General features: G+C 44.3%; 1 protein-coding gene across 1 annotated transcript; it reads right to left on the bottom strand.

Annotated features, from left to right (window-relative positions):
* Window positions 1-74,686: 74,686 nt before the first annotated feature.
* LOC146867924 (protein-arginine deiminase type-3-like) lies at window positions 74,687-196,409 on the bottom strand. Its single transcript, XM_085615136.1, has 16 exons — window positions 196,255-196,409; window positions 151,713-151,893; window positions 132,923-132,995; window positions 126,740-126,801; window positions 124,557-124,674; window positions 122,763-122,888; window positions 119,404-119,567; window positions 117,876-117,979; window positions 117,684-117,795; window positions 99,881-99,988; window positions 98,624-98,778; window positions 95,254-95,398; window positions 91,656-91,749; window positions 78,812-78,888; window positions 78,582-78,710; window positions 74,687-75,434 (listed from the first exon to the last, which is right to left on the bottom strand). Exons 1-16 carry the CDS (start codon window positions 196,344-196,346, stop codon window positions 75,201-75,203), a joined length of 1,974 nt encoding a protein of 657 aa, XP_085471262.1. The 5' UTR covers window positions 196,347-196,409; the 3' UTR covers window positions 74,687-75,200.
* Between the last annotated feature and the right edge of the window lie 91,949 nt (window positions 196,410-288,358).

Genomic DNA, 288,358 nt, shown 5'->3' with positions numbered 1-288,358 from the left:
ACAGTTGGGTTATGTATTCTCCATATATCTGAAATGCCATGGGAAGCACATTGATTGTTCATGTGTTTGTGGGTACAGGGTTGTCTATAGGTACAGGCCGATGGTCAGTCCAGCATAGAGCCCAAGGCTAAATGACAATATCCACCTAGTTTAATACTGGCATAATTGGGAAGCATAGCTAATTCGGACGTTAAGGCTGTCCAGAATTGAGGTGTATAGATTTACAGCATATAACTCTGTAGAACCACATTCAAATCAGGATATGAGCCATCAACCCTCGCCATCATGGTTTGCAGAGATTATGGATAAACTGGAAGAGCAGGAGATCAAGGTAAGATTTCCATTTTCTTTGCAGGGGCTGCAGAACATGTTAGGTCACAAACCTATCCCTGTCTCATGGAGAGAGCATATTTGTAACCTATTTTGGTTTCCTTCAAGAAAACTTAGGGCCGGATTTAGATCTTGGCTGGACTACTATTGTCACTTTATGGCTGAGTTTCCAAGTACTCCGTGAAGCTGATGGAATCCTGCCCACCCTATTTAGATGTATGCAGGCTGAATCTCTGTCCGCGTCGGCCGAGTGTTTCCCATCACATAAACGGATCCCCACTACCAAAGCAGCAGACTTTTCTGTTGGTTAACACTACTCCGTCAATGTCACAGTGGTGGTATTACACAAGCCTATTTAGATTTCACAGTTGTGCTGCGGGTGTTCTAGTGGTGGGTTGCAAACAGAGTGATTCCTTCATCGAATACGGTCAACATTGGACTATTCCTGTGGCTGTAGGATGGATGCTAGCATCACACACCTGATGTGTTTTGCCTAATAGTTTGCACCTGCATACCACAGACCTGGGCGTAGTTTGCGGAATTTTGCTATGCGGAACTCCGTGAAGTATAAAAAAACTCCATGAAGTTCCATGAGTGGTGTAGTGCACTGCGAACAGCAGTGAGTGCTGGTATTCCTGCCACTCGGGTAGAAATTCTACCCGAGCGGCAGCTCGCGCTCGCGTACTTACCGTTCGCAATCGCGAGCGGGGAAAAAACTCAGCTGCACATCGCCAAGTGTAGTTTTCTGTACTCTGCGAGCTCAGCGGAATGCAGAGTACAGAAAACTCCACGAATGGAGCAAAGTTCACTGCCCAGGCCTAATAAAACACACTCCATATCAGACCATGATCCTTTGCCATTCCAGCACAGCACAACATTTTCCAGAAGAAGTTCTGTCCGAGCATTCGCGTGTTTTCTTTTGCTCCCTCTGTATCTTGTGCATTTTATTTTTCTTTTACTTGGTGGTTCACAAATGCACTTAATTTAATAACATTATAATGGCAGGGAGGAGAAATCCCCTTTTTACATGGGGAGAATTGCCATACAAGGTGGATGAAATTATAAGAGTAGAGTCATAATTATTTAGAGCCCAAGTCCAAAATACAACCATATCTCAGAAAAGGCAAATGTGCATCAAAATAGTTGTCAGAGTGAATGCTGTAGCAAACAACCTGCTCACACCTGCACAGAGGGTGGATGAGAGGCAATATGAATTAATAACAGGTAAAGCGATGCAACATATACAAGTTGAAAAACAATCGATATTCGTTGGTTAAAGTCTTTGTGTATCTTTATTTCAAATACGCTTGGTTTGTGTTTTTTGGAAACAGCCAACGCGTTTCGCCCAAACAAGGGTTTCTTCAGGGCAATTAATGATGCTGTATGTGTCTTGCCAGGGTAATGGACATCATAGAGCGTGGTCAGCGTTGTAGGTCCGTTTAGGGACAATGGATTGAAAGTGGAGAGGCTTGTGTTTAGGTCACAGTGTAGCGTGATTAGACCCGTGTCCGTATACTGTCCTATTCTCAGTGGAATGAGAAGCAATCTGCTCACACAGGAGGAAATTAGGAAGAGATGGAACAACCTGAGTGGGAGGTTGTGTTCCCTGGCTTTCAAGCATCACTTGGAGGGCCAGAGGACTGGTGGTGGTTCTCCAGCCCCCCATTACAACCCTTTCCTTGGGAGGAGAAGGTCTTGCAGATCCTACATTCTGATAGCTTGACAGGAATTCCTGGTAGAGTGGAGACTGCTAAGTGACACTTTTCAATGTGTCACTAAATCTAAATATCCTGTTTGCTTTGAGGTTAACTGTTGCTAATGTCCTCTGCACATTATGTTTTGTACATAGAGACCTAAATATATCAGAACCTCTTGTTTGGCTTGTTTGCTTGAATGTATTGTGTTGTATTTAAGATAGCAGGTTTCAATCACCATTACATTTCACATGATGTTATTATGCTTGTAAGTGTTTGTAAACCAAATACCAAATAACATATATGTGTTGAATATAGTAAATATCTGTTCTATTTTAATTGCAGATTTTTACTAGGTATGTTCAAGTTACGGTTTTGCAAGTGTTACAAAGCTTTCATTGAAATTACTACAATTACAATGATGCTTTGTTTCTCTTTTGTGAAAATAATATTGCAATGTAATTTTGCTCATTCACCCTTTTGTATCATATTTTCACATATGGTAATGTGTCATTTATTGACCAATCTCTATTTAATGCTCTCTTTTTAAAATTGTTTGTGTTAAATTTGTATGTTGTCCTTTTCTTGTCATGTAATTGAATTGATGTCATCAGTTTTATAAATCAAAATGTTTTGACCTAAAAATTTTAAGGTATGTAAAGTTGTATGTTGAATAAAGTTTACCTGCACTGTTTATATGATGACTAATGCTAAACATCCTTCTAAATTATGTAAATGTCAGTTTTTTCGCCTGCTAGGCCTTGGAATGGTTACCTTCACGTTTTTCTTCTCTACTGTGTTGTGTTGAATAGTTGGTACATTTCATGTATCATTACTATTTTTATTTTTATTTCAGGACATCTACCTATCTGTTTATTTGAAGTGGTCTTGTCTGAAATTTAAACTGTTTGTGTAATTAATTACAATAATCACGAGGGAACTGCACAGTGTATGGAGAAGGGAACAAGAGGCGTGGGGTCCTTGGAGCTAGCAGCCTCCACTACTAAATGTTTACCACAAAGAGCTGCTCCTAGTATGATGACCCTAATACAGTTACAAAAACATTGTGAGTGAAGGCATCTCACAAAAAGTGACGGACTGGTCTCACACACCACCTGGTGTCATGCTTCATCATCGGCCAGTCCTCGCCCTCTAAAACCTTCGTTTGATAGAGGGCGGGCATACACCTGACGACAGGGATGCACTTCTAAACTATTAAGTGGGGGCCCGTGAAAATGTGCGTGAGGGTAAAAATCATTATAGTTATCAGGAAATCTATTTTAATGCGGCTAATAGCTATATGATACTAAAAACATTGGACGGTGAGTGGGGTGTTTAGTGTCCCCTAACCGTCTCGCGAGTGGTCAACATGTTACTGCCGCGTCGGCCCAGGTGGGTCCAAGGCATTCATCAGGACCTAAGTGTAAACAGAGGGGCTCCGTTCTTACAACTGGTGGCAAGAAGATACCACTGTGCGCATGCATTGGTTCCTGTAAGTGAGTGACTATTCACGTGGCTTGTGACACTCTATGTGTGTACACAGAAGCAGAAAATTGTAAGAGCGAGGTGTCTCTCAATAATCTTACCCTAATTGCAAAAACTACTTTCCCCATGGGGGGAGGGGGAGGGAAAACTCCTGTTGTCCGCTCTGAAAGGGAAAAAAAATGTAAACCACAAACTGCATGAAGGAATGTTTTGGAGGGAAACCTCCAAACATAAATGCAAAACACCCACACTCGCACAAGAATGGATCAACGGATCATGGTGTATCACTCAGCTCAGTCACACTCTTACTGTCTCGGGAAAGTTTCCCTCGTGCGTCCTAGATGGCTGCTCCCAGTCCTCCCGAATGTTGAAGTGAGGGAGTGGTGCTGGCAATTTTATAGTCCAGCCATATGGTTAATTGGTAGTGACGACGTGAAATTAGCCGAGAGAGTGACTCCCGGTGTGAGGCTTCCGGTGTCCTAAGCGGACGTAGGTATCATTAAAGCCATTAAACACAAGGAAATGAAGGACAGAGTGCAAAACCTTTCAGACACTCACCCCCAGTCACAGATCTGGTTTGAATCCATCATCGTTCTTTAGCTCACTTCGCCATCCCAGTTCAGACCCAGCCATATGCAAATCAGTCTTGACCCTGTGCCTCATGGAAACAGACTAGCCCGAACTGCCAAGCTAGATCTTCCCTAGACCGGGAACAAGCGTCCTGGGACCGGTTTCGCAATAACACCCCTCATAAGCCAGGCTAGCTTGAATCCAGTGTCAAAGTGAGCAAGAGTTCCACGTCTGGGTATGCCCTACCAACTTAAGGTGAACAAAGCAAACACAAGGAGATGATGGACAGGGTGCTGAAACTTTTCAGGCACTCACCCCCAGTCACAGATCTGGGTTGAATCCATCATCGTTCTTTAGTTTACTTCACCAGCCCAGTTCAGACCAAGCCATATGCAAATCAGTCTTGACCCTGTGCATCATGGGAACAGTCCAACCCGAACTGCCAAGCTAGGTCTTCCCTGGACCGGAAACAGACATCCTGGGACCGGTTTTGGGGTAACACCCCATATCAACCAGGCTATTTTAATCCAGTGGCATAGTGAGCAAGGGACCCGTGTCTGGACATACCCTGCCAACTTAGGCAAGCAAAGCAAACACAAGGAGATGATGAACGGAGTGCTGAAACTTTTCAGACACTTCCCCCCCAGTCACAGTTCTGGGTTGAATCCATCATTATTATTTAGCTCACTTCACCATCCCAGTTCAGACCCAGCCATATGCAAATCAGTCTTGGCCCTGTGCCTTATGGGAACAATCCAGCCCGAACTGCAAAGTCAGGTCCTCCTTGGACCGGAAACAAGCATCCTGGGACCGGTTTCAGGGCATCACTCCATATCAGCCAGGCAGGCTTGAATCCAGTGGTGCAGTGAGCAAGGAACTCACGTCTGGGCATATCCTGCCCACTTAGGGTGACAAATGCAAAAGAATCAATTGATGGCCGGAATGCTGAACAATGCAAACATTCACCACCAGTCACGAGCATCTGGGTTAATCCATCATTCTTTTGCTCACCACTCCACCCCAGTTTGGACCCGCCATATGCATTTCAGTCTTGAATCTGTTCCTTATGGGAACCCTTCCCACTCATTCTAGCGCATCATCCTCCACCAGATAGACCTTTTGGAGAGCGGTTATAGAACCATTTAGGGAGGATCGATCAGAGTCTGGACCAGCTCTAGACCAGAATTGACAATGCTCTCTTCTAATTCTTTTTTAAAAAGTAATTTTTTCGGTGGGAGGGACTGTTGTTGTGGATGGAGAGGGTGGGAAGGCAGTTTGGACCGGGTGTTTAGGTCTTTTTCTTCTTTGTGCATTAGTTGGGAATGGGTTGATTTGCTTGGGGAGAGGGATGGGCCTGTTGTTGATGGAAAGAGTGTTTTATTTCTTGACTGTTCAAATAAAGGGGAAAAATACTTTTTATATCATACTTAATGTCTGGAATAGTTTTTTTGTGTTTTACTTTTCCTTTGCACTACTGCCTTTTTGCACAGCCTATTTTTTAATGTACTTCTCAAAGTGCATGCAAGTTAGAAGGATATGCTGTTATTACCTATATTGGTTACAGAAATATAGATAAACAATTACTTATTGTGGTTTTATCTGCAGGTAAAAGTTAATTACGTACTAAGTAAAGTGGTTGACGTCACCCCATATTTCTCTTACCTGACTAGATGAAGTGATGGCTGGAGGTTGCTTCCTCTGTCAATCTTCCAACACCTTATTGGAGGGTTTCCCAAGGTCCCTTCTTTATGGTAGTGGTAGTGTGCTAACAGGGGAGGCATCACAGTGAGGTCACTCTCCCACCTAGGTGATCTCCAACTACAGAATTATTCAAAAGAATCACAGGCAATTAAATTGAGAGAAAAACCGAGAGTTAGTAAGTTATACATATACATTTGTATTATAGCTTTAGAAAGACTGAGGACAGAGTACTACCACAGTGACACATCAAAGAATACCACATTTTAAAACAAAAACTAGCAATGTCAAAATATTCTGAGCAATGGTGAGCATGGAATTTGAAAACCAATGTTATGAAGTCCTTAATTCTGGAAATATTTACTCAAAGTCTATACTCTGTAGTCAACAACGTTAAGTGTTTTATTTCTGCATAACGAAGGCCTTACTCTGTGGGCTGTTAATGATTATGTTCAATCAAGTTTACTATTAATTTAACACCCTCCCTCACTGTCTGTCACCACATAAATTATCAATCATCAGTTACAATCACTCACTCATTGTTGCAATAGGTATAGCTATCTCTTCCAATCCAAGCACCGGTAGATTAGGTAGTAGGTACACAATTGTATCTTTGACGCAGGCAACACAATGGAATTTGGTATTTTCACTCTTGTAAATCAATTATCCCTGGGGCAGCCCTGCTAAGTGATGCAAAAAAGGATAGGTATGCGACAGAAGCAGGCATTGTCTCCAATGTCATGAAGGAATTGTGGAGGCTTCTTCACCTCACACTAGTCCAACTACAATCTGGCTACTTATGTTAATTATAAATGGTGCGGAAGCATAAATCTGACAAAAACATAAGGTTCCCCTAGCTATTTGAGGCAAAAGACTGGTTCTTCTCACTGTAACAACTGCACCAGCTGCACTGAACACATGCTCAGCAGACACACTGGCTACAGGACAAGGCACATACTTTATTGCCAGCCTGCTGAGCTCAGGCCATTGGCGGATCTTCTGATACCAATATATCAATAGGTTTTGAGTCACATAGACCTCTTTTGGATGCTCCAGATACTCCTAAAACATCCTCTAAATCGTCATTGGTGCTACCACTTTCTTGACCACTTTTGCCATTGCCTCTGCACTGTACTGAAGCCCTGCCATTTGATACCAAGTCAATGCAGAGGTTGTGGGCGATTCTTGTGTTCCTGCTGTTGTTACCACTGGTGTTCTTGTTGTTGGTGTTGGCTGCTGTGATACAATAGGACTGCCCTATCTGGAAGTTGAAGGTGGCACCCCGGAACTGTGGAGTAGGACTCTACATTCCAGCTATTCTTCTTCCAGATCTCCAGCTTACTTAACAATCTACCTCTTGTATTTTGAAACATCTCCTTCAGAAAAAGGAATGAAAGTGGGCAGGATTTTTTGTACCGTGATAGTAGTGTGGCACAGGTATACTCTTTGGACACGATGATGTCATTTTGTATCTACTTCCAGGGGTGCTGTGCCAGGTTAGGTGATCCAGCACTTTTTGGCTATGGACACCCACGCATATTTAGCGTGCGGTTCGCTTTGACTTGAGGGAGTCAATTCAATTCAATTAAGCTTTATTCGGTGCAAATTAATGACCATAAAAGCACAATACACAGACATGATAAGAAAAAATACCAGGGCAGATTATAGTAGACATGACAATACATTAAAAACAGAATGAATGAATTAATTAATACTAATTAAAAATAGGAGCATTTGCACCCATGGTTAAAAACACATACTTTTCCTGGAATTGATGCATTTGTTTAAAAAGGTTGCAGTATAAAAACAAATATCCGCAGATTGCAAATTAAAAATCAGTTTCATTGCTTGCTCAACTGAACGTGTTCCATATTTAACAAACATTGGTTTGAGAAGGGCAATGCGAAAATTAGAATACAATTTACAAAATAGCATAAAGTGCAATGTGCTTTGCATGGAGATCCCGTGACATCTACAAGGCCCAGATGGATGTTTTTTCATTGTTGGATGGCCCACCAAATGGTGCGCCATTCCAAATCTGAGTCTTGTTAACACAAATTTATGCGGCGGTCTTGTGACCAAGGTTAAGTAGACAGGAAATCCATCCGTATATAAATATCTGTTATAAAACGTGACAGTGGACAGAGTACCAGCGGCAACAGCCCTCTTTCTCTCTACAAAGGCCAGAAAAACCCTTTTTAACTCGACTTTGGGGATCAGTAAAACTGCTTTGGGATCATTTACAATGTTCAGGTTAAAAATATCTGAAAAACACACAATAATGTATTTGATCCAGGGTATTGCTACAAATTTGTCTAGTTGCAAACAGTCCTGGATAATAGATCTAGTAAAAGACTTCTCATCCTTCAGCCAAATAGACCGCCAGGTCATCAAAGGCCTAAAGGATAAAAGGTCAAGTAGGTGGTTAACAGATAATTCCCGGTGACTCAAAGCAATGGAAGCCGATGCGGGCAAGCATAAAAGTTTTTTAAGAAAAAGATTTTCTTCCAGCTGCAGATTGTGGGCGCAACAATAACCCCAAATTCCTGCCCCATGCAATGCAATTGTTACACATCTGGCCTGATAAATTTTAAGCATGTCCCCGGTCCTACGGTCCCCAATTTTAGCGGCAAATCTAAAGATGCCGTGGGCATTTCTAGCCATTTTGTTGCGTATGTTATTGAATTCATAAGTCCACTTCTTCTCACTAGAGAAGGTAATATCTAGATAACAGAATTTATCCACTTGTTGCACCTTTGCATTATCAATAAAAAACCCTTTTATGGTCTGTTTGGGGTTCTTGGGACCACAGGTCATGGTGTACGTTTTCCCTTTGTTAATAACTAATTTCCTATCTTTAATAAAGGATGCAAAGCTATCCATCAACCGCTGCAATCCTACAGGAGTTCTGGATAACAATACAGCGTCATCGGCGTATAATAACACCGGCACTGAGACACCATTGATCCTAGGAGCATCTGCGTTCACTTCCTTTAAAATGGCATCAATTCCATTAATAAATAAAATGAATAAAAGAGGAGCTAAAACACAACCCTGCCTAATACCACGTTTGACACTAAAGTTTGGGGTACATTCTCCCTTCCTGCCAAAACGCACACAGGTTTTTAATTTTTCATACAACCTGGCAAGAAAAAATATTATGCCCTCCGGTGCTCCCATATTCAACAAGGTTGGCCACAAAATTGAGTGGTCGACCATGTCGAAAGCGCTGCTTAAGTCAGCGAAGCATAGGTACATAAGGCCGGGTTTTGCGTCACTGTACTTCCCGATCAACAGTTCTAAATTAACACATTGATCAAGCGTACCCCTGCCTTTCCTAAAACCATACTGGCTGTCTGCCAGAATACCATCCTGTTTCACCCATTCTTCCAGTCTTACAAGCATAATTCTGCTCATAACCTTTATAGAGGAGTCCAATAAGGAGACAGGGCGGTAATTCTTTGCATCAGACCTGCTTCCTTTTTTATAAATTGGGACGATAATAGACTCCCCCCAGGTTGGAGGGGGCTCAATACAGACAGCAGCATTGAAAACAGCGGACAACAGGGGACCCCAGACTTTAGGCGCGGCTTCATAAACGTCAATCGGTTTGAATCCATCATCGTTCTTTAGCTCACTTCGCCATCCCAGTTCAGACCCAGCCATATGCAAATCAGTCTTGACCCTGTGCCTCATGGAAACAGACTAGCCCGAACTGCCAAGCTAGATCTTCCCTAGACCGGGAACAAGCGTCCTGGGACCGGTTTCGCAATAACACCCCTCATAAGCCAGGCTAGCTTGAATCCAGTGTCAAAGTGAGCAAGAGTTCCACGTCTGGGTATGCCCTACCAACTTAAGGTGAACAAAGCAAACACAAGGAGATGATGGACAGGGTGCTGAAACTTTTCAGGCACTCACCCCCAGTCACAGATCTGGGTTGAATCCATCATCGTTCTTTAGTTTACTTCACCAGCCCAGTTCAGACCAAGCCATATGCAAATCAGTCTTGACCCTGTGCATCATGGGAACAGTCCAACCCGAACTGCCAAGCTAGGTCTTCCCTGGACCGGAAACAGACATCCTGGGACCGGTTTCGGGGTAACACCCCATATCAACCAGGCTATTTTAATCCAGTGGCATAGTGAGCAAGGGACCCGTGTCTGGACATACCCTGCCAACTTAGGCAAGCAAAGCAAACACAAGGAGATGATGAACGGAGTGCTGAAACTTTTCAGACACTTCCCCCCCAGTCACAGTTCTGGGTTGAATCCATCATTATTATTTAGCTCACTTCACCATCCCAGTTCAGACCCAGCCATATGCAAATCAGTCTTGGCCCTGTGCCTTATGGGAACAATCCAGCCCGAACTGCAAAGTCAGGTCCTCCTTGGACCGGAAACAAGCATCCTGGGACCGGTTTCAGGGCATCACTCCATATCAGCCAGGCAGGCTTGAATCCAGTGGTGCAGTGAGCAAGGAACTCACGTCTGGGCATATCCTGCCCACTTAGGGTGACAAATGCAAAAGAATCAATTGATGGCCGGAATGCTGAACAATGCAAACATTCACCACCAGTCACGAGCATCTGGGTTAATCCATCATTCTTTTGCTCACCACTCCACCCCAGTTTGGACCCGCCATATGCATTTCAGTCTTGAATCTGTTCCTTATGGGAACCCTTCCCACTCATTCTAGCGCATCATCCTCCACCAGATAGACCTTTTGGAGAGCGGTTATAGAACCATTTAGGGAGGATCGATCAGAGTCTGGACCAGCTCTAGACCAGAATTGACAATGCTCTCTTCTAATTCTTTTTTAAAAAGTAATTTTTTCGGTGGGAGGGACTGTTGTTGTGGATGGAGAGGGTGGGAAGGCAGTTTGGACCGGGTGTTTAGGTCTTTTTCTTCTTTGTGCATTAGTTGGGCATGGGTTGATTTGCTTGGGGAGAGGGATGGGCCTGTTGTTGATGGAAAGAGTGTTTTATTTCTTGACTGTTCAAATAAAGGGGAAAAATACTTTTTATATCATACTTAATGTCTGGAATAGTTTTTTTGTGTTTTACTTTTCCTTTGCACTACTGCCTTTTTGCACAGCCTATTTTTTAATGTACTTCTCAAAGTGCATGCAAGTTAGAAGGATATGCTGTTATTACCTATATTGGTTACAGAAATATAGATAAACAATTACTTATTGTGGTTTTATCTGCAGGTAAAAGTTAATTACGTACTAAGTAAAGTGGTTGACGTCACCCCATATTTCTCTTACCTGACTAGATGAAGTGACGGCTGGAGGTTGCTTCCTCTGTCAATCTTCCAACACCTTATTGGAGGGTTTCCCAAGGTCCCTTCTTTATGGTAGTGGTAGTGTGCTAACAGGGGAGGCATCACAGTGAGGTCACTCTCCCACCTAGGTGATCTCCAACTACAGAATTATTCAAAAGAATCACAGGCAATTAAATTGAGAGAAAAACCGAGAGTTAGTAAGTTATACATATACATTTGTATTATAGCTTTAGAAAGACTGAGGACAGAGTACTACCACAGTGACACATCAAAGAATACCACATTTTAAAACAAAAACTAGCAATGTCAAAATATTCTGAGCAATGGTGAGCATGGAATTTGAAAACCAATGTTATGAAGTCCTTAATTCTGGAAATATTTACTCAAAGTCTATACTCTGTAGTCAACAACGTTAAGTGTTTTATTTCTGCATAACGAAGGCCTTACTCTGTGGGCTATTAATGATTATGTTCAATCAAGTTTACTATTAATTTAACACCCTCGCTCACTGTCTGTCACCACATAAATTATCAATCATCAGTCACAATCACTCACTCATTGTTGCAATAGGTATAGCTATCTCTTCCAATCCAAGCACCGGTAGATTAGGTAGTAGGTACACAATTGTATCTTTGACGCAGGCAACACAATGGAATTTGGTATTTTCACTCTTGTAAATCAATTATCCCTGGGGCAGCCCTGCTAAGTGATGCAAAAAAGGATAGGTATGCGACAGAAGCAGGCATTGTCTCCAATGTCATGAAGGAATTGTGGAGGCTTCTTCACCTCACACTAGTCCAACTACAATCTGGCTACTTATGTTAATTATAAATGGTGCGGAAGCATAAATCTGACAAAAACATAAGGTTCCCCTAGCTATTTGAGGCAAAAGACTGGTTCTTCTCACTGTAACAACTGCACCAGCTGCACTGAACACATGCTCAGCAGACACACTGGCTACATGACAAGGCACATACTTTATTGCCAGCCTGCTGAGCTCAGGCCATTGGCGGATCTTCTGATACCAATATATCAATAGGTTTTGAGTCACATAGACCTCTTTTGGATGCTCCAGATACTCCTAAAACATCCTCTAAATCGTCATTGGTGCTACCACTTTCTTGACCACTTTTGCCATTGCCTCTGCACTGTACTGAAGCCCTGCCATTTGATACCAAGTCAATGCAGAGGTTGTGGGCGATTCTTGTGTTCCTGCTGTTGTTACCACTGGTGTTCTTGTTGTTGGTGTTGGCTGCTGTGATACAATAGGACTGCCCTATCTGGAAGTTGAAGGTGGCACCCCGGAACTGTGGAGTAGGACTCTACATTCCAGCTATTCTTCTTCCAGATCTCCAGCTTACTTAACAATCTACCTCTTGTATTTTGAAACATCTCCTTCAGAAAAAGGAATGAAAGTGGGCAGGATTTTTTGTACCGTGATAGTAGTGTGGCACAGGTATACTCTTTGGACACGATGATGTCATTTTGTATCTACTTCCAGGGGTGCTGTGCCAGGTTAGGTGATCCAGCACTTTTTGGCTATGGACACCCACGCATATTTAGCGTGCGGTTCGCTTTGACTTGAGGGAGTCAATTCAATTCAATTAAGCTTTATTCGGTGCAAATTAATGACCATAAAAGCACAATACACAGACATGATAAGAAAAAATACCAGGGCAGATTATAGTAGACATGACAATACATTAAAAACAGAATGAATGAATTAATTAATACTAATTAAAAATAGGAGCATTTGCACCCATGGTTAAAAACACATACTTTTCCTGGAATTGATGCATTTGTTTAAAAAGGTTGCAGTATAAAAACAAATATCCGCAGATTGCAAATTAAAAATCAGTTTCATTGCTTGCTCAACTGAACGTGTTCCATATTTAACAAACATTGGTTTGAGAAGGGCAATGCGAAAATTAGAATACAATTTACAAAATAGCATAAAGTGCAATGTGCTTTGCATGGAGATCCCGTGACATCTACAAGGCCCAGATGGATGTTTTTTCATTGTTGGATGGCCCACCAAATGGTGCGCCATTCCAAATCTGAGTCTTGTTAACACAAATTTATGCGGCGGTCTTGTGACCAAGGTTAAGTAGACAGGAAATCCATCCGTATATAAATATCTGTTATAAAACGTGACAGTGGACAGAGTACCAGCGGCAACAGCCCTCTTTCTCTCTACAAAGGCCAGAAAAACCCTTTTTAACTCGACTTTGGGGATCAGTAAAACTGCTTTGGGATCATTTACAATGTTCAGGTTAAAAATATCTGAAAAACACACAATAATGTATTTGATCCAGGGTATTGCTACAAATTTGTCTAGTTGCAAACAGTCCTGGATAATAGATCTAGTAAAAGACTTCTCATCCTTCAGCCAAATAGACCGCCAGGTCATCAAAGGCCTAAAGGATAAAAGGTCAAGTAGGTGGTTAACAGATAATTCCCGGTGACTCAAAGCAATGGAAGCCGATGCGGGCAAGCATAAAAGTTTTTTAAGAAAAAGATTTTCTTCCAGCTGCAGATTGTGGGCGCAACAATAACCCCAAATTCCTGCCCCATGCAATGCAATTGTTACACATCTGGCATGATAAATTTTAAGCATGTCCCCGGTCCTACGGTCCCCAATTTTAGCGGCAAATCTAAAGATGCCGTGGGCATTTCTAGCCATTTTGTTGCGTATGTTATTGAATTCATAAGTCCACTTCTTCTCACTAGAGAAGGTAATATCTAGATAACAGAATTTATCCACTTGTTGCACCATTGCATTATCAATAAAAAACCCTTTTATGGTCTGTTTGGGGTTCTTGGGACCACAGGTCATGGTGTACGTTTTCCCTTTGTTAATAACTAATTTCCTATCTTTAATAAAGGATGCAAAGCTATCCATCAACCGCTGCAATCCTACAGGAGTTCTGGATAACAATACAGCGTCATCGGCGTATAATAACACCGGCACTGAGACACCATTGATCCTAGGAGCATCTGCGTTCACTTACTTTAAAATGGCATCAATTCCATTAATAAATAAAATGAATAAAAGAGGAGCTAAAACACAACCCTGCCTAATACCACGTTTGACACTAAAGTTTGGGGTACATTCTCCCTTCCTGCCAAAACGCACACAGGTTTTTAATTTTTCATACAACCTGGCAAGAAAAAATATTATGCCCTCCGGTGCTCCCATATTCAACAAGGTTGGCCACAAAATTGAGTGGTCGACCATGTCGAAAGCGCTGCTTAAGTCAGCGAAGCATAGGTACATAAGGCCGGGTTTTGCGTCACTGTACTTCCCGATCAACAGTTCTAAATTAACACATTGATCAAGCGTACCCCTGCCTTTCCTAAAACCATACTGGCTGTCTGCCAGAATACCATCCTGTTTCACCCATTCTTCCAGTCTTACAAGCATAATTCTGCTCATAACCTTTATAGAGGAGTCCAATAAGGAGACAGGGCGGTAATTCTTTGCATCAGACCTGCTTCCTTTTTTATAAATTGGGACGATAATAGACTCCCCCCAGGTTGGAGGGGGCTCAATACAGACAGCAGCATTGAAAACAGCGGACAACAGGGGACCCCAGACTTTAGGCGCGGCTTCATAAACGTCAATCGGTTTGAATCCATCATCGTTCTTTAGCTCACTTCGCCATCCCAGTTCAGACCCAGCCATATGCAAATCAGTCTTGACCCTGTGCCTCATGGAAACAGACTAGCCCGAACTGCCAAGCTAGATCTTCCCTAGACCGGGAACAAGCGTCCTGGGACCGGTTTCGCAATAACACCCCTCATCAGCCAGGCTAGCTTGAATCCAGTGTCAAAGTGAGCAAGAGTTCCACGTCTGGGTATGCCCTACCAACTTAAGGTGAACAAAGCAAACACAAGGAGATGATGGACAGGGTGCTGAAACTTTTCAGGCACTCACCCCCAGTCACAGATCTGGGTTGAATCCCTCATCGTTCTTTAGTTTACTTCACCAGCCCAGTTCAGACCAAGCCATATGCAAATCAGTCTTGACCCTGTGCATCATGGGAACAGTCCAACCCGAACTGCCAAGCTAGGTCTCCCCTGGACCGGAAACAGACATCCTGGGACCGGTTTCAGGGTAACACCCCATATCAACCAGGCTAGTTTTAATCCAGTGGCATAGTGAGCAAGGGACCCATGTCTGGGCATACCCTGCCAACTTAGGCAAGCAAAGCAAACACAAGGAGATGATGAACGGAGTGCTGAAACTTTTCAGACACTTCCCCCCCAGTCACAGTTCTGGGTTGAATCCATCATCATTATTTAGCTCACTTCACCATCCCAGTTCAGACCCAGCCATATGCAAATCAGTCTTGGCCCTGTGCCTTATGGGAACAATCCAGCCCGAACTGCAAAGTCAGGTCCTCCTTGGACCGGAAACAAGAATCCTGGGACCGGTTTCAGGGCATCACTCCATATCAGCCAGGCAGGCTTGAATCCAGTGGTGCAGTGAGCAAGGAACCCACGTCTGGGCATATCCTGCCCACTTAGGGTGACAAATGCAAAAGAATCAATTGATGGCCGGAATGCTGAACAATGCAAACATTCACCACCAGTCACGAGCATCTGGGTTAATCCATCATTCTTTTGCTCACCACTCCACCCCAGTTTGGACCCGCCATATGCATTTCAGTCTTGACTCTGTTCCTTATGGGAACCCTTCCCACTCATTCTAGCGCATCATCCTCCACCAGATAGACCTTTTGGAGAGCGGTTATAGAACCATTTAGGGAGGATCGATCAGAGTCTGGACCAGCTCTAGACCAGAATTGACAATGCTCTCTTCTAATTCTTTTTTAAAAAGTAATTTTTTCGGTGGGAGGGACTGTTGTTGTGGGTGGAGAGGGTGGGAAGGCAGTTTGGACCGGGTGTTTAGGTCTTTTTCTTCTTTGTGCATTAGTTGGGAATGGGTTGATTTGCTTGGGGAGAGGGATGGGCCTGTTGTTGATGGAAAGAGTGTCTTATTTCTTGACTGTTCAAATAAAGGGGAAACTTACTTTTTATATCATACTTAATGTCTGGAATAGTTTTTTTGTGTTTTACTTTTCCTTTGCACTACTGCCTTTTTGCACAGCCTATTTTTTTAATGTACTTCTCAAAGTGCATGCTAGTTAGAAGGATATGCTGTTATTACCTATATTGGTTACAGAAATATAGATAAACAATTACTTATTGTGGTTTTATCTGCAGGTAAAAGTTAATTACGTACTAAGTAAAGTGGTTGACGTCACCCCAAATTTCTCTTACCTGACTAGATGAAGTGATGGCTGGAGGTTGCTTCCTCTGTCAATCTTCCAACACCTTATTGGAGGGTTTCCCAAGGTCCCTTCTTTATGGTAGTGGTAGTGCGCTAACAGGGAAGGCATCACAGTGAGGTCACTCTCCCACCTAGGTGATCTCCAGCTACAGAATTATTCAAAAGAATCACAGGCAATTAAATTGAGAGAAAAACCGAGAGTTAGTAAGTTATACATATACATTTGTATTATAGCTTTAGAAAGACTGAGGACAGAGTACTACCACAGTGACACATCAAAGAATACCACATTTTAAAACAAAAACTAGCAATGTCAAAATATTCTGAGCAATGGTGAGCATGGAATTTGAAAACCAATGTTATGAAGTCCTTAATTCTGGAAATATTTACTCAAAGTCTATACTCTGTAGTCAACAACGTTAAGTGTTTTATTTCTGCATAAAAAAGGCCTTACTCTGTGGGCTATTAATCATTATGTTCAATCAAGTTTACTATTAATTTAACACCCTCCCTCACTGTCTGTCACCACATAAATTATCAATCATCAGTCACAATCACTCACTCATTGTTGCAATAGGTATAGCTATCTCTTCCAATCCAAGCACCGGTAGATTAGGTAGTAGGTACACAATTGTATCTTTGACGCAGGCAACACAATGGAATTTGGTATTTTCACTCTTGTAAATCAATTATCCCTGGGGCAGCCCTGCTAAGTGATGCAAAAAAGGATAGGTATGCGACAGAAGCAGGCATTGTCTCCAATGTCATGAAGGAATTGTGGAGGCTTCTTCACCTCACACTGGTCCAACTACAATCTGGCCACTTATGTTAATTAACAATGGTGGGGCAGCATAAATCTGACAAAAACATAAGGTTCCCCTAGCTATTTGAGGCAAAGAAATGGTTCTTCTCACTGTAACAACTGCACCAGCTGCACTGAACACATGCTCAGCAGACACACTGGCTACAGGACAAGGCACATACTTTATTGCCAGCCTGCTGAGCTCAGGCCATTGGCGGATCTTCTGATACCAATATATCAATAGGTTTTGAGTCACATAGACCTCTTTTGGATGCTCTAGATACTCCTAAAACATCCTCTAAATCGTCATTGGTGCTACCACTTTCTTGACCACTTTTGCCATTGCCTCTGCACTGTACTGAAGCCCTGCCATTTGATACCAAGTCAATGCAGAGGTTGTGGGCGATTCTTGTGTTCCTGCTGTTGCTACCACTGGTGTTCTTGTTGCTGGTGTTGGCTGCTGTGATACAATAGGACTGCCCTATCTGGAAGTTGAAGGTGGCACCCCGGAACTGTGGAGTAGGACTCTACATTCCAGCTATTCTTCTTCCAGATCTCCAGCTTACTTAACAATCTACCTCTTGTATTTTGAAACATCTCCTTCAGAAAAAGGAATGAAAGTGGGCAGGATTTTTTGTACCGTGATAGTAGTGTGGCACAGGTATACTCTTTGGACACGATGATGTCATTTTGTATCTACTTCCAGGGGTGCTGTGCCAAGTTAGGTGATCCGGCACTTTTTGGCTATGGACACCCACGCATATTTAGCGTGCGGTTCGCTTTGACTTGAGGGAGTCAATTCAATTCAATTAAGCTTTATTCGGTGCAAATTAATGACCATAAAAGCACAATACACAGACATGATAAGAAAAAATACCAGGGCAGATTATAGTAGACATGACAATACATTAAAAACAGAATGAATTAATTAATTAATACTAATTAAAAATAGGAGCATTTGCACCCATGGTTAAAAACACATATTTTCATGGAATTGATGCATTTGTTTAAAAAGGTTGCAGTATAAAAACAAATATCCGCAGATTGCAAATTAAAAATCAGTTTCATTGCTTGCTCAACTGAACGTGTTCCATATTTAACAAACATTGGTTTGAGAAGGGCAATGCGAAAATTAGAATACAATTTACAAAATAGCATAAAGTGCAATGTGCTTTGCATGGAGATCCCGTCACATCTACAAGGCCCAGATGGATGTTTTTTCATTGTTGGATGGCCCACCAAATGGTGCGCCATTCCAAATCTGAGTCTTGTTAACACAAATTTATGCGACGGTCTTGTGACCAAGGTTAAGTAGACAGGAAATCCATCCGTAGATAAATATCTGTTATAAAACGTGACAGTGGACAGAGTACCAGCGGCAACAGCCCTCTTTCTCTCTACAAAGGCCAGAAAAACCCTTTTTAACTCGACTTTGGGGATCAGTAAAACTGCTTTGGGATCATTTACAATGTTCAGGTTAAAAATATCTGAAAAACACACAATAATGTATTTGATCCAGGGTATTGCTACAAATTTGTCTAGTTGCAAACAGTCCTGGATAATAGATCTAGTAAAAGACTTCTCATCCTTCAGCCAAATAGACCGCCAGGTCATCAAAGGCCTAAGGGATAAAAGGTCAAGTAGGTGGTTAACAGATAATTCCCGGTGACTCAAAGCATTGGAAGCCGATGCGGGCAAGCATAAAAGTTTTTTAAGAAAAAGATTTTCTTCCAGCTGCAGATTGTGGGCGCAACAAAAACCCCAAATTCCTGCCCCATACAATGCAATTGTTACACATCTGGCCTGATAAATTTTAAGCATGTCCCCGGTCCTACGGTCCCCAATTTTAGCGGCAAATCTAAAGATGCCGTGGGCATTTCTAGCCATTTTGTTGCGTATGTTATTGAATTCATAAGTCCACTTCTTCTCACTAGAGAAGGTAATACCTAGATAACAGAATTTATCCACTTGTTGCACCTTTGCATTATCAATAAAAAACCCTTTTATGGTCTATTTGGGTTTCTTGGGACCACAGGTCATGGTGTACGTTTTCCCTTTGTTAATAACTAATTTCCTATCTTTAATAAAGGATGCAAAGCTATCCATCAACCGCTGCAATCCTACAGGAGTTCTGGATAACAATACAGCGTCATCGGCGTATAATAACACCGGCACTGAGACACCATTGATCCTAGGAGCATCTGAGTTCACTTCCTTTAAAATGGCATCAATTCCATTAATAAATAAAATGAATAAAAGAGGAGCTAAAACACAACCCTGCCTAATACCACGTTTGACACTAAAGTTTGGGGTACATTCTCCCTTCCTGCCAAAACACACACAGGTTTTTAATTTTTCATACATCCTGGCAAGAAAAAATATTATGCCCTCCGGTGCTCCCATATTCAACAAGGTTGGCCACAAAATTGAGTGGTCGACCATGTTGAAAGCGCTGCTTAAGTCAGCGAAGCATAGGTACATAAGGCCGGGTTTTGCGTCACTGTACTTCCCGATCAACAGTTCTAAATTAACACATTGATCAAGCGTACCCCTGCCTTTCCTAAAACCATACTGGCTGTCTGCCAGAATACCATCCTGTTCCACCCATTCTTCCAGTCTTACAAGCATAATTCTGCTCATAACCTTTATAGCGGAGTCCAATAAGGAGACAGGGCGGTAATTCTTTGCATCAGACCTGCTTCCTTTTTTATAAATTGGGACGATAATAGACTCCCCCCAGGTTGGAGGGAGCTCAATACAGACAGCAGCATTGAAAACAGCGGACAACAGGGGACCCCAGACTTTAGGCGCGGCTTTATAAACGTCAATCGGTTTGAATCCATCATCGTTCTTTAGCTCACTTCGCCATCCCAGTTCAGACCCAGCCATATGCAAATCAGTCTTGACCCTGTGCCTCATGGAAACAGACTAGCCCGAACTGCCAAGCTAGATCTTACCTAGACCGGGAACAAGCGTCCTGGGACCGGTTTCGCAATAACACCCCTCATCAGCCAGGCTAGCTTGAATCCAGTGTCAAAGTGAGCAAGAGTTCCACGTCTGGGTATGCCCTACCAACTTAAGGTGAACAAAGCAAACACAAGGAGATGATGGACAGGGTGCTGAAACTTTTCAGGCACTCACCCCCAGTCACAGATCTGGGTTGAATCCATCATCGTTCTTTAGTTTACTTCACCAGCCCAGTTCTGACCAATCCATATGCAAATCAGTCTTGACCCTGTGCATCATGAGAACAGTCCAACCCGAACTGCCAAGCTAGGTCTTCCCTGGACCGGAAACAGACATCCTGGGACCGGTTTCGGGGTAACACCCCATATCAACCAGGCTAGTTTTAATCCAGTGGCATAGTGAGCAAGGGACCCATGTCTGGGCATACCCTGCCAACTTAGGCAAGCAAAGCAAACACAAGGAGATGATGAACGGAGTGCTGAAACTTTTCAGACACTTCCCCCCCAGTCACAGTTCTGGGTTGAATCCATCATCATTATTTAGCTCACTTCACCATCCCAGTTCAGACCCAGCCATATGCAAATCAGTCTTGGCCCTGTGCCTTATGGGAACAATCCAGCCCGAACTGCAAAGTCAGGTCCTCCTTGGACCGGAAACAAGCATCCTGGGACCGGTTTCAGGGCATCACTCCATATCAGCCAGGCAGGCTTGAATCCAGTGGTGCAGTGAGCAAGGAACCCACGTCTGGGCATATCCTGCCCACTTAGGGTGACAAATGCAAAAGAATCAATTGATGGCCAGAATGCTGAACAATGCAAACATTCACCACCAGTCACGAGCATCTGGGTTAATCCATCACTCTTTTGCTCACCACTCCACCCCAGTTTGGACCCGCCATATGCATTTCAGTCTTGACTCTGTTCCTTATGGGAACCCTTCCCACTCATTCTAGCGCATCATCCTCCACCAGATAGACCTTTTGGAGAGCGGTTATAGAACCATTTAGGGAGGATCGATCAGAGTCTGGACCAGCTCTAGACCAGAATTGACAATGCTCTCTTCTAATTCCTTTTTAAAAAGTAATTTTTTCGGTGGGAGGGACTGTTGTTGTGGGTGGAGAGGGTGGGAAGGCAGTTTGGACCGGGTGTTTAGGTCTTTTTCTTCTTTGTGCATTAGTTGGGAATGGGTTGATTTGCTTGGGGAGAGGGATGGGCCTGTTGTTGATGGAAAGAGTGTCTTATTTCTTGACTGTTCAAATAAAGGGGAAAAATACTTTTTATATCATACTTAATGTCTGGAATAGTTTTTTTGTGTTTTACTTTTCCTTTGCACTACTGCCTTTTTGCACAGCCTATTTTTTTAATGTACTTCTCAAAGTGCATGCTAGTTAGAAGGATATGCTGTTATTACCTATATTGGTTACAGAAATATAGATAAACAATTACTTATTGTGGTTTTATCTGCAGGTAAAAGTTAATTACGTACTAAGTAAAGTGGTTGACGTCACCCCATATTTCTCTTACCTGACTAGATGAAGTGATGGCTGGAGGTTGCTTCCTCTGTCAATCTTCCAACACCTTATTGGAGGGTTTCCCAAGGTCCCTTCTTTATGGTAGTGGTAGTGCGCTAACAGGGGAGGCATCACAGTGAGGTCACTCTCCCACCTAGGTGATCTCCAACTACAGAATTATTCAAAAGAATCACAGGCAATTAAATTGAGAGAAAAACTGAGAGTTAGTAAGTTATACATATACATTTGTATTATAGCTTTAGAAAGACTGAGGACAGAGTACTACCACAGTGACACATCAAAGAATACCACATTTTAAAACAAAAACTAGCAATGTCAAATTATTCTGAGCAATGGTGAGCATGGAATTTGAAAACCAATGTTATGAAGTCCTTAATTCTGGAAATATTTACTCAAAGTCTATACTCTGTGGTCAACAACGTTAAGTGTTTTATTTCTGCATAACGAAGGCCTTACTCTGTGGGCTATTAATCATTATGTTCAATCAAGTTTACTATTATTTTAACACCCTCCCTCACTGTCTGTCACCACATAAATTATCAATCATCAGTCACAATCACTCACTCATTGTTGCAATAGGTATAGCTATCTCTTCCAATCCAAGCACCAGTAGATTAGGTAGTAGGTACACAATTGTATCTTTGACGCAGGCAACACTATGGAATTTGGTATTTTCACTCTTGTAAATCAATTATCCCTGGGGCAGCCCTGCTAAGTGATGCAAAAAAGGATAGGTATGCGACAGAAGCAGGCATTGTCTCCAATGTCATGAAGGAATTGTGGAGGCTTCTTCACCTCACACTGGTCCAACTACAATCTGGCCACTTATGTTAATTATAAATAGTGGGGCAGCATAAATCTGACAAAAACATAAGGTTCCCCTAGCTATTTGAGGCAAAAGACTGGTTCTTCTCACTGTAACAACTGCACCAGCTGCACTGAACACATGCTCAGCAGACACCCTGGCTACAGGACAAGGCACATACTTTATTGCCAGCCTGCTGAGCTCAGGCCATTGGCGGATCTTCTGATACCAATATATCAATAGCTTTTGAGTCACATAGACCTCTTTTGGATGCTCTAGATACTCCTAAAACATCCTCTAAATCGTCATTGGTGCTACCACTTTCTTGACCACTTTTGCCATTGCCTCTGCACTGTACTGAAGCCCTGCCATTTGATACCAAGTCAATGCAGAGGTTGTGGGCGATTCTTGTGTTCCTGCTGTTGTTACCACTGGTGTTCTTGTTGCTGGTGTTGGCTGCTGTGATACAATAGGACTGCCCTATCTGGAAGTTGAAGGTGGCACCCCGGAACTGTGGAGTAGGACTCTACATTCCAGCTATTCTTCTTCCAGATCTCCAGCTTACTTAACAATCTACCTCTTGTATTTTGAAACATCTCCTTCAGAAAAAGGAATGAAAGTGGGCAGGATTTTTTGTACCGTGATAGTAGTATGGCACAGGTATACTCTTTGGACACGATGATGTCATTTTGTATCTACTTCCAGGGGTGCTGTGCCAGGTTAGGTGATCCGGCACTTTTTGGCTATGGACACCCACGCATATTTAGTGTGCGGTTCGCTTTGACTTGAGGGAGTCAATTCAGTTCAATTAAGCTTTATTCGGTGCAAATTAATGACCATAAAAGCACAATACACAGACATGATAAGAAAAAATACCAGGGCAGATTATAGTAGACATGACAATACATTAAAAACAGAATGAATGAATTAATTAATACTAATTAAAAATAGGAGCATTTGCACCCATGGTTAAAAACACATACTTTTCCTGGAATTGATGCATTTGTTTAAAAAGGTTGCAGTACAAAAACAAATATCCGCAGATTGCAAATTAAAAATCAGTTTCATTGCTTGCTCAACTGAACGTGTTCCATATTTAACAAACATTGGTTTGAGAAGGGCAATGCGAAAATTAGAATACAATTTACAAAATAGCATAAAGTGCAATGTGCTTTGCCTGGAGATCCCGTCACATCTACAAGGCCCAGATGGATGTTTTTTCATTGTTGGATGGCCCACCAAATGGTGCGCCATTCCAAATCTGAGTCTTGTTAACACAAATTTATGCGACGGTCTTGTGACCAAGGTTAAGTAGACAGGAAATCCATCCGTAGATAAATATCTGTTATAAAACGTGACAGTGGACAGAGTACTAGCGGCAACAGCCCTCTTTCTCTCTACAAAGGCCAGAAAAACCCTTTTTAACTCGACTTTGGGGATCAGTAAAACTGCTTTGGGATCATTTACAATGTTCAGGTTAAAAATATCTGAAAAACACACAATAATGTATTTGATCCAGGGTATTGCTACAAATTTGTCTAGTTGCAAACAGTCCTGGATAATAGATCTAGTAAAAGACTTCTCATCCTTCAGCCAAATAGACCGCCAGGTCATCAAAGGCCTAAGGGATAAAAGGTCAAGTAGGTGGTTAACAGATAATTCCCGGTGACTCAAAGCATTGGAAGCCGATGCGGGCAAGCATAAAAGTTTTTTAAGAAAAAGATTTTCTTCCAGCTGCAGATTGTGGGCGCAACAATAACCCCAAATTCCTGCCCCATACAATGCAATTGTTACACATCTGGCCTGATAAATTTTAAGCATGTCCCCGGTCCTACGGTCCCCAATTTTAGCGGCAAATCTAAAGATGCCGTGGGCATTTCTAGCCATTTTGTTGCGTATGTTATTGAATTCATAAGTCCACTTCTTCTCACTAGAGAAGGTAATACCTAGATAACAGAATTTATCCACTTGTTGCACCTTTGCATTATCAATAAAAAACCCTTTTATGGTCTGTTTGGGTTTCTTGGGACCACAGGTCATGGTGTACGTTTTCCCTTTGTTAATAACTAATTTCCTATCTTTAATAAAGGATGCAAAGCTATCCATCAACCGCTGCAATCCTACAGGAGTTCTGGATAACAATACAGCGTCATCGGCGTATAATAACACCGGCACTGAGACACCATTGATCCTAGGAGCATCTGCGTTCACTTCCTTTAAAATGGCATCAATTCCATTAATAAATAAAATGAATAAAAGAGGAGCTAAAACACAACCCTGCCTAATACCACGTTTGACACTAAAGTTTGGGGTACATTCTCCCTTCCTGCCAAAACACACACAGGTTTTTAATTTTTCATACATCCTGGCAAGAAAAAATATTATGCCCTCCGGTGCTCCCATATTCAACAAGGTTGGCCACAAAATTGAGTGGTCGACCATGTCGAAAGCGCTGCTTAAGTCAGCGAAGCATAGGTACATAAGGCTGGGTTTTGCGTCACTGTACTTCCCGATCAACAGTTCTAAATTAACACATTGATCAAGCGTACCCCTGCCTTTCCTAAAACCATACTGGCTGTCTGCCAGAATACCATCCTGTTCCACCCATTCTTCCAGTCTTACAAGCATAATTCTGCTCATAACCTTTATAGAGGAGTCCAATAAGGAGACAGGGTGGTAATTCTTTGCATCAGACCTGCTTCCTTTTTTATAAATTGGGACGATAATAGACTCCCCCCAGGTTGGAGGGGGCTCAATACAGACAGCAGCATTGAAAACAGCGGACAACAGGGGACCCCAGACTTTAGGCGTGGCTTTATAAACGTCAATCGGGACCCCGTCCGTGCCTTGAGCCTTCCCGCCCTTACTCGTTCGAATCCCACTAACAACCTCATCCACAGAGATATCAAGTGGCAAAATAGGCCAACTAGATGAACCAGCATAATTGGTTTTGCCAGAGTCAAAAATAGTTGAAAAGTGAGTAATCCAGCCTTCACTGGAAACGTTTGCTGTTAACTCAGGTACCTTGGCCTCATTGAGGAATGGGGAGTTAACCGTTGCCCAAAATAATGTGCAATTAGAAAGTTCTGCAGCTTGGTTAATTGAATCCCAAGCTTGCTGCTGTAGAACCCCCTTCCTAGATTTGATAGCGTTTTTATAATCTAGCCTTAAGTTTATAACTACATTTTTGTCCCTAGGCTTCATTGCTAAAGCCTGCTTGAGGCTAGTCAGAGCTGCCGAACAGGTATGATCAAACCAGCCAGGTTCAGTTCTTAAACAACCCCTGTTACGACCGGTAAACTTAGCATCAATGGCAGTGTTGATCCCTTTAAAACAAGATAAGACCCGCTCATGGTCGAATCTATTTTCTAAAATAAAAACAATGTCTACCAAATTCCCCTTTATTATAGATGTGGTCAATTCTGAAGCTTTCTCCCCCACCCACCTGAGTCTTACCCCATTGGCCCGGTAAGCTTCTATATTATCAATTGTTGTCCCCACCTCTACAACACTCTCCTCCCATAAGGACGTGGCCACAATAATACAATTGTGGTCACTTGCCGCCGATATTTCAATTTCCAGTGGGCCAAAACAGTCGACAATACTAGAAGATACTAACACATGGTCAATCACTGAGTTAGAACGCCAATTTTTAAATGTAGGGATGGGCAAGCCGTTTCCATCCTTACAACAATCCAATATTTCTAGGTCATGACATCCCATTAATTTATTTAAGATTTCCCCCTAAGTATCATGTCCAAAGTGCGGTACCTCCCATCCAGCGTTATTAGAGACCCCACAAGCCTTTAAAGGTAACAATTCACACAACGTAGTATTAAAGTCCCCACACTTGAGGGAGTCAAACTACCACATTAATTGGGTCGGTTTTTAGTCTCACTTTTGAAGGAATGTAGAGTATACAGACAGGTGCTCTCTGGTTGGTCATCTATTATAATTCTCCACACATGATTCCAACCACTGTGTCATGTAGATTAGGTAGATTAGGAGGTATAGGTCCTGATGAATTGCCACCAAATCCTTGTGACTGTCTAGGGCATGAAACATATTGACCCAGCAGCTATCAGAGAAATTATCTCAGATGATAGCAACCATGTTGTAATTTAGGAAAGAGAACTTGATCATTAAAACTCATTTAAAGGACTGCTTTACCTATTTTAAATCTGCACATTTTTTCAATTACACAAATACAAAACTATACCAATCTGCACATCTAGCCCCACACCTAGGCTTCACATACGGCACCGAGAAAAGTTCTCCAGTAAAAAGCCCCCTTGTGGGTGCCCGTTGGCATTGCAGCACCAGTCCAACATGGAATTCGCCCAATGATGAAACATGACACCCATCTGGGTGTGTGAGGGCACTTGCTCCTAAGGAGTCATGTTCCCCACTGACTCCCCCAGGTGGCACAGACCTAGTATCGTGTTTACTCCATCAATCTTCACTAGGAACTGCATACCCTTTTTCTTATATTGATGTCATTTTGTAGCCTTGCATTACAAGCTAAGTGAAAGATTAAGCTCTCAACCAAGGCATGCGCTTTTGTGTTTTCATTCACACCTGCAAGTGCGAACCATTCAGACACCTTCTTTAGCTGGACCATTTGCAGATGCAACAACTGGATAGTGTGGCCTATCATACTGTCCTCCTTGCTAACTTTCCATGCGAAAACCTCAAAATGGAGTAGCATCTGTGTCAGTCATTTGACCAGGTCCCATTTGTCCACATCCATGGTCATAGCTTTTCCAATTGCATCCCTTCCTCTTTGAATGACATAGTCATTGATCTGTTTGTATTGCTCAGGCATTGCAACATTTAAAAGGTCGAGTTCCAATGTGCTAGAATGGCCTTTATCGGAGCTTTAACTGGCACTCTATTAGCATGCTGCATAATCCGCAACTGCTTCTGGGCTTTAAAAGAAGGGCTGAAATGAGTGCAGATACTTCTGCGGGTGGTCAGTATGTTGGTGACTATGTCCTCTTTTTGGAGAAAAACTTGCACAACCAGGTTGATGCAATGAGCCAAACACAGGACCCTGAAATAGCCACTGTCTGCTATGGCCTTAACTATGTTAGTGCCATTGTCCATGGCAACAAATCCAATTCTGAGACATCCTGGTCACAGCCATTCAGACACTTTGCTGTTAAATTCATCCAAGTTGTTTGCAGCTGTTTGTGATATTTCCATGGTGAACATGGCTACTGTTGCATACCGCTGAATGCTCTCAAAACCTTCTTCAGGGCCAAGACTTGTAGCTAGCTTTTGCTTCACCCGCTCAAACAAGATCCAGTGTGCAGTGATGCAAATGTAATCAGTTGCCTGACATATGGTCCTCATGTCTGTTGCCAGTCAAATAGTGTGAACAACACTTTTTCAAAGCTTCTCATACCAATTGCAGCACATTGTGATGCAGCACTGGAACAGCAACTCTGGCAAGATAGGTCTGACTTGGATCCTTCCATTTCGAGCAGATGGCTGCCACCAAAAAAAAAAAGGATAGAGGTCCAGGACTAACAATTTTCCCAGCTTCCCATTGTACAAACGTGCCGTTCAGTAGTTACAGTCGTAGGGCCCGTTCCTGCCTAAACCTGCCTGTAATAGTAGCCTGTATTTTCTCTTTTTCTGGGGCCACTGATGCAAGAGACTTTTGAGAAGTAGGGGGTGGTAGACTCAGTGTTGGTCATGGTGAGAGCAGTCACTGTATGCAGTGGTGTCTCCATCTGACTCTGAGACTTCTTGTGCCATTGTGAAGCCGCTGAGGTGGGTGATTCTGCTGGCACACTGCTGGCGACAGGGCTGCTCTTTTGAGGATATCACCCTCTTCTTCCTTATCATCACCTCCCACCATGATTGGACTTGTTTTTGATGTTCCCCGGCTCTCCTCACCTTCACCACCATGACCATGTTCAGCACTTCTTTTAAGATCCTCCTCCCACCGGATTATGTGATGTTTTTTCATTTGGGTCATTTGGCCTCCAGTACCATAATGTGAACAAGACTCTCTCAACGAACATTTGTGTGGCAAATGGTGCATATTGCAATATGCTCCCTCTGTGTGCTAACCGTAAAAAAGTCCCAAACTGGAGAGAAGTGTTTTTTTACTGAGTAACTACCAATGCCTGAAGAAGAACTGAAGGTAGGTGAGCGTGTCTTCGATTGCCTCTCTGCAGTGCATATTTCTACTGAGGTAGGGTTTGATGCAGGTCTCAGGTGGGGCTTTGCAAATATGCGAGCTGGCGGTCTACCAGTGCCACATCCCTCAGAGCAGATTGAATAGTAATTTCAGACTCCCCTGTGTCACCTTCCACAATGACTAGCTCATCGTCGTCGTCATCCTCCTCATCATCCCATTCCATAATTCTAAGGCTTTCAGGAACTTTTCTTTTCCCTTGCCTCTCCTGGCAGCTCCTGGACTCTGCTGGGGTCCACTCCATCTTTCCCATCACTGTCATCAAAAGACGTGCTTGGAGAAGAGGGTGGAGTAGTACCATTCTTTTCCTTGCAGGAGATCTGGGTGTCAATGATTCTAAAATAGGCGGTTCTTCCTTGACAGGAAGCTCAACCTCCTGTTCTGCTCCAACTTCAGGAAGATATACTGTTGCTAGCTGTGGCTGCTATCCACTTTGCTCTGTTTCATAAAACGATTGTGTACTATTTTACGAAAGGGACAAATCCAATTCAGCTTCACTGACAGACATGTTCTTGGGCTTAAGTTTGGGTGGTGCTGTTGATGAGGGAATGTTGCTCCCTGGTTCCTCCCCGGAGGCCTGTCGGCAGGCACACGTCTCCTGAAAAAGTTTGTGGTTGGTATGCCACTGGTGAAAATCTGCTTCTTCTGACCACTTGCTTAGGAGCAACTTACTTTGAGACCATCTTAAAGCTGTAAGTTAGCAGTGGTACTAAGCTGCACAAGTGGAAGAGATTGGCGGATCTGACGTCACTGTTCAGGCCTTCTGTTTGACAGTACTGCTGGTGATTTCTTTTGTGCACCAAAAGGCAAACATGCAAAATAGCCATTTACTGAAATGCGGCATTGGTGCAATTTGAATTAGTATAGACAAAGGCAATATTAGTGTGGTTGGTTACTTAGGTAATAATAAATTAACCACTTTAAAGTCAAACCACATCACCGTACCATAAAATGTAATTTCCAATCGGGATATCACAACATACATATATAGCTCTTTGCTTTATGTCGATATATTCTAAAGGAAACCCCTGTGGCACTCAAGGAACTGTCTGGGTAAATGGAAAAATAATCTTTAAAAAAACTGAAGATTAGTGTATGCCTATGGCAGGCAATATGGTCCAGTAAGAAATGCAATAACCATTAAAAAACCTGAATGCTGCTGATTTGTCTACAGTGAACTGCATCCATGTTGTTCAGGAGGAAATTGAATTCTACCTAAAAAACAGAATGCTGTTGCATGGCTGTGCACCTATGCTGGTTGGATGGATGACCGAAATCAAAAAAATTAGAATTAAAAAAAACTTTAAAAAGAAAATGTACAAAAAATCAAAAATCTAAATTAAAATAAAAAATAATGTAAAATGTTTTAAATAAATATTAACATAACAAATGAAAATAAAGAAAAAATATCAATATTTGTTGAGAAGAAGCCCGTTATGAGTCAGGGAGGTGCAAAATCAACAAAAACATTGTTCATCAAAATCATACTCTTAACACACATATACTACAATAATCCTCAATCATATTATTAAACTGATATCACATCCATCCCTGCAAGCCTATGGCAAAGGCACACTGGCTGGATGCACAAAATGGCTGCCAGCCACATGGTCAAACAACAACAGTGAGCCAGGAGGCATGGGGAACAAAGAACACATGCAAACCTATGGCAAAGGCACACTGGCTGGATGCACATAGCTGCCAGCCATATGGTCAAACAACAACAGCGAGCGAGGAGGCATGGGGTACTAAGAACATATACAAGCCTATGGCAAAGGCACACTGGCTGGATGCACAAAATGGCTGCCAGCCACAAGGTCAAACAACATTAGCATGCAAGGTGGCATGGGGAACAAAGAACACATACAAGCCTATGGCCTAAAACACACTGGCTGGATGCACAAAATGGCTGCCAGCCACATGGCCAAACAACAACAGCAAGAAAGGAGGCATGGGGAACAAAGACAACACATTCAGGCCTATGGACACAGACTCCACAAAATGGCCCCTTGCCACATGTCATGTAGAAGAAACACAAATGGGGGCATATGGCAAGCACACTCACTGGTCTGACAAAGGAGGCATAGTAACACTGAAGAAAACACTACCATTAATTCCGCAATACCAAAAATGAAAATTAACTGAGATATAAAAAATTTACAGTAACACACTCCTCCAAGGCATCAAATATTACCTAACATGTACACTTGTTCTACACAAAAAAACATGAAATACAAAAAAAAACATTTTTAATTTACCTCAATGCCATCCCAGCCCTAAATGATGCTTTAAAGCAACATATACCACATAAACAGTTGTTTCATGCATGCATGACTAGTACTGGGCCTACTGACTGGATGACCCGTTGGCAGTTTAGGTCACATAATAAAGTAAATAAATATTGCAAATTTAACAAATTCGGAGAAAATGTACTGATCTCTGCAAAATTGTTCCTTTAGAAAAATAAGAAAGATGCAAAAATATAACTAGGCCCCTACTGAACATGCAGGCCACCCACCACAATAAATCAGAATATTCAAATAAAAGTACAAATAAATATATTTGCATGCCCTCTATCAAACAAACAACACCCTTATACAAGAGTTTTTGAACTTGCTTGTGAAATCTCAAATATAAAATCCTTAAATCCAGTGGTATATATGCAGCAGACTAAGAGGGTGATCCTTTCAGCTCCAAATCCAAATGAAAAGTGACCAGGAGATGGTTAAAGCACTAGGAGGAGTCTGCTAGACAGGAACCGGAAGTTGGAGTCTCTGGGGCACTTCCTTCCTGTTGAAAAAAAACAGTTGAAAGAAAGGCTTCTTGCACTAAAAAACAATTCGAACAGTCTGTTCGAGAAGAAAATCCATCCACTTGAAAACCTCTTTTTGTTGATTTAGCTGCTTCTCAAGCACATACGCTACTTGCGTGGTGCGTTCGCAAACACTACATTGACTCCGTTCTGGCCAGTAACGGTGCGAGTGGGCACGAAGTTTTGTGTTCTAACGGCCTGAGAATTTCATGGTGCGAGCGTCAAAACAATTCTCGAGCGCATGAATGAAAACAAAAACTCAGCTTAGTGCCAGAAGTCAGAATCCAGGAACTCCATACTCAGCCGCTGAGTGCCCGAATTGTGAAAACTCCATGACCAACGTAATTTTCCCGCCAGGCCTACTTATCATACAGTGGATGTTTCAACTGTCACATTGGTAAGTTGGTTTTATACACAAACAAGAGTGAGCCAAAATGTCTAGTAACATCAGATTAAATGGCTACATTTTAAATTAGAAACATATCCCAATTGTGTTTTGATTACAAAATACTATTTAATTCATGGTAAAAGTGACAGATTTGCATAATGTCTTAGTCCTTCACACATGTCATGTAAGCCAGTCTTTTTTTTGAAAAATGTTTGTGAGAGGCATATCATTTTTGAAACAACACAGAGAGGAATGTGTACACATTGGTGACAGAGCAACACATTTGCGATGCGGAGAGCTCAAGGTAAGTGTTTTTTATTTTTTTTTATTTTACTTTTCCTATCCTGTCTGTCAACTCACCCCCGCCCTGTGCCGGTGTCGTCTGCTCTATATGCCAGACTGCTGATGCCATTATTGGCCATAGTTGCCACATGCAACACATTGTAGCATACCTGGAAGGCATTCATAGAGCTATGCATGGCCTGCAGAGAGCATTTACAGGACTAGTCTCCTCTCTGACTGCAGACTCCAGACTAACCCAAACTTGTGCCCAACGCAGGTCCCTTACCCATCCCAATTTCCAATTCCCAGCCCTGTCCCAAGCACACTCACTCCTTTGCATGAACCCACTACAACAGACACAAGCAGCACACATAAACACAAACACACCAAGAAACACAAGCACACACCCAAACAACATACAGATACCACAACCACTACCACCACTACACCCACCACCACACCCACAATCACCAACACACACATCAACACACCCACAATCACCAACACACCCACATTTCCTCCCACCCATTGTTCCCCCTGGTATCCCAATAAAAATGGTACCTCACTTGCGTGGGTGGGTCAAGGACCCGCGACAGGCAAGGGCCTAAAACCTATTGAGGCGACATCAAAATTACCTATCACAAACCAACCTCGTTTTGCATGAGGGTCACCTGGGTTTTTGACCACCTTTTCCACATATTTTTGTGTGGAATCACCATGCTGGCACAAATGTCCAACCCCACAGGGTTCCCCTTAGTGTCTCGAGTAAAATGATACCTCACTTGTGTGGGTGTCCAAAGCAGAATTGGCTAAAAACGTATTTTTTTTAAAAATGTAGCGCTTAGAATTTTTCGGTGCTATACCCTAAAACCCTATGTTTTGGTCTCTTCCTAGCCACAGGCCTTTGGCCCAACCACACAAGGGAGGTAATATTTTACTCGGGAGAACAAGGGGAACGCTGGATGCTAGGACATTTGTGCCGGCATGGTGATTCCACACAAAAATATGTGGAAAATGTGTTTTTTTCAGCTAAATTTGAGGTTTGCATGGCATTCTGGGTAGGAAAACGTTGGGGGATCCATGCAAACCATACCTCATTGGACCTACCTATCATTTTTATCGGGAGACCTGGGGAAATGCTGGGTGTGAGGAAATTTGTTGATCCACGTAGATTCCTGAACTTTCCCACACAGAACATTCAGAAAAAAAGTGAATTTTTCAGCTAAATTTGAGGTTTGCAGGGGATTGTGGGTAGGAAAACGTTAGGGGACCCATGCAAGCCATACCTCGCTGGACTCCCCCGGATGTCTAGTTTTCAGAAATGTATGGGTTTGGTAGATTTCCCTCGATGGCCGCCGATCACAGGGCCAAAAAGACATGGGACCCCCCTTGTAAAACCAGGTTGTTTTGTGATAGGAAATTTTGATGTTGCCTCAATAGGTTTTGGGCCCATGCCTGTCGCGGGTACTTGACCCACCCATGTGAGTAAGATATCATTTTTATTGGGAGACTTGGGGGAACGCTGGGTGGGAGGAAATTTGTGGATCCACGTAGATCCCAGAACTTTCCCACACACAAATTTGAGAAGAAAGTGATTTTTTCAGCTAAATTTGAGGTTTGCAGGGGATTCTGGGTAGGAAAACGTTGGGGTACCCATGCAAGCCATACCTCGCTGGACTCCCCCGGGTGTCTAGTTTTCAGAAATGTGTGGGTTTGGTAAGTTTCCCTAGATGTCCTCCAAGCCCGGGGCCAAAAACTCATGGGACCGCTCTTGCAAAACCAGGTTGTTTTGTGATAGGTAATTTTGAATGTGCCTCAATAAGTTTTGGGCCCTTGCCTGTCGTGGGCACTAGGCCTACCCACGCAAGTGAGGTACCATTTTTCTCGAAAGATTTTGGGGAACGTGGCGTGAGTGCAAATTAGTGGATCCATGCAGATTCCAGAACTTTCCACCACAGAAATGTGAGGAAAATGTGTTTTTTTAAACAAATGTTTAGGTTTACAAGGGATTCTGGGTAACAGAACCTTGTGGGAGCCCCGGGGGGGGGGGGGGGGTTGGGGGGGTTGGGGGAAGAAGGTCCAATAGACGCCAAGGAGTTTTTGGGTAAATTTTAATTAGGGTGAGGGCTGCCCAAACCGGGCATGCCTATGCCCCGCCCTGATAAAAATTTGCCCAAAAAATCCCTGCCGTCTAGTGGGCTTTTGCCCCCCCCCCCGGGGGGGCAGATTGGGGGCTACTGCCCCATCTGCCTTCCAGGGGGCAGGAAGGCTGTTATTTTTGCGGAGGAGGGGGTGGGGGCATGGGCATGCCCGTTTTGGGAGCCCCACCCTAATTCAAATTTGCCCCCCCAAAAAACCCTGGCGCCTAGTGGGCTTTCTGCCCCCCCCCCGGTGGGGCAGATTGGCGGCTAATGCCCCCATCTGCCCACCAGGGGGGCAGAAAATCCACTAGACGCCAAGGAGTTTTTGGGCAAATTTTAATTAGGGTGGGGGCTGCCCAAAATGGGCATGCCAATGCCCCCACCCTAATTAAAATTTGCCTAAAAAATCCCTGGTGTCTACTGGGCTTTTTGCCCCCCGGGGGGCAGATTTGGGGCTAATGCCCCCATCTGCCCCCCAGGGGGGGAAGAAAGGCTGTCATTTTTGTGGGGGATGGGTGTGGGCAAGGGCATGCCCATATTGGGCAGCCCCCACCACAAATTATAATTTAAGAAAAAATCCCTGGTATATAGTGGGCTTTCTGTCCCCCGGGGGGGGCAGAAAGGCTGTAAATTTTGTGGGGTGGGGCATGGACATGCCCTTTATGGGCAGCCCCCACCCTAATAAATGATGCGGCCAAAAATAAATATCCCTGGCATCTAGTGGGATTTTTGCCCTCCGGGGGGGGCAGATTGGGGGCTACTGCTCCCATCTGCCCCCCAGGGAGGGAAAAAAAGACTAAATCACACCCAAAAAATGTTGGGGGAGCAAAAGTCCTTGCCCAAGGGGCCCTCCCCCTCCCTGGTGTCTAGTGGGTGGATCCCTGCTTGGAGATCGCCCTCCTGGGGCAATCCCCAAGTAGGGAGCCACTGGGGAGAATCTCCCCTTTCCAATGATACCTCTGCTGTCTTTCTACATGCCCGAGGGGCTGAGATAGCCCCCTGAGCACATAGAAAGTGAAACTGAAATGAGCCTAAAGGCTCATTCCATTTTCGGTATCTGTGCAATGACGACAGTGCGATGTGCGTGTTGATCGTCATGGCACAGAAACCAGGGAGGGGGCCTTGGCAGCTGGGGAAGCTCTTCCCCAGCTCCCAAGGTCGCAGGGGAATAATAGAAATCCCTCTGCTGTCTGCAGCAGAGGGATTTCGTGCCCCAGGCCTCATGACGGAATGGTTCCGTCATGAACACAGGGGTGCCGACGCTCATGACGGAACCATTCTGTCATGAGCATCGAAGGGGTTAATGTCTACTTTGTTAAGTGCATACTCAGGTTAAAATTGTATGTGATGGTCAGTTGAATTTAGGTGCATGATAAGGTACACTTGCACCAACAAATAGATGTTTTAATAATTTTTTTAAGTGTCAATACGGTATGTTTTTTTCAACTTGATTAGTGATAAGAATAATCACATATGCAGTACATCTTAAAAAATAATGTGACAATTTAAATTGGGTAACATACAGGAATTGCACTAGGCAAGGGGAAATGTTACAGTGAGTAATATGCTAACTTATTTCAGTTTGTGACTGACTGACATATTACAATATTACACCTTGTCTAGTGCAATATCTTCATTATATTACATTATGCTTATCCCAATGATGTTTAATGTATAGTCACTTTTAGATCATTGGATAGATGTCCTTTTTTTGTAACTATCCAATTTTTTTAAGGCAGCTTGCACCGAATAAAAAAATACAATGTAATGATGCAGATGTATTGTATTGTAAATTGTATTGTAATTGAATTTTTTTTATTTATTAGGGTTTTGCATGCATTTTACCACATTGAACTTACACAGGTATAAAAGTTAATCATTTTAGCACATCATCATGAACCTTTGCTCAGCCTGTAGTGGGCGGGTACCATAGTCCATTAGCCACTAAATCCTCCTGTTATGACCCGAAAAACATGTCTCCCACAGGTGTGTTCTGACAGACCCATATGCATATCATCGCAGTAGTGCCTATGTTTCCCATCTCGTTCAGGGTCAACTCTGTCTCCCCAATTTTGTCTATGCATCGTTCCCTTCTCTCCCAATATAACCGTCAGGTCATGCAACTAGGACAACGGCGTGTGAACTGCTGACGGGAGCAACTGCCACCTTCGGGGTGGCTTGGGAAGGGTCCTAGGGAGGGGCGGAGCCTGAAACTGGAAAGAAGGGGAAGCAGGGAGCGAATCATGAAGGGGGGGAAGGGTGCGGGGCTGACGAACAGGAAGTTCCCGTGGTGGATTGTGCATGGACTGTTGGTAAGCGCGTATGACGTGCTCTGGGGCGAACTAGGGGGAGGGGGGCGGGTCTACCGTTAGACGCGCTGCAGGAGACGGGGTCCGCACTCGCCTTTCGCTTCTAGGTGTGCTACCTGCCTATTGAGCTGTCCGCGCCCTCTATTGGTCCGGAGGGATCGGGGGGGCAGGAGAAGTGTGGGGGGTGGGTTGTGTCGTGTCCTGAATGTCTCCCGCTGCGTACTTCTGCTTAAAAAGAATGAGGAGTTGTGCCCATTCCATAGATATCGGATGTTTGCGGGCACCCTTCGCCTCCTCCTCCCTCAGCAGCTCTTCCTCTGCCGCTCCCCATTTGAGCAATGCACCCGCCCAAGCCGGACCCGACGGCCCCGCTGGAGCCCTCCAATGCATCGCAATGTTCCTCTTCGCGAGGAGAATGGCCAACGACATGAACTTCCATTGCACCTTCGCGGTTTTCTTCCTCGGGGATATCCCCAGCGCACATTCCTCCCAGGTGGAGGCAGTCGGGAGTTCGTTGTAGATCGAACGACCTGGTGCACCCCAACCCAGAAACGTTGTATGGATGGGCAAGCCCAAAACATATGTTTGAAGTCGGCGTCTACCAGTTGACAGCGGGGGCATTTGAACCGCGTATCGGGGTAAAACCGGTGGAGCTTGTCCGGAGTGAGATACGCCCGGTGTAAGATATTGAATTGAATATTTTTAAATCGCGCATTCCTGGACACCTTTTTTGGGAATTCCAGAGCTTTGCGCCACTCTACGTCATTGAATACTCGGCCTGCATCGTCTTCCCACGTTTCCCGGAGTTTGTCCAGGGAGACGTCCGTCAGCTCCCGGATTGCTTTATAATGCCAGGTGATTAGGTGGCGGCCTGCTCCCATTCGCAGCACCGTGTGCAACACCGGATGCGTCGGGGGTTCCCCATCACGTAGTTTCCAGAAGTGGCTACTACTTTCCAGTATTTGCCTGTGTCGCAGGAACTGTCCCTGGGGGAGGTCATACCACTCCACCAGCTGTGCGTACGTCCTCAATTGCCCCTCCTGGAACAACGCCTCCACCTCTGTGATGTTATGGTCCGTCCATATTTGGAGGGCCCTCGCAGTGTAGTACCCGCTCCGCTGGGGGAAACCCACCAGGGGGAGTAGTGGGGAATATAATGGCTGGCCCCTGGACAGACGGTGTATCCGCATCATGCATCTGCGGGCTATGACGACCTGCAGCGGGTGCGTGCGCGCCGGTTTAGTACCCGGCAAGAGCATTCGTCGGATCATAGGAAGAGGCAGCCTGCCTCTCTCGGTGATCGTCTCCTCCACATGCCGTTCCGCCGTCCAATGGGACAGCCACTGGAGCTGTGCCGCGAGGAAGTATGATTCGAAGGACGGTGCTCCCAGGCCTCCGTCTGTTGTGGGTAGGTACAATGTGCGCAACGCCACTCGATGCCGGCCGCCTCCCCATATCAGGGTTGCTAACAGCGTGTCTAGTTCCCGAGAGAAGGAACACGGCGGAATTATAGGAAGGTTTGCAAAGTAATAGAGCATTCTCGGCACCATAATCATCTTTGCAATGGTGACACGTCCTATGGGTGCTAACGGCAGCGTCTTCCAGAATCCCACCGCCGAGCACAGGCTAGTCAGCGCCCTTCGGTGATTTCCCTCGAAGAGGTCTCTGGGAGAGTGGTATAGGCGCACCCCCAAATACCTGGGGGCCGCCTCATCCCACATCAATGTCTGAGCGCCCAGTGTTATCACTAGGGGCCCTGTGTGGGCACCCAAAGGAAAAATGGACCATTTCTCCCAATTGACCTTAAGTCCCGAGGCCTCTCCGAACTCCTGCAGTGTCGTCGAGATTGACGTGAGGTCGGCCGATATGTCACGGACATATATCAGGAGATCGTCCGCATACAATGACACACAATGGATGACGTCCGCAATGGGAATCCCCCACGCCTCCCCCTCCCGACGCAACAGTATGGCCAGGGGCTCCATCGCCAGGGCGAAAAGGAGAGGAGAGAGGGGACATCCCTGCCTGGTCCCGCGGGTCACCGAAAATGGAGCCGATATGAGTTTGCCGAGTCACATCCTGGAGGTGAGGCCCCCGTACAGAAGCTGGGTGTAGGCCAGCAGCACGGGTCCGATACCCACGCACCGCAAGACCTCGAACAGGTAAGGCCATAGCAGGGTATCGAACGCCTTCTCCAGGTCCAGAACCAGACACGCCGCCCGAGGATATCGTTCTTTCGTCTGATCCTGGACATGAAAAAGCGACGCAAATTATGTGAGGTGTTATGCTGGGGAATGAACCCACACTGGTCCGGGTGTACCAATGTTGGGAGGATTTGACTGTATCGCTCCGCTAAGATTTTTCCTAGGATCTTGCAGTCGGTGTTCAGGAGCGTTATCGGCTGGTAGGAAGCCGGGAGCGCGGGGTCTCTGTGTGGCTTCAAGAAGGTCACCAAGATCGATGTCCGCATTGAGTCTGGGAGCATTTTGCGGGCGAACGCCTCCTCGTATATGGAGGCCAGACGCGGCGCTAACTGTGTCGCGAACGTGTGGTAATACTCGAGCGGGAATCCGTCTGTACCCGGTGCCTTCCCGCGCGCTAGGGCCTTAATCGCCTGCTTCACGTCAGCTGGTTTGATCTTTTTGTCTAGTTCCTTCCCGACTGCGGGGTGGATCTTGGACATGGACGACCGGCCTAGGAAATCAACGAGGTCCCCCGATGGTCCGACCCGCGGGTACCGGTATAAGACCGCGTAATATCCGTGGAAGATGTGCAGGATATCAGCCTGAGAGTGTTTGAGCTGCCCGTCTGAGGCCATGAGTTCTGTTAAAGGGTGTGGTGTTGTGTCTTGTTTAGCTAGACAAGCTAGGAGGGATCCCGCTCTATTCCCCTCTCGGTGCGTCCTCGCCGCGTATGCCCGAAAATTGTATTTGCGCAGGTCTCACAGCGTTTCTGCGTGAGAGGATTTGGCTTCTGACAATTGCGCTGATGTGGCGTCCCCCTGATCTACCCTCTTCGATATTTCCGCAAGCTGGGTCTCCGCCCTCTGCAAGGCCCTGTCCAGCACTCTCCTGACCCCCACCACTTGCTGGATGCAGTGCCCTCTGGCGCTCACCTTAAATGCGTCCCACTCTAACGATCTCGTGGTGGCCGTGTTGTCAATTTGCCGAAAGTGGCCCTGCATATATTCCTCAAGGGTTTGGCGGAATACCGGGTCTGTGAGGCACTCCCGGGGCATCCTCCACGTTGGGATCGGGGCTGAGGTGGTTTCCATCTGAGGACCGCAGTGTGCGCGTCGTGATCCGACACTATTCTGCCTAGGTAGTCTGAGTCTTGCACTTTGGGTAAGAGCGACGTTGAGCATAGGAACCTGTCTAAATGGACCCGCAGATCGTGTGGGATCGAATGAAAGGAGTAGAGCTTTGTGATGGGGTGGCGAGTCCTCCAGATGTCTGCCAACCCCCATCTGTCTGCCCAGCTGCGGAGGCCTGCGGCTTGCTTGTACGATGATGAGTGGGCCTGCGGGGGACGTGATCTGTCTAGGTGTGGGTCAAGGGTGCAATTGTAATCCCCTCCCAATAGCCATGGGGCCGACGTGTGGTGTGCCAGTGTGTTTGTGAGTCTGCCCCAGTATCCCCCCTGTTCTGTGTTGGGGGCGTATATGCTTCCTATCAGTAGTTGCTGGCCCTCCAGTAGCCCCGTTAGTATCGCGTACCGGCCTTCTCTGTCGATGTGTCTGCTTTGCTCTCTAAATGGCACCCCCGGTCTGATCCATACTAGCGCTCCCCTAGCGAATGCGGAGTAGGTCGTGGCACACACTATGCCTCGCCACTTTCTCTGTAGCCGGTCCACCTCCCCTGCTGTCAGATGCGTCTCTTGTAAGAGTGCTACTTGGGCCTTCTGTCTCTTGATGTAGGCATAAATAGAGTACTGCTTGCGGGCGGTATGCATTCCCCGGACATTCAGTGTCAGGAATTTTATGTCTGTGTTAGGATAGTCGTGAGACATGTTGTGAGAAGTCAGGTGTATGCGTCCCTGTTGTATTGTGGACCCCACAGCCGCCGTGCCCATCCCCTCGCCCGCCACCTACCGTCCATCTGTGCACTGTACCGTCCATGAAGGTCGCATTGCCCGCTCTGGGAATTTTGGGGAGGGAATACGTAGGGTATGGGGGTAAACTGCAACAACAGTGGGCAACAGTCCCAATACTGGGGGCGCATTGTGCGAGGCGATGTGCCCAAACTGGATTTCATGTTGAAACTTTAGTTCGTAACTGTGGGGGTGGTGGCTCTGGTATCTGCCGACTCTCGCTCTGGCGGCTGCCCGTATATTGTTGATGTCTATGAGAGTCCTGCCCGGTGTCGGGCTCATTGGCTATTCTGCTCAGTCTGGTCCGTAGGGCCGTGGGTGTCCGTTCCCCCGCTGATCCGATCCGTGGAAGACTTGTCATATGAGTGTGTCGGCGGTCTGGGGGGTCACCACGGGGGGCGTCATTGAGCCCTCCCGAGACCTAGGTGTGGCGCTCCTCTCGTCATCCGAGCTGAAGATGTGAGGACCACGTTCCGTGTCCGATCCTCTGTCTTGGGGACTCATAGTGGCCACCGCCTGGAGAGATTTCCGACGTTCCGCGATGATCTGTGCGAGGTCCGGGGAGCTGGTAGTGGTAGTGCCGGTCCGCACACTGATTTGCATGGAGGAGGCCCTCCGGGGCCGGCGGCCCGGGCGCCCAGGTGTCTTCTTCGGGCGTGGGCTGGGGCTGTCTCTGGGGTGCCTTGCATGCTGTTCCACCCAGGTTTCCGCTTCCCTCGGGTCCTTAAAGAAGTGCGTCTTGCCGTCATAGATGATCTTGAGGCGGGCCGGAAAGAGGAGCGCATATTGTATGTTCTTCATGCGCATGGCGCGCTTCACTGCCAGGAAGGTGGCCCGTTGCTGTTGGACCGCACAGGAGTAGTCCGGGAACAGCATGACATGCTTGTCCTCTATCTGCAGCCGCCCTTGCTGCCTGGCTGCTCGTAGGATAGTGTCTCGGTCCTGATAATGGAGGAGCTTGAGCAAGAAAGGGCGAGGAGGTATGCCAGGCTGTGGTCTGCGAGCTGGTACCCTGTGGGCCCTCTCCACTGAGAAGAACGCGGTGAGAGCTTCTGCTGGCGTGAATGTTGCTATCCAGTCGGTGATGTATTTGATCGGGTTAGACCCTTCTATTCCTTCCGGCAAATTCATGATGCGGATGTTGCTCCGCCTGGAGCGTCTTTCTAAGTCGTCCGTCTTGTTTTCCAGCGCCTTTATCCGTGCTTGAAGGTCCTGAAGTGTGTTGCGATGCTGTTGCACCTGCGGTTCCAGTGTCTGGATAGTTTGTGTGCTTTGCGCGACTTTGTCCGCCAATTTTCTGTGGTCGTCACGAAGGAGACCCAGGTCGGACGCCAGCTCGCCGAACTTCCCTTCCAGCGCCACTCTAGATTGTTCGATGGCCGCCAGGACCTGGTCTAGTTTCCTAGATGTGGGGTCATCCTTGATAGGCTCGGTTCGGGGGGGGGGGTCCCTCCAATGTCGATGAGTTCATTCTGGGCTGGTGCGAGGCCGGCGGTGCCCCCGCCGCTTTTTGGCGACCCATGGTGGGGGGGGGACCCTCCCCACGTCGATAGTTGTGTCTGCTTACTGGTTCCCGCCTTCGGGTTGGCCCGGTGTTTCCGTACTCTCGTCAAGCGGGTCTCTCTGTAAGGCGGCCTCCCTCCAGCTGGATCCTGTTGCCCTGTGGGTGAGCGCACCACCTGCGCCCCCCCAGATCACCGGCTCATCAGCGCTCCAGACTCGAGGGGCGATCCCCGGCACCCGCTGGAGCGTTCGTGGTAGGCTGCGCCTGTCGCCTCCAAGTGTCCCCAGGACCGACCTGCCCTCCGTGTGTAGGTGAGTTCTCCGCTATCGCTGGTCCCAGGGAGGCGGGGTCAATCCCGTTCCGTGGAGCGCGGGGCTCTCCCGTGGAGTCTCTCGCGCCGGGTGAGTCCCCTGCGGTCCATCTGTTATCGCGGAGGCAGCGCTGTAGGCCCCACACTCCCTTCGTGCTCCTCAACCTGACTGTCCCCCAAGCACGGTTGGGTGCGTGTGGCCGGGCTCTCTCTGCTGTATGCTCCACGCCTCCCCGCCGTTCCTGCCGCCGATCGAGTCAAGCGGTTGTGTGTGGTGTGGGGCTCACCTCTTTCCTCCGCTGGTGACCCGGTTCAGAGCTCCGCACGCTCTTTGCTGGGTGTCCGCGGGCGCCCGCTTGGATCGTCGCCGGGGTCCCTCGACCCGGTCCATCTCCGAGGGTAGTGGGCTGCTCTTCCAGCCACCATCAGGTGATCAGCCACCTATCACCTCCCAGACTGTATGCGAGGCAGGGGTCCCCCGTTGTCTCCACGCATCGATCGCCCAGGTCGGGGCTCACCTGCTGTGTAGGTTGCGCTGCCTGACTGCTTGCGCCCCCGCATGGGTCTGGCCTGGCATCCTCGGGCCACCGCTCCACCGTGGGAGGGGGAGGGGGTCAGCGATCTCCCGCCTCTCTGCTCACTTCAGCCTTCGGACCGTCCAGGTCGCCTCCTCGGTTCCAACCCTGGCCCCACAGTCACGAGACTCTGGTGCGGGTGGCCGCGAATGCCGGCGGGGTCGATTGTCTCTCAGAGCCTCCGTAGTCCCCCTGCCTCACTGCTGCTCCTCCAGAGCCGATCACCCGTCCGCCATCTTGTCTGCTGCCGGCGGGTACCCGTGCGGAGCCTCCGGCACCTCCGTAGCCGCAATCTCGGGAACTCAAAGCCTACCGGAGGTGTCGCCTCCGTTTCTGGGCGCAGTCCGACTATTTCCAGGGTCGGTGGGAACCCGGGGCAGGTAGCACTGTCTCTTGCACGGGCTGCCGAGCGGGAGCCTCAGAGAGAGAAGTCCGCCATCTTGGCTGGCTCGGCCACGCCCCCTTGTAAATTGTATTGTAAATACATTTATATACCGCTTACTATCCCTGACCAGGCGTCAAAGTGCTTTTTTGGTGAGTAGCACGCTACTCCAGAACTCATAAAGGATTAGTGGTGAATTAGTACAGTGAAATATGAAAGTAATTTGAGTGGTGGATATGTTAGTCAGCTTTTTAGTTCAAGAAGGATAGTGGAGGGATAAGAGTGAAAAAGGTTTCCATTTTTATAGCTCTTGCTACCCCTGCGCTTTTTGCGGCAAGTAGCATGCTACTCTGGAACCCATAAAGGTCTAGTGGTGAATTAGTATAGTGCAATATGAAAGTAATTTGAGTGGTGGATATGTTAGTCAGCTTTTTGGGTTGAGAAGGATAGCGGAGGGATAGAAGAGGGAAACATTTTTGCATTTATATAGCACGTGCTAGCCCTGATGGGGCGTTGAAGCGCTTTTTCGGCAAGTAGCGCGCTACTCCGAAACCCATAAAGTATTAGTGTGCTTCTTTAAATTATTTAAACATCAACATTACACGTATTGCACAATAGCATGCCATTGCTTGTAAAAGAGATTTAAAAATGCAGGAGTCCAGTGCAAATGTTAACAGACAGGTCAAAAGGTAACAGGTAAAAGAGGAACTTACCTTTGATTTTGGCAACAATGGGGTTGATTTGATTTGTGGTCAAGCAGCATTAGCAGTGGCATAACTTGGATGCTTGACTCTGAGAAAAAGTGTGTTTCTGCCTTATATCCCTCCCAAACCGCCAACTCCATTGTGGAAGTGTTGCCTCCACGGTTACGTCGTCTGGCCTAAGTCACCCTCCCATTGATTTGCACTAGTCAAGAATTTTTTCCTGGGTAATTTAGCCCTTTGGTGTTTAGGGAAATGACTTACAATGCAGAAATTTTGAATGAAAGGATGTCCGATCCCTGTAGAATGTAATATATGTAACTGAGTATGATCGTACAGAATGTAGAGTCCAAACACTGCATGAAACTAAATACTTGGGGAAGAAAAGAAGCTTGCAATAGAAAGGATGGTTAGGAGATATTAACAAGAAGATAGAAATAAGACCATCATAGCACCTTACCAGAGAAGACAAAAGAAAAAAAATAGGGAATAAGAATGCAAAACCCACTCCATAACTTAAAGCGGGAGGTCCCTAAGAGATGAGTTATACTGTGGGACATTGGGGGAACGATGCTCCAAAAGGAGAGTGAGAGGTAAGTCAGGAAAGCCCCCACATCATGGAAACATCAAGCCAATTCGCGTGTTCACAATCTTGAGGAAAAACAATTAACACACTCACAGGATGAGAGGAGACACAGACAACAAACAGATGATGTACATTACATTATGTTTAAGCTTTGCAACCATAATAAGATACATCTACTTCACTGATATTGAAGGGGACTGAACTTCATAAATGAGTATGGCCAGAATGTGTGAGCACATCAGTGCAGTTGATCCCATAAACAGGCGAAATAGAGATAGATCTTCTATGATAAAATAATGCAAAATATTTGTGAAGAATTGACAACTAACCCACATAACTGACTCAACTGCAAGATCAGCAGAGAAGATCGATAACAATGACAAAATCAATATAGAATACAAGGCAATATATGGCGCAAGAGAAATTTAGATCTGTTGAAGTATGTGATCGCATGCATAAGCAACCCGACAAATTAAAAAGCAAAAGCATGGCCATGTCAATGAAATGTAAATGAGAGGAGAAAAATAAGTTTTCTCAGAGTGTCGTTGGTTACAGAAAAAGCAATAAGCCTGAAAAAAGCAATAGTTTCAGGTGACGCTTGTCCCCTCATCCATTTGTGTCTTTGATTTGTTTTCCAAATTAGTTTCAAGGTTGGCAGGCTCCATAAAACAGATAGATGTGCCTTGGAAGACAATTTTAAACATTTATGGACCCACAAAAGCTGAATGGATGGACTTATCCTTGAGAGTCTTACTGGGACCAAAGATGCTTTATTGCGGAGAACTGTATCTCTGGCATAGTCTTGAGAAATAAAGATCCTAGATCCATGCCATGTAAATGATTAAATCCTCCTTATGTGAGATCAAATGAGTTCTGAGTGTTAATGGCGCAAGGGTTTGTAGATTAGAGGTCTTGGAGAAGTTGAGTTTTAGGTTGGGCGCGTTCAAGTTTAAAGTCCTTGTGGAACAAAGCTTCCTCCACCACTGCCTCTGGAGGACCAATAATTGGTAGATTGCTTCTTCTGGTGCAGTCTTCTAAGTCAGAAATCTCCCTCGTCAGCAACGCTAATACCACTTTAGATTTACAGATCTGTTTGGCTTTGACGTTATTAGGACTTCCACAGCACTGATTCTTCCATCACAGTTTGTGAGTCTAATATTCAGGACTTTAAGGTATATACGGATACCAGCTTCTTCCACTTGCAGCAGATCCATGTTTGTTTTTGTGCTTTGAGCAATGTAATGAATAGAATTCAGTTTTTTCAAGATTGCTTCCAGTGTAAACATAACAAGTATTTGTAAAGCACACGTTCTCCCAGAGGTCTCTTGGAGCTGTATAACAGATGTTCATTGTTACCCAAGGGTATCGACCATAGATGGATGAAAGGCTGAGTCGACCCACCGGGATTTGAACCTGTGACCATGAGGTAGAACACAGGCCCCTGCAATGGACGCATTAGTCCATTGAGCCACCAGACCCGGCAGTGTGGACACTTCATCTGATTTATCTTTCACTGGTGAGTCCGGAACCAGACTTTCTTGATTCGTTCTTTTTAAGAGTAATTTTTGGTCCCTTTTCTTTAACAGGCTTAGGCTCTGACATTGTTCTTGTATTAGGGCACACGTTGGATGGTGGACCCAGTTAGACACCAAAAAGGCATGGATAAATGAGAATGAAAACACGTCGAGAGTATATTAGGTTAACCAAGATGGGAATGATAGATTCAGAATTAGGGTATACTAAGCTGCCCCTGCCTGTCTTGATTGCCAGAGTATGGAGCAGAGTAGTGTCAGTGGTAGATGCAGCCAGGGGGAACCATGGTGCAAAAAGCTTTAAAGTATATCTTGCCTGCCGTTAATACATTACCCAAAACAAGGAGAAATCAGCCACTTAATCAAATATCAGCATCAGGACATGCAAAGAACAAAAGAGGGAGCTTGATATTGTTCAATCTTGCCAGTGAGAGAGGGCACATGGGCAGAGACACATGAAAGCAAACAGTCTGATTAATCTATGAACCATCTGGTATAGAGGACCGATGATTGTAAATGCCACTAAACTGTGCACCATGGATTGGAGGTAGAATGAATGTGCCAGATACAGCATTTCACATCCAGCAGTGAGAACCAAGTAAAAGCACTCCTGCATCAGAATTAGCATCAGGGGCCACACAGTCAGGCTGGCAGGCATGCATCAATGGCAATACAGGAGCTCTGTTCCTACGTATGCAACTGTAGCGAGACTGATGGGTGGCAAGTTCCAAACCTGAGAATAAGAGAGGCACCAAAAGGAGAGACACTGCAATACTACTGTTCGTCAGAGACCAGATGAAACAGTAAGAATACCCACTGTTGCCGAGTCGGGCATTGGTAGAGGGCTGCCATCTTGTAAAGGGCTCACAGGGAAGGGGTGTTCAAGTTGTGTGGATCCAAGGTTATTACAGACTTGTGTGGCCAAGTCTGGCCTGTGGAGGGTTAGCGACTCGCATATCTCCGATGGAGAGGGTGCTCTTCACTGAACATGCTACGATGTTCCAAAGGACGCAGAGACGATCCTGGAGCTTAGAACAAAGCCACCGTGCCTTAGAATGGATTAAAGGTATTTAAATATAACTATGCATTGTTCCTGAAAGGGCCGCGTGCATAAGCTCTGGTTCTGTTCTAGAGTCACAATCTGATGGTTCTTTTTCGAAGAATGCAAGTGCAGAGGAGAGAAAATTGTTAATAACGCCAATCATTTCAACTGGAATTTCTCTGGACACATAGTAACCACAGACAACTACGTAATTTTAGTTAGTTTATTACAAAGCCAAAAATAACTGGACGTAGAGACACCTCAAAATGAGAGTGTCAGAATACATTGGAATCAGCTTTAAGCCAATTCTATGAATAAAGTTGAGTCGATGTAACATGCAAAAAATAATTAACTCAAGAAATAGGATGCAGAGGATCAGAATGCATGAGTCCCAATTTCCCTGCATCAAGGGTCGATGAATATACAGCATCAATCTATGCTTACACTAGCGCTACAATGACATCCCTACTTAAGGATCCTCAGAGAAAGAAATAAAAGGTGTCAGCATGTGGAGTCTTCCTAAGAAGTCTCTCCACCATCAAAGGGTCAAATAGCCTAAAGTTATCGCTACAAAGCTTATTCTGAGATGCTCTTTCTCTAAAGGCAGAGAAGAAGTGAGCTCCTTTCCCTACTTACAACGTTCAATATTACAGGTATCTTCTCAGGAGTCCTTGAAGGTCTCGCCATCCGCTCTGACCACGATCTAATAGGACCAAGGGACAGTGATGTTCCTAAACTGTAGCATGTTGACCTTGATTCTCAGGCCTTCTCCAGTGTGAAAATACAACAATTACCACTTATTGACTTTAGCTCGAGATGTATCCCCTTCTCTCCTTGCCTGACTGATAAAACAAAGACATTATTCTAGCTAACAAGGGCGCATCTTCCACCTGCAATACAAACATAAGCAAAAACGAAATCCACAGCACACATGAAATTCAAACTGTTAATTCTAAAGCGAGAGCTTCCAGGGAAATTGCATTTCAGACATACAAGATACAGCTAACATAAGATAAATAGCGTATGAGCTTCACAAAATAGCAAAGGAAATTAAGTCACATTCAGTTAATGTTCCTATGTGTTAATAACACATTTAATAATGAATGATTGTCAATTGCACAACACGAGTTCTTCATGTTAGTGTTTTCTGCTAGCTACATTTACTTTCGACATCAACTCTTCACATTTACTATTCAATGACCTGAATACATCACGTTTTGCGTTATTACATTTCAAGATCCTAACACTTTTTAACACGACAAAGGATTAATTACGGGGGCGCTCTACATCTGTGATTATAATACACCCGTACAAATAAAATGAAATTTCCACTACATCAGTCCCATCACATACAGTGGCATTCTGCAGGCAGTGTCACAACTCAATATTTTCTGAACATTTAGACTGTAGTAAGAATTATGAGATCTCCAGAAACCATTCATATTTGCCACAGTAAAGGTAGGATGTTGAATGTACTGCTGAAGTAGCTTGAACAAATAGCTGAACAATTTCATCCCTGTTCTCCCATAATAGAACCTCTTCACAAAAGTGAGGAATGGTTCTGCCTGAATCGCAGATTTACTTTTATGTCCTGAAAGCATGATTGTGAACAATCAAGGTACATTGGCAAATATTTGTTTATTTACTAACCTGATTGAATGCCATGTAGGTCCGGATTTTAAAACTGAAACAATGGCTGCTTTGTTGATCTCTCTCTTGGATGTAGAGATGAGAGAGACTGAATGCCAGTGCCAAAGCTTGTTTACTGTTTTTAGCTTCTGCTTCTTCCTTCGTGCAAACAAGATGTAGTTTAGAAAAATAACACTGTGTTCCAAAATTTAGTAGTCATGCTTCTGAAGTTAGCCCCCTGTAGGATCCGTTGCCTTTCCTCGTCACTTCCAGGTTGCACATGAACAGTTCCTTTGCTCATTGGCCACCTCTCTTACTTCTTATAGGTAGGCCCTATGTCATCTTTTCCTGGACACAAGGCAATTAATAATATATAAAAAAGTGATAGCTGGAATGCTTGAATTAATCTCGGCCCCCTTAGGTCCGAATCCCATCATGACACCATATGCAGATCAGTCTTTTTTTCCAAACAATTTGAAGTGGGTGTTTATGGTTTACATACCTTGCGGGCACAAAGGTGAGCAAATAAAACAGAGAAGGAAACAATCATTGGCAGTATCTTTGTAATCGCAGGTCTCATGTTTGTCAACAAAGTGATTTGTTCACAAAGGCTGGTGGAATTGAGACTGAGTAGAAAAAGGGGAGAAAAACCAGGATACAAGTTCAACATACACACATACATCATTCAGGGTAACCCTGGCTCGGTTGAAGTTACATCTAGATGATCATGACAACATATGCTGTAAACTGATAGCCCAGTGAAATAATGGGTAGTGCATGGTAAAGGATCTTCAAATGATCAGGATACGCGCAGTAATTTCACGTTGGAGGTTTATTAACAACACCTCATCCATAAGCAGCCGATAAGCAACTGCCAGGTAAGAGATAGAACAAAATACATTCCAAGTTCTATGATCTATAGAACTTAAATAACAGAGATGTCATATAGGAAGACACCACACATCTCCCTTCCTATAATGAAGTGTACAGAAAATACAGGGTTACAATTCGCAAAGAAAAGATAAACATTAGGGGCCCGATTCACAGAACTAACTTAAGACAAAATCCTAAACTTACTACCATTTTGGTATTCACAGAAGGCACTTACTCATTTTGGTATTCACAGAAAGCACTTACTCATTTCGGTATTCACAGAAGTTAGGAGTCCCAACTTTAGGACTCCTAAATGCCTTCTGTGAATACCGAAAGTCTTAAAATTAGGATTTTTCTCAGTTTAGTAGTAGTATAGTTAGGACTCCTAACTTTAGGACTCCTAAATGCCTTCTGTGAATACCGAAAGTCTTAAAATTAGGATTTTTCTCAATTTAGTAGTCCTAAGTTTAGGACTCCTAACTTTAGGACTCCTAAATGCCTTCTGTGAATACCGAAAGCCTTAAAATTAGGATTTTTCTCAGTTTAGTAGTAGTATAGTTAGGACTCCTAACTTTAGGACTCCTAAATGCCTTCTGTGAATACCGAAAGTCTTAAAATTAGGATTTTTCTCAATTTAGTAGTCCTAAGTTTAGGACTCCTAACTTTAGGACTCCTAAATGCTTTCTGTGAATACCGAAAGCCTTAAAATTAGGATTTTACTCAATTTAGTAGTCCTAAGTCTAAATTTAGACTTAGGACTACTAAATTGAGTAAAATACTAATTTTAAGACTTTCGGTATTCACAGAAGGCATTTAGGAGTCCTAAAGTTAGGAGTCCTAACTATACTACTACTAAACTGAGAAAAATCCTAATTTTAAGACTTTCGGTATTCACAGAAGGCATTTAGGAGTCCTAAAGTTAGGACTCCTAACTTCTGTGAATACCGAAATGAGTAAGTGCCTTCTGTGAATACCAAAATGAGTAAGTGCCTTCTGTGAATACCAAAATGGTAGTAAGTTTAGGATTTTGTCTTAAGTTAGTTCTGTGAATCGGGCCCTAGAACATCATGAAACCAGGAAGGGTACTAATTAACATAATCCTTGAGATAGGATGGCATGGTTGTCTTTCATCCACTTTGTCGCATATCCGGACAAGACAACTTAACAGAGTCATCAAGTCTACCCTTACCATTCTTTTCCATTACAGGATTGGATTTGAGAATGATCACACGATTCAGATTCCAAATTCTTCCAACTTAATGGCATTTTTAAAGCATTTTGTTACACGAAGGGGTCTTGTGTATTTGGACCAGGACAATGCACCTACAGGTGCCTTCACTTGCACCAAATCACCTACCCGTACAGCAATTTGCTAAACCCTTTTTCTTTCATCAAAATGTATTTTTAAACTGTAACCTTCCTTCTCTTTGCCTCCATGCACCAACACTGTTATATTTTACATCTTTACTACAAGTCATCCAACATGGGCACAATCTAGCGTTGGAAGCTCTCCCTTTGAATAATTCAAAAGGAGACTTGCGAGTGGAGGTGTGAGGCGTAAAGCGATGAGCCAAGATACATTTTTGTAACTCCACTTTCCAATTTAAGGAATTCACTTTGGACAGTTAAATGTTCTCTTTTATCACTCTATTAAATCTTTCAACTTTCCCATTGTCCTCGGGATGATACATTTCACACCTTTTGTAAGGAATGCCACACGTCAGCAAGAAATCATTCATTCGTTTTTAACAGAATTGGGGACCATTATCAGATAAGAGTGTTCTAGGAAAACCTTCCCTTTTGAACACGTCCTGCAAAAAGGAGATCACACATGCAGAAGTCACATCGACACAGACAAAACATCCACCCATCTAGAGTACAGATCAATTAAGACTATCAAATAAGGAGTCACATGTTCACCAGTAAGTGGCCCAACAATATCTATTGCGATATCCTCCCAGGGACTACTTAGCAATTTTAGACAAACCATGGGCATGGTACGAGTGGTAAGAATTTTATCACTAATCTTACATTGCATGCACTCCCTAACCTCTCGCTTTATCTCCAAATCCATACCAGGCCACCCGAAACTAGCTAGCTCTCAACCTCTCCTTTGTCTTCACTATGCCTAAGTGTCCTTGATGTGCCTCTTCCATAAGTTTCTACCTTAACGACAATGGAGGAACTAACTTAGTGCCTCTTAACAGGATTCCTCTCTCAACAGCCAATTCATCAGCAATCATTTGCCAAGTTTTGACAAGGATTTATCAAACACATCTTTCAATTGTAACATGCTTATGACTTTCACCAACTCACAATATTTTTGTACTTCTTTCCACTCATCCCCATTATTAATACCTGAAGTTATGTAGAAAACTCTGACTTCATCCTCCAGAACATCTTCCACTAGTAGTTCATCTTCCACATCACATACCAAGCGGGACAGGCAATCCGCTGTTACATTGTCAACACCTGGTAGGTGTTCAACCTCAAATTTAAAATCTTGTAGACCAATCACCCAACGCCTTATCCTTGAGGAAATGAAACCTAGACCCTTCTTTGAAAAGATCTCTCTCAGCAGTTTGTGATCCGAGCATACCTTAAAATATGTCCCCCAAATAAAGTTGCGAAACTTATTTAGCACCCACTAAATGACCAATGCCTCTTTTTCAAATACGGAGTAGTTTAACTATGATCCACGTAGACTTCTTGATGCACACGCAATGAAATGTTCCTTTCCGTCCCTAGTTTGTTTTCAAATTGCTCCTAAACCCTTCGAGCTACCATCTGTCACCACTGTAGTGTCCATACCTGGGATAAAATCCTGCAATTTGGGGGCATCTTTCAAGTGCTATTTCAATTCTGAGAATTCACGTTGACATTCTAGTGACCATATAAATTCTTTGTTCTTACCTAGTAATTGCCTCATATTATTGGATTTGCTTGCCAAATTAATTATGAACTTGCCATAATATTCAACCATTCCCAAGAATGATACAACTTTCTCTTTCGTTTTCGGTGAAGCTAATTTGAGAATAGTATCTACCAATTCCCTTTTTGGAACAGTTCCTGTGGTCGTGATACGATGTCCCAAATAATTTACCTCTTGCACCGAAAACGTACATTTCTCAAACTTCAATGTGAGGCCATCCTTCTCAAGTTTCTCTAGAACTACTCTCACTCTGGAATCATGCTCTTGCTGAGTTGAACCAAATATTAATAAGTCATCCTGGTAACATTTGACCCCTTTCACTCCATTTAATATGGAAGACATCAACCTCTGAAAGACTGAGGCGGCAGACACTAGACCAAATGGCATTCTCTTATATTTGAATGCACTCATGGGAGTGATGAATGCCGTCAGGTCTTGTGAATTCTGAGTTAACTCTATCTGGTGATAAGCCTGTGTGAGGTCTAGAGTTGTGAAGAACCTTGCACCATTTAGAGTTAACATAATCTTGTGTATGTTAGGAAGGGGATATTTATCTACTACTACCGCCTTGTTAAGTGACCTGAGGTCCACACATAGTCTTATGTAATCATTGGGCTTGTTAGCAACAACAAATGGTGCCAACCATTCAGATGCTTCTACAGGAGTAATGATTTCTTGTTTGAGAAGTTTTTCTAATTCTTGTTCAACCTTTTGCTGTAAAGCAATAGGAATTCTCCTTACTTTGGCCACTGAGGACACAGCCCCACCTTTGAGTTTGATACAGTGTTTATACCCCTTTATGCACCCTAGGTCTTCTTTAAATAAAAGAGGAAATTCTACCACAAAATCATTCAATTTACTTTCAACTCTCTGTATTTGTACCTGCGGTTCAGCATTTGGCTTTAGTGTACCCCCCAATAAACATTGGTGTGGCCAGCTTAGTAAACTATCACCTTGTTTGGGCACATAAGTTTTTCCCACAATCAACTTCTTTTCCATCTCAATGCAGGCCTTAAAATACCCCAACATACTAATGGGTTGTCCACCATATCCTCCTGGGATTACATCCATTTTATGTAAGCTGGTTTTTATCCTGAAGCCACCTGCAGTAGGTTTCCTTTGGAATAATGGTGAGGTGGGAGCATAAATCAAATTTCATCTCCAATTCAACCCCATCAATTTTCATACTACCAATGGGATGAATGGTTTGTTTGGTTTCAGAGACTTGACAAATGACCTCTTTTCTTTCCTTGTTTTTAAATCTTTTCTGTTTTGAACTACAAAAACTTACAAAATGACCCTTTTTTTCCACAACCATGACAGCCAACATCCAAAGCAGGACAGGCTTTAGAGTTCGCATTGTGACCAGGTCTCCCACATCGAAAACATTCAAATGAATTCTTAGAAACATCCTCCTGTATCACCTCTTTTGAGGATAATTTTTCTTTTTTTACAATACATATATTTTCTTGTACATCTTCTACAATAGGATGTGTTTTATTTTTTTCACTTTTAATTCAGTAACACATTTTAACCTCTGATCCACCCTTTTTGTTATGGAAATTACCTCTTCTAATGGAGGCTCATCTTTAAGCCACAATTCTTCTCCTATTTTATCTTCTCTACACTTTAGAACAAATTGATCACAGATTCGTTCTTCTTTAGCTGTCCTGAACTTACAACTAGATGCCAGCTTTCTCAAACTAGTTAGATAATCTTCAACTGATTCCTCCTTCCCCTGTTCCCTTAACCCACAATGGTATCTTTCCATTTTTGTGCTCACTCTGGGCAAATAATGCTTATCTAATTGCAAAATGCATATCTCACATTCGTTTAACCCTCTCTGTTCTTCTGCAGGTAGATCAGGTAAGGTTTCTAACATTTCCTGACCCTCACCGCCAAGACAGTGTAAAAGTAACAAATACTTCCTTTCCGCACTTAAGTTTGTTCCACAGACTCTTGCGTAATGCGCAAACATCTTTCCCCACTTACTCCATCTAACAACTGGTTCTCCAGGGCTGCTTAAACAAAATGGCGGCGCTGGTACATTTTGCATGACACACTTGCTACTTTCCGACAGATGTAGGAGAGGTACACAATATTAAAAGCTGAACCCCAGTGAAAAGAAGAATTAAAAACAAAAGATTTTTTTTTTAAACCATACATGTGCTAAGTGATTCACCAGCATCCAACCTATTTTCTAAGAACTATTTTCTTTTTTTTTTTATATGGTGTGTCCATCACCGAAGAAGACACAGGTGTGCCTATCACTGTAGGCAAATGATTCTTATTATAGATTTTTTTAAAGTTAATTACTAGTAGATTGTGTATCTAACAATCAAGGAATGTTTTGTGTGCGCCTCACCGAGACAGCACTATTTTGTTTTTGAACATCTTCTTGCGCACATTACATATGCTTCTTCTCTTGTTATGATCACAATATGTTTAATTAAGTTTCAATGATGTGCGTGTCACTGTCGCCTCTTTTCCTGGATATTCATGTGACACACAGGAGACAGGTTTTCAATTGGTTTCCCTTGACTCAAACTTCCCCACTTGTTGTGTTCAGGCTTTATGTTTGATAAAGTGTTAATTGTAAGAATACTTCCTGGTGTGCGTGTCACCGTTGTCTCTCCTCCAAAGCAATCACGTGACACACCCTCATTCCTGATTGGCTTTCATGCTATGTTCGAGTCCAATAAATTGTTTCCTGTTGGCTCGAGCTGATTTGCCAGAGTACATGAAGCCTCGAATGGTTCTTGTTCTCTTCCCAGAAAATATGGTAAACTTTCCTTCTTTTTATTGACAGTTTTAAGCTGCTGAGTTTAGTGGTACGCTTTTGAGATTAAGAGTCTCTCACAATACTGCACAGGTGCCCCCCGCGCCTAGGGGAGGGGCGCCCTTAGTAGCGCCACGGGACTGAGCTCCCAAGGTGGGCTTAGTGATGAGGGGGGCTGACCAGTGACGTAGGGTTGGGATGGTCTCTAACAGAATCGAAAGTGAATCCCAAGCCCGGGGGTATTTGAGGAGGTGTCTGAGGTGGCCCGTCCTCTTTGTCTCCCTGGACACCTGAAGCCGCAGGAGCGTCGGCAAGGAAGCGCAGCTGGCCGACGCGGGAAGAGTGTAGCGAGGTGGGTTCAGGGGGGCCTGGCGTAGAAGGAATATATCGGGTCTCACTACGATAGTAGTTAGGTCCTGCAGTGGTGGTAGGGAGGAGTACACTGCATTATCGTCCTCCGCTATTGGAAAGCATAATGGTGGTGGCGGCGCAATTAATGCCCACATAGGGGGATGGGGGCCTGGGTCTGTGGGGTAGCTCGCACTTACCAGGTTTCTTTGCTGTCCGCACCACGCAAATTCCGGCAGGGAGTCCGTCTTCTGCCCATGGGGAAGGGGCTATGACGGGTCACGCGTGCTGGGTGGGCGGGCCGCCGATCTCACTTTCACGGGCGGCGCAGGGAACCGGGGAATACATGGCCCCGCGAACACACAGAATCTTCATGCTGGGGTTTCTCGTCGGCTGCGCGGGGCACAGTTGAAGCCGCTAGCACCGCCCACGCTCCGACATCCGGCGCCGGAAGAACGTCAGGGGAGCCACGGGCTCCGCCCACTTCCTGGCATCCGGTGAAGGAACGACGTCAGTGAAGCCACGGGAGCACGCCCACATCCTGGCATCGGCCATCACAAAAATCGGCATTATTATTTGCTGCAGCCGTGTGTTACGAGTTCGCCTAATGGTTTTCTTTGCGCTATGGGAGCCTTGGGCCCCTTTAAAAATTCTGGAGGGGGTCCGACCATTTTTGCATTGCGCTGCTGGAGCGGGCATCACACTGGGTTGGAGTAATAGATTCCAGACGAGTTACCTGTGTCGCAAACCATTGCTCTTGTCTGCTGTCAGCATTTTTGTTACAATGCTTGCGCGAGGCTGCGCGGCTCATAAGGCAGACAGTCTCCGTCGCAAACAGCGGAGGGGGCACGTCTATCAGTGTTGAGGCGTGCAAGAAAAGTTAATGGCAGTGCAATGACCAGTAGCGAGCGTAATTGTTCTGGTAGCCTATGTAGGCACAGAGGCAGGTATGGATAGGTTTACTACTCATGGTTTTGATTTTCTTGGTAACTAGGCCTGCTAGGGGATGGCTACTTTGCCTGCCATTTTAGATTCATAACACATGGGGCATTATTGACCCTTCCCCCCCCCCCAAAAAAAATATTTAAAAAAAAAAAAAACGGGGTACATATATATGGGTGTGTGTTTATACATATATGTATGTCAATAATAATACTGATTATGGCATATTGAACAATGATCCGGGAGCGGTGTTATTATGACCTATGCGGACTCGGTAGCCCTGGAGTACCGGCGTTGTACTGCAAGGTTGACACAAAGTCTTGGGAGCGCAAGCTTATCACATAGCAGCCTACGTGCCGGTATTAGTACATGGGCGTATCGCTGCCTCAGGTGGGTCCATGGCACGTGGGTAAAGGGGGGGCACTGAGGATGATATCCACCTAGTGGGTGGTGGGGGTGGGGGCAGTCATTGTTTGGGGAGGCTGGTGTTTAACTTGTTTGCTTTTGTTTTCTGGTAGCAGGTGGAGCATGGCGCCTAAGCGCGCACGCCCAAATTCCGGGAAGTCCGCGACCCCGGAGGATTTCCATGCCCTCAATGAGCTTTGGAAGGCGGCAAGCCGGCATGGCCTGGAGGCAGCGTTGCAGAAGCTGGCTGGTGAGCCAGAACGACAGCCAGACGGCAGGACACCAAAACGGCAGAGGAAAGTCCCAGTCCGATTTAGGGAGGGGCAAAGTGACAAGCAGAGTACTCAGCCTGGACCAGCGGCCACTGTGGGGGGTGAGTCAATGGATCAGGGCAAGGCCGCTCACAGCACGGACCAGTCGGTGCAGGGGCCGGTGCTTAATGTAACGGTGGGTGCGGTGGGGCAGAGCGTAATGACGATCGCCACAACTACTGCATCTGTTGGGGTACCACAGGTGGGGGGAGCGCCAGTGATGACGCAGGCGGCAGGTGGTGCCGCTGTGCTGCAGCCCCCAGGGAGCATGACAGGGGGGATACTTCAGCCGACACAGGGAATGGGAGCCCCGGCAGGAACCCTAGGGGGATTGCCAACGACTGGGACTTCGGTGGGATTACAGGCTCCGGTAGTTTTTGGGGCGGTTCCGGTTCCATCACCACCTGTGTCAGTGGCAGGCGTGCAAGGGGGGGGTCGCAGCTCAGGTGTGGGCGCAGTCTAGCGGGTCACAGGAGACGGTGGGGTTGGGAGGAGTACAGCCTCCTACGGCACTGGCTACGGGGGGTGCGAAGGTGGTCCAGTCGCCTCTAGTGGTGACCCCATTGATCTTTGGGTCTACATCCCTGGTACTAGCTCCCTCTTCCGCTATTTCATGGCACGTTCCATTAGAGACTAGAGAAAAAATTCACAGGGGGGAATTTGTTAATGTTTTTGATTTGATAAATGCTGGGGTGGTCCCAAGTAGGCCTAGAACAGCTAAGGAGGGGGAGGCCAAACCCAAAACAGTGTGGGTGGAATGGTCATTGAAGAACTGGGTAACAGGGTTTGCAATTTATGCGGCTATTCTCACGGAGAAGACACCATCGTTGGCACCACAGTTGTTTGGGTACATGTCTCTTATTCACGGAGCGGCATCCGAGTTTCAAGGGTCGGCATGGATGCAGTACGACACCAAATTTAGGCAAATGAAAGCAGTCAGACCAGAGATAGCATGGGACCAGAGGGAGATCAATATTTGGCATGCAGAGTTTAACATGTCCTCTGCACCGGGGAGGGCGGTTCAGTCCTTTTGAGGCAGAAAACTGGCCTGCTGGCAGTACAACAAGAAGGAGTGTATCAAGGGAACAGCCTGTAGGTTTAAACACAATTACGCATTCTGCGGAGTTCAGGGACACCCTGAGTTCAAGTGTTTCAAAAAACAAGGCAAGCAGCGGGAGCATGCACCCGTTAAGAGCGTATAGCCCAAGCAATAATGGCAAGTGCCCGTCCCCAATTCGCTTGCATTTCCTCACGCACCTGCTCAGTAAATACAATAATGTCAAAGACGCTTACATGCTGTATCACGGTTTCAAGGAGGGGTTCCGCATTCCTTCTCACGCAACACCTTCAGCGGTACCACCAAAGAATCAACAGTCAGTTTTGCAACAACGGGAGCTGGTCAGGGAAAAAATCTTGCGGGAAGTGCACGCGGGGAGGGTAGCAGGTCCTTTTAGTTTTCCACCATGCGAGTCCTTGGTGTGTTCACCATTGGGGTTGGTACCAAAGAAAGAACCTGGTAAATTTCGTTTAATTCACAACCTATCTTACCCCGCTGGGTCTTCAGTAAATGAAGGGTTGGACCAAGCTTTGTGCACAGTGCGGTACACCACCTTTGACGAAGCGGTTAAAAAATTGCAAAGTTTGGGCAGGGGGGCCCTAATGGCCAAGTCAGACATAGAGTCCGCTTCCCGCCTTCTTCCCGTTCACCCGGAGGATACGCGCTTGTTGGGTTTCACGTTTGAGGGTCAATATTTCCTTGACTTGTGTATGCCCATGGGATGTTCCATCGCCTGCTCAGTTTTTGAGACATTCAGCAGATTCCTGGAATGGGCAGTAAAGGATTTAGTGTCATCAGATGATGTGGTGCATTACCTTGATGACTTTCTGTTCATGGGTCCCCCAGGCGACCAGGCGTGCGGCCGAGCACTGCAAGGGTTCCGACAGCTTGCTCAGGTTTTGGGTGTCCCTTTAGCAGAGGAGAAAACGGAAGGACCTACGACCTGTTTGTGTTTCTTGGGGATTGAGATTGATTCAGTGGCTGGAGAGTGTAGGCTGCCACAGGAGAAGGTGAGGGCATTTAGGGGGGCGGTTAACGCCTGCTTAGCGGCCAAGAAGGTTACTCTCCATCAATTGCAGGTCTTGGTGGGCCAGTTGAACTTCGCATTGAGAGTAATTCCCATGGGAAGAGTTTTTTCACGAAACATAGCGAGAGCAATGTCCGGCCTCCGGGCTAAACACCACCACACAAGGTTGTCAGCAGAGGTCAGAGAGGACTTGGAGACATGGAGGCAGTTCTTGAACAATTTCAATGGGACTCTTTTATGGCAGCAACCAGCACGTAGCAACAGGGAGCTAGCCCTTTATACTGACGCAGCAGGCAGTATTGGTTTTGGAGCGGTGTTGGATTCTAGGTGGTGCATGAAGTGTTGGCCTGGGGAGTGGGTGGCATCTGGGCTAACACGCAATGTTACATTTCTGGAATTGTTTCCCATCATAGTCGCCCTGCACATTTGGGGGGCGGCACTTGAAAATTCCAGAGTGATATTTTGGTCAGACAGTATGTCTGCAGTTATGGCCATCAATAATCAAAGGGCAAAATGTGGTATGGTGCTAAGATTACTCAAGACCCTTGTCCGTTTGTGTATCTTGCATAACGTGCATTTTTCTGCCAAGCATGTACCCGGTGTGGATAATGCAGTGGCTGACGCTTTGTCTCGATCTAAGTTGACAGAGTTCAGGGTGCGGTGGCCGCAAGCAGACGAAATGATGGCGGAATTCCCAGAGGAGCTGTGGACGCTTGGTGCCCCATTGCCGCAGACCTAATTGCAGCAGCGCTGTCACCACACACCAAACGTATGTACGAGAGGGCTTGGGAGGTGTACAGCGCAACGTTCAGCTCTGGCACGGAACAACACAGATTCACACCGGAGGGTGTATTGGGTTTCGTGGTGGGACAGAGGGCCCAGGGAAAGTCGCTGTCGTTGGTGCGCAGGCAATTGTTGGCCATTGCCTTCTTCGCTGGGCTACTCGGAGTCAGTGACCCCACTAAAGACTTTAGGGTGCGTAAGGCCATCAGAGGTTGGGAGCGCTTGGTACCGGGGGTGCAAGACTCTAGGCGACCCATTAATGTGCAGAGGTTGCATTGTCTTCTGGGGGCCCTACATCAGGTGTGCAGGTCTCATTATGAGGTAACGCTATTTAGCTTGGCATACGTGCTTGCTTTCTTTGGGGCTTTGCATATTTCCGAGCTGGTGGCCTCATCTAAAAAAGGTGAAGGGGGGTTGGGCATGGCGGATGTCCTATTGGAAGGGAGGTCAATTCATCTTAAAATCCGGCGGTCAAAAACTGATCCGCTAGGGAAGGGCACATGGGTGAAATTGCATGCGGCGCAAGATGCCGCATGTTGTCCGGTAGAACTAGCAAGAGTGTTCCTTTCTGGACGCCCTAGGGTGGCCTCATCTAGGCTTCTAGTACATGAGGATGGGATACCAATGACAAGATATCAGTTCACGCAGGTGTGTAGGAGGGCGCTGGCCTACCTGGGAGAGGATTCTATGCAGTTTAGCTCCCATTCTTTTCGCATAGGGGCAGCCACCACAGCATCGGCAATGGGGCTGCCAGCAGAAGCAATAAAACGGGTGGGTTGTTGGCGGTCGGCATGTTTTGAGCGGTATGTACGGCCAAACCTCGTTTAGGAGGCAGCTTTTTAGCCGGAGGGTGAGGGGTTCAACCCTGGTGTTAATACCATTCTTTCTCTGTTTCAGTGATCTCCGGCAAACCTGTGCATGTATGTTGGTGTGGGCATTCCTTGATTTGCGCCGTGGAGCAGCAATTCCGTGGGTCAAGTTTGGAGGCAGCGCAAGGGGCAGCTGGTTTTGTGCACCATTGGATTGGAGTGCAAAATTTCGGAAATACCTACCGTCCACATCTATTTTATGGTCCGAGTTGTTACCACGGTCGGTATGGGTGGGAGGGGCTTCGGTGATGGGCATGAATGAATCTGTACGGAAGCTGAATGGGTCAATTCATAGGATATTGCGGGACTCCACAATGGTTACAATTCGGCACAGGTTGCTGCATTTAGGGAGGCCAGAATTGTTCCATCATAATGGGGTACAGCTGTCGGCAGAAGGGATAGAGATTTTTATGCACACTATACTAGGGGCCATTCAAGATCTCAGTCAGCGTCGGGGGGAGGGCGAGTGCGCCGGTGAGCTTCTCACCCTGTGGCGGAGCACTGACAGTTAACAGCAAAGGAGATGGCACAGCAATAGAGCTTCAGTGACTAGAGGGACCCCTGGAGGGGGTAGGATTGCGGTGCAATAGATTTGGCGGGGTGGACGGACTGGCCCGCCGGTGGCCCTCGGCTCCACTGCCATAACCTGCCACCTATGGACTGAGGTGATTCTTGGGGAGGTTGCCTCTGTGCAGGTACCCCGGAGGGCTGGCGCTTTGCGGTGCTCTGGATTTCAAGTTGATTTTCAAGTTATGTATCTGTTTGCTGGTGCACGTTGGGGCCTGCCGGCGCAATGTGACGACCAGCTGGACGTTTATCTGTTGCTGTAGTGCGTTGGGGCCTGCCGGCGCAATGAGCACAGCTGGGCGTTCAAGTGTATGGTCTACTTGACGCAATGCTGAATGGTAATGCCAATGTTAATTTCTTACTGCCCAACATGTGAGTGCTGATAAGACGATGTGATGTCATGTATAATCGGATGTGTGTATATATATATTTCCAAGTAGGATATCTATACTCTTCTAGTGTATTATGGTGAAATTACCTGATTTGGAGTGAATAAATTCTACGCCTTGGACAATTTATCCTGACCATGTGAATTTTTGAACATATCTGGGCATGGCAGGGGTTGGGAGGGGTTCGATGTTTGGAGGGGGTGGAGAGAGAATGTCACGTTGTGCGCGCACTATGGGTACGCGCACACAGCGCTTTAGTAGATAATGATCCTCGTGCCGACTGCGCGACGAACTCTCCTCGCGCTGATGACGCGCGCCTAGCGGGCAATGCTTTGAGCCACACTGCCCCTCACATGGCGAACACTCACACACCGTTTGCACGCTGACTCCTCACGCTGCATTAGCATATGAAGTGTGCTCATGGCGTTCACGCGCTGTTCTGCCGGACTGCCATGTCTCTCATAAATGCCACACAACCATTTAAAAATTTAGTTTCACACTACCTTGCAGGTCCGATTCACCTGCATTCCTTGCACAGGAACTCCCAAACCTTGGATCACTTCTTAAATGTAAGTCATTTGCCAAAGTCACTATTTAACAAAAGCGACTGTACCCTTTCACGTATTTGTGGCCTGGCGTTGAGGTGTTCATTCATTTTTCCCGTCCCTCGCTCGTCGCCCGTAAAGGATCTTCAAATAATCAGGAAACACGCAGTAATTTCACGTCGGAGGTTTATTAACAACACCTCATCTATCAGCAGCTGATCAGCAACTGCCAGATGAGAGGCAGAAGCAAATACATTCCAAGTTCTTTGTTCTATAGAACTTACATAACACAGATGTCATGAAGGAAGACACCACACATGGGGCCCATCAGGGCAGGATGAAGCAATAATGAGGGGATAGAGGGAACCTCTTGTAGTATGTTAGAGAGAACGTAGAACAGGGAATAGGCTCGGGGAAAGAGAGATAACAGGGAGAAGTTAAGTAACATGGGCAGTAACGTTGGACAGATGCTCAGACATTGAAGCTGCAGCAATGGGAGGAGTGCGCAGTGAGGACAGAGGTGATCACCTTCGCCATCGCCAACGGAGGAGTAGTTTGGAATCTACTGGTGTTTAGAAGTAGATGGGGTGGTTGACGGTGAGGTTCCTAAATTGTGTAAGCATGGTGTCCCAGGCTTCTGCAGTGGGGTACTTGTGGAGATGCCGGGCTTCTTCCCAGTGCAGTGTCAAACTTTCCACCTCATCCCAAAGCAACAGAGCTCTGTCGCTTTGGGGTAGAGACGGAGAATGTTGAGCTCTCCAGTGTGAGGTCATCAGGCGTTTAGCTAGTAAAAGACCAAGATTGGCAAAGCGGGCCCGAGACATTTGTTGTTTTTTCCTGTGGAAAAGACATAGGGTTGTTGCCTCCCATGTTGCTCATTCCATGACTGTGGCGAGGGTGTATAGCTTGCCAGTAACTGGCTATAGCAGGACATGACCAGGGCATATGCTGTAGGTCAGCTGTCGGGGTCTGCCACCTAGGGCACACGAAGTTAGCCATTGAGATTATTCGGTTCAGATGGGAAGGTGTGAGGTATGCTCTATGCAGAGTCATGAATTGCATGTTTTTAAAATGCACATTTCTATAAATGTCTTCAGGGGACTCTATTGCTGCAGTCCATTCTTTGTCATGCAAGGGTCTGCAGGAATCCTCCTTCCAAAGTTTTCGATGGCACGTTAATACAGGCCCAGTGTGCTCTCCCATGGCTTTATAGTGCCATGTTATTAAGTGACGTTCGTCTCCCATGGTGTGTAAAGTGTGAATTACCACATCTGTGCATGGTTCGTCATCTATGGAGCCCCATAGTGATTGGAATGTTGCCAGTTGTTACCCATGGATGAGGAATTGCCCTGGGAGAATATTGTATTCATCATATTCCTTTATTTTGGCTCATATAAGGTGATAAAAGGCATCAAGCATACGTTCATATAAATACAACATATACATTCAAATTACAAAGATGATATTAAAAGAAGGTTTTCACAATTCAAAAGTTAAAAAGCGAGATTCAAATTCTGAACAGCCTTATAATAAAATCTGTGAGCCCGTCACAATGCAACAATTATCAACTCTGAGCTTTTTACCTGAAAAACCATATGGGCGATACAAATTTGACAATAGAGAACACAACCGGGCCACTAGTATTAGTTTTACATACCCTCAAGGCTAAATGGCGATCCCTAAAGCCATGAGTTTACAGAGGGGTTTAATCCAGTGGGATCGTTGTCTTTTATAGGTCATACAGAAAAATAAAACATGCTCATTGGTCTCCACTGACTCGAATCCCATCGGCAGGTGTTAGACTTATCATTTTTATTGTTTCATGAGCAAGAAAAAGCTGCTAATGGTAAGATCCCAAATCTAAACTCGACATAAAGTGCACGTGCCAAAGGTTTGGACATCCTATCTAGATAAAAATCAAAATTAAATGAACATTTAAGTAATAGGAAAGAATGAGTCAAGCTGCCAGAGACAACCCATGAAATCTTCCCATCCAAAATAACATTCCATAAGATGATTTTAACGATTCTTGTGCGTCACCTGGGAGCTCTAATGGTGTGTAGCCAGAGGTCCCCCATTGAATAGCCAGCTTTTTATGTGGATACACGAAGGAATCCTGTCAGCATGGGCACCATCCAGCAGAGCTCATATCCATTACCTGTAGGCAACTAGATCCTCAGTCGACCACAATCTTATCCAATATTGGATAGGCCTCAACGCCACTATGTCAGAGATGGATCTGAGGTTTAAGTACATGCGGATAAGAAGAGTTGGGTCTCTTAGGGAACTTTTTAATAAGGACTTTAAGAATGTATTCCCTGCTTTCTCTAGAGTGTCCAAATTGCAGTGTCCCCAGATATCTGCTCCATAAAGGCAGCCCCACAAGCTTGGGTCTTATAAATTTTCACAGGGGAAGAAATAGAGAAAGAGGATGTCCTATTAGCAAGTCTTATGATATACCCAGCTCTTTGCTTTAGGATCATAGTGCTCTTCTGCAACTGGGCTGTTCATCTATGAGACTCTTTTAATCTGACTCCCAGCTAATCAAACTCAAGGACCCTCTCTAGCACGTCACCTACTAGAGATATAGTTCTTCCTATTTTCTTCTTGCGTTCTCCAAACACCAAGGGGGATATTCACAAGAACGTGTGATAACTACCGCAAAATTAACTTAACGCAACTCTTCACATCGCAGTCTATTGTAGGAAAATAACACTGTGTTAACGTTGGATTCTCAACCCGGCGGTACCATGCGATAGGCTCGCGATAGGCTCACGATAACGCGTCAAATGTCCGCGCTAAAATCAACGCGACTCCGCAAAAATGCGAAACACGAATGCCCAAAAAGTTGCGATGAGGCCAATCGCGATACAAAAATCAGCGATAACCAGCGATAGGCCTGCAATTCCCATGCATCATGCGGGGAAATTCAACTCTATGCCACTGTACTCTATCGCACTCCACTCTACGGCACTCTAGGCCACTCCAATCTACGCCACTCTATGCATCTGCTCTAAGCCACTCGATTCTACACCGCTTTACTCTATACCACTCTATACCACTCTATTTTATGCACACTATGTAATTTCACTTGACTCCATGCCACTCCACTATACACCACTCCTCACCACTCTATGCTACTTCAATCCACTTTACTCCATGCCACTCTACTCCCCTACACTCTACTTTACCCCATTCTATGCCACTCTAATCTACACCATTCTACAACACTCCACTCTATGCCCCTCCATTATATACCATGCTACTCTACTCCACTCAACTCCACTCCACCTAACTCTATGCCACTCTTCTATACTCCACTCTGTGCTACTCCACTCCACACAATGCCACACCACAGCACTCCATGTCACTCTACTCCACTCTTTTCCACTCTATATCACTCTATGCCACGCTACTCTATGCCACTCCACTCTGCACCACTAAACTCTATGCAACTGCACTCTACGCCATTCCACTTTATGCCATTCTATTCCATGCCATTCTACTCCTTGCCACTCTACTCCACAACACTCTAGTCCACTTAATGCCACTCTATGGCACTCCACATCACACTACACCACTCCATTCCACACAATTCCACTCTACACCACTCTACTTCAGTCTATGCCACTCCACTCTATGCCACTCCACTCTATGCCACTTCACTCTATGCCACTTCACGATACGCCCCTCCACTCTATTATGCCACTCCACTCCACTCTATTCCATTATATTTCATGCCACTCCATTCCACTCTTTGCAACTCTACTGTATGTCACTCTACCACACTCTACTTTATACAACTGTACTATATACCACTACAGGCTATGCCATTCTACACCACTTCAATCTACTCTTAGCTACTCCACTCTATCCTATGCAATCTACCCTATGCCACTCTACCCTACATCACTCCACTCTGTGCCACTCTAAACAGTGAGTGGTCAGCCTCGTCCTACTCTCCAGTATTGCGGTGAGACTCCCAGTATTATTTTGTTCTTCATCCATCTCTTGCTTCAGATTGTGGCCAATCTTTATTCACCCTGCACTGTCAGACTCCAAAGCTATCTTCTCCGGGAAGAGATCAGCCCCCTCCACCCTCAGCTTTTGGTCAGCTGAGGTACCTCAGCCACTGGGGCACTTAGAGCAAAGCCCCTCGCCCTTATCCTATCTGCATACACACCACCTCGCTCTCTTTGTTCTGCTTGGCAATTCCTTCTCTCCATTCCTCAACTTTCCTGTGGCTCTTCATGCCATTGTTCGCTCACTTTCCTTGCATCTTACCTCTGGAATGACCTCCTTATCTCCATATGCTCTGCTCCTGCATGATTTATTAGAAACTCTTAAACAAATGCCTGCTAGTTTCAGCACAATCGGGTTTAAGATAGCAACTTTTGTGACTTTCATCATTGCTGTATTTTATCAATATTTTTATCCATGTGTGAAGGGCCTTGGGCAAAGTCACTGAAATAAACCAATTAATTGATACAAATTAAGTAAAAACGGTGGTCCTTTGGCGCAAAAAGTGGAATATATACCTATATTGTTGCATTAGTAGCAATATTTTGGCGTGTCTTGTCATAATAATGGCCAGTACTTGACCCATTGTGGGTACTGTTGACAAAAAACTGTCAGTCCTTGGCATAATAGTCAACCATTCTTGAAATCCTGGGGTAAGCCTGACAATAGTCTGTCTATACTGGGTATAATAGTGGATTATACCTAGCATACTGTTGACATACTTGCCCGTATTTTGTGTATTCCTATGGTAATAGTGGCACATCCTTGACCGAATGTGGGCATTATAGTTATAGCATTGAGTATCCCTGGCATAATAGTGATGGAACTCCCTGCAAGATGGTGGTCAACCAAGAACCCGATGATGAAAAATGGGGGGAACAACCTTTACAACGCAACTTTTATAACGCACTACCATTACAACGCATTTTTTACAACGCATAATCCATTACAACGCATGACATTACAACGCATGACACTACAACGCATTTTTAAAAACTACCTTTACAACGCATTCCATTACAACGCATACTACCATTACAACGCATACCATTACAACGCATAATATTACACTATACTATCCAACACTTACCCTACTGATGCACCCCCTGGAGTTAGAATAGTAATTTTTACCCCTATACTATCCAACACTTACCCTACTGATGCACCCCCTGGAGTTAGAATAGTAATTTTTACCCCTATACTATCCAACACTTACCCTACTGATGCACCCCCTGGAGTTAGAATAGTAATTTTTACCCCTATACTATCCAACACTTACCCTACTGATGCACCCCCTGGAGTTAGAATAGTAATTTTTACCCCTACACTATCCAACACTTACCCTACAGATGCACCCCCTGGAGTTAGAATAGTAATTTTTACCCCTATACTATCCAACACTTACCCTACTGATGCACCCCCTGGAGTTAGAATAGTAATTTTTACCCCTATACTATCCAACACTTACCCTACTGATGCACCCCCTGGAGTTAGAATAGTAATTTTTACCCCTACACTATCCAACACTTACCCTACAGATGCACCCCCTGGAGTTAGAATAGTAATTTTTACCCCTATACTATCCAACACTTACCCTACTGATGCACCCCCTGGAGTTAGAATAGTAATTTTTACCCCTATACTATCCAACACTTACCCTACTGATGCACCCCCTGGAGTTAGAATAGTAATTTTTACCCCTATACTATCCAACACTTACCCTACTGATGCACCCCCTGGAGTTAGAATAGTAATTTTTACCCCTATACTATCCAACACTTACCCTACTGTTGCACCCCCTGGAGTTAGATTAGTAATTTTTACCCCTATACTATCCAACACTTACCCTACTGTTGCACCCCCTGGAGTTAGAATAGTAATTTTTACCCCTATACTATCCAACACTTACCCTACTGTTGCACCCCCTGGAGTTAGATTAGTAATTTTTACCCCTACACTATCCAACACTTACCCTACTGTTGCACCCCCTGGAGTTAGAATAGTAATTTTTACCCCTATACTATCTAATACTTACCTTAAATGTAATTTAATATTATGCGTTGTAATGGTATGCGTTGTAAAGGTAGTATGCGTTGTAATGGTAATGCGTTGTAAAGGTATTTTTTAAAAATGCGTTGTAGTGTCATGCGTTGTAATGTCATGCGTTGTAATGGATTATGCGTTGTAAAAAATGCGTTGTAAGTGCATGCGTTGTAAAAGTGTGCGTTGTAACGTCATACATCCGAAAAATGGTCATTAAAGCTGAATCCGTCCATGATTGGAAGTAGTACATAAGAGCACTTGATAACAATGACAAGCAGATGTTTGGTGACCCTCTATGTATTTACTAAAAAGTAAAAAATTGCATTTTGAGAAAACAACCGAGTTTTGCTCATGAAAATTAAAGCCTTTTTGGAGTGGAGGGGTGGTTGAGTGTATTAGTCCAAAACGAAAACGAAAAGTTTGTACTTGATACCAAAATGTGAGCATTTCTGAGAAACTGCTAATATGTAAAACTTACATTTGAGTGATAATTAATTCTGTGTTCTTAAAGCTTGCTACTGTTCTTGGATCTTTGGCATCGGAGAGCACTTTCTGCTGCAGGTGTTATTTTCTGGCTCGAGTATAGGCATTTCATCATCTATATTGACGGTGTTTTTGATCTTATAATTATTGCTGTACTACTACTGTACCTGAGACCATGTTTTCATGCGGCCCCTTAGACTGGCTTTGCGTTCCAAGCTCTCTTTCTCTGCAAATATGGAATGCTGTGCTCTCCAGTCCACCCTCCTGTGAGACGCCATATTTGTAGTCGGCGTGCTCGCGCTTGCTAGCATGCCATATTGACAGTGACAGCCGGAGAGACTCTCTTTTATTCTCTCCCTTTCCCAACCTCCTCTCTCCTATACTCTGTCTCTATTCCTCTACCATATTCCTCTCGCTCATATTCTTTCTTTCTGTTTTTCATCATCTCCCACTTTATCATTTTTTTCGGCCGTTCCATTTCTCTTCTCTTTTCACCTTTCCCTGTTATGTACTTAGTAATTCAGCTAATCAAAAAGACAAATGCAGACCCTGAGTGCAGTAAGATTTGATAAAAACTTAACATATCTGTTTCTATGCCTTGTTGGCAACTTAGGGCCCGATCTAACAGTTGGGAGACGGAGTATTCTCCGTTGGCCTTATTGAGGGCTGAACTTGCGCCTGGCCGAGACTACTCCACCTGCCAAATTTAGAAATGACCACCAAGCCTACAGGCTTTTCTAAAGCATTGGCAGGATCCGCCGTTATTTTCAAAACCGAAATCTCAAATCAGTTTTTTATTTTTGAAAATAAAAAAAGAAAGAAAATGCTCCTGTCGCCATGCGAGCCCTCTCCCATTGCGAGGGGAACTTTAGCAGTTTTCACTGCCCCATACCACCAGGGTTTTCATAGTAGTGACGGGCAGTGAAAACTGACCTTTAATTCCACCCATTTAAATTAGGTGTGCCGAATTAAAGGTCAACCTCCGACGGTCTTTACTTCGTTGACCCGTTGCAGGGTTTAATCATGCCGGAGCTGGAGTAGTTTCTATCATGATTAAACCTAAGGTCTACTCGCATCTGAATTTGGTGTGTGAACCATTATCTTGGTGGCATAGATACTCCGTAGTAACGGCGAAGGAGTATCTATACCAACAAGATATATCATCAGGCCCTTAGTTCCACTCTGCAGAGATTACTTGAAGTTCCTCATGTTCATTTCTGGTCATGGGCAAAGTTCAGACCCTCGCGTTCAGTTCTATTATTAATTCCTCAATATGGAGCATACTGCATAATTTCTTAGTGGGGCATTTGTTACCCATGTAGATGGACTGGCAGAGGTTATAAGCTCAATTTTAGGAATTAAAAATAATTCAATCGATGTAAGTAAAAAAAATTCACCACAGGGAAAATATGCTGTCCCATAGAGAAATTGGATTTTTTCATGAAGAAACAACTTCCCGTGTATCCCCTCCAACTGTATTTGTGTTTCATTCATACTTCCATCAGATAAAAAGCTGGCCAGCAGTAAATCTGTGACTGTTTTCAAGGTGGGAATGCAAAATCCTGTGAGTATCTGCAATTATATAAATTTGGGGGTTTTCACCAATTGTCTATTTAATTGTGATATTACATCAAGCAATCTATCCATCACCTTTTTGCTTTCCTCAGTGCAACACCATAAGTTCCCAATTTCTACTCTGGCGGTACTCGTGGTGGAGCGGCAGTGGCGGATTCAGCCACCACCACACCGGCAGCCCGACCAATCCATTACGAATTGGTCAGTCAGAACACCGGTTCTGCCAGGAAGCAGCTGTTCCCTGGCATTGGAGTGGTGTTCAGAGTCCGCAATATGCTTGGTGTGACCGCCACAATCTCACCAAGTATATTACGAGTTTCCTCTCCTCCAGGGTATACATGTAGGTCCTTCCTCCATGTAACCCGTGGAGGAGAGGAAAGCCTCAACCATATGTAAAAGCAGGCTGGAGGGCATAACATGTGCCCCTCTGTGTGCATGCACATAGGTTCCTGCATGGCATGGACTTTCGAGTCCATGCAGTGCAGGAATCTTGTAGTGTGGTCCCATTGCGGTGCCTTTTTCAAGGGCATCGAAGCCTTTAAAAGAGGCACCACCATTGGACCGCCACGCCGCCCGCCCGCCTGCCAGACTACTGAAATGTCATAATCTGGCGGAGTGGTGGCAGCGACCTTCGGTGGAGTGGTGGGACTGGGGTTTTGCACCACTGCTCCGTCAAAAAGTTGTAATCGGGGCCTAAGCATGATGACTATGAGGAGTCTTTGGTCTCATGCTAACTATGCCATAGCACTCAAGCTGCATTCTACTGAAGTCATGTGTGAGAAAAATGATTGTGAGTTTTAATTCACCTTTCTGAACACCAAACAAAAATATACACTTGTAACACAACTCACTTGCCTAAACATAAATTGTAATTAAACGTGAATTTGTGATGAGTGTCCATGTATCAATTTATTTTGTTAGTTTGTTTGGTATTTATGTGAGGAACGATATCATTCCAAGAATATAAGAACGACAAATGTAACAACAATCGCGTGCTTGAGGTGAGGTATAGGTGGAGAGGGGGGGTCTACTGACTGGTAAGATGACAGGGATTCTCTTACTCAATTCAGTAGTGAGGAATGTGGACTTGTTGGAAGTTGGGATAGTTGCAGTTTGCTTAACTTCCTTAGGTAAAGTTTTCTAGAGTTTGGAAGCAAAACAAGAAAACGGTTGGATCATAATTTTTGCTTTCAAAGATATGGTTGCTTCTAGTGAATTTTCAATGAAAATAAATGTGCCCTTCAAATTGTCAAAGGAATTCATTATTCTTACAATTAAATTTACATGACTTAAACATAATTTCGACATGGCATTAATAGGTCTGGACAAGAGACCTTTTCTGCGTTGTTTCTCAAAATTTTCATTGACTTAACCGTTTCGTTTTTTGAACCGAGTTCACAGGTGATCCTCCATTTTTAAAGTTACTAAGTTGTCCATGACTTACAAAACATACACTCGTACCCATGTATATAATAATCTAACCTGATTGCATTCATGAATGTTGAAGAGTTATCATTCATGAGTTCTACTGATCTGACAAGGTTCCACAAAACCTTTCTAACAGAAAGAGTAAATAAGCATTGACAAAGCCAATAGGTCTCGCCTAACCTTTATCAATGCTTTTACCCATTTGCAGCAGTGCAGCTGCTGTGCAGGATGCCTGAAAATAAAAAATAAAAAAGCACTATGGTGCAACCACTATGATTGACGGCAGGCGAGTGAGCTGCAGGAATCTCATATGGAGGGCGTGCATCACAGAGGGTGTAGTCAGAGGGAGGGAGTGCAACACAGAGGATGTAGGTTTGTTCCTCTAGCCCTCCTGCCAGCAATGAAAAAAAACGACAATGATGCATCCAGTCCTGGCCGCATCATAGCATTTTTTCTTTAACTTTCAGTCATGCTGTGCAACATGGTTAACAAGATTGACAAAGACTATATGTCACATATGCAAGACCTCCTGGCTTTGCCAGTGCTTGCTTATTGTGTAACTGATAGTTTTAGGGTGGGTTATTGTGATGTGCATACAGAGGCACTGACTCTTTGATGGGTGGCTATCTCTCATTGGCAGGCTCCAGTTGCGTGAGCACAAAAATGCTGACTCTTTGCTGACTGACTCCTCCCTCTCCCTATCTTTTTGATAGAGGGGGGTGCCAAGCGAGAGGCGTCTGGATCCCAGGTTCCTCAAATAAGTTAGTTAATTCCAAAGGTGGGCTAAGTTAGAATAGACTCCTCCCATCAACAGGTTCTGTAGTGGGATCCAGTGCCAAGAGTCACCTCATTTGTATCTACATTACCAGCATATAACATCTTGCGGACCTTTCTTTCCCTCCATCCTGCCACATCTGAGTTCTGTACTTCCACTCCTGTCCCTCTCAAGTTGCAATAACCCTCCACCTCATTTCACATCCATCTGCAATATGGGACTGCCACGTCAACTGAGTGCAATATATGACTTACCTGCCAAAAAGGTACTCACAACGGTCCTTCCATTAACAATTCTGTGTGTGGAAGGAAAACTGGAACTGCTTATTCACTTGATGTACATGTTCTGTGTGATAGACGGTTGCACTACAGATACCTATTGTGTGTACACATGCTCATTTTGTATCTACTCCATGTATGGAAAAGTAGCTTGAATTGCTGATTCTCACTGCGTACCATTGCTATTTCTGTGGTAAGAGCTTGCAGAGCTCCTGCCTATGCAGCAGCTACTCTGTGTGTGCATGGGTGGACCCCTCTCGCAGAACACCCTTGATGTAGGGATTCCAGCACTTCTAGTAGTCAGCCTTGGTACTAGGCCTCCTCAGCTAGGCCTTACCCACTCACAGCCTCTTTTGGCATCAGTACAGGGTTGTCACTCATGCCAGCAACCCCAGCCAGACAGCTTCGCACCTTCAACGCATCCTTTGCCAGAAACAGCAGGTCTTCCCCTCAGCTCAAGCTCTGCGTGTACCACGCAAAGTGGGCTTAAGTCAGAGGCGGAGTCTATGGGATACGTGTTACTTGTCCCCACCCAGCAGGAGGTTACTTCCAGATATAAAACACCTGGGCCTCCCTTCTCAAAAGCTATTGGCTCAGGCCTCCCTTCCCTGACACTCTGCACCTGACATTTCATGAAAACTGTCATCATCTGGGTTTGCTCCTAAGCTGTTAGCACCAGGACCTCCAAATGCTGAGGACTATCCTTCCCACAATCTCCCTATAGGGGCCTCCCTTCCCAGACTGTTTAGATCTGGACCTTCTCTCCCAGAATGCCAGCACTGGGGCCTAACAGGGTTATGCCCTGCACACTGTCAACCCAGGCATCTTTTGGGTAGTAGTACAAGATAAATAAATGACCCCAGCCCTTGCCCTCCCTCAAACCACACAAAACTTTGGAAATATTTCTTGAGGGTCCTTTTAGTGTGCCCTTTCACATTCTAAGGTTTTTAAATATATTTCAGAAAACAATGTGCTGTAAAATACAAGGTTTGACTGCTTTTGTCAAAATGCTTATCAAATATGAAAGGGGTTACTAGCAGCAAAAAGTTCAATATTCTTAATCTAAAAATTAAAAATACCCTTCATTACACACCCTGGTTGCCCCACCCCAACCAAACACGTGTCAGAGTTGTAATAAGAACATGGAAGCCTTTGGGCAGTGTCTACGGGGTACGGTGGCAGCATCAGAAGTTGTAAAGTGAGGTTCCACTTCGTGACGTGGGTGGCGCCACTCGCGGAAGTGAGTGGCGCCCTCCTGGGTCCTTGCACGATTTATTTATTTAGTTTATAAATTAAGAAAAGCAGGAGACCTTTATATACTTTATGAAATATATTCTGAACATATATCAATCATTCATTTATTAGAAAAAATGGATTCCAAATAAATATTGTAAGCATGCTTAAAAGAGTGCTGCATAACCTCCCTCTCTGTAACTATATTCTTAACTTTAGAGTTTAAATATCAATGTTCGAAAACAACGTAAAATTTAAGAAATATTTCAAACAAAAAGAAACTGTGATAGCCACTTCTATCAGGCCACTAACTTCCGCTAGAGAAAGCTTCAGGTGAGGGAACTCGCCCATCATTCCCTCCTTTATTGCTTTACAATAGATTAAATAGATACTTCTATGCCGGGTTGGCAATCAGAATTTAGGAATCGAAAGTTTTTTTTTCTTTTACCGCCTAGAAAATAGTATACAATATTTTAAGTTGGTTTCAAATGTTCACTTATCACTTGACGATTCTTAGATGAGCTGTTCGGAGCTGGTGCCAACGCAATTTGTAAGCTGTTTCCTGATAGGTCCATCAGTGTCATCGATTCACATGGTCATGTTCCACCACTTGAAGTTGAAGGGTTTTCGCCGGACGTTGGTTCCACAATGCACCTCTCCCATCAACTGGTGATAGGAGTGGAAGTCATTGATGAAGCTGCATTTTAACCCCAGAGGCTCCAGAAGTGAGAGTACCTCCTCTTCCAGGCAGCATTTTCCTCTGATGATCGGGCCAAAGGGCTTTGGTATGCCAAGATGTTTCCCCAGTACAAGCATGTTTACCTGGGTAAAAAATGGGCAGGAGGAAAGAAGAGATGTCACTGCTTTCAAATTCTTCACGGTAGACAGAGTGACAGTGGAGGGATATCAAGCGGTGAACAATTTGTCATACCTTTAGCAAAAGAGAAAGAGCCTTTTTCATAGCCGAATGTTATTTTCCCTATTTTACCTCCAGTGCTTAATTTGTAAAAAAAAAAAAAAAGAGTAGAGGCCAGGACCCTTAGGCAACTAATAACCATCCCACTCCTACAAGTGTGACAATTCAGACTATTGCAGGACACCCAAAGCTATACAAATGGCTTGAGCGGAAGGAATTGGTCAATTGTAATGTATACTGAGGGCCAGATTTATATTTTGGCGCGGAGGCAACGCCATCCCAACCGCAATGGAGTTCCCTCCATGCCAAGATCATGGTCCACCCGCCAGATTTAAATGTGTGCTGACCATAGTTTGCCAGTGGTAGAGACTACTCCATCTCTGTTGTGGGCCTGACGAAGTAAGGGCTGTGAGAGGTTCGGCTATATGTACCGCCCACCTAATTTAGATGAGCGGGCATATAGCCATTTTTTGATGCCTGCTACCCACAGGAAAATCTTGGCATTAAGGGGCATTGAAAAGCGTTCAATGTCATCCTTGCTATGGGAGGAAACTCCTCAGGCAAAGGGGGCATTGTTTTTTTTTTATCTTCTAAAAGAAAATCCTGATTGGGGATGCTCTTATTGAAGATAAAACATCTTGGTAAGTTTTTTGTATCCCTCCTATATGTTGCTGGAGCCAATATGACAAACTTACAATGCATTGGCAGGAACTGCTGTGACAGTAGTTCATGCAAATGCTAGAAATGTCCCCTGGGACAGAGAAAATGTCTAAATGTGGCTGTCAGCATCTCCGTCAGGTCGATGGAGTAATTTACTCCGTCGCCGTGGAGGAGAACTGGCCGACCATCAGGAAATAAAGGAATCCCTGATTTATTGCAACTTTTGCTGTGCTCATTTTAAAATTAGACAAACAATGCCTCCTGTTTACGAAGGTCATGCATCTGGTTGAAAAACATTTTAGAAACCATTTTTCCTATAATAGAGCGGGGGACTAGACGGAAGGCTGAGGGTGGAGTGCTCATTTATATCTGGCACTAATTGTATTTACAAATCAACCACAGTCTACTGCTCCAGCAGTAGCACAAAATACTTTTATTCAGACACTGGTGTTAGGCGGTATATAATATTTGAATTCCTCCTATTTACTACTCCAATTAAAAGCAGTAAACAACATGCATTAAGTGCAAAATAAAGTAATTTGGCTAACATTTAGATAAAAAAATTGAACAGGCACCCACAGCGATACTCAGTGCAACGACTCACCAATCTAAAGAGTTTGATTCACTCATGTTAATACACACATATGCAGAATGGCTTGAGTTTATCCACATGTTGCCTGAAGGAAGGCAATGCAAACCTCTGGCACCTGCTCGGTTCACAAACAACTAGTGCAAATACAATGTGTAGATCTAAGCCTGCTTTTGTGTTGTTTGCCTTGGCCACATTTTGTCACTCCTCTGGAATTCCCAATTTTCATGACTGCAGTCTCTCAACTGTCCCAACAGAAGTATCGAACCACAATAGCACAGTTGAAATACAGACATACGAATATCTCATGACAATATCGACCCCAAAATATTGTCATGACAGAGCTAATAATAGTAAATCTACACTTACAATGAAGATATTTCCACAATTGATATCTTTGTCAAGATGTAACCACAAGCCGATATTTCAACACCGATATTGTGAACTACAACCACCGGCAGATTGCCTGCATTCTATAATCTGATCTTTAAGCTAACTATCCACTAACCTTAGTAACTCCAACACACATATCTGTTTTTTTCAATCATAGATGACATTTCCATGCACAAAATGTTTGTGGATTGGGCCCTTTGATATTTGAAATACTCAAAATCAGAGTGCCGGATTTAGAAGGAAGCTCTTAAAATATGATGTGATGACAGAAGACGTTTTGCCAGAGGTGTCCAATTATACAATAAACAAAGATCTATTTCTAAGTTCATCAATACTAAACAATATTTGGTCATCATGCAAAACATGCAAGGGCATCACTGATTCTCAAGGCAAAACACTTACTCTTGCTAAAACGGATTCACAAACTTATTTGAGCCATACTTTTGGGAAAACTGTGGCAGTCATGTTCAAGATTATTTTCCATGAGTGTACATTTCAAGGTTTTTCTGTCTGGGACCATCATTGCTTCAGTGGCAGTTCCAAAAATAAAGGGACACTGATGGAACTGGAGCCAAATTCCCTCCCTTAAATGAGGACTATCTGATTTCTGAGTATAGTATTTAAGGCTGAGATAGCTGACATCCACTCCTCAATCGGACAGGATTCATTGTGGAAGATGACCATTCTTGTGTTCCAGTCTCACGTCAACATGGAAGTAAGAATTTACAAACTACTTTTGGTCTCAAGTCCTCTTGTCCAATTTAGATCCAGATTGCCCACTTACCAGGAGCCCCCTTAAGGTGTGCCTGTGCAGCCTTGAGATAGGATCCCACAGTTCTGCCTGTGTCCTATTAGTAAGGTATGATCAGAGATATAGTCTACGCCGCCCTGTTTACCCACTAGACTAATTTCACTTCTCATTCCTTTAATAGGCTTATAGGTATAGAAACTAGTGTTGTGTGAATTTTGATTAGTTTTATCATTATTATTTCTCTGCAAACTGATTTCTTCAGACGTGGTAGTTGGCAGTAAAAAAGGATGGACCCTTTACTACGAGTTAACTTTAAACCCGTTTTCCTTGCAACTTTAAAACTTCATGGATGGCAGAGAGGTTTTTTTCTTGAAACAACTTAAAAGGAAACCTTAAGGCATGATTTTAACATGGAGAGCAAAACGCAGGCGACTTGGAGAATTACAAAAAGTAATCATAGCATTAACAAGAATTAAAATGAGGAAAACGTTGTACACCCCTCCTCTCCATATCATGCCTCTGGCCTGACTCCTTTTCTCTCTCGTGTTCTCTCGCTTTGTCAAGGGCTACAGGTGTATGTTTTGCTATTGATATAGGGGGGGGGGGGGGGGGTTGGGGCCACTATATTCCACATTGCTCTAGTCCTAGACTCTTCCTTACCATGCCTGGGAAGAAGGCATCAGCTAAGCCACTGCTATCTAGCTTGAACAGGGCAGGGATGTCGATGATGTCCTCCTCTGTCACCCCAAGCTCTTCCTTCAGGAGATCTCTGTTCCAGTCAATGCAGCTCTGACAGGGAGACAAAGGGGAGAGGGTCAGCGGGATCCATTGCTTCACCAGAGGGACGCTGGCACAGAGGAAAGAGAGTACCACCAATTTGAAGAAGTTACCTGCACATGTTTACTTTCCTTTTCCAGGTTTTTGTTGGACAAGATTTGGTTGATAGTAAATGTCTTCGATTTAATCCCTGTTGTAGAAAATACAAAGACAAGACATTGCTTTGACTATGAAGTGTGTGTAATTAAAAGCCACATTCTGCATAATATTTCGTAGGTAAAACAGCATTTGACTGATGACTCTGTGATGTGGGGAATATATTCAAGTGAAGTCACAAGGTCAAGGGACGTTTATCGACAACAATTTTTTCCAGTTTAACGTTCAAGCAGACAGTGACAGTTTCTAATGATGTATAAGGGTACAGTGACGTTGACGATTTGCGTGAGATGTATAAGGTCTTTGGACCCTTTCATGCTGTTTCATGAAGCGTTAGAGCTGTCTCAGATTGTGTAATAATGTTGTATGAATGGCTAGTAACCAGGTAACCTCAGACTTTCTGATGTTCAGCAAGTCGACTTGCAAAGGGATTGAGTGTAAATGCAACTTCAACAGTGTTAACCAGGCAAGTTAAACAAGCAGCCCTCGCCCCTCAACAAGGGTTTACAAGAGGCTCTTCCCCAAGAAAGCTTTGCAAAACTGGGACCAAATATTACATTATGCAGTATAATTTCTAAAGAAACCTGCTAAAGAGCAACTTCTTTATTCAGGCAGTTCTGAAGGGCACTCGTGAAATATCACACGATTTCTGGACCTACCATGCACACTTGATCTTCCTTCAAAAAGCTATGAGCAATGGCCCAGATATTTCACCACTTTGCTCTGGTACAGCGTCACCAAATGTGATTGGTGTTGGTTTGAGATTAACGTTCCTTTGCAAAACTTGTAGCTCTAAAGAAAAACAAAGCCGAGCTATGTGCTGCTTTGCATTACCAATGGGTGGTGCATGGGTGTTCCCATGCAACCACCCTTGGATTGTGATGCAAAGTCCAATCTACTAACATTTGTAAACATCGATTTACACCAAACATGTGTGCCCCTAGGAGGTGGGCATAAAGTTGGAGAAAAGATTTTTTCTCCAAACGTTTTTAAACTTTACATGTCTGCTGACCGTACTGCACATATACAATGTTTGAAAAGTTTAAAACTATGTCTAAGTATCTCTTTTGTACTGAAAGGTTATCTTTCCAGTGCAACACCTATGTTAGACACCGCACAGACGCCCTTGCATTATGGTGCTAGGGAGTGTACATGGATCAAGACAGCCTGAAGTGCTACAGACTGTGGAAGAGCAACAGCACCATATCTTAGTTGATAGTGGTCATGCTCTCTCCTTTTCATGCAATGTACCAACTTTGATTGTTGTGCAGCATTGGTGGCTTCTAAGTAAATTTGCCCCATTGTTATGATAAATGTGAGATACACTGCTTATTTTACCGCAGTAACCAAACGTAGCTGGCAAAAACAGGCAGTTTAACAAATTGAGTATGAAAGCTGACCGTTTATCAAAATGTACAAAGCACCTCTCGTTTATACGCATTGTCCCCAGTTTTAATCATTGTTAGCGTGTGACAACAGAATGCTTTTCGGCACATTTTTCTGGACTGATTGCAAAATAGAGAGTAGTGACGAGCCAATAGTAAAGTATGTGATCACGACTGAGGGGTGTTGGTGGCAGTGGTGGGATGGGAGAGATCAGAGATAAAAGGCTGATAAGGCCCAGCCAAGATTCGTATCAAAAAGCAATCTGTATAGGAGAAGAAAATGTGTCCTCTGCTGCTTTTAAGCGGGTACCAGTTATATACGTTGGGCTCTTCTTTGGGCAAACGTTCCCTACCCTGAAAAAGTGTGCAGTTTATTCCCTTTTTTCACAGTGACCAGTGCAACTTTTTGCATATATGCTGAAATTATATATGTGTCTGTGTGTGTATGTATATATATATTCACTGAAAAAACCATAGGTTTCAGGGGTGTTATAGTTAGCTGGACTTTTTACTTGTACAAAACCATTGAAATTCCCCCGTTATAGTTAGTTCAGCTAACTATAACTCGCGCGCCCGCAATGCACTGCTGATGACGTCACATATTACATCACTCATGACATGGTCAGTGACATCACTCATGACATCACTGATGACATCTCAAATGACATCACTGATGACATCACTGATGACATCATCCAGTGAATGTGTGTTTTTCTGAAAATTAAATATGTTTTATATATGTATATCTCAAGGTCGATGGAAGAATAAATGGGTATATAAGTGTCTAAATGGATGATTTGTTTTTGAAAAATTGATTGTGTAACTGACTGATTAAGTGTATCATAGTGAATACATGGCTTAGTGAGTAATGTTTAAATATGTAAATATCTGTATCAGTCTCTCACTTTGTGTATAAGTGGCTGCATGGGTTGGTGAGTAGCTACATGGGTGTCTATATAGGTTATTAGTTGTTTTTTTGAGTATCAGTCTGAGTGTCTGCATGGTTCGGTGGGGGGTATTACGTAGTGCATAGGTGCATGAATGAGTGGCTCACTGTTTGTATGGGTTGAACACAGCATGTGTGCAGGACTGTATGGGTGGATGAGTGTGTGTATGGGTGTGTTAGTGAGTGAATGACTGTCTCAATAGTGTCTTTATGAGTAACTACATATGTTTTAAACTAGTATATGTGACTATTGGTGTATATATGTGAGTATATGTGAGAGTGAGAGATTGAAAGAGTTCCTGTATGAATAAGTATGTATTTCTATAAGTGATTGTTTAAAAGACTAAGTATGTGTAAGTTTCCGTAGAAGTAAGTATGGTGGTGTGTGTATAACTGTATATGCAAGTAAATGTATGTTTGATTCTTTATTAGCATGAGTGACTATGTGTGTGAGTAACTCTATGGATGAATGGCATTGTGTAACAGGATGTATAGGTGTATGAGTACATATGATGAGTGAGTACATGTATGAGTGACTGTATAGGACTGTTGGTGAATGAGTGGATGTGTATGTGGATCTTAGAATTACTGAAGAGGTTGTTGTAACTGGTATTGGTATGTCCATTGTTTTGAAAATTGTAGTCTCTATTTTTGAATGTGTGTATCAAAGGTTATATTAGGGTGAGAGGAGGTCTGCCACTCTATCACAAGGATGATGTCATCAGTGATGTCATCAGTGATGTCATTTGAGATGTCATCAGTGATGTCATGAGTGATGTCACTGACCATGTCATGAGTGATGTAATATGTGACGTCATCAGCAGTGCATTGCGGGCGCGCGAGTTATAGTTAGCTGAACTAACTATAACGGGGGAATTTCAATGGTTTTGTACAAGTAAAAAGTCCAGCTAACTATAACACCCCTGAAACCTATGGTTTTTTCAGTGAATTTCTGAGGTTTTTTAAATGCTAATTCCTAACTATAACGTGCCTGAAACCTATGGTTTTTTCTGTGAATTTCAAAGGTTTTTTAAATGCTAATTTCTAACTATGCCTACAGAGATAGGACATGTGAAGAAAGAAGAAAAAATGCACAGAAAGAAACAAAAGAAGTGAAGAAAGAAGCAACAGAAGTCCTCAAATACGAAGATAAGTGCAGGAAGAAGGATAACGTGCAGAAAGAACAAAAAGAAGAGCAGAAAGAAGCCTTGTTGCAAAATCATCATGTACCCTCAACTTTTTCAGACGGATACTGGTGGTAACTGAGTCTGACTAACCAGTCCTAGAGCCAGTGCTATGTTAAAAGACACTTAGAATACAGTGAAAACACCTACATACACTAGGGAACATTATGCGTTGGGGTCCCCCTGTGATTAGCATGACCTCCTCTGTAAGCCCCTAGTATATAATAGGGCATGGGGATTAAAACTACCTCTTAAAACAGGCCACAGGGCGTTTTTGCACACGTTAACTCAGGCCCCGTCCCCTCCATTCACCACTGTGTAAACACGCCCTGTGTCCATTTTTAGTTGGGAGATTAAGTTCATTTGAATCCTGAGGGTCCCTAGGGTCCAACTAGCCCACTAGGTACCTCCAGTAAGTGCCACAGAGCTGCGTTGCAGAGAGGTGTAAAAAGTGGCACGGCCTAGACCACCTCTCTGCAATGCAGCTCAGTGGCGCTTACTGGAAGCACTTGGTGGGCTAGTTAGCCCCCAGGGGCCCTCAGTATTGAAGGGAAATTATATCCCCAATTTAAAACGTGCCATAGTGCGTGTTTGCACACGTCACCTCAGGCCCCGTCCCCTCCCTTCACCACTGTGTAAACGCGCCCTGTGGCTGTTCTAAGTTGAGAGATTAAGTCCCCTTGAATCCTAAGGGTCCCTAGGGTCAAACTAGACCACTAGGTACCTCCAGTAAGCGCCACAGAGCTGCGTTGCAGAGAGGTGTAAAAAGGGGCTTGGCCTCAGAACACCCGGCTGCAGCGCAGCTCCCTGGCGCATACTGGAGATGCCTGTTGGGGGCGAGTTTGCAGAGTGCTGCACGGAGGGGGCATGGCCTCCGGCACGATGCCAGTCTTTTATTTATTTTAGTTTTTTAAGAAGGGGGGCTGTTTGGTTCCCCTTCTTATTCTAATTTATTGGCCCTGATGACCCCATCCCCCAGGGCCAGTCTCCTAATTATATTTTTTTGACCCCAATCCCCAGGGCCGGCCACTGTTTTTTATTATTTTTAAAAAATATATATTCATAGACACACCTAGGACATGCTGGACAAACCGTACGTACCTATCACCATGACGATTTGCGTGATATTCATTAAAAGGCGACTATGCATGCAATGAATCCACGTGGAATGTATTTACACCACTAGTGAAGCTCTGACATGTCTGATGCCCTACCGTGCCTAATCCTGGTAGACACCCTTGTCGTTTATTTATACAAACATGGGTAGCTATTGACGGGCACATTTAATACACATGCACACCAAGCCATTCAAAGGGGATTCGACAAAAATTCGACCAAAACTATGCAAGAAACCCCCCTCACGGTTAATAAAACACACATCCACTGCCGGATGTGTAATACTTTTTATTTTACTCTCTGGAAAGGGGACGAACATCACTTGAGAGTCACAGCGTGCTCCTGACAGAGCCCAATGCTGTGTTACACCCACCATTGCCTGCCGAGTGCCACACACCTCTGTGTTGTATTCCACTAGCTAGTGCATATGCTATGACACTCTCTAGCCCATGTGCACTGTAACACCACCCCGTGAATATGTCATGCCACACTTGTCTTCGCACGGGTTATATTGCCCCATCTAACGTGCCTTTCTCGATGCTTATGTTATAACGCACAGTGCTATGCCATACATATTACAATCTGGGATCCATATCTTTGTCACAGTGCATATGCAACGTTACACTCCCCAGCACATATTTTATATTACAACTTTAGAGACTAGTTAGGTTACACAACACTGCCCTGTGCATATTACACTCCAAGGCGCATATCGCATAGCATGCGCTAGTGCCTGTGCTATCTCGCGCTCTCCAATGAATCTGTCATTGCGCACAATGTATTGCATATTATATTTCACGCCCGGTTCATCTTATATCACACTTTTTGGTGCATAGTTTATACCATACACTATATCTAGTTTTCATTTTCAATCGTGCTCTCAGGACTATGTTCTATATAACACTGTGTTCACCTACCCTTTTCACGGGCATTACATTTTGCGATAGGGGGTGGAGGGTCAGGGGGTGTTTCTGCCAAGTGAGCCCGGAGTCACAGTCACAAACGTCCTCTTCTTCCTGAATAAAAGTGAGATTATGCTGCATACTTGTTCATATTTTAAGTAGTTCGCACAGACACAATGTTTTAAAAACAATAAAGTTCCTAATACCCGCCTTCTCTGAACAGTTAGCTTGCTGCCCCATCCCCTTCCTCCCTATCCTCTGTTGTGTGAATCCATGGACTAGCCTCCTCCCTCCTGCCATGCATGGTCTGATGTGCTGCCACTGCCCTCAATTTAGTATGATGTACCAGTCCACTCCTCCTGCCCTCCATTGCCCAATTCTATGCCCCATCATTGACCTCCTGCTTAAACTCTGTGCTTAGCTTGCTGCCCCTATTCTCCTTCCCCCTGCCCTCCGATGTCTTTGTGCATGCCCCTGCTCCACCCTTTTTGCCCACCATGTCCCATGGACCTGCCACTCCTATCTACTCTGAGTGTTCTGTTGAGCTGCCACTCCCCTCCCTCCTGCCTAGCATTGTCAGATGACTGTAACCTGTCCCTGCCACCTCCACCCTGCCTGTCCACATGCCATGCCCCTATCCTCTTCCTCCTGTCCTACATGGTCCATTGTACTGCCACACCCTTCTGCCCTCCCTGGTCTGTTGTGCTGCAACTGCTCCTCCTGCCTGCCCCGTGTGGTCTGTTGTGAGGTCCCTTCCCCTGAACTTTCTTGTCTGTGCACAGGTCCTGACCCTCCCTTCTATCCTCCATCGTCCTTTGTGCATGCCCCTCCACCCTCCTTCTTGCCCATCATAGCCATTGTGCTGCCACTAACCCTCCCACTTGCCATGCATGGTCTTCTGTGCTGCCATGGCCCCTCCCACCTTCCCTGTGTGGTCAGTTAGCTGCCCCTGACCCCCTCCCACCTTCCCTCCATGGTCTGTGTGTATGCCATCACAGTCTCACTGTTGCTCTTCATGGTGTGTCTTGCTTCTAGTGCCCATCCTGCCTGACCTCCATGGCTATCTTGCTGCTCCTGCCCTGCCCCCTTGCCCCCAGCCCTACTCCCTCCCTCCTGGCTTGTCTGTTCCATTGTAATGCCCCTGATCCGTCCCTCCTGCCCTTTATGGTCTGTTATGCTGCAGCTTTCTCTCCTGTCTGTCCATTATGGTCAGCTAGCTACCAATGCCTCTTGCCCCTCTGTTCTCTGTTGTCCATGTGCATGGTCCTGTCCCCTCCCTCTTGCTTTCTATGGATTGTTGTGCTGCACTCCTGTCCTGCATGCCCTGTGTGGCGTATTGTGCTGCTGCAAACCCTGATGCCTGCCCTGCAGGGTCAGTTTGGTGCACCTCTCCATGTCCCTCCTGTCCTCTGTTATCCAAGTCCATGTCCCTATCCCATTTCCTTCCATGATCCAATGTACCATACTTGCGAACATTTTGAACTTGGTAAGAGGGAGATTTTGAAAAAAAACTGGGGTATTGATTTTCCCCTTTGAGTTACATTGAAAAAGAGGATATTGTAGACAGGAGACAGATCAAATAAAGCCCATTTGAGCTTAAAAACATTGGACGTTTCCTGGCTGAATCGGGTCTGTTGGCATGTATGGTTGTACTACCATTGCCTCTTCCTTCTGCCCACAATGGTCTATTACATTGCCACAGCCTTGAAGGAGGGTAGATTTTGTATCACAGGGGGCCCCTGGCCCGTTCTGTCCACACCTGAAGTATGAGACCCTTGTCCTTGCCCTGCCAGCTGCATTTGTAGGCCGTATTAAATTGACCAGCGGGTCCTGTGTTGCTATATAATTATCCTGAGACATCCTTACCACTCAGCCAGCATAAAACCCCTGTGTAGGCCCTTCTGTTCAATATGTAGGCCTCTTTGTTAAATTGACCATAGCTCTGCAATTTTAGTGTATTGCAGTCTGAAGGCAGGTCTGCGAGGCCTTCTGATCCAAACTAGTAGCCCCCACCCTACCCGAGTGCTCCGTGCTCGGTATCAAAGTTCAACATCCCCCTGAAGCTGTCGACATACAGTAGGCTGCATCCTGGACTGGTACTTGCTTCCTGGGCAGGTTTCCCGCTTTTAAGGAAGTGGCAACCGCAGAGCGTCAAGTTAGGAGAACTGAGGAGATTTTATACATGAATATATTGAATTCCCGTACAATACCCATTATTTTCTGCTTGCTCTATGGAACTTACGATAAGCGATTGGCCTGAGAGACTGACCTTTTCACCCAGTCCATTGTCAGCATTAAGTGGGTAAATGACGAAATGTCTGGTAAAATCTGCAGACGAAGCTTTTGGGTAGCATACGTAGGTAGATGTAGCGTGCAAAGGAGCCCACAAAATGATATAAAAAGGGAGCACCCACAGATATCGACGGACTACCTCGCCGTCTGTATGTAGGTTAACAGGCTGTGCAGGTTTTCCCCAAGAGCTGGGAGCTCTTGTCTTCCTTTGCTTAAAATGTCTTGCTCTGCTTTGCTTGAAGTATCTTATTTTATTTTACCTATGTGAAATGTCATGTTATGTTTAACCATTGTTCTCTTTACTTTTGCATTTAAAAGATTTTGTATTGTAATTGCAGGAATGCTTGCTCTAAGAGTAAACGTGAGTGTTCCTAGGTAACATTTTCCTTGGTGTAACTTGTTTCTCATGATGCATTTATAGATGTGTTTTCTCTCTCTCTCTGTCAGTACATTAATTGAGATACAGAGAATATTATGACAGCTGTATAATTATCTGGATTCTGTATTTTGTACTTTATGTCTCTATTCTGCGGTTTCTTTGAAGTTGCATCTTCTCATTAAACTGCCATTGTATTCTGCCTCCAATTCCATGTCTCATATGTCTGTTTTCTTCATTTTTGGAGCAAGCGTTCCTAGGCACCCCGGCTCAAATTAAGGTGCCCCTTTTGTCCCTGACTCACTCTCCTGCTCAGTTCTGTGGTGGCTCCCGGGGATCTGGGGACCGCCCCTAGCTTCCTTGACCCGTAATAGATCTTCCCTCCAACAGCCTCTCTTGCAAGTCCTGTATTGTTGGTTTGTTGCCCCTGCCCCCCTTTCCACTGCCCTCCATAGTCTGTTGTGCTTCCACGGCCCTTCCTGCCTGCTCAGTGTGGTTAAATTGTTGCCTTTGCACCCTCCTACCTGCCTTCAATTTTCAGAGTCCGTGCCCCTGGCCTCTGCCTCTCAACAGTATCCTAATGAACAACTAGATTGCTAACATTCTATATTTATTACAAAAGTGTGGAACGCCTGACATCATCTTGATGTAATCAAAACTGTAATACCTAGAGCATTTCCTTTAGAAATTACATATATGAGAGGGTCTTATTGGCATCAAAATTATGGTTAGTGCTCTAAAAGACTAAAATAAGGACATATTTTCTGAGTTTTCAAATAGCGACAAAGCACTTTTAAATGATTTGTTATCTTTATGTTTTTTTATCCAGTTGACCACTTGATTAAATGTTGCACTTAGGGGAGAGGATGTGGTGTTACTTCCAGAACTGCAGACTTTGCAACTGGGGAACCAGGTTGCAGTTTCTGCTTCAGCTCGACATTCTGTGATTCTGGTCAAATCACTTAGTCTCCCCATGTCTACAACCAAAATGAATTTGTTCTTGTGTGATGTAACCAATGCTCATGTAAAGCACTCCAATACCTGACAAGTCTGCACTATATAACACTGCAAAAACACAAAATAATAAGTGTTTTGCACACTTCTGTCATTGGGCTATATTTGGGCTACATCTGGGTGATTTTGGGCTACATTTGGGCTCTTTTGTCTCCGGTGGCCATCTTGGGAGATTTATTTGTTATGAAGTTTCCTAATTTCCTCATGTACTGCAGTCTCCTCAGTAGGAAATGCTTTCAGTTTTTTACTTTGATTCCATCATGAAGGTATTCAGATATGTCACACATTTGCCATAAATTCTGAATGTTAGCACTCAAGTTGCTCATTAGATCACTGTAGTAAAACTACTGCACCATGGAAGTCTGCTCCTGGTATTAAAAGTGCATGTTTCAGTCTGCATGTCAGAATTTTTTAATGAAATAGAAGAGGATTTGAGAAGTCACTCAAAATGTGCCCTCATTTTCTTTCTTCAGCATTAATCATAATTTCTATGGCAAAATGAACCTCCTCATTGTGTTCCTTTTTAAATTAAATGTTTTAAGTGTTACCAGTTTATTCCAATCAAGATGGCTTCAGGTGTGCCATACTTTTGTCATAATGAAGACAGTAAGCGCTCTAGTTGTTTTTAAGAACATTCTGGGACATTCTGTCATTGGGCTATACTTGGGCTACATCTGGGTGATATTTGGGCTACATTTGGGCTCTTTTGTCTCTGGTGGCCATCTTGGGAGACTTATTTGTTATGAAGTTTCCTAATTTCCTCATTTACTGCAGTCTCCTCAGTAGGAAATACTTTCAGTTTTTTACTTTGATTCCATCAAGAAGGCATTCAGATGTGTCACACATTTGCCATAAATTCAGAATGTTAGCACTCTTTTTGCTCATTAGATCACTGTAGTAAAGCTACTGCTCACCAGGGAAAACTGCTGCTGGTATTGAAAGTGCATGTTTCAGTCTGCATGTCAGAATTTTTTAATGAAATAGAAGAGGATTTGAGAAGTCACTCAAAATGTGCCCTAATTTTTCTTTCTGCAGCACTAATCATACTTTTTATGGAAAAATGAACCCCCTCATTTTGTTCCTTTTTAAATTAAATGTTTTAAGAGTTACCACTTTAATCCAAGCAAGATGGCTTCAGGTGTGCCATACGTTTATCATAAGTAGGACTGTTAGCGCTCTAGTAGTTCTTTGGAACACTCTGGGAAGCTGCAGTAGAACACAAAGGAATCAACTGACAGTCTCTGCCCTTGTTGGATGTACATGTTTTACTGAGAATGTCAGACTTCATTCTCACATGACTGAGAAAGATAATGTGAATTTACAGAAAATAAGCTCTCAGTTTAGCCTATAGATCACCTTCCAAACCTCTGTGGTAAAAGCATGAGAAAATATTTTTCTCTCAATCATGATATCCCAGCAGAATGCTTTTTCACATGGTGAAATCACCTTAGAACATACCACAATTCCTAAAATGAGTATGGTACCATCAAAAAATGATTTATAATGTAACTAAAGTCTTAAAACCTTCTATTAACTGCAATGCTTTTTAATGAGGTGCTATCATGTATATTGGTCCCAAGATGGCTGCCAACACTTCTTGGATGAAGTGCTGACAGCCAATCAGATCTCAGGATGAGATGTGTGGTTAGGCTCCGCCCACATATATATATGCTTTTAAATGCTATTTTCTCAGGAAATACTGAACAGATTTACACCAGACCTGCAAAAGGCACTTCCTTGACCTTATGGCTACCTCTCTGCCAAATTTCAAGTAATTCTGTTCAGCCGTTCGGGCTGTAGCTCGTTCTAAAGGTCCTATGGAAAAATGCATGGGAAAAACGCGTTTTGGGACCCCCCTTTTATCTCAGCCCCCGCTTGACGTATCCCCCCGAGATTTTCAGGGTAGGAGCGGAGCGTAGCGCCCCACCTATTATGAGAAATTCGCGAGGATTCATTGACCGGCGCCAAAGTTATTCAAAATAGAATGTTGCGGATTTCCTATGGAAAAGGGGTCCTAACTATAACTACCTACTGGCGACCGCCAGTAGGTAATATATATTACTTGTTGGCGGTCACCAGCAGGTAGTTATAGTTTGACTTGCCTATATCTTTAGTGCAGTGTGATAATTCTTCATGCAATTTTATAAAAAGAGTGTACCAGTGATTCTTGTTGTGCATGGAAAGTTTCGGGGTGATCAGTCAAGCGGGGGTTGAGAAAAAGGGGGGGATCAAAAAATGTGTGTTTCCCATGTTAATTTCCAGAGGAATTTTAGACACGACTACATCCCGAACCGCTGAACGGAACACCAAATTTGGCAGAAAGCTAGCTGTTGGTCCAGAAGAAATCGGTGTAAATCCATTAAGTAGTTTGGGAGATAGTAAAGAAAAAACTAATTTGTATATCTAGGGGCGCGAAGGCTCCGCAAACCCTCCTCATCCCATGCTGAGATTTAATTGTCTGCCAACACTTTAACCAGGAAGTGTTGGCAGCCATCTTGGGACTGAAAAAAGGTCAAAAAGAACGAAAAGGGGGCAGGGTAGGAACATCTTGACCTCTTAGTTCTGGTGCTAGGGTCCCAGAGGGACCCCACCTGGGCAAAAAAACTTTTTTTTTAAATTTCACCAAAAAAGCATGGCGGATCCGTGAATCTGGTGAATTTTGTTTTAAAAACAAGCACAAGCTCCTATGCTTGTTTTGGGAAAAGCCCCTGGGTGGACCAGGTCCCAGGGGCATTGTTTAAAAAAGGAAGCGGGCCCACAGAGAACCCTCATGAGACTTTCAGAGCTCAGAGGACCACCACCTCCCGGGGCTTTATTGATTAAAAAGGAGGCGGGTGCACAAGCCTCAGGGACCACCACACCCAGGGGTTAAATAACCAGAATAAGGGGCTGTGCAGACCCTGAGCCCTTGGGACCAACACCTCCTTGGGGCAAAATAAAATCTAATAGGGGGCCCGATGACCACCCGTGCCCCGGTGTCCACCACCTCACCGGGGCCAAATACTTCTAAAACAATTGGAGAGGGGCTGCGGGCCACCCCCTCACAGGCCTTATACAGGCCCGGGTACCACCACCTCCCCGGTACCAGCCCTGAAAAATGTCATTTGAGATGTCATCAGTGATATCACTGACAATGTCAAGAGTGATGTAATATGTGAGGTCATAAGCAGTGCATTGCAGGGGCATACGTTATAATGAGCTCAGGTAACTATAACTGCTGAACTTCCATGGTTTTGTATGAGTGAAATCTGAGCCTAACTCAGCCACAATTAAGGATTAACTAAGTATATTTAACACATAATAGGCACAGTTAGTAAAAGTAATAAATATAATAACTTGATAATAAACTTCTTGAGTCTGCCCTTCCTTAATTAAGTTCCCCAGATTAGCAGAAAGGCAAAACAGGGGAAAGCTGCTTTCCTCCCAATTGCAAACTGTATAAAACATGGTGCACATCTTTTTCAGGGTGCAATGTCTTGAATCTTAGTGTTCCTCCATAGATATGCATAAAAATATGAACTATACTATATCGTTCTTCGGATATTTTTCTCTCACTTTGCAGACATTACATCCAGTATCGCCTTACCCTGAAACATTAGAGCATCCCCACATCCTTCCTTTTTCTTCTGCTGAAAGAGCTGGTAGCAGGCAGTCGTACTAGCCAGGAGCAGCCGGAAACCCTTGGCAAAGAGAGAAGACCAGAGTTTAGAGCAAGGGAGTAAAGAACTGTGTCTTCAGATCGGAAGATATCAGCATCCGGTACATTGGTTTGGAAATGGAGCACTAGCTATCAAATTTCTAGTAGAATGGGGTATGTTGATGGAAGCAGACCCACACCACAAAACCACTTCAGTGCTGGGTTTGAAGTTACTTCCCAACAGTGGGCGAGCAGAGTTTGCATCTGGGTGGGAGCATTCTCCACAGAGTAACAAAATAAATTGATGTTGCATCTGGGAAGGAGCATTCTCCACAGAGAAACAAAATACAGTGATGTTGCACGTGGGTGGGACCATTCTCCACAGAGAAACAAAATACAGTGATGTTACATCTGGGTGGGAGCATTCTCCACAGAGTAGCAAAATACAGTGATGTTGCATCTGGGTGGGAGCCGTCTCCACAGAGTAACAAAATACATTGATGTTGCATGTGGGTGGGAGCAATCTCCACAGAGAAACAAAATACAGTGATGTTGCATCTGGGTGGGAGCATTCTCCACAGAGTAACAAAATACAGCGATGTTACATCTGGGTGGGAGCATTCTCCACAGAGTAATAAAATACAGTGATGTTGCACATGGGTAAGAACATTCTCCACAGAGAAACAAAATACAGCGATGTTGCATCCGGGTGGCAGCATTCTCCACAGAGGAATATGCCTCTTTTTCTGCAGCCCGTTACCCCGCATGTTGTTACGACGCGGTCATTACGACGACTGCGTTGTAACAATGCATACCATTACCCCGCAAGTCGTAACAACGATTTGCGGAGGGGGGCGCTGGATGTTGGAATAGTATAATTTACGATTCCTACTCCAGACTGTGAGGACAGTAGGGAAGGTGTTGGATTTTAAATCCAACACCTTCTCCTCCATCTGCAAGTCGACTTGCGGGGTAATGGTATGCGTTGTTACAACACGTCCGTTGTAACAACCGCGTTGTAACAACATGCGGGGTAACGGTTTCGTGGTCAGGGTTGTTTACCTCCACAGAGTAACAAATACAGTGATGTTGCATCTGGGTGGGAGCCTTCTCCACAGAGTAACAAAAAACAGTGATGTTGCATGTGGGTAGGAGCATTCTCAGCAGAATATCAAAATACAGCCATGTGGCAAGTTTGTTTAAACCTTTCCCTAGATATGGTACAAAGAAGGACTGAAAGCTCTGTTGTGTTGTGTTTGTTGAGGGAAGTGAAGCAGAAGGGCAAATGATTGTGAGTGTTTCTCTTAAATGGGTCGGTTGAACCAGGTAGTAATCAGTAAGACGAACAGAATAAGCCTAAATGGTTTACAGACTCCTATGGAGAGTCAAAAAGAAAGTCTAATATTTGCATGTGCTTTGGAAAAAAGTGCCATGCAAGTCTAATTAACACTTGAAATAAATATATTAATAAGAGATTTTATAGCTGTATTAAAAACAATGATCACAACACACAAAGCATTTAAAGCTAAAAACAATGGATGATAAGCGCTGTCTGAAAGCCCCCGTATTTGCATATTTGATACTGTTCTAGTAAAATCAAGAGACTTTAACTAGAGCCAGACCTTGCAAAATATTTCACAAGTAAGTGTCCCTATAGACTAACGGTTTCCTTTCCGGAAAAAAACGAAATGTGAGCCTAATTGCTCCCTCTCTGCATTGCATAAGAAGTCCTATGCTTTGTAAGCTTTACTCTTCTGAAGTACAGGGGGACATAGCTTCAGCTTTCCGACCTTTTCTCCCTGTGACTCTTCACTTGCATGGAAGACATATTAAAAGTACTTTAAAGCCTCCCAGTTTAGGAGATGTGCTTTGGACTAGTTGTTCTATTTTTGCCACAGGTCCTTTCACTCTCTCACCATTTTATAAACTTCAGATTTTCTCACCTTTACTTCTAATATCATTACTTTGAGAGCTGACCATCACCAGACTCATTATTACTCCAAACTCCCTCAATTACAAATCGCAATTCAGTTATAATCAGTTGGTTGAAGTAATGGTAGGGTACACATGTGGGTGCGGCCTGATCTAATTTATTCTTCAGTCGAACAACTTCTAAGCAATATTTTTCTCAAAGTGTATTTCGTTATTTGTTTTCTCTAAGTGTAATTTCTAACAAACAAAGGGGGATATTTACAATAAAATGTCAGAGCGCGGAGCTATTCCAAAATTGGTAATGTTGCACTCTGACATTTTTTAAACGAAGGGATGCACCATATATACAAAAATATGGTACACCTCAGTATTTCCCCAAGCCCTGGCACTAAAAAAAGCTGCCTCGCGCCAGCGCAGGCTCCCTTGTGCCATGTTGGAAGGGTGCTTGCACTGCAGGGGCATTTGTTTATGTGGAGGAAGAGACACCTTCCTTCACATAAATAATCTTGAAAGATGATTTGCTGTTTCTTTGTGTACTACAGAATGCAGCGCACATAAAAAGAGCAAAATATGAGGAGAAATTTCTCCTCATATCGCCATCTTCAGACCAGGTTTTACCAACTGTTAGTTTTTGGCGCTGCCCTATCCTTGTAAATATGGGGCATTGTTAAAAAGCAATGGGTGTTGTGGTGGAACGCCCACTGCAACAGCCATTGTACGCCCCTTTCACGCTAAGTGAAGCATACAAAGGGGCCTTATTTACAAGGCGGCATTAAGCCACGTTTTTCAAGACAGCGAACGAAATGGGCTGACCCCAGAGATTGAACATTTGTAGGTTCCTCAGACATTTTAGTATGTGATCTCTCTATGTTGAGTTTCATGTAGGGATCTATAGTTCTGACCAGAGCAGAAGGACGAGCCAACCTTCCATTGCAGATTTTAACTTAAGACAAACTTTTGAATAGACACCATGTCTCGTGAAGCGGTTCACATCTGTATTCTGTAAGAAATGGTGGGAAGTAGCTTAGCGCTGATAACCTTCAGAAAACGCAGCAGGGTTTGACACCATAAAACCTTTTGGAGTGGAAGAAAGGCTAAAGTGAGTGCCACCCCTATTGATTTCTTTTGGGCTTTGTGATTTGTAGTTATTTATGTATGAAGGGTTCGATTTCTTAGGACTTTTGCTGAATGCAACACTTTCATTTTCTGAAGGTTGATTTTAATCTTATTTGATGTACTTAGTTTGTATGGGAGTTTTTGCAGTCCAACGTAGTTAGTGCTAAGCAGTTCCCCAAAACACGTCGTACGTAATTAGCCTCTGATGATCCTATTGGCATCTTTGAATAAATAAATAAACCCAGCTCTGCACTTCTGATTCCTAGGTGCCTGGGGGATTACCACCCACTGACCCCTGGTAAAGGCAGGCAATAGCCATCATTGTGTCAGTTCTTATGGACACATACAAAACAAAGACAATTCCCAACCAACTACATACATGCCCTACACAGTGAAGCTTACTATCTGTGCTGGTAAGCACTTCAACACCCCACATACGACTAGCAAGCACTATACAAATGCCATAATACAAGCCAATCTCTTGTGCAGTTTGAGTCACCTTCCGGTCAGGGGCTGGCACAAAGGTTAGGAACTCGTCCACATGACCCACATGCAGCCAGTCCGACCAGAGTTCCAGGGGTTTCTGCACCTGTTGAGCATGAAGGAAGTCCCGCACGACCTCTGTCATCTGCATGCCACCAGATCTGGTAGGAGCAGACAGAAAATAATGAGACAAAGATCAGAAACAGGTGATAAACAAAGATCTGGCAAAGAGATGAAGTATGTATCAGGCATAGGGAAAGAGAATGATATGAAAGTCAGATTCAGGTATAGTGAAACAATTAGGGCTAGACACGCTTTTCACCAAAACATCCCTACATTTGGATGAACATAGTGATGCCATGTGTGAATGAGGGGCTCCTTTCCCTCAAGTATAACTCATCTAGAAAACCTGAATTCGTTGGATAGAACAATGCACCAAATTCTGAAGCCCTTTTGGGAATTCCTATGAGATCTCCTGATACCAGCAACTTCACTACTCAGAGTAAACATTTAGTTTATAAATTCTTTTAGTACTTCCATCTGATCTGCGTAAATATGGATCAGGAAATTTTGTAAGCAAACATATATAAGAAAATGCATAGTATGGGCTGTTATACAAATATTTACAAAAGGATGGTTATCTGCTTTCATATGGATAAAGTACCCCGTGCACATAGAAGTTCAGTGGCCACATAGAGGAACGAGATTGAAGAATGAGTTCTTTTATAAGGTCTTGAAACTCCAAGAAGACTTGCAATATCCTTAAAATGTACAGCAAAGGGTATTTTATACCTTATAATACATGGGCACACCATCACCCTTACAATAAGCCGCTTACATCTTTTGTGTCTTTCTAAATGGGATACATTACAGATTACAAAAATACAAGCAGAATATGTACTGCACAATTAAACACACGAAAACTCCATCAGTACTTCTGACAAACTGATATTAAAGTTAGTTTATTATAAGTCAGGTTAAAAGAACACTGTGGCTCAGATTGTGTGGAAAGATGCAGAGATTCTATCTTTCCTATAATGACCTTTAGCGTGGAAAAAGTTTTGCCATAAATATCTTTCTAACAGAAGGAGGATGGGAGCACATTTCCTCACATACCAGCACTCAATTTGGCCCAATGCATCATGGTAAATGCAATGCATAATAACACTTGTTTCAGTAGTAGTCTTTTCATTTTCACCCTTGTTGGTGCAGGTTGTGTTGTGTAACTCTACACATGTTTCTGGATTCTTTTTTCATCAGTAGAAAGAAACAAATAATTTTGGGGGTGCTGGAAATGCTGCCCAAAGTCTTCTCGGGTCTCTGTACTACTCACCGGGTGCGGGTGCATCAACACAAGCTTATCAGATCAGTGGCTAAAGGGAGCCTTTTGAAACAGAAGGACGGTGGGAGCGCACTGCAACACATCCCAGCACTCAATTTACCCCAGTGCATCATGGTAAATGCAGTGCATAGAAACACACAAATGGAAAAGAGGAGGAAGAGAAAGAAGGAAAACCCGTCATAAAGGGAGAAAGAAGGGAACTAGCAAGCATGCGGTAAAGGGAGTGGCTGGTGGTGGATTAAAGAGGCATGAGGTTGATTTAGGACTCTGCAGCTTTGGTATTGGGCGCGCTGACATTTAACACCTCAGGCTTCTAAGTAGAAAATTGGCCAATCACACTCATTCATTTTCAAATCAGGCACTGAGTACCACCACACTCAACCTCCATCTACGCTATGTGTAAAATAGTTACTTTATATATTTTTACGTTCCTAAATTGCATCTTTCTCCTCATTGTTATTTTATGATGATTGTCACTCATCTTATTTAAAAGGGATTCTTTGTATATCTGTCTTTATCATTATAAAACACTCCGTTGTCGACATCTATATGTTCTACACTATACATAATTCCAAAATAATTAAAATAAATATGAGTGACACTCATGCAGAGCACACGCAGATCTACAGCTGACATGAGTAGAAATGAATATAGAAAGATGCAAGAAAATGCTACAAATGGATATTCCCTTTAACCACACCAGTGTGACAGAGACAAAGACCTACACTCCACCCATTTTGTATGGGAGTGGGGCTGTAGTGAGTCCCAGGGGGCAATTATTATGCATTAGTGTTGCACACTCATGCCTCTTGATTGTGGGTGGAGAAGCATATGCACAGTTGTATGTTGCCTACTAAACATTGTAACATTGTTCACTTAACTATTGTATAGCCTTCCTATTATTGACTTTAATGTTGTTTTTATGAGATGATACCTAGACCACAATATTCTAGTACTGTGGTGCGTGTGCAACAACAATGGCATGTTGCACACCAGAGCCAACCTCTGTGAAATGCACAAGCTCCCCTCAGTGAATGAAGGGACATGCATTTTCAACATTTGTGTGGTGTAAATGCTCATCATTGCACACACAAAGGCCATGATTTACATTCACTAAAGTTCTATGCCGGCGCTTGTGCAATGCTCTGCAAAAGATAGCATCAATGTATTTACCACTTTAAAGCCCACCTGCACAGCACTGAATTGCAAAGCAATCCATGAGCATCTGTGCAAACTCTAGTAAATTAGGGCCGTAATTCTTCTAAATTCTTCTAAATATATATGTTGGGCTGAATGCAAGCAGTTGGTAGCATGTGCAGGGCAAGCTGCACAATTAAAAGCCCTCAAGGAAGTCTAACATTGTACTTTCATCAGGAAGGAAGGACAAGGTCTGTGGTTGAGCTTGATGATGATTGATGGGGACTGCTGTGCCCTGATTGATGAGCCTTCCCTCATTCTCCTTGGTTTGCGGTGACATGCTTTACCACGAATGCGTTACAACACATGCCCATACCCCGCATTGTTTACTCTGCATAATCTTTTATAACGCAGGGCTTTACACTGCAATCATTACAACGCATTCTCCAAAGCAACGCCCAGGTGGAGTTAGAATAGTAAATTGTGTTGTAATGGGGAATGCATTGTAAGGGATTGCGTTGTAAAGCCCTGCGTTGTAAAACATTTTGCTGAGTAAAAAATAAGAGGAATGGCACGCGTTGTAAACGCCTGCGGAGTAAAATGTCCTATTCCTGGTTTGCATGTTTGTCTTTTTTTCTCTTACATCTACTTTTCTATCTCCTGCACCTCTCTTTCTTGACCAACTCTCCTCCTCGCGCTTCACCTCTCATCATTCTCACATCTTTCTTATAAACTCATGCGTCTGTTTCCAAACACCACCATTGTCTATCTGCCCCTGTATACGACCTGTTGTTCCTTGCCAATCTTATACAACCCTTCTCTTTCATCAGGGGCCCTTCACATTCAACTTGCACCTTCACAACAACTAGAAATCACTTCTTCCCTTTTCGACCGTGCCCACACTTACCTGGGACAGTGACCACCAATCAGGATCCTTCCCAGGGGGTATTCCTTCCCACTCACTGTCACTGGAGGAGACACCTCCAGATTCCCAAAGGAGTCCAAGGTGCTCACATCGCAGGGGTCTTCGGGTTCTCGTGTGACATAGCCAAAATCAGGACCCTTTTAGATTGGTAGTGATTAGACATATTAGTAGAGAAACAGAAATATCCAGCAAAATACTCTAAAAAAGAATGCTTACACACACAAGGACAAATTGGAGCTATATCGATATGTATCCCATGAACCCCAAGATAGTGACAACTTGACTGCATATCATTCCACAAACTTGAGAACACATCAGAGAGTGAGTGAGAGATTGTCTGTGAGACTCATTTTATGAACTAATTTATACTGTGATGGTGAAACAGCTGTCTCAGAAGGAAGAGGGTCACAAGGTCTCCCATAAAGGAAATTATATCCACCGTGTAGATGAAGTATATTTTGGGAAGGTGAAAAAGGTTACTTGTGAGTGTGACAGTTTTTATTAGGGTAGCAATCTATAATGGAAAAGTGTTAAGGTCTCTGGTGAATACATGTTTTCATTTTGAAGATAACATACTTTGGGGAGAAGGTGCTTCTACTCAGTGTACAGAGGTCTCTGGTGAATACATGTTTTCATTTTGAAGATAACATACTTTGGGGAGAAGGTGCTTCTACTCAGCGTACAGAGGTCGCCTGTGAAAGCAACAAGGCATTCTGCTGTAATTGTGGCGGTGAAGAGACTTCTTGTGGGCATCAAGCATTCTCCTGCAAGGGTGCGGGATCTAGTTGGAAAGAGGACCATGTCTTTTAGGAAGGGCACTGAGTCTCTTGTGAGGAAGAGTTTATCTTAGATTGAGGCAGAGACCCCACATGATTTACATTGCTTTTCTGAAACTCTGGGGGCTTTTTGCGTAGAGTGATAGAATTGCTTATGAAAGCGGTGAGACTATCGTGAGGCTTAGTGTATTTTGTGAGCATGACAAGGTTTCTTATGAGGCTGAGGAGCGCTCAGACAAAAGTGAAGAATTTGTTTGTGAAGCCGATGGCTCTTTTGATACTAAAGTGGTTTTGTGCTGAGGTGACATCACTAGCGATGGAGAAGAGCCTGAAGTTAGGATTATGAAATCTCCTGCACAGGTGAGAAATAAGTAATTAAGAGAAGAAGATGTGTTGTGATTGTTATGTGGTTGTGTGAAATCACATTTACATAATTATATACTTAAGAAGGGACTCATCATACCAGGATCTTCTTGAAAGGGTAATCCTCCAATGGTCCGTTTCTAGGTGAGTCAAAGACCACCGGAAAGGACTTCTGAGGTGCCTCTATGTAGCCAAACTCCATTTCATCCTATTGAGGTGAATAGAAAAAGAGAAGATGTTCTGAGTTAGTCCAAAAGTCTTAGGACAAAGGGTGAAAACAGACAGCCCTACTAATGACTTCAAAGGACTGCTAACTTATGTTATCTCCTGGAGGTGGGGGATTATAACACCCTTATCAGAATCATGATATAGATTATCATCTAATATTATGAATACAGGGTAACATCATTCCCTGTCAGAAGAAAGAGTTACAACATCCCTAATGTAATGATTGATTAAATGTCTTTAATATAATGTGAGAAAGTGCCATCTTTCTTGCATGGTATGCCCCCACGTTTTGCTGAATTGCTGAATGTGCACTGACTGAGTGTGCCCTGGACTCCTGCCAATCAGGTGCCCAGGGCATGTGTTCCTTTCCTAAAACACAAAACACAAATTGGCAAACCCTGGCCACATGTCAGCCCCTGGTAAATGGTACCCTAGGTACCCAGGGCCTTGTGACCAGGGAAGTCCTCTAAGGGCTGCAGCACTCATTGTGCCACCCTTAGAGGCCCTGTACCCTTACACAAACACACTGCCCTTGCAAGCTGAGTGTCTGGGTACAAGACAAAACAAAGAGTCGACATGGCACACATCCCTGTGTGCCATGCCCACCACCTACACTGCCATGGCATACATCAGCCACCCCTCTAGCAGGAGTCCTGTGCCCCTACAGTACCCAGGTCCATTCCTGGGTACTGTAAGTGCAGTGCTGCCATTTAAGAGTATATGGTGCTGGGAGCTTGTCAAACACGAACTCCACAGCACCATAATGGCAACACTGAAGACTGAGAAGTTTGGTATCAAACTTCTCAGCACATTAAACCCACACTGATGCCAGTGTGGGATTTAATGTACCAAGCACCCCGGAGGGCATCTTAGAGATGCCCCCTAAAACCTAACCTACAATCCACGTCTGTGCTGAGGCTGCCTAGGCTGCCACACAGCAGACATGTTGCTGCACCCCTGGGTAGGAGAGCCCCTGCTCTCCTGGGTCTGCAACAATGCACATCCTGGGTGAGGTGCTAAATCTCCTCCCCCAGGATTCCGCAGGGGGAGGCTTCAAAGGCATGCCACCTCTGTTAGCTTCCCCAGGCCACTGCAACCCCCCACTCTGGCGGGAAGCTTGGCCGGAAACCCCAAATAAGGACAGGGGATGTGCCAGCCTTCCAACCCCACCCCTCAGGTGGGGGAGGCGATGTGAAGCACATCTCCGGGCTCTCGCCATCTTGAAGATGGGAAGCCCTGCCCAATCAGGAATAGGCTACTGCCCCCCTCCCACAGGAGAGAGGCAGGATAGGGGGTGTACCCACCCCAGGACAGGGACCCATTGGTCCCTGCCCATCACCTACCTGTAACGCCCCTAAATCTAGTATTTAGGGGCACCCTGAACCATCCTTCCCCAGATTCCAGATTCCAAAATCCGAAGAAAAGCTAGAAGAAAGAAGACCTGCTCTACAGCTGCTAAGAAGAGGAAGACACCAACTGCTTTGGCCCCAGGCCTACCGGCCTGTCGACCCTCGAACCTGCTCCTGCTCCAACCCGGCATCTCTTGTGGCCAGCAACCTCACAAACCCCGGAGGACCTGGCTACCTTTTGACTCTAAACCCCTGGGACTCCCATGAGTAGAGGCTCAACTCAAAACCTACTTCTAATCCCTGGCAGCAGCTCGGAACTGCGAACCCAGCACACTCTGCACCAGCCAAGCCTGGCCTGTGCCGGAGTGAACAAAGACCACGAGGACGACCCCACAGCGACTGTGACCCCGAGTCCGGCACCCAAGAACCTCCCTCGACACTCCTGAAGAAGCCTGCAGCCTCAGAACCAGGTGCCCCCCAACCGCGATCAACAGAGGGTAAGATTTCCCGACACCAAAAGGCACCCCTGCACCCGGCGCCCCGCGGCCCCCTGTGCCCAATCCCGGTGTACCTACCTATCCTCCAACTACCCAACTTACCTCTCGAAGTGGTGGTGTCACCTGGAGAATCTTCGTCCCCGATCTTGCAGTCTTTTTCTAAACCGGAGATTTCCAATTGAAATCAATTGAGCGCCCGAAGCCTCAAAAGCACCCTGCAACCAGCCGCCCGAGTGGCCCTGGCAGTGCAACCTCTACACCTATCTACTTCTCCACTTGCCCTGATTATGTGACCAGGAGCCCAGCTCCCACAGCCGCATGGCCTGCTAGTCAGCAGCCACCAACCAAGGCACCCCTACCTCTCATAGGATAACATTGGGCCTAACTCTCTTTGCACCCGGCCGCCCTTGTGCCGCTGAGGTTGAACCAACTGTACCTACCTGACCCTGGGAGACCCCTGAGTCTATGCCCAGAACCTTAACTCTGCCAGTTGAGTACTTACCTTTAAACCGATAACTCAATTTTCTCCATAGGGTAACATTGACTGGCTTTTCCTGAAATTTCTTCTGTGTGGACTTTTCAAAACTTAAAATATTCACCAAATATCAGCCGAGTAACGAAAACGAAAATACTCACTTGCTCTTAGGTGAGCTCCCAGTGCTGGATCTTGGTGCCCAGCACTGACTCTACTTACAACTGTCCCTTACCAGTAACCCAATGTTCTCCCATAGGAAATCATTGACTGTTTTTCTGTGAAATTTCCTCTGTCAATTTCTGCAAACTTTAAATATTCTTTAAAAATCATATAATGTCTGAAAACGTAATTATTTACCTGTTTTGGATGAAGGTCCCAGTACTGAGTCCAGGCACCCAGTACTGGATTACAAAAGTAACGAGAACATACTATACCAACAACTTGAATTTTCTGACATAGGGAATCATTGACTGTTTTCTATGAAATATTTTGTGTTAACTTTTAAAATAGCAAAATATTGTCTAAAAATCATCAGAGTAATTAAGTCAGCTTTTATCACTTTATTCCAAGTACTGACCCAGGACTGAATCTAGGATCCAGTCCTGGAATTCCAAAAGTAATCCTAAAAGGAATTTGTGGCAAATAACTTGAAACTTCCATTGAACTCAATGCATTATTGTGTTTAAAATGGTGTTGCCTATTGCAACCACTTGTAACTTTCTACAAAAGTCAATTGCATATTGCAAAAGTATTTATATAAAGCATCTCATTCTGAGAAAGTATATTTAAATACCTATTGTTGGTTCTAAAATAAAACAAGCTTATATTTTTTATAAATAAACCGTTGGCCTAGAGTTCAGTTATTGAGTGTGTGAGACCATTTGCTGGCTGAGTGTGTGCAACAAATGCTTTACACTGTCCTCTGATACTGCCTTACTGCCCGACCAAGCTACCACTTTAGAGAGTAAGGTTATATCTAACTTTAGCCTCTGCCAAACCTCTGGGGACTGTGGACTCTGTACACCTTGTACCTATTTGGGAACAGTATATACAGAGCCACTTTCTCACATATAATGCAAGATCATTACACACATAATGGAATATATGGTTGTTCTATTCCTGTATAATTAAATCAATAATTGACAGAAAGCAGTAGGCAAAATTCAGGGTTTGTGTTTGATAACATTATATTTAATGGTCTTGAGCAGCCATAAAGACAGTGATCAAAGCCTATGTCTCATGTAGGGTCAACGTTTTTTCAGCTTTGCACTTATCTCAGATATTTGCCAGCCATTTTGCTGAATGTTCAGATTCTCAAAAGTGTCATGAAGCAACATGAGTTGGGCTATCATGTTTTAAAATGTATAGTTACAGTATGCTGCAAGCAATACAATGAAGTCTTTGAATATCCCCAGGGAGAAACGAAGGTTAAATCACTCGGATGGAATGGCAGGTTAGAGTATCCCTTTGTAGAACATAGATGTAAACAGTTTTATTTAAATGGATTATTAAATAGTAACGTTTCCAAATAATGCTGCGCACATTTTGATGGAGTGATGTGTTTTACTATCTACTGGCAGAGCCAAAGGTTAGCCGGCAGTTTATGGAATGAGGTAACAGGCTGTCCTCCAGTAAAACAAAGGTATCAGGCAGAACTTTTGGACTACTTCATGTTACATGGCTCATCCGTCAGGGCAGGCAGGACATGCCAAAGAATTTGACTAACCAATATGGTTTCTATTCCCTTATCAAGCATATTGTAAGATGGTACACTAATGAGATGATTAGACAGGCCATTTCCTGCTGGAAGTGTTGAAGCCACTCGAGATGGAATAATGGGTCAGATTAACTTCAGTACAGCTGACTTTTACCACACAAGATGAGTTGGTGGATAGATTATCCTTGGTGTCAGCAAAGATTAACACCCACCAGGTGCCATATTAGGATAGACTATGCAAAGTACAATTGATGTTTAGTCTTTCCCCCAAGGCCTAACATATGATAGGATACATAGTTAAATCATGTCCATTGGAGTAGAGAAATATACTATGCATATGTAAAACGATGATGTGTTACACTATACAAAATGAAATTATGATTTAAGAACAGTGAGTTATTGTGAAAAATTGCATCTTCGGTTGAGTGGGGTGTTAACCCTGCTCAAGCAACAGTCACAGTCCCTGTGAGGGTGAAACACAAAGTCATTAATATTAACCTGTGCTTAACCCTCTAGAAGATTGACACAAAAGGAGTCACTGAGTACAGCATTAACGTAGCACACAAACAATGAAATGGAAGCACAGCACAAGAAAATTCCACACCAATTTAGACAAATAGAACATCTTTTAATAAATTATTTGACACCAAAACAACAAAAGTCCAATTGGTAGATGTTGCATATAAATGTAAAAGATAATTGATTTAGTGTGTAACAGGTAGCTAGGCAACCCTGAGGGGTTGTGACATGGTAGGTACAATGTAGAATGTCAGGGTTGGAAGAGTGTACTGGCAGTTGCTGTCAAGATCTTGACAGGGTTGGTCATACCTGTTATCTGCTACTTCATTAAAGCTTTACTGAAAAATTAAGTCCTGACTGATCTTTCAAATGGCGGTGAGGATGGGAGTACCACTCCAGGACGAATCCTAACTGATGCTTAAAGGCTTTCAGCTATTTTGTGAAGCTGCTAGGCCAGAGTTCTAGGGGCCGACTTTGTTGTGTCCATGGACGAAAATGGTACCTGGTGAGCAAGTATAACAGCTAATGCAGTGGTTTATGTCAAGGAAGGAGAGCCGTGTTGTGAGGAACAAATGGTGCTGTATCTTGATTCTTAACAGCATGTGGAAGACGTGAGCACTGAGGGGCTTATTTACAAGACCCATGTGCCACTTTTGCGTTATTTTTAATATGGGAAAAGTGACACAAAAGTGGCGCAAGGGGCTTGTAAATAAGCCCCTGAGTACGTAGTGTACCTTGTGAAGGTGCGTGCATTTAACGATACGGTGAGGCAGCGCACATTAACGCAAACTACAGCAGGATGTTTGAAGGTGGCCCAAGGAGTCAGGTGAGGCATCAAAACGCATGAGATGGCACGTGGTATGCCAAGTGCAGCAGCGCTTGTGGAGGAGGCGTGCAAAGTCAGGCAAGGCATCAAGACGCTTGAGGCAGTCCAAGTTGAACTGTGTGTGTCGTGTCTCAGCGTGAAGTTACGGTGGCGTGCACAAGTGTCCAGAGGCACTTTAATCAGCAGCATGGTGACACGCACACCATAAGAAGCAGTAAACAGCTGTTTTTAAGGAAGCAATCAAAATAAAAGAAATTATAGAACAAGGGATAAATCACTGTGCAGCACCATGTAGTGAACCATGCTGTCTGGATGGTAAATTGAAAGGGGCAGAGTCATATTCTGGAGGATTTGGTCCCAAGTGACATGTGAGTCTTTTGACCAATCAAAAAGGGGCCTAGTAGAGTGGGAACTGTACCAGTGAAAACTAGACGGATAACCTGGAGGTGAGGGAAATGAATTTGGCATCCATGTTTGACTGACAACAGTGGCTACATTTGTTGTTTTAATTCATTGTGTTCCCTGTGACTAGGGTGACTACATTTGTTATTTTGGGTTGTTGTACTGGCTGTGTTAGTGTTGAAGTATAAAGTGATACCATGCAGTCTATTGCATCTCTGCCTGTTTTCCTAACTGCCCCAGGTGATCTAATGTTGTAGTGGGAGGATTGGCGGGAAACATTTGCAACAGATTTAGGGGCTTTAGGAGGTGCTATTTTTGTTCCAAAGAGAAAAGTGGCACTGTTAAAGCACAGTTTGGGAGTAGAAGGAAGGAAAGTGTTAAAAATGCTGCAATGTGTTAACAACAATGTAGAAGGTGTCGAAAGTGAATCTGATGAGGAAGGAGAAGAAAATGAATGTGATGTATATACTATGGCAATGGATGCGCTAGAAATGCATTATGGAAAGAAAGTCAGGGTGGTCATAGAGCGCCACATTTTTTTCATGGGTGCAAGCAGCTAATGAATCTGTTGACCAGTATGTGAATGCATTACAGACATTAGCTGTCACTTGTAATTTCAAAGATTTGCATGAAGAGATAATAATAGATCAGTTAATTATTCAGACTAGGAATCTGAAAATACAAGATAAATTATTATGTTTGAATGATCCTTCATTAGGAAAAGCCATTGTAGTATCAAAACGCATAGAAGATACATCTTGTTATGTTAAGGAGCAAGAATAAAGAGAGCAGATGAAGCTACTGTGCTAAATGCATTTGATAGGTTTAAAAAGAAGAAAGTAAATATTGCAAGGTCACTGAGGTCAAAAGAGCATGTTATAAATGTGGATGTGTAAAACGTATTACCTCATCTGGTAATTGTCCACCTTTAAAGGCTAAGTGTTTCAGATGTAATCGTATTGGGCATTTTTCTAGGGTGTGTAACCAGCAGAGAATTGAGTATAGGAAAAGTGTGAATTTTGTACAACATGAAAAGAATACAGGTGAGGATGGAGTAAGTATATCAGATGAGGATATTGAAGTACTGATGTTATGTGATATATTGAAAGAATCATAGAATGGAAAAATACAAATCGAAGAGACATGTGACAGTAGAGTGAATATGTTAGAGCATGAAAAATACTGTCCTCTGAAATGTATGGTATAGGTGAATGGTATCATGATGCAAATATGGAAGGATTCATGTTCATCATATACATTAATGGATCAACAAATGTGGTGGAAAGCGGGTGGAAAGGAATTGTTGTAGTTTAATGTGGAAGTGTATGGTGATGGGGGAAGCACGTTACCTGAAATGGGATGTTTCCAAAAGACGTGTTTCAAACAAAGACAAATTTGATATTGGATATATGTGGGAGAAAAGGGGCGATGTTTACTTGGTTGGAGGGAACAAAGAGCGTTGAATACAGTGTTGAATCCAAATGCTGTGGAACAAGTGTTATCAGTAAAACATGCAGATGCAGAGGTATGGAAGGAGGAATTTCCAAAGTTGTTTGGAGATAAACTAGGATGCTTAAAGAAGTTTATGCACAAAATAGTGTTAGAGGAGGGAGCAGTAGCAAAATCAAACTCGGTGAGAATTGTACCTGTGGTATTGAACGATGCGTTGAAGGCTCAATTGACAAGGGTATTGGAGATGGGGTGATAGAATACATTGAGACATCTGAATGGTTAAATCCAGTTGTTCTTGCTCGCAAACCTAATGGTAATATTAAGATGTGTGAGGATTTAAGAGATTGAAATGACTGCATATGAGTGGACCATCATCCCATTCCAAATATAAATGAGTTGTTGACTGGTGTTAAAGGGGGGAGACTATATTTAATGCTTGATTTATCATGTGCCTATCATCAAGTGTTATGTCACCCAGATTTGAGGTATTTATCTTCACTTATAGCACCTGAAGGAGCATTCTGGGTTGCTTGCATGCCTTTTGCAATGACATCCGCTTCGGTAGTATTTCAGAGAGTGATGCAAAGTTTACTATGTGAAGTGGAGAATATAAGATTTTTCCAAGATGACAACTTATTGTGGGCTGAGAATCAAATGACGCATGATAAGTTACTAAGAAGGGTGTCTGGTATATTGGAATAAGCTGGGCTCACCGTTGAAATAAATAAATGTAAATGCATTTGCATACAAAAGTGTAGAGTATTTAGGACATTCTATTTCTCATGAAGGAATAAAGCCTAAGTGCAAACTGATGGAAGCAATAGAAAAGGCTACATGTCCAATAGATAAAGATCAATAGAGGTCTTTCTTAGGTTTAGCAGGAAATTATGCTACATTTTTCAAAGGTTTTGCAGATTTGGTGCAACCATTCCGACTATTATTGAAGAAAGGTCAGAAATACGTGTGATCAAGTGAATGTCAGCTAGCATTTGATGAGATAAAAAAAAGTATTGTAAATGTAGTAGAGGTGAAACCGTTCAGTTTACTAGATCACACCATAGTCTCCACAGAAGCTAGCATGCATGGATTTGGAGCGGTGTTAATGTAGGTAAGTAATGGTAAGGAGAGAGTTGCAGTGCTTGTCTCTAGGACATTAAAAGGGGCAAAAGTGAGTTATTCTACAATCTAAAAAGAAGCTCTTTCTTGCTGGTGGGGTTTTCAGTGTGTTAGACCTGTCAGCCCTTTGGGTGGTCCCTCCTCATCATTATTTATTTTGTCCCACTTTTGCCTCAAACCCTGTTAGTATTTTTCCTTTTTGGGAACCACCAGACTTTTTAGTATTGATGCAGATTCAGGGAGCCATTTTATCTACCCCTGGAACTTCTGTCTGAGGGCCTGGAGCACAAAATGGTGGCCACCTGTGACATCATCAGCACCCACTGGAACCTACTAGAACCTTCTGCAACATTCTGGAACCCTGTGACAGTTGGAGGCGGTTTGGAATGTTGGGAAGCTAAGCCAGAGTTGACAGTTGGAGCTGGCAGTTGGCACCTGACTGGTGAAGGGAGAGCAGCAGAAACCTGAAGGAGGAAGGAGTGAGGCAGCAGGGGTGGAAACTTGTGCCTGGAGTGGGGTCCATAAACCCACCCTTGATACTAGTCCCTACTGACTGAGCCCAGCCTGGAGCCCTGTGTGGGAAAAAGCAAGAAAAACCATCTTAAGGACCTGGACAGCAGGAACAGGCCTTAGAAGTAAAGAAAAGCAAGAATCTGACCTGTTTATTGGTTTCCCTGGAGTCCGACGTCGAGAAGCCTGAGACCTGGAGCCCGAGGTGGAGAAGCGGCGCTGACTGGAAAGCAGACGTCGTACCCGGAGCCGCCAGAGGTCGAGAGAGGGCGCCGACGGAGGTCGTGGAGAGTACCAGAGGTCGAGGAGGAAGACACATGAGGTCAAGTGATCGGCGTCGACGGGGGAGTGAAGTCCGCCCTCCGGAGTCGCCGGAGACCGAGGTGAAGTGTGCCGGAGGTCGGGAGGGGAGATCGCACTCCGGAGTCGCCGGAACCTGAAGAGAATCGTACCGGAGGTCGGGAGTGGAGGTCGCACTCCGGAGTCGCCGGAACCCGAGGAGAGGAGCACCGGAGGTCGGGAGTGGAGATCGCACTCCGGAGCCGACGGAAGTCGACATCGAGCCAAGGCCAGCCGACGTCATCGAACCGGAGCCGCTCGAAGTCGTCATCGAGCCAAGACTGCCCGACGTCATCGAATCGGAGATCGACATCGAGCCGAGGCCGCCGACATCGAACCGGAGCCGCCTATCGATGTCGTCAAGAACTGACATTGCGCCGAGGCCGCCGACATCGAACCGGAGCCGCCTCACGGCGTCGACACGACTCCAGCGGCGTCGGAGCTTCATAAAAAGGGCAGTAAGTGGAATAGAGGGCGCCTAAGGCCCTGTGGAGCCCTGAGAGACTAACCTAGGGTGCTGGAACCAGCTTGATTGTGCCAGGGGTGAGCTGAGACTAATACAGAGGGGTTGTGTAGTGTGGGAGAGCCAGATCTCTAGATTCCCCCTTTATCTACCTCAGTTTAGGCCTCAGCCTTGTCCAAGCCAGGGAGTATACCCCTCAGGCCATCCAAATCTTTACAAGCTGGGATTGGGTCAAATCATCCCATAGTACCTCAGGAATGTGAACTGATTTACAAGTGTCACTATTGGCTTTTGTTATTTATTGAGAGCACTGTATTTATTGTATTTATCCTATTTATTGCCTCACAGTATTTATTGTTTCACAATATTTATTGTCGTACAGTATTTATTGCCTCCTAATATTTAATTGTCTGTAATGTAATGCACTTATATTTATGCCTTGATTATTTATGATCTACCTTATTTATTGAATCGTTAAGACAGTATTTATTTGACGTACCCTTCCACAGAAAAAGCCTTGTGTACTGTGATTGTCTTATTATTTATTTAATCAGCAACTAAGAGAAAAGAAGATAAAGAGATATATTTTCAGTATAATTTTTAAGGTGTAGTGTCGTTTTTGGAACGGATGCACGCATGGTTATTGTGTGGGTATAACGTATGCTTAACACGGTGCCTGACCCCTGACCACTCGAGCCAAGCTACCACTGTGTATGTCTGGAAAGACCCCGTTACCACCACCCTTTCCGGTGTGGGAGTGGGGTTTTTCTAACACAGTGTTTTTGAAATCTTGTGTGGGGAAGAGAGCTTGAGTTATGAATTGATCACAAGCCATTGGTTGATGTGTGTACCGCAAAAGGTGCGGGACAAGCTTCTCCTAGGATTACAAAGTTGATTTATCGATTACAAGAGTGTATGTATATGTTCCAGTGTTGTTTAATGTGAATGCTAATTGTTTGTCAAGATTGCCTAAACAAGAATGGGATGAAGAGGAAGAATGGATGTTTGCAGATGTAATAGACATTAAATTCAAAGCTATTTTGGAAACATAATGGAAGGATTGGATCGCTAAAGATGTGGAAATGCAAATGATCAAAGGAGTGGTTGAGATTAGGAAATAGTGGGAGTGGTTTGACAAAGAATAAAAATGTTTGATCTGAGTTATCATGCCAGGATGGAATTGTAAGAAGAGCAAACTAGTTAATTGTACCAATTGAGTTAAGAGGAAGATTGTTGGACATTTTGCATGAGGGCCATGGAGGAATGTCAGTAATCAAGAGAAAAGTGAGAGCTGATTTTTGGTCACCCAGGGTGTATCAGGAGATGGAAGGTGTTGTGAGTAATTGTGTAAGTTGTGCATGTAGTAATAAGATGCATGTGGTAAAAGAAACACTAGTGGTACCAGTGTCTTTTCCGGGCAAACCATGACAAAAAGTTGCAATGTTTATTTGTGGTCTGTTTGTGTTTGATGGTTGTGGGAAGAAATTTGCCATGGGGATGGCAGATTATTACTCTAAATGGCCCGAGGTGAGTGTAATGAATGAGGTAAAATCCTGCACTGTCATGGAATTTTGTGAAGAAGTGTGGAGAAGAGAAGGGTATCCTGAGGAAGTGTTAATGGATAATGGTTCCCAGTTTATATCAGATGAATTTGAAGAGTATTTGGCGGATTGTGGGTTAAGGCATGTGAGGACGGCAGTTGCACATCCACGTGAGAATGGCCTAGTAGTAAGTTTCAATAGGGTTCTGAGTGAAAATATACAGTTATCTTTGCACAATGGGTTGGCTTGAAAAGAAGAAATAAAGTAATTGTTGTCTAGTTATCAGACTACTCCACATTCTACAACTATGGAAGTTCCTTTTGTGTTGTTGAAAGAAACAAAACTATGTACCAAAGCTGTACCGGTGTGTATGGGAAAGACAAAAAAGAAGGCAATGAATGGGAAAGATTTTTGAAGTAGAGTAAACAGTAATCAGTCTGAGTATGCTCATGATGTAATAGGAGAATGGAAGTACAAGAGTGGTGATTTAGTGCATACCAAGTTGTTGGATAATACTAGGAAAGGTGCATCTAAGGGTTCTTTGCCAAAACAGGTGGTGAGTGTGTAGAGGTTCAGCGTAGAATTGAATGATGGGAAGAGATGGAATTTGAGTAGAGTAGTCAAATGGAAGTGAGAAAATGGATTGGAAATGGAGGCAAGGATGAGAAGAGAGAGAGAGAGTGAGGAGGGTAAGAAGATGATGAAGAATAAGGATGGATACAGGCAGGTGGATGAGAAGAATGAGAAGATGATGAAGGGAAGGGATGCAACTGATATGAAGAGGAGTGGAAGGAAAATAGAAATTTAGGGATTTTTGAATGAATACTCAAATAAAAAATATATATATTTGATGTCTGTGAAAATTCTAGAGTAATATAATATATATTTATATAAATATATTTATATATATATATACATATATATGTATATATATATATATATAATATATACATATATAGATATTACCTACTGGCGGTCGCCAGTAGGTAGTTATAGTTAGGACCACGTTTCCATAGGAAAACCTCAACATTCTATTTTGAATAACTTTGGCGCCGGTCGACGAATCCTCGCGAATTTCTCAAAATAGGTGGGGCGCTACGCTCCGCTCCTACCCTGAAAGTCTCGGGGGGATTCGTCAAGCGGGGGCTGAGATAAAAGGGGGGTCCCAAAACGCGTTTTTCCCATGCATTTTTCCATAGGACCTTTAGAACGAGCTACAGCCCGAACGGCTGAACAGAATTACTAGAAATTTGGCAGAGAGGTAGTCCCTAGGTCAAGGAAGTGCCTTTTGTAGGTTTGGTGTAAATCTGTTCAGTAGATTCTGAGAAAATAGCCTTTAAATCAATATATATATCTGAGCCAGCTTACGGTACGCTTACCGTACGCTTACGGTAAGCGTACGGTGGCGTGCGCGAGCGCGATTCTGATTGGCTCTTAGATCTTAGTAAACATTCGAATCGGCAGAAACCAGGAAGCGGCGTCCGCCATTTTGTCTACCGCACTGAGTGTTATGTATCAAACATGATGGCCAAAAACATGTTATGGGGATGTTTTGACAACTCCCTCTCACATAGTCATGTTGAGGGAGTCCCCAAACATCCCCCAAGAGCAAAAACGGCATTATTTTTTTTTCGGCAATTTCGCGGGGTACGCTTACCGTACGCTTACCGTAAGCGTACGGTAAAAAAATAAAAATAAAAAAAACACTATCCACACTTTCTCCACCCCTTGTGCAAATGGTGGCCGAAGACCACCATTTGTGCATGGCTTATCAGAGCACAGAAATTTCCCAAAAAATTTCAACAGATTACCTATCACAAGGAAGCGCATAATATGTCCTCCATGTGCGCACGGTGCGCGAAGCGCATCGTGCGTACATGGCCCATCTAGCGTAACGTGGGCACGGCACTAACTGCGTAAAGTGGGTGCGCGGTGCGCGAAGCGCACCGCGTGCTCACTGTGCGCGCACGGTGCGCGAAGCGCACCGTGCGCGCACGGAACGAACTGCGTTAAGTGGGCGCGCACGCCACGAATGGCGTAAAGTCACTTAGCATTTAAAAAACCGTACAAATTCACTGAAAAAACCATAGGTTTCACACACGTTATAGTTAGGAATTAGCATTTAAAAAACCTTGCAAATTCACTGAAAAAACCATAGGTTTCACACATGTTATAGTTAGCGGAAATTTTACTGATAAAAAACCAATGAAATTGCCCCGTTATAGTTAGTGCTGGCAACTATAACTCACGCGACCGCAATCTTCTGCTGATGACATATGTGTCTTTAAATATTTGTAATATATGTATAGCTAAAAATGTATGGAAGAAGACATGGGCAAATAAGTGTCTAAATACAGTATTAGCATCAGCAGAGGATTGCGGTCGCGTGAGTTATAGTTGCCAGCACTAACTATAACGGGGCAATTTCATTGGTTTTTTATCAGTAAAATTTCCGCTAACTATAACATGTGTGAAACCTATGGTTTTTTCAGTGAATATAGATATACATATATCTTGTATATATAGTATAGGACCATGTGTCAAGTAATAGTGTAGAGACATGTTGTAGGAGCATGTGTATGTTATATTTGCAAATGTGGGAAGGGAGATATGTTTCATATAAATGTCTTAGATAATTGATTTAGTGTGTAACGTAGCTTAGCAACCCTGAGATGGTGTGAAATTTCAAATAGAGTGCAGAATGTTAGGAATCGATGAGTGTACTCGTAGTCCTGTCAGGATCTTGCCATGGTTGGTCATACATGCTATCTGCTTACTTAAAGCTTTATTGAAGATTTAAGTGCAGAGTGATCTTTCAGTAGAACTAGAGTTATGATTTTTTAAAGTTTAAGGTAAAAGCATCTAAAGGATCCAAGCACCAACCGTGGACATCTAGTCACATGAGGATGGGTCAAAGTTGAAAAATATGCCAACCGCAATGGAACGCGTGTCGAATACAAAAAGTGATTTGGGCCCAGTCGGCGCTTACCTTCAGATTAAAAATAAATGTTGCCAAAATTGTACTGAGAAGGTAAAGTTCAGCAGGGCAAGGGTGCAGGCGGTGTCCGAGGAGGAGGCGCCATCGTCGGGGAGCAGCTGAAGAAAGTTGTTGTGAAGATTTCTACATTCTGACTAAGTCTCTTTTCTGGAAGTTGAAAATCTTCAGTGGGACGAGGCTGGAGGCTGTACCTAACTAGAGTTCCATGAAGCCCGATACCCCTTTGGTGAAGGACCACTGAACAGGCTTTGCTGCTGCAGAGAAGAACGTAGTGGGAGCTGCTGTTAAGTGAAGCCGACCTGCAATGCACCTTGGATGGCTAGATGAGCAGGTTGATTTAGCTACAACATTTCCAACTTCCAACTTGTGAATTTTGGCTATCTGGGTACCTTCAACACTGTCACCAAGGGTCCAGGACTGGAGGGGCACCACTTGGGGAGGGTTAGGACTCACTCAGGCTAGGTCCACATGTGGGTTCAAGATAGTTGGAGTCTTTTCTGTCCCTGAGAATCTGATCAGGAGGCCAGCCATCCAGCCCTTGCAGTCACTCTGGTAGTCCTGGGTTCAAGCAATGGAACAGGGCTCAAGCAGCAGGACAGGCCTCTGAGGGTTCAAGGTAGGCTCCAGGCAGAAGAGCAGTCCTTCCAAATACAGAATGCAGTCTTGTGGAGCAACAGGCAGTCCTCTGAGAATCCCTCCAGAGGTGAAGAAAGTGAACTGAACAGTGGATCTGAGGGTTCCTTTTTTCTACTCGGTACCTTATTTGAAGTAAGAGAAGTTACTAGAGAATTCCCCTTTTAAGTGGTTGAAGTTTCATGCTTCCCCTGACCTCGCTCCAAGCTGACTGCATGCACAATGCAGTGGTGACAAGTCCTTTGTGTGAAGAAAAGAGCAAAACCTATTCAGTGAAAGTAGGGCTGTACCCAGCTCCACCGCCCCTATCCTGCCAGTGATGGCCCATGCAGGCACACCTAATCCCTCTAGTGTGTGACTGTACACGAGGAATAAACAAAGTACAACTGCCAACTACACCCAGTCAAGCGATCAAGGAACAGACCACAAGCACCAAATAGCAAAGGCAGCAAAATCGGAACTTTGTAAAAGTGGCTTTTTCAAAATTGTAACTTAAAACCTGACTTTATCATTAAAGAGGGATTTTTAATTTTTCAGACACCAAACATGAAATGTTCACCTGTTCCCAATTAAGAGTTAGCACTTATTAAATGTAATAAGGCAACCCAATGTTATCATATGGGAGTGGTAGTCCTCACTGCAGGAAAAAAATTATTTAGGAGTTTTTCACTACCAGGACATGTAAAACTTTACTGTACATGACCAGCCTTTTATTTACAATGCACTCTGCCCTATGAGCTACCTAGGGCATACTATAGGGGTGACCTATAGGTAATAAAAGACAGGTTTAAGGCTAGGCAAGGAGGTTATATTGCCAAGTCGAACTGGCAGTTTATTACTGCAGTCAGGCTGCAAAGGCAGACCTGGGACATGTTTTAAGGGGCTATTTAAGTGGGTGGCACAGTAAGTGCTGCAGGCCCTGGATATATGGCATATACCTTAACTAGGGACTTATAAGTAAATTAAATCTACCAATCAGAAGTAAGACAATTTTACCATGTTTTAGGGCATGAGCTCAAGCACTTCAGCTCTGGTTAGTAGGGGTAAAGTGCACAGAGCCCTAAAGCCAAACAAATGAATTCAGGAAGGAAAATAGGAGGGTGAAGGCAAAATGTTTGGGGGAAAATCAGCCTAAGGCCGACAGGTCTAAATGTTATAAAATATACATAATACAGTGATGGGCTACAGCCTCACAGATTGAAAAATCAAACAATTCACCTACACAGAAAGGTTTGCATCTAACCACAATGAGCACTGCGAGTGAAACATCCTTTAATTAAAACTAGGGGTCTTAATGCTCCCATTTAAAATCTTGGTTAACCCATTACCCTTGTGAAACAATAGGTTGGATCATTATTTAAGCTTACACAGAATTGATGAAGGTTTATACCATGCACTATGTGCAATAGCTCGCCTCGGAAACAAGATAGGTTTTATAATTGTCTGCCTACACCATGCCCCAACAGAACAGTAGGCAAGATGATTTATTGAGGGTGATTTTTTTCAACAAATCATAGCATATACTTTAGTTGAGATTACCATCAGTCTAGACTGAAAATATGGTTCTTCAGAAAATCGTTATTTTATTTATTGATTTGTTCACCTATGTATACCAAAATGTCATAAGACTTTTTTTTAGAATTTATAATTGCATTTATATAGCAGTTCATACCTATAATGAGGTCCCGAAGGTAGCACACAACTAATTACATTTCAGAATGGACTTTGATTCTACCACATTCAGATAAAAAATGCCAGTGCAAGCACATCACTACCCGGTGATGTATTATAAGAATCATGAGGGTGACCTCATAGAAAGTGGGTAGATCTGCCATAACCAAGCACTGCTGTTAGACAGGGGTTTTCCCTACCTGAAAGATTGGAGAGCACAATATTTTGGTTATCATGACATAACTCCAATGTGGCATTGCCAGATGAGTAATAAATTGATTCTCTCTAAGTCTCCCATGAATCTTTTGAATTTCATTTTTGGTCCCTTCTTACTAATGTGCTTCTGCTCACCAAAGTATTTGTCCTAGATCCGACGCTAGCATGAACAATCTAATCGCATCAATTTTCCTCTTCACCTTTAATTGAGGAATAAAAGGACAACTGGTGCTAATATACAGTCATGCATTCTCATATTTATCTGCTGCCTAGGCGATTGGTTGAGTGATTGGTTCATTCATTAATTCAGGAGAGGTGTTAGTTGCTATGATCATGAAAGCTTCCTACTCGCTTGCAGGTATGCTACCAGAATATTGTGACCTAAATATCGTCTGACAAAAAAAATTGTGTGTCCTAAATAGAAGTTACAAAACTATTACCACATTTGAATTAATAATACAAAATCTACCTCTATAGGGGCAATATTTGCATGAACAATGTTTAGGACACAATATTTATGGCAGAGGATATTTCTGCATATGATATTCTACCATACAGAGTACCCTCTTAGGAAAAATACTTTTGGCCAACAACCTTTTCTTAGATGGCAAGGTATTATCTCCATGGAGTAGACCCACATTCTCCAGTATAAAAGTTTATAACCAAAAGTGTTACTTTCTGGAAAAGAGTTTTCCCATTAACGGATGTGCCTTCCGCAGAGGTTTTTAAAGGAACAGGAGTATATCTAAGGCAGAACAATTTAATATTCAGAGAAAGGGCATTACCTTGTAGGACTACCATTATATCCCTGATAATAGGGTCTATTTTTTCAGAACAAATGGTTCCTTCAAGTTAGAGAGTAATTCTTTATTCAGTGGAGAGCACTGTACTGACCGAATCATGTTTATTTTTATCGATATATCTATAAGGTGTACTGTATTTTGACATTACCTGTATCCAGCGGTCCCCTCGTGAATCCTTCAGAGAGCAGGTGGTCAGCTTGCACTTAGATTTTTCAACCAAAATGGTCACTTCCTCAAAAAAGAGGGCATTGTCAGGCAAACTACAAACAAAAAAGAAAGTGTTAGAGGAAATGGTTTAGGTACAGAGTCCTAGGTGTTCATCCCTCGCTGCCCTTTTTACCTGCAGACAAAGACATCTAGGGGCTCCAGAGTATTTGGGGTCATGATCCATGGAGCAATTCGGAAGACCACCTCATCTGTGAATATTGGGTCCTTTGATAAAACCTATAGAGTTAATAAACATAGGTAAATCATCCTGCATAATAAACACATGTGTGAGAACCACAGAGAGAAAGCCTGTTATATGGGAGCCCAGAGAAAAAGGGAACAGTATCCTGGGCAATGAGGTGATGGGAACAGGGCTGGGATCACAAAGCCCATATTTATTTAGTTATTGAACCTGCAAAGTGTGTGATTACCAAAATGGCATCTTGGTGTTGAACAACCTGTAGCAGAACCTGCGTCTTATACCAAATAGGGACTAGAGCTAAAAAAAAGCCATGTTTCTAGGCTGTCCTGAAGAGCAGGTAGTTGATCCAAATGGCAAAGACCACCGAGGGATAGCCACCTGTAAGGAGATGGCATGACCACCTTGGAATACTTCCTGACCCTGGGTACCACTAAAAGACAATCGAAGGCTGCTCGCTTTGGTTCCTGTGACATTCCAGTTAAAAAGTTACTTAATAAAGGAGGGGCCTTTATTATGGATGCCTTAAAGCAAATGCAAAGGCTTTTGAACCAGGGTCGTTTGTGAATTTGCAGCCAGTGAACTCTTCGAAGATGTCCCAGAACAGAAGACTTACATGGGCTTCCCAGCAGAATTCAAGCAGTGGCATTTTGAGCCATCTGAAGAGGTAGAACTGTGGGAGCAGGAACTCCATACATAGGGGACTGGCACAGTCCTGGCACGAGCCACCAATAGCCGCTAAATGATCGTGGTTCGAATCTTGGCTGCTTTTCTTGTACAATGCTCTGTTCTGCTGGCTTGGTTCATGCTATATATATACCACACACACACACATACACATCTAATACACACACTGATAAAAATAGCAAATATGAGTGTTTTATACAATGAAGTAAACATCAGGGAAACTTAAAGGAGAAATGTAAAGCACACAGAAATGTACCAACAGCTCTTTCGTCAGGAATCGATCTTACACGAATGCCAGGGCATCCCTCCTTCAAAATTGTATTTCCTTCCCATGCACATATAATGCATGCAATAAACATACGTTAAATATTTTGGAGTGCACTGTCAGTGCCATATTTTACAATTGACCTGCAGACAGTAATCATGCCTTACCAGCAGCACATGTTCAGTCACACTGATAAACCAGAAAAGTTATCTGATTCATTTTTTGGGAACTGATCAAAGTGAAATCATAATCTTTCTGCTAATCAAGGAGTCACTGTGATTATGGTTTGCATTAATCTTTGGTTCCCTGTAATCACATTTTAAATGGCTTTTTTGCAAAGCAATAATGTATAGCTAAGGGTTGTTGCACACTGTCATTTTGTATTTCATACTCAAGCATTAAACAGGCAGGCCATACGTTATCGTCACGTGATACATGAGCGTGGGTTTCATTTGTGCCACAGCTGTTTCATGCAGATATTTCAATTGTGAAGCATGACTTTTAACAAACCTCTTCATCCTTGTTCTGCAGAGTAAGATGAATGGAGACCAGTCCTGAGAAATGCACATCTGGGAAAGCGAGCCCCTCCACGTAGAATGTTTTCTCTTTCTCTCCAATGCACTGAACTTCATGACACTCTGTGTCTCCTCCTAGAACATGCTGGTACCCGGAAGCTACATCATCCACCAGAGAAGGAAACATTACTAGTAACATATACAAACCACCGCTCCAAGCACAGACACGCTAAGACGCCAGGATATCCGAAAGAAATATAGGATGGACTAAGGCAAGGTGATAAAGCCGACCAAAGCTGATCCGCGTGGTAAAGTAATCCTAAAACACTCATTCTGATTGGACTAGTAATCTCAATTTGGGCACAAAAGGCATTTTGCCCCCATTGTCATCATTGCCGGTGCTAATATCTATTTGTGCGCAAATTGGATTTACGAGTTATGAGTAACCTAAGCGTAGATGGGGCACTGATCCCCGCCCCCCCCCCCAACAACTCCCCACCCCAAAAAAAACGCCTGTAAGTATAAGCACGGCAACATTTTTGAGTAAACAACGGAAACTTTATCCGCATTATTTACCATTGTGGCTGTAGGATTCGTACTGTTGCTGGAATGCTGCAGCATTAAAAAACACACGAACGCTGCGTTATCTGTGGTTCCCCTTCTAGTCTTACCACATCTTTTCACAGAGGGCCTCGGAATGGCCCTGGAAAATGCGATTACAATTTGTATGAAATTACTGTGTAGACTCGACGTTGTTCCACCCAGACCAGGTGGTATTCCGAGTTTTGCAGCCTGGGGTGTGAAACACATGACTTATTGCATAATTATTCCCCCTTTCTCATGGGTGGAGTGGCCATTTACTCCGTCAGACATTTACCCGGAGACTGGAGCCATTGAAAACGTGTTTTAGAAGGTGCATGTCTGCTGCCGGTGCCTCTGTAACTGCTTCCAGCTCTTGGGGACCGATTCCAGGAGGCACGGCGGGGACAAAAGCAGAGAAAGATAGACACGCATAGGGGGAGAGTGAAGAAAGGACAGGAAGAAAGAGAGCGAGAGAAAATAAAAGAGGGAAAGAATGGAAACAGAGAGAGATGAGAGGTGTAGGGAAGGGGAGAGGGAAGATAGATGGAAGAAAAGAGAGAGAATGAAGGGGATGGAGCATGGAAAGAGGGAGAACTTAAGACAGAGGAGGGAGAACTAGAAAGAGAGATGATGGAAAGACGGGGAGCAATAAAGAGGATGTAGAGATAGAAAGAGACTGTTTTGTGGGAGCCTTGATTGGCTGCTGACTAGGCATGTCTCCCTATTGTATTGCATTTTATTTGCATTCATATAGCGCTTACTACCCCTGACGAGGCGTCGAAGCACTTTTTCGTAGAGTAGCATGCTATTCCGAAACCCATAAATGATTAGTGGTGAATTAGTATAGTGAATGTATTGTATTGTATTTGCATATATATAGCGCTTACTATCCCTGATGAGGTGTCAAAGTGCTTTTTCATCGAGTAGCACGCTACTCCAGAACCCATAAATGATTAGTTGTGAATTAGTATAGTGAAGTATGAGAGTAATTTGAGTGGTGAATATTTTAGTCAGTTAGTTGGATTCAGAAGGATAGTGGAGGGATAGAAGAGGGAAAAGGTTTGCATTTATATTATGCTTGCTACCCCTGATGGGGTGTTGGCACGCTTTTTCGGCAAGTAGCACGCTACTCTGGAACCCATAAAGGATTAGTGGTAAGTTAGTATAGTGAAATATGAAAATAATTTGAATAGTGGATATGTTAGTCAGATATTTGGATTGGGAAGGATAGCGCAGGGATTGAAGAGGGAAAAAGGGTTTTATTTCTATAGCGCTATGCGGACACGAAAATTACCCAATGTGCAATATTTCATGCACAACTTCCGCTCAGATGCAAACTCCACTTACCAGGAATCCTTTTGAGAATTCTTGCCAAGGATATTTAGGGCATCTTTCAGCCATAAACGTATATTCACAGACAAAAAGACCGTTATGAATCCGACCCAGTGTGGCAAAGGGTTAGGATACTGTTGCTTTTAGTACCCTTATTTGTTTACTAATACACAGAAGGTGTCTTGTGAAATGTAACTTCAGAAATATATTTTTTAACATTGGGGATGCCAAGTAGGGTGAAAGCCTATGCGCAATCTTACAGTGCGTGGTGCACCTGCTCTGAACGTATTCCACAGCTTTTGGTTCCCAGTCCAGCCCTTTCTAACCTGCAGACGTGAGAAAGAGGGCCTCAGAGTTGCTAGTTGCTTTGTGCACTCTAGAAGGGTGCAGGGTGGCTCCAAATAGATCTCAGAAGAGGTTGACTGGCTATATCAGGCTTCTCCAATGAGTAGCTCGTAAGCTGCTGGTAGCTCTCCAGCTTCTGTGTGCAGCCCAGCCAACGACCTTAGCAGCTTTAGTCAGGCTAAATTAATATATTTATACCAAAATTGAAAAGGGTGATTTCAAGAAGAAAATGTGACTATTTTCCGGTCTGATGAGCTTATGTTTAATGAACAATTTCTAAAATATATTTAAAGCTGCTATTTCAGTCTTTAATCAGGCAGTGTTGGGGAGAATTATTATGAATATTATTATCTTGGTGCCACGGGCGTTGCAGCTATGGCTGTTAGAATTACCCATGTAGAGGCATTCCACATTGACAAAACGTTTTTTTACATTACTTCTAGCGGTCTTGCCTGATAAACTGCTGGTAATCTTGCATATGGTAACCTATATTGTAAGCTGTGGTCATTATTCCAACTCTACTAATATTAGTAGCTCTGGATGATTTTCATTAGACATAAGTAGTTCTTATTACAAAAAAGTTTGGAGACCCCTGGAGTAAATATATCTCCGCTTGGGACAAATCAAAAAAGGGTTCTCTGAGCCTACAGGAAGCAAAACACCCAATCATAGGCAGACCTCTAGTTTACTTCACAAAGAAACAACAGCGAGCACCCCAAATTGGCAAATGTACCGCACAACAGGAGAAATGCTTTTTTATTGTCCACAGGCAGCGGTACAAGCAAGACTAAGTTGTCTATCTCAGTCTGTAGATATGAATATGGAATATAAAAAGAGGTGCAATCTGTATTGCATACAAGAAATATTACTAAGTGGAAAAAGTGCCTCTAAATTTGGAGATAAAATAACTCAAGGCCACACAACATCAAAAGAAGATCTGAGAGTGGCAGCTCCAGGGGGAAACCCAGACAGGTGAGTATCGAAACAGTGGTAGCACACATCAGAAATACCACCCATTTGTTAATTTTCCATCCTCTCACTTGGTCCTCCTGACACTCTAATATACAATGATGGAGCTGGGCTCTCCCTACTCACCATGTTTCTGGAACACGGTCACTTTATCCACATCTTCTTGTGAAATGTGGAGGACCAGACTGTACTTCTCAAAGAAGGCATCAGGGGCACGGCTTCTCAGGATCATGGGAGACATGTCCTTTATATCTAAGAGAGAGGAGACAACCAAAAGGGAGAGAAATAGCTTAGGGTCTATGTTGCTTTGGTCCCAAGCAAGACTTGTAAGGTGGGAGGAATCACTGTATAGTGGTCTGTTTGTTTATTGAGGGATATTTATACAGCAGTAACCTAGTCAAGAGTAACAGTGAAGTACTTTAAAGGGGGCAAACAATATATGTGCAAGTTACAAGAGCAACAGGAAGTGTTTACAAACGTTCATTGGAGAAACGCAACATTTTATAAAAGAGTGCACGGTCGAACAGAGCGTAGACTAGAGAGACAGATGTTGGGGCTGTTAAGAGAAAAGGTGGTCTTTATGTTCTTTCATGAAGGTCAATAGGGAGGTAGGTTTAGAGGTTAGGGGCATAGTTTGACCAAAGGGACAGTTTTGCGGTTGATATTATTGTAGATAGCTTTGTAAATGAAGTACAATGAAATTATCTTTATGCAAGCTGGTAGGGTTAGCCAGCTGGACACTGTGGGTGTATTTGCATTGACCAGACATCAGGTCAACAGCAACCTGCTATTCATCTTTCAGTGACAATTAGGGCAGACTCTGGGAGGCCAATCGACTGGACATTAATTTATGTGTGGCAGAACACGTTTGTACTGTGGATCAGGCAGCAGGTGTAGATGTGCAGTAGTTCTCTTATTTCATATTAAGCTGCCTACAATTTCTTATGAATGCGCTCTTTGAAAGAAAGGCAGCATTTAAAGCATCCCCAGAGACTTGGAATTAGTGGAGAGGGTAGTGAACAACCATTGCACATGCATGTTGTTGAGACCGTCTTTGATCTGCAGCTGGAGCTTGCCATCATCAGCTAAAATGCCACTGACCGGTGATACTGGGAGCTGTAACTGCATGTTATCAGTGTATTGGTGAAAACTGATGTATTTTGGATTCGTAGGACACAGAAAGGCTCCATGTAGAGTTTGCAAATCATTGTTCAAAGCTAAGATCATTTTGGACGACATCTATCAGGCAAAGGGTGTGATGTGGAGGAGTCCATCTGGATACACTGTAGTCAATTGAGGTGACAGATCATCGGAGTGATCCTACTTGGATGGGGAGGGTACTTAGAAGGACTTGGTGGTCAAGGGTACAATGGACCTCTAAAAGATCAAGACCTCTAAAGATGCCCCTGGATCACCAATAAGGGAGCACCTTACCAGTGATCCTCATGGCAGGTTCTGCGCCACAAGAGCAGCTCCACATCTAAAGGTGGAGGGTCAGCGCACTAGAGTTACTGTCTGCAGAGGAATGCCCCAGGTCTAAAAAATGGAGGATGAAGATCCTTTATGTAGAGGATTAATTTTTTAGAACTAATACTTGGAGTATGGATGGTCTTGAATTCAGTTTGAGGGTAAATCCTACTCTGTCATTATTTGGACTGTTAGTGCCTCTGAAACATAATTGAGATGATTGATGTTCCATAGCCACCAATCAGACCTGGATGCCTCATGTTACGATTGCCATCCCAGAGCCATCAGTCGGTGTAGCATATTGCCTTTAGCATTGCCTTTCTGTTATGTGGAGTCCAGTTAAAATACTAAAGCCGTGTTGCAGTATCTATCAGAGAACTATCTGGAAATTGCTCTACCACATTTAATACAATGGGGAATTTATGGAGCACTAAGTCCATGATTGTGGTCTACCTTCAGGATTAGGGGCACTCTCGTCCATGCTGTACATGTCCTTGGAGTTTTTCTTATCCCTATCACAGTTCACCAGCAGTACTGCGCCATGACCATCTGGACCCCATGTCCAGGATTTCTAGAGGCATGGAGAGAAAGGAAATACAACCAATATCATCGTAATTATTTCAGGGGTGAACATGTTTAATGGAGAACAAGGCAAACATATAATGTGAAAGCACATAGACTATGGAGATGCTGATCTATTGCCATACACAGGGTTTTGAGATGATGGTTGATGGAAGAGCAAGGTTGTCAAATGTGGAAATTCACTGGGAGGCATGCACGAAGAGATGCAGAATACACTGTTGCAGGGTGGAAAGAGAAGGGTTGCAGAACCATGCATGAAGAAGACCTGCAGGTGAGAAATATACAGAGTGTTGAAACATGCTCACAGGAGACACCAAAAGTAGAAGCTTTAAGGTGGAGGCCCAAAGAGGAAGATGGAGTGTATGTAATTATGAAAGGTGGGAAGAGAAAGGTTAGTGAAACAGGGGATATGGAATTACCTGGGATGGAGATGCTCAAACACTTGGAAAATGTGTGGGTAGGTAGGTATGAATGATGTGGACGAAGGTAGGTCAGGAACACCCAGCTTGCACAAGATACAGTGGCATGGTGCCTGAAGTACCCTACTTGTAGAGATGGTGTGTTGGTACACATCATTTGATATGAAGAATAGAGTTTCTGAGATAGTGGTCTGGTAAGATCCAGAGCTGAAAGATTGATATTAAGAACACAAGGTGTTTGAGGACGTGAAAGTTGCTGGTTGAAGAATAATTGACATATCCAAGCAGATAGGGCTTTCAAAGTTGTAAGATGTTGGAGGCACAGAATCAAGAGAAACAAAGACTGGATTCAAGTTTGGTGGAGAGATACAGGTGCGGAAAAACACATGATGGGAATGAAATAAAAAAAGAAATGCACACTTTTAAGCAAAAATCGGCAATATTAAAACAAATCATATGCAAATTGTTCTTGACTCTGCTCCAATAGGAACAGTCCGCCCAAATTGCCAAGTCAGGTCCCCCGTGAAGCAGAACACAAGCAACCCATGATTGGTTTTGACTGATTGGGGCTCGAGATACGGGTGTAATTTGGTTCTAGTGGCACAGTGTGCACAGGACCCTTGTCTGGGCATACCCTTGCCATATGGGGTGGTACATCAAAGACATAAAGGATGATGGGAGGAATGCTTGCAATAAGTCTGACCAGTGGCAATCGCTCCGGGTAGCATTCTAACCCATTGTTCTTTTGCTCACCATGCAACCTCAGTTTGGATCCAGCCATATGCAAATCAGTGTTGACCCTGTTCCAATAGGAACAGTTCAGCCCGAACTACCAGGCCAGATCCTCCCTAAGCTGGAACACAAGTGCAACCAAAGACTGGTTTTGCCCTGAAAGGTGCTCATCAGTCAGGTGAAGCTTGGTTTCAATGGCACATTGAGCACAGGACCCAATGCCTGGACAGACCCGTGCCGAAAAACAATGGACTAGAAAGCAGCCTGAGCTATAGCCAGTGGGTGAGATTAATTCTAGCATGCTATCCATCACATTGTTGTTGTTTCAATTCATGTCCTAAGTGATATGGGTAGGCCCAGACGTAGGTCACATCCTCACTGTGCCCTAGGAATTAAGCTATACCTTACTGAGGGGACCTCAGTAGATCAAAACTATTCTGGGGTTGTTTGCGGTTCCTCCTGGAGGGGGCCTTGCCTGGCAGTCCAGGATAGACTGTTCCCAAGAGGAGCAAGGTCTGCACTAATCCGATAAGGTTGTTCTTTGTGCAGAGAGACATGGTGGCGGAAAACAATGCACTGGAATGTAGCCCTAGCTATTGCCAGTGGCTAAGATTAATTCAAGCATTTCATCCATCACCTTGTTGTTGCTGTAGCAGTTTCTGTTGGTTGCAGTTCTTAGAAACAGAAGTGCTGTTGAAGGCTCTTTATTATTATCATCATTTTTAGAGCCCTACTCCTTAGTGAATCTTAGTAGGTTGGGACATCTCAAATACATTCATTTTATTGTACAAGTTCCATCAATAAACATATCCTAATTCGTTACTCTCCTTTTGACTTTCTCCATTGCTTAAGTGCTACTCCCCGCAACCCGCTCCACCACTTTCTAAGTCAAAGCTTCTTTACCTTCTCTGCCCTAGAACCACTGAAGGTCCCATTGCGATGTGCATCAACATCAAGGGAAATATCTGAAATAAAATGAAATATCTGTTAGAGGCCCATTGCACCTAGAGAGCTAATAGTAAGTTGTTACTTTGATATCCCGTGCAGTTTGAAAAGCAAACATTTGACAACCATATGCATTCTGGTGTATGAATATTTGTATGTATGATAGTATGTTCATAAGTGCTTAGCGGTGTTTGTGGCATGCAGGCTGCTGAACACTTTACATCAAGAAGGGTAAGGAGAAAAAAAATGTGAACAATAGACAGATGTGTGGAATGGATCTCATCTGAGTGGAGCCCACGTGGGCAGAGGGAACCAGGAACACTCTGTTAGTGATAGATTAGATTTTCTTTTGAAAGATGTGTTAAACGCTTTTTTCAGAATTGTAGAAGTGCTGGTGCCCGCCTGATGCGCAAGTCGATTTTATTCTAGATTCTTAACATATAGCTGGAGAAGACAACTACAATTTGTTTGCATGTTCTACTCTGATATATCCTGGCAGGCTTCTTCTGTTGCATCGGTCCCCAGATATGGTATATTTTGTTACCAAGTAGAAAGGTGTGCTATTTGACATTCCCCTGCACATCACACAGCTGGTTTTGAAGATCTCGAGAGCCTGTGGTGGAAGCCTTTGGAGGTTTGTCAAGGTGGGAGATTTCTGGTTGGCTTCTTCAGCAATGTTTACCATTATAAAGGTCACTCTTGATTGGAGTCAGGATGAAATCAGGGATGTAGGAGGGAATGGCATTACCACGAGTCAGGTGGAAGAGAACCAGGGCTTGAATAGAGCCATGCCTGTTAAGAGGGTCTTGAAGTGGGTTTCATGTTCAGCTTTGTTAAAGGCTGCTGACAAGATAATTAGGACAAGGTCACGGGGTTCATCAATGTAAGCAATGAATAGTGCAACAGCAGCAACTTGCATGGCAAGTCTTGTTGTTGGGAATATCTGAAAGTCATGTAAGGAATGTTTGAATTAGTTTCAGATGCAGGTTCATTTTCCAGTCTATTGTGTGTTTTTCTCATTATGTAGCTACAGACAGCGATCAAAAAATATAACTCAGTCTTGTCAAAAGGGACAGTCCAACCCAAACAGCTAGGCTAATGTATGGGAACACAAGTAACCTCAGACATATCTCAGCCTTGTTTGTGAGGTGCACCTTCAATTCTAAGGCATAGCAAGGGTGTGAGGGCCCATCTGTGCATCATACGCATCCTACATAGAGGTGGGCCCATAACAAGGCATTGGATGCACATATTCTTCTTCTCCTATAATCTGGGCTAATTATTCCTCCTGGCAAACTATGCATTGGACATTAATTATTATTTTATTGCTAATTACTTGTAATTATATTTATAAGAGAATATGAATTTTCTGCTTTGGTAGTATGCTTAGAGAATTCTTTTTTAAATTTTATTTATTGACCTGTTGCTTTTATAGAACAGAAGGGTGGGAAGTGTTTTTAATATATATTGTACACTTTTTTGTGAACTGGTTATGCATATTGAATATTAAATCTATTAATCATGTATACATTTTAATGTATTAAATATTGAATTGAATTTGTAAAACTAAGTGATTGTGCTTTAATTCCTTTAATAACTTAATAATGTATTATTTATGCATGCCTATTGTTTGGAATAATTGATTGAATCCTTTTTCATGTTTTAGTTGTTTAAATATTTAGTATATTTCTATTACCTTTCTCATTTATTGTGATTTGCTTATTTTTTAAAGTATTGTTTTAATTTTTTTTGCAGAGTGTTCACTTTGTAGGACAAGAGTGTGGAAAGTGTTTTACAAATACATATATTATCTATCTATCTATCTATCTATCTATCTATCTATCTATCTATCTATCTATCTATCTATCTATCTATCTATCTATCTATCTATCTATCTATCTATATATATATATATATATATATATATATATTTATAATATTTTTATTGGCAAACTATTTGGAATTCGTTATTTTGTTTTTCTAGAGATTACAAGTATATTATATTTAAATAATTTAAGAACATTTTAGCACTCTTTAGAATTGTTTTAAATATTATGTTTAATATTTTGTTACTTAACATTTTTTATTAGCTGGTATTTGTGTTTGTTGTGTTTGTTACATTTTATTAGTTATTTGAAGCTTGATTTTGTTGGGTTTGTCGTTTGTAGTAAAGTATGCAGGTACATTTATTAAATATAGTTGTATTGAGTTTTAAACTTTTAATTGCATATTTGTTAACTGTTTAAAGAGCTTAGAAATGTTGTATGTGTGTAATTTGAGATATTTGGTTTATATTTTTGGCTCATATGATTATGATTTCTAATATATATATATTTATGTTTTTTTAAATAACTATTATTTTAAAATCTCATATTTGTTTTATGTATTGTATTGTTATTTATAGTTTACTATTTTCTAATTATTTTAAATTGATATTTTTATATTTTCTATGTTGTCACTTTCCTTTTTATTTTCCAGTCACTTGTAAATCATTTTTACATTATTTTTTAAATATATTAGTTGAAACAATTTTATGTTCTTTCTTTTTATATATATTTAGGTAGTTTAATTTGTTTTTCTTTTCTACTGCCTAGGTTGGAGAAGGAAAAGTAAATCCAATCCCTCCATAGTCCGATACCTACTCTTCTGTTGCTTAGGTCGGAGTGGAACTAGCAAATCTGACTCTTCCAAAGCCAAATACTTTCTCTACTTTTGCTTAGTTTAGAGTGGGTATAGCAAATCCAAGCCCTCCAAATTGGAACACTTTCCCTACTGATACTTCAATTAGAGTAGGAATAGTGAATATGGTCCCTTCAAAGTCCACAACTTTCTCTACTAATGCTTAGGTTGGAATAGGAACAATGAATTTTATATTTCCAAAGTCTACCACTTTTTATAAACTTTTATACTGAAGTTTGAGTATTAATTCATTTTTCTTCATGTGTTTGTTTTTCAATTTTTGTTAGTTTGAAAGTAGAATTGTAAACATATTGATTAATCTTCACTACAAGTGTAAACAAAGATTTGACTTCTAGTCTGTTGTTTTGATTGGCAAATGTATAACATTGAAACATTTGTTATATTTTTGTATGATCAAAGATAAAAAAAGTCAGATGAAACTAAGAAGGGCATGATATCGAATTGATTGGTGATAGGAAATCCACGTATTCAATCAATACTGGTCTGTGTGCCAGCTTTTCTATCCTTAGCTACAGGAGAACTCTTTCTGGGGATTGTGCGCTCTGTTAGACCCCACATAACATAAATATGTAAGAAAAAGAAAGGATGTTAAAAACAGAAACGTTAATTATGCAACCACACAAAAAATACATACAGATTAAATATCGAGGGTCGAGCCACAAAGGTGTTTTCGGATGTGAAAGTGCTGTTGGAATCGATAATGACTCGATTTGAGTCTGTTAAGCAGTCAGAGAAGGTGACCTCACAGGCCAAGACTAATTTACTTGTAATTTCGCCTCACAGTTGCATAATATTGAATTCGAGTGAATCCCATACAGGGAGTGGGAAGTGGGTGGATCAAGGTGTGCCCTCCTCCTGTTTCAGAGGTAACATCTTGAGTTTATGTCCGCATATGTCTAGGGGCTGCATAGATGGGCCTGTATTACACAGTGGATACAAAGGAGCTGATTACGATGGCGGGCAGATCGCCACCGCTGGCCCGGCGGTGGCGATCCTCCCGCCATCATACTGTAAATTACCCACCGCCATATTAAGATGGTGGTGGGTATCGTGGTGGATGCTTTTCCGCCAGTCGGCAATCGTTACGATTGCCAGCTGGGACACAAATATGGTGGCGGTGCCTAGCAGGCACCGCCATCCATATTAGGGTTCAGGGCATTTGCAGGCCTTTCCATGACAGCGATGCTGCCATGGAAGGGCTGGCGGGGATTTGCTTGAGGGGCCCGTTGCGGGCCCCCCAGGGCAGCGGAAGGGCTGCACTTGGGGGGTACCTTTGGTACCCCCCTACATTGCCATGCAAAATGTAGCGGGCACCGCGCGGTGCCTGAAACTTTGTGCATGGCAATGCACAACATGGCACTTAACATCGCGGCGGGTGCTGCAGCCAGCAGCAACCGACGCAATGTTAAAATGCCAGATGCGACTGCCGCAGTGGCGGTTGCATCATAATTAGGGTGGTGAGACTGCCGCTTGGCAGGCGAGCGGTCCTGTTACCGCTAGGGTGGCAGGCGGACTAAAGTCCGCCCGCCATCCTAATGACCCCCAGAGTCTTGGTCTGTGATGCAGCACAACTTTGAGTGGGTTCAAAATGCACATACTGAGACAGTGGGCCCGGATACAGTAAATGTGCTGTTCCCAGTGCAGGCCCAAACCCACGCCTGCTCCAAGAACAGTGCATTACTGAAAAGCATGCCTGGCCTGCATTTGAAAGGGGGCAGATATCCCCCTTGCAGGCAGGCGCAGTCAGTGACTACTCTCTCCTGCCGTGGAGTGCCTGAGGGTCTGCGGGATTCCCGCATCCCCTTTATAAGCGGTGCCTTAAGGGCGAGTGGGTGCACTGACTGTGCACCACCTTGTTTTTTGTGGAGTGAGTTCACCTCCTAGGGCCCTATTATGTAAAATGTACACTTTCTCATTTGCGCCCAGTGCACCTTAAAACAGGTGCGCCAGGTGCAAACAAGGAAAGTGCGCCCTATTACATGAAATGTGCTGCCCTCAGAGGAGCCGCGGCCTCGCGCTGCCTTGGGGGCAGCGGATTCATGTGAAAAATGGGGCAGCTGCTTTGAAGCCGCTCCATGTTTTTCCAGTGCAGATGGCAACCGCCTGCACTTTTAAAGGGGATTAGAGATCTCCTTGCAGGCGGGTGCAGTGAGTGACTGTGCCCACCCATTTCCCCCTCCAGAGGGCTGCTATCAGGGTGCGAACTGCCAGTGCACCACTAAGGTTGCAAACTGCCAGTAGCTCCCTGTCATCTTCTTTACCTTTGCCCCAGTTTCTGTAATACAGCGCAGGTGCAGATGCAAAGGGATTACCTCATGCCCCCATGCAAATGAGGGACCGCCCTCTTAAGGAAGCGCTGGTGCTGTATGCACACCACCGCTTTCAGTATTATAGAAGGGGACACACAAACGTCTGCGGTACCTTCTGTAATATCAAAGTGCCTCGGGGGCACGCAAAGTGGGCGCAGTGTTAGCGACAGTTAACGCTGCCTTGAGAATAGGGCGCTGGCCCTATTGCCACGGGAACAACAAAAAAGTGACTTTCCCGTGGCGATAGGGGCTTGAGAATATGCTCCTAAATGTCATAGCTTCACAATAGTACACAACTGTGAATGCATAAAAGGTATTAATTTACTCTATACTGAAGCGTTAACCTACTGGAATAAATGTGTGCCTTATATTTGACAATCAGGCCTATTGTGTCTATTGTCTATCAGTCTCAGGCAGGATTTGTGTCTGGTGTCAGTTCCAAAGACAGTGGAAACTAGAGCACCATCCTTAAATCAACCACATTTCGGTGCATTTGATCCATAAGAGTGCACAAAGCAGAACAGTACATATAATTAAAAAATATTATAAAAATCATCCAATTCATAGCAATAAATGTAATGTTCATACAAAATCAAACCAGAAAGTAGAGTAAATTCTGTGCCTCAGCTAAAGAAAGATGTAGGCTTACTTGTGCAAGTTGTTTTTATATTTGAAAGAGAGGATCACTAGCCCTGTCTGGTACATGTACTAGTCTGCTCGTGTTTTTCTAGAAGGGAATCCCTTGTTACTATTTTCAAGTGGTTTCTACTAGATGTAGTTTTTATTGTATTTTTTCCATACCCGATACACCGCCAGGAAGAAGCTCCCATTGGAGGGCATCCGATTCCTGGAACTGGTTCATCCTGTCTAACCAGGTCTTAGTTACAGTGGGTATTACTTTTCATCCAGCACTCCCATTGTGTGGTTTCTGCTGGACACATTCACACCAAAGTCCGAAAACCCATTGGTGACAACTGAATGCAGTCCAAAACACTTTTAACGCATCCATTTTATTTTCAACCAGGGAGTTGTATGAACTGACGACAAAGGGTCGGTGTGTGCGTTTAAGCCTGCACGAGTGGCAGAAGGTGCTCTGCTTGTGTATGCTCGCGCTAGAATTGCTTTCACTTACCAACACCAGTGAGGTAGAGCATGGCACTGCCCAGCGCACTCTTCCCATATCGTCCGTAATATGTGAACTTCACCTGTGGAAACAGACAAGATTATCACGTACTCTGCAAAGAATATAGCATTATAGCCCACTGACGAGGGCTATATGGGAAAAGGCATTAACCACGTGGGCTAAGCCATGTGTGTCGTTACCATGCAAGCGGAACACCTTTTCCATCAACAACGCATATGCCTTAACCATGCATATGCCTGAACCATTCACATGCGTGGCTAAAGCAGTCAGCGGTCTAGTTCCAGAGACCGCTTGGGCGGGTAGAAGACCAGGAAGGATCGGGAGAGGAAAGACCGGGACGGTGTCAGTAGGGCTTGGATGAGGGGGAGGAGTATTTAGGGGGGGAGGGGATAGGTTTCAGGGGAGTAGTTTTCACAGGGATTAGTTTTAGGGCTCAGGGCAGCGGAGACGAGTCAGTTTTCAGGGCTGGGGGTCGTTTTAGGACTCAGGGTGGGGAGCCGGGGCCAGGGTATATTTTATTTTGCCTGGGGGCCATTTTAGGGCTCTGGGCGGGGGCCTAGGGTCGGTGTAATTTTTAGGGCTGGGGGTCACGTTGGGACTCACCGGGTTGGGGTAGTTTTTTGGCCTGGGGCCATTTTAGGGCGCAGGGCTGGGGAGGCAGGGGTCAGGGTGGTTTTTGGGCTGGTGCGGGGTGCATTTCAGAGGTAGAGACCGGTTTTTAGGGTTCAGGGCGGGGGTCAGGTTCTGGGTAGTGTTTAGGGCTTGGGCAGCAGGGGAAATTGCACTGCTAGGGGACGGTTTTTAGGGCTCAGGGCACGGGGGCTAGGTGTTATCTTTACCACGCATGCCTTTGCCAGTCATGACTTTACAACAACATTTGTTGTAAAGGCATGCGTGGTAAAGACACGGTCGTGGCTGAGACCGCGTGAGGCATGCATTGTTGAGGCATGGGTTGTTCTTCTATCATACAACCAGGCCTGGTTCTCCACCCTGAACCACTCAAAGGCAATCTTGGCTACAAATGAACTCTCCCTGCAACAGTGACAGGTCCTACATGTTCGCAAAAGGTCAATTAAATGTAAAAGATTTTGCAGTAATCTTAAAATGGGTTCCATATTGATTTCACATTTTTATTATCTTTGTGATTTTCTGCGTCACTTTTGTTTTTGTGCTTTCTAGTCACAAAATGGCTTGTAAGCTCCCACTCTCACCAAACAAATCCCACTATCTTCTACGGTGTTATTGCGTGTTTCCCAAATGACAGTGTTTCAGTGTTGCCTTGTTCGGCGACAGTACTAAGATGTGACACATTTTTATGACATTCTACCACATGGTGGAGTTATCTATCAAATTTTAAACAGACAGATTAAGCCGCGCAAACAATTCCATACACACTTGAAAATTGATTAATACCGGTGCACCAGGCCATTCTTACAGCGTTGAAAAACCTGGAACACAACAAATAAATTGGGACACTTGTAGGAGTGCTATGGTTTGCAGGTTGTGACGATACTAGCAATTTCGCAGCGCTGTCAGGGAAGCAGGGTACGCAGTTCAAGCTGTAGTGGCCTTCAGAGAATATCTCGAGTCTTGGCACTTAAATACATAAATACGTAAATAAATAAATAAGCAAGGTCATTATGGTCATTCTTGGACAGGAATTTCCCCAACCGCTATACGGTGGGGACAGGCGGGCAACTAGAGCCAAATTTCGGGGGTGGGGGGGGGCTGAAAAAGATTTTGGGGGGGGGCTAAGTCTTCCAGCCATAGGCAGAGTGGCTGTAAGAAGGGGTGAAAACACAACAAAAGCCTCATTAACGAGTAAATGGTCTTTTAAAGACCTGTGAAATACTCGGGTCCGGCTGCAATTAGACGGACGCCAGCCCGCGAGGCTGTCTCAGCCGGGCTGACACACATGACGGGGGGGGGGCTGAAGCCCGGTGAGCCCAATGGGTGTTGCGCGCCTGGGAAAGGAAGGATCTGTGTACCCTGTCGATCACAACGTTAACATCACCAGAAATTTTACCAGCTCTTTTTAGGTCTCGCCTGAGCCAGCGCTTTAGCGCTGCTCTCGCGAGAGCTTTTGGAAACAGGGGGATTTGGAAATGCAAACTAGTGCTTGCAGGCCTCCAAATACAGTGCATGTGCGCCAGGCGCGCCCACCATTTGGCAGCCTGTGTGATCATTTCGCGGCCGCTTTGATGTTCTCAGTGAGCCGTGCGGCCACTGAGAACATCAAAGCGGCCGCGAAAGTGCTCACCATTTGCCAGCCTGAATGTCTCTTCAGGAGCTGGAAAGGTCGGGCTTAAAGACTGCCTTTTTTAAAGCACCGTTCCTGAATGGAGGTACATAATATATTCTGCATATTATAGCGCTGCATAGTACAGCACAGAATAGCACCTCAGCACTATATTATTTTCTTTGGTACGGCGTAAGAATTACTCAGATGTGGAGCTGCAAATGGATTGCCCCTTCAAAAACATCAGCGAGAAGTGTAGCCCTTAAACCATTCTGCGCAAAGTCTGAAAACAAATCAGGAACTTCCACTTATTTTTTCCATGCTTCTCTCCCTATAGTTGCTGCTGCCACTAGTTGGACCTGCCTTTGAGCCCTCATTAATCCCTCCACTTTACTGTTGTTGACCTTCGCTGCTCACTGCTGCATCTAGGCACTTTCTTTAAGCCTCTCTCCAACTCCACTGTTGCCCCCCCACTCTACTGTTGCCCCCATGTCCTTTTTGGTGGGTCTGTTAGCTGCAGTTTCCTGCAAGCCCCTCATTTACCAAAAAGACAAATGCTGTGGAGCACTTTAAATATTTTTTTTATGTACTGCTCCAAGATGATCATCCTCCGTCTTGATAATGTAAATTAAAACAAACAACTGTTGCCTCCTTGACATATGCATGTGCGGTGCCTCTCGGCTGTTGTTGCTTCTTGATGCAGAAGTTGCTCATGCTTAATGGCGTCTGCGTGTCTTTGCAGCATTGCTTGGTTTGCTTTTTTGGATGAGCCATACGGCATTCTCAGAAATCAATTTTTTTATTTTTTTTAAACTTTTTTTGCCGAAGCTAAACAGCAATAGCGGCAATATGTCTGCATTGACAGACAGAATGTGCCAGTACATTTTTTTCGTGGGGGGAGGGGGGGTGGCAGGATTATTTTTTTACGACGCGTGCTTACCTCGAGAGGGTGAAAAAGGGACTGGAATTAGTAACAAGCATTTGCAATGCATTAGGTCTCACATTTACGCGAGTTTGAGCTATTGACATTGCAAATAACAATGCCTATTGGCATTGTCATTTACAATGCCAATAGCTTTAACTCGTGTAACTGTGAGACCTATTGCATTGCAAATGCTTGTTATTCTTCTTCCCTTTTCTTTCTTCCTCTTTCGTGCTAGACGAAAACCTTCCACCTAGTGGTGTTGTATCAAATTAAAAAAAATTAAACCTTACAATGGGCCTCAACTCTTTGACATGGACCTGGCACATTTATAATGGAGATTTTTTACTCCTTACATACACTGAACATACAATGCTACTTCAAATAATGCGGGGGAATTCCTCAATCACATTTTTAATTCATTTTTTTCATATACTTTTCATGGGTGTTTGTACCATACAGGGTTACAGATACTTGGCGTGATTTAATTAAGAAAAATCAACTTCCTCACCAATTTACGGTTAAAAAAGATTAAGAATTATGACTTGTGATCAGGGCTTTAAGTGGGATGAAAAAACTGGGGGGGGTCTCTCAAAGGGGCGTGGTCAATGTAATTAAGGGCGTGGCTTAAAAACACGTGTGCGGCCCGACTTGTATTTTGCTGTTGCTGTTATTGCGTCCAGATATATGATACAACAAGTCACATCATACCTACAAGTCAGGACTATTGGCTTTGTCAATGGTTGGTAGTTGCATAAGATAAATAAGCAGCAACTATGGCTTGCATATAATATTGAAAAAACTTCCACTTAAAGCCCTGGTGACACCACTAAAATGCTGCTGCTCCTGGGATTCAAAAAGAGGAGGGAAATCCAGAGAGAAAATTACTCTCTTTAAAGGATTTCCCTTCCTCTACAGCGCTCACCACACGCACATCGATGTGCCTGCTGTCACTGCAGTCCGGAATAAAAAAAAACGGACCGCCTGTGCCAGGGCACAAAACAGAGCACGATAGGGACCCGTTTCGAGACCCCCTTAAAAAAAACTGCTGGTGCCCTGCTTGTGATTCAACATTTGTGGCATATAGTATCAAATGCCCTTGCAGACTGTATTATTGGACCGATGGGGAGACCCGTTGAGCTGATATGAGACAAACATAAAAGTCACATAAGATCAAATGCTTAGAAATCTCTGTTAACAAGACACCTCAAGAAATAAGACAACAGCGAAAATAAAATGCAGCTATTACTGATAATGGGTAGAGCGAAGAATGATGGAAAAAAGACTTGAACTGTATAGAACGTGGAAGTAATTCCAATAGAAAAAGAAACAGGACTACAGGAACACGGAGGGCAGTTAATAAACTAATTAGAAGGACCCAAGGACCATAGAATTTGTTAGCATTCTTTCAGTTTATTCTGGAAGGTAGTATGAAAGAATAAATGTAACTAAAAATGGTAGGGAGGCACTCAGTCAGAAACTTGGATCGAACACCACACCAGGTCACCACTACCATATGGAGGAACCACACACTAATTAAGATAGAAACAGAAGGAACTGAATAAGATGCTAGTGATCCCGTTTGTCTTATTTCGGTTTGTGTTTTTTTTTCTTTTTAAGATAGATATGCTTCATTTAGAAACTTCTCATTGTTTAGGATGAGAAGGTTGTCAGAAAAATGTTTACTAATAACCCATTCATAGAATAAGTTAGAGAAGTAGATGGAATTGGAAATCTCTGAAATGTATTGAGCTTTCTATTCAAGCATCAGTGCACAAACTTTGGGGTATATTCACAAGAACGTGTGATAACTACCGCAAGAGCAGCCTAATGCAACTTCCAACATCGCAGCCCAACACGGGAAAATTACGCCGTGCCAACCAAGTATTCACAATGCAGCGGTAGCATGCGATAGTCACCAGATAACGTGCCAAATGGTCGTGCAAAATCCAACGCCGCCGCAAAAATGCGAAACGCGAACGCAAAAAAAATGTGACAAGGCTAATCGCAGTACAAAAAGTCGCGAAAGCCAGCCACAGGCCTGCAAATACCACGCGTCTGGCTGGCAAATGCACCACCAAAAACACAGAAACAACACACCAGAAACAAGCCAAAGCACGTAGCAACATGGATGCAAACTGACCCAGCGCAGAGGCCAACATGAACCCCACAACCCCCACAGACCACCAGCAAGGAACAACGGGGTCGGGGAAGGCCAAGGAGAAGAGGGATTGGAAGACGGGGTGCAGACCACAGGAAAACATGACCAGCGTCACGGAGGTGACAGAACACTACCAGGAACTGACCCACAAGCAGACCACCTGGAATGCAGTCGGAGTGCAGAGGAGGCCAATCGAGGAGGCCAAGAGGCGCCGGCATGACGTGACAACCGAAACCAGGCACAAACCCACTGCCAACAGGAAGGCAGCAACGGCGACAGGAGGTGGCAGTCCATCAACACAGGAGGAGCTGGAGGAAACCGAGGCCACAGTCATCAGTGTGGAGACGGTGCAAAAAGTAGGGAGTATGGACACAGCTCGAGAGGACCTGACACCATCAACAGGCGAGTAACGAACAGGGACTGGGGGGACGGGGGGAGATGGGCACAATGGCACACAGGTACAACGAGGTGTAGCATACTGTACACCCACAATTACCCAGGATCATGTCCGTCATCCCCTTGGCACACTGCAGCACACACACATAGCCAGAACAGCACACCCACATTGATGACAACGTGGTACAATGCGCATAGCCGACACTGCAGAACAGAGGACACAACTGGCTCCGCACATGTACAGAAACATGCCTACTACATATGACAGAGCTGGAAACTGTGGTATGGAAATGTACTCATACGACCTCACATCCATCATGTAGTCCAAATGTACACTGTCCTGCAGAAGAATCCAGCACCTCACAAACAGTCACAATGTACATTGCCATACAGTCTGCATGTAAACCAGAACAATGCGCCAACATACATGTCAACACAATGTCTACATGCATCTCCCCTTCACATTGCAGAGGGGCACACAACACCTCCAGCAGAGCACAGAAGACAACACATCTGTGATGCCGGAGAGGACCACCACACCGTCGACACCGATGCCCTACAACAGCCCATGGATATCCCCCGCAACCCACCGCCAGGACCAGGGCAGACAAGCTACTCAGAAGAGAACACGGAGCCTGCAACAGACCACACAGCAGGAAGCACCTGCAAACACAGCTGGCTCACGACACTTCACCCACCCACACATGGCACCCCAATGCCTAGTGTCAGTACGCCAAAAGGAGGTGGCCCAACAGGTGTGGGTGGGTGCTGAACCCATGGAAGACCAACTAGAACACATACGTTGGTGTCTATCACCCTCAGGGACCACCCACACCTCACAAAGTAGACCCACACTGCCATAGAGACACATGCAGATGCACATTCACAGTACAGAACCATGCCCAGGGGCGCACAAATAGCAGTCACACACACACGTTGGCCCTGTGTATGACACCCCCGGCTACTCCCCTTACATATTGAGTGGGTGACGACAAAGCTACATATCCAAGCTCCAACCCGCTGCCTGCGGTGACATGTCTGCATCCGATGTACACAGCACAATGTAATGTTGTAGGGCCCAGGGCCCTCATGCATACAACAAGACCACAGGGACACACGTAGACATTATATTGTACTGGCTACTGGCATGTGCACCCGGGCCCCTTTATTTGCAGGGCCACATGTACAGTGACGCCTGTGCTGGATGTGTGTGGGGTGAGTGCAAGCCAGCCCACATGGAGTGCTTGGTGCTGGCAACCACTTGAACATTGGACAACCGTGCAACGGAAACTGAAAACACCTGCATGACAGAGTCAACTGCTGAGCAACATAGAGGGAGCCGGAGAAAGGCCAGAGGCAACACAACATGCAAACAGAAGTGTCCATGAGTTGCAGTGCACTGAGGTAGGGGCACCACAGCTGAGCGCGCCCATGTGAACAAAAAGTCTCGGATTGTGTCCCTTTGAGACATTCCTGATGCAGATGCAGTGGGGTGTGTTAGACCTGCATCATCTTCCTCATCAACGTCCCAGGTCTCCCACACTGCTTGAGGTGACAATGCTGCGCAACCTCACAACAACACAAAACTCAATCAGTAACGGACGATGGCTTGCGGTGCACTGAGTCAGTGCCACCTGGAGTGCTGAGCAGGGTATCCGACTGATGATGGCATGCACGACAGGTGTGAGCAACTTCGTAAGTCCATCACGACTACCGTTTCGACTCTAGCAGATGGCGGTTGGAGGTGGTCCAGACGGTGATGGCGTGTGCCTCCTGCGGTGATGCGAAGTCCGGGTCGGTCAGGCCTCGATTTGATGTGTGAGCCCTGGTGGCCCACAGTTGAGGCCGGAGGCAGCGGACAGAGCAGGGCCACAGACACATGGCGTAGATGACCCTAGGGCCATCGCCTCAGAGGCCACCAATATCTCAGAAGAAGGGGTCCCAGACTTGACCAGCACAGAGTTTGTGGCCCTGTATGCACAGCGGCCGGCACAGGCACCCTGCCACGGGATGGTGACTTGTGGTGCACTGAGGTAGGTCCACGCGCAGTGAGCGGGTACTCATCGATGTCCAACGTGAATGTGGCGTAGGCTTGCGGAGGACAGAGGAGGGTGTCCTCCAGGCCATGATGCGGAAGGTCTGATGTTATCAGGCAGCAGCAAATGGAGGAGTGAAAAGCGCCAGCCTCGTTTTCACCACCAATTTGGTATCAGCCACATGAGGATGAACACTAGCCCCTAGTCCATAGACTCAGACGCCACCAATGTACGACCAGACAGTGTCCATGAATGTCGGGTAGCAGACTTAGTGGCACCGTGCTGAGAGGGGATGTAGTCTGCGATGATGCCGGTACACTGATATGAACTCTGCCATTGCTAAATCAAGACTCTGTGACCTACTGTACCGCAGTGTACGCCGGAGGCAGCGGTCAGCAGTGGCCCACACCCACCTGTTGTTGGCTTTCCACAGAGTTAGTGACACCAGGGCAGTTGTCGGTATAGTTTGATCACCTCTGTAACGATGATCCTGTTCCCTCCGGACTGTAATGCGTCAATCTCATACACCTCTCCTTGCGTGCAAGGAGATGTATTCTGCCTTTTAATTATCGATGTTCAGTTTCAATTCTGTGACCTACTCGTGCGCAGCGTAGGCCGAGGGCGGTAATCCGCGTAGGCCCACAGACACGTGTGGTTTTAATGCTATGCACAGACTTGGTGGCACCACATCGAAGGGAGTATAGTGACATGAACTCTGCCTTAAATAATGTTCACTGCCATGGTGTAATCAAGACTCAGTTCCAAATGTGTGACCTACTTGACCATGGTGTAGGCCGGAGGCGGCAGTAGAGTACGTCAATGAGAAGGGACTAAATCGGGCCTCTGTCGTGGAGCCTGTGATGGTCTGAGGAGGCTGCCAAGGTCATGGGCCTCGGATTTGGAGCTTGCACCTGCACATGGTGGGCCCTCCGTGACACACGCTGGGGTTGGCAGGTGATCAGCGTGGCCTGGCTGCGCAGGGACAGGCCTGACGGGTTCAGGGTCGAGCGGGCCGGGGTACCGTATGCACACAGGATCGCAGGCAACTCCGATCAGGAGGACGGCGTCGGCCTCGTGGCACGGTGAGCCGCGCCACCCTGGCAGAGACGTTGGGCTTTCTGGAAGAAAACCACGCCCAGGCCTACGTGCTTTTTATTCACACCCATACGCTGGCCTGGTGTATGCCGGGCCATCCCACTCCGCTCACGCTTACGGGGGGACGTAACAGGCAACATTTCCACAAAATCCTCCAGTGGCCAGGGTGACATGGTTGCGTCCATTGCCCACTACACTCCATACACCAGAGGTGTATGTCCCCACGGATATGGGTGTGTTCTGCATACTGCGGTCTGTCCAGCACATCTCCGCCACTCTTGGCATTGTGTAGTTTCCCAATCATGGTTCTCCTGCATCCTTGACACATGCCTGGTTGCCAATTCTTCCCACAATCGGCTATTGTGTGGCTGAGGTGCCATGCCGTTGATGGCTCATGTTCACGGCTTGCCCAGGTTTCCATTGTGAGTTGTCCTGTCATGTCTGGTGGGTGGGCATGTTGTTTTGCATGTTGGTTTTGTTTTTGTGACGTGTGCATTGCCAGAGTTGTGAGTTGCATGGTTGTGAAGTTGAGGTGAGTGGGGTGTTCATTTGGAACATGCCAAGGGGCTGTGCAATTCCCTTGGTGCCATCCTGGGGACGCTGGTTGTTGATGGACTGTTGGAGGATGGAGGAATCGTGCACAGTGGCTGGGTATTTGGAGGCGAGATTGGTGGAGGTTCCATGGTGTTCGGTTGTTGCCTGCACATTGATGTGAGACCTGTGCTTTCTGTTGCGGTGAGTGTGTGCTGTGTCGACAGGGGATGCAGGTATGACGTGTGCTGTGGATTGCCCCCAACACGTGCGTGCATCCAGCTATGGCATATGGTCCTTGCTTGGTCTCCACCGGATCCTGCGCGTTATGTTTGACGTATGGGGACTGGGGTACCAGGCTGTGGTGATGTCCAGGACAGGTGTGAGGGGCTTGTATGTGGCTGGCTGTGTGACTCCTCTGACTGTGGCGGGTGTTGGTTGGGGGTACCAGGGGCCAACAGGTGCAGCACAGCCAGCAGCTTTGTGTGGGGTGGGATGTTGGTTGTCTGCTGTGTTGGTGCCATTGGCCTGTTGGGCGTTGTTGGGCATGATGTGTGCGATGGTTGTCCTTTTGAGCCTGAATTGGGCAATGACATTGTCAGGTGTTGGGTCTATGAGGCTGGTGCGTTTCCTGGGGGTCCGCTGTCTTTGTGAGCGCTGCCAAGGTGGTGGTCCTGGGGGGTTGGGGGGGGTTCCGGGTGCTGTATGGGGTCCTGAGGTGGGTGTCATGTCTGGGCCACATGACCAGTGGCTCCATGGCATCTGCTGCCCTGCCGATGTGGCTGTGGGCTGTGCTCCCTTTTGTGGTACAGGCTGGGGTCCGACTTCGCACCAAGTCAGAGCAGGTGTTATTTTCCTGCTGCTAACGCGCCTTATCGCCTGTTTTGTGTTGTTATCGCAGTTCTGGCTGGTCGTTGTGAATGTTGTGGAGTGGTGTTGTTGCGGCTTTTGGCATGGGAACGCCTACTCTGCATCTCATTAGCGATAGTTGCGGGGGTCATCCGTGGCGATGTTTTTTGCGGCTGCTATCGCGGGTAAACTGGTGCTGTGGGCTGTTAACACCAGCTTGTGATTGGGGCAATACGTTTATCGCAACTTTGGCTATGATAAAGTGCCGTTATGTCGGCGATAGTTCCTTGTATTCAATATATATGCCCCTATGAATTTTGATGAAATAAAGCAAAAAATAATGAGCGAAAATAAGGTTGTTAATTACTACAACTAAAGTTGTAGAAATGTTGAAAGTTTATGACACAAACAAATATATATTTATCATAAAACATGAAATAATTAGAAATAATGATAAGGAACTTATCGACACAGAATTTGGGCGCAGCCTACGTTGAAGAGCAGGAGCATATTGTAATGTTTAAATTAGATGGGTAAGTATACCATTGCCTGGACTAAAGAAAGTTTATCCAGTTATGGGATAGCACTTGTCAGAGCTCATTCTTAATTCAAGGGTTTCCATTCTACGATCAACTTCGAAAACAGAGATGGCTATGTACCATGAGGCATATTTATTGTACTTTCATGCAGCGCATCGAAGCAAGCCACCTTACTGCACTGCGTGAAAGGGCAGGAATGTGCCATATTTAATATCATTCAGTGCATTCCTGTCCTCTTCTTGTGCTGGTGCACTTTTGGCTGCCTAGGTCCAATGCAAGCCCCCTTGCCCTGTGGTGCAAGGGTGACTGCATTGCAAGCAGGATTGTTTTTGTACAGGAACGGATACCTTCCTGCCCAAAAACAATCCTGAGAGGCATTTTCCTCTTTCTATGTTCACAGCAGAATGCAGCACGGTAATTTACCACAACACCCTGTCGGCATCCCTGTCATTTGGCGCGATCCGGGCGCGGATGAGAGCAGACGGGCTTGCCTCTGTTGCGTCTGTGGCACGCCCGCTGCGCGGACGCACTGAGTTGAGCATGATATAGGCGTCCCTTAAAGGAGGCAGTTACCAAGAAGGCAAGAAAATAGGTGGGCAAATGAATGCAAGCTTGGAACCGGGGTCCAGCAACCCCCACAGCTGAATGCAGACTCCTCTGCAGGAGCTGAGTAATGGTAAATAAAAAACAAAAGAGAGGAGTTTGCCTAACGGCTAGGGCGGTCGTCGTTGAATCTGGGGAACTGGGTTCGAGTCTCGGCAACGACGCTGAACATCCTGTGATTCTGGGCAAATCACTTAATCTCCTCGTGCCTAACAAAAAATGAATGTCTCCTCATGTTACACAACTGGTGCTATGTAATGTGCTCTGATACCCGATTCGGGTCAAGTTCGCGCTGAATAAAACTCCCTTTCAATATGGCGCCCAAATGCTTAGGGATCCAGGCACATCCTACAAGGAAATAAAAGTATAGGCGAGGTCCTGCTCAGGAGGAGCTGCACTCCAAAGCTACATCTGCTGTTCTGACCACTACACCATCAGTGTGGCTCAGTACCTACAGACACAGATGCGGAGCCTACTGGTGAACCTGCTCCGTCCAGGGCTGGACTGGCCGTAGCGGGCACCGGGTGCTTCCCCGGTAGGCCGCCAGGGTGGGGGCAGGTTTTGGGCCCCTGGGGGCCGTTTTTGTTACCAGGGGCCTGCAATATCGCCCCCGTAACAAAATCGGCAGAAACCGGCCCTTGCAAACAGTTCGGCTGCACCCTCTTAGCTCACCTAGGGGGGCCGGCTGAGCAGTTCCCAGGGCTGGTTTCGGTTCCCAGTCCAGCCCTGGCTCTGTCACAATTACGTAGAGAGTATGGTTTGGCATGCACTGACCCTCCAGAGTCACACGGGACCTGGAGGACATGGAGTACAGTTCACTGCCTCTGCCTTCTATGTCTGTCTCCTAAATGTACCCTAGACTCCAGGTCAGGTGAGCAGGGGCGTCCCCTCTGCTATGGCGGAGGAGCGTCGCCCCACTGCTTTTAAGCAGTGTGACTAAGAGAAGCATAAAATGATAATAACTTTCAGTGATTATCATTTTATGTTTGTGCTGCTTTGCGGGTGCGCGGGGCTGCTCTGCTCACGAATCAGGGCAGGGGAGGAGTGGTTTGCCTCCTAAGTACGCAATTCTTTATCCACACTGATCCACTTGTCGTCTCACCATGTGACTCCTGAAGGGGCTTTCATGAGCCAAGTCATTTACTCGAAGTCAGTGCTTAATTTGTAAAATAATGAGTGCTGGTGCCTAAAGAGCTGCTCAGAAGCCCATGGTTAGAGCTATTAAATTCAACATGCCAAATACCAAGGCAGAGTAGTATCCACCTCACTCATGCCCCTCAAATGCACTCTTGCAGGCTCCCGCTTTCTCCCTAGAGTTGGTGGCGTCCAGTGCCACAATCTTTGTTGGCGCCCCTCTTCACACAACTTTTCTTTTTTTGTACCTTAAACTCATGCAGTAAAACAGTGCTGGCTTTATGCTTGTTTGTGGACTCAAATGCATGCTATTCTAGGCACACAACGTTTAAATGCAGTATTTGGTGTATTTTTTAAGATAAAGCCATTTCGTCTTGTAGCACACAATACAGGTAACAGGAGGGAAAGATGTGCACACAGAGTAGCAGAGTCAATAAGCGCACTCTGCTGCCAGGCATTGTGTGGCACTCACAGTGACAGTTGCAAGGCTGTGTGAGGTACAGCCAAGTGCGCGCTGTAACATTGAGACTTTGATAAGGAAATGCAAAAAATTGACAAGTGCCGCATAGTAAACTGAAAGAGAAAGTGTTAAAAACCTAGGTACTTGTGCATCAGAACTTTACAAAGAAAAATAGCACAGATACCAAAAGGAACATAAAGAGACGTGAGTTCAGAAGAGAACTAGAATGAGCTAGAGACTCGAACTTCGTTCCCCAGTTCCTAAGTTGGCAGCTCTGGCTGTTAGGCCACATCCCTATACTGGCCTCCCAGATTGGTCAGATGGCAAGACTGTATACGTATCGACAGCTGTACCAAAAATGCCAGAACAGACTTTACACACCAGGGCAGCAGCATAAAGCTAGTAAGGATCAGACTGTGCACACAAGCCATCTAAAGAGAGACAAGCTGACTGTACACAACAGAACAGCAGTGTAAAAAGGGGCAAAAAGCAGACTGCATATATCGGGATAGCAGTGTAAAGACACACATGCAGTCTGTACACCAGTAGAGGAATAGAAAGAGAGACAAGATCATTCTGAACAGATCAGGTCAACAGTTTACAAACAGGGGCAGACTGAACACAGCAGGAAGGGGCATAACTTCCATTGGTGCAGCAGAAGGGTGAGTCAAGTGCAGGAGTGGAAGTGTTCAGGATGAGCAAAGTCCTGAGTTGTCATTTGAGCCCACCGGTATGGATCATTCTTGTGAGTTTGAGTTTGTGGCATACAGAGTAAAAGAGAGTCGCAAGACCAGGCGTCTGCAAGCAAAGTATAATGATTACAATTTTTCCTTTACTGTTATCTCTGTTGTTAAGGGGGAAAATGTGTTACATGTGCATTACGTGTGCTACATGGTGTTTACTTTTAAGATTGTATTGGTCTATTGTCCCCAGAGTGATGCTATAGAATCTTCTCTGTGTCCAGCATTATTTCCAAGGGACTTGCTTAGTTCAGGTCCTCTGTAGTGTGCTGCTGCCAATACATTTACTTTTATTATTGTCTTGTTTGCAGATTTTAACACATATCTTATTAAATATCGTGCCTTTCGCACAACGCAGGGCAGCAAGTTTCCTTGCTGTGTTGTTTTGCATGAAGGGTTAGTAAATTTGGCTCAGGTGCCCTGCCACCTACCCAACTACATCATCTTTGCTTCAATCTGCCCAAATATATAAAAAGGGATACCTTGGGCTGTAGTGCATACAGCGCCCCGAGGGTGCATTGGGTTTGCACGTCCATATTCTCCACCACTGGAGCACTGTGCAGTTTCTTGTGCCGATACAAACAGAGCGATGACGTTGTCCCATGCAAAGGAGGTGAACACATTGGCTCTCAACCATCCCAGTATTATGGGCACATAAGCAATGCGGATGTCAGAGAAAGCACATTCAGTAGGCCCCAATGGTGCCCTCTAAAAGGGGAGAAACGGGATACAATGGATCCCTAGACACCCCTCTACAGGCAGGTGCACTCACTGCTCCTGCCTGCAATGGAATATAACACCACCACCCCTCCCCCCCCCCCCATGTACTGAAGGCCTGTTGTCGACTGCACAGTGGAAGACAGAGAGGCTGCTTCAAATAACTGCACTGCCTTTCACTAATGTGCTATCTCAGTTGCTCAGAGGACAGCGCATAATATGGAATAAGGCATATGGTCCCAGTTTGTGCCTAGAAGACCTCATAGAAGGTGCACCATGGTGCAAACAGGGACAGCGCATCCTAAGTATCACATGGCTCCTCGTCTGTTGCCGTCTGCCCCTTCCCTCCCCCTCCCAGCCAGATGCTGTGCTCTGTGCCCTTCATCAAAATAAAGAGCTCTTTAATAGCTGAGTCAGTGTGGTCTCAAATGCCCTGTGAAGTCACAACAGTGGAACACAACTACAACTGTTTATTCCCAGTGCTGAGATGATGTAACAGTGAATGACAGATTTGGAACCCAGCATTCACTTTACTGGCCTCTAATGGATCCCAGAGAAAACAAACAACACACATTCCATCATAGCTACAAAATTTCCCAGGTCCATATGTGATGTTCTGCTCGTGTCCAATTTTTTCGTTGAATTCTGGGACTTACAGTTCTGTTTATAATGGAATGAACATGTCTACAAGTCCCAGAATTCAAAGAAACAAAATAGACTGGAAGAGCACATCATGATGGGGCTCGGCAGGGCTGTTCCATACTGTGCTCAGTTCTCAACTGATACCTAGACACAATCTAAGGCTAGTTAGCCTTCTTAGCTATATAACTATACTTAAACACATAAGAGATCACAAGAAGCTTCTCTCACTAGTAAAGTACATATTGGATAACATGTTCTCAGTAGTGGCCGGCATGACTTGCGGGTGGAGGGAGCGGGGGCGGGGGGAGAGTGTGCCACAGGCACAAACTTACCTTACTGCTGTTCCCGCCACCACGTCTCTGCTCCTTGCGCCTTCTCTCTCCTCGTGGTGTGGGTCAGAAAGCCAGGAACAGCAGCATGGCTCCCCTGACCAATCACAACGCTGTAATGCAGCCTTGTGATTGGTTTTGAGCGTCCTGGTGGGGCGCTTCACCAGGAAATGGGAGCCTCGGCTGGTTCTGTATACAGGCTGTAATGCAGCCTGCATGGAGAAGGGGTAAAGTGCGCATGACTGGTTTTGGGCGGCGACTAAACAGTCACTGCGCACTTTTAGGAGTGGGCAAACCACTCCTCTCCTGCCCTGCTCCGCATGAACAGAGCAGCCCCGCCTACCGCCCGCAAAGGAAGAAACCGAAGGAAACATAAAATGATAATAACAAAAAGTTATTATCATTTTGTGTTTCCTTTCCTCACACTGCTCAAAGCAGTGGGGCGATGTTCCTCTGCCATAGCGGAGGAGCCGCCCCAGTGTAAACATCATTCCCTGTCCCAGTTCTTACGAAAATGAATAACAGAGGCCCGTCCTCTCAGTATGGCAAGCCTCTGCTCAAGCTTTTTTCTTTTTTCATAAATCCTTTTTAATCCACCTCCTTTCAACCATTGGTTCGACACAGTTCAATGAATGCTCTAATATTACACATTTTTTTCCTCACCAAGCTATGTGTTCACACATCCACAATACAAATAATGTCACATAGTTATGTTTCATTGAGGGAAACTTTATATTTCTTCACTCCTTGGAATCAAGCCTCAGCGTTGATGAGAGGTGGTATGTTATATTCCCTGCATATATACTCAGGCCCTCATTATGTGTTGGCTGGAATGTGGTATAGGGACAGTAGGGGGCCGTAATCTGTCTTACTGTCTGGCATCTCCACACCCTAGTACCGTCAGGTACACCGAAATGGGGGACATCTGTTTGGACCCAGAGTTAATGGATGCTTTAACAGACAGTTTTCCTGTGATTTGGTAGAAAAAAAGTCAGGCTGCTGTCCCCTGCCCCTGCACCTAAAGTAGCAGGCTCTGTGTCTTAGGGCTTGAAACTATCGAGTCAACTGAATATTCGGACTCAATTGTTCCGGCCCAATAGAGTCATAGTTGTGGCTTGGTGGTATTTCACCGGATGAAATAACCCCAGATTTACAAGAAACTGACACATCTATAGAGATGCATCAGTTTCCCTGCGCCAGCCTGGGAAACCCTTGCACCACCAAGGATGCGCCGTATTTACAATACGGTGCACCATGGCGCAAGGATTGACAGATGCGTCAGAAATTCTGACACATCTGTTGGCGCAAAAGTCACGCATTGTTGGAGTTGTGTTGTAAGCACGACGCAACTCCAGCAATGCATGTTGAGGCCTATTCTCACTACACTGTGTCATTCCTCACACCTGCTTCAAGCAGGCGTTAGGTTTTGAAGCAGTGGCGTCCTAGACATGGCTCAGTGGAATCTTGTAGATTTCACTGCGTCACTTTTACGAGGCTTTCCTGCGTGGGAACGCCCACCCTGCATACATTATACCTGACGCAGGTATAATGTGATGCAGGATTTTATAACGTGATGCATCTCCCTAGATGCGTCACGTTGTAAATTGGCTGCATTTTATACGCCGCCGCCGCGTCACCACTTGATTTCAGACGTTCTTAATGTTCAAATTCTCCTCCTTACGAAGGTTTAGATGCACTCAAAATGAAGGGAGACGATGTTTAAGTGAAATGTCTGATTTGTTGGAACTTTTTTTGTTTAAGGTTTTATATTTTAATTCTGAACTGAAGATCTTGGGAAAATGTTGACTATGCATCATATGAGTTTTGCGATCAAATTAGACACAACCACATTCAAAAGAAGAGTTGTTAACAGCAGTCAAAATTATTAGGTACTAAAATGTCCTGGGGTGATAAAGCAAGTGGACCACTTTGTATTATGATTCACAGCTCCCTCATACTGGCCAACATTTATGATCTTCAAAGCAGAAAAAAAGGATATGAAAAGTGTGGTAAATTTTCCCTCTCTCTTTGTGGGTAAATGTAGATGAATTTTCAACAGTTTTTTGTAGAACAAATCACCAGGATTGGCAGTCATTTTGTCTCAGTGAAGATATAAATGACTGTATTAACATGGAGTATGAACACCACCCTCATCCAGCTACGCTGGAATGAGGTGATGGCAACCAGTGTGAAATGTTAGAAAGCTGTTGATGACGTCAAGCCTCAGTGCTGGCATTTTGGCATTATTAGCAGTCAACACACACCTGCACACCTTGAATTTGCCAAAGTTCACTCAATGAAGTGAACCAGTTCATAATTTGGGCTCATTCTTTCACTCTACCATTGAGATTCTTTCCTTCAATTGTTCAGTCAGGTGCTGCATCCTTGACTCAAACACTCACTCATTTACATGGCACTCCCATGGAGGCATATTATCAAGGAAACGCGCTAAATATCGCATTACCCGCTTAGCGCGATTCTGTTTAACGCCGGGTATCGCCGGATTTAATCGCCGAGATATCGCATTATTATCAAGGCATATCTCTACAGCGATTAAATCCTGCGATAGCGGCTTGAAACAGAATCGCGCTAAGCGGGAAATGCGATATTTAGCGCGTTTCCTTGATGATATGCCCCATTGCCTCAGCCGTACAATCCACCTGCCATTAAAAGTATGGCTAAAAGTCAGTTTCTGACCAGGCATTACAAACCCGCGATAACCGCGGTTAGCGCGGTTTATTTTATCGCATCACGGGTGTGCTTGAGGCTTGATAATATTGCGCTGCCATGTCAGTGCAGATTTCAAGGGAGAAATGTAAGGGAACGCCTATTTTGCATGTCATTAGCGATATTCATCGCTGACATGCATAGTGGAGTTTAAAGGGCTTCTCACTCAAGGAAACACGCGTTAGCGTGCCCTTGTTGATACTGCGATCAAATTATCGCCGCTTTTCGGCTGAAAACGGCCGCTAAAGCGGCGATAATTCTCTTGATAATATGCCCCATGGTTCCTTAGCTTGCTCAATTATTCACTCTTGCCAGATTCACAAAGAGCCTCACATTCATGGCAGAGGCTCCTCAATCGTGGCGGGAGTCCACACTCATGGGGGGATCTCTGCAATGCAGTTTCATATTGTGGAGATCCCACAACAAGTGCGGAGATCCCGCCATGACTGAGTGGCCGCCGCCTCGTGTACGGAGGCTCTTTGTGAATCAGGGCCTCACTCTATCACTCACACTCACTCATTAGCTTACTTGGCATTTCTCTCCATCACTCACTTGTTTGATTGCTTACTTGCTAATTCAGTGGCTTATTCACTTAGTTCATCGTTTGCTTGATCAGTCATTCACTTGCAACCTCATTCACACCAATCAATCCACTTACTTGGATGTCATTGATCTCTGAGCTGGGATGGATGGTGGTTACTGATACTAGAGTCTTTCTGTTCAGAGGCCACTTCTTGGCACCTTTTGGGGTTTTCCGATTCTTAGGTTGATTGGCAACTTTGATTTTCGCTCCAGTGCATCCGTGAATGCGATACTTCGTCGCTCCTGGTGGTGCTGATCTAGAACATAAACCTGTGTTAATCAAATAGTTCTTCAAGGACAACCAGACTCTAAAGTCTTCAATTGTAGAATACATTTTAGGTGGTGCCACTGATACCACTGATACCACTGAGAGCTACACACTGCTTTGTATGCACCACTAACGCCACAAAGGCTCATCAAGGGGCTCATACAACTCCCTTAAGTGTCATTTGGGGATTCAGGATGAACCAACACAATGGAATAATGTTTCTCCGAAGGTTTCTCTCACTCTACATTGTAGTAGATGTCTTTAAAAGAATAGAACTAACATTAAACAGGGGTAAAATACCTTTCAAAGTGACAGTCACACCACACATGACTAGAGATTACTCCACAAAGAACTAAGGGAATATTTAGGGAGTTTATTTAACACCAATATATCATGCATTTTTGTTGGGTCTGATTCTATTTTGTAGGGATAATTTCTATGTGGACATTGACCAGCAGTGTAACATGAGTATAAATACAATATGCAGGCCATAAAAATTATAACTGCGTTTCGTCAGACTTACAGTAACAAGCACTAAGGGACTGATTTAAATCTTGGCGGACAGGTTACTCCATAACAACAGTGACGGATATTCCGTTTGCCGAAATATAAATCCCATAAGATATACTTGGATTTATATTATGGTGGACAGGATGTCTTTCACCATTGTGATGGAGTAACCCGCCTCCCAAGATCTAAATCAGGCCCTTAGTACAGTGAACATAATATTGTATTGTAATGTAGTTACTTTATGTAGTGCTTCTTACCCCTAATGAAGTGCCAAGACACGATTACGGATGGCTAGCATACTACTCTGTGAGAGTGCTTGGGTGGATAAAAGGATGCGTTTGACATGTAACCTGTCCCTAGTGTTTTCCTATCATGTGTGCGAACCAGAGTAGTGCTGTTCATGTTATTTTGCCGCCACATATTGACTGGTAATAATGCTTAAGACATTGAGATAAAGTGCACTTAGGATTATGCAATGCTAGCATTTGGATGGAGAAATGCAGGGGTGGCTCCTTTTCAGGGGCTCCCGGGTGTAGCCCTGCCACCTGTGAGCCCAAGGTGCCACTGCTAAACTACATTATTACACTTGAACTTATTTAATTTAATAGTGTTCATGCAAGCACACCTTTGTGTTTACATGAATGCTGCAGTATGCAGGTCAGCCCTCTTGCCACCCCACCAGGCTTCTGATGACAGGAGGAGGGGGCTGAGCGATGATTCAGCTAAAGAATGTAGTTTAAAAACTCAGCACTTTGTAGATGGATGTCTGGGTTGTGCATGTGAGGGGCATAGTTCAACTGCGATACCCTAACAACATTACAAAGACAATCCATTAAATTTTGCAGAAATACTGCGCATGTCTCGGTCAGTACAGTATACCTGCTAAAATGGGTCTCTCAGGGCACACATCATTTCATCCCTGAGGCCCATGAAGAGCTACATAGAGAAGCTGGGGCAGGATCCACAGCACTGTCCCAGCTTGTGATAAGACAGTGCTTCCAGTCCAATCAAGAAGCTGTGAGAGGGAATGAGGAGGGCCTTCCTCTTAAGCCTGGCCCTGTTGCTCTGTCTGGCTTCTAGCTAGGAAGCATAGCTTTCTGGTTCCTATCCAGCACCGGATTCCTGCTATGCTGATGACATGGAACCTCTGAGCTGCCGGCAAAAAAAAAAGGTAAGTACAAATAAATAATCAATGTTGTTTCCCTGTGTATGTGTGATGGAAAGTGTGTTCGTGAGTGATTGAGAGAGAATTAGATTGAGTGAGAATGTGTGTTATTCATATGTGTTGATAGTGTCAAAGAGAATGAAAGAGTGAGAATCAGTGAGTGAGCGAGAGTGAGAGTGAATAAGGGCAAGCGAGAGAGTGAGGAAAGGGGTGTGAGTAAGTTAGAATGAGTGAGTGAGGGGAAGATTGTGAGAGGGAGTGGGGGTGAGTCAGGGGTGTCTCTATTTCTGGTGCAATTGCAACAGGCACAGAAGCACTATTAAAGCTGAACACCTTTACCCCAGGAGTTCAAATCAGTGCCCCTGGATGCTAGTAGTTGTGAGTGAGGGTCAGTAATTTCAAAAATGTGAGTGTGTGCAAGAGCATTCATGAGTGAGAAACAGTGAGTGTGAGTGTATTGGTACATAAGTGTGTGAGGGCACCTAAGGCAAATTTTGAAAATAATGAGGTGAATCCGTGGGAAGTATTACGCCTCACCACTTTCAAGGAATACCAGCCACCTCTGGAGAAATGTGCATGCACAAGAGAAGTATTTTGCGTGTAGGGAAAGTTGCTCAGATTATTTCTCTGTGAGCATATAGCTACACTTGCGCATGCAGTAGGAAAACTAGGGATTTTATTCACATCAATGGGGAATGGCTGATGGGTTACCATGCCCTAAATCCTTTCAGGAAGCCAATTTAACACTAAAATGGCACCACTTAATGAAATTCACTTTGTTCACCGTTTACCCACAAATGTTTGAATAAAGTGTCAAAGGAACATATTTACTGAATTAACTGCATTGCTGCCCTGAGGAAGAGACTATACTGTGTCAAAACGTTTGCCTCCTCTGAGGCCAGGCATCACAAAGGAAGTGCTAGGAGTAGCAGAGAGAAAGCTAAAGGTCACAGCTGTGAACTCTTACTAGCCCCAAAAGATGTCCATGGTTACGCCTCCCCTGGGAATGTATAGCATTTTGACGCATTCCCAGATCTACCACTCATGGTAAATCTGGGAATGCACCAAATTCAATTGGAGGATGAGTGAGAACACCCACGCTTCACCCACGTAAGGCCTTCCCCGCACAGAAGAACGCAAAGCAGTGACTTGCCCAGAACAAATACATCAGGTCTTCTTCCAAAGCAGAACATCTCAGGCAAGTTCCTGATACATAATATATATTTTAAATAGCCTGTGTGATGTTAAGTAAGATCTGTGCTGTATATTAAATTGGAACAAAAATAAACCTTGAATTGCTAGACATTTCGTAGGGGTGCTAATTAATAAAGCCTCATCCTTTGCCATTAAATGTTATATTCTTGTCTGTTTCCCAAATCTCTCTCAGACCCAATAGGTTCATTTTAGTGATGGTGTTTTTAGCAAAACGCAAAATAATATGGTAAAGACATTTCTGCAATATTAACATGCAGATTTAAACAAAAACAAACAATGTGCTTAAAAATGTGCATAAACATAGTAGATAGACACACTTACACGTACTAGGCCTCAAAATTGTTAAATCAGCATTGTTTAATGAGTAGCTTGACTAAAACGTGCTGATGCATGCAACAAATATTACAATTCTTGACCTTTACATAATTATGTTTTATTAAATAAATGTTTCATAAATCTGCAAAATGTTTCAACTTATACAATGAGAGTTTGAATTTTTGTTTATAATTTAGCATTTAAGTAGAATGTAGAGTAAGTGCTACACAAAACTCCTCTTTTAACATACTTATTTTATTCCCAAGAAATGAAGACATGGAAAATATTGTTCTTTTGTTACTGCAGCTGTTGCGTTTTTACATATTCCATTCTTTTGCTTCATTAGAAAGTTAGAAATGGAGTCCCATTCATGGGATAGGATGTTTAGAATGAAAAGCTTCATATGTAATCAGACTTAAAAATAATAAAGTTGCACACTTGAAGATTACTGTCTATACACTATTGTGCCCTCGTGATAAGGAAAGGAGCAAACCAGTTCCCAAGAAGAACCCTGAAAGATAATTGGACAAGAGGAGGAGAAGATGCAACATTAACTGCAACATTAATTTTGACTGTTTATAATAGTTTGAGTTCCTACAGTAGACACACTTTCTTTTTCCAGTGGTTGCAGCAGTGGTTGCTACTGCTACTGCTGCTTCACAATTTCCCTTGCTTATTCCTTATTACTTTTGAGACTCTACAGAGTTTCGTGAAGGTCTCTTTATGGGAAGTTCTGATTTGATCGAATGATGATCTTTGGATACTTGAACTTTATGCTTTATCTCACTTTCTTTTGAACTTGTACTCTTTATGGATTCCTATAGACACCTTTCTTCTTAGAATAGGGATTTTCTTCCTTTATGGAAAACCCTTCATTCATTGTATTTTGACTGAATTCACCATTATTATTCTTTATCAAATCTGTAACACATTGATTATTTTGGGACATTTATGAATAAAACTTATGATTTTAAATAAAGACTATCTACTAAACTTTGAAATAATAAAACCCTTACAATCTTTAAAATTTCTCATTATTGATTGAACTTAGATAAAGATTGTGATTAATATTTATGTAATAATTTGCTCCTGATCTTCTAAAAAAATAATAGGCAAAGTTCGTCAAACTGGTGGTTCACAACACCGGAAGGGGGATCAGTCCTGTGTGTTTATGATTATGAAGTGGAATTGTATTTAAACTGATTCCCATTACAGCATTAGTATACTCAATGATGTTACGATAAAGCATGGCAGTGGATTTCCCGCTCTCAGCATGTATCAACACTAACTGTATGGATATGCATGTTGTTTTGCGTAGTGGCATTTCCATTTTTAGGTCTCGCCTAGGCAGCGCGCATGCGTTGCTCTTGGAGATGACCTTTAGAAATTCGTCCGCTCTTTTCAAGCACGAGTGCTTGTGCTGGCATCCACCTTGCGGGAGCGAGCAGTGGCACGCCCGCTAATTGAAAACAAATGGCTCTCGCGCCGCTGCTCGCTCCCGCAAGGTGGATAACAGCACAAGCACGAGTGCTTGAAAAGAGCTGATGTCACATCCAATGGAGTGCTTGAAAAGAGCTGAAGTCACATCCATTGGGGCTGCCGCCGCCGTATCCTCAGAGCAGGATGCGCTTGTTTTGATTGGTGCTCACACCCCCTCTACTTGTAGTGAATGCAGGGTATTACATAGTGCCAGCCTCCCCCGTCAGTGCCTGTGAGTTCTGTGCGCTCGCAGCCCTTTAAACTGGTGGCTGAGGTCTAAACGCTGGAATCTAATTTGTCATCAGCCCTCACCTCCTGTGTCCTTTACCGTTCACTCCCAATGAATCCATCTCCTGCACAGCCAGATCCGACATCTCCTTCACACATCCCCCCACAAGTCACTGTGGTTTGCCACCATTGCACTGCATGCACGTCCAACGTCCCTCCATTGTGTCACCCACAATGGATTCAGGACAACTCCATCAATGGAATTTTTTCCTGAATAGTCACGGCAGTGCACAGTCCACACTCTCCTACAGCCCTACATGCTTAGCCCTCCCACACACACTACACGACCCCACGACATTCCATAATGGCTTGATAATTAATGTGCCGCCACTTCCCCTATATTTGCTGCATTCTTGTCACGTTTCGTTTTCTGCATTTGTTGGTTTAAAACAAATGCAGCCAGTCATCTACAAGGAAGTCCATACATACTGCGTAGGCAGCACTTGGTGCTAGCCTCAACTCTCTACCCTGCCAGTTCCTTTCATAGCCCCTGCATGGGAAGAGACACGCCCTCATGCACGTAACCCGTCATTGCACTAACAGTACGATCCTCCCGGCAACTCCATGCGAGTTAAGACCTCTCCCTCCCCGCAGAGCCCCACAACATCCCACGCAAGCACAGGGCGAAAGTCCCTGCATAGCCAGTTCACTCGCTGTACGTTTCCTGCCTGCGTGGCTCCACCCCCTGCACAGGCAGACCCGCCCAAAACTTCTTTCAGGCAGCCCAGTGTTCCAGTACTTGACCTGCCAAGACAGCCTTCGGCACACCTTGCACAGCGTTCTCCAATGTTATGGCACTCCAAGAACGTCCCACCAACACAGTTCGTCATTACCTCATCCAAACACTTCACAGCCACCGTCACGCTGAAGTGACCTCCGAGCACCCCCCAACCCTCTGCCCCAGCAGCACAGCCCTGTGAGAAGCTGTCTGCTCTCAATCGAGCCCATTTTTTCCGTGCAGTAGCTTCTTTGCCTCATGCAAATAATTTACCAGCCTATTCCATATTCCTGAGCTTTGCTTTACTCATCAATCAGTCCTTTATTCTACTCTACACACAGTTCTATCAATCCATGTCCTTAGAAACTCGTGTCAAGAGCCTCTCAGCTCCTCCACACAAAACTAGTCTACTCGTTGTTACAGCTGATTGTCTGCTGAACACTTTACTCTCACGCTCCTACTGTAAGTCTCGAACATTAAAGAGGCAGTGGTGCAAAGTTCATTATTCCAAAAAATGTATCTTAAAATACCAGCACTGGCAAACGGAACTTTCAATCTTGTGAACAGCACAAAACAATATTTTTTGCATGTTTAAATATCTCCCAGAGGTCTTCATCAAGGGGCGAGGGTTCTTACTTTAAGGCTTGCTCGTATGACCAAATAAAGTTACGCGCATTCCATATTTATTCTGCTTCAAAATGCCTTGGGGAATTAATGCCTTTGCTTTTGAATATCAAGTTGGTGGAAGGCATTTGCACATCTGTGTAACAGTTTTCTATATCATGACTAAAATATTTCACTATTTGTGTACATATTACTTTTAGGTAGGCTCTGAATTGCCTTGATTGTCTCCTGGGGCTAAGTTGCCCTGTGCTCTTTTACTGAACTTACTTGACGGGAGTTGAAACCACTTGATCATCAACACTGATCAATTAAAAAAAAAGATATATATATATTCATTAGACCTCAAAAATCGATCCTGTTCTTCTGAAAGCAAGTGCCCCCGTTCCATCCAGTTACTAAGCATTTTGTCATATAAGAAACACTGTCCACTCCATTTGTCTACGGCGTGGAGCATTCGGTCTGTTGTAAACTGAATTAAGTACAGTATAGAAATTTTCTAAACAGAAATTCTTTCCTCTCTCAAAAGGTATATCTTACCCTTGATGAAGTGACTGTCTGTAGATAAATTGGTCACTTACTCCTACTTGACTGTTATTTAGGTTGAGCATTCGAGACACTTATCATCTTTGCATCTCATCAGTCCCACCTGACACTTTCCTTCACCCACAAACTCTCTTTCTCTTCATTTCTGTTTTCCTTTCCCTTTCTCTTTTCTTCCGTCTTCCCCTCCCCATTAATTGACTCTTTCTCGCTCACTGGATTTTCTCCTATAGCTCTTCAATCTCTTGTGGTACAGCACCCAGGATAATATGCTGCATAGCTAAACACTTATAAGGTCCCAAAGGCGAGACCTACTGGCTATGCCAATGCTTGTTGTTTTTCTTTCCAGGTAATAACATTCTAGATCAAAAATGGACCCACCTGTAGATTACTACTATGTCGTAGGTCAACAAATGTTTTGAGTTTGTGCTCTGCATATAAGTCTCTGATATCAATTCTAGCATCTTGACACATCACAATTCTACTGAGGTATAAACCACAGGTTTTATGTTTGAGTCAAATATTTTTCCAGCAGTGTTTGTCCACCGTTAAATGTTTTAATTGAGTCGATATAATCGTGCTGCTCTACAACACTGCTGTCACAAGATGTCTGCATATGGCTGGGTTCAAACTGCAATGGCATGGTGAGCAAAAAAACGATGGATTTAGGCCCAGATCTCTGTACTGGGGTGAATGTATGACATTGTTCTGCATTCTGTCCATCAATTGTTGTTTTTGCATTTGTAACCCCGAGTGGGACGGGTGTGCTCAGACGTGAGCCCCGTGATCTCCATGCCACTGGAATCAAGCTATCCTGGCTGAAGAGGGGTGAAACCCTGAAACCGGCCCTAGGATGCTTGGTTCCAGTCCAGGGAGGACCTGGCTTGGCAGTTCGGGCTGGACTGTTCCCATGAGGCACAGGGTCAAGACTGATTTGCATATGGCTGGGTTCAAACTGGAATGGCATGGTGAGCAAAAAAACAATGGATTTAGGGCCCGATCTCTGTACTGGGGTGAATGTATGACATTGTTCTGCATTCTGTCCATCAACTGTTGTTTTTGCTTTGAGCAGAGCCACCCATTAACACAAGCTCTTCCTCTTGGGGGGTCATGGCACGAACAGGCTACCTAGTTCAGCTGTGACAAAATGTATTCATTCTCAAATATGGGGCATTAAATTTACATCTCCGCACAGGTAGTTGCAATTCCCGAGAAACTATTTTGTTTCTACATCCTCCATCTACACACTAAAACCAGTAATAGTGTGTTTTACGTTTCAAATTTAGGCCTAGTTATTATTATTGGCACATTTTCAAAAACGTATAAATTCAGAGGGAGATTTATCATTTTAGAAAGTGTAGTTTTGACAGTTGTAGGTAGAGGTCGTTTATTCCAAAATTGTATAAATGTAAATTCTTTCCTCGTGGGTCCCTAAATTGCCTTATGACATATCTGCATTCTTATGGAATTCCAATGTTCCAAAATATTTAAAGGCTCTATCAGTCCACTGTAAGGGTACAAGTAACAGATCAAAGGGTGCTCCTTTCTGAAATGGAGATAAGCAGGAATGAGATCTGCTCTCACCAATCCAGCTCCTCAAACAGGGGATGCAGATCCTAGGTGAGGTTGTTAAGGAAAAGAAGGACATTGTAGTCATATAATAAAATGATGTGTCTGTGTCCGAAAAATGAGACACCTCTGGTCATCTCCTCTCTTCTGATTGTGCCTGCCAAGGGCTCCATCACCAGTGTAAACAGCAGAGTCGAGAGTGGGTATCTTTGTCTGATACCCCTTTTCACCTCCTATGCTTCAGATTTCTCATTGCTGTTTCAACACAGGCAGAAAGTGTTGCATTAAGCAGCTTTATCCATTAGATAATTTCAGCTCCGAATCCCTTGCCCTCTACTACCAGAAATTGAAAACTCCATCCAAGTGTATAAAAAGCTTTCTCTATATCTGTGGAGGTCCCCTCAGAAATGCATTGTTTAATACAGGGCTCTCCAACAGGTAGCTTGGAGGCTGCCAGTAGCTCTCCAGCTGCCAGGCAGTAGATTTTGACATGGACTCTAGCATAGTACAAGAATCAAAGGATCTAGACCTCAACAGTGCTTAACATGCTACTTGTGTATATCACAGGAAGGAACACTGCTGAGTTGCAGACCCTTGATGTAGAAACCAGCCTAATCAATGGCAAGTTCCTTACTCTAACACACACTCAATGAGACTGACAGTATGAAGCATGCACATAAAAAATCACCACGCAGCAAAGCCACCTGGAGCTGTGGGGCCTGGCACTGTTACCCATAGTTTGTGTGCAACTCTGGGCTGGGAGAAAAAAGCAGAGTGGCTCAAGTGTGGAATTACACCAGTTGGGGTCAACGAACGCAAACTTAATAAAAATAATCTGATGATCTTGTGTAACGTTGTACCTACTGTAACAGTTGTTATGTTTGTTATCAGCTCTGGATGACTTTCATTAATCATAAGTAGCTCATGTTATAGAAAAGGTCGGAAACCTCTGGTTTCATATATGATATAAACATGGGGCCACATTCACAAGCCCATTGCGCCGCAGGTGCATAACTTTTTTTGATGCACTAGTAGCGCAATGGGCTTGCCCATATTTACAAGGCCACGTCATTACCCTGCATGATTATTCGTGGCCTTGTAAATATGGGCCCCTTTCACATATTACTCTGCGTGAAAGGGGCGTTCCATGGTTGGCGCTGTGAATGTTCTCATTCAACATCAATGGAACCTGGCACATTTCCAAATTTACAACGTTTTTTCAAGTTGGAAATGCGTCAGAATCCTACGCCTCCCCAGAAGAGGTGTAGGAGTGGCGCAATGAGGAGAAACACTTATCTTTCTCCTCGTTTTTTTCTCTTTCTATGCTTGCTGCCAGAGAATGAGGAAAATGCCATCAATTACTGTTTTTGTGCAGGGAGGTATCCCTTCCTGCACAAACACAATCATCCATGCAATGCAGGCTCCCTTGCAACATGACGCAAGGGTGTATGAGTTGGCGCACGGCTGCTGTTTGTGTGCCGATGCAGGGGAGAAAGACAGGGATGTGCCGTATCTAGTAGATACGGCGCATCCCTGCCCTTTTATTTTGACGCACGGAAGCTCAGCAGGAAGGCTTGCTGCGCTGCCGTGTGTCAAAATATAGTAAATGTAGCCCCAGGGGTTTATATCCATTCAATATTTAACAAAGTGTTTCTACCAGGCATAATACAGAATTGGTTGAGGTGGACCAAGTGCTATAGGGCTTTGAAAATCCTCATTGCTAATAGTTTTGCCAGAAGCGGTGGAAAAAAACTGTGCATCCATCTTCACATCCACCATACAGTTGAAATCAACATCCCAGGCAGTAGGTACCACTTGATTGTGAACCAGCTGTTCTGCCACTTTACCCAAAAATAAAAACTTGAGAAGTGTTTGGAGCAAATATGTTTGCCAATCTAAGTTTGTTCTGTCTAATCTACCTTCAATTATCATACAGCTACCTTAGTGATTATTTATACTCTTTCTTGTTTTAAAGGCAGTCCCTGGAATTATGCACAGAAGAGTCCACCTAGCAAATGCAGAGTGGGATGCATGATAAAGCTGACCGCACCATCCTTTAATACATTTTTTCCCCTCTTCCTTAACTAAGTGTGTTGCTTGTAAAAGTTCGATATCTATAACTGCCCTCTTAATAGATGCATGGATTTGTGCCTCTTGAATGGATTACGCAACCCTCTAACATTCCATGTTAATATGTTACATTTAGGATTACCAATACTACAGAGTGAATGATATGGCTGCCCACTAAAGGCAGACCCTCATTGACAAGGGTTTCCCAATCAAAGCCTACTTCTCCTTGTCACTTATTCTTCTCCACTATTCCCAACAGTCAGCCTTTGTCCTTGATATTCCCAGCACTAATACTACTGTGGCCTAGTGCCCAAACCTGTATACTCATGTCCTACAACTTTAGCTTGAAGGAAGACTGGATATTTCCACAAGTGTGGTGTGCTTCCAAATGGTACTGCCTGTGCAGCTAGGTATGCCTGTTTACAACCCAAATGACTATTACTGAGTCTATTATTGCCCCCCCCCCCATCCTGGGAGTGCCCCTTTCAAAGACAATTGTGGATCTCTGACAGATAAATTGAACATTACATTGTTTGTTGCAAATACATTTCTGGGTGTTTAAACATGACCTACAACAAATTGTTAAAGCAGAGGTATCATACTGAGTCATTGGTGTTACTGCTGGTGGGACTGTCGCTATAAGCTACATATCCATATTCCGTACTTTAACCTCCTGATCATGGTCAGAGTTAGATGCATGAATTGGGTTGCTTCTAGCTTCTTTCAGCTTTCTTCTTCTGATCCACTCTTAGTAAGTTAAGCTTCAGGGATACAACATCAATCATCTGCTCCAGAGATTCCCTGGATTCTCTTATGACTAACAGGACACCATTAAGCTTTTCAGCCTGTACTGTTCCTCTCTCCTCTCTCTATGTTGTGAATCACCCATGTCACTGTCATTAGGAAATTTGTTTCCTGCCTTCACATACTGGTATGTAATGGATCATACCAGGAGCCTACGCTTTGATGTTCTCCACAGGCATACAGCCTTATAACATTTCTGCCATTTGGTGTGCACAATATTACTGGAATCCAGATGCTTCAGATGCTGCTCTGCGTTTGTGCACTACTTTCTGCCATCACAAGCAGGTCTCACGGTGTTGCTTGGCAGAAAGAAGGAAACCCAAGTATCAGCCCCTCACAGGGTAGACACTGACACACCTTTACATGCATGTAAACTTCACGGATATCAGTGCTAAATGCAAACTCAAAAAGTACTGAAGGAAGGTAGAATCCTTGTGCATGGTTACCCCCAATTTTTGCCTGGTGCTGAGCTGTATTTTGAGTAGCCTGACAGGGATCCTGCTAATCAGGATCCCAGTTTATCTGCTTTCTCCCTAAATTGTTGTGTTCAGTACTTAGGTACATCCAGATTGGATACTGTGGTACCTTTCTCAGTCCCTAGTATATGGTACCCATGTACCCAGGGCATGGGTACCCCAGAGGTCTCCCATGGGCTGCAGCATGTATTATGCCACCCATGAGAGACCATTCAAAATGGAACTACAGGCCTGCCATTGCAGTCTGTGTAGGATGGCACATGCACCACTTACTAAAGATATAGATTTACTATATCTAAGGGTCACTGCACTTAAAACGTATGTCACCCCTGTAGCAGGCCTTTACAATCCTGAAGGCAGGGTGCTTGGTTCTAAGTGAGAGGGTGCCCCTGCATGAGCAGGACACCCCTGCAGCCTACGGAGTCCATTCTCCCAGGTTGTCAGTGAAGCAGCCATATACTATATAGAGGGGCACTGCGTAATCGTGCGATGACAATCTCGAAAATGGCTGCAACAAATCCTGTCATGTTTGGTATCAAACATATTGGAATCATACCTCCCACACCATAAAAGGTGTAGGAGGTATGATTCTAAGCACTGGAAGACCCTTCCGTTAGGCTCTCAGTCTTCCCGGTACCAGCCTTCTAGTCCCAGACATCACAAAATGGTTGCTACCGACCAGAGACACATTTCTGCCCTCCTGCTTCTGAGCCAAGCTCAAGCAGGGGAAGGTAGAACAATGAGTATCCTGTCACAGGGAGGTGTGACCATTTCCCAGACGTAGTGTATTAGGGCTGGGTGGGTGGGCTTGCCAGTGCCTTAAAGTCTGCATGAGGGGCACATTTGGTGTCCTTGTGCATCGCCCAGTTCAAACCAGTCCGGGGAGCCATTGGCTCCCACTCTGGCAAGAAACTGGACAAAGGACATGGGAGTAATCTGCCCCTCCCCAGATCCTCCCCTGGGATGGTCCCCTGAAAATTCCCAACCCTCTCCTTAGGGTACTTATGGACTTACCTGGGTGTAGGTCCCTAGATTTGTCATGGGATAAGATTCAGAACTGAAACCACTGCACGTATATCGTCTGGGCACTCTGGACACTCTTGACTTTGTTTGGGCCTGACTTTGTCTAGGTGTGTGCGTCATACAGGAACCTTCCAAGGCCTGAGAAGCATCAAGGACTACCGAAGTAATCTCCCTTGGTCGACTGGTCTGTAGATCCTGAGCTCCTCAGGACACAGGTGGAGGTTTTCCTCAGCTCCCGAGGCCTGCTCTACCCTCTCGCCAAGTTTGAGGCCAGTAGTCCTCGTGGGGTTTGCAATAACTGAACCCCTGAGTACAGCGTTCCCTTTGTTGTTGCAAAGGCATGTTGACATCTTTGCAAGAAGATCTTCAGGATCCAAGTAGCCCCAACCTCGAGCACCTCCAGTGACCAGAATTTTCAGCCACACAGCATCGTGTGCATCGTGGCCAGCATTTTTTGGTGAGCTGCTCAAGGTCCTCGCACGACTCCTTTGCCTCCGGCCTGAGAGTCCATTTGAGGGTCACCTTTGTTTTCCTTGGGCTCCCCTGATTTCTTGGGACCTGCCCTGACTCCCCTGCTTGTGGTGAGTCTCCTGGACCTTGCTGGTCCCAACCGTGCACCTTCTTTACTTCCTGCATGGGTTGCATTTGCCAAGACTTATTGGTGCTCCCGCCGGACACTGACCCCTCAGCACTGGAAATCCTTTGTGGGACAGCTTGTCTCTGGATCCTGGTCATCCTCAGCATCGCCTGGTCCTTGCAACTGCAGAGTCAAGGTCACCGTCATCTTTCCTGAAGCACCCGACATAGGAGGGCATCCTTCTTTCAAGTCTCCTGGTCACTGCAGAGTGACATAGACTCTGTCCCCTCTGCTTTCAGGTACTCTTCTACAAGAATCCATGTTTGGATTCTGCTGGACACTTTCTCCTCTTCCAGCAGCGGCACTTTCCTGCAGTCCTCCATTGGGTTTGACTACTGTTTCAGACACCAAATCACACCTATGCACCCGGCTTCCCTGGGATAGGTAACTTGGGTACCACGGTATTCATGAGTGGGGTGGCTTTCCAACCTTCTGTCTTCCACTGGGTTTCTTCAGGGTCCACTGGGAAGGGTCCCAAATCTTTTAAAATTTCAACTGTGACTTGCACATAGACTTGTACGGAGCAGGCGGCTGTGTTCTCAGTCTGCACACTCTCTGTGTCAATGTCAATGTCAATGTCAAATATTCTTATAAAGCGCACAAATCACCGAAAAGTCTCAAGGCGCTAGTAGCAAAAAGACAGAGAAACAGACAGTAACCTGGATACCCAATGCAAAAACTTATTGCGAAAAGAGCCAGGTTTTCAGCCTTTTACAGAAACATGAATGGTCTGCTATGGATAAAAGTTCTGATGGCAATGTGTTCCAAAGCATGGGGGCAAGGTAAGAAAATGAACAGCCACCATTACGAAAAGTTTGAATACGCGACTGAGCAAGGTAAGATTTAGCGCCAGATCTTAAGGAACGCCCAGGTACATACCATTGCAATTTTATTGCTAGATAACGAGGACCGATACCATACATTATCTTGTGTGTGAGACTTAAGATTTTATAGTGTCCTCTTTGGCAAACCGGAAGCCAATGCAGGGTTTTAAGAGTCGGAACCGAAGAAGATCTAGGGGGGAGATTAAGAATGAGTCTGGCGGCAGTATTTTGAAGGATTTGAAGTTTAGAAAGCAAATCTTGATTAAGTGCCGTAAACAGATTACGTGTGTGTGAGGTCCCTATCTACTTACCTTGAGGATGGAATAGAAGCAGACCTGAAGACTCTGTGATGTGGGCCTTTAGAGAAAGGTAGGTCATGCTCAAGAACAATGCTGGACCTGAATAAAGAACAGGTAGGCCTGTGCATACCTTTTGAATTTCATGTAACTAACAGGTGTGCAAGTATTCATTAGGATCAAGATCCACTCTGCTAGTGCAAAAGAAACAAATACATTATAAAACCATTGATGGCTGAGTGTATGGCTGGATGCTTCCCAGAGAGTACTATAGACAGACTGCGTCAATAGCGCAAAGTGTGCTCATACTATGTCCACTAAGCAGAGTGAGGAGCGATTCCATTTGAATGTGGGTTCCAATATGTCAGAATACCAGCATATACTAAGCCATCACTGGTTTTATAATTTACTTGTTTGCTTTGATTTCTTGAACTTGTGGGGTGGATATTGGTCCTGGTGAATGCTTCCACACCTCTCATTTGAAGATACAATTCAGACAGAAACATGACGAACCTCATAGACTAGGTTGGCTTACAATATTTTTGTTTTCTACCCACTGGGGACAGTAATAAAACATTTATATGTTTACCAAAAGGTAGTTTTCAACAGATTTTTCCCTCTGCATGTATGTTCTTTTCCCCCACACAACCCGACCTACCCCACTGGGAGGAACCCTGCCCATTTTTATTAACACCTTAAGAGCTCCCCTTTTTGTTTACTGTTATAGCCCACCCCATTTGGGCAGTTGATTTGAGGAGGGGCCCGAAGATAAAGTATGCCATCCTAAGGTGGCTACTGTCTAATAAATCAATGGGGCTGACACCAGTGCTTAATTTAAGCTGGTGGTTTCCAGTGCTGGGCACCTCCACTTAATTCCCAACGCCAACACAGATGACAGTGAGCCACATTCTGGTTATGGGCTAATTTTGAGATGAGCACAACAACAGTGTTTAATAATTCAGTATACACTAACAATAAATAATACCTCCTGCCTACTATTCTTTTAGCTTTGAGTGGCTTGGAGTAGTCTGACTTTTCAAACTTATAAGAGTGTGAAGGTTAGTAGTTGTGTTAGTACTGTCATTGGCTGCGCTGGCAGGAGCAATGGGTGGTGTAGGCTGCAGTGGCTTCCTGAGCAGGTCCCTGGTACTTGCCTTTTTACAAATTAAGCACTGGCTGATACATTGCCGACTCTTCTCTCACTGATCATAAGCACCGTTTTTTCTTACATAGATACATTTAGGAGGCTGTGCTTGTTTTTTTTGCATCCTTTGTGTTTGTATACTTGATCAAGGACAAACATCCTGGTAGAAAGATCCGATTTCTGTTTGTGTTGGTGTCTTGGTGTGACACTAGAGTATAAGGCACACTGATAACCATGAGTAGAGGAGTGGAGGAAGTTATGCTCAATGTTTCACACTTTGAGAGGATCTGGGGTTCCCTGCAGGGAAGATTAGTCAGTCAAAGAGAAGCATATTGTGGATGGGCCTTCAGGAAATGCATTGACTACTCAGTCTCAGGACCCCCCTGCAGGATGGGAACTCAAATATTGGCAGAGGTTCAAGAACAAGGGGCCAATGTACAAAAATCTAGAATTGCGATTTTCTAATTGCGATTTTTACCGAACTGCAATTAGGAAATCACAGATCCTGGAGTAGGAAAACTTGCAACTTGTACATAGCGATTCCCAGTGGCTAGCGAATTGGCCTATCTCATGAATATTAATGAGGTAGGTCACAGTTTGCAACCCATTAGGAATGATAGCCATCATAGGGATAGTGGCCTGCAGACCACCAAGCCTGTGACTGCTTTTAGTTAAAGCAATCTTATTTTTTTTAAATGCAGCCTCTTTTCCTTAAAGAAAATGGTATGTGCATAAAAAAAAAATGAAAATGTAACTTTTCAGTTTTGTAATTTTGGAACCACTGCCTGCTCTTAAAAAAATATTAGTTTTCCCTTTGGGTCCCCTCCTTATTTGCGAATTGTTGCCACCTCCTTTGAGTTGAGGTGTTGGTAACAAATTACTGTTTTGTGACTGTAAATCAGTCGCGAAACACTCATACATACTACTGCAATTCTGTATTTGGAAGGGGCCCCTTATCATGCCCCTTCCAAATACCAAATTGCAAACACAAATTGTGATTGGTAACATGTTACTGAATCCCAATTTGTGGTTTTTATATATGAAAAAGCATTTGCAAAGTCACAAAATGGCCCAATTCTGCAAATTGATCCATTTTCTGAGAGCAAGAATGATTTGTACATATGGCCCAAGGTGAGGTGTCTCCAGTTTCTTTGCACTTAATAAAACAAGCATTTGCAAAGCAATAGGTCTCGCATTTACAAAACTCTCGTAAATGTGAGACCTATTGCATTGCAAATGCTTGTTTGTCAAAGAGCCCATGCAGTGTTTCACTTTAATGTCAGCCGCACCCCTTTCCTTAGATGAGCCACATCTAAAGAAATTGGCGTGGCCGACATTAAAGTGAAAGTATGGCATGGGGCGCTTTTACAAAAAAAAAACATTTGTTTGTCAAGTTGACAATACAAATATATTTTTTTGTCAAGTTGACGAACACATTATTTTTTGTAAAAGCGCCTCATGCCACACTTTCACTTTAATGTCAGTGACCTGTGGAAATGTGGATTTTCCTGATCAGTTATGTCCCCTATCTTGGACCCCAACGGTTCTATATGCATGTTACAAGTACATGTATGTTCCCTCCAGTTCCAGTTTCTAAGACGCAAACATATGTGTGTCTATCGTCGACATGTTCTCTGTCAGATCCGCCATCAATGGGCTGGATATTCGATTCCTAAGTATGAAAGGCCACCGACTTTATATGGCTAAGTTACTACATTTTTACAGTTCAGGCAAGTAGGCCCGATTCTGTCCTCGAAGCCTTTCCCTGCTCTCTGTCTCTGACAGCTTCAGCTTGAGCTCGCATCTGTATCCATGAACTTTGTCCTACTCCCTGTGCAGCTAACGGTGCCTGCCTCGGCCAGTTTTCGCCTGCCTGCCAAGAAGCTGTATTTCACCTTCGAATTATCTATTTTGCTCTTCAGCCGATGCATTCCTGTCTAGTGATTTAGGTAAACATTTCCTTTAGCTCACAAGCAAAGGACTCAGCCTTTCCGTCCTCCTGCAAGTGATTCATAGCCCTGTTGCCATGGAAAGTTTTCTGCCCCTCGCATCTCATATAGACACTTAGACGTTTGTGCACGCACACAGTCAGTATAGACTAGATTCTGTCCGAGAGTCCTTCCTTGTGGATAACATAGTTCTCTAAACATAGGATGTTAGATATGATTTGGGATTAGGTTGACTTGACCCCCCAGACTTCTCGTCTCCACATATAGAGCTAAATGTCAAGTCCCCTTCACCCCCTAGTTGCACGTCACTCACACGTCATGCTGCTGCGCGCGCATCTATGCCAAGTATTATCTTATAGATCCACCTATGTCTGATAATCCTAACCAATCATGTTTCTTTTATTCCTTATTACGCCTAGTTTCGATTACATACCTGTTATGTCACTTTTCTTATCAAATGTTACGCCTTCTACATTCGTTTCATTGTAATGTACTTATTATAAAAATGCATGTCTGTCAATAAAGTATTGTACTTCACTTCCTGAACCCTCGTGGTGACGGAACCTGAAGGCCATTTTGAATGGAATAAAGCCCATTTAGAAAACCTCTTATACCACGGATTCTGCCTCTTGTTATTTTGAGCTATTTTACTTTATTTTAAGATTCCGTATGAAATTCAGTCCGGTAAAGAAGATTTTATTTACCACATAATGGCGCCCGAACAGGGACACTTTCTCATCTCACGCGCCGGCGGTGCGTTGCAGGCCCGGTCTCCTGCCACAGCTGGACGGACCATAAACGCGTACCAGCAGGATTTCCTGTAAGCTCCCTCCGGTCAAGCGGGGGCGACTGAGGCTGCGATCAACCCAGACGAGGCGGTGAGAAGTGCGAAGTATCCCGACCAGAGCCTAGCTGAGAGAGCAAGATCCGAGGTATACAGAGGCCCACCAGGTTTCTCGTAATCCCGATGTCCAGAGGGTCCGCTGTCCGCAGTCATCGAGTCCTGTCCATTCTCTGAGGCCTTCCGTTTCAAGGAGCTACTCGGTGAGTACCATCGCCGGGGAGGCGTGTTGACGCGCACATAGGTTGTGCCGGTCAAGACGGATTTGGGTACACAAATCCGGTCTGCACTGTTTAGCAGTGTATATGTACTGTTTAGCAGTATATCAAGTATTCCGAAGTATGCAGTTATTGTCAAGAATTCAGCGTGGTGATTAGTTAGGCAGACTGTCATCATTGTCGGTCATTGTTAAATGTTTAATGTTTAATGTTTTCAGAAATGTCTTGCATATTGTGGTATGAATGATTGTTCATTGTTCACTGTTCATTATTGTGTTTTTCGTATTAAGTGAATTCAAGAGTAAGTATCAGATCAGTTGTTAATATGCCGCTTTTCTCGAAGTTAAGACAGATTACTACCAGAAAAGGGGTGCTTGAAGAAGCAGTTCCTATTCCTCCTAGGGACACTCCAGGGCATTTTATGTACCATAAGCATGGCTTAGATGCCATATTGTTTCTTGATCTATGGGTAGATTATACTAAGGGATTACCGGAAAGTCAAAGGTGGCCCGCAGCGGGAACCTGGGATGCAGAGTGCATCATGAAAGTCGAGGAAGAGTTATGGAAAAGAAAGGTCAGACAGTCACAGAAAGACGCTGTTGAGTTATGGCGTAAAGAATCTCATAGACGAACAGAAAAAGCACGTAGACAAGAAGAGAGGAGTAAAGAAAGTTCAAATAAAGTTCAAGAAAATCTATTAATTGAGGAAGGTATCCGAGTGAAATCAGAACAAGTAAATAGACAAAGAAATGCTCTTATGAATGGTATGTATCCCCTTCTAGCCGAAGGACTACCTAAGGCTGCTCCAGAGATGCCAAAAGACTTGCCACCCCCATTATTTCCAATTAAGGTACATCCAAAAGGGCATCCCAGAACCGCAGAAGATGTTTTTCTTTCCTCATATCTAGACGACGCAGCTCCCGAGTATGCTAACGCCGCACCACATAGACCGTCTGGCGGAGGGGTTCAACGTCAGGATCAGGTATCTGTACCCGTGCAACAGCAAGTCCCGACGCAAGCGTCGGCAAGCACATCTGTTTCCGCATCTGTCTCCGCAGTCGATTCTACAGGGGTGTCGACGCCCATAGTTGCTGTGTCACGTTCAACGAACCCATTCACCCCCGACGCCCCAGATGGGGCCACGGGAGGTGCTAGCAGTACCTTTACACCACCTAGAATAAATAAACTTGTCTTTCAAGAGTCAGCACATTCACGTACACCTAAATTCGTAAGTGAACGTACGCTTAAAGAACTCCTTGTAAATTGTAGATATGACCCGGTGGTTGGTAAAGAGGACGAAATGGTCCTGGCATCATTACGTATCAGGCGAGCCGCAGAGTATTTAGCGAGGTTACCAGGGATGATTACGCATCTAGATAACATATATCATTTTGTTCAAACAGGACGAGATCCAGGATGTATTAACAGAGCTATGGAATTCCAGAAAGTAGAGATACAGGGGGAACTGTTACGTTTCCTCATAAACTGTGTGATCAGAAATCAAGACCGTCCGGGGGTAGACCCGAATGCAATGCTTATTCTTACAAAATGGAGTCAGAATATATCAGAAGGGAGACACGATAAGCAAAATTGTATAATAGCCATGTGCCGAAAAATCCGTAAAGAAATAGAGCGTATTCATGAAGAGAGATTGGGAACAGACGAGTTTGAGCAAGATGAAGTGTCCGAATCAGGGAATTCCGCAAGACAGTCAGAGACCATAGCCTATGTAGGCAGAGGAAGATCCTGTGAAAATACTAGATGTTTTTCTGATCCCATACACTCAGTATGCCCAAATAATAGCAGAACTTATCCGACGCCTATAATAAATCTGAAGTCTCCTGAACATTCGTTTCAAGCCGCAGATAAAATACTACGAGAACGAAGGGGTTACCACCTCCTCGATTCCATGGATGAGCAAGAATTAGCCAGATCAGCTGTTCACTGGATTGACAGTCCTGAAAAATACGGTGATGAGACCGTAGCACACACGTTTTTTAATCTCAGTACAGATGAACAACGTTTAGCTGGAATCTATATGATTCAGCAACTCCTCATATTATATAAGAGCCAACATGCTGACCCTGGTCCTTTACCTGATATATTAACGGAACTACTCACAAACAGATAGAGAGGTTCTAGTAACAAGCTAATTAAAGAGATATTAGTGTCACGTAAACAGTATGTCCTTTTTGTAAGTCCGGATTCTCTCTCGCTGCCCCGCAGGGAAAGAGCGCCGTACTATATGGATAGACAAAATCCCTTACGAGAAGTGCACCCAATAAAAGGCGAAGACAATGAGTTTCACCGTGTATTTGTTTACACACCCATATCAAAAATGGAATTATTAGAAATGAAAAAAGTAGTACCTAGTCATGACAAAGACCCAGCGGGTTTCCACCGAGAAATTAAAGACATGTTACTGATGGGAGAGTACACCTTTCCTGATATTATGACGATATTAAAGGTGCTTTTGCCTGCTGGCATTTATGAAAAACTGAAAGAAAAAGAGTGGGAAGTGGGAGACCAAAAGATAGACTGGACAGCATTAGCAGAGGAAGAAAGGAGCCGAACTGCAGGTTCAGGGCTCGGGGATAAAGTTAAACTGTTACCAGGTTTACTAGTACAGGTACTGCCACGTTTATTAACTACAAAAAAGGAGGATTGGGGTGCAATCACAGCCTGCAAACAAAAGCAAGATGAAGACACAAGCGATTATTATGCTCGATTTGAAAAATGTTTTGGTATAAATAGTGGTATAAAAGCAAGTAGTGACTCATATCCACATTTATTTGTGACAAAATTAGTGGAAAATGCATTGCCTCCAGTGAAGAATAGAATATTGAAATTCGAGAGTACCTGGCAAAGTAACACTCCGTCGCAAATGCTACAAATGTTACAGTATCATCACAATAGAATTAGGGATGAACAAGAACACGAGCATAGACGCATGAAGGATACAAAAATGAAAATGCTAGTTTCTCAGACAGTACCAGCAGATGGTCACAAAAAGGGTGTGACACATTCTGGTGATTCTGCAGTTCCTGTAAAGGGAACCTGCAATTACTGTAAACAACTGGGCCATTATGTACACGATTGTCCAGTTCTGAAACGTAATATAGCTACAGGTATTGCAAAAGAGAGACCACGATTAGTTAGACACGATCAGAATGAACAAGGAACTATGCAGCATGGACAGTCCATGCCAGTTCAGCAACAGTCCATGCCAGCCTCACAGCAACCCATACAGTTTGTGCCAGCTGCACCACCGTTGCCTGCTACTGCCACACAAACCACAACACGACAAATGTATCAGACTGCACAGTATGAATACCCTGAGTATCAGCGTTACGCATGAACCAGCCTAGAGAGGGAAGTTGACTTACCGCTTATCGAGATTCCTGTAGATCAAGAAGGACCTTATGTACATAGTGAATTATTAGGTCAAGATAGAAAATTCTTACTCGATACAGGGGCAAGTCGAACAACTATAAAACGTAGTGAAGTTCCAGGGGCACCCCTCTCAGGCTCTCAAAATGTTTCCCTTGGTTTTTCAGGAAAACCTATTGTTAATGAAGTATCACAGCCTCTACCACTTACGATAGGACCTTTGACACGAACTACAGATTTATTGCTTACTAAATCATGCCCAGAAAATCTGTTAGGAATTAAAACTCTGAAAGCACTAGGAGCCATAATATGTTGTTCTCCGGAAGGAGTAAGGTTGTTTTTACGTGATTTTAAAGGTCACTATGTGTCTAGAGACATGGATCCCCGACTACAGACTTTACCAGTACATCTATGGGCACAAGGCCCTACGGATGTTGGCTGCATGAACATTACACCCTATCGAGTCACACTGAAAGCAGGAGTGGTACTACCACGAATGCGACAATACAAGTTACCGCATGATGCTGTAGTGGCTTTGCTGAAAATCATTGATGAGCTGATTGCCCAGGGAGTAGTTGTAGAAACAGACTCCAATGTATGTAATTCACCGATAATTCCGATTCTTAAACGAACTGATCCTACTGCCCCACCAGTGTACCGATTGGTTATTGATTTGCGTGAACTAAACAAGTGTATTGTACCACAATTCCCTGTGGTCCCTGATATATCATCATTGTTGACAGCAATTGATTCCGAAGCAACATTCTTTACTGTAATCGATCTCAAGAATGCCTTTTTCAGCGTCCCAATAGATCCGGAAAGCCAATACTTGTTCGGATTCAGTTTAAATGGGCGCAGTTTTAAATTCTCACGCGCTCCCCAAGGATTCACAGAAAGCCCCAGCATTTACAGCCAAGCACTGAAACGAGAACTTGACAGTATCCACATGCCAGTCAATACTGCACTGCTTCAATATGTCGATGATCTGCTGATCACAGCGAGAAGCGAGCCAGAATGTGAAAAAGCTTCTCTGACAGTTTTACATTTTCTAGCCGACAAGGGGCACAAGGTGTCTCCTTCTAAGCTGCAATTCTGTGTCCAGCGAGTTATTTATCTTGGTCACTCGCTGTCCAAGGAGGGAAGGCAGCTTACACCAGATCGCATCCAGTTAATTGCTAACATGTCAATACCCCAGACACAAAAGGAGGTGCGGGCTTTCATAGGCCTCACTTCATATTGTAGGCAGTGGATCCCTCAGTACGCATTTCTAGCAAAACCACTCATTCAGTTAACCACACAGGAGGCAGCCACATCGACTGTTCTCCCTTGGACTCAGGAACATACACAAGCTTTTGAAAGCCTAAAGGAAGCTTTATGTCAAGCACCTGTTTTAGCAACACCATGTTATAGCAAACATTTTACACTCTTTGTTACAGAACGCGAAGGTACTGCCTTGTCAGTACTCACTCAGGATCAAGCAGGATCACGCAAGCCATGTGCTTATTTTTCCAGTACATTAGATCCCGTAGCTCAGGCTTTGCCTGCATGCCTGAAATCAGTGGCAGCGACAGCTTTAGCAATCAGACAAAGCGATGCCATAGTGTTAGGACATCCATTGACAGTACAAGTACCACATGCAGTAGAGGTTCTTGTGAACCGAACACAAACACAACACTTGACCATAGCAAGACTTACCGGTTATGAACTGACATTGTTTCAACCACACATAGAGATCCGACGGTGTAATACATTGAATCCTGCTACACTATTACCTGTAATTGGAACAGACCCACTAGCTCATGATTGTGTTGAAATCATTGAAATAAAGACGAAACCTAGACAAGACTTGACAGACGTTCCATTGTTAGATCCAGACCTGACGTTGTATGTAGACGGATCGTGCATGAGAACAAGTACAGGAGATTTAGTGGCCGCGTATGCAGTCACAACAGACACTAAAGTTATTGAGACAAATTGTATAGATACTTTGTCAGCCCAAGCAGCAGAACTTATTGCTCTAACACAAGCCTGTATTCAAGCCACAAATAAGAAAGTTAATGTATACACTGACTCACGTTATGCATTCGGAGTTGTACACGACTTCGGCGTGCTGTGGCGAGAGAGAGGTTATTTAACTTCCCATGGTGCCCACATTCAGCACGGACCCCTCATTCATGCTTTGTTAGACGCAATACATCTACCCACTGCTATATCGATTATGAAATGTAAAGCACACACGAAGGTTACTGATACCATTTCTCAAGGCAATGATTTAGCTGACAGAACAGCTAAACAGACTGCTCAGAATCGCACATTAGACATGACAAAGCCAATAGTTCAGACACCAACACAGTGTATGACAATTAAGGATCCCGCACTTGACGTAATTGACATACAGACACATGCCACAGCAGAAGAAATAAAGAAGTGGACTGAACTAGGAGGGATCCAGACAGATCAAGGATGGATGACGAAGGAGAAATCTGTATGGTTTCTCCCTGATTCCATGGTTCAAGCCATTATAGCTACAGTTCACAGTCCAGCACATTTAGGAGAGAAGGCTATGCTAGACAGCATTCAGCACATTTGGTTCAACAAACATTTACGAGCAGCAGCTAAACAAAAAGTTCGTACCTGTATGATATGTTGTCAGTTTAATCCAGGAAAGGGTGTTCCCGTAGAGCAGGGTGGATTTCAGCCTCCTGACCATCCTTTTGAAGTCCTCCAGATGGATTATATTCAGATGGAACGTTGTCGAGGATTCAAATATGTTCTCGTAGTTGTCTGCGCTCTCTCCCGTTGGACAGAGGCGTATCCCGTATCAGATTACACTGCCCCGACTACTGCCAAGCAGCTAGTTCGAGAATTCTTCCCACGGTACGGTTTACCACGTGTTGTATATTCAGATAACGGCCAGCCTTTCTCATCCGAATTAATGAAACATGTCTCACTTTTGTTGGGATATCAGTGGAAATTCCACTGTGTCCGACACCCCGAGGCAGCAGGTCTCGTGGAACGACATAATCAACTTTTAAAAATCAGACTGTCTAAAATATGTCAGGAAAAAGGTGTGGACTGGATAGTAGCTTTGCCAGTTGCGCTATTTTACATGAGAATGGTAGCACACTCTCGAACAGGGCTATCCCCTTATGAGGTGATCTTTGGTAGACCACCGAATATGTGGGGGACGCCTATACCGCGTAAAATAACTGATGTTGACTGTAATATGCTGACAGATTACCTGGCTTCCTTGATGTCTGCACTACAATCTTGTCGTTCACAGGTAGTCGCAGCTTTTCCCGACAACACCGAGGTGAAACCTCATGATGTAATTCCCGGCGATTATGTTCTCGTCAGGAATTTTGATCGGAAAACCCAACTGGAGCCAAGGTGGAGGCTTCCTAAGTTGGTCCTGCTGACGACCAGAACAGCTGTGAAGATCGAAGGGAGAAAAGGCTGGGTGCATTCCAGCCATATAAAGAAATTTCATGGACTTCCTCCTGACACAAACAGTACTCCCCGTGTGTCTTCCCCCATTGACTCAAAGCTACCCTTGGCTGAGGCCAGTAGCACCGAACTCTATAAACAGAAACTCAGGTCCAGATCCAAACTGTCGGACGATTTGATTGTTTAAGTCCTCTCCAAGGTGAAGCGGTTGAATCTGTCCCGACATGTATCCCTTAGGTCTGAATGATGTAGAGTCCAGAATCATAATGAAACGACATGCTTATTGTAAATTACTGCGTAGCCACTGTATTGTGACTTTATTAATTTTGTTTTCCTTGAGTTTTTTAATAGTTACTGCAAGTATATGGTTGCATATGTATTATCCTGTTTCTAAACGTGCTTTCAATATAACTAATGAACATTCTTTTAGTGAATTACCCCCACATGAGTTGTCCTATAGACTTGCGCTGCGCAATAACACATTCATTAGTATGTTACATCATTCCCATCAGACTAGTAATGCCACCTATTGTTGGGTGTGCGGCCGACTCCCTCCCTATCAGAATAACAAAGGAGTTCTGCCTTTCTTTCCACATCCGTTCACACACAATGGCTCCTGTGGAGCATGGTTTAGTTTATTAAATTCCATAGACCCAGACACAGCAGTTTATCAACAACATTGGATATGGGGAAATCTGAATCTAGTTTTATTCAAAGTCTGTCACCCTAATAAGGAGGGTCACCCCAGTAGAACAGGAACTGATTTAGAAAATGAAGTGTATAAATTAGGTAATTTTACGCCTAATCTTATGATTTTGAATGTCAAATCCGAAGTTGAACTAATTCTGCCCACTATGTCAGTATTTCCAGTTAAGGGTGAATTATGTGTAAGAAAAGTTGGTTCCATACACATGGGCCATAGCCAATGCGTTACTACAGTAGAATATAGTGATCAAGGTAAATCTTCATTTAGAGCTTCTCGCCATTCTTACTTTATATGTGGTCAGACGGCATATATGCGTCTGCCTCTAGATTGGGATGGTACCTGTTACATAGCATTCCTTCTGCCACCTGTTTTCCTAGCTCCCCCTGATTATTATCGAAATGTTCATTTAGTACACAATAGAGAGCGAAGAGATCTCCCAGTTGTCGATTATACTGAGACGGCATGGGACAAGTATGTAGATTTCAATAAAGGTATCTTTCCCTATATAGGTACCATATCAAATAGTAAGCTGATACGCAGACTCACCAAGACTCTTGAAGCTGTAGTAAACGAGACTATAGCCGCCCTAGGCAATCTGACAGAGGAACAATCAGTGATGAGAATTGTTGTTCTCCAGAATCGTCTTGTCCTTGACGTCATCCTGGCCGATAGGGGCGGAGCTTGCAGGGTCATCGGATCCAGCTGCTGCATATTTATACCAGAAAATTCGCCATCTGTATATAAAGCTATAACACGCCTTCATAAGATTGTGAGCCAGATACACGAAAATCCAGGCACTTGGACGTGGTCCGGGTGGTTTTGGAGTGTGATATCAGCCTGGGGATGGAGAGTTCTATCCTTCCTAGGTATTGGCCTTCTTATGCTCTTCAGTTGTTGTTTATGCCTGCAATGTGGACCAGCGATTTGTGGTCTGTGTGCCACATCATGCATTCCATATCACAGTTCTCGTTCAAAACACCGGAAGAAGAAGGAAGAAGAAATGATGCTCCATGAGCAAATCGATGGAATGATGAAGATTGATATCTCTTGAAGGGCAAGTAGGGGACAAGGAGGGAATGTGGAAATGTGGATTTTCCTGATCAGTTATGTCCCCTATCTTGGACCCCAACGGTTCTATATGCATGTTACAAGTACATGTATGTTCCCTCCAGTTCCAGTTTCTAAGACGCAAACATATGTGTGTCTATCGTCGACATGTTCTCTGTCAGATCCGCCATCAATGGGCTGGATATTCGATTCCTAAGTATGAAAGGCCACCGACTTTATATGGCTAAGTTACTACATTTTTACAGTTCAGGCAAGTAGGCCCGATTCTGTCCTCGAAGCCTTTCCCTGCTCTCTGTCTCTGACAGCTTCAGCTTGAGCTCGCATCTGTATCCATGAACTTTGTCCTACTCCCTGTGCAGCTAACGGTGCCTGCCTCGGCCAGTTTTCGCCTGCCTGCCAAGAAGCTGTATTTCACCTTCGAATTATCTATTTTGCTCTTCAGCCGATGCATTCCTGTCTAGTGATTTAGGTAAACATTTCCTTTAGCTCACAAGCAAAGGACTCAGCCTTTCCGTCCTCCTGCAAGTGATTCATAGCCCTGTTGCCATGGAAAGTTTTCTGCCCCTCGCATCTCATATAGACACTTAGACGTTTGTGCACGCACACAGTCAGTATAGACTAGATTCTGTCCGAGAGTCCTTCCTTGTGGATAACATAGTTCTCTAAACATAGGATGTTAGATATGATTTGGGATTAGGTTGACTTGACCCCCCAGACTTCTCGTCTCCACATATAGAGCTAAATGTCAAGTCCCCTTCACCCCCTAGTTGCACGTCACTCACACGTCATGCTGCTGCGCGCGCATCTATGCCAAGTATTATCTTATAGATCCACCTATGTCTGATAATCCTAACCAATCATGTTTCTTTTATTCCTTATTACGCCTAGTTTCGATTACATACCTGTTATGTCACTTTTCTTATCAAATGTTACGCCTTCTACATTCGTTTCATTGTAATGTACTTATTATAAAAATGCATGTCTGTCAATAAAGTATTGTACTTCACTTCCTGAACCCTCGTGGTGACGGAACCTGAAGGCCGCGACTCGAGTCGGCCATTTTGAATGGAATAAAGCCCATTTAGAAAACCTCTTATACCACGGATTCTGCCTCTTGTTATTTTGAGCTATTTTACTTTATTTTAAGATTCCGTATGAAATTCAGTCCGGTAAAGAAGATTTTATTTACCACAGACCCTGGCTGATATTAAAGTGAAAGCGCCGCATAGGGCGCTTTAAAAACAACAAAAAATAAAGCATTTAATAAATAAAGATAGGAGCACAACCGCTCTATTGAAAGCAGACCACGCTGGAAAGATAAAGAAAGAAAGACGCAAGCCGTTGCAGGAAAACATGTCGTGTCTGGAGTAGGACAAAAGGCCTAGTCCTTATGGGAGGTTACAAATGCAGACAATGTGTTACTAATTACTATTAATGAATCAGAAGCAACCATTTAGGAAGGACAGAAACAGGAGCCAATTGAAAAGATGGACAGAGACTGGGCGGAGCTCCAAGTCAATACCTGAGTACAGCATGCCTCGCAGAGCATGTGCTGCCCAGGCTCGACCTAAATATGAGAGGTGAAACACCAGTTGTTCCATGCATTTGAATACATTTTAAATGAGTGTTATCACAAATCGTATGCCCTTGGAACAAAGCTTCAGGGAGGGAGGCTTTAAATCAATCTATCTATCTATCTAAAGAGACATATAGGAATGCATATACAGGACTAAAATGTTGGTACTGGTCACAACAGTGCCAACATTTAGTCATCATCATCATCATAGAAACTGTATTCGATCTTTCTTGGTTCAGATCATAAAAGTACATAAGAAGCACATTTAGTCCTATTTCTATGTCAATGGCCATCCAGGTTTTTTCTACTGAAAACCTGATCTCCCTAGCCTGGCAGTATGCGCACTAAACTCAGTGTCTAAGGAGCTGGTCTTTGAGGAATGGGCCTTCATTGCACAAAGACCTGAATACACCAAATGCGACCAGTTACAGTGAACACTGTGCAATAAGTGCTAGAAGTTAACCCTTCCACTGCCTGCGATGTGCACAAACGGAAGGTGATGGGGATATAGGCGGTGTAGCATGATCTGGGTTATGTGAAAGTCTAGGCAGGGGTAGTTAACAAGTTTTCCTGTTTCCTGCTGTTTCTGGTGTTTTTGACTGAACTCCTGTGAGGCTGCTCGCTAGTCAGACACTGCTCCTCATTCCTTCCACGCTGCTCCCCCTGCTGGAAAAAATAGCACAGCGCACCTTGATTTTCTTCAAAGCTCATCCTGCCTGCTGTGAAATTTCGCTGACAGGCTCAGCTCACGCATTTCAGTGTTTATTCTGTACTTTGCCCCTCAGTCTATCCATTTCGTAAGGGGTGGACTGTGGTTGTTCTTATTATCAAAATCTCTCCTGGGTTTTCAGTGTTAGTTTTTTTTTTCCACTCGCTCTTTTGTATTCCTCATTTCTTCGACCTTTTCTCCTCTTTCTGTCATCCTCCTCCCTCGATCTGCGTTTTTCTTCCTATCTTCGCCATGTCTGCCTTTTCAATGTCTCAACCCCCTCCGTTTCTGGATGAGAGTGGGGATCCTGTGATCCCATGGAAGAAATGGGTAAATCTGTTTGAATCATACCTAATAGCAATTGGGGGTGACAGATTTTCTGCGGTGCGGAAACAACATGTTCTACTGCATAACCTGGGGAAGCAAGGAAGAGATATTTTTGATGACCTGCCGGATTCAATGGTTGAAGATGCACATGAGGGTGATGGGGGCGAAGGGGAGGCCCAACGGGATGTGTATCTGCTAACACTGTTGAAACTAGAAGCTCAATTTGGTGACAAAATTAATATTGTATTAGAACGCCACAAATTTTTTATGCGCATTCAAGGGAAAAATGAGAAAGTTACAAATTATATTGCTGTTCTGAGAGGTTTAGCCTCAACGTGTGAATTTGGGGTGTTAACTGAGTCACTAATTAGAGATCAGCTAGTAAGGTGTACCTGTAACAAGAAGATCCAAGAAAGACTTCTCGCAGAAGCCCCTGATCTAAAACGTGCCATTGACATCGCTAAGAGCATGGAACATACAGCTTACTGTATGAATGAGATGAAAGAGGCTGTGGAGGTAAAACAAGTAGCGGAAAACAACGTACACAAGATCTCCAATAGAGACCACAAACACAAACCTTCACCGTCCAACCCTGAAGTACACACTGCATCAGGAAATAAGCTAAAATGCTACAGGTGTGGTAATCCCAATCATCTGGCCAACAGCGTAAGCTGCCCTGCAAAGGGAGTCGTGTGCAGCAAATGCAAGAAAAGAGGACATTTCTCAAAATTATGCCACAGTACAAAAAACACTGTCACCCACATGATAAGCAGCGAGCTGGACCAACAACAACCAAGTGAGGATATAGTTTTCCAGGTGTCCAGTTTTTCAGAAGGTAACAGCACTTCCTACCCCAAGTGCGAGATATTTCTGGACAACGTGATGTATGAGGTTTACGCAGACTCTTGTTCTCCATATACCCTCGTTAATGAAGCCACATTCCTGGCCAATTCGGGAACAAATGTGTCTAGCCTTTTACCTCCAGACATTAAACCAGGGGGTTATAATCAAGATCCCATACCACTGGTTGGAATGAGACTCATGAACATTAACTTCAAAGATAGATCAACCGTGGGGAAGGTCTACATCACGAGGAATGGTTCCAACCTGTTGGGGTGGAAGCACCAAAAGGATTTAGGAATCAAACTAGACCCCAATGCACCGGAACCTGTGTACCTGATCGACAGGGTCAACGTGGGAATGGAAATATGCAATCGATTCCCGGAGGTGTTTACTGATAAACTCGGACTCCTAAAAGGCTTTCTCCACAAAATCAAACTTAAAGCCAATGTCAAACCCATCATCCACAAACCTAGGTCTATCCCACTGCTGACGAGGGAACCGCTTAAGAAGGAGCTGGACAGATTGGAAGAATGCAAGATTATTGAGAGGATCGAGAGTTCTGAATGGTTGGCGCCCATCGTGGTAGCAGCCAAAGGGAATAACAAAGGGATCCGTCTGTGTGTCGACCTCAGGGACTTGAACTCTAACATTTGGGTCGACCGACATCCCCTCCCCAACATCAATGAAATGCTGTCAGCCATCCACGGGGCCAAAGTCTTCACAGTGCTAGACCTATCCTCGGCGTACCACCAGGTCGCTCTTCACCCAGACTCTAAGCCTCTCACTTCCTTCATAACCCCACTTGGTGCTTACCAGTTTTCCAGATTACCCTTTGGCCTGGCGTCGGCGGCTGCCGTATTTCAACGCGTCATGCAACACATTCTGCAAGGTTTGGAAAACGTTCTATGTTTCCAGGACGACATCCTGATTCACAGCTCGTCAGCTGAGGAACACAATAGAACGCTAGAAGCAGTGCTGACCAGACTGAGTAAGGCAGGTTTCACCACTCAAAAGGACAAATGTAAAATCGGGGTAGAATCAGTAGTCTATCTTGGCCACACCATCTCGAGCGAGGGAATCAAACCTAAATCCAGTCTGGTGGACTCCATCAAACTAGCTCCAGCACCCACAAACAATGAAGAACTCAAATCATTCCTGGGGTTGGCGGAATACATGTCAAAGTTCATCAAGAACTTTGCGGATCAGGTGCATCCCCTCAGAGAGCTGTTGAAGAAAGGGACCGAATTTATTTGGACTCAAGATCACCAATCAGCTTTCCAACTCATTAAGGAAGCCATCGTTGATGCACCGATTCTGAGTGCTTTCAATCCCAATGCCAGAACTACTCTCACCACAGACGCCAGCGCGAAGGGTTTGGGAGCTTCCCTGACACAGAGGACTAACGGCCAGGAAACCGTGATCGCGTTTGCCTCTAGAACTCTGAGAGATGCCGAGCTGAACTACTCGACGATAGAAAAAGAAGCATTGGCATGCTACTGGGCCATAAACCATTTCAAGTATTTCCTATGGGGCATCCCGTTCGTATTGAGGACGGACCATAAACCCTTGATTCCATTATTCTCCACTAAACGGTTGGAAATTGCCACTCCTCGTATATCCAAATGGGTGTTGAGTCTACAAGGGTTCAACTACACCATGGTATACGTTCCAGGAAGTGAGAATAGGGTAGCGGACTGTCTCTCCAGACTACCAGCGACCAATGGGAACCTGATGGATAACCCACCAGACGAGACCATCCTTTTGGTTGAAATTCCAGCCATCAATCCTGAGGAGTGGGAGAAATCCGTGAGTGAGGACAGTGATTTTGCTACACTGAGGAGTTTGATAAGCAAGGGGTGGCCTGCTAACAAGCATGAGGTGCCAGAGTCCATGCGCCATTTTTGGCCGGTGCAAGACGAACTGTCCCTGGTTAAAAATCAAATATGCAGAGGAAGTAAGATCATTCCTCCAAAAAAAATGTATGAAAGGTTAATACAGATTGCCCATGAAGGACACCCAGGGAGGAGCATGACGAAAAGCAAAATCAGGCAGCACTACTGGTTCCCTGGGATGGATTCGCTAGTGGAGGACCAAGTGAAGAATTGTACAGCCTGTAGTTGTTGTGACAAAACCAAGATTGTCCGCAAAGCACCGTTGATCCCCGTGGAGGTCCCTACCGTGCCATGGGAAAAGGTGGGTTTGGACATAATTGGGCCTCTAAATCTACTTAACCAATCCCATAGATTCATGTTTGTTCTTATAGATTACCACTCTCATTGGATTGTAACGAGAATGGTATCTTCTATCACCACGGCTTCGTTGTTAAACTTCTTAAAAGACGCCTTTTCAAAGGAGGGCATACCAGGTGTCATAATAACGGACAACGGAGTTCAATTCACTTCAGAGGAGATGAAACAGTTTTTATCCACTTTGGCCATTTCACACATCAAGGCCCCGCTCTACTGTCCCAAAGCCAATGGATTGCTAATCCATTGTGCTTGCACGCGTGGGTTCGGATCCCATCCTCGTCGCCAAAATGGATGTTGTAAAGAATACTCCCAGAACCGAAGTAGGCAGGAGAAGTAGTTTATTTGTCCGGGTCCTTCAGCCTCTCCTAGTCAAAATGACATATCACAACGTTCTAAGAGGAGCGTCCGCTCCAACATTCTACAGGGTAAAACCAACTGGCGAGGGAAGGGGGGGGGGAGAGGGGAAAGGGAGATAAGTCAGATTACAACAGCAGGACTCTAAGATACATACAAAAAACACACCATCAGATGGCTTAGCAGAGAATAAGCAGGAATTCACGAGTTAGGGAGTCCAACGCCAGAGTGGTAGCACATTGCACATGGAGGATGATTTAAATTTGTGTTTGCGAAGTGGTTGAAACTATAGGTATAGCCACAGGTCACTAAAACACGAACAACTTCTTCCACTTCACCAGGTAGCACTTGTTTTTCTCTTCCCCTCCCCTTTGAACTTGCTGTCTTGCTTGGCTTTCCAGTTCCTATTCTGGGTGCAGGTGGAGACAATGAAGGGTGAGGATGAACTGTTCATTGGTTTTGGGAAGACTGGGGTGGAGGGCCAGATCCTTCTTGATAAACTGGGAGGATGCACATTGTCATTCTCTTCAATTGTTGATCGTTCCCAGGAGTTACTTTTTACCAGCCCACGCCTTCTTTTGTGGTATCATAAATTCTGATGTTTCTCAGTCATACTTACATTCAAGATCCATTTATGCGACACATTCACCTCTGCTTCAGCCTTCAGTCAGTAGATAGATCACTATTATGTCATGAGATCTGGTGACCTTCAAGCCACTGTTTTGTTGTTACATTTATCCATATGACCTTCAAGTTGTGTGATAGGTTCTGGTGGGACCCAGCCTATGTTTTGTGGGTTTATTCTTCTGCGGAACGTTTTCTATATGTAATGAGTTTTGGTGTGACACAGCCTGTGATTCGTGGTTACATACATCCAAACCACCTTCCATCTATGTAATGTGTTCTGGTGAGCCACAGCCTGTGATTCGTAGTTATATTCATTCATGGCACCTTCCATCTATGGAATGAGTTCTGGTGAGTCACAGCCTGTAATTCGTGGTTACATTCATCTGTAGCATCTTCTGTGTTTTATTTATTGCATTGAGACCCTCACGGGTGAGTAGCCGTGCTATACAAAATCCCGATTGATTGATTGAATGAGTTCTGGTGAGACACAGCCTGTGTTTCATGTGTACATAATAAGTAGCACCTTCTATATGAATTGTGAGTTCTGGTGAGTTTCAGCCTGTGATTCGCAGTTACATTCATCCATAGCACCTTCTGTATATGTGATGTGTTCTGGTGAGTCACAGCCTGTATTTTGTCGTTGCATTCATCCTTAGGACCCTCAGTATAGGTTGAGATCTGCTGGCTCTAGTCTGTGTTTTTTGATCTATTAATCCACAATCCCCTTGATGGGATGAGTTCCAGTTGGCCACAGCCTACGCATTGCGGATATTTTCCTTCATGGAACCCTCTCTCTGTAGGTGAGGAGTTAAGGGTGGCCCCCACTGTCTTCTTTGTGAAGACGAGTAGAGGAAGATAGGTCTCAGCCCGCCAACCACCGACACTTACATACATGTTGTAAGTTCTGGCCAGCCTCAGTCTGAATTATCAGGAAACATCCCTTCCTTAATTCCTTTCGCCCAGACCATCTACAATTGATGATTTCCTACATGGGATGATTTCATGTGGTAACTTCTGCCCGGCCTCAGCCCGCATTTACGGAAAAATATACTTATACGTTAAGTTCATCCATGACTCAGTTCCCCTAGTACCTTTTTGTTTACGGATGAGTTACTTTAGATACCCTTCTTGCATGTACTGCTGACTTCTTCTCAGCGGCCCTAGTAGTTTATTATTCATGAAAATATTTGTTGACGCGTAACACTATCATCAAATGCATGCATTATAATGCAAGGCCCTTGAATTAAACATAAATAAGAATTCTCTAAATATGACTCACCTTCTGCATCCAGTGATTTCATTTAGCATACATTAACACATAAAAGGTGTAATTAAATGGCATTTTCCATATTTAGAGATGACTCACAAACGTGATTATAACCCTTTAAGCAGTCAGGTTCTTCCAGAAGCCCTTCCTGTGAAAGACTGAACCTAGAAGACTTTTTTCTTATAATATACCTGTGGAAGACATCTTTGTCGGGAAAAAAACTGAGGCATACAACAGCTGCCACCTTTGGACAAGATGTCATGCTGTAACTTTCCAAGAGGTCCGCAGTAAAATTTTATGGCATTCCAGAGCCTAAAATCTCCAATTTTCTCCAAATACTATAAGAAAAGGCACAAACTACTATCATTTACTCTCCAGTATGCATGGCTGATTAGCCTGTAAGTTTAGAACACGATCTGACACTTTCCACAACCACCAAACTGACAATCTGGATTCACCAAGAGCAGATCCCCTTCTTTCACAATGTGAAATAACAAGGAAACTCACTCATTGGCTTACTCACTCACCGACTGTAAGTATACGTTAAAGCTGCCAGCGTGTGAATGTAAATGAGGGTGAGCCAGGAGTAGCAGATGCCACCCCTGTCTTTCTCTTTGCTAACCTTGGCATTGCCCTTGCTACAGCTGGTCCAACTGGTCAAGAAGGCAGCTGCAGTGCGGAATGTAAACAGAGGCCTTAATGGCTGTGGCTACCACACCGTGGCCTTTCTCAAACCCATCATTAGCAAATACAAAATTGCTAAGGGACAAAGGGTCAACCTGCTGATGTCATCTGGGGTCAGAGGGTGTGTAATATCACTTCCACTGTCACCGGCATTAGGGTGTATTGATGTTAATGAAAGGGCGATCACTTCCTTCCTCCCTGTTGCAGCTCCTGGAAGTTTGGGGCTCAGTAGTAGCAATGGTAAAGAATGCAAGCCTGTGGTTTAATTGTTGCAAATCCCCTGTTGATCCTGATTAACTGTTTTGCTCTCACTGGCAGAAGGGTGCAACTACTTCAGCCCAGTCAGTGAGTGTAGACTGGGCAGTGGGCCGTGATATGACACACAGCACCGACAGAGGCCCCTCACCTGGTTTATAATCGATCATTTTAAATCTGTACTGACTTTTATCTTCAGAACTGGCACCGACAAGTGCCAATACTATGATAAGCCCAAGCAAATTTCTTGTTATGCATTTTTCAAACAAAGTAGAAGGGATGAATTTAAGATTGTTTTTTAGCAGAATAGTTACTTTAATATTTTAATTGGTTTCTTTAATTATTAAACGTAAATAATATTTATTATTATGGAAATGATTCCTAGAGGAAAGGTCTGGGAGAGACCCGCTGTTCACAACTCCGCTGCCCTATACTATTCCATGAGTCCCCCAGCAGGAATTAGAAGCTGCTCGATGGCCAGGTTCAGGATATTGCACTCGGAGGACCCAAAAGAGAGGAGTTCCTATTGCGACACCGTGATAACTTTCCTTTAGAAGCAGAAGCTTTAGTTGACTGCAGGTGCCATAGCAGAGAGCACGAGGGCTTCTGCTGTTATCTTCATTCACCCCTCAGAGCAGATGTAGCTGTCATGGAGCAGCGGAATGCCACACATTTTCTTGACCTGATATAGACGGCATTGACTTCCTTTAATAGGCACCAAACCAGGCTTGCATTTGTACCCTTTGAAGTTTCACAACGCGTTAATATAAAAAATACAAATAAATGCTGATAGGTACTTTTCCTGCACCCACTCGACCATGCCTGATTGCCTACCAGTTACCTCCTTCTCCATTGTCTATGATCCCTCTCATGTTCTAAAGCACTCATGCCCATCTATAGAAAATTCGCCATAAGAAAACCCTTCTTAAAAATGTCTCATTTTAATACCATCCTGTATAAATTGACCACCACTGCATCAAAGCGGCTTTGATGAGTCCTCAGCACTATCCCAAATACCTAAAATGTAGTAATATAAGAGCATTCCCCTCAACCCCTGTATGGCCTTTTCTATGCGATAATTCTGGATATTAGGAGAATGTTGTCCTGACACAAATATCTCTCCAGAGTCCCCAGCTGGGGAATTTATGTATTTATTCGTAGCCTACACTCAACAGATATTTTTGCACTACCTTGAGACCAATAATGAATCACAAAGGATAGAGCTATAACTATTGATCTGTTATCGAGGTCCTCAAATGGGCATTAATGCATGCCCAAAAGGACAGCCACCAGGCCGCTTCCAGTTTGTAGCAGCTGGCTGTCAGCATTAGGTTGAGAAAGAAGCATTTCATGGGAACCGCTCCCTTCTTCCCTAGTGTTATTCCGTAAATATAGCATACTTATATCTTGAACTCTTTTTTAGGTCTAGGTCCAGCTGTTGGTTTTCAGATGTACGTTTTAGTATATTGTACCATGAACTGCAGGAGTCTTTCAATTCAACAAATGCACTTGACTAGTCCCTTGACTAATAATATTAAACAAATTTGTTTGTACCAGTAGGACTTTGACACATATAAAAATGTTCCAGAATTTTGATCAGACACATTTTTTTCTAGTGATTGTTGCAGGCTTTGTGATTATAAGAGAGAGGACATTGCACTAATCTGGGACGGTCCTGCACTTTATTTGAAACTAAAAAACTTATGCTACCAGTTTTTAGGTCTCGCCAAGTGCAGCGCGGATGCGCTACACTAGGAGAGGGCCTCTTGTAATCACTCCAGACATTCAGAAAGCTTGTGCGTCTGGTTGTAAAATCCTATTGGCCTTTGCATGTGGCTTTCAAAAAATAAAAGCACGCATTTGGCCAAAGGCGGGTGCATGTCCCACCTTTTCTGTAGATGTTCACTCCCACTGCCTCCAGCTGTCGGGAGCGAGCAGCGTTGCGCAGGGTGCCAGCTGCATTCCTTTGCGGTTCATTAAACACAGCGCGGTCACTCGCAGCTAGAACCGGACAACTTGTCTGTTAATGTTTTTTAATTTCTTTCTTCGCATACATTCTCCCCGCCAAACCATTCGCCTTAATTATCATTGCATCGTGCTCCTTCGAACGCAGCTAATCTTTTGAGGTCACCCGCGTGCTCTGAGTGCGCATGAGCCCCGCTTGGGATTTCAAGCCCTCCCAAATGAAGCTCAAACCTTAGCACTGATTCGGAGACCTGTTGTAATCTGTGAGCATGGAAACAAAGGGCCTCATTAATGCAGCGACTCTGGGAGCCTTTGATGTTCGTGGGGTCAGCCTTCACTCTTGGTGCCATTTGCGTCATTCTGAACATTCATAAAAACATCATGTCTGCTTCCTCTGCCCCGGGCAATTTAGGAGCGAAATATAGCTTCTATTTAAAGAAACCCATGGAGGTGAGGCTCGGAATACAAATGTCACACAAATATCTAGACAGAAAAATACAGCTGAATTTAATATTATACACAAGCTCAAAGCATCTGAGCATGTATCCGATTTCCATCGGATTTAACCGGCTTTACGCACAAGAGCGAAAAGTGAACCATTGGCAACCCACACTTTAAATGCTGCAACCTTCTAAGGGAGACAGATACCTACAATTCATTCTTTGATTTTTACAACAATCTTCACAAACCGAGTTCTATTTCTAATGTTCCCATTCATTAGTGCATTAACCAATTTCATATTTTTAAAATCTAAATCTATTTGCAATTTTTATAAAGAAAAAGTAAACGCTTTTAATTTTTGACCACTTCTGTTTTTCCTGAAAATAAGTCATGACCCGAAAGAGAGAGGCGAAAGTAGGCAGGGAGTGGGAACTCCTCAACATGTACACTGCTCTTAGCTCCCTCAAACGTGTGCTACGTGCTTAACAGTTAAAATAATAGGTGCCGGGCCTAAACTTTTGCTCAGAATCTGCTGCGCTGAAGAAGGTCGTGGTGTCGAATACCAAAACTGGGTAGTTTCGATTCCCCCGGCATCCTCAACACATCACCTGACACTCCCTGCCCCTAAAACACGTGCCTGCACGTTCGTTTTACCCCCTTCTTTCTTCCTTTGTCACGCTCTTTCTGTCTTTCTCTTCGTCCTTCGTTCCCCCGTATGTGTTTTTCTCTCTATTGTTCTGGGCCAAATTCTGATGAGGAAAACTAAGTGATGGTGTCCAAAAATAAGTGCAAGTAGGAAACCACCAACTAAAATTAAGCACTGCATGTGCCCTCAGTTTTCAGGCCCACCTTATAGGTTATTTAGGAGATGTCCCAACCCCGCGGGCTACAAGGGGTCCTCGTAAGTGTACATTTTATATGTAAAAGTAGGCCTGTGAGCAATTGCATCAGCCAGAGAGCCCCTTTGTGGTATAAAGGTACAACAGAGGCTGCAAACAGCGAGAAATATCTGAGCCGAAATTACACTCATTAATCCACTGAATAACCTCATGCGAGGAGCTGCCACTTACCAGGTGCGACATTCTAGTGCCTTACAAAGGCCTAAAGCCAGCGCAAGGGTGCTATCTGGGCCATCCAAAGAGGGCACTGCTTCTTAGTGCGGCCGGCAAACATAAACCGTGTTTACTAAGATCACATAGATCATGGCCACCTGCCTGCACCTCTCCCCTCCCCCCCCCCCATCTCTCAGTGCATTTACTGGAAGGTGAAAGACACAGATGGGAGGAGGGAAGTTAGGCTGTTTGTATTGCTGTATTATAGTCTAAATGCTTATAAGGTCCCAAAGGTGAGGCCTATTGGCTATGCGAATGCTTGTTATAACTCTGCTAACTCAGGTGTTTTTGTTGAATGTATGACGTTACAACGCATACATTTACAATGCATGCCTTTACAACGCAGTTTTTACATCGCAACATCCTTTACAACGCATAGATTTACATCGCATGCCACTACAACACATTTTTTTAACTACATTTACCACGCATTCCATTACATCGCATTATACATTTACAATGCATACCATAACAATGCATACCATTACATTGCATTTAAGGTAAGTGTTGGATAGCGTAGGGGTAAAAATTACTATTCTAACTCCAGGGGGTGCAACAGTAGGGTAAGTGTTGGATTGTGTAGGGGTAAAAATTACTATTCTAACTCCAGCGGGTGCAACAGTAGGGTAAGTGTTGGATAATGTTGGGGGAAAAATTACTATTTTAACTCCAGGGGGTGCAACAGTAGGGTAAGTGTTGGATGAGCGTAGGGGTACTATGCGTTGTAATGGTATGCGTTGTAATGACATGCGATGTAATGCCTGCGTTGTAGTGACATGCGTTGTAAAGGATGTTGCGATGTAATGACTGTGTTGTAAATGTAGTGCGATGTAATGACTGCTTTGTAAAGGTTGTTTCCCATTTTTGTGTGGGTATGATGGCTAGCCGCACGAAGAGTACAGTAAAAAGAAAGTGTATAGACTGTACACTACTGCTAGCCAGGGAAGGCTGGTGATACAAAGGCTCAATATGGGTGTTATAAGATATGACTGATGGTTATGAGATAAGGCTGACTGGTGCACGGCAGAGGGTGCCTGCAGTGGCATAACAAAACGTGAGTGGGCCCCCCTGCAAAGTACATGGAGGCCCCCCCTCGGGACTCACTCAGGAGCTGTCAGGCCAGGGTAGTGTGCTGAGGGGCCTCGTGGACTCGGGGCACCCCCGTACTGCGGGGGCTACGGGTGCCTTTGTTATGCCATTGTGCCAGAATGAAGCTACTGACACTGACCCTAGGCCCCTGGAAGATCTGGACTTCTGGCATGCATTAACCACGATATTGCTATTTCCCACAGACAAGTGTGTGCCATGAACAGCTACCTAAATGTGCTAGATAATTGTTCCGACAATCACTGTTGTCTTATGTGGAAGACATTATGTATGCACTGACTGAATGGGGCGAGGAAGGGAACGCCCCAGTTTGCCTGGTACCCACTGACCGCCTCGGGATGTAATGTGAAAATTGTAATATATGCGGTCTGACCCTCACCTAATTCTCTGGCATGAGTTTATTGTTAAAGATGTAAAACAAATGCACATATATATATATATATATCACAAGACTGCATAAAAAAGTATGCATATGTACAAAGTAAAATTGAAATAAAAACATCGTTTAAAAATTACTTAAACTAGAGAAAAAACTTCACTAAAATAGTCTGATGGATTCCAAAGTAGTTGAGCAGCTCTGTGAGGCATCCAGAGTAAAATCGCCTGCTTACATTAACTGCTTACATTACCTGTTTACATTACCTGCTTACATTAACTGCTTATGTTAACTGGCAGCATCTGAAAGAATGCTTCCTCATTGATGTCGAATTGCCTCCTGAAGTCATTACAGCTCCCAGGATCTCTTTTGCAGGCAGCAAAGCAGTGACAAAAGTTGCATTTCTCAATGCCCCATATCCCGTTGTTGGGTGTGAGGGTTACTTGGGAGCTGGAGGGCGACTTGGGAGCTGGACTTGGGTGAAATAGAAATTACCAATGGCAGGAGGCTAAGATGGCAGCCTGACTGCTGCTTGCTGTCCCTTCCAATCTTAGAAAAATCCATTATCACTACGTCCACAGGATTTATTATAGCTGAGACAGACTCAGGATGATGGGTATGACCAAAATCTTTGCATGCAAACGATGTGGGGACCCTAGGGGAACGTTTTACCATATTATTTGGAATTGCTCCACCATACAATTTTACTGGCAAAGGCTACACAACTCCTTAGTCACTGTCCTGCATACACCCTCTGCTCTGGACTCAAAAGTTGATTTGACGGGAATAATGGAGGGGTGAGGAGCTCTAGGAGACAGAGATCCCTGGTGGGCATTGGATTCCTCATCGCCAAAAGAGAAGTCGCATGGTTTTAGAGATGTGTGGAGTCCCCCACTGAGGGTTTGGCGCAGAGACATGGTGCCATATTATCAAGAACGGAGCAAACATTATCGCCGCATTAGCGGCAGGAAACTGCCGCTAAAGCGGCGATAAGGGGCTTGATAATATGCCCTAGAGAATTCCAAAAGAAGTCTAGGGTTGATGTCCTTGGCACCAGAACCTGGGCTTCTATTGGAATTCTCAAGGGCATATTATCAAGCCCCTTATCGGCGCTTTAGCGGCAGTTTCCTGCCGCTAAAGCGGCGATAATGTTTTGGCTGTTCTTGATAATATGGCCCATGGACTACTGCACAGGAGCAGAGAAGGCAATCTATAAATGGACGCGGTGCTCAGACGAATATCGAATAATCAGGGGACCGTGGCTATCCAGGTGTATAGATTGCGAAATTGCTGAGTGGTAAAACCGCTCTAAAAGAATGATTCGCTTGCTGCAAATTAAGGTGTCTACACAGTGATGGCTCACAATTTCTTGTGCCACTTTGCACTGTTGTGTACCATTGCACTATGTTATGTATAAAACCAACAAAACAGATATATAACAAAAATGAAGGAAAAAAAGTTGCATTTAGGGTTCAAGTTCCAGATCTTCAGCCTGGTATGACATTTTGCCTATTGTGAATTACAACTCAACCTGACCTCAAAATGTGCAATTCTCACTTGCAGTGAGTGAAACTTGAGGTTTTAGATGATGACATATTTTCAAAGTCCCCGGGTATCTTTTCCATGGAAATCTGAACAATTATCCTCATGTTTCAGAGATAAATAGTCTCTTCACGCAGTCAGTGGGCATCTCTAGTGGTATAAGTTAAAAATTACATGGAGCTGAAAGATAGCTAGAATAATATTCTTATTACATAGTGCTTCATACCACATTTCTGCCATGTCTACGCGCTTTAGATTACATGTGTTCTGTTATCCAAGTTAACAGTCCCTCAATTTTTTCCTTTGTCAGAATTCTAGACCTTCAAATAACTGTAAATATCAGTGTGAGGGGTAACTTTATAAGGCCCACCATAAGATTGGCAACTTAATTCTGATTTGGTTGTAAAGAGGAGTTTCCAGGGACATCAGAATTTTGAGTTCTGACATCCGACCTTACTTAAAATTTATTGAGAGACGACTTTTCCAGAGATAAATGACTGGTCGCAATGCCTTTGTAAGTCCCCTGGTGACAAAAAGTCACAGCAGACAACAATACATACTGTATTATATTGAAAATTTTACGATGAACTGAGAAAGACCTGGGTTCTACCGATATTAAAGCCGCATGGGTTCAGGCAATGTCGTCCAGCATACTTATTCCTTCAGTCTTTACCTAATGAGCATATCATTTTGTCTATGTAAGGTTTTTAAAGAATGTAATCAGCTGCAGAAAGACTATAATAACAGGATTTTTATGGTGATGTATAGATGTTTGCATTCATGGTAAGGTATTTAAAGAATGTGACTGATGCAGAAAGTACTTTTTAGGAGTGTCTTTCATGGCCACAATATTGCTTGTATTTTTGTATAGAATATATATTGGGTGTGAATGAATGATGAATAAATTGTTATTAGTTAATAAAAACCGTCACAATACAAAGATGTGCATATGAAAGAAATCATTTTTTTTGTATAGACTATATATTGTTTTTAACTATTGGTAATATTGTGTTATATGTAGGTTGTTTTTTGGGTTCCTATGAAGAAATCGAATAAAGCCTATTTTCAATTGGATTGAGTCACGCAGTACTATATCTCCCTGCAATACAGCTTGTGAAATCCTGAAGACAAGTACGTCATATTTGTAGGAGCATGGCGCCGAAAAAAAGGTGGGAATCCCTGAATTTTATGGTGGAAATTGGTTTCCACGAATTATTCCCCATTCTAGAAGTTTAATTATTTGCAATGGCGTTTAAAATATGCCGCACTCCAGCCCAGTGTCGGTATTGCCCCATCTTTTTGCTTGGTCGCAGGTACTGAGGCCCTGAGCATCGCTGGAGAGTCAAATTAAAACAGTGCAGTTTTGACCAACTTTCTAAAGACCAGGCGGTGTTTAACACTGCAGGTCCCCCCTTTGGTTTCAAGTGCCCCCTAAGGCCCGCCTCTGGCCCTGCTAAAGGCATTTCAGTAAAATGCTAACCTTGACGAATTTTCCCCTTAAATAGGACCATCTAGAGATGGGAGAGACCACGGATGAAGGGGAGCGGGGGAGGGCCGTCTCTGACTGCCCCCTACTTTTCGAAGATAAAAATGTCCTTACCCAAAGACATCCACAGCGACAGGCTCGCCCGCCACGCACACCGAGCTCGTGGGCCTCTTGCAGCAAACCGAAAGGGCTCTTGACGGATGCATGGCTCTTCCACTGACCCACAGTCACTTCTTGGCCGAAGATGTCGAAGGGAGTTTGATCCTCAGATCTCCTGCGTACTCTGAGCAGGTATTCCAGCACAGCACGGGCCAAAAGCCACTCGTTAATATTCACTCCCGACTCCTGACTAATCAATCACTCACCTCATGTCACCGTCGAACATCGAGGTATTCAGCTGCAGGCACAGGAAATGGAGCTGAGGTATGCATGACACCACCTGCGGCTGTTTGAGCAAGGAACGCCTCTTGGGTGACTTCAGGGCACAATAACTTGCCCTGGGAAGGTCCTTGGAATGTACTTCACAAAGGTACACATGTCCTATTGTGGAAGAACCAACCGAGCATCTCAATGATAGGGTCTCTAAGATTACTGCATACAAAAAAAGATACCCCTTAATGCTTTAAAAATATCTCCTTCATTTCAGCTACAATGTATTAAAAGCTCAAATATTCTGTATCAGCCCAAATAAATGATGTAAGGGCTAATCTTTATGCAAATCTTCCGATAAATCAAAGTCTGCCAGGGGAATGTACTCCAGTCACCTCCCAAGCTCTATTTATTAATTTATACGAGTTGTAAAACACCACCCCAAATGTAATTACTAAGCACCACACACATCATTTTAATTGCGTCTAAGCGCAAATCCTCTTAGAAATGTCGCCAACTAAGAAAGACAGCAGAAAACCTTAAAATTAATGGAATGGAATGCTTTTCATGGCTAGTCCAAAAGAGAGCTGAAAGTGGGATTGGGAAGGTTTGCTAGAACAGGAAGGTGCTACCATCCATAGGACTCCCTTCTTAATAACAGCATCTCATGCTAACCACAGAGAGGGTGGATGGAAGGCAGGTGACTCTGGTATTCATGTTCCTCAATATTTGATGGTTGAAAAACTAGGATGCCTCTGCTGGGAGTCAGACGTGAGTTGTTTGTAATTCATAGTCATTTACACAAGGCACAATACAGGAAATTGGTGGAGTGATCATTGCCATCTCACTCATAGGGAGGCCTACTGATTCTGACCGTCATTGTGAGAGGTGGTATCCCACCCAAAGCGTTAACTCTGGGGGTGATACCTCCCCAGGTTATTACAAGTACTCTGGTGTCTTGGGACATGATATTTCCAGGCCTGTCTATAGGGGGCTCCCCTTTCACTGAGTGTGGATGACGACCAGGTTAAATCACTTGCAGAGACAGGGGCTATAGAGAAGAACGCAACCCACCCGCAACCTTGAAGCAACACAGGGAGCCGAAGCCTAACGTGACTCCCTGATCGTTTCCTCTTTACCCAAACTCCCACTATCCTTCCTGCGGACGTTTATCACCTGCTGTGAGTGCACTGGAAAATGTCAGCGCATTTGTCCCTGGAATTTGGGAAAACGCTAAATGCAGAAGACCACAAATAGCGAGTGGCCACTCAGGCTCACTAAATGTGCTCTTGCTGTAGGATATTCCCCCTAAGTGACTCCTAATTACACAACCTGGAGTAATCATGTAATTATTGGTAATTCCACGTCAAAGAGTAATGGGGAATTACTGAAATTACTCTGTACTCTGGCATTATCGAAATTCTGCCCAGGCCTAGTAAGGGTGATTTGATGGTTATAGAGGGGGTAGAGGTAAAGGGAAGTGAGAAGGACTTGAGAGTTCAGGGATGGGTAAAGGTAAAGGGAGGTGAGGCTAACTTGGTGGTTCATGGGTGGGTAGAAGTAAAGGGACGTGGGGTGAATTGTTGAGGGTTCAAGTGTGGGTAGAGGTAAGGGAAGGTGAGGTGAGGTGAGGTTATAAGAGGTAAGGAAAGGTGAGGGTGACTTTAGAGCTCAGTGATGGGTTGAGGTAAAGGGAGGTAGGGGAAAATTTAGGGCTCAAAGTGGCAAGATGTAAAGGGAGGCATGAGTGATATTAGGGTTCAGGGGTGGGAAGAGAAAAATAGAGTTAAGTTTGATTTGAACGTTTAGGGGTGGGAATGTTTGATGGTAAATAAAACAACCTCTAAATTATTAGAGGCAACCAAATGGGTCACTGCGGCAAACGTTAATTCAGAAAAACACAAACTGTTTGGCAGCAGTCTAAACAAAGGAATAATGTTTACCGCTTAACCATCAATGAAAGTGATAGAGCCGGGTACCTTGTGTCTCAATCTCTTTGTTAAGTCAACAAACTAAATCTCTCAATGGTCACTTGAAGTGTAAGAAAGGAGCTAATATCAGAAATACATTGTAAACACAGTGAAACCAGTGTGGCTCCACAAAAACGAAAGACAGGATTCAGTAAAAACCTAAATGTTTTATTAACAAATTCAGTTCAGGTTGCAGGTTAAATCAATCTGCAAAATTGCTAGAAAAATGTTGTGAGGACATATATATTTAAATATTCATGCAGACTTCATTTATATATAATCAAAAACAATATGTGGAGGAAAGCGGAGTATTATGCGGGGCAGCTACTTAGGCTTCACAATACAATACTCTCCCGATACCCAAATAGGTCCTATGAATTCACACTAATAATTCCAAGCTTGGCCCTGGTAGTGTGGCATCAAGCAGTCAGGCTTTACTAGAGGAACATGTGTTAAGCATTTCAGAGTACCAACATGGACGTTAAGTATTTGAGACGATTAGACAGAAATCCAACACCAATTTATAAAAATAAAGCAGATTTTTATATAAATTTAGATACCTAAATGAAGACAATCAGATGAATTTAATCGGATTATGGATTTTATAAGAAAAAATGAATCAGTGCATTTCACTATTGCAAAACTGTAATGTTGCGGTCAATGGAAAAAATCACTTGTGACAATCTGTCATTTGCAGGTCGAGTCCACTGAAACCCATTGCCTGTAGAAATGAGGTAGGTCCCCAGGATCAGGCTCTGACACTTGGCTAAATTTTACCTTGCTCGTAGGGCCCGGGTGCAGAGTTTTCCTGGCTGTCCCTGGTGCTGAAGGGGGAGCCTGGTGCTGAAGTGGGTTTACTGGCTTTACTGCTAAGACGGTGCTGGTGAGGAAACAGGTGCAAATCTCTACAATGTGGTCACTGAGGCATTGGGTTAAAGATGCCGTGGTGTTCCCTCGAGGCAGAGCTCCTAACAAAGGAAGTGGTAGCTGGACTGGCCACCAACAAACCTTGTCAGCAGCAAGCTCAGCCTTGGGTTTCTTCGATGTCCAGAGGAGAACGGTAGCCACCTGAAACTTGCTGGAGGTCAGGACTTCATTTCCCACAGTGAAGTAGACCATTTACTTTTAGGCAATTCCTCGGGGGACCAGATGGCCAGTGATTCTTTGGTTCCAGGAGCGTGCTTTACCTGTGGGATGCAGGGCATTAGTACCTCTAGTCCAACGGAGTACTGTAGTTGCCTGTGACTTGGAACCAGTCTCTGGTCTGGTACAAGATGCAGTCATGCAGTTACAGGGTGGTTGCCACAGGTACAGGTTATCGCAATGTTGAATTGTGCAGGTCCTGAAGTCACAGACTCTGGTGTCTTCTTTGTCTTTGGTAGCTAAGGTGGATGAGGTCTGAGGTTCTGGTGCCAGGAGAGCCGCTTCAATCCTAGATTTAGGAGTGTTAGGGGTGTGGCTGCTGGCTGTACAGACCAGGTAGTCCATCCTAGGGGTGCGGCTAGCCTTCTGGGGGTCCACACCTCCTAACTATCCAATTTTCCCACTGATCACTTATGGAAGGGGGCTACTTTAGAGACATATAAGCTAGCACTTATATGCCAACACCTTTAATATAATGCATCCTACCACGTGGGTCAGGAGGCCTACCTTAGGGGTGACTGACATATATTAAAAATAGTGGTGTGACCTTGTCACTCATGGTGAGGGCAAAGTCAGGTTTGTGCAGTTTGCGCTGCTCATGCAGTCAGCAATGGCGGGCCGGCTGCCATCTGTTTACTTGGGTCACTCAGGGTGGCACAATCAGTGCTTCAGGCCCTGGTGACGCCTTCAATCCCAGTGCCTTGGGTACCACTGGTACCACTTACCAGGGGCTTATAAGAGGGGGGAGTAACGTTATTGCCAGTTAGGGTTGCAAATTTTTATGCATCATATTTAGGGAAAGAGCACTAGGGTCTGGTTAGCAGGCTCCAGTGCACTTCCAGGGTCATAACCCTCAGCACTGGAGAAATAAATGTGGGAATGACCATACATAATAAAGAGCACTTCCCACCTGACCCCCTCTCCCAGAATAAAGGTGACGAGCAACTAACCTACACCCTGGTAGTTATCATCTAATTGGAAAAACCTGGGAAGGCCATCTGCATTGGCATGGCCACTCCCGGGTCTGTGTTCCACTGTAAATTCCATACCCTGTAAGGAAATGGACCACCTCAACAACTTGGGGTTTTCTCTTCTCATCTGCATCAGCCACCTGAGAGGCGTGTGGTCAGTTTGAACCTAGAAGTGAGTCCCAAATAAGTATGGTCTCAGCTTCTTCAAGGAACAAACCACAACAAAGCCTTCCCTCTCATTGGCACTCCAGCACTGTCCTCTAGGGAGGAGTCACCTGCTAAAAAGGCAACTGATAGAACCTTGCCCTCATCATTTGTTTGTGACAACACTGCCCCAATCCCATGTTCAGAATCATCTGTTTGGACAGTGAACTTCTTTCCATATTCTGGTACTTTCAGGACATGTGCTGAGCAAATACCCTCTTTCAGGGTGTCAAAGGCCTTTTGGCATCCTGTGGTCCCGATGATCTTCTTAGGCTGCTTTTTAGAGGTGAGCTCAGTGAGAGGGGGCACAATGGTACCATGCCCCTCCAAAAACCTCCTACAGTAAGCAATCAGGCCAAGGAAAACCCTGACTTGAGTCTGGGGAGCCTCCAAATCCAGAATGGTCTGGATTTTGGGTTGAAGAGTTTGCACTTGGCCCCCACCCACAGGGTGGGCCAAGCAGACATCTGAACTCTGCCCAATCTGGAACCTACTTGCTTAATAGTTAGACCTGCCTGCTGCAGGGCCTGTATTATGTCCCTTAGGTGATCCAGGTTGAAGTAAATACAGCAATATCATCCAGATATGCTGCACGAAAGTTGTCCAGACCTGAGAGAACTTGATTCACTAATTTTGGAAAGTTGAAGGGGCATTTTCAATCCAAAAGGCATCAGTTTTCTCTTAAAGTGGCCTTCAGGAGTAGAAAAAGCTGACCTCCTTTTTTCCCTAGGTGAGCCCAATATCCCATTACCCTGATGTGAAGTCGAAGGTACTCAAGAAATTGGCTACACCCATGGCTATGAGCTCATTTGTCCTTGGAATGGGGTGTGCATCAGTTTTAGCGACTGCATTAAGACCCCGGTAATCCACCCCAAACCTCATCTCTGGGTTGGTATCCTTTCAGTAAGGTTTGGGAACCAATATCACCTGGCTGGCCCAGAGACTGTCAGAAGGTTCTATCACTCCTAACTGTAGCATCTTCCTGGCCTCAGCTTTAATGCAGGTCTTAACTTGATCAGACAGGCTGTTAATTTTGTTTTTCTCAGGCTAGCTGTCACCTGTATCCACATCATGATTACACTAGGGGGCATATTATCAAGAACGTGTAATAATCATCGCAAAAGTAACTTAACGCAACCTACAACATCGCAGTCGATCTCAGGAAATTTACGCTGTGTGAACCAAGTATTCACAACACGGCGGTACCATGCGATAGTCATCAATTAACGCGTCAAATGGCCGCGTTAAAAACAATGCCACGCCACAAAAATGCATAACATGAACGGAAAAAGCTGCGATGAGACCAAGCGCGATACAAAAAGCTGCAAAAACCAGCCACAGGCCTGCAAATCCCACGCGTCTGGCGGGAAAATGCACTATGAAAGAAAGAAAAAAAACACCAAAACCAATTCAAACTGCGTAGCACCATGGATGCACCCGGACCGAGTGCAGAGGACAAGCCGAACTTCACAAGCCCCACGGAGGACCACATGGAACCCAGTGTTCGGGGAAGGGCAAGGAGAAGAGGAAGAGGAAGACGAGTTTCAGTCCGCAGGAAGACCGGATCATCGTCACGGAGGTGATAGAACACCATCAATAACTGTTCAGCACCTCCACTTTGGCACTGGCAACCCAAACGGAGATATGGCAGTCCATTGTCACCAAAGTCAATGCAGTCGGAGTGGCGAGGAGGTCAATGGAGGAGGTCAAGAGGCGCTGGCATGATGTGTAAAAGCAGACCAAACAGAAACTCGCCACCAACAGGAAGGCAGCAACGGCGACAGGAGGTGGGAGTCCAGCGACACAGGAGGAGCCGGTTGAGCCGGAGGAAATGGTGGCCACAGTCAGCAGTGTGGAGACGGTGGCAGGATTTGGGGGCCTGGACACAGCTCAATACGACCTGACCCAACAGCAACAGGGTAAGTAACGACCAGGGACTGGGAGGACGAGGGGAGATGGGCACAATGGCACACATGCACAAGTATGTGTAGCACACTGCACACCCACAATGATTGTGGAACATGTCCCTGATAGCCTTGCCACACTGCAGCACACATAGAAACACCATGTAGGCCCCCGTCCACAATGTACACAAAAGGACCCCCCTCCCTATCACCAATATCACAACCTACCCATGCACATGTGCTGAATCCAGCAAAGCAGCGGCTTTGTGAGCCACACTGACCATGCAAGTGACACTGCATGCCCGATAGCATGGCAGCAGCCAAAAAACATGACATGGTTCACAAATCGACATGGGAGTGGCCCAGTGCGGATCACATCTGTAAAGGAGCAGGTCACACTCTGACATACCCATGTGCACCCACAACCCATGCCGTACAATACACGCAGCAGATGAACAAGGCACCAGGCCACAAAATCTGTCCACGAGCACATATGACCCAAGTCAATAACAATTCAGCCCCTGAAAAGTACACAATTCAAAAGCAACCCGCCTCAAAGGGAGAAGGGTACACGAAATCAGAGCTGCAGGGGAAACTCCCCCACAATGCAGTACACACACATAGCAATCACAGAACATCAGCAATGATGGCAATGTGGTACAAAGTGCAACACCAGCACCACTGGACAGAGCTCACAACAGGTTCCGCTTGTGCATAGTATCTGTCCACTCACATCTGGCAGTGCCTGACACTGTGTGATGATAATGTACGGGTACTACCACACATCCGTCATGTAGTCGAAAAACACACTGACTACCATCAAATAGCCAGCTCTACCAAAACAGCCACAATGTACATTGGCATGCAGTCTGAATGTAAACATCTGCAAATCTTCAACATACATGTCAAACTCTGTTAACCTGCATCTCCCCCGTTTACATTGCAGAGGGACAAATAACACCTCCTGCAGAGTACACCACACTTCTCATCATTGATGATGAAGAGGACAACCTGCACATATGTCAAGACACCCTTCAACGGATAATGGACAGCCTCCGCACCCCATCCCCAGGAGCTGGGCAGGTCAGCTGCCTCGAGGTGACCCAACCACCTGCACAGACCACACAGCAGGAAACACACACCACCACAGCTGTCTCCCAGTAACCCCACGACCAATACATGGAATTCCAACGGCGTGTGTTGGGTTGCCAGGTGGAGTTGGCTGATCAGCTGCGGGTGGGTTTCAAGCTCGTGGCAGCCAAACCCAATGCCATACGTGGGTGTCTGAGTCCCATCAGGGACCACGTACAGTCCCTATCGGACACCCATTGTCCGTACCATGATCCACCACAGACCTTGGCTGACCTCGCTGGGGCCATAAATCGGATACAAGAACTGTCTGGTCAGACAGGCACCAGCGATGACAGCACAGAGTTGGCACAGATGTGGAGGTCAATGGAGACCATGGAGCAGATGCAGGCTGGAAGTATGGCTGCTACGGCTGGAAACCAGCGAGTAGTAGCTGGGAACTTCAATGCCCTGCAGTTCATCATCTTGCCATTGCTGCCACTGCGCCTGTCCCAGATGACTGCAACGGGAACATCGACACACGCAGCGCCGACCCCTGATGTGTCAGTGGCACACAGTGATGCAGCCATTACCCCGCCACACACACCGGACACACCGGACACAGAACCCGTATAAGGGGAGTAAGATGGGGATGGAAATTACTGTGTGAGGAAGGAGGCAGTAGCATCCATCACTGCCATATGGCCTGTCCCTGCCTGGTTCTGACCCATGCATCATGCGCTGGGACAATACCTTCCACTGACCCCCGGAACACTCTGCGACATTCACCCAGACCCCGATACGGACTGCCATATCGTGTGGCTCACAAAGCAGCTGCTTTGCTGGATTCAGCACATGTGCATGGGTAGGTTGTGATATTGGTGATAGGGAGGGGGGCCCTTTTGTGCACATTGTGGACGGGGGCCTACTTGGTGTTTCAATGTGTGCTGCAGTGTGGTATGGCTATCAGGGACAGGGTGTTCCAGCTGCGTTCAGGACCAAGGTCAGAGGTGCAGGTGTCCTCCCACCTTCTGCATTGGAACAAAGGAGCTTACATCCCTAACGTTTGTCTGACTACTACTTGCGTTTTCGGAATGTGATGTGGCTTTGGCGCTGAGATTAAGACAAGGCCTTGGGCTCATGGTGTACAGATGGTGATACACACACATAAGTTGGCATGTGGAGTCAGGTGCCCGAGAGGCCTTGCGCTGCTTGTGCAATCTCACTCCATCTCTCTTCCTCCCTCTCTCCCTCTCTTTCCTTTGTTGGGTGCATGGCACACTTTCTTCTCTTGGATTTTGTCTTCTAGGCTGTGTCCTACAGATTGTCCAGTGATGATCCGCTATGACTCATCCGAATGGTTGTTTTGGCTTTTGTTTGAATGGTGTTTTGTGTTGGTGATTGCATTGCTGTATGACTGAATCTCCATTTTCTGGCCACGCATGTTTGTTGATTTTTCTGCTTGTGCGACATCAGACAAATTATTTTGTTTTGGGATTCATAGCGTTGGTGTGCAGATTTTTTGTCTGGGGTTGGGGGGGCCCGGGGTGGGGGCCGGGGAGGGGGGTTGCGGGCCTCGGTGAGATGTCGGTGGGTGTTTTGGCCCTCTTGGGTGTCCGTGTTGCATGAGCAGTTGCTCGGGGGCATCTGTTCTTCATGTGTGGCTATGGGCTGTGCTCCCTTGCCTGTTGCCGGTCGTGGTCCGACTTTGCACCAGGTCAGAGCAGGTGTTAATTTCCTGGTGCTAATACGCCTTATCGCATGTTTTGTGTTCTTATCGCAGATCTGTCGGTCGTTGAGAATGTTGCGGAGTGATGTTGTCGCTGCTTTTTGCTCGGGAACACCTACTCTACATCTCATTAGCGATAGTTGCCGGGGTCATCCTTGGCGATGTTTGTAGCGGATGCTAATGCCGGAAAAGTGGTGCTGTCGGCTGTTTGCACCGGCTTGTGAATGGGGCGGTAGATTTATCACGACTTTGGCTGCGCTAAAGTGCAGTTAACTCTAAGATAGTTCCTTGAGAATATGGCCCTATGTTGTCTAACCAGGGATCAAAGAGAAGAGCTCAGCAAACTGGTTTAGGACTTGCCTGCAATCAGTTTGCTGTTGTGCAGTAAGGGAGTCTGATAACACAACACCCTCTACAGAACCATCTTTTGAGTTGTTTGACAGTAGGACAGGGAGGGGTTCACTTTCCCCCTCTTGGTCTCAATCAGTGATCATGAGCATGGTCATATCAGCTCAGTCTTGGTGTCGCTTTAGGCTATTTATATGAAGTACTACATGCAGACTCCTAGGGGTGCCTAAGTCCACCAAATAGGTGACTTCCCCTTTCTTTTCCAATATGGGATAGGGCCCCGTCCACTTGGCATGGAGGGCCCTGGGATCCACAGGATCCAACACCCACACCACTTGCCCAGGTTGGTACACAACCAGTGCGATCTTTTGGTCAAACCAGAGCTTGATAGGCTCTTGGCTGGCCTCCACCTCCCTTGCTTGCCCTATTCATGTGCTCAGCCATGAAGAACATAGCCTCCGTGCATAGCCACTATGTCTAGTTCGGGTTCTTTGAGAGGTTTCTCCCAGTCTTCTCTCACAAGACGTAAGGGACCTTTTACAAACAGAAGTTAAAGGGGGCTAAAGCCAACCCCCTACCGAGGCACCTCTCTGTATGCAAACAAGAGGCAAGGTAACAGGACATGCCATCTCCTTCTGAGTTTTTCAGGTAAGCCCATTATCATGCTTTTTAAGGTTTTGTAGACCATTTATCTGGAGGTAATAGTGGCTAGTGAACGTATAGCTCACACCACATTCATCTCATATAGCTTTTAGGTATGCAGACATAAAGTTGGCCCTCTAGCAGATACCACCTTCTGAGTAAGCTCCACGCTGATAAATACCAAGAAGGGCCTTTGTAACTGCAGGGGCAGTGACAGTCCTGAGGGGAATTGTCTCTGGATACCTAGTAGCATGGTCCACTGCTATTAGAATGAATCTGTTCCCCAATGCAGTTTGAGGGCCAAGGGGACCAACAATGTCAATCCCTACCCTCTCATAGGAAGTGGAATTAAAGGAGACTTTGATTGTCCACCTCCCATGCCACTGGCCTGACAGGTGACACAGGAGCAACAGAACTCCTTCAGACAGCTGGTGGGCAACTAACATGTCTCAAATTTTGGTTAGTTCCAGATGTCTAGCTAGTAAGATGTCATAGGCTAAAGTTAGTAGGAACTCTCTGTACACTTGGGGGACCTCCGCTCTCCTGGCTGCCTCTGGTTTGGGTTCCCTGGACTCAGTGTACAGGAGCCCATCTTCCCAATAGACCCTGTGGGAGACACTGACATCTCCCTGTTCTCACTTTTCAGGATGCTGCCTAAGGCCTTCAAGAGTAGGGCAAGTCCTTTGCCCTTGGCATAAATCCTCTCTGGAGGGCCCCCCTGACCACAGGAGCTCTGCCAGACCAGGCCAGGCTCCCTCATATGCTGTTCCCTCCTCAGGTACCAGGGCATCTCTCTCAGGAGAACTCTCCCCATTGATTTGTGACCTCTTAAAAGCTGACTGGCCAGACATTTTGCTCTTTCTCTTGGTTTAGGAAGTTTGGATCATTATTACAGGCTCCAAACTCCCATGACTTTCCCGTCATGATGTCTGGGCTCTTGTTGCCATGCACACAGCAACTCGGAGAGACCCAGCATTTCTGCATGAGCCTTCCTTGCAACCTATTCCCAAGCAGACGTTTCCAGATCATTTACAAACAGACACTCCACTGCGATGGCAGGGGACACAACCACCTTTAAAAAAAAAACTTTATTGAGATTTTGCAGTGCACATAAACAGTGCAACAGATATTAATAAACACAGTTACAAAACTCTCAAATGAGCATCAAGAAAAAAAAGGAAATGAAGGAACCAAAAACATGATACAGAGTTCTTCCATAAATATCAATGATATTTGTCTCCACAAAAGTTCCTCGTCTAAAAGATTTGAAGTGCATCCTCCTCATGTTGATATATCTCACATGCATAGTTCTATTTAGCAATTAACATATCTTATATTATACAAGGTGTATCCGGGCATTTAACCATCTTTTCCGTGAAATACGCCTCAGATATTGACAGCAGCCCTGGTACAGGCATGCATGCCCCTCCCTCTTTATCATCAGTTAACACCAACACCAGCAAAGGGCAAATAATAAAGGGCACTGCAACTTCTCCTACTCCAGTGCATGTATGCCCGTACTGCAACCCCTGTACAACTTTCAGTCGGTCTCTAGAGGGTGTACCTGCAAATAAAACTTCAACGGTTTCCAAATGTGCTTTGTGCGTGGCGCCGCTGAGTGTAGTGTGGCATATATTTCACTTGTGGTGTCACAATACATCAAATCTCGGAGCCAGGCCTTGACAGTAGGGGTTTGTGCACTACCCCAATGTAGGGAGACCTGCCGTTTTGCAATAAGGAGGGTCATTGCAGTAAACCGCCACACTCCCTTCTGCACAGGTTGTACATAACCCAACAACGCCATTAGTGGCGCGGGAAACAATGTGGGTTCAATCATCAGGGACAGGTGTTGAAAAATCTCTTCCCAATATGCCAATATGGGCCCGTAATTCCAAACTAGGTGTGTAAAACCAGCTCGATCCGCAGCACATCTGGCGCATGTATGTAGCACACTGGCCTCCAGTCTAGCTAACAGGTAAGGTGTGGCGTATGGCCGGTGTAAATATTTAAAATGTAGCAATTTATGACGGTGGTTGTTTGATACAAAGCGTGTTTGCTCACAACAGTAAGACCACACTTTGTCTGTCAATGGGAGGCCAAGGTCTTGTTCCCAGGACAGGTGCGCTTTCGCACAGACTGCTGGGCGAAGAGCCAGGGAGGAATGATATAGTGATGATACAAAGTGCGCCCCGTCAGAGGAGGGGATAATCAGTGTAAGTGGGGGAAGTTGGGCAGTTCGGTTGTAGCGGTCGGTAGCGCCTGCTTCAGAGAGCTGCGAACCCTATGCAAAAGGAATCTATCCATATACGGCGCATGTCTATGTGAGGTAAGCTCCTCTATGGTGCGTAATTGCGAATCTTTAAAAAAATCACCTATAGTGCGCAATCCATATCTGGTTAGGGTGTGCTTAGTAAGATTTTCTGTTGTGGGAAGTATCCAAGTATTATCAACAAGCGGCATGTGCGTAGAGTACAAAAAATCCACCTGACGGTATCGTCCTAACTTAGACCATGCTCAACAGGCAGTAGATATTGTCTGAATTTTCAAGGAATTACGTGGATGGTCTTGTGGTAATATGACCGACAATGAACTGAGATGTATCTGAGAGCATTGTGGCTTTAGATAATGGAGATCGGTGTCCATATAGTACCAATAATATGTCAAATGAATTTGGGCAATCAAATAGTACAAGTTAAAATCAGGGACCCCAAACCCTCCCCGGCTGTATGGCATTATTAGAGTGTTCCACCCTATGCGCGGCTGTTTACCTGCCAATATAAGTCATGTAAGCAAGGTACGAAGCGTATCAAAAAAATATGCGGTAGGTGCAATGGGTATATTTAAAAAGAGATATAAAAACATGGAAGTACCGCAATTTTTATGATGGCAATCCTACCAGCTATGGAGAGAGGGAGCTTGATCCATCGTTCAACCTGTGTTGTAAGTTTGTCTATTGCGGGCCCATAATTCAAACAAATCACCTCAGGTGCACTACAATGCAGAAAGATGCCCAAATGTTTCGGGGGATCAGTACACCACTGCAATGGGAATTCAATATTGACCTGGTTAGTGGCCGGGGTCAACGGGAAGACCTCAGATTTGGCCCAGTGATAGTTTGCCCCGAATATACTCCAAATCGCACCACATACGGGGACACAGCCACCTTCATTGGGCCTGCAACCCCTCCCCATTCTAAGCTGACCAAGGCATTGGATGCACCTTAGTTTTATTGTCAGCATTAGCTATCTGGTGACTAATACCAGGTATATTTTGGCTTGGGGAAATCAGTCTAGCTGCCACCATAGTGACACTGGCACCTGTATCCCTCAGAGCTTCTACTTCGGTCCCATTGATGTTTGGCCTTTGTCTGTACTTCTCTATGCTTATAGGTAAAACTGTGAGGGCTTCAATATTCACCCCACCTAGGGAAACTAAAGTAGCCTCTGTGTAACCTCTGGCCTCTCCAGAGTACACTTCAATCCCCACTCCAATGCTAGCCAATCCCTTGGACTGTCCACCATTGGGGGGGATTTTAGAAGAATGCTGAATCTCCTCTTTGATGATGACAGGCATGACACATCCCAGAAGCCTTTGTGGGGTTCTAGTTCTTACCCTGATAACCCCTACCTTTGGTCTGGGAAGAGTCTCGGGCCGACCCTCCTGAGTAGAATTTTGGGGGCCTTTAGAAAATTCTTATATTTTATCTTTGTTGTTGCTCACATCTTTTCCCTGCTGGGAAGTCTGAGTACCCCTTTTCCAAACCCTTCTATTAAAGGTTCCTTTATGCTTGTAGGACTTAGCCACATCCTCATGAAGGGTCAGCCTATCTCTGCCCTTGACTGAGAACAACTCCCACAATAGGGAGCCCCAATGCTGGTAACCTATCCATGTCATTTTTCAAGCCCTCTCAAAGGCTGCGACCCATTTGTAGATGTAATCATCATCACTAAACTTGGGGACAATCCATTTAGTTATTTTAGGGTCAAAAGTTTTCTCCTGTTCCCTATGTCTTATTCTTCAGGTTTTATTAGACTTGATTTAGACCTCTTCTGAGGTCAACAAGTACATAGTTAAAAGTGGTAAAACAATTATGATATTTCAGCATTAAAACAATTTAAAAAAACTTTCAAAGAATTTATACAGATTATAGCAAACAAATTTATCAGATGGCGATTTACACAACTCAATTAAACTTTGTGGAGCAGATATTATATCTAAAACAAATGGGCTTTCTATTCCAGCGCCGCGCCACTACCAAAATCAAATATGGACAAACCAGCATCACATGTAATAAGTCTTACACTCCTCCATTACATAATTCACAAATTCCTGTGGTACTTTCCGAATTCTCCCATTTAAAAGTGTAGGTCTTTAGTGGAAGAATCCCCAACCTCAATAAAATTATTTTGCGCCGGACCCTATGTTCAGAAAACCGTATTCATCATTGGACAATTTTGTATTCTAAACTATCTATGAGGTGTGCCAAATATTTCAGCTGAGAACAATGTTCTACATACACATCATAACTTATTCTTGGGGTCAGGCTTTTTAGGAAAGCTTCAAATGTGCTGGAGTCCAAGATTTCAAAAGTGCTGTCGTGCAACAGGACTGAGCTAATGCAATACTATGATTCTTATTAAAAGTTTGATGAGAAGACTCATTTCTAAAAGTCTCCAATTTTAAACTATACCTTAAGGACCCTAGGTCTGCATGTAAAAGATTATAGGCCCAGCAAAGTATATTAGTGATGGCTGTTGCATAGGCACTAACTAAAGATAACTCCAAGCGAATTGCTTGGAGAGGGACAGCCTGGTTAACTCGTAACAGTTTACGTAATAAGATCCCTCCTCAATCATTTAATGGATGCCAAGTCTTAATTGAGATATATTCTAGGACATATGTTAAGATAGGTGGTATTTTTTAATGAAAAACCTCAAGCAAGGAAGAAAAATGTCTGTTACCATGGGAAGAGTAAAATCCATGAAGTGCACCTGCGTAAGCGTCAGCCTTGAGACCAATGTACTGGAAATGGGAGAAATTTTGTAACGTCTGAGTGAAAATTCACTCCAAGTAGGTGTATTCTTTAAGGGTTTGCAGTCTAATGTCCAATTAAAGTGAAAAAATCGCTTTCTCCCTCTAAAGGGAACGACTTTTGTTTTAGAAATATTTGGAAGAAGGACATTTTCTTTAGCATAACGATTTAATGCGTTTAAGTTTCTTTGTAGGCCTATAGGAGTAAGATTTAAGATTGCTACATCATCAGCGTACATTAAAATATGTATGTTACTAGATGCTATTTTAGGTGGGAAATTATTGATTATTAGAAAATATTGTAGGAGATCACTTATATAAAGGGAAAATAAAATGGGGGCTAAAAGACAGCCTTGTGTTAATTCACTCCTCATAGGGATTAATCCAGTTAATCCCTTTTCTCCCCCCATTTAGACTCTACACCATGTTGTAGAGTGCAATGATTTACTCATTGTGAGTAGATTGTTGGGAGTTCCTAACTTCACTAACTTCATCCTGAGTGTTGGCCTATCGACGCAATCAGGCAGCAGTGAAATCAACAAAGACACAATATACAACCTGCTGCTTTGAAACTACATATTTATCTGTCACTATTTGTAGAGCTGCGATATTGTCTGTGACAGAATGTTTTGGACGAAAACCATTCTGCGTCGAAGGTATCACTCCTATGGAAAATGCCCAGTCTTTCTGATGATCCAGAACACATGCTGCAAAGATCTTCCCGGTAGCGTCCAGAGAAGCTACCTGTCGATAATTATTAGGTATCAACCGTGAGAATTTTTTTAAGATAGGGACCACAATACTCCCCAGCCATGATTTTGGAATTCTCCTAATGGAGAAACAGTGGTAGAATAGGGTGGCCAAAAATGTGCCCCATTCTTTGGGATTACTTTGAAGGACTTTAATCGGGATTTGATCTGGTCCAATTGCTGCAGATGTTCTTACGGCCTTTATATAATGGGCTATTTGTTTTGGAGTTGGAGCTAAAGCAGCTGGACTGGGATTAATCCGTTTGGGGACTTTAGGATCAAAATCTTTCTCCTGTTCCCTATGTATTTTATTGCCACCATTTTCTGTGAGCTTTAAGCCCATTTTAACCCTTCTCTCTTCTAGGGCTGACCTCCTTTCCCCGAGTTCAATCTTTTTCCTCTCAGGTGAGAGCAGGTCAAGCTCTACCCAAAGGTTAACTACCACCTTACCTGTAGGGGGGTTGCTAGAGTGATTTCAGCCACATCCTGCTAGTGACTGAGATCCACAGAAGGGTAAACAGTTTTGGTCTTCACCTTCTTCCCCATCATCTTCTACTTGGGGTAAGGCATCACCCTCACTCCTTCTGAGGAATGGCCTTCACTCTCTAGCTGTTCTTTCTCATAGGAGCTGAGGGATTTCTCAAGGTCCTCCTTTTTGGCTCTAGTTCTAAAGCCAATCCCTCTAATTTTGCATAAGGCTCTTAAAACAATGATCTTCAGAGTTGGGAGGATGGACAGGTAAAGTTTCCTGTCAGTCTCCATTGTGCACTAACCTTTGAAAGACGGGACCTTTTAAAAACTTACAAACGTTTTATAGCTTTTCCTAACTTTCCAACTTTCTAATGACTTTGGAATGGGGTCTACACAGAGCCCTACCATATCCAATAAAACTTTTTTTTTAGAAAACTCCAAAAAATTGATTTGAGTTTAATGTCAACAGTGAATTTCTCATGCACAGTCACTTATGACCAAATGACTGCGAAACACTAGTTCTGGAGCCCATCGCAGTAATACCAATGTAGGAAAGTGGAGAATTATTCAGTGAGGCTAGTTAGGCTTCACTATGCAATACTCTCGCAATACCCTAAATAGGTCCTTTGATTCACACTAATAAATCCCAAGCTCAGTCCTGGTAATGTGGCATAGAGCAGTCAGGCTTTACAAGAGGAACATGTGTTAAGCATTTAAAAACATGGATGATAAGTAATTGATACGACTCGAAAGAAATCTGACAACAATGTATAAAAACAAAGCAGATCTTAAAATAAATTTAGACACCAAACTCAAGAACATTTTCATGAATATAACAGGAGGTATGGATTCTAAAGGCAAAAATAAATCAGAACATTTTGCTGATGCAAAACCTTAAGGTTGCAATCAATGGGGAAAAACACTTGTGACAATCGGTCATTTGCAGGTCAAGTCCAGTGGAACCCACTGGTTGTAGAGGTGAAGGACCAGGCTCCAACAGTCAGTTGTATTTTGCCTGGCTCATAGGGCCCAGTGCAGAGTTGTGGTGGTTGTACCTGGTGCTGAAGCTGGAGCTGCAGGTTTAATGGTTTTAATGCGTAGACTGTGCTGGTGAGGAAATGGGTGCAAAATCTAGACAACGAGGCCAATGAGGCATTGGGTTGAATATGCTGCGGGGTTCCCTTGAGGTAAAGCGTTGAACAAAGGTAGTGGTAGCCAGACTGGCCACCAACAAGCCTTGGCAATGGCAGGCTCAGCCTTGGGTTACTTTGACGCACTGTAGTCCAAGGGGAATGGTAGCCGTCTGAATAATACTGGAGGTCAGGACTACATTTCCCCACAATATACTAGAGCATTTACTTTTGGGTGAGCCCTCGGTGGGCCCAATGGCCAGTGACCAGTGATTCTTTGGTTCCGGGAGCCTGCTTTACCTATAGTCAGCAGTGGACAAGTACCTATAATCCAAGAGAGTTCTATAGTTGCACTTGGCTTGCATAGGGGTTCCTCTTTTTTTCGGAACTGGTTTCTGGTCCAGAACGAGTCACAGTTGTGCAGTTGTAGGCCGGTTGCCACAGGTGCAGGTTATTAGAGTTACAGAGTCGGATCTCTTCTATGTCCTTGGCTTCAAATCAATCAGATCTGAGGCTGAGATGCAAGGGGTAGCCTCCTAAATCCTAGATTTAGGGGCATTATTGGTGTGGGGGCTGGTAACCAATGGGCTACCATCCCCAGGGGATAATCCCCCCTTGAAGTGACCACTTCCTGTGGAGTGTGGCACCTTTTCTACCCAGAAGCCTCTATTCTGCAACTTTTTAACATGGCACAAACCTTCCTTGGCTGTACAGACCAGGTAGCCCACCTAAGGGTGTAGCTAGCCTTCTGAGGTTGTACAACTCCTGACTATCTAATTTTCCCACCTGCCTGAGTTGAAAATGTGCCTTCGGAAGGGGGTTTGCTTTTCCTCCTCTGGAAGGGAGCATGCTTGCATATCAGACGGAGGGAAAGGCTTTGAAGCTCACTTCCTAAATGTGCCACTTCACTAGCTATCCCGACGGGCGGAAGTAACACCTTCCTTCAAGGCAGGACTTTGTATCTGACTCCTGTGACTGTTCACACCTCCTGGCAGGGGGTAAGATTCCTGTTTTGGTAACAGCAGCTGCAGGCTGCCAGGCAGGGCACAGGAAAGGCTGGGGCAATCAGGTAGGCAATCTCTTAGGCTGCCACCTGGGTGCATACCACATACAATCTGACTTTGGAACAAGATTGGGTTTGATGAAACAAGCCATTTGATACATAACAAACATGACACTTTTCAGTGAGTCCATAATAGATCTTGCAACTGTGGTGTGACCAAGTGCCAGCTCCTGATATCCTATGGTCCCATGATCACATATGGAAGGGGGCTACTATAGGGACATATACATTTGTATATGTCTACACCTTTAATATGATGCACCCTGCCTCGTGGGCTCAGGAGGCCTATCTTAGGGGTGACTGACACATATATAAAAAGATTTGCTGTGAACTTGCCACTCATGGAGAGTGTAAAGTCGAGTTTGCACTGCTCATACTGTCTGCAATGGCAGGCCTGCTGTCATCTGTTTTCCTGGGTCAGTCAGGGTGGCACAATCAGTGCTTCAGGCCCTGGTTACCCCTTCAACTCCCATGTCCTGGGTATCACTGGTACCACTACCAGGGACTTATAAGGGGATTACTTTTCTTGCCAAAGGGGGGGTACCAATTCACATGCATCATATTTAGGGAGAGAACACTAGCACTGGATCCTGGTTAGCAGGCTTCAGTGCACTTTCAGAGTGATAGCCATCAGCATTGGAGAAAAAAGGTGGGGAGGACCATACAAAAATGGTGCATTTCCTAAAATATAAAGAACAGAAGCAAAATGTGACCCAAGCAAATTCCCCAAAGGAACTTCCCTATTCTGAATAAAGAATCAAAAGTAGCAAGGGCAAAGTCTATGATAAAGGTGTCAGCATCAGCTGAACCAGATTTAAGGTTCAATGGAAATAATCTGAATATTCAAGCATGAACCTTAGTTCTCCGGGCAGGGAAAATCAGCAGAGTCAAGAAGAGGTCTTCTCTCAGAAAAGTTAGGATAGGGTCTGAACTGCCATACTAAGAGCACACAATTAAAGCATGAAAGAAGTTTACAGAAAGCTTCTCTTTATCATCTTCCACTGAAGAATCCAATCAAAAGACAGTGTTCTTGGAGAGCAGGTAGACCCTCTAGTTTCCCAGTTCCATCAAAGAAGCAAGAATATGTACGACCTTGGATCAGTCTTATCTGTCTGGTACAGGATAGTGTCTCCCACTGTCTCATTCTTCATATCCGAGGCCAAACGTTAATTAAAACACAATGGTCTATTACTCTAATACAATGAACAATGGAACTATTCTAAGCTAACGAAGACATAGATAAGACACCTGCAAAGAAAGGGAAAAACAGGAGACTGGCAAAACATTTTATAAAACATAAGGGGCCTCATGTAGGTAGCCAAATACCGGTCGGTAACGGCCGATTTTCGGTAAATATGCCGTTACCGACCGGTATTCAGACAAGTGAGATGTAGGAGTCCAAAAACCACTTTTCGGTAAATATGAGGCGGTAAATACCGATTCATATTTACCGAATTCTAAAATACCGATTCATATTTACCGAATACATTATTAACGAATCGGTAAATATGAAGTGGTAAATATGAAGTGGTAAAACTTTAAAATGACATGTAGGAGCAGTCGGTAATTAAGAAATCCAGGAAAATCGGTAAATAAGAGTCGGTAATTAACACGGATGGAAAGCAGGTGGTAACCATCAACAATGCACATAAGCAATCCCAAAATGCAACAGCGTGGACAACATGGCCGCCATGTACGTCATTGCAAGGCGCCTACGTCTACAGGCAGCAGGACTGAGGGTGTGGCGACGGGAGGAACAAATCTACAGACAGCGCATCACACTATTACAGCTGACTGATGCAGAGATACATGAGAGGTACAGGCTACACCCCGAAACCATCATGGACTTAATCAGGGACCTTCACCCACTCCTGGACCAGCCAATAAGAAGGGCGCACGCCATACCCCCACATGTGCAGGTGCTCTGCAGCCTACATCTGTTGGCATCCGGCAGTTATCAGGTGGTGATAGCTGCGGTGGGTGGGGTATCCCAGAGTTGCCTGTCACGTTTCTTCAGGAAGTTCCTGGATGCCATGATGCAGAGAATGCACCACTACATCAGCTTCCCAAACACACAGGCTGCACTGCAGAAAACAAAAACAGACTTTTATCACATGGCACAGTTCCCCCATGTCATCGGCTGTATTGATGGCACACACATCCCAATCTGTCCACCAGCTGACACAGAGCACATCTACAGGAACAGGAAGTCCACCCACTCCATCAATGTGCAGGTGATCTGTGATGCAGGGAACATCATCACAGATATTGTTGCAAAGTTTCCTGGGAGCACCCACGACTCTTACATCTTCCAGAATAGTGGGATCTACACACGACTGAGAGCCGGAGAATTCGGAGAGGGATACCTGCTGGGTAAGTAACAGTGACGCCCCTTGAAACCTGCAAATCAGAGTGTATAGAGGCATGTAACTGATGGTTCCCTTTTACTCATCCAGGCGACAGTGCATATGCATGCCGTTCATTCATCCTCACTCCCTACCTACACCCAGCAACCCAGAGTGAGAGACGATACAACGTGGCCCACAAATCTACACGCAATGTGGTGGAGCGCACGTTTGGACTGCTGAAGAGCAGGTTCCGCTGCCTCCACAAGAGCGGAGGCGCACGCCAGTACAAACCCATCACCTGCTGCAAGATAATTGCCACTTGTGCAATGCTGCACAACCTTGCCACGAAAAAAGGTACAGATGTGGAACTAACATATTTTGAGGACAACGAGGATGAGTCAGGCCAGCCAGAGGGCAGCGCAGCTAGAGTGCCAACTGCAATCGATGGGAGAGAGAGACGGGCAGAGATCACATGCAACTATTTCTGAGTAAGTGAGGGGACACAGCGAGTTGTGAGAAGTCATGACGTAGTTTAATGTGGCACCACGCCATGAACACATGAACAGGCCAATCTGGCAATATGCCATCTATACAATGAGTATGTCCAGGGTTACGTCACCCAATGGCAAGTGGATAAGCAGGGCCACATCAATGTTTGCGCATACGCGCTGCAGTGGTGGATTGCACGGCCTGTGCATCCTCACTAGAGCCAACCCCAAGCCGCCTGCTGCTCCTGCGTGCTTCGGGGACGGGGGGTGTGATGCTGCTGCTGGTGTCGATGCTCTCCGCAGCATCCCCTGCAGCAGTTGTCGACGCCTGACTAGTCAATAGCACCCCTAGTGCACTTGTCACCTGCACCATCCCCCGAGACAGGTCGCTGCAGCACTGTGTTAGGCCCTCCTGCATCGTCACAGAGCGCCGGCAAAGTAGGGAAGTCGCAGTTGCCAGACGGTTGAGTGCCCTGCTGGTAGTGTCCCTTCTCTGGCGTTCCCGGCGCCGTGCTTCGATGTCAGCATCTAATTTGCTGCACAACTGCTGGATTGACTGGGACATGTCCCGAATGCCCGCAGCCATGCCGCGAATGTTTGTGTCCATGTTGACTAAGCTTGTCCTCATCACCCGCATGTGCCTCTGGACTGACATTACTGCCTTTGATTGCAGGCGCTGTTGCTTCAACATTTGGCCCTCGAGCCCCAAGAAGACACCATGGCCGTCAGTGGGTGCTGGTGGACTCTGGACACGCGACCTGCGGCGCCCTCTTGCTCCCGTCTGTGCTGCCTGTGAGGTGTGGGGCACAGTGGGATGGCTCCCTTCCTGGGGCCCGGTGCGGTCTTCTGGGCCCATGCTGTCGTCTGACGAGGTGTCTAAGGCTCGTAGCCTGGCTGCTGGACGCCGCCTCATTCTCACACCTGCAAGCGGAGATGTGGCCGGTGAATCGAACAAGAGTGGCGATGCTGGCTCTGGTGGTGGTGATGCTGGCTCTCGGTGAGGTGATGCTGGCTCTGTGTGCGGCGAGGCTGGCTGCGTAGGTGGTGCGGCTGCAAGTGGGCCTGCTCCCTGGTCTGAGCTCGTGCTGGCTAGAGGTGATTTTTGTGGCCGGTGTGCCGTCTCCCCTGCAGCATGCCCTGTACTGCATGATGTCACATCTGTGGACAGAAAAACAACATTGGCTCAGTGTCCCCGAAGGGCTGCATTGCAAGCGTCACAATAAATCATTTCACATTCCAATCTGTCCTCTGTCTCCTTGTGCCTCGAGTGCGTGACATGCCTTGTTGCCCTGTGACATTTACGTCATGGTTAGTGTTGCCCTGACTACATCTCCCGGAATGCATTGCCTGTCTGCACTGACACGTGTGGACTGCAGTGTGATTCTCGTTTCACAATGGGGGATGTGGGATAGGGGTAGGGGCGGCTACATTGCTGTGCTTTCGTCTTACCTTGCTGTGTTGCGGCTCTGGCAGAGCTGTCGGCGTCCCCAAGACCCACGACGCTCTCTTGCTCGAGTGTGGCCGCCACCAGCTCCTCCAGTTCGGTGAGGGCAGGTGCCCTGTTGGTTCCACCTCCGGTCTGGCTGGCCTCCTTCTGGATGTCGCCCATCTTCCTCTTGGTCACAATCCTCAGGTCATACCAGCGCTTTTTGAGGACCTCAATGTCCCTGTGGGTCACTCCCACAGCATTGACCTGCGCCTGGATGGCCAGCCATATGTTGCGCTTTTCGGCCTCAGGCACTTGCAGGGATTGCCTCCCAAACAGCTTCTGGTGCTGCTTCACCACCTCCTCCACCAGCACCTGGAGTTCCTTGGGGCTGAATTTGAGCTTCCTCCTCCTTTCCCCTCCGTCTTTCTGTGTTCTCTGGCTGGACATGCTGTTCGTTTCCCGCTCGCACATGCAACTGCTTCCTGCCTCTCCTCTGCACTCCGAGCCTCTCCAGGGTCGGCTAATTATGTACACCTGCCTGGGTGTGGCCACTTCGGCTAATTGTGTACACCTGCCTGGGTGTGGGCAGTTCCTGGTTGGGTGGGCTGTCGTTGCACAAGATTAGCTGTTTCGTCAAGTCATGTGATGTTATTTACCGAATCCGTACGTACCGATTCGGTATTTTCCGATTCGGTAGATACCACCTCGGTATTTTCCGATTCGGTAGATTCCACCTCGGTATTTTCCGAATCGGTAATTATCACCTCGGTATTTACCGAATCAGTGAATTCCGATTCGTATTTACCGAATGTTACCGAATCGGTAACTGTTACCGAATTTTTACCTACATATAACTTACCGATTCTAATTTACCGATTCGGTACGGCTCGGTATTTAAGAACCGGTAAAAATTTTTTACCTACATGAGGCCCTTAGTCTTATTTTAATTCCATTAAGCAACTCCTTTGGTAGCAAAGATTTGTAAATTGAAAATTCTGGACTACATATGCAGGGCCTAAATCACAAAGCTATTTCTATGTGTAGGTTTGGCTTACACACATTAATAGATTTCTCTTACAATTGCAAACCGGTTTTTCCATTTCATAAATATTACTTTTGAACTCTTGAAATGATTAATTTACAAAAAGCATTTCTCATGAGTTAGTCTACAGCTCTGGTTAGGGCATTCCATGTCGGGAATCCCTTCCCCCACAAAAATAAGTAAGAGATTAACTCCTATCAGTGGAATTAGAAATTGCTTTTCCATGGTGTTAAGGGCAAAGAGAACGTTCCCTAAATTGTTAGAAAGGTAGGACAAGGGTATTTTCCATGGAGAACTTTTTTTATCACTGGTAAAAATGAAACCGCTAGCCATTACATTTGCATTAGTGCTGCACATTTTCTCATGAGAAAATATACACTTGTACATTTTCGAATGAGAAAATGGACTTCACTGATGATTTCTTGGTGACACTAGGAAACCTGCGACTGCTTCAGATTTCCTCGCAGAATCCCCAAAAGTTCGAACTCTGCCCCCATGCGAGGGGGTAACCTTCACTTGGAGGTTTTCCTCCTACCTTGAGAACCTGTCTGACAGTGTTTAATGGAGCAAGCATGTAAAGATGCATCTGTCATTTGTTAGCAAGAAAGAGATGAAGGCACTGAATAGCGGTGCACCCCACTTATCATTATAGCAAAGAGGCAAGGGTGAGCATTCAATGTAACTAACACCTTGTCATTCCAAAGAGGAACGTCAGTGAATAGACTTGGAAACTACAGTACCCATCAGTCACTATAACGGATTGCCATAAGCATGGGCCAATGATCGATTAACCATTGACACCATCCTTTCCGCTATATGATTTAGTCATCAAAGAGTATACTTATTAAGTGCATATATAGCCTGCAGTATGCATCTATCCTCCCTTCATGCTGTCCAGCTGCCCCATGTTACTCTTCTGTGTCTGCTTGTGTGCAGTCTGACCTTACCTGTGTTGTTAGTCTGAGCATGCTTGTTGTCTCTGTTTATTTCAGTGACTGTTTGCCGGCTTGTAGACATGGGTACCTGGCTCCTGCTGGCAGTCACTGCCATCTCTCTGACAGACTACCATTTCTCATTCTAGTTAGACCCCAATTCCTCACACTGTCCCCCTATCTAATTTATACCTCATACAGTCTCCCATACACTCTCCTGTTCCTTCCATATTGCATTTGCAGTTAATATGTCCTCCCTGCTTTCTCCGACTTGGATGCCTACGGTTGGTTGCCAACTAACACTTTTTTTGTGAAAGATCATTCTCCTGTTACGTAAAGCACTTTGAGATAACCTTGTAGTAGCATAGATACGATACGTCTGAACTCCTCCTAAATCGACTTTAGCAGGCCACTGGTCCATAACATAACATAACATGTATTTGTAAAGCGCACGTTCGCAGCTTGGCGCTGAATAACAGAGGTTTAGTGTTACCCAACTCAATGGTACTCATTTTATCAACCTCAGACAGATGAAGGGCTGAATGTACATGCCTGGATTTGAACCTGTGACCATGAGGTTGAACACGGGCCCCTGTAGTGGATGCATTAGTCCACCGAGCCACCAGACCCGGCTAACATGAGTTATTCCTCTCAGACACATTTTTCGGGTGGTTGGAGATGGATTTGCAGCACCAGTGGCTTCATCTTGTTGTTGAGTACCATAAGGCTCTTCCCCACCCGTATGTTCTTCAATCTGTATATCAAACCTCCATGATGTTTTGCTGATACACATTAAGGGGCAGATTTACAAGCCCCTTGCGCCACTTTTGTGTCATTTTTAACATGGGAAAAGTGACGCAAAAGTGGCGCAAAGCGCTTGTAAATCTGCCCCTAAATGTTCATCTCTAGGCCTGATGGCATCTAGATGGTGCTACCGTTAGAGGTGATTTCAGATGTGACTCGTCTGCACTGTTAAGCCCAGTGGTGAGACCCACAGACATGTGAGAGCTGGCTCTGACTTAATGCTTCTAAGAAGCACCTTCTGCTCTTAAGCATGAGAGCTGCTGTTGAGGAATTAAGGGAGTGATTTACAAACGTTTTTCTTTGGTGCTCGTATGGCGCAAAGCAATGCAAAGCATTATACTGATTTACTTACATTTATAAAAACCCGCGGATGCCGTATACAACTGCAGTGCCAGGCACGCGCCTGCTAAACCTTGGGAATTCAAGGTCTAAGTCGATCGCATGAGGCATGAAAGCTTGTGGATGCCACAGTGCATCTTTCACATCAAGATTTTCGGCGTTGTGTTCGATAGCATCCCCTGTATCAACGGGCGATTTAACAATCACATGATGGCATGCAGATTATATAGTCACCTGCTTGCTACGAGCAAACGTTTCTATGGGAAGAAGGGAGGGTCGCTGTAGTACGAACAATAGTGGGATGTAGCTGTGTGTATTGTGGTTTGTTACTTGTGGGAGCCTCGAAAAAGACACCCTGATGGGTACAGAACATCTATAATTATTTAACCCCGTGGTAGCCGGACTAAATTAAGGGAAACATAATAGCCCTGCACTGCAGAGACTCAATTGTGGGCAATGTTCCAGGTTTTAGGGACTCATTTGTGGATAAAGTTTCTGAGGAGATAACTAGTCTGAAAGTGTTTAGAGGCAAGGTAAAAATGACTGTTGGAGCACACCAAGGAGCCAGTTGGTGTCAATGGATCTTGTTTGATGCTGAAGCAGCGCCTGGAAACCTTTGGGTTTGTGATTGTGTGGCAATTGTATGTTTTATTTGTGTGTGGTAATAACTCTTGATGGGTGTATTCAAGAAGGGAAAGATGAGGAGAGATACAGGAAGAGGAGTGTTATTATCTTGACATGCGTTAGGACACATGTAGTAGAGCTGCAAGAGGGACTTGTCAGTCAGGGTGACGGACACGTGTTGTCTTCTACTGAGATAAGTTGAAACCAGGACATACAGGGGAAGAAGTTACTTGTTACACCAGGACAAGAGGCAGGGCAATACAGCGGTAGAAGTCCATACTGCTAATCATGTGAAGAAAACATTGTGTCAAATACCAAGTAGTGACTCAGTTTCCAACCAATACCTTTTTGAATTGACATCAATACTGTAGGAGGGCTTTGCGAAGGAACACGTCTCATTATCCAGTTGTACAGTATTTAGTACCCTCTCGATAACCAGCACCATGGCATGGTGGTGTTCTGTCCTGTTCCCACCAACTAATGAACACTTGTCTTATACCAAGATCCATCTTCAGGACCACAGTTGGATGGTATATCATGCCTTGCTTTTTTACAACTGGGTTCCCATCATGGTGAACAAAGAATTAACAAGCTGCTCTGCATTTCCATATTTCTAGCATCAATGCAGTGCTGGGCGTACTGACATTTCTCCCTGCCATTTCCATCCAAGTGGTAACTTGGAACCTTCCCATCAGCTCTGATGTTTTGCCCATCCTGACCCCTACAGCTCCCTTTTAAGTCTGTCTCCTTGAGGAATGGCGCTTCCATTCTGTTGTCTGTCTGACACAGGTGTGCACAGGCTGAAGTTGATCCTGCCCTCCAAACTAGCTCTCCAACCTCATTAAATACATCTGTGCCGGAGTGGAACAAGTGACAAAGGGATGAGGAAGGACACTGTGTCACTGGCTCCTTATAACTCCATCTGGCTTGACTAATTCGGCCTGTGTTACATGGATGACTGTATGCCAAGTGGTCTTTGCAAATGGGTGCCTTTAGGTCTGGATGCATGTTTTTTTTTCTTCACATACGATAGGTAAGGGCTAGGAGGAAAAAGCCCCACACCGACCTCCTAGTAAATAGCTTTACACACACTCGGGTATAGGGCCGAACAATCATCACTATTGTTTAGAGGTAGATAGACAAGACACACATGTTGTTAAAACTGCCCTCACCCACAGAAATCCGTGGCACGCTTCTTCATAGGGCTTCTAACACACCTCAGTGCAAGCCAACAACAGAAGTGGAGCAATAGGGAGGGGGTGACAAAACAAACATAAAGAACAACAATGTGGGATCAAGAAAAGGAAAGTGCTGATAATAATGTTAAAACTAACACAGGGGTCTCCAAACTACCCTTTATTAGTGGATCCCCTTGTCAGGTTTAAAAAGGTTTTAGAAAACCCAATGGATGGAGGCATACCGGGCTATGATGAACCCTCTACCCCTCCAGTCTGCAAAATGCCGACATGTTTCAGCCGGCTAATGCATTCTCCCGGCTTTCATCAGGACTATGAAAATAGATCCCTTGAACCCTCTCCCTACCTCCTTCCTTGTGGAGTAGAGCGGAGCCTCAGTTTGAGAAAATGCTCAGGCCAAATGTGTAGCGTAACTCAGTCCCAGAACAATACTGAGTTTCATTAATCGTTACGCTTGAACTGGCGGGGGAGCGAGAACAGCTCCCTGTAGTCAAACTTTCGTCAAGGTGAGCGCGTCTCAGACAATTCGTCCCTTCCCCGGCGCCGCTTAGGTATCCATGCTTGCCTGTTTGCTGGTCTATGTGGTTGAGTGTCTATGTCTATGTGGTTGAGTGTCTATGTCTATGTATGTGTTGATCCGTGTGTACTTGAACGGTCAATTCTTTTCACAGCAATCAAAAGAGAAATGCTGGTCTACACCAAGTTATAGTGTAGGCATTTTAGAGGGCATCACTACCAAGGAGTCAACAGTGGGTGCCAATAGGTGGTGAGCCAAAATCATCAGGAGATAAAATGAGGGCAAACAGGCCCACACAAAATAATCAAGAAAAATAGAAATAGTCAAATGAACTAAGGTGTCTGAAGGGTATATGGAAGGATCAAGTGTTTATAACACAGATAATCTAAGCAACAAGAGCAAACCCAAATGTCCATGTGAACATGGGTATCAAGTGTGGAACGTGTGACAAGTGTTCACATGGAACTCATTTTTAGAAACTCAATGTGATATTGCTGGAAATCCTGTATAGACTTGATCTAAGAAATAACAGTTACATTTAGAACAAACAAAGTTCTGTCTGGAATTAATCTAGAGGAAATTCAGAAAAAACAACCAGTATTTATAATTATGTTCGATTCAGCCAAATCGAGATTTATTTCTTTAGAAAAAACAAAGTCATGATTCGGGAATCACACGATCAGGTGAGTGGTGATGAAATGCTTTGCAAGAACTCCAAGTGAAAAGAAAAACCAAAACCGTAAAGAAACGAGAAGCAACAATATAAGTGAGCATAAATGCTATATTGGCTATTGTTTTATAAAACAGCCTATTAGATTACATGTATTTAAACACAAAGGGTAGGGTCCCAGTGTATAATTTATACACAAAAAGGGTCTGTCTTTTGTTGTGTTGACAGCATTTTGACCCTTTACCAGATACTAGGGTCTTATCAGGACTGAAATGAACCTGAAGAACTGATAAGATATGCACAATTAATGATTAGGGTACATGGTGCTGGAAGTATTTAAATTAAGATATGAGGGTACATACTGGTTGCGTAGCTGAAGACGATCTGGTTACATAGTTGAAAGACCACTGGGGTCGTCCACACGTGGGGGGTCTGGAGAAACACCAAGGAGAAGTCAGTGGTATGAATATACTAGGTGTAGGAGGCAGGATAAGGCAAAGGCAGAATGCAATGGCAATGAGGTGCAGGGCTGCTTACAATGGATTTTCAGACTGGTGTGTGCTTAATAGTATAGGATGGGGCAGCAGTGCTGTCACTTGTTCCTGCCCAGCTGGAAAGTATAAGAGAACACCTAGAGGTATTCTGTGGAAGTGAAACATGAGAAAAATGTGTAAGGCATATTGAACCAATTAAGGAGTTGGGGCATTGAAGAGATTTACAATAAATACTTACCAATATATGGGAGATAATGGTAGCCAGATCCTTCTGAAAAGGGCGGGGGGGAGGAGTTTCAAACTATCTGTGATGTTCCCTGCTAAATAAGAGGAAGGTTTTTCACCCGTATTTGGAAGGTTACCAGGTACGCCCGTAGGCAGCGCTCTGTAGCGTCCTCGAGGTAAGGCATGCCGGTGGGCGTGTTGATGGGCATGGCAGCACCATGTAAATGGTAAGTCACCCGTTTTGTTCACATACCGTGGATCGGCAGAAACAGGCCACCAATTGGCCAACTAATTGGTGTATGGATTGCCAGTGATAAAGCAGAAAACTGCTGATTCCCTTAGTTAAGACATAAAACCGATTTTAACACCTTCTGGGAGAAATATGACAAACGTACACAGTTTGTGTTTGCTATACTTTGGAGAATCCTGAGAGATAGATCATAAAAAGATTTAGGGCCTTATTATAAGTTTTGGCGGTCCTGGAGAGGGCGGATGCCACCGTTCCTCTCCAAGTCCACGGAAATTCACCTCTGCCCACCCACCAGATTACAAGTAATCTTGTGGTCTGGCGGGCAGGCGGCATGACGATACCACAGCAGTGCTGTTTAAAGGCTCATTGTGAGCCTTAAACAGCACTGCTGCTGGGGCACCAGTGCATGTTTCTGCACGGGAAGGAAGGCAACATGTTGTGCATTCCTTACTGTGCAGGAACTGGGGGTGCATAACTACATGGGGCACAACATGTTCCCCCGTGCATGCACCCCCATGCACTGAGGCACCAGGAGGACCTGTAGGTCCCCCTTTGTTGCCTCACCACCACCCTTTACATGGTGATGTGACCGCCATGAAAAGGGTGGCAGTACTTTGGACACACTTACAGCTCAGGTTCATACTGCCAGAATCATCCCCACTGGAAGATAAAGTGATGGATGGTCATCTCCCTGACAGCACCATTTCCCTGATATAAAAAACTGGTGAACAACATCTCGGATCCTCTCCAAGCTCTCCGAGAAAAGTGGACCAGGGATGGCATAAAAATGGATGACGAGGAATGGCAGGAGGCAATCTCCTCTCCCAGAGTCGTAGTAATACCAGCTCATCTCCGTCTTGTCCAATTAAAACTTCTCCACCGTATTTACGTAACGGGGCCTCAACTGGTACGAATGGGGAGGGTAGAGGAGGGTGCCTGCAGGCAGGGCTGTGGCCAAATCGGAACCTTTTTCCATATAGTTTGGGAATGTCCACAGATCCAACCCTACTGGCGTGATATTCACGACATCATCAATACTGTTCTGTCTGTGCAGCTCCGGGTGGAGGCCCGTAGGTGTCTCCTAAACATCTGGGAACCAACGGACCTGAATGTCTGCTTGACGCAGTGGGTAACATTGGGGCTAATGCTGGCCAAGAGGAATATTGCCCAGCAGTGGGGGGCATCGGTTCTGCCCACGGAACGGGAATGGGAGAAAGACATGGACTGGGCAATGTTTATAGAAAAAACTGTTTATGTGTCACGTGGTTGTCCCAAAAAATGGTCTTGTGTATGGGGCTGGTGGAACTTCTATCGTGGAGAAATATGTCAGCCCCCTCTGGCCCCTGCATGGGATGATCCCCAGTCGCCCTAGACCACCATACATGATTGTCCTTTGTAATATTACCTACTGTACCACTGATGCCTATTATACTGCTTCTTCTGTATTGTCATGCTATTGCTGATGTTTGTTTTTTCTTAATAAAAAAATTCTAAGAAAAGAGTGGCAGTGAGTCAACTCAAAATATGCTCAGCTTTGCCGCTGCGGCATTGCCAGTATATTTTGGTCTCGAACTGCTGCCAGACCGCCGCAGGATCCTTGATTCGTGGCAGTATCATCAGTTCAGTGGCTGTCCAACCACCACACTTATAATACTGTGGGCGGTCACGCAGTGTGGTGGTGGTCGGACTGCTACCATGACTACGGTGGTCCCATGGACCGCCCTAGTCATAATAAGCCCCGTAGTTACCGCATCATAAAAGCATGCAGAAGAATGTAGAGTAGAGGAAAATGCTTTATTTAATATCCTAGGTTTGTGTTATACTCAATGGCAATGGTGTATTAGTTTTAATATGGAATAGAAATGTGAAGGTGATAACTCACGTGTTATAGATGTTTATTTACATTTTCTCAGTTAAACAGTAATATGTGTGAAACATTTAATGAGACTAATGTAATTTCAATGACATCACAAGCATTTTAGGAGTCTTGGTTTAAAACTCCATGTTCTGCTATGTGTAAATGTGCACCAAGGGGAAAAGAAAGGAATTGTGCTACACACTCATTCTATTTCCAATTATTCTGCCATGTTTGCAGAATGATCTTCATATGTACTAATGAGAATGACTATAAATGATATCAGAATTCCATGTTTTGAATTAATATTACATGTTGGTACTGTGGGAATGTACTAACGAGTCAAAGTTACACATGAAAGTTACAATGAAAACCAAATGCTTTATGAGTGCAATGAACTGAAAGTAATAGGAAAAGGTTTTAGAGACTCAAAATGTAATTCACATTTTCATTATTTTTTATTCTATATTTCATGAATAAAATTCAGTTTAGACCTACATTTTCTTAACTTGCTTGATTCTGTTCTCATGGAAAGGCTCCGTCGAGTCACAATGTAGAATGAATCTATGTCTCACAGAAAAAGTTCCCATGCATATGGTAGGACTACTTGCTATTAATGTGCTACTTTGGGAACATCTACTGTGAGAAACTGTCCTCTTAAATTCACTCATGCACTTTTGCTAAAAAACTATTGTTTATATAACTTGCATTTTTGAATAGTTTGACAGCTTATGTGATGATCACCACCTTTCTGAAATAAAATTTGTCTTCTTTATGCTGGATGAAAGCCACCCTATACGAACTGACCAATGGACTGAGTGGTCTGACCTGATCAGGAGATCCAGGAGGTGTCACTACAGAACTCGTGGATTAATATACTGTGACAGAGCAACTAAGGTTGTTGAGACCCCTTTCCTTCTTCAGAGATCTTGCTCTTTGTGGACTATGATCCAAATTTTCGCGGACTCAACTGGCTGTCACATACATTGTGAGTGCTATTTCCGGACTTCTCTCCAGCATGGGAAAGCAGCTTGAGCTGATAAGGTTCATGTCCCTTCCAGAAATTTACCTTTCCAATCTTGTTAATTGATGGCTCAGAGAAAGCTAATTTGTTAATCCTGTACTCTTAGATTCAAATTCCTGATATTAATGTATTTACTCTTTTTAAATTTACTGATAAACTAAACCATGATTAAATCCTGTTTCTGTTGCTCTATGTCTCATCTTCCATTATTGATTGTGCATTCTAATATGAGCATTAATGAGGGCTGGGAATTTAAGTACAGAGATATCTGGGCAACAAGTCCTAATGCTACTATTCTTCATAGCTCTAGCTGAATTATTGGTTTGTATAACTTTAGTCTGACTGAATTTCTTCAGGAGATTTGGTCTATCCATGATAATTCTGTATTTATATAGTGTAGAGTTGAAGGTTAAATACATGAATCTAATTACTAGTCTGTAGGTCAGTTATCCAATTCCTGGTCCTCATTGGATAATTGGATTGGATCGCCTATATCCAACCCCTCTCAGCATGGTTCAAAGATCTATTTGACGGCCTAGTGAATAACGCTGAAGTGTAGTATAAGGAGCTAAGGTGAGACAAAGTAAATGGGCCCAGTGGCGCTACAGCACCAGTGAAACCATAAGGCAAAGGATTAATAAAATAAAGAATAAAAACAATGTGAGGAAATCGAGGGGTGGAATGTCTGGAACTGAACACTGCGTTTTCAAAATATAGTGAGGTGCACTCAATGGCTGAAGCTAACCCAGAGCATGGGTCGTTCGAGTGCTGCAGCATTGATTGAGCTATGGCAATGTTAGATGCCAATGCGTGCCGATGGGCATAGCAGGATCGTGATGCAGGAGATGGGAGGTATTCCGTGTCGTTCACATTCCCGGGATTGTGGAAACATAGCACCAAATGGTCAGATTATTAGGTGTATGGATGGCCGTTAAAACCGGAAGCAAAAGAAAAAGAAAAATTAAACATGATGTAAAGAAATGGAGTGATGGAATGCTGGGAACCGAACCCTGCGTTTTCAAAATATGGCAAGGTGCACTCAATGACTGAAGCTAACCCAGAGGTCGGGTTGTTTGAGTGCTGTAGCATGGATGGAGGTATTATGACAATGCTAGAACTTAAAATTGAAAGCTCTGCACATTCAAGGAGTGAGGTGTGCTCAACGACTAGAGTTTTATTTCATTCAAGTAGTGGTGTTCTGCAGCAGGAATGGTGTTACTCAGTGAATGAGAATTGGAAAATTGATACATTGCCGGGAGGTGAGCCCTGTGCCAGACCCTCTGTATTCTGGTATAACAAGGTGTGCACAACATCAGAGCTGTACCTGAGCGCATGTCAGCAGTTCTTAGCACCGGGGAAGGTGTCAAGGGACTTAGGAAGCAATGGATGGGGAACAGAGTCTTCAACTTTTTTGATCCAGTGAAGAGAGATGGCAACAAGGTACTCGGGGGAGATACAGGGGAAGAGGAACTGAATTCTGTCTGTGGGACATGTGGGATAAAGTAAAAGGAACTGAATTCTGTCTGTGGGACATCATCAAGGTCATCCTTCTGGTCAGTCTGAAGGTTTCACCAGTATTAGTTGGAAAAGCACCTCAGAGGCACATAATTCTTACAAACATATATATAGAAATATATACAAACAATATACAAAACAGGCATAAAGAACAAATATATACATGACATAGGGCATATACATGTCATACAAGCTGAAAGTATATTGGCAGGGATGTGCATTAGCCCAGTAGTTATGGCCGTTTCTTGGGCTTAACCAATTCCACTTGGCATCAGAAAGGGATACAAAAGTCCTTGGGCAGACATATATGTCCGTTCATTAAAGCAAATGAATGCCCACCATTCTTCCATAGTATTTAGTCCATTCCTTTTGGACCCACATTTATCTATCCACTTCCATTCAAGTCTTTAGAAGATATATGATCTGTCTCTATCTCTGAGAAAGGCAGGGCCTTCTCAATGATGTGCCTTTTAGGCTAGAAGTGGGAAAAAGATGGGATGAAGACTCAGTTGTTAGTCCCTACGAGGAAGTAGAGTGGGTTGTGCAATTGGAAGACATATGTGCAGATATGGAATGTATTTTTAACCGGTCATACATTTTATCCCTTTTTGAATCTATCCCACAATTGTTAATGATCTGCCATCTTATGTCATCAGCTGGGTGATGCTTATCCAGATAGTGTTGAACCATGGGTGCTTTTGCAATCGCAAGCCGAAATCTGCTTCTGTGCTGGGTTGTTCTGGTTTTGATTGGTTGGGATGTCTGCCCAATGTAGATCATGTTGCACAGGCACCATATAGAATAAATCACATATGTTGATGCACAATTAGTGGGATGTCGTAAGGTGATTTGGATGTGTTCATTGTGAACTAGCATGAAACGCAATTTCTACATTTATAGTGGCCCTTTATGGGCCTGAGGCCCCATGCGGACAAAATTGTGTCTGCCTGTTTAGTGATGTTGGAGTTAGCATGAACAAGATGGTCTTTGATATTTTTGCCTCTCTTATAGGAGAAAAGAGGAAGCTCACTAAAGGCATCCATTGTAATTAAGATGGGGCAGTGTTTTTGGATGGTGCTTACTACCTTGTTTGTATTATGGACAAAAGTAACTCTCATGGAGTTTGGTACTCAAAATGGTACCTTCTTAGTTGAATTACTTAAAATTGCCCTTATCACTAACTACTTAATGTTCAGACAGGATTACTAACTGCAGTGCTCCGGAACTTCAATGGGAAGGATGTTTGTGCCCAATCTGGCTAATCTATATATTGGCCAGTTTGAGAATGACTTTGTCACCACAGATCACAACTCATACCTTGGCAACATCAGTTGCTGGAAGAGATATATTAACAATATCTTCTTGATATGGAAAGGCCCTCAACATGACTTGATGCTGTTTTTACAATACCTTAACAGCAGCCTACCGTATCTCAAATTTACAAACAATACCAGCTGTCACAGCCTTCCTTTTCCTGACCTTGAGATACAGAACAATGAAAATCACCTTATCGCCTCTATCTATAGAAAACTCACAGAGCGAAATACTTTATTAAACTACCAAAGCTTTCACTCTAGAGCCCTGAAGGATGGTCTTCCTTATGGCCAATTCCTCAGGCTGCACAGAAATTGTACACCTGAAGAAGACTCCTTCACTTGTGTGGATGCTCAAAGCAGAGTTAGCCTAAAAACATATATATAAAAAAAGTGCGCTTATGAACACCTGTTGGTGCCCTCTCAATCTCTACGAGTTTTTGGCACTTGGCCCACCCACACAAGTGAGGTATAATTTTTATTGGAAGACCGAGGGGAGTGATGAGTAGTAGGAAATTTGTGCCGGAGTGGTAATCCCAAGCAGAAATGCGGAAAATATGACTTTGTAGCTAAATTTGAGGTTTGCTGAGGATTCTGGATAAGAAAATGCTGGTGGATCCATGCAATCCACACCGCCAGCCAAGCGACAGCCCACACACACTGCCAGCCAAGCGCCAGTCTATGGACACCACCAGCCAAGCTCCATCTACACACACTGCCAACCAAGTGTCATCCACACACACTGCCAGCCAAGCACCATCCACGCACACTTCCTGCCAAGCTCCACCACGCACAACACCTGCCAAGCTCCAGTCCACGCACAGTGCCAGGCAAGTGGCAGTCTACACACACAGCCACCAAATACTAGTCCACACACACTGCCAGCCAAGTGCAAGTCCACACACACTGCCACCAAAATGCCAGTGCACACACAGGCAGCCAAATGCCAGTACATGTAGACCGTCAGCCAAACTCCAGTTCACGCACACACAGAAACTTTCCCCGGTATCTAGTAGTTTTCTGCCCCTCTTGGGGGCAGATGCATCAACTGATTGCCCCCAAGGTGGACAGAAACTGCCAAAATGTGTGCTTACAAAAATAAAGGTGAGCAACCCTTGCCTATGGGGTCGCTCCCTGATATGTCCATAAACATATCCCTGGTGCCTAGTGGTCTTTCTGCCCTCAGTCGGGGGGGGGGGCAGACCAGGCGTAATAACCGCCCTCTGCCCCCCAGGGTGGAAAAAAAACTGTGCTCAATTTTTTTAGGGGGGTGGGGGCATTGGCATGCCCATTCTGGGCAGCCCCCACCTCTACACAAAGAAAAACAAAGTCCCTGGTGCCTAGTGAGTTTTCTGCCTTCCGGGGACAGATCGGGGGCTATTTCCCCATATGCCCCTGTGTGGCATAAAGACTGTGCCCATTCTTTCTAGGGGATGAGAGCATCAGCATGCACATTCTGGGTGGCCCCCACCCCTACACAAGAAAATAAAAGATTCCCTGGTGGGCTTTCTGCCCTCCTGATGGGGGGGGGCAGATCGGGGGTACTGCCTCTCCTGCACCCTAGGGGAGGCATAAAGACTTCAATACCCATTTATGTGAGGTGGGACATGACTATGCCCATTGTGGGCAGCCCCCACATCTCTTTTATAAATAAAAAAGAAATCCTGGTGTCTAGTGGGCTTTCTGTACCCCCTGGGAGGCAGATTGGGGGCAGAAAGACTGTCCTATTTGTGTTTAAGAGAGTGGGGGCATTGCCATGCCTATTTTGGGCAGCCCTCACCCCTACATATTCAATCAAATAACCCCTGGTGCCTTGTGGGCTTTTTTTGCCCCCGGGGGGGGCAGATTGAGGCTCAGTGCCCTCATCTGTTCCGCAGGAGGCAGAAAGACTTTAGTCCCAAATACTTTTGGGTGGGAGCATTTTGTTGCCCATTGTGGGCAGCCCCTACCCCTCTTTCATAAAAATAAAAAATCTCTGCAGTCTAGTGGGCTGTCTGCCACCCATGGGGGCAGATCGAGGGTAATTACTCTCATCTGCTCCTGGGGGGCAGAAAGACTGTCCATTTTGTGTTTGTGGTGTGGGGGCATTGGCATACTCATTTTGGGCAGGCCCTCACCCCTACATCTTCCCCAAAAATATTTCCCTGGTGCCTAGTGGGATTTCTGCCCCCACCAGGGGGTAAGATCAAGAGTTATTGCCCCATCTGTCCAACTGGGGGGGGGGGGACAGAAAGACTGAAGATGCCCAAAAATGTTTGAGATTAACAAAGGCCCTTGTCCAAGGGGCGCTTCCTCCTCCCTGGTGTCTAGTGGTGGATCCCTGCTTGGGCATCGCCCTCCTCTGGCGATCCCCAAGCAAGGATCCACTAGGGAGGGTACCATTGGAAAGGGGAGATTCTCCACCTTTCCAATGATACCTCTCCTGTGTGTTTTGGTGCTTGGAGGCCTGAGACAGCCCCCTGAGCATCAAAGTAGTGAAAGTGAAATAGCCGATCGGCTCATTTCATTTTCACTTTCAACGTAATGATGTCAGTGCGCAATGCGTGCCAATCGTTATTATATTGAATTTAAAAAAATGCTTTGGGCCGCTGAGAAAGCTCTTCCCCTGCTCCTGAGGGCAAAACAAGAAAAAAAGAAATCCCTCTGCTGTGAACAGCAGAGGGATTTCCGGGTCGTGTGCTGAGGAAGGAAAGGTTCCGTCCTCAGCACACTAGCACCATGGGTGAGAATGGAACCGTTTCATCCTCAGAACCCAACAGGTTAAGGCTGCTTCTAGCAGTGAGTTTATCTGAGATACTAAAAGATAGTGCATTAGCCGCAGACGTGTCTGCATTGTGAGTAGTAGAGGGAGTTTCAGATCTTAGGCACAGGGACAGATCATCAGCTTCAACCTGGGCATACAGCATTGAAAAATGGGTGACCCATTTATCTGGTTCTATGTGTTGATGGTAAATGTTTGCATATGTATAAGCTTCTGTGTGCAATTATGTGCTACAAAGATCTAGTTTATTTTTATTCAACAGCAAGCCATAGATCTTGCCAATTCTTTTCATCCCATTCTGTCATTGTACTTGCAAGTGCCATTTTATAATCACATCTGGCCTCTACAATCTCAGGGCATAGAAACCTTTGAACAGCAATCATTAACTTGCATTTAGCTAATTTACACTCAGAGTTCCCAGGTCCCAGCCAGTCTGGATGGCCCCATTTGCCTTTGATCCTAAACCATTGAGTTACGGACTTCCTTAGGAGGTCCACACTAAGCCCCACATTGTTCAATGTGTATATGACCCCTTTGGTGAGCCTAATAGAATCTTTTGGAATGCAGACAGTATCTCATGCAGATGATATGCAACTGCTCCTAACTCTCAACAGAAACACACCCAATGTGTAACTTCCAGGCTCTCTTGACATCGGTGTTTCAGTGAATGCACACTAGCGACCAAATAGGACAGAAATTCTGCTCTTTGGGGTCTACCCGCCCAGCTCGGACATTGATTATTGGCCGAGGATATAACATTTTGTAACACCGCTTCTTTTGCCCTCCCCTCCCCCCCAGGTGGCGGGGTAGTAGGCACTTTTTCCTTGCTATAAACATTAAAAAAGTGTCTTTTATCTCCTCCAGACAATGGTCCGGGCCCTGATCACTTCAAGACTGGATTATGCCAATTCTATGTACTGGGGCCTACCTCCTGAAGAGATTACAGCTGGTGCAGAATGCTGCTTCCAGGCAGTTGCTATGCCTCCACAGGAGAGCCCACATGGAACCAGGCCTAAAAGAACTGCACTGGTTGCCCATAAAAGAATGTATGAGGTTTAAAGGTCTGGTTCTGACACATAGAGCTTTTCACCACAAAGATCCTCGGTTCTCTCTGGTCATCTAACCCCTTGATGGTAGTAATTCCTCAATTCAGAAGAAAAAAGTAGGGTGGTAGCGCCTTCTCCTATCTGGCAGCCAGGGAGTGGGATGCCCTCCCAGCTCAGCTCCGTGACACCGGGGACATTCAGACCTTTAACACACTTCTTAAGACCTGACTCTTTGCTTCTGCCTGCTAGCACCGCTATTATTTAGGGATCAGACTCTGCTACCTAGCGCCGGGACACTCTATTGAGTAGCTGTTGCACTTTACAAATTGTATAAAATAAATAAATGATAAGAATTGAACCATTATATTTTCTTCACACGAGTTATTTGCTTGTGTGTGATTTTTTTATAAAGAAGACCTTGTAATTTATTAAAATGCCTTTCGCAGATTTCAGTGATGAGACTTTCTACATCAGTGAAGCCTTCAAACGCATACAGGTGAACCACATACCTATAATAGATCTCAGAGTACAGTTTACAATCAGGCAGTACTTGTGGCCAGATAACCCTCCTAAAGTTATCTGCTAGAATGTGTGCTGGTACCTCTGTGTAGTAAGTAGTTGTAACCCCTCTAAAAGCATCCTCAATAAAGGATGTAATCAAAGGATTATGGTTACTGTCCGTACAACAATCAATTGTCATATTGTCAATCAGTGGCCATAAGCTTACATCTATTAGCACATAATCAATTTCACTTTTAAAGGAGCCTTTTTTGAAAGTGGGTGCCCTATTCAGATCAGAACGTGTCCGGTCATTACATGCTCTTAAGCCCCAGCCGACTGATATTGATGCTAGCTGGAGAGCTATCTTTGAGAACAAATTCTGAGGTTTGCTAGTTAAGTGTAATATATTCTACTGTTCACCATCCGGATCAACTATTGCATTAATAGGGTGAGAGCTCGAAAGATACATTAAAATCTCCTGCCACTATTACTTTTGCATATTCTTGGTGTAGTTCAATGGGCTCATCAAGAAGGGCAAGAACAGGCGAATCAATATTGGCAGGCACTTATCTCACAGAGGCATTAAATAATACAACGTTCAAACCAGCAGAAAACTTGAGGATAATTTCCATGAAGTCAAATTAGTCAACCTTAAGCAATGCATTTGAGCATCGGACAGTGTTTTTTACTATATTTAACAGCCCTCTGCAGCCCGCCCAAATTTCCCAGGGGGCCTGGCTCCCACCATATAAGAAGTACAGCCATTAACAAACACCTTATTCACTGTCCAGGTTTCTTGAAACATTCATATACCATGGTTGCCTATATAAGAGGCCCACTCCCTATTGATTAATTTAGAATCCAAAATAACATAGATAAACCAGTTTATGTAGTATAATTACCTCTAAGTGCAATAACTCCTGTTACTCTTTAGTATTATTCCTGAGCACAGATCCAACCCGTACTCTTTAATACAACTAGAAGTAGGAACAACCCCCCCTTAATTGTATTCCCTTTCAGAAATGGGACCCTCATGATCTATCTTTTTTTATTGTTTGCAATTTCATACAACGCAAACTCGACCCAAAGGTATTGGAGCACTTTACATGCGCACCAGCTACATTACACAAAGATACATTCGTTTTTGGTAGGTATGGTGAGAGTAAGTGATTTACCCAGAATCACAGGATGTGAGCCAACACTGAGACTCGAAAATAGGGGTTGATTATGATGGCGGGCGGATCGCCACCGCCCAGCCGGCAGTGGCGATCCACCCGCCATCACAACCACATTTACCCCCCGCCATATTACCATGGCGGGGGGTACTGCGGTGGACGGAAAGTCCGTCCGATGCTTTTCCGCCGGTCGGCAATCGTCACGATTGCCAGCTGGGCAGAACTCGGGCATAATATGGTGGGCCCTGCCATCCATATAATGATGCCTAGAGGTTCAGGCCTTTGAAGGGCAGGTGGGAATTGCTTTGGGGGCCCGTTGCGGGCCCCTGGGGGAGTGGGGGGGGTGGAGGGTTCATTTGGTACCCCCTACATTGCCATGCTCAAGGTGGCAGGCACCGCACGGTGCCTGTCAAATTGTGCATGGCAATGCACAACATGCCTCTTTGCATTGCGGTGGGTGCTGCTTACAACGCAATGTCAAAGATGCACGATGCGACCACCAGGGTGGCGGTCGCATGCTAATTGGCGCTGCGGGACCGCCGCACCCCTGGCGGCTGGTCCCAGCACCACTGGGGTGGCGGGCAGACTGGAGTCCGCCCGCCATCCTAATGGGACCTCTGGTTCCTCAGTTTCAAGGTTGGCAGCTCTAGTCATTAGGAGGCATATGTATCAAACTCCCCTTTAGCGAATCCTAATTTGCGAGATTTTGCGATTCGCAAATTCAGATTCGCTAAACGGGATGTATAAAATAAATCGCTAATCATTTGCGATTACTTAAAAATCGCAAATAATTCGCAGAATCACGTATTGCGATTTCTTAACAGCAAAATTCGCTAATTAAGAAATCGCAAAAACGGGAATCTGCAAGCCTGGTGCAGGCTGATGACATCACAAACAGGAAACTGTAGTGATTGCCTGCACCTGCTCACCTGAGCCACACCCAGAGGCTGCTTGTGGAGTGTGAGGAGGCTTTCCTGGAGACAGCAACCAGCAATGGATCCCAAACAAAACCAGCAGGGCAAAGATGCAGAAAAAAGAAAGCGAAAACACAAGTTTTCAGAAAAGGAGCAGGAGGTCCTCATTGAGGAGATGGTCTGCAGCCATGAGCTCCTCTTTGGGAAGAAGGCACTCAAAGTCCCAGAGGCCAGGAAGAGGAAAATCTGGCTGGAAATACAGAGCAAGGTGAATGCTGTTGGAGTCACCACACGCACCATCGAGGAGCTGCGCAAGCGGTGGTATGATATGCGCCAGAGGTCCAAGGAGAGGGTGGCAGCCAGACTCAAGGATGCCAATCAGACTGGAGGAGGACCATCCACTGCAGAGCAGCCAACCCCCCATGAGGAGCTCGTGGAGTCTACCCTCCTGCCTGAGAGCGTTGGTGGTTTGGCGGCAATAGACAGCTCCGACCCCTCATCCAGCAGACAAGGTAAGATGCATGCTAAATCACCCTGCACTCCTCCCCATCCCTTGCACACTCCCCCAAATGCGCATAGTAAACTCCCAACATGCCAATCCAGCCCAGGTCTTACAGCACACCCAGCAATGCATCATGGGACTCGTAGTACTGTGTCTGACTGTGTCTCCATGACACCATCACAATTAAATGCAACATATGTGTTTTGGGGATCATTGAATGGAAATGTGTCAGAGGTTAGCCGTCAAAGAATTGTAACTTTATTGTAGTCCCCTTTACATCCACAGTACACGGCATGCCACAAGAAGACAGCACAGAGGGAGAGGAGCCTGCAGACCCTGCGGACTCCAGCGATGAGACAGAGCAGCAGCCAATTCAGCGCAGGAAGCGCGCACATGTGCCCCCACTGCCTCCATTTGAGGACGAAGTCCCAGCAACAGGCGATGACACCAACAGGAGAGAGGGGAGTCAGGGTGTGACAGACATGCCCCGTCATGACGCACCAACACCAAGGCAAAGGGAACAAGCCATATCCAGGTCAAGGCCCAGGAGCAGCACTGCAACAGAAGGAGAAGGCACCGTGTTCTCCGGCTTGGAACAGTGCATGCTGCAGGAACAGCGCCTGCAAAGCAAGGCAATGCGGTCAATAAATCGCCAGCTAGGCCGCATACATCAGGACAATCGCAACATGGTAGCGGCAATACATGAGCTCTGTGCCACTTTGAGGGACACCCAAGCTGCCAATGACAGGGCTGGACGACGTGCCAATGCACGGCTACACAATTATACGAAGGCAGTCAATCGCCTCTGCACCACCACCAGCGCACTCACACGCAGAAGCGTAACCATGCAGGTGGACATGGCACATTGCTGCCAGGACATTGCACGAGGGCTAGAGCAGGTAACCACTGCTGTGGAACAGCTGCAGACAGCCAATTCTGGTGGCAGCGCACTAATGGCCTCTGCTGAGAGTGAGGACACATCGAGTCGCAGCAGCATCACTCCAACCTTGCCAGGTGAAAGACGCCGCAGTGGCAGACAGGTAGCAGGCCAAGGGCGCACCATGGGGGGCACTCACCCTGGACGGCACCGACGGAGGTGATCATCTGCGGGGACACTGACTGCAACACGGGTGCATTTACCCGAAAAGGCTGTTTGCCCTATTACTTGTGCCTTCTCTGCACTGTGTGTACAACATGTGCTGGGGACAATTACAATTTCTTTCATGTGAAGTGTGATTAAACACTTGACACATCATCAGGCTTTGTAGTCTCATTTCCTCAATACTCACCTAAAAGTAGTTTCGTGTGATCTCAGTCCGTCTCTGGCGTCCAGCAGCTGCCCCAACTCCTGGTGCTGGTCTGGCAGGGGGAGCAGGGCGCTCGTCATCCGATGTGTCTGTATCGGTCACATCAATTGTGGTGCCTTTCCTCATTGCCATGTTATGTAGCATTGCACAGCTTGCCACGATTTTACAGCAGGTCTCAGGGCTGTATTGCAGTGCGCCTCCACTTTTATGCAGGCACCTGAAGCGGCTCTTCAGGATTCCGAAGGTTCGCTCAATGACACAGCGTGTAGATCTGTGTGCCCTGTTGTAGCTCCTCTCACTTGCATTTGCAGGATCCAGGTATGGGGTCAGGATGAAGTCGCGCACTGCATAGGCACTGTCACCTGCATGGAAAAAAACACAATAGGTGTGTCAATGTCCCCCCCCCTCAAGTGATGTAGTGGATGTATTGATGTGTGCAATGTATTTACCGAGCAGGTACCCCTCCCCAAACTCTCCAGCACTCAGACGTCTGTGTATTCCACTGTGTCGGAAGAGGAAGGAGTCATGTGTACTGCCGGGGTATTTGGCTACGATGTCTGTGATGTGATACTTAGCGTTGCACACAATCTGTATGTTGAGGGAATGGTAGCATTTCCGATTCCTGTAGACATATTCAGTTTCTGCTGGGGGTGTGATGGCCACATGGGTCCCGTCAATGCAGTCAATGACGTGGGGGAACCGTGCAATCTGGTAGAAGTCCAGTATCGTTTGCTGTAATGCCTGTTGGGTGGTGGGGAAGTAAATGTGACGTGAGAGCCTCAGTAGCATTGCATCTAGGAAGGCATGGAAGAAGCGCGAAAGTGCACTCTGTGACACCCCACCAACCTCCGCTATGACCCGTTGAAAACTCCCTGACGCCAGGAGGTGCAGGGAGCACAGGACCTGCACATGTGTGGGAATTGTTTGTGTCCTGCGAGTAGGGTGCTCCAAGTGGGGTTTCAGCTCCTCAATCAGGTCCATTATGGTCTGTGGGTGCAGTCTGTACTTGTCATAGATCTCCTCTTCAGTGTTCTGGAACAGGGTGATGCGCAGCCTGAAGATACGTTCCTGTCTCATTCTCCTGTGAGCAAGGGCCCGGATACGCAGCCTCCTGGCTATCACGTACATTGCAGCCATTGTGGGTGTGTTTGTTGCATTGTGGGCTGGTTTTTGTACCTTGCACCAGTTTACCACCTGCAAGCAATTGGTGTTAATAGCGATTTCTTAAATTGCAAATTTTGTGAAATCGCAATTTGCGACAATTTCATACATGTGTTTGCGATTTCTTAGCTAGCGATTTCTTGTTAGCGATATTCGCAACGCTAAGGAATCACAAATTAGGTATTCGCTAGGAAATTCGCTGTTTTCTTGTTTCGCAGCCTAAGAAATCGCTAATTTAGCGATTTCTTATTTTTCAATTTGGAAGTGTGTCATACATATGAAATAGCGAAAAATCAGTCGCAAACGCTGTTTTTTGCGATTCGCAGCGTTTGCGACTAATTTTTCCTTTCATACATATGCCCCTTAGCCACATCTTCATCTTTCATCACAGTCACCCATCAAAGATAAAATGTTCTGTTGCCCCAGTTAATCATTTCAATTTAAACTTGATGATTGCAATCCTATAGTGGTTCCTGGAGCCAAAGATCTCGATTCAAGGATGGGCCTCGAGTTGTTATGGTTGGATTGGCTAAGTGAAGGATGTAACCTTAGTCTGATTTCAGAAATAGAGGGCCCTTCAAGATGTGAGGTGCACAGTTCCAAGTTAATAAGGCCATTGACTAGCATAATGTTGTTCAATGACACTAGACTATAGTTGGAATTTGCAGGACACCCAGATGGCGTACTCAGTGTCAGACCTTATTATCGATAGGCAATTATGCTTAGTCCTGTCCCAATGTGTAACCTTATTAATCAAAGGCTCAGATTTACAAGCCCCCTGCGCAACCAGGACGTCACTTTTTGTGACGTACCGGTGGCGTATCTTACTGCTCCATATTTACATACTGACGTGGGAGTGAGTCGCTAGCACCTTGAGGAGCCAAAGAATTTGCAGCAAATGTATCGGTAGATACAATGTTGACTGAAGTTAAGGGCTGCGCAATAGTTGCAGAAAGAATTTGTGAGATTTCATCAGTATCAGCTAAAGGTGAGTACCGATTACAGCTGGGAATATTAGGGAGATCATTAAGGGGCATATTCTCAAGAACGTGTGATAACTACCGCAAAATTAGCTTAACGTAACTCTTCACATCGCAGTCTATCGCGGGAAAATAATGGCATGTTAACGTGGTATTCCCAACACGGCGGTACCATGCGATAGTCTCACGATAACGCGTCAAATGAACATGTTAAAATGAACGCGACGCCGCAAAAACGCGAAACACAAACGCAAAAATAGTACAGATGACGCCAATCGCAATACAAAAAAAAGCGAAAAACAGCCACAGGCATGCAATTCCCTCGCGTCATGCGGGAAAATGCACTATAAAAGTAGAAAAAAAACATACAAACAAAAGCCAAACAACAGCGAAGCAAAATGGAGGTAGCCGGAGCAAGTACAGAGGACAACCAGAACCCCACAAGCCCCCCGGAGGACCATCCTGGGACCTCGGGGTCAGGGAAGGGCAAGGACAAGAACAGTAGGAAGTAGCGGTTCAGTCCGCAGGAAAACAGGATCCTGATAACGGAGGTGGTGGAACACCATCAACTACTGTTCGTCACCTCCACTGTGTCACTGGCAACTAAAAATGAAATGTGGCAGACCTTCGTGGACAAGGTGAATGCAGTCGGAGTGCTGAAGAGGACAATGGAAGAGGTCAAGAGGCGCTGGAATGATGTGAAGCGCGAAACCAAGCAGAAACTCGCAAATAACCGGAAGGCAGCAATGCAGACTGGAGGTGGGAGTCTAGCAACACAGGAGGAGCGGGACGAGATGGAGGAAATGGTGTCCACAGTCATCAGTGGGGAGATGGTGGCAGGAGTTGGGGGCCTGGACACTGCTCAACATGACCGGACACAACAGCAACATGGTGAGTAACGACCAGGGACTGGGGGCATGGGGAGAGATGGGCACAATGGCACACATGCACAATTAAACATAGCACATCTGCAGACAAACCATGCCCCAGACCCCCAACTCCCACCAAGAGACCAATGCACCCAAGTATGCAATATCTCAGCACTGTATAAGCTCAGAAGCCAGAGGCACACCGCATGTAAGGGATACGGGGCAGCTAAATCAGAGCTGCAGGGGCAACTATCCCAAAATGCGGCACACACACATTACATGCAGAGCACATCAACATTGACAACGATGTGGTACAAACCGCAACACATCCACAGCAGTACAGAGGACACAACTGGTGCCACATGTGCGTAGAAACTGGCCAATCACATTTGGCATTGCAGGGAAATGTGAGTTGACAATGTACAAGTACAAACACACATCTGTGATGTTGTCGGAATGTCCACAGTCCCACATCAAATAGGCAGCTCCCCCCAAACATTCACAATGTACACTATCATGCAGTCTGAATGTAAACATGTACAATGTGTCAACATACATGTGAATACAATGTTAAACTGCATCTCCCCTTCACACTGCAGGGGGAAATCCAACACCTCCTGCAGAGCAGGCTTAACCTTTCTTCTCTGATGACGAAGAGTACCACCACACCTTCGACTCTGACGCCCTCCAACGGCTCGTGGACAGCCTCCGCAGCCCTCTTCCAGGAGCAGGGCAGCCCAGCTGCTATGAGGAGAACCCACCCCCTGCACAGAACACACAGCAGGCAGCACCCACCACCATGGCTGCCTCCCAGGACCCCCACGACGAACACATGGCCTTCCAACGCCATGTGTTAGGGTGCCAGGAGAAGCTGGCTGAACAGATGCAGGTGGGGTTTGACCGCATGGCAGCCAAACTAGATGCCATGCATGGGTTTTTAAGTCCCATCGGGGACCACTCACAGTCCCTAACGGACACCCACAGTCCACTCCATGCTCTCTAACCAACCATGGCTGACATCGCTAGAGTCCTGACTCTGCGACAAGAACGACTGTCTAGTGCCTTCAGCGATCTCGCCCGGGAGTTGGGACACATGCAGGGGATCATGGAGAACATGGAGCAGACGTAGGCGGAAAGAGGGGCTGCCACGGCTGCACACCAGCGAGAGGTAGCTGGGTCCTTCAATGCCCTAAAGACCCTCTTCATGACATTGCTGCCACAAGGCCTGGTGCTGATGCATGCTGCTGCTACCACCACATCCACATCTCCGGGCCATGATGTGTCAGTGCCACACAGTGTGGCAGACATTCCGCTTTCGGCCCCTGAGGTGTCACTGCCACACAGTGCTGGAGACAGAACACCACCACCCACATGTGAGGCACATGCAACAGCAGAGGACAATGATGTGGATGAATCTGCCTTTGTGGTCAGGAGGACACAGTAGCATTCATCTCCGCCATGTAGCCTGTTTCAGCTTGGTTCTGCCCTCTGCATCATCACCTTCCACTGTCCCCCGATGCAGTCAGGGACACTCACCTTGGACCTCCACATGGACTGCCATATTCTGTTTGATCACCAATGACACAGCTATCAGACTGCGGACTGAAATCCTCCTCTTCTGATGTACTTGTCATTCCCTGAAGGACTCTGGCTGGCCCTCCATGGGTCAACAATTTAAAGTGGGTTTGTATGGCCCTGTACTGCTCTAGCTGCAACACTCCACTGAATGTGCAATAAACATTCATAGTCACTCAGATGTGTCATGTCTATGATCTTTCAAGTGTGGAAGTATGTATGAGTGTAGGGTCAGTGATTTCCCCTTACGTCCATGTTGCTCATGTTGTGGGACATGGGTCACAGAGTGACACATTGCCGATTGCGGTCCGGGTGGCGCCGACACTACTATGGAGACACACGCATCAGTTACTTCCTTGTCCAGCCCAGGACAGAACCACGCCCAGAGCCCCGGGGTCATTGTTCACACCCTTACGCTGAACTGGCAGATGCCAGGACAGCCCACTCTGCTTACGCTCACAAGGGGGACTACTACGCTATATGTCCCAGGTCTTCACTGTAGGGATCTGCTGCTCACAGGTCTAGTTGTCAGCATGCAACAGCCACTCCCTCATGGCTGGTTTACACCCACACCACACTGATCCAGCACTGGCATCACAGGACATGTGACCCTGCCAAAAAAAAGGGCCTGGTGCATGTGCTGGACGCCATCTCCACTCTCTAACTGGGTGTCTCCGTGTGGTTATCATTTATGCATTAGGGCCTCGGGCCATGCCGCCTCACATTGCCCAGTGCTGGGGGTGACATGATGGTGTCCGCACCATGAGACTCAATCATAAATAGGGCTCCCGGTTTTCCGTGTTTACGGATTTATACATATAAATACAGACAGAAATCGATATTTCCTTTGTCTGTATTTATATTTATAAACGGTAAAATACGAGTAAATGTTGCCACGCTAGTCTCCCGCCTCCCGATTCCTGCAAGCAAAAACCCGATGCCTCTGGGTTTCAGCTGACAGGGCAGTATTGTGTAATGTGCTAATTCTTCCAGCAATAGTCGGAGTGGCGATGCAGGGGCTCTAGAAGGGGTGAACAACCAACAAAGCCCCATTAACAAGCGAATGGTCTTTTAAAGACCTGTGAAGTGCTCGGGGGCGGCTGTGTGTAAGCTGTTTCAGCCCGGGCTGCCACAAACGTGGGGGGGGGGGAGGTATGCACTGCCAGCAACCTGCCAGGCCAGTGCACAACTCTTGCATTCCCCTGCCACTCAGAAGAGCTGGCGAGCGGGTGGCCCTTGCCGCAGTAAAGCTACAGACAAACGGGCACAGAAATTTTAAAGCGCACGTCATTACACCGCATAATGGGTGTTCTGGGTGTCGCCCTTTCATATGCGACATGTCTCACGAACATCTCGTGCCTTGGAAATCCTTAGCTCTTGAATCCTCTGTATGAAAATGAGAGATTCTGGAGGATAACAATTGATGTAATCTCTCTTCGTAATCCCTTTGCTTTTAAAATGCATAAACTGTAAATGCGTTTCTAGTTGAAGGAAAGGGGAGGGTGCAGTCTTGTTGTCAGGTCAGTGTCTGTTGTCGTAGATCTTGTCTCGGCTGATAGTGCGCTAATCCACCTGCCTTATCTTTAATGCGCTGTTGAACGGTACCATGTGACGGGGATTCCTTGGTCAGGAGGCAGAAGGGTTTCCTTTGTGTGAAGCCTGCCGCAGGCAGCAGTCGAGTCAGCGGGGCTCAGCCTCAGGTGTTGGATGTGAACTTTGGCACTATTACAACTTTACATTAGCTTCCCAGAAGCAGGTGTTGGCCACTGTCACTGCAGGCCATCGCAGCTGTCAGCGAGAGACCGCCAACCCTCAGTGGGACACAAATAGCATCCCTTCATTATAGGCAGTAGTTAAAGAGTTTGCAGTGTGCATGCAGTTCTGGGATCAAAGTTAATAGCTCACTATTCTAGATTAGGACTTTAAGTTATAAATTGCAAGTAACAAAAGGATGTCTCTTTTGAAAGCAGTAACCTGCTGATCTGGTTACATCATACCCACTCTGTAATCTACTTGGTACATGTTCTTTGCATCCGGCCTCTTAACCCTCTGCACTAACTTCACAGAGGTCACAACCGCAACTATACAAAACACTGTTCTGTTTCCAGGATGATAACTAATCACACGAGTTTTCTTGACATTTCTGGGAGGCCTGGTAATTGGCGGCGGAAAGAAAAGCCGCAGCAGGTGCTTCAAAAGGTTATAAACTTCCAAACAGGGCGCCCCCAGGACTATTTGAGTATCGTCCACTTGGTGGCAGCGGAGTGACGTCTTTATTACATGTTTGCCCCATATGCTCGGATATGCACTGTTATGCAAACTGTATTCACTGCTGTGTTGCTAGTGCCAACTCCGGTCCTCTCTGTTAATAAACGTGAACCAGGAACATAAAGAAACAGCATAGTTGGGTCAATGTAAATAAATGTGGAAAAATACTAGCTGTAGCGTCGCCTTTTGCTTGTGGCAAAAATAAATATGGATAAATACAGAAAAAAAGCCCAAAAAATAAATATGGATAAATACAGACGGAAATGGCAAAAAAATAAATACCATAAAACCGGGAGCCCTAATCATAAAGGGTCCATGGCTAGCAGTGCACAGACTTGGTGGCACCGGATACACTGCGGCAGGCACAGGCACACCGCAACGGGATGGTGTCTTGCGGTGCACTGAGGTAGGGGCACCTAAAGTGCTGAGCAGGTGTGCAGCCTGCGATGATGCGCCGTCCTGGTGGTCCGGACTGGTAAGTATTAGTGTGAGCCCTGCTGGACCGCAGTGTAGGCCTGAGCTAGCGGTCAGTGCGGGCCTCCTGCCACGTGGCATTGCCTCACGGTTCACAGAGTTATTGGCACCTCAAGAGCTGAGCAGGTGTGCAGCTTACGATGATGCCGTGTGCACTGATATGGTTTCTGCCATTGCGAAATCAAGACCCAGAATCAAGTGTGTGACCTGGTAGCCCGCGGTGCAGGGCTGCATGATGTGGAGGGTGCCATGGTCGCGGGCCCCGGGCTTGGAGCTCCCACCGTCACATGGTGTGCCCTCTTGGAGACACGCCGGTGGTGGAAGGTGAGCAGTGAGGCCTGGTTGCGCAGGGGTGGGCGATCACCGCTGGGCGGCGGGAGGGGCTGGGGTGCAGCAGCCTGTGTGCACAGGGGTGGGCAAGCTATCATGGCGTGTGCAACTGTATGGACTCTGCTATTCATGTCTCTGGAAACTGTTTCAGATAAGGGACCTGGGTGACTGCAGTGTATACCGGCACGTGGTTGGAGACACACCGGTGGCAGCAGGTGAGCAGTGAGGCCTGGGTCTGCAGTGTCAGCACTCTCTCTCCCTCTCTTTCTCTCTCCATCTCTCTCTCTCTCTCTCTCTCTCTCTCTCTCTCTCTCTCTCTTTCTCTCTCCTTCTCTCCCTCTCTTTCTCTCTCCCAGTCTCCCCCTCTCACTCTCTCTTTCTCTCTCTCTCTCTCTTTCTCTCTTTCTCTCTCTCTCACTCTCTCTTTCTCTCTCCTTCTCTCCCTCTCTCTCTCTCTCTCTCTCTCTCTCTCTCTTTCTCTCTCTCTCACTCTCTCTCTCCCTCTCTCTCTCTCTCTCTCTCTCTCTCTCTCTCTCGCTCCCTCTCTTTCTCTCTTTCTCTCACTCTCTCTCTCTCTCTCTTCCTCTCTCTCTCTGTACTTTGATGAGCGCATGACACACCTTCTTATCTAGATTCCTGTCTTGCAGGCTGTGACTATCCTGAGAAGACCCGCCACGACTCTTCAGAATTGTTGTTTTGGGTTTATTCTGGAATAAACGTATTATTTGGATATTATGAGATAAATGTATGATTTCCCTTTTTCTGATCACACATGTATGTTAGGTGTTGTGATTATGCGGCTTCAGGCGAATTGTTTGGTTCAAGATGTCGTAGAGTTGATGTGCAAAATCTTTGTCTAAAGTGGGTAGGGGGGTGCCCGGGGTAGGGCCCTTGGGGGGGTGTGGTAGCGTCCTGGGGGTGGTGGCGGTGGGTATTGTTGCCCTATTGGGGCTCCGGGCTGCATGATCAGTTGCTCCAGGGCATCTGTTGTTCTTCATGTGTGGCTATGGGCTGTGCTCCCTTGTCTGGTACTGGTTGTCGTCCGACTTTACACTAGGTAAGAGCAGGAGTTAAAATCCTGCTGCTAACGCGCCTTATTGCATGTTTTGTGATCTTATCGCCGATCTGGCTGGTCATTGAGAATGTTGTGGAGTGGTGTTGTCACGGCTTTTTGCACGGGAACGCCTACTCTGCTTATCATTAGCGTTAGTTGCCTGGGTCATCTGTGATGGTGTTTTTTTGCGGCTGTTATCGCGGGTAAACTAGTGATATGGGCTGTTAGCACCAGCTTGTGAAGGGGGCGATAAATTTATCACGACTTTGGCTGCAATAAAGTGCCGATAACTCAGCGACAGATCCTTGAGAATATGTTTTGGAGACAATAGCTAAAGATTAGGCAATGGTAGTGGATCAAAACTGGAGACCATCCCAGCTTCATCTTCAAATTCGACAGCGTTTTTTTGTCCTCTTGTTTTTCTCCCTTCTGAACATGTCAGGTGTTATTGCCAGACCAATTCTATCTCTGAGGTTTGCGACTTTGACATTCAAAATTTACTCAACCTCCCCAATTAAGTGGTCAATATTGGCGCCGGCACTAGCATTTTTCCAGGGCTTTTTAGGATTAACTGGATCATATTTATTGCAGTCGCTTTCCGTTTCCCCATTGCTGATATTATTGCACAGCAAGCAGCAGTATGTGACAGACACACAGTACGAAGCCTTCCAGGAGGAGGTTAACGAAGAACAACGAGTGGTTCAGTAGTAGAAGTGCAGAAAGGAAGGAGAAAATTGGCTGACTTGCATGGGTCCTATGCATAGTCGTTGATGTTGCTACCTTGATTCAATGAAAGAGGGTAAACAGTCAGAATATCAAGCTTTTATTGTCTACTTGCACTAATATCTAGTGCAAAATATCGAGATACAAAAATATTAACTTTCAGAATATTGTGGTAAAGAATATCCAGTCTAAGGTAAGTAATATAGTTTTTAACAATATCGACGTCATTAATATTGTTTAAAAAAATATCTAAGTCATTAATATCGTTTGCAAAATATTGTTGTTAAAAATATAGTTTTTTTAGTTAGTGTTATGTATTTTAGTATGTTTTAAATGTATGTGTTCTTTTTTTTGACTAAGTATTGCATTAGTTTTTTAATATATGTGTTAAATTTTTTAGATGTTATTAATTTTATTTTAAGTAAATTTTGCGTTTTAGTTCCGTACGGGTTGTGTGTTTATAGGGGAATAGGGTGGGAAGTAATTTAATTGTAATAAATGTATTAATATTTTTTATCAGTTATTAATTTTATTTCAATTACATTTTGTGTTTTAGTTCCGTAGTGGGTTGTGGGCTTATAGGGGCATCGGGAGGGACATAATTTAATTATAATTAATTAATACTTTTTTTATTAATGAATATTTATTTATTTTATATTTTATATTGTTAATTGTGGTAATTAATTTATTATTAATTATTTGTTAATTGGTTGTTAAATATCATTAATTAATTGGTAATTATGTTAATTGTGTAATTGTTTTAGGAGTAGGTTGTGGGTTGATAGGGGAGTAGGGTAGGAAGTAATTTAATTATAAATAATTATTTAAATTTTTTTCCTATTTAGTTGCTGATTCCGATCCTGTAAAACCCGGGTGCAAATGGTCGTACGGAGCGTTTTCTCCGTACGACTTGTACCCGGGAATTCCACCGTACAAACCAGCAAGTACGATTCATACAGAAATACCATTTCCGTACGAATCGTAAAAAACACCATACGGCTAAAAAATACATACAATTCCGATCCTGGACAGCGCGTACGTGACGTCCGCACAGAGTCAGGCAGCGTTTTACGGACCAGCAAGTACGATTCGTACCTACAGCACTCCGCACGGCTATATTTTTACAGGAGCCAAAAAGTGCCAGAAAAGCTAAGGACGGCGCGATGCACGAGGAAAAGGGGGCCCGCTACGCGACGTACACGCCATCATCCACATAGTACGTGTCATCATGTATGGTGCGTACCCCAACATTGCATATGTACGGACTGTACCCCCCACCCCCCTGTATGTCCGCACCGTACCCCAGGCGTACCCCCCACCCGCGTATGTCCGCTCCGTACCCCCGGTGTACCCCAATCCTCGCGTATGTCCACACCGTACCCAAGGCGTACCCCACCCGCGTATATCCGCACCATACCCCAGGCGTACCCCAATCCTCGCATATGTACGGACCGTACATACGCGAGGATTGGGGTACGCCTGGGGAACGGTGCAGACATACATGGGTGGGGAGTACGCCTGGGGTATGGTGCGGACATACGCGGGTGGGGGTACGCCTGGGGTACGGTGCGGACATACGCGGGTGGAGTGGGGGGTGCGGTCCGTACATACAGGGGGTGGGGAGTACAGTGCGGACATACGGGGGTTGGGGGGTACTGTGCGGACGTACGCAGGAGGGGTGGGAGGCTGGGGGGGCCGTACGACTCGTACCCCGGCCACAAGTGTACTCGGGGTAGGGCTCGTACAAAGTTCGCTCCGTACGTCGCCTTTTCCATGTGCTTGTGTTTTCGGACGGGCGGTACGGATCGTATTTGCGCGCTCGGACTTCAGTTTTACGATTTGTAAGTAAAACTGTCCGGGGACGTCTCGTAGACTTTTCCCAAGGCGATCCGTATGTATTTTTCACGTATGAATCGTACTTCGCCATTTGTACGGGACTTGTACGATTCGTACGTAAAAAAATACAGATACGAGTCGTTCGGGAAAAAAAATCCAGGATCGGAATCCACCCCATAATATGTATGTATTTAATTTTTTTAGTGTTCATTGTGGTAATTAATTTATTATTAATTATTTATTCATTGTTTGTTAATTATTATTAATTAATTGGTAATCATGCTAATTGTGTCATTTTTTTTGGAGTGGGTTGGGGTTTGATAGGGAAGTAGGGTGGGAAGTAATTTAATTTTAATACGTTTTTAATATAATATTTATTTTATGTTATTTTATAGTGTTAATTGTGTGAATTAATTTATTAATAATTGTTTTTTATTTTGCTTGTTAATTGTTATCAATTAATTAATTAATTGTACATTAATTATGTTAATTGTGTTTTCTCTACTGTTGCACTTGCTGGAGTGGGAATAGTAAATTATTCCCCTCCGCTATCCAACACTTTTCCTACTGTTGCACTTGCTGGAGTGGGAATAGTAATTTTTGTCCCTCCGCTATCCAAAACTTTCCCTACTGTTGCTCTTGCTGGAGTGGGAATAGTAAATGATTCCCCTCCTCTATCCAACACTTTCCCTACTGTTGCATTTGCTGGAGTGGGAAAAGTAATTTTTACCCCTCCGCTACCCAACATTTTCCCTACTGTTGCCTTCCCTGGAGTGGGAATAGTAATTGTATCTGCTCTGCTATCCACTTTCCTTACTGTTGCACTTGCTGGAGTGGGAATAGTAAATTATTTCCCTTCGCTATCCAACACTTTCCCTACTGTTGCACTTGCTGCAGTGGGAATAGTAATTTTATCCCCTCCGCTATCCAACACTTTCTCTACTGTTGCACTTGCTGGAGTGGGACTAGTAAATTATTTCCCTTTGCTATCCAAGATATTCCCTACTGTTGCACGTGCTGGAGTGGGAATAGTAATTTTTACCCCTACGCAATCCAACACTTTCTCTAATGTTGCATTAGTTGGAGTGGGAATAGTAATGTTTACCCTTCCGCTATCCAACACTTTCCCTACTCTTGCATTAATTGGAGTGGGAATAGTAAATTATTCCTCTCCGCTATCCAACACTTTCCCTACTGTTGTACTCGCTGGAGTGGGAATAGTAATTTTTACCCCTCCGCCCTCCACTATCCAACACTTTCCCTACTTTTGCACTCCCTGGAGTGGGAATAGTAATTTTATCCCCTACGCTATCCAACACTTTCCCTACTGTTGCACTTATTGGAGTGGGAATAGTAAATTTTTCCCCTCCGTTATCCAACACTTTCCCTAATGTTGCACTCGCTGGAGTGGGAATAGTAATTTTTTAACCCTCGGCTATCCAACATTTTCTCTACTGTTGCACTCGCTGGAGTGGGAATAGTAAATTAATCCCCTCCGCTATCCAACACTTTCCCTACTGTTGCACTCCCTGCAGTGGAATTAGTAATTTTTACCCCTACGCTATCCAACACTTTCCATACTGTTGCACTTGCTGGAGTGGGAATAGTAATTTTTATCTCTCTGTTATCCAACACTTTCCCTACTGTTGCACTCGCTGGAGTGGGCATAGTAATGTATTCACCTCCGCTATCCAACACTTTCCCTACTGTTGCACTTAATGTAGTGTAAAATGTAGTTTTAAAAATTAATAAATATTTTAGTAATTGAATGTATTATATATATATATATATATTCACTGAAAAAACCATAGGTTTCAGGCACGTTATAGTTAGGAATTAGCATTTAAAAAACCTTGGAAATTCACTGAAAAAAACATAGGTTTCTGGGGCGTTATAGTTAGCTGGACTTTTCACTCGTACAAAACCATTGAAATTCCCCCGTTATAGTTAGTTCAGCTAACTATAACTCGCGCGCCCGCAATGCACTGCTGATGACGTCACATATTACATCACTCATGACATGGTCAGTGACATCACTCATGACATCACTCATGACATCTCAAATGACATCACTAATGACATCACTGATGACGTCATCCTTGTGATAGAGTGGCAGACATTCAAAAATAGAAACTACAATGTTCAAAACAACGCAGCTCCCTGGCACACACTGGAGATACCTGTTGGGCTAGTTGGCTCTCAGGGACCCTCAGTATTGAAGGGGAATTAATTCCCCAACTTACAACTGGCCAGGGGGCGCGTTTGCAGAGTGCTGCAAGGAGGGGGCGTGGTCTTTGTTTTTTATTATTTTAAAAAATATAGATTTATAGAAACACCTAGGACATGCTGGACAAACCGTATGTACCTATCACCATGACGATTTGCGTGATATTCATTAAAAGGCGACTATGCATAGAATGAATCCACATGGAATGTATTTACACCGCTAGTGAAGCTCTGACGTGTCTGACGCCCTACCGTGCCTAATCCCGGCGCCCCCGCCGGTGGGTACTCTCCAAGTAGACACCCTTGTCGGTTATTTATACAAACATGGGTAGCTATTGGCGGGCACATTTAATATACACGCACACCGAAGCCATTCAAAGGGGATTCGACAAAAGTTCGACCAAACTCTGCAAGAAACCCCCCTCACGGTTAATAAAAAACACATCCACCGCTGCATGTGTAATACTTTTTATTTTACTCTCTGGAAAGGAAACGAACCTCACTTGAGAGTCACAGCGTGCTCCTGGCTGAGCCCAATGCTGTGTTACACCCACCAGTGCCCGCCGATTGCCTCACACCTCTGTGTTGTATTCCACCAGCTAGTGCGTATGCTTTGACACTCTCTAGCCCATGTGCACTGTAACACCACCCCGTGAATATGTCATGCCACACTTGCCTTCGCACGGGTTATATTGCCCCATCTAACGTGCCTTCCTCGATGTGTATGTTATAACGCACAGCGCTATGCCATACATATTACAATCTGGGATCCATATCTTTGTCACAGTGCATATGCAACGTTACACTCCCCAGCACATATTTTATATTACAACTTTAGAGACTTGTTATGTTACACAACACTGCCCTGTGCATATTACACTCCAAGGCGCATATCGCATAGCACGCGCTAGTGCCTGTGCTATCTCGCGCTCTCCAATGAGTCTGTCATTGCGCACAATGTGTTGCATATTATATTTCATGCCCCGGTTCATCTTATATCACACTTTTTGGTGCATAGTTCATACCATATACTACATCTAGTATTCACAAATCGATGGTTAGTTTCCAGAGGACCAGAAAAAGGTGATTCTCCTCCCACAGATGAAGGGCTCAGCTGAGCTGCCGAAGATGGACTCGGCTGAGCTGCTGTGGATGTGCTCGGTCGACTTACTGAAGGGTTAGCTCCAGTATGTCGAGCATTTGTCCTAGGGTGTACATCCTCAAGGTGTCTTCACATAGTGTGATTCCCGAAGGAATACTTCTTGTTAGGATTACCTCTAGAAAGTACACGCTGGCAAAGCTTGCAAGTCACTAAAGGAGCATTAACCTTTTTCTGGCCATCAGGAAATACTCCCATATAAAAGAGCTCTTTTGTTTCCTCCTTCTCTGCCTGATGGTGGTGCTGCTAGCCTCACTCTCAGAAGAGGAGTGCTGGTCTGCCATCGTATCCCAAAGACAACTCAGCTCCTTCTCCTAAGGGATCACAAGCAGAAATGAGGGGAATGGGTGTGGTGTAGGAGAGTTCTAGAACTGAAAGTAGTTTAAACCAATCAAAAGTGTTGTTTCTTGATCACATGACCCACCGTGCGCGTACGTTACGCTTACGGAGCGCTTACGGAGCGCTTACGGAGCGCTTACGGTAAAAGTACGCATGCGCGTATAAAAGACACGCGCACGCGCGCATGTGCATAACAGGCACGCCCCAACACTTCCGCGTAACGTGCGCGTGTAGCGTATGCGCTTACGCGCCGCGTACGCAGTACGCACGTCTATGTAAATTGCGTAACTATACGCAAAAAGTATAGAAATATTACGTACATAGAGCAACACGTGCGCTTACGGGAAGCTTACCGTACGCGTACGAAAAAAAAAAAAAAAAAAAAATGGAAAAAAGAATCACTATGTTATACTAATATATCTTACTTGTTTGGTTAAAAAAAAAAGTTAAACAAAATATATTGCAGAATTTTTAAAATTTTACCATAGTGTTTAAAGAGAATATAAAGTAAAAATAAAAAGATGTAAAAAACCTTGCAAAAAAAAAAAAAACACGTTAAATATAAGAATTAGCATTTAAAAAACCATACAAATTCACTGAAAAAACCATGGGTTTCACACACGTTATAGTTAGGAATTAGCATTTAAAAAACCATACAAATTCACTGAAAAAACCATGGGTTTCACACACGTTATAGTTAGGAATTAGCATTTAAAAAACCTTGCAAATTCAGTGAAAAAACCATAGGTTTCACAGACGTTATAGTTAGGTGGACATTTCACTCGTAAAAAACCATTGAAATTCCCCCGTTATAGTTAGTTCAGCTAACTATAACTCGCGCGCCCGCAATCCACTGCTGATGACGTCACATATAACATCACTCATGACATGGTCACTGACATCACTCATGACATCACTGATGACATCTCAAATGACATCACTGATGACATCACTGATGACATCATCCAGTGAATGTGTGTTTTTCTGAAAATTACATATGTTTTATATATGTATATCTGAAGGTCGATGGAAGAATAAATGGGTATATAAGTGTCTAAATGGATGATTTTTTTTGGAATAATTTATTGTGTAACTGATAGATAAAGTGTATCAAAGTGAATACATGGCTTAGTGAGTAATGTTTTAATATGTAAATATCTGTATCAGTCTCTCACTGTGTGTATAAGTGGCTGCATGGGTTGGTGAGTAGGTACATGGGTGTCTATATAGGTTATTAGTTGTTTTTTTGAGTATCAGTCTGAGTGTCTGCATGGTTCGGTGGGGGGTATTACGTAGTGCATAGGTGCATGAATGATTGACTCACTGTATGTGTTGAAGACAGCATGTGTGCAGGACTGTATGGGTGGATGAGTGTGTGTATGGGTGTGTTAGTGAGTGAATGACTGTCTCAATAGTGTCTCTATGAGTAACTACTTATGTTTTAAACTATTTTCTGTGACTATTGGTGTATATAAGTGAGTATATGTGAGAGTGAGAGATTGGAAGAGTTCCTGGATGAATAAGTATGTGTTTCTATAAGTGATTGTTTAAAAGACTAAGTATGTGTAAGTTTCCGTAGAAGTAAGTGTGGTGGTGTGTGTATATCTGTATATGCAAGTAAATGTATGTTTGATTCTTTATTAGCATGAGTGACTATGTGTGTGAGTAACTCTATGGATGAGTGGCATTGTGTAGAAGGATGTATATGTGTATAAGTACATATGAGTGAGTACATGTATGAGTGACTGTATAGGACTGTTGGTGAATGAGTGGATGTGTATGTGAATCTTAGAATAACAGAAGAGATTGTTGAAACTGGTATTGGAATTTCCAATATTTTTTTATTTTTTAGTCTCTATTTTTGAATGTGTGTATCAAAGGTTATTTTAGGGTGAGAGGAGGTCTGCCACTCTATCACAAGGATGATGTCATCAGTGATGTCATCAGTGATGTCATTTGAGATGTCATCAGTGATGTCATGAGTGATGTCAGTGACCATGTCATGAGTGATGTTATATGTGACGTCATCAGCAGTGGATTGCGGGCGCGTGAGTTATAGTTAGCTGAACTAACTATAACGGGGGAATTTCAATGGTTTTTTACGAGTGAAATGTCCACCTAACTATAACGTCTGTGAAACCTATGGTTTTTTCAGTGAATTTCTAAAGTTTTTTAAATGCTAATTTATAACTATAACATGCCTGAAACCTATGTTTTTTTCAGTGAATTTCAATGAGTTTTTAAATGCTAATTTCTAACTCTTTTATACAATCACTGATACAAGAACACACTCATCCATACAGCCACTCTCACAATCACTGACTTTCACGTATAGTCATTTATATACTCCAACTCTCACATACACTGCCTTTTACATATGTAGTTACTTGGACAAGTACCACTGAGACATCCATTCTCTCACCAACACACCCATACACATGCTCACCCACCCATACAGCTGTTTGCACATGCACTCTTGAACTCATACACCAGTGAATTAACCACTCACACATCCATGCATAGAGTCACACACCTCCCACCCACCCACACACACACTCAGGCACCCATACAAATACTCAGGCAACCAATCAATAGCCCATATAGTCACTCATGTAGCTACTGACCAACCCATGCAGCAGCTTACACAACAACAGAAAGACATTCACACAGTTTAGTCACTAACCCATGCATTCAGTAAGACACGTTTAATCACTCACTTATACAATCAGTCACGCACCTACAAAATCCTCCATCCACACACTTATACACCCACTCATTCTTTAATACACCTTGGCATATGTTAAGTATGTAAAGTTTAAATATGTTTTATATATATATATGATATATATATAAAACATATTTAAACTTTACAGAAACACACAGACACTGGATCATGTAATCAGTGATGTCATTTGAGATGTCATCAGCGATGTCACTGACCATGTCATGAATGATGTAATATGTGACGTCATGAGAAGTGCATTGCGGGTGCGTGAGTTATAGTTAGCTGAACTAACTATGATGGGGGAATTTCAATGGTTTTGTACGAAAGAAATGTCCAACTAAGTATAACGTCCCTGAAATCTATGGTTTTTTCAGTGACTATCTAAGGTTTTTTAAATGCTAATTTCTAACTATAACGTGCCTGAAACCTATGTTTTTTTCAGTGAATATATATATATATATATATATATTCACTGAAAAAATTATAGGTTTCAGGCCTGATATAGTTAGGAATTAGCATTTAAAAAACCTTTGAAATTCACTGAAAAAAACATAGGTTTTAGCCCTGTTACAGTTAGGAATTAGCATTTAAAAAACCTTAGAAATTCAGTGAAAAAACAATAGGTTTTAGGGGTGTTATAGTTAGCTGGACATTTCACTCGAATAAAACCATTGAAATTCCTCTGATATAGTTAGTTGTACTAACTACATCTCACGCGCCCGCAATCCACTGCTGTTGATGTCACATATTACATCATTCATGACATGGTCAGTGACATCACTGATGACATCTCAAATGATATCACTGATGACATCACTGATGACATCATCCAGTGAATGTGGTTTGGTTTGTTACTTAAATATGTATTATATATATATATATATAGCAATTTGCATTGAAGAATGAGTGGAAATATAAATATAAATATCTGGATGGAGGATTTAGTAGCAGTGTGATTGACTGTTTACTTGACTAATTTATAGTGTCTCACTAAATGTATTGGATAGTGACTAAGCTGTGTGAATATCTGTATCACTTTGTCAGTTGTTTTGTAAACTGCTGCACCAGTTGGTTACTAGCTACATGAAAGTCTATATTATTTATTGATTAGTTAACTGAGTATTTGTATGGGAGAGTGAATGTGTGTGCTGTTCGGTGGGGGGTGTGTGACTGCCCAAAGATGTGTGACTAGTTGATTTAGTAGGTATCTGAAGTTAAAACTACATGTTATAACAGTTGTTTGGGTGAGTGAATATATTTATGGGTGTGGTGATAAGCCAATATATGTCTTAATGGTACATGTCCAACAAACTAGAAAAATAAAAGCCAGTGTATGTGTCAGTTGCTGTATATAAATAAGTATACATAAGACTCAGTGATTGTATGAGTGACTGAATGGATAACTGTATACTTGTAACAGTGTTTTTATAACACACTAAGTATGAGTTATTATCTATATGAATAGATGAAGTGGTGTTTTTATAAGTGTACAGCTAAGTAAAAGTAAGTCTGATCCATTGTTTGCATAAGTGAGTAGGATGACTTCATAAGTGATTAGAATGTATGCTGGTGTGTAATGTTGATATAGCTGTATAAGTATATTTGATAGTGTTCTATTGATCATTGACAGCATGAATGAGTGAATCTATAGGTAAGTGATTAGATGTGTGTATAGATCTAGGAATCACTGAGTGGGTGTTTAGAAACGTGTGTTGGTGTGTCAATGATTTTACATCTGGCACTCTGTATTTTACAGCGAGTGATGAAAGGTTATACTAGTGTATGATGAGGTGTATCTGATTGTCACGTGGATGATGTCATCAGTGATGTCATCGGTGATGTCATTTGAGATGTCATCAGTGATGTCACTGACCATGTAATGAATGATGTAATATGTGACATCATCAGCAGTGGATTGTGGGCGCACAAGATGTAGTTAGTACAACTAACTATATCAGAGGAATTTCAATGGTTTTGTTCGAGTGAAATGTCCAGCTAAGTATAACACCCCTAAAACCTATTGTTTTTTCAGTGAATTTCTAAGGTTTTTTAAATGCTAATTCCTAACTATATCAGGCCTAAAACCTATGTTTTTTTTAGTGAATTTCAAAGGTTTTTTAAATGCTTATTCCTAACTATATCAGGCATGAAACCTATGATTTTTTCAATGAATTTCAAAGGTTTTGTAAATTACAATTTTTAATGTATTAATTGATATACTAATTTTTTTGATACTGATTTTCTACATTTTTTAAACTATTTATTTTTAGATTTTTAAATTTTTTTATTACATTATAATTACATTATACATTACAATACAAAATATACTTTCTCAGAATAAATTACTTTAGTTTAAATACTTTGCAAATAGGCAATAGACTTTTCAGTACAGTAGTTACAGCTGTTGCAATGGGCAACACAATTTCAAACACAATGCAACATTGAGCTCAATGTGAATTTCTAGTCAAATGCAATTACTTACTTTATGGATTACTTTTCTAACCACAGGACTGGATCATAAATTCAGTCCTTGGACATCTCCTGTAAACAGTTGAGTAAAAGCGTTTTGGTTACACTAGTGATTTTTAAGGAATATTATTGTATTTTAAAAGTTGACACTCTGAAATTTTTTCACATAGAATCACCAATGTTATCCTATGGCAGAAAATTCACTTAGCAGGTAAGTAGTGTTATTGTTACTTTTTCTTACTCAGTGGTGGATCCTGGATCCAGCACTGGTGAATCTCCCGTAAACAGTTGAAAGAATGTGTTTAAGTCATACAGACGATTTTTTAGGAATATTTTTAGTTTGTGAAAATAGACACAGAACATTTTCTGCTGAAAACCACACAATGGATTCCTATGGAAGGAAATACAAGTTACTGGTAAGTACGCTTAGAATTACTTTTCAGGGTCAGTGCTGGGCTAAAAGATGCAGCACTGGGTTCTCTCCTGATAACAGGTGAGTAAATCGGAATTCGTAGTTCGACTGATTTTAGAGGATTATTTTTACGTTTCAAAAATCGACAGAAACTTTTCTGGTGAAAACCACACAATGGATTCCTATGGAAGGAAATACAAGTTACTGGAAAGTACGCTTAGAATTACTTTTCAGGGTCAGTGCTGGGCTAAAAGATGCAGCAATGGGTTCTCTCCTGATAACAGGTGAGTAAATCGGAATTCGTAGTTTGGCTAATTTTAGAGGAATATTTGTACAATGGTGAAGGAAGGGGGCGGGGCCTGAGGTGACGTGTGCAAACACGCCCTGTGGCGCGTTTTAAGTTGGGTAATTAATTCCTCTTCAATCCTGAGGTCTCCTGGGGGCCAACTAGCCCACCAGGTACCTCCAGTGTGCGCCAGGGAGCTGCCTTGCAGAGAGGTGTTCAGAGAACACGCCCCTTTTTACTACACTCTGCAACGCAGCTCCGTGGCGCTTACCGGAGGTACCTGGTGGGCTAGTTAGCCCTAGGGGACCTCTGGATTGAAGAGGAATTCATTCCCCAACTTAAAACGGGCCACAGGGTGTGTTTGCACACATATCACCTCAGGCCCCGCCCCCTACCTTCACTACTGTGCAAACGCACCCTGTGGGTTTTTTTAAGTTGGGGGATTAAGTCCCCTTGAGTCCTGAGGTCCCTGGCGGCCAAATAGCCCACCAGGTACCTCCAGTATGCACCAGGGAGCTGCATTGCTGAGAGGTGTTCAGAGGCCACGCCCCTTTTTACAACACTGCAACACAGCTCTGTGGTGCTTAGTGGAGGTACTTGGTGGGCTAGTTGGCCCCTAGGGGACCTCTGGATTGAAGAGGAATGAATTACCCAACTTAAAACGCGCCACAGGGTGTGTTTGCACAAATATCACCTCAGGCCCCGCCCCCTACCTTCACCACTGTGCAAACGCATCCCGTGGTGCATTTTAAGTTGGGGGATTAAGTCTCCTTGAATCCTGAGGTCCCCTGGTGGCCAACTAGCCCACCTGGTACCTCCAGTAAGCGCCACGGAGCTGCGTTGCAGAGAGGTGTAAAAAGGGGCGTGGCCTCATTACACCTCTCTGCAAGGCAGCCCCCTGGCACATACTGGAGGTTCCTGGTGGGCTAGTTGGCCCCCAGGGACCCCCAGTATTCAAGGGGAATGAGTTCGCCCTCAGTGGTACAAGGAAGGAGCGTGGCCTCTGGCCTGATCCCGTCTTTTTTTTTCTTTCTTTTTTTTGACGGGGGGCTGTGTAGCCCCCCTTCTTTTTCTAATGTATTTGCCCCGGGGACCCCATCCCCCGGGGCATGGCCCTTTTTTAAAAATAATTTATTTTGGAGGGGGGCTGCCTTGCCCCCCTCCTGTGGCCACTTATGGCCCCGGGGACCCCATCCCCCAGGGCAGTTTTTTTTTTAAAAATTTTGTTAGGAGGGGGGGCCGCATGGCCCCCCCTCCTGGGCTACTACTAGCCCCGGAGACCCCATCCCCCGGGACTGGCCCTCTTCGTTGGGGGCCGTGGGGGGTCCCAGCCGGCTCCCCGCGTCCTGCGGGAGCCGGCATTGCTTTTCCACATGGGGAGCAGTTAACATGCTGCTCCCCATGTGGAAAAGCAATCAGCTTTGCTTCATTGAAGCGAGAGCAGGTTTCCCTACTGTCGCTTCAATGAAGCAATGAAGCAAAGCGGTTTGCAATGACAGGGCGGGATGTCATCAGTGATGTCATTTGAGATGTCATCAGTGATGTCATGAGTGATGTCACTGACCATGTCATGAGTGATGTAATATGTGACGTCATTTAAAAAACCATAGGTTTAATATATATATATTAATTATCTACTGGCGGTCGGGTCGCCAGTAGATAGTTATAGTTAGGATCGTGTTTCCATAGGAAAACATTCTATTTTGAATAACTTTGGCGCCGATTGGCGAATCCTCGCGAAATTTTCGAAATAGGTGGGGCGCTCTGCTCCGCTCCTTCCCTGAAAGTCTTGGGGGGATTCGTCAAGCGGGGGCTGAGAAAAAGGGGGGGTCCCAAAACACGTTTTCCCCATGCATTTTTCCATAGGACCTTTAGTCCAAGCTACAGCCCGAACGGCTGAACAGAATTACTTGAAATTGGCAGAGAGGTAGTCCTCAGGTCAGGGATGTGCCTTTTGCAGGTCTGGTGTAAATCTGTTCAGTATTTCCTGAGAAAATAGCATTTAAATCAATATATATATCTGTAAGCGCGCACCGTGCGTGTACGGTAAGCATACCGTACGCGCACGGTGACGTGCGCGAGCGCAATTCTGATTGGTTGTTAGATGTCAGTAAACATTCGAATCGGTCGAAATCAGGAAGTGTCGGCCGCTATTTTGTCTCTCGCAGTCTGAGGCAATGAAAAACAAAGGGGGAAAACGTGAGAAGAGGGCAGGATGGACAGGTCCTGACCCCCTAGCCTTTGTCAGGGGGTCACTGAAGGTCCCCCAAGGGCGAAAAAAAAATAATTTTTTTTTGCGAAAAATCGCGGGGTGCGCGCACCGTATGCACACGGCACGAACAGCGCGAAGCGCACCGTGCGCGTACGCTGCGCGCATGGTGAAAAACCTGAAAAAAAAAATATTAATAAATACATAACTTAGCATTTAAAAAACCGTACAATTTCATTTAAAAAACCATAGGTTTCACACACGTTATAGTTAGGAATTAGCATTTAAAAAGCCTTGCAAATTCACTTAAAAAACCATAGGTTTCACACATGTTATAGTTAGCTGGACATTTCACTCGTGAAAAACCATTGAAATTCCCCCTTTATAGTTAGTGCAGGCAACTATAACTCACGCGACCGCAATCCTCTGCTGATGATGTCAGATATTACATCACTGTATTTAGACACTTATTTACCCATGTCTTCTTCCATTAATTTTTAGCTATACATATATTACAAATATTTTTTTTTCAGAAAGACACATATGTCATCAGTGATGTAATATCTGACATCATCAGCAGAGGATTGCGGTCACGTGAGTTATAGTTGCCTGCACTAACTATAACGGGGGAATTTCAATGGTTTTTCACGAGTGAAATGTCCAGCTAACTATAACATGTGTGAAACCTATGGTTTTTTAAGTGAATTTGCAAGGTTTTTTAAATGCTAATTCCTAACTATAACGTGTGTGAAACCTATGGTTTTTTCAGTGAATTTGTACGGTTTTTTAAATGCTAAGTTATGTATTTTTTTTAAAGTTTTTTCACCGTGCGCGTACCGTACGCGCACGGTGCGCGCCTATAGATATATATATGCTTTTAACTGCAATTTTCTCAGGAACTAATGAACAGATTTATACCAGACCTGCAAAAGGCACATCCCTGAACTGAGGACTACCTCTCTGCCAAATTTCAAGTAATTCTGTTCAGCCGTTCGGGCTGTAGGTTGGACTAAAGGTCTCATGGAAAAATGCATGGGGAAAATGCGTTTTGGGACCCCCCCTTTTTCTCAGCCCCCGCTTGACGAATCCCCCCGAGACTTTCAGGGAAGGAGCGGAGCGGAGCGCCCCACCTATTTTGACAATTTTGCGAGGATTCGTCAATTGGCGCCAAAGTTATTCCAAATAGAATGTTGCGGATTTCCTATGGAAACACGGTCCTAACTATAACTATCTACTGGCGACCGCCAGTAGATAATATATATATATATATATATATATATATATATATATATATATATATATATATATATATATAGAGAGAGAGAGAGAGAGAGAGAGAGAGAGAGAGCGAGAGAGAGAGATATTCCGCAACACAGGTTCTTGCATTCACAGAACCTCTCCAACAGAGCACATTTCTGAGCCATACACGATGTCCAAGCTTTAAATTCAATTTATACGTTGTTTCTGCACAAAAGTTAACAAACTCGTTTCGGCGTTGCTGCTTTAGTCAGTGTCAACTTGACATTTCAAATTATGTGTTTAAATAAAGATGTGCTATACAATTCATGAACATAGAAAGTGACTTGTGATTCTAAAAAATAAATAAACAAAGATCATTCGTGTGGCGGCCATATTATAATGGTCTGACTTACGAGAATTTATACAACCATATTCACAGTGCTGAATCATTTCACTGGATTAATGAATCTCACTGACATGATTAACAATTATATATATTTACATTGTTATTTGAATATCATGTATTGAAATTCAATTCCTATCAATCAATTAGCGTCCGGGAATTCTAATTCATTCCATATGCATTTGGAAAAGCATCTACTGCGGAAATTCATTTCGTGTTCCGCACTCCAGTCCCCAAAGTCGTCGACCTATTATAAGCCGCCATACCATTTTTACGCCCTGTATGGGCTGACTACGCAGCCAAGCTTGTTTGCATATTTACATTTTATGGACATTCAATTGAAAGCTATTTCGCATCTGTCTGGACCTACGACCCTTGATGGGCTTGTCAGTATATTGTAAACAATTTAAATACCAAGAAAACTTCATCTCTCAAATATACAGTTATGATCTCATGAGATCAGCAACCCTTATAACTATAGGATGATAGTTGATCTGTGCCCCCCTATATTCCTTACTCTGAAACTCTTTGAGTGATGTTATACCTGAATTTAATGGGATTTAGCCTATGTGAACCCACATTTCTTCTTCATTTTTAAGCCCTCTAGGCATTTTGGTTTGCAACTTAATGATGTACTTGGATTCTAGTGTGTGTAGTTTTTTCACATGATCTCCTTCCCTCTCAGATTTGACAACCTGATCTATGAGAGAAGATTACTGTTGCTGTCATGTTCCATTTCGAAATGACGAGCAACAGGGTAGTTATGGTCCCTGTTATTTATCACCCTAAGATGTTGTAGGACTCTTTTTTTGGTGGGATGGATAGTGCTTCCCACATACTGTTTCCCACAGGGGCACACTAAACAATAGACCGTATAGTCTGAGTTGCAATTCAAAAGTTTTGAGATAGGGGTTCTTGCCTTTTTCCCTGGTATAAGATAATCATTAACCTTATGGGTGTTTCTGCATGATTTGCACTTCATGCAGGGAAAAACCCCTTGATGGGCACTGTTTTCCGCTTTTTAGGCTCATAATGACTTTTCACCAGATGATCCTTCAGGGAACTACCTCTTCTGTATGTCACTAAAGGATTCTCTGGTAATATTTTACCCACTACGTTGTCAGATTTCAATATCTTCCAATTTCTTCTGAGGATTTGAAACACTTCTGATGATTTCTCAGTGAAATTGGTGATAACCCTGATATTCTTGTCTTTACTTTTTTCCTTATCAATGAGCAATATACTTCTCTCTGTGGCATTGCATTTTACTTCAGCTTCATTTAAAATGCCCCTACAATAGCCTTTTTTCTGGAATACCAGTTTAGCTTGACCTATAGCTTTTTTTCACATTCTGAGGGGATGGAACAGTTACGCTTCATCCTAAGGAATTCACCTAAGGGAATATTGTTCACCACACTTCTTGGATGACAACTCCCTGCATGCAGGATTGTATTTCCTGCAGTTGGCTTCCGGTAGAGCGTTGTTTCTATATTGTTTCTTCCAATGTAAACCCTCAGATCTAAATAAACAACCTCTTTGTTGCTAATGCAACTAGTAAATTGCAAGTTGTGGTCGTTTACATTCAGGGCTCTGATGAACTCCTCCCCTTCGCTCTGTGGACCACGCCACAAGATGAAGAGATCATCAATGTACCATGTCCACAGAGAGATGCTATCCATCCATTTTTCATTGGCAACCTCCAAGGGCACGTGTTTCTCCCACCAGCCCACAAACAAGTTCGCGTAGCTGGGGGCGAAGCACGTGCCCATCGCGGTACCTTGCTTTTGTAAATACAACTGCCCTGAAAAAATTAAAATATTGTTATTAAGACAAAAATTGGTCAGTTCAATGAGCATTTGATTATGCTTGTGGTATTTCAATTGTCTCTTCTCTAAAAAGAAGCTAATAGCTTGCAGGCCATTTTCCTGATTGATAGATGTGTATAAACTGGCAATATCCAACGGCATTAACAGCATGTCTCGTTCCCATCTGGTTCCCTCAATGATGCGTAAAAAATCCTTCATATCACGTAAGTACGAGTTCAAATCTTTGACCATGGGAGAAATAAAATCATCAATGTATATTGAAGTGTTTTCCAATAAACAATTTTTTGATGATACGATCGGTCGTCCTGGAGGCCACACTTTACTTTTATGCACTTTGGGTAAGTGCTAAAATGTTGCCAGTTCAAGATGTTCACATCTGAGAAAGTTCCAATCTTCCTGGTCCAATGTCCCCTCATCTCTCCATCTTGTGATAAGTTTCTGGAAATCTGATATACTTTTCACATATTGTTGTCTGTTTATGGGAACATAATGTTCTTTCCTTTTTAGTTGAGACAACGCTTCATCCTCATATTGTGTTCCTTTGAGGATCACCACGTTTCCCCCTTTGTCTGAGGGTTTTATGATTATAGTCTCATCATCCTTGAGTTTCCCAATTGCTTCCCATTGTTTTTTGGTTAAATTCTTCCTTTTCTCATTAAATCCGTCTTCTGTAAATGTTTTAGTTCATCTATGACAACCTCCTGGATCATATGCTGTCCTTGGAATTGTTCTCGATTTTATTTTTAAATTGCTTTTGCATCCTTTTTGTGCAATGCCACTTTCCTCCAACCTCTGAGTTGCATTGGTTTCCAGATTTTCCTGATCATCATCTAGTTCATGAAGTGTCAGGATAGTTTGTAAATCAGCTCCTGTTAGCTGATCAAAAAACTCTTTCTCTTCTGGCAATCGAGTTACTCCTTTTTTAGGATGTAATGGATGTATTTTCATAAGCTTGATCTTCCGAATGAATTTATACAAATCTATGCGTGTCTGTGTATAGTCAAATTCTGGAGTGGGGCAAAATGTGAGGCCCAATTGTAATACTGTCAATTCAGTTTCAGTCAGATCTCTGTCTGACAGATTGATTACGGTTTGTTTACTCTCACTTAATTCCATCGTCTCCCCCGTTTACTGCGTGTTACCATTGGGGTGGAACGTTCCGTTTCTACTTTTTTTGCCCCTCTCATCTTCCTCCTCTTCCTCCTCTTGTTTCTGGTGGGTGAGTTCGCTGGGCTGGTCGCTGTCTCAAGCCCCTCATCAGCTCGTACTCTTGAAAAAAAGTTGTGGGTTGGCCTTTTCCCCTGGTCTCAGTATCACTTGATGCTTGTTCTCCTTCTGAAGCTTCTACCTCTGATTCTGAAGTACTTAGTTGTATTTGTGTTCCCTGCTTGCCAGATCTCAATTCTTTTCTGGGGACATCATACTTCTTGGCGAACATTAGTATCCGACCATTTTCATAGTCACGTTCATCACGTAAGAACTTTGTCTGTTTTCTTGATTTTATTGACGCTTCATAGTCGATGAGACGTTTCTTCATTGATTGTCGCAACTCATCACTTCTTTTCGTATCTTTCGCACCACTTATTTTTTTCTCAATGTCTTTGATCTCTTCTTGTAATTTAGCTCTATCACTCCACGCATATTTAATTAAAATTTTCAGCATTCCTTTAGTGACCTCCTTTGTGTATTCAGCCCATTCCTGTAATAGTGCTGGGTCTGGATTCTCATAGGAGGGGACTGTGTAAATGCATAGTCCACTTGGGACCCGGCCAACATCCAAATATTTTTGCAGGCTGGTGGCTTCCCACCACTTTCGTATCTCTTTTTCATATGCCTTTTCCAATGCCACATATAAACTTTTCAGCGTTGTGGGAATGCTCTTATTACTTTGTCCATTTTTGCTTCCAGTTGAATCTCCCTTTTTCGTAAACAAGCTTTCACCTACTTCTGCTATGTACACTTTTTATCTGTGTTATGGCTCTTCTTGGTGAATCAGAATTCAACCATTTTATGTATCATTTTTGCTACAAGCAGGCCCGGCCGTAGCGGGCACCAGGCACTTTCCTGGTGGGCCGCCAGGGTGGGGGCGGGTTTTGTCACCGTGGGCAATATCGTCCCTCAGTAACAAAAGCAGCTGCAGTGTTTTCCACGCAACGCCCTCCCCCGCCGCCGGTCTGACTCAATTGCCAGGCCGGTTTTAGTTCCCAGTCTGGCCCTGGCTTCAAGGTGAATTATCCTTCATTTCAAAAGAAAGGGGTTGAAGGCATTATATGTCTGAATCTTTCAGCAGCCTTTGGAAAACCTCACTTGCCTCATCCATATTCATGATGAGGCCTTAGAACGGAACTCCTCCTTCCTCTCCAACCACACAAAGACTATCTTGACTCCAGATTTCTTCCTGAATTCTCATCCAATCAACCGTGGTGTACCACAGGGTTCCATGATTGCTCCAATCCTGTTGAAGACATACTTGGGTCCACAACTCTGCCTCATTCACTCCTACAGCCTAACTAGTTACAGTTATCATTCAGATCCTGCAGAAAATTGAACCTCTTCAGACTCAGATCCTTTTTCTTCATCATTTTTGGATGATTAGAAAACATCTGCAAATTAAAGTTAACTGGATGCAAAGATACATAATAATAGGTTTCCCTGCATTCTGTGAATTGCTGGAAGCTTCCACCACAGATTGTGTTGCTGTAAAGCCCCTTGCACAAGGTGCAGGCATGTCAGAAGGTATTGATGGGCCTGGGACAAATGACAGAAAAGTGCCTCAATAGGCCAAAGACCTGCTTCAAAATTCAAAGCAAACGTTTCCGCATCAAAGATAAATCAGGATAACTGATTGGCAATTCCCACACAAAATACTTGAAATGTTTGACCACCCAGCAGCACGCTAGAGCCTCTCTCTCAGTCATGGAGTATGAGGTTTCCGCTTTATGAAGCTGCCTTGAAGCAAACCCTACAATCCTGTTTTGACCATCTTTGATTTATGTCAGCACAGTCCCAACTCCAACACTGCTTGCATCAGGTGTAATGTAGGTCTTGGCAGTAGCATCTAAATGCCCTAACATAGGGTTTGCAAAATTCCATCCTTTATCTTCTGGAAAGCTAAATCACAATTCTTGTCCCAACTGAAGATGACATTCTTTTTCATTACAGTTTCAAAAAAGTTTCAACTATTTCTGTAAAATTGGTAACAAATTTGGAACAGTATTCTGACAGACCTAAAAATGATTTAAGCAGATCTTTGCAAACCAGTTTAAGACTTCACGCACTGCCAACACTATATTTTTCTGAGGTCGAATGCCCTGTTTAAAGATCTTCTGTCCCAAACATGTTACTAGGTTGTTCCTTAATTTGCACTTCTCCCTGTTTACAGTTAAACCACAATTTCCCAATTGTTCCATCACTTGTTCCAATACTTCAACATATTCTTTTTCAGTCTTCCCCACTATTAAGATATAGTTCTGAAAACATAAAATGTCTTTTAATCCATTAACTATGTGCTGCATCATGCTTTGGAACATTGCTGAGGTCGAAGCTACACCGAAGGGCATCCTGCAGTAACGATAGGCCCCAAGTGGTGTGACAAATGATGCAAGATGTCTGGAACTCTCCTGAAGATCAATTTGATGATAGGCAGCAGACATATCAATGACACTAAAAATTGCACCACACCCCATTGCTGTCAACATCTTGGGAGCGGTTGCCTATTGACCCAAATGTGTTTTTTGTGTATTCATGCAGGCCAATGTACAGGCAAATATTTCCCCTTCCTTAGGGGCCACCAACATTCTCCTAGTCATAAATAACCAGTCTTGCTAATTGAATGATAAGGTTCTTTTGCTGAGCTTCTTGTCCTCCTGTTTCGACAGCTTCAATGACTCTTCTGAGAACATCTTTATAGTAAGACCTTGACTTAGAGCAAAGTACCTTATACACAACAACTAAAGGAAAAACACAATTTAAAATAAGACATTTTAAGTGATAATGTTTGTACCTTGCAAATTATATTCCTTATTTTTATTTATTGTGTTAATTCTTTATGTTGGTTAGTTATATTAGTTTGTTGTGTTCACTTATGAACATATTTCCTTCACAGGTATAAAGTGTGATTGCAGCACATATCTGAATTTGGAGTGAACTTAACATGACTGGTCAGGGCTTAGCCCCACCCCCTACATTTCTGGCTACTGTAGGTGAACCGTTAATACCTTGGAAACAGTGGAGAAAATTGTTCCTCACCTATATGTTGGCTATTTATGCTGACAGGTATGGTCCGGTGAGAAGGCAAGCAATTCTGCTCTCCCATCTGGGTGTTGAAGGGCGTAGGCTGTGTGAAGATGTATCTGAAATCTTCTTGGGAATGGGGAATGGGTAGCCCATAAATATATATGAGATGTCTTTACAAATACAGGATGCACGATTTACGGGCAAAGTTAACATTGCACCAACAGTTTTTTTCTAGGGTTCAAAGATCAGACGAGGACATTGCATCTTATGTAGCAGCATTACGTGGATTGTCATTGAAGTGCCAATTTGAAAATGTGATTAATTCCTTGATTAGGGATCAAATCGTGCAATGCAAAAACAGTAAAAGAGTAAAGCAAAAACTGTTAATCAAGGATCCAACACTTGAAGAAGCCATACAAATTGCCAAAGGGCTTGAGCACCCATAAATATTGATAAAGGAAATGGATAAAAGTGGTGTGAGTGAACTAGTGAAGGAATCTCTGGCCAAGGTATCTGAAATTGGTGAGCCAATAGAATATATTAAGAAAGTGAAATCTAATGATAAAGTCCAACAACAAGGGAAATCAAAGGAAAAGGAGCAGAATCAGTCTAGGTTTTCGGGATCAAATTTCAGGATAATAAAATGTTATCGATGTGGAGAACTGGGTCACATAGCATCTAGCACAAGGTATGCTGCAAGGAATGTTGTATGCCACAATTATGGCTGTAGAGGTTATTTTGCCAAGGTTTACAGAATGAAAGGTGGAATTGTCAAAGTTAAGGAAATTGATGATGCATGTGAAAGCATATATGAAATAGTACTCACTATAGTATAGAAGAGTTGGATAATAGTGAAGAAAGGATCAATACAACTCAAGACGAGTTAGAGAAAGAAAGCACAGACAAGTTGGAAAAACCTCTCTGCAACCTGCATGTAGATAACCATGACGTGAGGATACTGGCAGACTTGAGGAGTTAATACACTTTGATTTCTAAAGTTCCTATGGAAAAAAACTGGAAGGATGTTGAATGGAACAGATCTGACATCAGGGCCATAGAGTATGGAGGAAAAACCACAGATATCATGGAGATGAGATAGAAAAAAATTGAGTTTGGGAAGAAAGCTATTCTGGGACATGTGTACACTACCAAGCAGGGTTCACATCTATTGGGCTGGTGTCATCAAAAGGTCCCAATATAATACTAAACCCTAATGCCATACTACCAGTTATGCAGGCTGAAATACACAGTGTGGTTGCAGAGACTCACACTTGTGAGCCGTATAGGGAAAAGTTAATGGAATGATATCCCAAAGCATTCACGGAAAGTCTGGGCAAATTAAGTGGTTTCTCAGATAAACTTGTGCTCAAGAAATGTGCTGGTGCAGTTTTTGACAGAGTGAGGAATATCCCACCCTTGTAGCCAGTTATGTAAGGATTCATCAAACAAACAGTCGATGAATATCCAATAAGTTCTACCAACTATACACATACCTGTATAATACTTACATCTCAGTGGTAAAGGCATGCATGGCAAAGCATGGTAAAGGCATATGCTTGGTAAAAAATGTACAGGTAGGTACAACCCATATATATATATATATATATATATACTCCACACTGTCCCCTTAAAGCCAAGGAAACACTCGGACACTCCGTAGAAAGCAAATATTTAATCCAGCAAGCAGAACGACGCGTTTCACCTTTACGGCTTTGTCACGCTCGTAAAGTCAACATTACACCATGTTTAAATACACCATGAAAAGTAAGTTAACCATTAAGATTGAAAGCGGACTTCTCATACACATATGGCTAAATCAAAGCGCTAATGCAGCGGCCATTTTACAATGTAGTATAGCCTGAAAATAACAGTGCGATAATCACCAATTCCATTCATAACAAGAAAGTTTGATAGTTACTATAAATTCATAAATGTAGAATACCAAAAAATACAAATTAGTCAATATGCCTACAAAAACGAGCCATAACATTACATAAACGGAATGATATAACATTACCGAATGTAGGCTGAAAAGAATGGAAGAGGGGGGAAGCACCACATGATCTTCGTCCGAGTGGACAGTGAAGTATAAATACATATCGCATTTAAAGCATAGCAGGCAGTGGCCACATTAGCTGCATGTGAGGGTAACAACTCAAAATAGTGTAAATCCAAATCAAGAAAAACACTTGTACAGCTCAAATAGGAGACAAGAGAACATATTCACAGGTTGTTCAGTCAACATCATACAAGTGCAAAAAATGTGCAAAAAATACGAGACATAGTGCATGCCTCCGAAAGATTACGCACAAGTGGGCAATTGTGTTGACCAGAACATAACGACAAGAGTCCACATACAAATAGATCCTAGATGTTCTTCAACTAAATAGTCCACATGTGAGAGAAGTATCTGGAAATGAAAAAGAATTAGGGTTAAAACCTGAAAACCTCTTTACAGCAGACAATACATGTTCAATTCAATTGTGCAAATGTACTGCCAGTTCCTCACTTAAATTCAACCCCATAGGGGCCAGACTGCCCAAATCAATGATGTATCGAGATTCCAACTTTCTGAGTGACAATTCTCTATTGCCACCTCTTACACCCAGATCAACAGTGTCAATTACCACCATTCGAACCAGTGTGTCATCTTGCATGTGATTGTCAAAGAAATGTCGTGCCAAAGAATATTGTTTGTTATTATTTCGTATGGCACGGAGATGTTCCAAGACTCTTTTCTTTGCCTCATGTTTCGTACTCCCAATGTACCACATGTTACACGGGCAGATCAGAACATAGACACAGTACGTGGTATTACAGGTAAGTTTTTTCTTGATAACAAACTCTCTATTGGTGTTAGGTACCAGTAATGTGTTACAATCACTGCTGTTTTTACATGCTTTGCATTTCCGACAACACCTAAAACCTGGTATCCCCTTAAAGAAATTACTCTCACGTTCAGTAATGTGATTGTGACTTAGTAAGTCTCGTAATGAACGTCCTCTCTTAAAAGTAATTTGGGGATTACTAGCCAGGTTCTTTTTAAGATGATCGTCGGTGAGCAACACATGCCAATGTTTTTTGAGGATCTGGCGTACTTCAGTTGCCTGGCCTGAAAATGTGGTGATGAATCTGAGACTTTCTTCTTGTTCGTTCTTACATTGCTGGGACATGTGTACACTACAAAGCAGGGTTCACATCTATTGGGCTGGTGTCATCAAAAGGTCCCAATATAATACTAAACCCTAATGCCATACTACCAGTTATGCAGGCTGAAATACACAGTGTGGTTGCAGAGACTCACACTTGTGAGCCGTATAGGGAAAAGTTAATGGAATGATATCCCAAAGCATTCACGGAAAGTCTGGGCAAATTAAGTGGTTTCTCAGATAAACTTGTGCTCAAGAAATGTGCTGGTGCAGTTTTTGACAGAGTGAGGAATATCCCACCCTTGTAGCCAGTTATGTAAGGATTCATCAAACAAACAGTCGATGAATATCCAATAAGTTCTACCAACTATACACATACCTGTATAATACTTACATCTCAGTGGTAAAGGCATGCATGGCAAAGCATGGTAAAGGCATATGCTTGGTAAAAAATGTACAGGTAGGTACAACCCATATATATATATATATATATATATATATATATAAATATATATATATATATATATATATATATATATATATATATATATATATATATATATATATATATATATATATATATATATATATATATATATATTTCCTATGGAAACACGGTCCTAACTATAACTATTTACTGGCGACCGCCAGTAGATAATATATATATATATATATATAACAACCACACGATATAAATTCGAACTGCTGACTTTCCTTTCTTTTTAACAAGTATAATTTTTTACTATGAGCAATGTTTAAAACGACAATGCAGGATTAAGAGTTTGGTGGTATACCTTTAAATGCCCGGAGTAATCCCATCGTGACTAATGTTTTACAATGTTTTCGATAATTGATTTATACATGCTGTCCATATTTTTTCAACATTATTTGCAAATGTAAATGCAAGCATTGCGTGCAATATTCATCTTTATTGTTATGCTTTACCTGTATCAGTGCCGATTTTCGGATGGTGGCAGCAATCACTGGAGGCATTTGGGCCGTTAGTGGAACACATACATCTCACTCAGTATGTTTTCTATGTTTACATTTTAGTCAGGTGGTATGGGCTGTATAAAAGAAGCATTTTAGAAACACCAAATTAGATTGACAAAGGCCTTTTGAAGGCTGAAACGCGTCTCTCCTGATGCTTTGGATTGAGGGCGACTGCAATGACATAAAGTGATGCCGAATCCTGAACCACTTGTGTCCGTGCTTCCTTCCATGGTGTCGCCGTGGGAGGGAGATTGTTCTGTTGATATATATATATATATATATATATATATATATATATATATATATATATATATATATATATATATATATATATACATACACATATATATTACCTACTGGCAGTCGCCAGTAGGTAGTTATAGTTAGGACCTATTTTCCATAGGAAATCCGCAACATTCTATTTGGAATAACATTGGCGCCGATGGACGAATCTTCGTGAAATTTTCCAAACTTTTGGCCAGCTCTGGTCCGTTCGTATCCTGAAAATTTCATGGTGATTCGTCAAGCGGGGGCCGAGAAAAAAGGGGGGTCTCAAAACGCATTTTCCCCATGCATTTTCCCATAGGACCTGTTGACGCAGCTAAAGCCCGAACTGCTGAACGGAATTACACCAAATTTGGCCAAGAGGTAGTCCTCAGTTCAGACTCGTGCCTTTTGCTTAAATGGTGTAAATCCGTTCAGTAGTTCCTGAGAAAATTAGAGTTAAATAGATAGATATATCTGGGCGGAGCCTAAGCACACATCCCATCGTGAGATCTGATTGGCTGTCAGTACTTCAAACAAGAAGTGTTGGCAGCCATCTTGGGACCAATATACATGATAGCACCTCATTAAAAAGCATTGCAGTTAATGGAAGGTTTTAAGACTTTAGTTACATTATAAATAATGTGTTGATGGTACCATACTCATTTTAGGAATTGTGGTGTGTTCTAAGATGATTTTACCATGTGAAAAAGCCTTCTGCTGTGATATCATGAATCATGTTTGAGAGAAAACTATTTTCTCATACTTTTCCCACAGAGGTTTGGAAGGTGATCTATAAGCTAAACTGAGAGCATATTTTCTGTAAACTCACATTATCTTTCTCAGTCATGTGAGAATGAAGTCTGACATTTTCAGTAAAACATGTACATCCAACAAGGGCAGAGACTGTCAGTTGATTCCTTTGTGTTCTACTGCAGCTTCCCAGAGTGTTCTAAAGAACAACTAGAGTGCTAACAGTCCTACTTATGACAAACGTATTGCACACCTGAAGCCATCTTGATTGGAATAAAGTGATAACTCTTAAAACATTTAATTTAAAAAGGAACAAAATGAGGGGATTCATTTTGCCATAGAAAGTATGATTAGTGCTGCAGAAAGAAAAATGAGGGCACATTTTGAGTGACTTCTCAAATCCTCTTCTATTTCATTAAAAAATTCTGACATGCAGACTGAAACATGCACTTTCAATACCAGCAGCAGACTTCCCTGGTGAGCAGTAGCTTTACTACAGTGATCTAATCAGCAATTAGAGTGCTAACATTCAGAATTTATGGCAAATGTGTGACACATCTGAATGCCTTCTTAATAGAACCAAAGTAAAAAACTGAAAGTATTTCCTACTAAGGAGACTGCAGTAAATGAGGAACTGAGAAAACTTCCTAACAAATAAATCTCCCAAGATGGCCACCAGAGACAAAAGAGCCCAAATGTAGCCCAAATATCACCCAGATGTAGCCCAAGTATTGCCCAATGACAGAATGTCCCAGAGTGTTCTAAAGAACAACTAGAGCGCTAACAGTCTTACTTATGACAAAAGTATGGCACACCTGAAGCCATCTTGATTGGAATAAACTGGTAACACTTAAAACATTTAATTTAAAAAGGAACACAATGAGGGGGTTCATTTTGCCATAGAAATTATGATTAGTGCCGAAGAAAGAAAAATTAGGGCACATTTTGAGTGACTTCTCAAATCCTCTTCTATTTCATAAAAAAATTCTGATATGCAGACTGAAACATGCACTTTTAACACCAGCAGCAGACTTCCGTGGTGAGCAGTAGCTTTACTACAGTGATCTAATGAGCAACTAGAGTGCTAACATTCAGAATTTATGGCAAATGTGTGACATATCGGAATACCTTCTTGATGGAATCAAAGTAAAAAACTGAAAGATTTTCCTACTGAGGAGACTGCAGTAAATGAGGAAATTAGGAAACTTAATAACAAATAAATCTCCCAAGATGGCCACCAGAGACAAAAGAGCCCAAATGCAGCACAAATATCACCCAGATGTAGCCCACATGTAGCCCAATGGCAGAAGTGTGCAAACACTTATTTGTTGTGTATTTGCAGTTTTATATAGTGCAGACTTGTCAGGTATTGGAGTGCTTTACATGAGCATTGGTGACATCACACAAGATCAAATATATTTTGGTTGTAGACATGGGGAGATTAAGTGATTTGACCAGAATCACAGAATGTTGAGCTGAAGCAGAAACTCCAACCTGGTTCCCAAGTTGCAAAGTCTGCAGCTCTGGAAGTAACACCACATCCTCTCCCCTAGGAGCAACATTTAATCAAGTGGTCAACTGGATAAAAAAACATAAAGATTACAAATAATTTAAAAGTTCTTTGTCGCTATTTGAAAACTCAGAAAATATGTCCTCATTTTTGTTTTTTAGAGCACTAACCATAATTTTGATGCAAATAAGACCCTCTCATATATGTAATTTCTAAAGGAAATGCTCTAGGTATTACAGTTTTGATTACATCAAGATGACGTCAGGTGTTCCACACTTTTGTAATAAATATAGAATGTTAGCAATCTAGTTGTTTATTGGGATACTGTTGAGAGGCAGAGGCCAGGGGCACGGACTCTGAAAATTGAAGGCAGGTAGGAGAGTGCAGAGGCAACAATTTGACCACACTGGGCAGGCAGGAAGGGCAGTGGCAGCACAACAGACTATGGAGGGCAGTGGAAAGGGGGGCAGGGGCAACAAACCAACAACACAGGACTGGCAAGAGAGGCTGTGGCAATATAATAGACCATTGTGGGCAGAAGGAAGAGGCAGTGGTAGTACAACAATACATGCCAACAGACCCGGTTCATCCAGGAAACGTCCAATGTTTTTAAGCTCAAATGGGCTTTATTTGATCTATCTCCTGTCTACAATCTCCTCTTTTTCAATGTAACTCAAAGGGGAAAATCAATACACCATTTTTTTTTTCAAAATCTCCCTCTTACCAAGTTCAAATTGTTCGCAAGTATGGTACATTGGATCATGGTAGGCAGGAGGAATTGGGGTAGGGACATTGACTTGGATAACAGAGGACAGGAGGGACATGGAGATGTGCACCAAACTGACCCTACAGGGCAGGCATCAGGGTTTGCAGCAGCACAATACACCACACAGGGCATGCGGGATGGGAGTGCAGCACAACAATCCATAGAAAGTAATAGGGAGCGGACAGGACCATGCACATGGACAACAGAGAACAGGGGGGAAAGAGGCAATGGTAGCTAGCTGACCATAATGGACAGACAGGAGAGAAAGCTGCAGCCTAACAGACCATAAACGGCAGGAGGGACGGATCAGGGGCATTACAATAGAACAGATAAGCCAGGAGGGAGGGAATAGGGGTCTACACATGGAAACAGAGGACTGGGGGCAAGGGGGCAAGTCAGGAGCAGCAAAATGACCATGGAGGTCAGGCAGGATGGGCACTAGAAACAAGACACACCATGGAGAGCAACAGTGAGACTATGATGGCATACACACAGACCATGGAGGGAAGGTGGGAGGGGGTCAGGGGCAGCTAGCTGACGACCATGCATGGCAAGCGGGAGGGTTAGTGGCAGCACAATGGCTATGATAGGCAAGAAGGAGGGTGCAGGGGCATGCACAAAGGACCATGGAGGATAGAAGGGAGGGTCAGGACCTGGGCACAGACAAGAGAGTTCAGGGGAAGGGGCCTCACAACAGACCACACGGGGCAGGCAGGAGGAGCAGTTGCAGCACAACAGACCAGGGAGAGCAGAAGGGTGTGGCAGTAAAATGGACCATGGAGGACAGGAGGAAGGGGATAGGGGCATGGCATGTGGACAGGCAGGGTGGAGGTGGCAGGGACAGGTTACAGTCATCTGACAATGCTAGGCAGGTGGGAGGGTAGTGGCAGCTCAACAGAACACTCAGAGTGGATAGGAGTGGCAGGTCCATGGAACATGGTAGGCCAAAAGGATGGAGCAGGGGCATGCACAAAGACATCAGAGGGCAGGGGGAAGGAGAATAGGGGCTGCAAGCTAAGCACAGAGGCTAAGCAGGAGGTCAATGATGGGCCATAGAATTGGGCAATGGAGGGCAGGAGGAGTGGACTGGTACATCATGCTAAATGGAGGGCAGTGGCAGCACATCAGAACATGCATGGCAGGAGGGAGGAGGCTAGTCCATGGATTCAGACAACAGTGGATAGGGAGGACGTGGATGGGGCAGCAAGCTAACTGTTCAGAGAAGGTGGGTATTAGGAACTTTATTGTTTTTAAAATGTGTGTCTGTGCGAACTACTTAAAATATGAACAAGTATGCAGCATAATCTCACTTTTATTCAGGAAGAAGAGGACGTTTGTGACTGTGACTCCGGGCTCACTTGGCAGAAACACACCCTGACCCTCCACCACCCCATCGCAAAATGTAATGCCCGTGAAAAGGGTAGGTGGACGCAGTGTTATATAGAACATAGTCCTGAGAGCACGATTGAAAATGAAAACTAGATATAGTATATGGTATAAACTATGCACCAAAAAGTGTGATATAAGATGAACCGGGGCATGAAATATAATATGCAATACATTGTGCGCAATGACAGATTCATTGGAGAGCGCGAGATAGCACAGGCACTAGCGTGTGCTATGCGATATGCGCCTTGGAGTGTAATATGCACAGGGCAGTGTTTTGTAACCTAACTAGTCTCTAAAGTTGTAATATAAAATATGTGCTGGGGATTGTAACGTTGCATATGCACTGTGACAAAGATATGGATCCCAGATTGTAATATGTATGGCATAGTGCTGTGCGTTATAACATAGGCATCGAGGAAGGCATGTCAGATGGGGCAATATAACCCGTGCGAAGGCAAGGGTGGCATGACATATTCACGGGGTGGTGTTACAGTGCACATGGGCTAGAGAGTGTCATAGCATACGCACTAGCTGGTGGAATACAACACAGAGGTGTGTGGCACTCGGCGGGCACTGGTGGGTGTAACAGAGCATTGGGCTCAGCCAGGAGCACGCTGTGACTCTCAAGTGAGGTTCGTCTCCTTTCCAGAGAGTAAAATAAAAAGTATTACACATTCGGCGGTGGATATGTGTTTTATTAACCGTGAGGGGGATTTCTTGCATAGTCAATAGCTACCCATGTTTGTATAAAAAAACGACAAGGGTGTCTACTTGTAGAGTACCCACCGGCGGGGGCGCCGGGATTAGGCACGGTAGGGCATCAGATACGTCAGAGCTTCACTAGCGGTGTAAATACATTCCACGGTGATTCATTGTATGCATAGTAGCCTTTTAATGAATATCACGCAAATCGTCGTGGTGATAGGTACATACGGTTTGTCCAGCATGTCCTAGGTGTTCCTATAAATATATATTTTTTTAAATTATAAAAAACAAAGGCCGGCCCCGGGGGATGGGGTCCCCGGGGCCATAAGTGGCCTGTGGAGTGGGGCAACGCAGCCCCCCTCCTAAAGAATTAAAAAACAAAAAAAGGCCATGACCCAGGGGTTGGGGTCCCCGGGGCCGATTAAGGCCTTGGGAGGGCCAATAAATTAGAAAAAGAAGGGGGCCACACAGCCCTCCTTCTTAAAAAAATAAAATAAATAAAAGACCGGCATCGTGCCGGAGGCCATGCCCCCTCCTTGCAGCACTCTGCAAACGCGCCCCCTGGCCAGTTGTAAGTTGGGGAATTAATTCCCCTTAAATACTGAGGGTCCCTGAGGGCCAACTAGCCCAACAGGTATCTCCAGTATGCGCCAGGGAGCTGCATTGCAGACGCCCCTTTTTACACCTCTATGCAACGCAGCTCTGTGGCGCTTACTGGAGGTACCTAGTGGGCTAGTTTGACAATGGGGACCCTTAGGATTCAAGGGGACTTAATCTCTCAACTTAGAACGGCCACAGGGCGCGTTTACACAGTGGGAAAGGGAGGTGACGGGGCCTGAGGTGACGTGTGCAAACACACCATGTGGCATGTTTTAAGTTGGGGAAATAATTCCCTTTCAATCCTGAGGGAACCTGGGGGCCAACTAGCCCACCAGTTGCTTCCAGTAAGCGCCACTGCTCTGCGTTGCAGAGAGGTGGTGCAGGTCGTGCCCCTTTTTACACCTCTCTGCAATGGCGCTTACTGGACGCACCTAGTGGGCTATTTTGCCCCTAGGGACCCTCAGGATTCAAGTGGACTTAATCTCCCAACTTAAAAAATGACCACAGTGCGTATTTACACAGTGTGGAAGGGAGGGGACGGGGCCTGAGGTGACGTGTGCAAACACGCCCTATGGCACGTTTTAAGTTGGGGAAATAATTCCCCTCCAATCCTGAGGGCCCCTGGGGGCTAACTAGCCCACCAGGTGCTTCCAGTAAGCGCCACTGAGCTGCGTTGCAGTGAGGTGGTCCAGGCCGTGCCACTTTTTACACCTCTCTGCAACGCATCTCTGTGGCGCTTACTGGAGGTACCTAGTGGGCTAGTTGGACCCTAGGGACCCTCAGGATTCAAATGAACTTAATCTCCCAACTAAAAACGGCCACAGGGCGTGTTTACACAGTGGTGAAGGGAGGGGACGGGGCCTGAGTTAATGTGTGCAAACACGCACTGTGGCGCGTTTTAAGTTGGGGAAATAATTCCCCTTCCATCCTGAGGGACCCTGGGGGCCAACTAGCCCAGCAGGTGCTTCCAGTAAGCGCCACTGCACTGCATTGCAGAGAGATGGTCTAGGCCGTGCCCCTTTTTACATCTCTCTGCAACGCAGCTCTGTGGTGCTTACTGGAGGTACCTAGTGATCTTGTTGGACCCTAGGGACCCTCAGGATTCAAGGGGACTTAATCTCCCAACTTAAAACGGCCACAGGGCATGTTAGTGGGGAAGGGAGGGGGCGGGGCCTGAGGTGACGTGTGCAAACACGCCCTGTGGCGAGTTTTAAGAGGTAGTTTTAATCCCCTGCCCTATTATATACTAGGGGCTTACAGAGGAGGTCATGCTAATCACAGGGGGACCCCAAAACATAGTGTTCCCTAGTGTGTGGAGGTGTTTTCACTGTATTCTGAGTGTCTTTTAACATAGCACTGGCTCTAGGACTGGTTAGTCAGACTCAGTTACCACCAGTATTCGTCTGAAAAAGTTGAGGGTACAGGATGATTTTGCAACAAGGCTTCTTTCTGCTCTTCTGTTTGTTCTTTCTGCACGTTATCCTTCTTCCTGCACTGTTCTTCGTCTTTGAGGACTTCTGTTGCTTTTTTCTGCATTTCTTTTTTTCTTTCTGTGCGTTTTTTCTTCTTTCTTCACATGTCCTATCTCTGTAGGCATAGTTAGAAATTAGCGTTTAAAAAACCTTTGAAATTCACTGAAAAAAACATAGGTTTCAGGCACGTTATAGTTAGGAATTAGCATTTAAAAAACCTTTGAAATTCACTGAAAAAGCCATAGGTTTCAGGCACGTTATAGTTAGGAATTAGCATTTAAAAAACCTTAGAAATTCACTGAAAAAACCATAGGTTTCAGGGGCGTTATAGTTAGCTGGACTTTTCACTCGTACAAAACCATTGAAATTCCCCCGTTATAGTTCGTTCAGCTAACTATAACTCGCGCGCCCGCAATGCAGTGCTGATGATGTCACATATTACATCACTCATGACATGGTCGAACGCGGAGTAGGCAAAGCTCCTCACACTCCACGGCGGAGCGGAGTTGGCCCGCTGCCCGCTTCCACCCCCTCATTTGAGATGTCATCAGTGATGTCATCAGTGATGTCATCATTGATGTCACTGACCATGTCATGAATGATATAAAATGTGACGTCATCAGCAGTGAATTGCGGGGACGTGAGGTATTGTGAGCTGAACTAACTATAACCATGGAATTTCTTTGGTTTTGTAAGAGTGAAATGTCCAAATAACTATAACGTCCCTGAAACCGGTGTTTTTTTCAGTGAAAAAATGAATAAATATATATACATATACATATATATCACGAAGACTCCTCCAACTATATATATATATATATATATATATATATATATATTCACAGAAAAAAAGATAGGTTTCAGGGGTGTTATAGTTAGCTGGCCATTTTACTCGTACAAAACTATAGAAATTTCTCCGTTATAGTTAGTTCTGCTAACTATAACTTGATCGCCCGCAAAGCTCTGCTGATGATGTCACAGATGACATCTCAAATGACATCACTGATGACATCACTGATGACATCATCCAGTGAATGTGGTTTAGTTTGAAATTTAAATATGTATTATATATATGCCAATCTGTTTTGAAGATTGAGTGGATATATAACTGTTTGGATGGAGGATTTAGTAGCTGTCTGACTGTCTGTTTAAGTGAGCAATTAAAAGTGTCTCACTTAATACATGGATTAGTAACTAAACTATGTGAATGTGTGCAGCACTGTCTCTGTTGTTGTATAACATGCTGCATCAGTTGGTCACTAACTACATGAGTGTGTATATTAGTTATTGATTAGTTGGGAGAGTATTTGTATGGGACACTGAGTTTGTGTGTGGTTGGATGGGGTGTGTGTAACTGTATGCATATATATGTGAATGGTTGATTGACTAGGTGTATAGGTTTAAGAGTGCATGTGGAAACAGTTGTTTGGGTGACTGAGTGTATTTATTTGTGTGTTGGTGAGCGAATATATGTTTTAGTTGTACATCTTCAACAAAGAAAAAAAATAAAAGGCATTGTATGTGAGAGTTGGTGTATATAAATAAGTATGTGTAAGAGTCAGTGATTGTGAGAGTAACTATATGAATGAGTGTATAATTGTAATGGTGATTTCTTAAGATATTAACTATGAGTTACTATGTGTTTGAATAAATGAGGTGTTGTTGGATAATTGTGTAAGTGAGTAAATGTAAGTGTGATTAATTTTTTTCATGAGTGAGTAGGATGACTGCATAACCGACTAAGATGACTGCTGATGTGTCAATGTCTATATATGTGTATAAGTGCATTTGATAGTGTTCTATTTATTAGTGACTGCATGTATAAATGATTCTGTTGTTGAATGGGTAGTTGTGTGTGTAGACTTAGGAATCAGTGAGTGGGTATGTAGTAACTGGTAATGGTGTGTCAATGGTTTCAAATATGGTACTCTGTATTTTACAGTGAGTGATTAAAGGGTATACTAGTGTATGATGAGGTGTATCGGATTGTCACGTGGATGATGTCATCAGTGATGTCATTAGAGATGTCATCAGTGATGTCACTGACCATGTCATGAATGATGCAATATGTGACATCATCAGCAGTGCATTACGGGCACGCGAGTTATAGTTGGCAGAACTAACTATAACGGAGGAATTTCTATGTTTTTGCACGAGTGAAATGGCCAGCTAACTATAACACCCCTGAAACCTATGTTTTTTTCTGTGATTTTCTAAGGTTTTTGAAATGCTAATTTCTAACTATAACGTCTCTGAAACCTAAGGTTTTTTCAGTGAATTTCAAAGCTTTTTTAAATGCTAATTTTTAAGTGTGATAGTAGTTATATCTTTTTTTGTACTCATTTTCTACAGGTTTTTTAACTATTTATAAATATTTTATTCATTAAATAACATTATATATTTTTCTGAAAATTGGAAAAAAAATTGAAAAAAATTCAAACTGAAATATTGATTCATTTTCTTGTTTTCAATGTTTATTTTAATATATTTATATTATTTTCTTTAAAAAAACATCCAATTTTTTTTCAGAGTCGCGCACTCAAAGCATACACATCACGGGGGTGCACGCGTTCTAGCTGCCATTTTAGAAAAGTTGTGAAGGATCCACGTACGGTGTGCCTCAGCTGCGTGTTTTTCAGTTACATCATATACATTTAATATTACGTGATGTGCGCGATTGGTATGCAACCAGTCCGCGACTCCTGCTCCTGTGCATTCACGATACATGTGCATTACAGTACGAGATGCTTGCGCAGTTGCGGGTCCCGCGTGACATTATATACGTGCTGTGGCGGGCTGGATGCGCGACTCCCGCAAAAAAAAATTATGTTCCAAAATGATTTTTATGTGTCTTTAATACACATATTAGGGCAAGAGATTATCTAAGATATTCATAATAATAATACATTTCTACTTATAATAAACTTATATTATTTTTAAATATATTTTTGTGAAGTCGAATGCGTGCATCGTGAGTGCGGAGAACCAGGTCAGCAGAGCTACTGTAGAGCCAGAGAAACCAGGTCAGCAGAGCCGTTGTAGAGCAGAGAACCAGGTCAGCAGAGCCTCTCTAGAGCATAAGAAGCAGGTCAGCAGAGCTGCTCTAGAACCAGAGACCCAGGTCAGCAGAGCTGCTCTAGAGTCAGAGACACAGGTCAGCAGAGCTGCTCTGGAGGCCGAGAACCATGTCAGCAGAGCTGCTGTAGAGCCAGAGAAACCAGGTCAGCAGAGCTGCTTCAGAGGAAGAGAACCAGGTCAGCAGAGTTGCTGTAGAGCCAGTGAAACCAGGTCAGCAGAGCCGTTGTAGAGCCAGAGAACCAGGTCAGCAGAGCTGCTCTAGAGCCTAAGAAGCAGGTCAGCAGAGCTGCTCTAGAACCAGAGACCCAGGTCAGCAGAGCTGCTCTAGAGTCAGAGACCCAGGTCAGCAGAGCTGCTCTAGAGGCCGAGAACCAGGTCAGCAGAGCTGCTGTAGAGCCAGAGAAACCAGGTCAGCAGAGCTGCTTTAGAGGGAGAGAGCCAGGTCAGCATAACTGCTTTAGAGCCAGAGAACCAGGTCAGCAGAGCTGCTCTAGAGCCAGAGAACCAGGTCACAGAGCTGCTTTAGAGCCATAGAACCAGGTCAGCAGAGCTGCTCTAGAGGCAGAGAACCAGGTCAGCAGAACTGCTTTAGAGCCAGAGAACCAGGTCAGCTGCGCTCTTTAGAGGGAGAGAACCAGGTCAGCAGAGTTGCTTTAGAGCCAGGGAACCAAGTCAGCAGAGCTGCTCTAGATCCAGAGAAGCAGGTCAGCAGAGCTGCTTTAGAGCCAGAGAACCAGGTCAGCAGGGCTGCTTTAGAGCCATAGAACCAGGTCAGCAGAGCTGCTTTAGAGCCCGAGAACCAGGTCAGCAGAGCTGCTCTAGAGGCAGAGAACCAGGTCAGCAGAGCTGCTTTAGAGGGAGAGAACCAGGTCTGCAGAGCTGCTTTAGAGCCAGAGAACCAGGTCAGCAGAGCTGCTCTAGAGCCAGAGAACCAGGTCTGCAGAGCTGCTCTAGACCCAGAGAAACCAGGTCAGCAGAGCTGCTTTAGAGGGAGAGGACCAGGTCAGCAGAGCTGCTTTAGAGCCAGAGAACCAGGTCAGCAGAGCTGCTCTAGAGTCAGAGAACCAGGTCAGCAGAGCTGCTGCTTTAGAGACATAGAACGAGGTCAGCAGAGCTGTTCTAGAGGCTGAGAACCAGGACAGTACAACTGATTTAGAGGGAGAGAACCAGGTCAGCAGTGCTGCTTTAGAGCCAGAGAACCAGGTCAGCAGAGCTGGTCTAGAGCCAGAGAACCAGTTCAGCAAAACTGCTTTACAGCCATAGAACAAGGTCAGCTGCGCTCTTTAGAGGGAGAGAACCAGGTCAGCAGAGCTGCTTTAGAGCCAGAGAACCAGGTCTGCAGAGCTGCTTTAGAGCCAGAGAACCAGGTCAGCAGAGCTGCTCTAGAGCCCGAGAACCAGGTCTGCAGAGCTGCTCTAGACCCAGAGAAACCAGGTCAGCAGAGCTGCTTTAGAGGGAGAGGACCAGGTCAGCAGAGCTGCTTTAGAGCCAGAGAACCAGGTCAGCAGAGCTGCTCTAGAGTCAGAGAACCAGGTCAGCAGAGCTGCTGCTTTAGAGACATAGAACGAGGTCAGCAGAGCTGTTCTAGAGGCTGAGAACCAGGACAGTATAGCTGATTTAGAGGGAGAGAACCAGGTCAGCAGTGCTGCTTTAGAGCCAGAGAACCAGGTCAGCAGAGCTGCTCTAGAGCCAGAGAACCAGGTCAGCAGAGCTGCTTTAGAGCCATAGAACCAGGTCAGCAGAGCAGCTCTAGAGGCAGAAAACCAGTTCAGCAGAACTGCTTTACAGCCATAGAACAAGGTCAGCTGCGCTCTTTAGAGGGAGAGAACCAGGTCAGCAGAGCTGCTTTAGAGCCAGAGAACCAAGTCAGCAGAGCAGCTCTAGATCCAGAGAAGCAGGTCAGCAGAGCTGCTTTAGAGCCAGAGAACCAGGTCAGCAGGGCTGCTTTAGAGCCATAGAACCAGGTCAGCAGAGCTGCTTTAGAGCCCGAGAACCAGGTCAGCAGAGCTGCTCTAGAGGCAGAGAACCAGGTCAGCAGAGCTGCTTTAGAGGGAAAGAACCAGGTCAGCAGAGCTGCTTTAGAGCCAGAGAACCAGGTCAGCAGAGCTGCTCTAGAGCAAGAGAACCAGGTCAGCAGAGCTGCTCTAGAGGCAGAGAACCAGGTCAGCAGACCCGCTTTAGATCCAGAGAACCAGGTCAGCAGAGCTGCTCTAGACCCAGAGAAACCAGGTCAGCAGAGCTGCTTTAGAGGGAGAGGACCAGGTCAGCAGAGGTGCTTTAGAGCCAGAGAACCAGGTCAGCAGAGCTGCTCTAGAGTCAGAGAACCAGGTCAGCAGAGCTGCTGCTTGAGAGACATAGAAGCAGGTCAGCAGAGCTGTTCTAGAGGCTGAGAACTAGGACCGTATAGCTGATTTAGAGGGAGAGAACCAGGTCAGCAGTGCTGCTTTAGAGCCAGAGAACCAGGTCAGCAGAGCTGCTCTAGAGCCAGAGAACCAGGTCAGCAGAGCTGCTTTAGAGCCATAGAACTAGGTCAGCAGAGCTGCTCTAGAGGTAGAGAACCAGGTCAGCAGAACTGCTTTAGAGCCAGAGAACCAGGTCAGCTGCGCTCTTTAGAGGGAGAGAACCAGGTCAGCAGAGCTGCTTTAGAGCCAGAGAACCAAGTCAGCAGAGCTACTCT

This window comes from Triturus cristatus, chromosome 1_2, assembly GCF_964204655.1.
Source record: "Triturus cristatus chromosome 1_2, aTriCri1.1, whole genome shotgun sequence".
Taxonomy (NCBI): Eukaryota; Metazoa; Chordata; class Amphibia; order Caudata; family Salamandridae; genus Triturus; species Triturus cristatus.
The sequence above is the reverse complement of the archived record's forward strand: the minus strand, read 5'-3'. Positions and strand labels throughout refer to the sequence as shown.

Bases quoted from the DNA above. Each gene is read 5' to 3' on its own strand.
- LOC146867924 (XM_085615136.1), bottom strand. From the start codon at position 196,346: ATGCATCCGTCAAGAGCCCTTTCGGTTTGCTGCAAGAGGCCCACGAGC. The intron at 124,675-126,739 runs GTAAAGAAGCTT...CCATGCCTCTAG, and splicing joins GTGGTTCTAGGGCAGAGAAG to AAATCCTGGACATGGGGTCC. The intron at 98,779-99,880 runs GTATGATGAGTC...CCAATCTAAAAG, and splicing joins ACCCTTTCAAGAAGATCCTG to GGTCCTGATTTTGGCTATGT.